Below are 231,993 nucleotides of genomic sequence, written 5' to 3'. Positions count from 1 at the left end.
AATACATGTTAAACAATGTAAGGTATATTCTTATTTATTTCATGGTTTCCATCAAGTCTGCTACTCCTCCATCACCACCTTTTGTCTTTTCTCTGAGAACCAACAAAGAAGTGAAATTAGCTCCTTAAATTATCTCACGAAGTTAGAGAGGCTAATGAATTTAAAATATTATTTTTATTTTATTTTATACACTTTCAATATTTAACAACATTAAACACTACACAGCTGGTAATAAGAAAAAAAAATACCTACCTACCTCCGAGCTCATCTTGCTCATCTTCCTAGATGTCATTCATTGAAGCTGCATATCTAAAAGTGTATGATAATAAAAATATCTGTCTAACAAGCAACACACTGAAAGTAAAAACATACAACAATAATCAATACTTTATAGTTATATAATTAAAATCGGAAAGTGGATCTTGATTCATAATGTTTATGAATCAAGATACGCAGGATTTGAACAAACCTGAAGACTCTTGTTTAATCCCCAAGGACCTTTTAAACACCAGTCCACCTGCAACCGTCTGTACGATGAAACAAATTACCTTTTATTTTTTTTCATTTCTATTTATTTTGGCCTTAATTCATTTATTATTTTAAATTGTATTAAGTTTATATGAAAGTAAAAGGGTAAATGGACTTGTACTTGTATAGCGCCTTTCTTGTCTTCCGACCACTCAAAGGGCTTTAACACTACATGTCATCCAGCCACTCACACCCATTTATACACTGATGGTAGGGGCTAACATGCAAAGTGCCACCTGTCCATCAGGACTAACTGACTAACCAATCACACCACACATACAACAAAGGCACAGGGTTAAGTGTCTTGTCTAAGGACAAATTGTCATAGATTGGAGGAGATGGAGATCAAACTGACGATCTTCCGATTGGAAGACAGGCCGCTCTACCCCTTCTCACTTGTGTGTTTTAGGAAACAAAAAATAACCTATTTCTGTGACATTGGGATCCAGCACCTGCCTACAATTCTAGGAATAATAGTCAGACTTTGTGGTCAATTGTATCAAATTAAAAAACAAGATAATTAACATAAACAAACTATATTTTTTGTAAGAATAAGCCTTTTTATCCAACTTTTATCCAACTTTGACCTAAAACCAACATGTCAGTTTTGCCTGATATATAAATGAAAGTATGGAAGTTGGACAGGTGATTGTTCCAAAGGATTAATGGAGTTAAAATATTGTTTTTGAAATATCTACAAAAGTATAAAAGAATAGTTAAAGTTTATTTTTGCATATTTTGTTACATTTTAACATAAGAAATGCATTTACCCCTTACTTTACACATTTTGCTTTACTTCACCACCATTATAGTTTTTGAACAATGTTTCTTAATCAATGTGATAGCCTGAAATTTAAAGTTACTTCCTTTTAAAAGGTGTTTGTGTAAAAGGTCAATTAGCCTATAAGGTCATGAAAAATCTGAATCTGAAAAGTAACCAATAATTATATATTTTTAAAATAAACAGTGTAGTAAAAATATATTTCCCTTTAGTGGAGTAGAAGTAGCATAAAATGGAAATACCCAAGTACCTTGAAAATGATACCTGTAATACTTTAGTATATATACAAAGCGGATCAGAATAATGTGTGTTTTGTGCATTTTTATTTGACACATCACACTGTAGAATAAAATATCATGTGAGTAAACTTTTATTTACATTTCACAAGTGAATTACTATTATCTTAATATTAGTGACTGACTATCATCAATTTGTCTCTGTGTTGTGATGCATCTTAAATCATGTGTTATTTGAACCAAAGGGGAGTATAAATAGCCCTAAGTCACACTATGGAGACAGCATGTCTCTAAAGAACAAGTGTAAACAGATACCAAGGCACAAACATATGTAAAAAGACTTGGAATGGAACAAATATCACAGAACAATCCATGTTAGGAAAACAGACACAAGCACTTAAAAATCTTGCAGATATCTTAAAAACGACACATAAGCATTTCTGTTTTATTTCTTCAAATAAGTTACTTAAGGAATGTTATTCAGTTTGTTGAGGGAACAAGCTAATCTATGGACAATCATGCAGGACAATGCACTTTAATACAACTGTGAATATTGATTCTGTGTAAACATTGTACAAAAAAACACTTTCCCTTTATCCATTTTCATACTCATGCTTGTTTGTTTTCTTCTAAAAATAAGCTCTGTGCAGTCAAAAGGTTCATAAAATGCCAACATTAGTTAACATAAGTTAATGTGAATTTTATAAAAAGTTGTTTTTTGTTTCTTTTTAATAAACTTCAAAGCAAATAAGGAAAGCAAAATGAAAACCTAAAAAAACAAGAGAGATCTGTTAAGATAAATACAGTGTAAAAGTAATTCTCAAACTGGTGCTGCAGGCCTTTTTAAGGATGAACAATATTTTTATTTTTATGTATTTAAGTATTTTCCATGTTGCATGATAAGAAAATGGCTTATTATAATGATAAGTTGTACTCTTTCAACAATGATCAATGATCATTCACTTGGATAATCTTATTTAGGTTACAAATTAATTTAAAAACCAGTTAGGGGTCCTTGGTCGAATATATATTTACAGGCACTCAGTAAGAATAGTATGAGAACCCCAAGACCAATAAGAAATTTATACATATAAAAAAATATGAACACAACTGTTAATGTGATGGTTGCAAATCAGTGAATGTTGAAGTTCTTTAAGGTTTCCCCTCTAGGAATCAAGTCTGTTATGGTTTTCATTATGAAAAGCAGCAATCATCACAATGGCTGTTGCAGTCTCTCATGCAGTTTGTGTGCATCAGGCATTGCCCTGCATAAACAGAAAAACAACAAAAAAAAAGCACCATTACACAAATATTATAAAAAAAGAAGCGCTTTTATTTAACTGTTTCAATGCACAGGGAATTACTTGTTTTAGTTTGACTTGCCAAGGTTTTGAGGTGTCATGTTCCTCTCTTTACCCTAGCCTTACACATTTTATTCATATAGCACAAATTTATAAAATCTAAAATTTGAAAAGGTTAGTGAAACGAGCAAACAAGCTGAAAAAGCATTGCTGCATTTAGTAATTTTAATTAATCATACAGATTTAGAGCTGCTAAAAGTCATAATTGTCTGATTTTCAGGATTCCAATTATCTGTGATTACATCAGGGCTGCAACATTGGAACACATTCATTTTTGATTAATCTGGCAGTTTTTTCTTGATATATTGATTATTTGTTATTGATTATCATGTTATTTGCTTGATTCCATCTTGAACAGTTCAAAACAAAAAGATATTCAGTTTAGTGTAAAAAACAAAAAAAGAAAACCTACAAATACCAACATTCAGAAAGCTAGAGTTTTTTTCTTTGCTTACAAATTCCAAAAAGAACAAATCAATATCAAATTGTTGCCAATTAACCTTCTATTGAATGAGTAAGTGGTAAGTTGACCAATCATCTAGGCTCCAGGCCACTTCAATTATCTAAAGCTGTTCCATAATATTTTTTATTTCATCATCCCTCTGTCCTACCTTTAGAAAAGGCCGCAGTCTTTTAGGTTGTTCTTAATAATGACGTCAGTGACGGCGTCAAAGACAAACTGCACGTTCTTGGTGTCGGTGGCACAGGTGAAGTGGGTGTAGATCTCCTTTGTGTCCTTTTTCTTGTTCAGGTCCTCAAACTTGGTCTGAATGTAACTTGCTGCTTCATCAAACTTGTTGGCTCCTGGGAAGCAACAGTTTGTAACAATGAGGAAGATATTTTTTATTAAGATGACACAATACTTTTTCTAGTGTTGTGAGTCGTTAATAAGCCAGCCAACCTGAAGATGTTTAACTATTAAAGCACGGTGTACCTGTGTATTCTGGATAGCAGATGGTAAGGGGGCTGCGAGTAATCTTCTCCTCAAAGAGATCCTTCTTGTTGAGGAAGAGGATGATGGAGGTCTCAGTGAACCACTTGTTGTTACAGATGGAGTCAAACAGCTTCATGCTCTCATGCATTCGGTTCTAAAGAGGAGAAGAGTCGGTCATGGCTGAAGTACAACAACACATCAGAGCTACCACCAGGGGACAATGTTGTTTAACATTCTAAATGTGGGGAAACTAGTGGAGACCATCTTTTTGCATGGTCTCTGCTGAGCAGTTGCCTTAAATTCATAAGCAGTTAAAAAAATGTGGGTCGAATGGTTCAAGTCAATTGGAAAAAATGTTGGTTTTTTTTAAACTTAAATACACTCCATTGGTTCAAGTTTATATAGATCGTTACAGTCCATTGAGATAATTTCACCACCTGGAGCTCACTATTGTTGAGCTATAATAAAAGGAGGGATGGGTGATTTTAAATGTCTTGTAATGCATTACAGTCTAAATGATCTCATATGGCAAATGAGCCAAATAGCAGATTTATGAAGCTAATAAAGTTATATCATCCATTCAGTTGAAGACACATATGCTAGAAGGTGAATTTTTCCTTACCATCTCCTCATCCTCAGCCAGCACCAGGTCATAAGCACTCAGTGCAACACAAAAAATGATGGCTGTAACTCCCTCAAAACAGTGGATCCACTTCTTTCTCTCTGAGCGTTGGCCTCCAACATCAAACATTCTGCAAAAGGGATGAAGCAAAGGAGATACATTGTGTGTGGAGGAAGGAGCTCACAGTGAAAGACAGTAAGGTGAAGCTGATAGGGAACAGGATATTGAAGGGGGACAGTTCAGGAAGGATGACTGTGAAGAGGGAAGGAGATAGAAAGTAAGAGTGACACTATCTCTGGATGTACAGAGTTTTGATGAGGCTTCTTTGAGAACAAAAGTGGTGAGGAGGTGGAGATATCTGATAAATGACTGCAGGGGCTACGAGAGGTAGGCAGGACTCTGTACTCAAAGCAAAGCCGTGGCAAATGGGGAAGCTGAGCACTGTGATCAAAGAGCAACTATTGTCCACCATATCCAGCATGGCTGCCATATTTTTATGATACCGAGGGCTATTTGTGGTGTTTAGGTTAGCGGACGCACTGAATAATCTAAATACAGCCATTGTGAAAAGCTTTCCTTTCCATACTTATTATGGCACACAGGACAGAACTATAAAAACCTGACTTTCTTCTCATTGATTGCCTCCATGTTTTATTCAGACCAAATATTGAGGCTGTGACGGAAGGTAAATATCACAGAGTTTATCAGGAAACAGGTCACACCAGGACTATGTGGCTGCTTTTTTATAATCCAGATCTGTTTAGCCGCTTTACAAAGTGTTCGGTATTTTACACTTTAAGAAAAAGAAACAAAACAACAGGGATTTTTGCACTTTTAAATGGCATAGTTTGTATATTCAACTATACACTATACCAGACTTGGATCTGCTTCAGTATAGGTCCTTTTATAAAATATTTAAGCTCTTCCTGTATCTCTAGCACATCCTCTATCAAGAGATATATCTATACATCCATTATTATCCCACACATGAGTGCTCAGGCTGGGTCAGAGCATATTTTATGCAAGAACTAAAGTACTGTAACATGGAGGACACATTTAAATGTTTGCACTGTATAAAGCTTTGGTTTCATTGAGCGAGAGCACAGTGGTAAGGATCTTATTTATTTACTCAGCCTTCAGTTCCATCGTGATAATTATAAAGCTTTTAATTGCTGTTGTAATTTGGCTTCTAAGTAGCTGATTTGTGCATTTCAAGTCAGAGGGTCAGATGCTATTAATGTTGAGACCAAAACAAATACTAGCAATCTGTTTAAAGCAGGTGCAGAGGAGTCTGGTATGGTGATGTCAGTGCTAAAAGGGACTTTGTTATTCAAAAATAACAAAAAAAGTATCTTGCTATAACTTTCATACACAAGCTAGGTTTTTACATTGCTGCTCTCCCAAAATAGCAACAAGGACAGTTATATTTTATTCAGTATAAGCCATGTTTCATGTGCTCTTGTGTGGCTAGTAAAACAAAATGACAGCTGGCAGTTTTTCAATGTATAACCAAATTTAACTGCAAACAAGCATTAGAGATGAATTAACACTGAGGTTACATAATGTCAAATACACCCTCCCACTTTAGGTGAGTCTTTAAGAGTTCCCTGGCCTGGACTATCACATTGGTTGCAAATGGCAAATTTTTGCTAAAAAGGGAGAAAAAGGGAGAGAGTATGAGATAGGAGATAGCTGTGTAATTTAAGGGTATTTCTAGATTGTTTGTTTCCAAAGTATCTCAGGACCATTTACATTGAAATCAGGTCGGTGCTTTATGGCCTTACTTGAAGTGCAGTTCCTTGAAAGTGAAGTGAGTCTCCACAATGCCAGTGGTCTTGACCCGAGTTCGCAGCACATCTTGCTGGGTAGGAATGTAATCTGCTTTAGCTATCCTCTCCAGATCATTCAGGTAACTAAGAGAGAGAAAGAAAGAGGGAGGGAAAGAGAGAGAGAGTGTGTAAGAGAGAGAGAGAGAGAGAAAGAGATGATGACATGGTTTGCAATTTGAGAGTGAACATGATTTTCAACCTGCAAGGGAGAGAGTAAGAAATCATAAGTCACAGTCTGCACTTAACTACTTTGAACTGTTGAACTCTACTGTAGCAATTTAGTGAATTTTCCGTGGAGTGAGTCATGTTCTGCTGCAGTCAATAATAGACTGTTTTTCTGACCTTTCATTGATATGGTGAACTTAAAGGCCAAGGGAGGTTCAGATTCAGGGGACCCTGTTTACATTGTACATTGATTCCATATTGTTATTATTAAAATATTATTAAGCCGTGGTTACCATGCCAGTTATTGCACAGTGGCTATGGTTATGTGACTTTAAAATTTCCCCGCTGCGGGACTAATAAAGGATTATTTATCTTTACACAATAACAAATTCCCAAGGTAGTGGTGAAATATGTTTGAGTATCATGAGTGTAAGCCAAATTGGTGAATTCCCTGTTGGTTGTTACTGTTTAATGGTTCCCATTACAGATATATATATTGGCTCTAGGGAATGTAAACATGCTGCTGTCTTGCATTCATCCCATTCACATTATCATTTCCCTGTAGTAGTATCTTCAGTTTAAACTCATGTGGCTTCTGTCACACACACAACGTACTGTAAGTAATCACCTACACATCCACATGGCTTTATCATTCATCAAATCATAAAACCGTATATCAAAATTGGAGTTCATTTTTACATTCAGCTGCACTTGTAGCTTATCTATACATGTATGCACTGCTGGTTATGATCGTCTGTCTCCTAACGCATTACAACATCTCTAAAGAAATGATTTGTCTGCTTGATCTAAACCATACATTTTGTGAGATTCATACGCTGATGGTAAATATTATCCACTGCACAGCTGTCCTAGCCTGCTGCTGGGTTACAATTTATTTATCTCAATATACAATTGTATTTCCTGCAATAGCTGTAGGTAGTATCTGGTAAAGCTCTGTATCTAATACAGTGTTTTATTGTCACTCCCATCTCTGCTTGGTGTATGCTTGTGGGGACTCAGATGAGTTCAGAGCGTGAATGCCAAATAGGCCTTTCAGCTCTGCACATATTCTACATTATAATACAAATAACTCCAAATTTAAGTAAGATAATGGGGCGTCAGTTACTTGAAAGAACTGAAAAGAACATTACACTACGTTTATGCAACACAGAGATACAAGTTACATTTCTCACAGAGGTCTCCATTAACAACTTGTTTCACCCTCCTGTCTGTTTTTGCCCTTTCTCTATGTTCTGACAGACTGTTGGTCAGTAGGGGAGTGTGTAAGCATCTTCGCCATGCTCAACACAACCTGCTCCACTTACACCAGCATTGCATCATCATCCAAGGCCAGCTGGGAGCTTTAGTGGCCCAGCCAACCCTAGCTTCACAGACAGAAAGAGATATATATATATATATCTGGCATTTCAGTTGTACCGCTCTCATTATTCATGCATAATGTCCACAAATAATAATTAATGAGCTGACAAAAGCTCAGACTTATAAAAACATAAATGATCAAAATAACTTTTTTCTGTTTTGTCATAGCAGTGATATATATATTTCTTTTTTTGTTATACTTACTAATATAGCACTGCAACTACATAAAATAAATAATCATCAACAAATATATAGTTTTCTTAGAGGCTATATAGGTCACTGCAAATCTTTCATCTCTGAAGACAAACTATTTTGTTTTCTGTTTATTAGGTTACAATATTGAAGTATCAAAGTCAGAGAGGTAGAAATAATCCCTAAATGGAAGTTACTGGACTATATTGCCAGTCTCTATAGTTCCCTAGAGAAGGTAAAGACTGTTATTTTCACTACAGTGCATATGAGAGAGGCTGAAAGGACTGCAACATTAGATCCATCACAGCCCTAAGAGAGCAACATCCCTAATGGCAGGAATATTAAACAGCTGATTATATGACAGGAACAAAACATTAATCAGCACAACGATGAACCAAATACAAACAAACACCCAAACCTTTATCACTGTCACCTTCTTGAGTGGTTTATACTCTAAAATATCAAAATAACATTAAGTGCAGTGTTTTAGTTGCAGAACTATTTTCTAATATAAATGACAAAGAGGTATGCAGGATGAGAGAAAGCACATTTGACGGATAGCTGTGAGGTTTCCCCACATTTACATTTATAGTGGTGAAACACGGTCGGTGTATTCAGGAGAAGATTGCATAATGATTGATGTACAAGTAGTGGAGGATATGCAGGGACAACGTTGTTTATGACAGCTTGAATGGTACAAAGGCGATATTAAAAATGATAGATTTAAGCAGACCAGCACATGTCTAGAAGGTATTACTACGTTGAAGTTATTTTAGTAAAAAACATTAACATGTATTTGATTCCTAAGTGGCATCACAGTATAAAATACACATACAAATTCACACTCACTATGCTGCAGAGTCGTTGAGTTGGTATTCTCGCGACCGTGCAAAGCAACTCTGTATGCCGCTGTCACCCCACAATCGCTTCATCACTTTGGACAGATCATCGGGAAAGATGCCCTGTTCTTCAGCAGCTGCAGACAGGGCGAAGAGCTGCTGGGCATCATCCTGCAGGGGACGAAAAGAGCACCAGACAGGACTGTTACAATGGGCGCTTCACTAACAAGACTAAATTAAAACTGAATCCACTGTATAGATTTGGGTGTGGATTGAAACGATAATAATGGATCATTAAAAGGATAGTTTGAAATTTCTAATTAAGTCTAACTTAATTAAACACTCACATGCCCATTGAAAGGGTTTGGATACTTTCGAAGATACCCATTTAATTTGTCTAACGCAGACTGCTGAAACCTCATATTAGCTTTGGCTCTACTTTAAATGCACTTTTGGAGTGAGAAATGTTGGTTGATTTTGTCCCTTATATCTTTTATTGAAATTTCTATAAGAAGGGATTTTTTTGCAGCCAGTATAAACAGGAGTAGCAACCACAGAGACCAATTACTCTTTCAATGGACTTATGGGCTAGTGAGTATTTTTTTAAGGCAAACTTGGAGAAACATGAGAACCTATCCATTAAGGACACATAAGTTTTGAAATATGTAAATAAAAAACAGTACACAAAGAATAAGTGAATAATATCTGTGATCTACATTAGAGCAAATCTGTTGGACTAGACTAAACCTGTTAAAGTGAAAAATGAAAAAGCAAATACAGCTCCTCAAAAATGATCAAGAGACACTTTCTCAACTAATCGTATTTGGATACATGCTAAATAAATAATGTGTGGTCATGGAGGGCCGTGTCTCTGAACCGCTGCCAAAAAAACCAACGGTTATGATAGTAGTAGCAATATAATGTTTTGATGATATCGCTGAAACCTTGAAGCTGATGCCAGCCTCCATGCTTGTTACTCTCAATTTTCCATTTTCCTGTTGGCATGAGTTAAACAATCTACTCCGACCTTTTTTTACAATGAGTGATATGATAAGATACAAAAAGCAATGTTCATAGGCTGATACGTGTTCACCGGGTGGAGCAGACTGTGGTGGTGTGTGTCTTCATGCATCTGTGTGTGCAGGGTGTGTCTGTCTGTCTGTATGTGTTCCTGTAAGAGTTTAATAAATGTGCTGATGAGGTTCTGTGAATATGTGTTAATTAGAGCTGCCCTTATTTTTTTTCATTATTGATAAATTAATTTCCTTTGATGAATGGATTGAGCATATGTTGTAAAAAAAATTATCACATTCAATGTTCAACCCAAAGTTAGGTTCAGGGCAAAAGTAAAAAATTGAGTTTTAGAGTTGCATAGCTATGATTGGACAATCGCTGTTCGGGGGACGGTCAATTGAGATCAGGGATATAACGTTAATCCAGACAAATAGGAGAAACAGACATGTAAAGAAGACATAACATGATAAATCACAATTTATTAAAGTACAAAACATTTTTTATCACACCTTTAGACAATTCTTTTCCACATTCATTTGTGTCATTGCTAAGGCTGCAGAGAACACCTAGCAAACTAGATGTGCTGTTAAAATGTGTGGTGCAAGCACTTTCAAATAAATCTAATCCCCAAAACAGCCCTCAGTGCCGCTGCCGCTGCTGACACTAAGTACACTTGCAGCTTCTTCTTTCTCTCTCTCTCTGTTTCAACTTTAATGAGAGAGCAGATCAAAGATGGAGGAGGAGAAGTCTGTAAGACGAGGACCACTTCCCCCGCTGGTTACAAAGATGGAGAAGCATTGTTCTGTGTTCTATTTTCCAAGACCAACAGCAATATTACAGCTGAGAAGAAGCTGTTATGAACAGGTGAATGTTGGAAATCACGTGATGCAATATTTGGCTTGGCACAGTTTACCAGTGTTGTTGGCTGAATGAGAATCGCAGAGAAGTCGCATGAGAACAAACCTGTTCCCAGAGGCATCACAGCCTTGTAATAATCTTTGTTCACTGGGTTACACTGGAATACGGATAAGTGAGGGAGTAAAATGTTTGTTTCAGAGATAATGGGCAACTGAGTTCTTATTCCGAGACAACGAGAAAAGTGAAAAGGACACAGTGTGTTTGTAGAAACAAAAGCAAACTCTTGTGAAATCACTTCTGGGCAAGCATAAGTCTTGAGGGCTGCACCAGATATACAACTACAAGATGCTGTTGATAAAACAGGCTTTGTTTAGTTGCAGCCTGAGGGAGATCCTGATCCGTCCATGGTTAGTTAAATCAACAGAATTCTGCATTCTCACACAATGCAGATTTTTTGTTTAGGCTGGTCAGCTTTCTGCTCTCACTTGTATGAAACCAGGGATTTTCTACAATTATCTCTGCATATTTGCAACAAATATGTGACTGGTATTATCCAAGATTTTTAAAGGATGAAAATAAGGAATATTAATATAAAATCCAGTGGAAATGCGGAAAAGTCATGTCACAACAAATACACATTGTTTTTGAGTATCTGTATGCTTGTGTGTCTTACCAATCTGCCAGGGCTGCTGTAGTCTATCTTGAGACTGGCCATGGCTTTAACAATGGCCATAATCGACTGGATGGTGTTACTATAAACCACTGCTCGGTACTGCTTGCACTCATCTTCTGAGTAGCCATCTTCATGGATGATCCTGACAAAAAAATAATATGCAACATTTAATAAAGTGTACATCAAAGGATATGTTCACAGTTTTTACAAGTCTGTCCTGTGTCTGATTTTAAACACACTAAAACACAGTAATGCTGAGGGAAACTGCAATGTAATAATCATCTGTGGGTTCATCACTATGAGCATCCCCATTCACATACATGTAGTCATTTGATCCATTGCTTAAATATAATCATTGATTATATCAGTTTTAAAATGGAAAACGGTTTGCTGACGAGTGGGTAGGCAAATTATTATTTTTATTATTATTATCATATCATTAAGTTGAACATAAAATCACAATGTTATAAATCAAGTAATACATCAACAGTCGTACCATTTGGGTGTGTATGGGACAAATTTAGATGCTGACAAGTGGCTTTTTTGTCTGCGTACAATTGCTACCTCGTCTGCCAAGAAGCGTATACTGCACACTCTGAATCTCAATTATCATGTCAGCATGCTGTGTAGGATGATGTGCAGCAGTGCGGTTCACACACAGGGAAACTGCCTCAACTCTGCAGTATTCAGCTGATGCAGTAACCTTAGATTACCTCTTGCAATGTTATTGTTCAGATCCTGAGTGTGAGGGAACTAAGTGCCTGTGCAACCCATCATGAGATGCAATCATCCAGACTTTATCAGGCTGCAGAAGGAAGTGCAGAGAGGGCATACTGAGATGACCCCACATTAATTCTAAAGTAAAACTGTCTACCGCTTTTAACAGTGTGTTGATGCAAATGATAATGAGCAGTAGTCATTTTAAAGCAGTTTTATGAAAACGGTTGTGTTTTCCCAACTTTCTCCCGTGTAATGTCATGTTGACACAGGATACATCAATGGGATATGTGACATAATAGGCCAGTGTTTTTGTCTTGCAGGCTGATTTATATGTATGCCTGTACATGTTAATAACCTGGCTTCAAAAAGCGACAGACTGTTCCTCCTCCAAGATCATAAAAAATGGATTCAATGCCTGGCTAGCCCAGAGGAATGTGAATAATTAAGCAATTTAGGATCCTGTGTGTGCGTGTGTGTTTTTTTGTGTGTGTATACATATATGTGTGTGTGTTCTGATAGTTGCAAAGACATTACAACATCCTCTGTATTCACAAACTCTTCACACTACTCTTGTGCTATGAGAAGTAAAAGACAGCCACAAACAGGTGAGGCAATGCTGTCGCCTTAGAAACCACAAAAGGAAAAAAATCATATTTATTGTACCTAACAATGACGTTGTGGTAACCGCAAATTTAATGAGCTATAACTTTGGATTTAATATGGTCAGTGCCTCCGTGTCTAAGCCACAAAATATGATTAGTCAGGTACTGACTACAGTACGCCCTTGTTTGCAAGTACTGGCTTGCTAAACACATCAAGATTTAACATTTCCTTACTTCAGACAAGGAAAACAACAACAGAAACACAAGTTGATTGAACAATTATTCTTCTCCCTTTAGCTTATTTTGTAACAAGTATTATTACTATCTTATCCAGAGACCATAAGGCTAGTCTGTGGAAATCACTGGGTTACCATCACGCTAGATGGGTTGCACAATGGAAACCCTCATTTTAAAAAGGTAGATAATCCATCTCTGGGTTTAATAGAAGGCCTAAATATAAAGTAAGATAAGAGTTGTTTTTGTAACTTACTTCATCTGCTTTACAATGGTGCTCTTCCCAGATTCCCCAGCACCTGTTGGAACATTAAAAGATTAAAGTTACAAAGGAACGTCAGGTACCAGTTGCTGTTGTCTTTCTGTGTGTCTTTCTAAGTGAAATAGGTTTGAAGTTTAGCTACAGCTGTGTCTGCTTTAAAAATATGACTGAGCCAGTGATGACCAGCCACTAAGTTCACATTTAGTCGTCTGGTTTGTCTGGTTTATTTAAGTTTCCATTTTTGAGGATATAATGTACAGATTTTCATAATAAAGTCCCCTATTCAATTCAACATTGGGTTTTCACTCTGATAGAAGAAAGGTCTAGGGAAGAGAGATGGTTGAAATGGTTTTCAAGATTTGTGATTCATGGTAGAAATACTTTTCACAACTTATGCTAAGTACATGATGAAAAAAAAGATAATTTAAAAGGTAGCTTAGCATGTTTTAATCTTTAAAGTACAAATTTCATATATTTTTCAAAGGATGCCAGAGATTTATAAATACATTTTTCTCTCTCAAGCTAGGCATTGGCATCCGTTAACTTCAGTTAGCTCTGAAAATAAACTTCAGGTCGGAAATTAATGACGCAAGATTGTAACCCATAGCTTTGTCAAAGTGTCTATGTTTTTTGATCTTTGCAACTAAAAAGGCACTTTGTGGGGTTTTTGACCACTGGAAACACTCTGGATTTATGTCTTTACAAGTTGGACCCCGACTTGGTGTTTGTGTTTTGACGCTATACCGCTGATGGCTGTAACGCTCAAATAATATTAGCAATGTGACAAAAAAGGCAAGGAAACTAGCAAATATGGGTGTATACAATACAATTTTAAGAAACACATTCAGCTTTGCACTTTTTTCATGTGAATGGAAATGTATTCAAAATGTTTGTTTGATCTCAAGGTAACACACACTGTGTTTTGGGTTACACTGAATGTAAACCATGGTCAAGCCCTACACCCCCGCCCGACCACTTCGCTCTGCTGCCTCGGGGCGATTGGTTGCCCCGTCGCTCAGAGGTCCCTGCGGCCGATCCACCCGGTCACAGCTTTTTTCTGTCCTGGCCCCACAGTGGTGGAATGAACTCCCCACCAACGTCAGGACAGCAGAGTCGCTGCCCATCTTTCGGCGCAGGCTGAAAACTCACCTCTTCAAGTTTGTTGCACTTATTATATTCGTATTAGTTTGCTGCACTTATTGTATTCGTAGTAATTTGCTTCTGCACTATACTTTTGCTCTGATTTATGCTTTTAGATGCTTGTTTAAGAAAGGAGATGACTTCTGGTGACTAGTAGTTCTCTTGAATACCTATGTTGAATACACTTATTGTAAGTCGCTTTGGATAAAAGCGTCTGCTAAATGACTGTAATGTAATGTAATGTAAACATAACTGTTTGTGTAAAAAAAAAGATACCCCACAGGGTACCTGTAAACAACAGAACCCTGAAATGATAATCCACTTTATAAAAATACAGGAAGTTGTGATGAAAATGGTGGGAAGTTTTGGAAAATATTTACAGATAATGGACTGAAATCACTAGTATGGATGAATGACACACATAAGACCTAAAAGGGCAAGACAAGTCCTAGCTCTGTGGACTGAAAGAATCAAAGATACATTAAAATGAAAAATGAACAGCAATAAACTTCCAAGTAAATATGTCTGTGCCAGATAGTAGAGAAGAATTTCTTAGCGAATAAACCAATACCTAACAATCGTTATCTTGTTGAAATGAATAAGCCCATGTTTTGACACGTCTCTTTTGCTTTTAGGACCATGCCACCATTTATTTTCCCTCGACGCCACCTGACCCAGCCCTGCCAACAAACATTAGCCCATCCCGGGGCTGACAGAGCAATAGGGACCAGCAGTGTTGTCAACATTCATCATATTCAGACAGGGGAAAGGGAGGGGTGTAAAAGCAATGTCTAGGGTTGCATTTGCTGTCTCATCAGCGGCCACTCATGATTTGCCGAGAGGTAGCTGGGAGTTCAATTTCAGGAGATTCGTCTCTATGACAAAAAGTACAAAACAACCCGACACGAACAAAACAAGATTTATCGAACACAAATAACAGAATAATATATGGCTTTGTTTGTTTTTCTGGTAAAGGTTTCTGCGTCATGTTCACCTTTTCTCTTTGATTCTTTTTGTTGTCACTAACAAATAACCTGATGTACAACTGTGAACTATGTAGCTCATTTTATCATAAACTTCAATACAATCAGACTTTTTTTTTCTACCGGAGGAGGTGCCCTCTGATCTCATGCAGAGAATGCAAATTTAAGACTTTAAGGCTTCACTTTTAGAACTGGAGGTTTCTGCCTGACTATGACTCTAGTGGTGCTTTGATCTCAAGCTAACATCAGTTTGCTAACATGCTCAGGAAAATTGGTGATTTTCAGCTATACAAATAAATTAAATTGAATTCAATCAGGGAACAGCTACCCAGCAGAGAGCATCAAACTATTTTTCTAAAAACATTTAGATCAGCTATTATGAATAAATCTGCAGAATATTCTAAGTGAATAGATGTACCTGCCGAACATGGTGCCCTTGACCTCAACAGTTTTGGATCAGCAATGAGGACTGATTGGTATTACAAAGACCACTCTGTGTGCTGCGCTGGCAGGAGGGACAAGCTCTCTCCTGAATTGGTTTTCAGTAAGCACCAGAACACACAGCATTGATAACATGATTTAAGGATCAACATGAAAAAGTCATCCAGTCCAACTTGGCAACGGTCGCAGTTACCCACTGGTGATGACACAAAGCTTTCATTCATGGACTGATGAGATATCCCAAACTTGGCAAACACACAAACATCCACACAGAATCTAACAGCAGATAAGATCGATCACCTTTCAACCAGTCCATGCAGTAAACAAAAGTAAAGGTGGACAAGAGTGACAAATGAGCAAGCAATTGACGGGGGAGGATGACGAAGCAGAGGAACTGTGAGGCTGTGAGCGGACTGTTGAGCATAAAAGCACTGGTAAGAGAAAAAGTGGTGGGATGAGGACTTACATGAGTGCCACGTAAATTAATGAATATTCATAACAGGTTATCTGTCAATTTTTACATAAATAGAGTTCAGCTGTAAGCTCAGCAACTATGAGCAAAACGAAAAGTGAGATTGCATGATTAATACTGAAGTTTTAGCTGAGATGCATTCAGTTAGCAGCAGCAGGCACTCACTTGTTTTGTTCTTGCCCTCTACGTCACTTAACTGCCAACGGATCTACTGCAAATAGGAGCAAGTCACAGGATGACTTCACTGTTTTATAGAGAACTCTTAATCTTCCCTCCCCAGTGCTGATTGCTCTTAAAAACGTTGCCACTAAATGAACCAGTTAATATATTTACTTACCAAGAACCTTTTTCTATTATGGCAATAAATAATAAATTAATGTATCACTTTTACAGGCTATTAAGTTACAATGTAGTAATAAACTAAAGTGCATCTCTTATGGTATGTGTCCACAGGATCGGTTATTTCCACTCTTCCCATTCATTTTCAATGAAGCTGCTGTGCAATGCATTCTGGTAGTGCTGCCATGCGTTTTGAGCGTTGGACTGTTGCGTTGGCCATTCCCTTTTACCATAAAGTTAAGGTCTAGGCTAGTTTTGCAAATGTTCTGTTTGGCAAGAAACTTGAATAGATACAGTTATTTGAAGGAGATGTTATGCTATAGATAAAAGAGACATTAAAGAGGAAATGATGACTTGTTTCAATATATGACACTAGCTCTAAGCAGCTCATAATACGTGATTAAAACTACTATGCTGTTACCGCCTGTGCTTCAAAATTATACTGTGATATATATTTTAGGCCATACAACTCAGCCCTACTGCCCTTGGAACATCTGACATGGAGGAGTGTGGGGTCCTGCTCTGGCTGCAGGCAAAAAACACTCAGCACAATCTGTGAAATTAAACCTTTGACTGCAGGCAGCATCATTCTGAATCTGAAGAAATAAACATGACTAAGAGTTATGCCAGACGCATCACGCTAACATGTTCACAGTGACAATGCTAACATGCTGTTATGCAGGTGTTTACCATCTTAGTTTAGCGTGTTAAAACGCTAAGGGGCTAGGTCACCGAAGTTATTACAATTCTCTCAGATGGACATAAATGTGTGGACCAAATGTAATGCCAGTTAATCCAATGGATATTGTTATTTTTAATAAAAAATCTAGAACATCAATCTTAGGGTGGCACTAGAGGAAGAGTCAGGGAATCACCAATATCTATAGGATACATTGTCTTCAAATTATGATTGTCTGTGAAAAGTTGTGTGCCAATCCATTTTATAAAAATGTAGATATTTTGCTGGATAAGACTACATTTTGACATGCTAGTGGTGTTACCACATTCATCATCTTTTGGGGACCACAGCTGTTGTTACAAAATGTCATGGCAATTTATGGAATAGTTGTTGAGACATTTCAGCCTGAGCCAAAGTGGTTGACCAACTGACCAACATTGGCATCCCTAAAGCCATGCTGATGGCATGGGTAAAAATCTAATCTCAACCATTTGAAGAAAAGTACTGCAGCTGAAGTGGAGAAACATCATAAATCCATTTCAAAGCAATATCACATCATCCTTGGGAGGCCTATTATCACAAACACTGTGTTTAACATATCTGTGTCAAACAGCCCACTGCCGTGACATTTCTTCTGTGGAGACATGTAACACATCGCAGCATATGCCTGCATCATGGGCCTGCATCATAGGCCTTCTATTGTCTAAGAGACTTCAATAGGAGAATGACTCATTGGCTTGGCTGTGACACAATTCCTCCTTCGCTCTCCGTTGGTGTCACGACTGTTCACATCCAACTAGCTTTTACAGCCATTTAAAAGGTTAACCTCCTCTGGGCGTTGATGACACTGAGCAGAATAACCAACAATGATGCTGTTGCTATTTAAAGCCCTGTCGCAATGTGTACTGAGGGAGCTGACTGACACAATCTGACGTGAGTGAATACATTTGTTAGTACAGTTTTCCTCCTGACCCATAATATAGTGTGTCTGGGCATATAGTATATTCAGTATATGTATAGAATTATGTGGTAGTAGAAAAAATATTCTTACTACTGTATGAGGGGTTGGTGTTCAATAGCATCTAATCCAAACAGAATCCAGTATTGAGTGTAATAACTTACTGACAACAGTGCAGAATAACTTTATATCCAAGAACCAAGATTAGCACTCAAGAAATTTGTAGGATTTTTTCATAATTTGCAACCAAAACCCAAATGTAACTGATCACTGGAAGCTTATCCCAAGTATGAAAACAGTGATTGGTAACAGTCATTATGTGTAGAGATGATCTTCACAACCAATAAACCAAAAAATGTGTGTGTGTATCTGAATTTACCTGCTACATCAACAAATCCATCTCTTGCTCTTCACAAAGTCCTCTGTCTAGCAAAGTTGGGCAGGATGTACAGCTCTTTGATCATCAATCAATATGTCAAATTGATCCAAAGTCTAAGTGTAATGTGAAAGCTGTCACTCGTAGTGATGAACCCACATAGCAATATCAAAAATAGAAATGGTCAAAAAACGTCTATGTTCATTTCAGCTCTGCAGAGTGTTTTACTGTCTTTTATTTCATTGTGTCACATTTAAAGACCACAATTTAAAAAGGTGCCTCTCAATGGCTCAGAAAACTGCAACTGCTGAGCTGGCGGCCCGCAACAGTGCCAACAGTGCCAACAGTGTGAACTACGGCAAGAGTGCAGTCATAGCTAACAGTGTTTACCTGAGGGGGAATGGGAGGTCAGGTGCTACGATTCTGTAGCGATGCCGTTGGTCAGGACAGGGTTATCAACTGTAACCACCGAATGAGCGCAGAGCAGAGTGGTGGCTACGAGCTAGCCAGTGGGGCACGCTCACAACAAAGCATGCCCGGCCCGTAGAAAGAACGGAGATTGTCCGATTACATCCCACACACACACAAAGATAAATGGGTAGAATGGGCTTTGGAGCTGGAAAGGCGCAAGTCAAGTCTCCTCACAGACCAAGTACGGAGCTCAGACTAGTCTTGGATTGTTGCCAAATCATATCCTGGGCACTGCCGAGATGCCCTTGAGCAACACACCAGACCCCACAAAAACTGCTCCCTGAGCATTGTATAGCTTCCAACTGCTCCTAATACCTGAATGGGTTAAAATTCTGAGGTTTATTTTCACCGTGTGCTCTGCTCTGTACATGTGTGACAATAAAAGTTGATTTACATTTACATAAATAAATTATTTAGGCAACACTTTTAGTACATCATTTACTTTGTTGATCAGTCTCAGCCTCCGTGTAAGTGGATACAAGTCATGGTTATCTATGTGTGTGAGAGAGAGCAAGACACTGATTTAGAAGTGGAACACTTGGTTCTAGTCCATTGCCTTCTGTCAGCAGGATATTAACTAAATATTCCTCTTTTTCACTCTTTCTGAAATCAAGCCTTTCTCTACCCTTCTTTTATTAGCCTGCGGGTACTGTGCGCCTCTAAAATTATTTCACGCAAATACTCAACAGAATCAGGCTGCCAGGGGGAACAAAGACCAAGATTGGTTTACTGTATCACTGCATGCTGGTTCTAGTGGGTGACTGTCTACAAACTAGCACCAGTAGCACAGGTGTTCCAGTCAGCCAGCTCCCTCCTCCCACCAACCACACAACCCCTTTCACATGCACGGTGGAAAGCGATGAAGGAATTTTACATGGCTGGATGGCAGTACAGTGTGTTAGCGCCTTGAGTGAAAAAGTAGGTCATCAGCCTCACAGGGAGCAGTGGAGCTTCACTGCTTTGCTCTGCAGAGTAGGGTGCTTGCTGTACAGCCAATGTTAACGGTATTTAATCCTGTTTTACGTCTGCTGACAAGCAGCGTCAACACATTATGTACCCTAGATGCTTAACATATACCACTCAATCCTACATTCAAATTTGCTAAAGAGCATCTTGAAGTTACTGCAGTGTTCTTAAAAAAAACAAAGTAGTACATCAAGCAGAACATTATTTGTCATAGCTTAACAGATTGTAAGCACTATGCCGTAATCATCATTACTTCCGAGCTATCAATTAAAGCAAAACAGATAGAAAGAAACAGGTTTAGATTTTAAAGACTCCTGTTTCATACAGTCTGTTGAAAAATAGCTTCAGGAAGAAACAACAGAGAGACAAGTGGAAGCTAATTCTGAGCTCTGACACTGAGAGCAATGCAACCATACACTACAGCCTGAGGAAGCGCACTGAGTTTATATGAGTATTATAGTAGAGACAAACTTCATTATGTCCTTTAATAAGAGAAGCAAGCATGCTTTTATTTTAATCCTTTTAGACCTCAGTGCATCCTTCAGCACCATCAACCATCCTGCGTTAATGCATATAAGCAGTGGGATGGTGTAACCGGCACTGCTCTTCACTGCTTCATACCTTTCCAATACAACCTTCTAGGTCATCATTGTCAACTCTTCCTCCTCCTCAAACTTTTTTTATGTTTTATACACAAGCTCATTGCAGGATTATCCATGGTACACATTTGAAGCTCCATTAACAGCCTGTTACAAACCATAAAGCGTTGACAGTAAAAATAGCGTTGGCACTGTCCTTGGTGCTGAAGTATTTCCCCCATTTATTCTAATTAAAGTTCAAACAAAAAAACCATTACTTACAAACTTTACATAGCCTTGAGTCCCTATTAATTACACTAATCAAGTGACTGCATATTGATCACTGATAACAAAACTTGACATGCAGAAACCAAAAACTAATATTAGAAAAGAAAGATGTTGGCCTTGGTGAAATCTTTTCATTTTATTTATGCATCAGAACCACTGTTCAATAGTTTTGAGATGAAAATTCCAGATATTTAACCTGGTATGAAAGCCAGATTGAACAGGTTACACAAAGATATTTGTTTGCCTACATAGTTCATAGACAAAGCAGATAGAAAACTGGAGTAGAGGCGTACTGACACAAGTTAGTTAAGAACTAGTGTCTCCATTACACCGACACATTTTTTTTCTTCTAACAAAAAAATGTAAATCTCAGTGTGTACTTTATCTTATTCACAATAATTTAAAGACAAAAAAATCATCTTAAAAATGTTAATGTAATCTGTTAAAAGGTGCTACATTAAAAGCCTTTACACGGCTCCTAACATACCGATGGTTGAACCGGCGACTCATAACTAACAGCGCTGACAGAGCTAAGGTGTTTACGAGTCGTTTTATTGTTTCTGCCACTTTTGGATAAATCCATTAAACAAACTACGAAAATGTACATGGACCTTACAGCCCCCCGTAAGCGGAACAGTATAAACACAGATGGCTAACGTAAACTGTAGGCCAATACCACACATGAAGTTTATTAGATTGCAGGGGTATTTTGAACGGTTTTTAGTTTCAGCACTTGGGTTGAATTTTATTTATTCTTACTGTGCTGTTATTAAGTAGTTTGGTTTGAAAAAAGAACAACAGTGAATTTAGATTTTATGGACCGGGGTTAGAAGTGTTCTGCACCTCTGTCTTTGGAGCATGTAGCTGCATCTCACACAATGCGTAATATAAAGAATATTGGCAATTATACCCTTTCTTTACACAGAGGCAAGTCTGCATGGGAAGATGCATACTTCAGCACACTGTGACATACAAGTTAACTTGATAATCTCTGGCTGCCATCCTAAATTCAAATCAAAACAATTCCATCTCTTTATGTAATTTGGCAGATAAATCTTAACCTGAGACTGTGTGGAAACAGAAGCCTCCCACATGCTTGTATTCTGGTCCTAGGAAATTTAAGCCTGCATGAAATTCAGACTTTATGTCGAAGAGTATGAAATTCATGACTTTCCTTCCCTGTCCTCTAATCGATCCACTCTGCCTGGAAAGCGATTCCTCACATATCCAACAATAACAGCTGTTTGCCCGGCGGTAACACTGCTTAGACTCTACCACCTCTCTATGTTTCTAGATACTGGCAAGTCAGCTTATATTCTATGCACTCACACACATGCCAGCAAACAGATGAGACATCAGGAGTGTCAGGCAGCTGCTGCAGTGTAAGAGGGAGATCCCTCAAAACATTCTGCAATCTGTTTGCACACCAGATTGTCAGGGAGAGTAGGGCTTTGTTTACCCAACTCGGGGGCACAAAGCAAAGAGTGCAGTTGCATCTATGTTTGTATGTGCTCAGACACATTTTGATAGATTTGGTTGGCCAAGGAACACAACATCCTGTAATGCAATATTGGTTGTGATTTGTATCTGTTAATAAACTAGGAAGCCATTTCAAAATGAACAATGCAATAGAGAGTCACTGCAAAGAAAATTACATCAGTGCAGTGTTTGTGTAGGGTGGGAAAAAACAACCTGACAGTTAATCTGTTTACTTAACACAACATTTTTCATGAAATTCCCTGGTGGTGATGAGCTGATTAATGTGCGTTACAGCAGCTGTTTCATTACTGCTGACCTAATGACTGATATTCTCTGAGAGAAAATTGGATATTGTGCCACTTCCAACTGGAAAACAGTTTTAAATGTTGATGTGTGAAGGTTGGACCACTCAGAGCTGTTATTGAAATGAGCAGAGGCCTTGCATATGCATACACTGGATAAGTTGCCATGGTTATAGCACCACAATGCCTCATCAAAAATAAATCACGCACATAAACACATTTATTTGTTTGGGTGAGCCGAAAGCTGTTTTTAAACCTCAGTTCGTTGTGTTTTGATGGAACTTGAAGGAAGTAGTAAAGAGCATTACTTTGTCAGTTGTATTTGAAACAGTCATTTAGGGTGACAGAGAAAACCACATTGGGATTTCCTCATCTGTGTGTGTCCCTTTTTATAATATTTATGATGACTCCTTATTCACTGTCACCCTCATAAAATACCTCTAATGATCACTTCATGCTGCAACAGTCTACTTAGACAAAGTTGACAGGCATGACTGTGAAATGCAATGTGATGTACTAGAGCTTTACTACTTTGACTTAAACGCTTAACCTATCTATTCATCTGGAGAGCAGGGCCTCTGTGTGTGGATACAATCTCTGCTGAATTGCATCTGGCGATAGTAGATCAATAAACTATTAACTGGTTTCTTGAGTATCTTGGAAAGGGAGAACTTAAGGTCACTGATTAGTCTCAAGTGGCACTTAACTCGCAGCAAAAAAAGAGACAATGACAAGCCACTGACATGCCCATGATTTAAATACATGATAACTAAGAACATAAACGTTTAATGAATCTTATCTAGAAATATACAATTAATTTATCTATATTCATACATCCCAAGTCATTTACACTGTGATGTTATCAATACTTTCACTACACATGTATTTCCTCCTGTTATCACCCAGCTCTATGGGGGAAATTAAAGCAACATTTGTTGGATTTAGTTGGATGTAATTGTGATTAAAAAATGAACTACAAAAGAAAAGGGCCTGAAATCGTACCTCTCCTGTTCAAAACCGAAAAAAACATTAAAAGCAGCATCCCTGCACCTTGTGTCTCACAATACAGAGGAAATTGCATTACATTAAAACAAAGTCTTCCATACAGTATATTCACTTTTAGAAAATGTAGATACAAATAGGGAGAAATAAGGATTTTAAGCTCAACTACTAAACTGAATCTATAGATTAAAAGACAGACGACAGAAAGAAACACAGAACAAATGAGTAAACAACCACTGTTGTTAAAATAGTATCAATTTCTAGAACCTACATTTCTGTCTCATGCCAAATGTAGATCATAATCTAGAGGTATAATGTTTTAAATGACATTCACATCTTTCCTTCCCCGCACTCCTGCACTGGACAATTATGAATTACTGACAAATTAATGGCACAGTAATTCAGGCTGGATCCAACCAAATTAGGTCCCCCACAAGAACAACCTAGAGCAATTAATAAATGAGGGCATTTATTACACAATTGTAATATTCCACTGTGATAAAACGGCTACTTACAGACAGACATCTTTCTAAATCCTGCTCTAATCAACAAAATGACAATACTGATGTTTGCAGATATGTGAGAGCACAATACCGAGATGCAGAATTTATATATTTTTTTATCAATATTAATATATTTTGATCAGATATGAACTCTGATCTGATGTTACTCTATCTCTCACCATTATCTGTCGAACAGAAATGTCATTAAAGCAAGCTTGAATACTGTGCATTTCTCACTTCCTCTGCACCGTTTTACATCCGTTACCCTCCCTTATAATTAAGCAAGATGCTTCGCTGATTATGGGGAATGGGATCAGACTGCCTCCGGGAAACAGTATCATGTCAAGTTCCTCGTTCTTCTGGCCTTAAGGTGCTAAATAAGTAATTCTGAGTATATCTAATGCCTCCACATTGCTCTCAACGGGGCAACAGATGAGCCGGCGGCTTGCAGCTAACAGTGCAAACAACAGGCAACAGTGATGACAGAGTTAACAGTGTTTACCTGAAGGGAACATGATGACTTAATTCTCTGCTCAGTTAAACGTTACTCCACTATATCCTTACTTTGTAAACAGTTGCTTGCTGTTATAATATAGCATTATCGCATAGCAAATTTTTAAGTTACAATCAAAGATTTCCAGACAAATCTTAATAACTTTTGTTTCATCACCTTGTTTGATTATAGCCAAAAACAACAACTTCAGATTTTGTCTTTGTCAGGAGACTAGTTTGGACCACTTTAGATAACTTTTCCGTGATTTTCGCCTTGATAAATTGAAAATAAATAGTTTTAACAACCTCAAATCTGTGGAGACCAAAACTTATGATTCAAAAGAAAACGAATTATGCACTCTGGTGGCAGGTTATATTCAGGTCACAATCAGGTGGTGCTTACAGATTCTTATCCTTATAAAGTTAAAATAGGAAATTGGATTACCAGCTAATCAGATGTATTAAAGTTGTATTATTGTTCTGTCAGAGGTTACACTCAGTTTGTAATCACTTGGAACACTGTTGGCTTTTCTTTTCAGAGTATAACAGAAAAGAATAACACACTACTATAACATCTACTTCAAAAACCTTTATTTTAAGCTGTTTTGACAAAAGCCAACCCTTTCTTGGCAAAACATCACCATCTGTTACCTCTGTGTCAACTTGTCGTTTATATAAATTATGTCTTTGAAATACCTCAACAAGCAGTAAGTATTGACTTGTTCCACATTCAAATATATTCACTGAAACCATTTTAGCGCCTGCTGTTTTTGCAAAATGAGGAACAAAAAATCTATTAAGGCAAGGGTATCATTCAGTAGGAATATAACCATGGCAACCAAGCAGAGAGGAATGAAGACTGGTTCATCTTTGTGGTTCCAAAACTCAATATGCTCAATACACTCATGATGAAACTCTTCCTGTCTGAGGACTTTTCTAAATATACAGGGTTAAAAAAACTTTTTTTTAAACCTATGTTTTAAAAGATGAATCTTCAAGGCAAATAAATTATGCCTCTACAGCATAAAACATGTCAGGGAAAAACATTATTTGTAGTGTCTTTAACCTAAAAAAAACATCAACACAGTGTGTCTCATATTAGTATTGTCATCCTGGAGATTAATGTGCAGACTACAGTGCAGACTAAGAAGCTACTTTTCCCTATTGAGACTTTTATCTTACCTTTTTTTGCTCATGCTCATATATATATATATATATATATATATATATATACTGTGTAACTGTGTCATTGTATTATTGGCCCACATTGGACCTATTAACCCAGGAAGGGGACTCTCTGTGATCCAGTCCAGATCTTTGTTTCAAGTTTTAACCACTAAAGGGTTTTGGAGAGTTTCCCGGCTTACACACTAGATATAAATGTTCAGGTCTGGTTTACTGTGTAGCATGGAAAAATGAAACCAAAAAACTGTGATAATGACCCATACTAAATTACTTGATATCCAAACTTAATTATTGTACTCCTGCTTATGAGTTGCAGTTCAATAAATGTGTTATGTTGTATTATGCAGTCAGTGCTATGAATATGTGTATGGAGGGAAGGAGTTGATAGCAATGCCGGGAATCAACTGGGAGCCAAGCTGATGAGCGGCATTGGATGTTGACATTTGGAGCTTGTACTGAATGTGAGTGGTTGCTGAGCAGAGACACAGCAAATAAGTCTACTGGGTAGATTTTCAAACCTTTCAGCAGCTGTTGATGCTTGTGATGTAAGCTAATTGCTCCTCTAAAAGTGTTAACAGGAGTGAGGACTGAGACCTTCAACAAGCAGCAGGTTTTCCATAGTCCTCACCACTGCCACAATATCTGTATTATCAATCTATAGAAAACTGTTCATGTGAACAAATAGTTAACTTTCAGACTTCTATTGTGAAAATAAAACATTCAGGGCAGTGTTTCTCTTACCATTGAATTGTTCGCCACCTCAAATTCAAATGTAGGGCAACTGACTTTCATGTGCATATACTCGATGTGTATGCAACAGCCTGACACCAACAGCATTACATTTGAGTCTACTTCTGCAGAATATAGGAATTGGAAATATAACAGTTCTGTCTTGATATCATCTGGCACATTTAGGAGCGTGTGCCAGACAGATGATGTAATACACTCGCCGAGTCACCTGTCTCGCTCTGGGCCAAACTGGCTGGTAGGAAAGCACTGAAAGCTAATAGGAAATGTGAGGGGACAGAGAGAGAGATAATTTTTGTTCTCCTTTTCAGGATGTTTTGATTGTACCACTGAACATATTTTGGTTACAATTGATACAGGGATGTTTGTGAATATGTCCATAAATTAGATCTGATCACACCGACATTTCATCTAGCCACTGCCCTTTAAAGTGTTCTGACATATTTTGCGACTGCAATTTCTTACTCACGCCTATTTTTAGAGCGAAGAAAATCATCTGCAGAGGGAAAAAGCTCCTGTTTCATCTTGGTGTTTACAGTCCAGGACCCACAGTTAGTAAAGTAAATATGCACTATTTACAGTGTCTTTGGATTTTTGACTGTTGGCCAGTGAGACAATTTGAAGACATCACCTTAGAATTTGTGATGTGCATTTTTTACTATGTCTATAGTCTGTCAGATTAACTGTTGAAGAAAATAATCATTAGTCACATATCTTTAGGCTTTATCTATTTGTGAGATAATTTGCAATTCAGTGCTGTTTATCGCAGTGTGAGGCCAGGAATATGTTCTATCGGTATCATAATTACGTGATGGTTTCCTTGTTTTCTGTTGGCACACACATAATGTCCCTGTCAGCTCAAGTTTTAATATTTACTTCCTGAATGTTTGATACTGTTGATTTCTTCATCGGAGTTAAAAAAATAAATCTGAGTCAAAATTTTGAGGCGAATATCCAGTGTTTACATTTAGTTTTGGCTTCGTTTTTTCCAGCTAATTGCATGGATTTATAAATATCTTGAGTAAAGCCTTTTTCCTTACTTATTCTCTGCCTCTACCATCTATCATTTCTAACGCTCATCCTTTATCTCGCTCTCAACCCTCCTTTATTCTTGGCAAAGCTATTAAGAGGTCAAGGTCATACCAAGATACATCCAGTTCCCCTGCGTCAACTGTCTTTGTAGTCAAGTGTAACTACTTTGAGAGGATTAATGTTGACATAGGTAACTTCTTGGTCCTAATAATACTTTAACGCTTTGCTACCTTGTGAGGGGTTGAGTGAAATAAGAAAAGACAAGGCAGGAAATAAATAAAAGAAGCCTCCTAAATTATAGATGGGGGGCTTATAATGGAAATGTGTTTGAAACATGAAAGATGGGGAAGGATCAGGTTTGGCATCTGTAACAAACAGGATTTATATTTTTTATTTTGCATACATGCTGGATTTGTGAGCTGTGATAAATATAAGTCAATTAAACATAGCTCTCATGTAAAACTTCAAATACTGCAAATAACTGCTGGATAACAACTGCAGGTATCACAACGTCAACAGATACATTTTCTCCTACTGAAGCAACAGAAAATGCAGACGTATTATAAATTACTTCAAAATCACATAAAGGCCTGAGGGCTTAATCTACTTTCTTCCATCGATGCAATCCAATCTTCTATACACCAATCCATACTATCAGGAAAACTAATAAATAAAAATAAAATAAAAATTTGTCAATCAAAAGAGACCTTCTTTATCATTATGTATAAAAATTGGGAGTACTATCATTGCCACAACTAAAAACCCTGCATTAGTATAGAGAAATAATATGATAGGGTTGTGTGTCTGTCATCTTGTTTTGGAGTTTGTCTGCCCTAAAAAAAAATATATTTCGAAAATGTAGCCTAAAAGCCCAGTGTGAGTAGTGCATGCATTGCACTTACAAGCTTTGTCATAAACTACCCACTAAGGAAATATTAAGAACTCATTGCGCACTATATCAAGCAAACTAACATACATTTACACTTATATCCTTATCTAGGCTCACGTCATCTCATTCACAGACCCAATGTTTATTTTTTAAACAAATGTTCATTTAGAAATAGGTTGTTATGACTGTTCAAATATGTGCTGTGCCTCTGCTTCTTAGTCCGCTGTGACCCCGAGCAAAGCCGCTTCATTCCGAAAATCATCTGATAATCAGAGTAGAGGTCATTATTTAATGCTACTACCAGAAATAATCTGTATCAGGGGATTTGTTGGAGGTTGTTCATTTTCTTCACACAGAGGACTCACCAATGACTCTTATAAGGTTATAAGTGCAAGGTGTATGAGAAAATGTAGAAATTGCATCCTAAGTAAGGCTGCAATGATGGTCCATGTTTTGCTAGTTCAGCACAAAAATACCTGTGCATTTATTGAGGAATTAGTGGTATTCAGCGGAGACATGACAAACGGTGCATAAGTATATTCTTTTGGTTTGTGGGTAGTTGTGAAGTTGTCATCTCTGCATCGACAGTCTCACCCTGAGCCCTCCTCTCTGTCAGGAGAAGTGAGTCATGTCTGAGAAGCACTATTATTAACGCTGCCTGGGGTGAGAATTAAAGATAAGCTGCAGTGGAGGCTCATTTAAGAGAGTAAGGACGGAAGTTGGAAAAAAATGAAAGTGTATCCTCACTCCAGATTTCTGGGTGAAAATGTGTGACAGGGAAACTGAAACTCAGCCTTAAGATAACTTTTAAAAGTGAAATTTGTCTCAGATTACATGATAACATGATAGTAAGTAGAAAATTTGATAGATATATCACATTGAACCATAGTCTCACAACCAATAAACTGCGGGAGTGAGAGAGGGAGACACTGCGATTGCTGTAACCAATGGTTGACCAAAAGTAGAGATGACAAAATTCCAGCCAAATAATGCCATCTAAAAATCACACAATGAAGATCTGAGGACATATCTCAGCGTACCAACATATAGGACCACCAAAGGAAAATGTAAAAGATATCTCAGCATCTCATAGCCTACTCATGAACAGCAACAAAAGGTGCATTTTTCATCTGTTCAGCAACCTCATCCTTGTAAACATTGTGTATTTAATCCAAAAGTTAGTTTTGAGTAATGACTGGAGTGCCCTTAAAATGGTTTGAGCATCGGAATGGTTCCTTAGCCTAGAGTCTGCCTCACAGTCTTAAATATGAATCAACAAATGCCAGTTTTTAACAAACCGACAGACTCGTCACGCCCACGCAAGGCAATTTTGCACTTTCCACAATGTTTTATGTAATAATTCTGCCTAGAACATACCGTTTTTTTTCAGTCTGAATGTTGTTTTGTTCAATGCCACTTCTGTACGCAAAGTCAAGATGAGAGGCAACGTTCATTGTTCCCAGTAAGCCTAACTTGATGGCGATGCACAACTCTCTCACAAGGTGTTTTACAAACCTTTGTGAAAGATGTTTCAAATCTTTAACTCCACTTGCTGCCCTGACAGTTTCATCTCATAAAATAAGATATGATAAGCAGTTAACCAATATTTCCTTTTTAACCCTATTTATCTTTTTTTTTTTTTTTTTATCTTTTCCTTCTTGAGAGATGATAAATCCAACAGGTTGATGTGGTCCCAAACCTTTTATTTCCAATTTTGCTCCAGGGGTAATGTGCTAAATCATACTTTTATTTAATCCATCCAAGTCATCACTACTGCTGTAGCGCAAACCTAAGTAAAATATCAGTCCCTCTTTAGCTAGCTAGAAAGACGTGTATACTCTTGATTCATTAAAATCAACCAATGGGATGCTTATAGGGGCCCTGGCCATCAGGCTCCACTAACGATCTGAAAATTCACATTGAAGGCACGCATACACATGCCTATGGTTTGTCTGTCCAGAGCTGAGTGAGTGAGTGAGTGAGTGAGTGAGTGAGTGAGTGAGTAGTAGGGCCAGTTCTGTTTCTAAAGAAGAGATTTCATTCAGAATATGATAAAAAAAAAAAAACATTTTTAGAAGTATACAAAGTTAAGTGCCAATATTTTGTCTGAAATAGAGAATAGCCTATCATTTCTTCCGTTCAACAGCGCTCTCTGATGGGATGGATTCATGCAAACACGCTGATGTATATACGTGTATACTAATGCCAAGTGCTGATGAGCCTCACTTCCTGAGATGTTGCATCATAGCTTTATTCATCATGAGTTTTTGTTCCTGCTGCCAGGTCTGATAAAGACATCTAGTCAGTTGGTTGCACAGAGAGCTTTCAAGTGTTGCTCAACATGGTGAAATCACTGAAAGTGGTGAGAGAAGAGTTTCCTCTGAACCTGTCAAGTTTTCTTTATAGCCCTGTTCTGAAATGTGGCTTAAAGTATCATCCCAGCCAGTTAGAGGACACGTGAAAGCTCTTTATGTCTACAGACAGCTCAACTAAATCTTCATAAACTTTGTTCTCCTCCACATAATTTGATCCTGACGTCCTTAGACCTGGCTTACACTTACCATGAGCTGTTACACCAAGGAAGGAATCTGGTTTTGCACTTTGGGACCTGAAAATCATTGCTAGCAAAGTAAGAACTTACTCATTCTGCAAGAAAAAAAAATAACAGGCTTTTTAGTTCCTTCAAGAAATAATGATGAAAAAAAAAAGGCTTGGCCGAATGCCATAAAGACATTAAAAGCACCTCGCGTGCTTCAGTGGCTACCATCAAGTGACTCATCTTCTCTTTGCCCGGTTTACGTCAAAACAGCAAATGCTTTTTACAGGAAAAAAGAAACGCTAGGGGGGGAAAGTTGAAATGTTGTCTGTTTATACATTAAAGTAAAAGTCAACAAGCTGCCACATCCTCCATGTTATTACTGCTTTCAGTAAATGGCCACCTGGAACGAGCCAGAGGGTGCTGTCAGATATTATCTGCCTTTAGTGATTGTGTTAGTCTCTGTCCTAAGGCACTGACCTAATATCATGATGACGCGTAAATATTGGTGTGGATTGGAAAAAATTATTATATGATGTTATGTGTGAGAATCTTCCAACAACAGATGTTTTCTAAATACTGGACACTGTGTCAAGAAATAACTTCTCCAATTTAAAGTAGGACTAGATCAATTGAGATGATTTATTCCAGTTTGTAAAAGGAATGGTTCAAACTTTTGGAAAATACTCTTATTTACTTTCTTGCCAAGACTAATTTAGGCAAGAACAAGAACAATCATGCTGTTAATTTTGCTCTGTTCACTCACAGAGAAGTCAGTCACCTAACAACTCTACCACGATGGCATTATACGCAATGTTTCAAAGATAAACATCTCATTTAAAACGTGCTTCATATTAGATTGGAGGCATTTTTATTGCCTCTGGCCCTCAAAATTGAGACCGCTGAGCCGCTGGCTCGCAGCTAACTGTACAAACAGCGCTAACAGTGCAAACAGCGCTAACAGTGCAAACAACGTCAAAAATGTCTGTCTGTCGGGACAGATCAGTGTCTGTCAGCTAGCCAGTGGGGCACGCTTACATGGACAATTATGCACTTAAAGCACATGTGGCCATCCAGACTATGCCAACAAAGCAAGGAGAAGCTCCACTCCACTATATCTTAACATATCAAATAGTTGTTTGCTGCTCTATTAATGCATATGAATCCTGTATATTGCACCTTTAAGAGTGTCTGCTTGTGTGTGAACAAGAGCAGATTGAGAGTGGCTGCCATGAGAAATCATGCAGGGTGAAAATACTCATCAGTTTACAGTGGAGTGAAAAGGGGCAAGATAATACAGGTTCAACCAACAGATGCCTTAGAAAATAAATATATAACTTTGCTTCTAAAGAGAGAACATATGGCGGGAAAAAAACGACTGTTGCACACAAGCTTTCTGTCCTGAGATATTAAACTTGATTTCCCATCAGCTTTAATGAAAATTGTATCTCACCAACAGTTTGGTAGAAGGCTGGTAATCAATGAGAGAGTATGATTACAGCCAAAACACATAAACAACAATAATGCAGCGCCTATCTGGACCCGGTCATCTATTAACAGCTTGTCAACTCCAACCACACCCACCTCAGCCCTCTCACTCCCCCAGCATGACCCCACACAGAAAAACACACACATCCTGCTTTGGTTTTGGATAGTATTCCAGGTCAGCTGTCAGTTAAGTTGTGTGCACATTTAAAATGATAATGAAGAGAAAGACAAATCAAGAACAAGATGATGTCAAACAAAGACAGCTGAATTGGAAAAGAGGGAAAGTGTGAATGTGATCGTGAGTGGGAGGGTGTGTGTTTTATCGTTTGTGTGTGTGTTTGTGTGTGTGTGTGTGTGTGTGTGTGTGTGTGTGTGTGTGTGTGTGTGTGTGTGTGTGTACATAAAAGAAGGGTGAATTGTAGGAGGATGGAGGTGGAGTGTGTTTTTCCAGCTCCAGAACCTATTTAATAAAAAAACTGCTTTTTTCCCCCACTGTTGTCAGGTGACAAACAGGGATTGTTCTTTGAAAGAACAGAGTGATATGTATTTAAGAGTGAAGTGCTGAAGTGTAACCCTGTTCATGTTTGGTCATAATCCTCAATGTTTGATATATTGAATTAAGCTTCCTGGGCTAAATGCCAGCTCAAAGCTCTGCAAAGCTGTGCAGCATGTTGACATGATGATATCTGACTTATCTCCAAATATATGGACACTTGTGTTGGCTAATTAATAACAAAATGACATGCTGAGTTTCAGTGGGATTACTGGAAGATATGAGCACTGGAATGGCCTCTTTTCGGGGCTGATTTGCACAGGCCCCTTAGCAATTATGAGGTGGTTGCATGGCCCTGTTGGACTTGATGCTTGGTCAAACCTTGCCAAGTACAGTTTCAGTTTTTACTTTTAGAATATTTCCACAAAAGCATAATATTAAGCTGCTTGGTTACTCATCAGATTGTATTTGAATATTTATTCATGTGGTCTTCAATGTGTTTTACTGGATTATTCTCTAAAACTGGGGAGACGTTTCTCATTGGCAGCACCAAGCATTCCTTTGAGTTACTTAATATTATCCACCAGCTGTGACCTACCTAACAGAAGCAGTTTCACTTCTCTGGCTGCCTTCTCTCCGTCCTCTCGGAGGTTTTTGTCGATCATCTTTGACCTCTCCGCGGCAGCCTTATCCTCGGCGCTCACCGTACAACCCATGGCTCCAAACGCAGGGGCGCACCGACCGAAAAAGGCTTCAATGCTGACGGCCTCAGCGTCCCAGCCGATGCCGAGAATGGTGCAGCTCCTGCGGATCCTGCGTCCAGTATACTGCCAGAGCTGGGGTTTTTTTTTAAACCCACGCGTAAAGTCACCGTACCTTCTCTCCTGTCCAAGTAGGAGATGGAAGATGAAGCAGATGCACCCAAAATAATTTGGTTTACTACTACAGGCTTTTTTTTTTTTTTTTTTTTTTTTTATTTAGCACCACCACTTGGCCGTGCCGCACCGCTCACAGTCCTTTCTGTTCTGCAACCATTCACAGGATGCCTGTGCTCTCTGATCAGCCAGCTGACTGCAACACTTGTCTGCTCGGCCTGGTGGGGCAGCAGGTTCCTCAGACGCGGGGATGGTGCAGTCCCTTTCTGCGCTCCTCGGGCTCTCCTCCTCAGATATATCCCTCTGACGATTGGAATTGGTCGACCAGTCGCATCGACGTCACTTACGCAACTCGTGTCGCGATAGTCCAATTAAAACAGGTGAGCTGTGAGCGTGAGGCGTGATTTTAGAGGGTGTGATGCGTGGACTGCAGTGGGCACTGTGCCAACTTTACTCCTCTGCATCTCACATGGAGGACGATAAAAAAAACACAAAAAACAACACAACGTTTAGATGTGTGTGAGTTGCGCTCAGTGACTGACTGCACTGCGCAGGAGCAGGTTTGTCTGTGAGGATGCGGGACGAACTGTTAATATGTTCAATATGTCTTTGTGTCACATGTTCAAATATTAAATCACCTACCACATACTCAAACTGATCGAAGAGTTGGTTGACAGCGCCGCCATATGGACATAACTGGACATTTTCTCTGGTGGCAGGCAGTTACTGGGCCATATGTTCTGGAAAGCCATGAAGTGAAAATGATAATGAATAATAAAGCATCTTTAAGACCAAAAAAAAGCAGCTCAAAGTGTTTCACAAACCAAAACAGAGAAAAACAGGGCATTCAAACAACAGTTAATATTGAAATATACTGAAAAAAGAAAGAGTTACATAATAAAGATAAACAAATTAAAAGTCAAGCAAAGTTAAGTTAATTTCTTGGTAAGACTTAAAGTAAGGTCCTATTCTTGGTCTGGACTTTCCATTTTAAAAATACAATGCTGATAATATCTTATATAGAGTGAATGTGTTAAATGACCAATGTTTTATTGCTCATGCACCTCTTGTGTGTCATTGCAATGCTGCTCACTCACTGTTGTGATGTTCTTCCTCAGAGACACTTCTGTTACATTTGTTACCATACAAGTGCTTAAATGTACCAGGAAATATAATTCATAGTGCCTGGGGTGTCAGAAATAATGCAACTCTAAAGGAAGTAGTGTTGATTTGTTATTGTCAAAACATTTAAATGTTGACATAACAAGGTCAGCAGCAATGAAGAATCACAATGACCTAAAGTAGTGTTTTTTATGTAAACACCACTTAGCCTAAACAGATTGGTACGAATAGGAACACTGACCAGGTAGAAAAACTCTACTTTTAAAACCTACACAAATGAGTTTGGGGATAGATAGTACAGTGGGTACGGAGACCCCTTTAAATTTTTCACCCTTTGTTTCATTGCAGCCATTTGCTAAAATCGAAAAAGTTCATTTTTTTTCGCACTCAGCAACCCATCTTGACAGAAAAAAACAGAAATGTAGAACTTTTTGCAAATTTATAAAAAAAACAAAAACTGAAATATCACATGGTCATAAGTATTCAGACCCTTTGCTCAGTATTGAGTAGAAGCACCCTTTTGAGCTAGTACAGCCATGAGTCTTCTTGGGAATGATGCAACAAGTTTCTCACACCTGGATTTGGGGATCCTCTGCCATTCTTCCTTGCAGATCCTCTCCAGTTCTGTCAGGTTGGATGGTGAACGTTGGTGGACAGCCATTTTCAGGTCTCTCCAGAGATGCTCAATTGGGTTTAGGTCAGGGCTCTGGCTGGGCCAGTCAAGAATGGTCACAGACTTGTTCCGAAGCCACTCCTTTGTTATTTTAGCTGTGTGCTTCGGGTCATTGTCTTGTTGGAAGGTGAACCTTCGGCCCAGTCTGAGGTCCTGAGCACTCTGGAGGAGGTTTTCTTCCAGGATATCTCTGTACTTGGCCGCATTCATCTTTCCTTCAATTGCAACCAGTCGTCCTGTCCCTGCAGCTGAAAAACACCCCCATAGCATGATGCTGCCACCACCATGTTTCACTGTTGGGATTGTATTGGGCAGGTGATGAGCAGTGCCTGGTTTTCTCCACACATACCGCTTAGAATTAACGCCAAAAGTTCAATCTTGGTCTCATCAGACCAGAGAATCTTATTTCTCATAGTTTGGGAGTCCTCCATGTGTTTTTTGGCAAACTCTATGCAGGCTTTCATATGTCTTGCACTGAGGAGAGGCTTCCGTCGGGCCACTCTGCCATAAAGCCCCGACTGGTGGAGGGCTGCAGTGATAGTTGACTTTGTGGAACTTTCTCCCATCTCCCTACTGCATCTCTGGAGCTCAGCCACAGTGATCTTTGGGTTCTTCTTTACCTCTCTCACCAAGGCTCTTCTCCCACGATTGCTCAGTTTGGCTGGATGGCCAGGTCTAGGAAGAGTTCTGGTCATCCCATACTTCTTCCATTTAAGGATTATGGAGGCCACTGTGCTCTTAGGAACCTTGAGTGCTGCAGAAATTCTTTTGTAACCTTGGCCAGATCTGTGCCTTGCCACAATTCTGTCTCTGAGCTCCTTGGGCAGTTCCTTCGACCTCATGATTCTCATTTGTTCTGACATGCACTGTGAGCTGTAAGGTCTTATATAGACAGGTGTGTGCCTTTCCTAATCAAGTCCAATCAGTTTAATTAAACACAGCTGGACTCCAATGAAGGAGTAGAACCATCTCAAGGAGGATCAGAAGAAATGGACAGCATGTGAGTTAAATATGAGTGTCACAGCAAAGGGTCTGAATACTTATGACCATGTGATATTTCAGTTTTTCTTTTTTAATAAATTTGCAAAAATTTCTACATTTCTGTTTTTTTCTGTCAAGATGGGTTGCTGAGTGTACATTAATGCGAAACAAAATGAACTTTTTCGATTTTAGCAAATGGCTGCAATGAAACAAAGAGTGAAAAATTTAAAGGGGTCTGAATACTTTCCGTACCCACTGTATATCCCTAAAAGGATAAATTGTGGAAATGTCTATTCAACTTATAAAAATCAGTTAAGTTGCATACAAGTAAATAGCAACACACACAAAAAACAAATGATTGAAGTGAGGCTGATTGGTTCATTTGCACTTGAACACAAAAAACAGAAAAATGTCCTGCTTAATTAAGAATTAGTTTCAGTTAAGGGGAAATGATGACAACAGAGACAATGTAAAAACATCTACAATTATTTTATTGGCAAACTAAAACTGTCCCTGCTATTTACACTTTACAAGCTATTGTAAATATGCATCACAAATATAAAAGGTTAACATTTATATACATTATTTATATAAAGCCACATCTTATTCACCACAATTCATATACCTTATTATATTATAGTTGTGTAATTTCCATAGATATATGTCTTGAACAACAGCTATGATAAAATATCACCCAAAATTGTTTAGGTACATGAAAAATGCATATTTGACATACTGTGTCTAAAACTGTGGTACCTGCTTAAAAGTTAAAGGCATTTTCAAAGCAGTATGTAGTCAGTTTTTTGTTTTGGCATGACACCTTAAAGTGAAGAAAAACTCTGTTCACTGAACATGACAAAACTAAACTGTCACATACACTACTACAACCACTGTAAATACATGTGGAAAAGCAAGGGACGGCGGTTGATATGTGCATAAGTATTTCCTAGGCTGTTATTCATAATTTATCCATAAAAATCTAAACAACTAAAGGAATAGTTACTATATAAATACATTTGGAGAAGTAATGATTTACGCAGGACTTTTCTGAAGCCTGAGACTTTTGATACAATACAAGACAACCTTTGGATAAGAGCAGCAAATATTTGTTATAACTTTTCTCTGAGTTTTTATTCAAGGTTTAAACCTTTTTACTGTTTTCAAACTTGTTGATTTGTGATTTGTAAATTATGAAATTTAATTTGTAAAAAATGAACTTATATGCATGTTGTAGTTCCATAGAGAGTCTCAGAATTCACCTGAAGAATTAAGTATCCATGAATGTGTCATCACTGACCACTGTAATGTTTGAATCATTATTTCATGTAGCATCTTTTAAGAACGGCTTCATAATACTTATATTAAATAAAGCACAGAATGGGACTTCAATACACTTCACTGTAAGATGCCAAATGTACAGTTTTACAATAACATCTATGTATGACAGTGTCAGAAGGTCAATCTCTAAGTTCACTATATGAACTGCAGGACAGACTGGACATAACAACATGCAAAACATTAACCTCAGGTCTAACTAGTCAACAAGGGTGAAAGCAGATCAAAATATTACAAACCAGTACGGCAAAAATGTTACGACAGAATCACAAAATCATAATACATTTTCAAAACAAATATAACATTGATCGAGTTTGGGTGGGTTCAACCAAATTATTTTAAAAAATCATATTTTCTAACTGACCCAAAGTGGTGTCTAGTAAAGAAAGTTTTCTTGTTTTATTTTAAGAAGTTCTAAGATATTTGCATTGCTTAGGTGTCCACTTACTTTTTGAGTGTAACTCAAGACCTGAGCAAGTACAACCAAAACTATCTGCATGGCTGGAAACCATATTTCACTAGAGGTAGGTGACTTCTGGATATTAAGTGTTAGTTAGTGAGCTTTAGAGGGTTTGGGAGGCTTTTAACTTTTAAAGTATCAATATTCTAATTGAACTGTTCGCAAGAATGTGAATATGTGTATTATAAAAAACTCTTAATTTCATTTAAGATTTAAATTCTATTTAGTGTGGAAAAAAAGAGAATTCTGAATTTATAAAAACTTAATGAGAAATATAAAGGGGGTATCAAAAATTCAAGAGATTTAAGAGCTAGATTCACACGTGAACTGGCAGTTTAAAACTTGAGCTGTACTGTATATATTTAAGGTCACAGTTTGGCATATCTGAGCAAAAAGTTCTGTAAGGGGAGGTATGAAATGCTAAGATCAATCTCTTTTTATTTTATAAAAAAATCTAAATATTTTCTCCATCATTTATATACTTTAAGCTTAAACAAAAACTGATATACGATAAATTTGGATCATTGCCTTTATCATATACAGTAGTTAAATATAGTCCATTTGAAATTAAAAACGGATATAGTAGCTAAATAAATATACAATCCTGTTTTTGCTGTGTGTTTGTGTGCTGTTCCAAATGCTATAAGGCACCAGGGTTTCTGAAGAGAGTTAGCTGATCTGGAACAAAAGCTTAATGTGATGCAACAACTCTACAGATCATTAAATCAAATGTCACCTGCACTCTAACGCCTTAAAGCACTTTTTTGTTTTATATTACATCATGATAAACAGTACAGAGAGCAGCTGGTCAGGATTAAATCATCTGACTATTATATTTTGTGTGTCTTGTGGAAAATAATTGAAATATGTGTACAAAATAACAAGTTACTTCTCATGTATATCTGGATGCATTCCCGTCTTCAGCCTAACAGACGATCATGCCTTCTTTTGTGTACAGTACCAGCTGCAGTTGTTTGTGTGTAAATAAAGAGGAAGCAACAGGAAAGGACCATTTCACCGTCATGGTAACCCCAACAGATGGTAATAAAAAAAAGACCCTGTTTAGTCCTGATTATTCACACAAAATTGCATTACCATTGCACTATGTTAAATGAATTATAGAATGTCGTTATGCAAGGATTTTGTTCACAAAATGCTAACTTAACTCTATCAATTACAGTGGGATTCCAACTGACATACTATACTGTATATTTTGTTACAAACCCCTGCAGGCTCTGTGCTGTGCAGCCCTGAAGTGATCCAACTGAGGTGCTCCCTTAACATTGACCAGTTATTTTCCCCCTTTCCAGAGCTCACAAACACCGAAGCAGCATCTAGTGGCCTCCAGCACCAAGGCCGCCTCCTGTAGTCCAGTCGATGATTATGAAGCTCAGACTCATTACCATGAAAGAGACACCCAAAGCTGCAAAACAGGCCGCCTAAGGGGGAGGGGGAAAAGAGCACATCGATGGCATTAACTATCAAGAACTCCATTCCATGACAAAAGCCTGTGTCACACAGGGTAATCACCAAATAAGCATAATGAATGACTGAAGGGGGAAAGATTTCAAGGCCTCACCAGTATCTTAGGAACAGAGTTCATGGGTTCATCTTCTTTGGGAACAATGCGGATGTAAAAGACAGCAGGGAAGATAAAAATGAGGCAGGGAGCCGACGTTGCACCTGTAAGGAGAATGAGGAAGGGCTGGTTTAAAACAAAGCTAATAGCACTGCAGTGACATGAAGACCAAACATTTGAAAGTCTAATTATTTTATTATATTTTTTGCAGATCTGTCTTTATCATTCGTTTTACCATCCTCATGCATCATGTACTGTTTTTAACATAATCATTGTGGAAATGGTAAATATCAGCCCAAATACATTTCTAAGGTTAAAACATTCTCGTCTCAATCATGGTGATATCAATCGAATGATCAATTTCAGGCTAACCTTACACTCAAGTATATTTCATCTGACAATTCTAAAGAGATTGTAAATAGGAGAGCAGCGTAATGTGTATAAGTTAATTTAAGGTGCTTATATAATTAATCTAGACACTGTTGAATTTGGAAAAAAATGACTCCAACACTGAGACCCTCATAGCAATGTTTCCAAGTTCTGTTTAAATAATCACATTTGTCAGGGTGCTTGATGGATCAGTTGTTTGTTTTTTTAATTATCATTTTCTTTTTATTTGCTGGGTAACAACTGTTACCGTCCTCTTAATCATTTCCTTTTTCTTTTTTTCATTCATTACTTTATGCAATTAGTTATTTAATTACCCAAATTATGTTGTGAAGATAACACACAGCACGACATGTCAATAAATAAGACCTGTAGGATATATTAAATGTTGTTTCCAATCATTTTTCTAATGTTTTTTAGTTATGATATAGGATTTGTTTGCTACTTGTCTGCAACTTTTAAGTCTGTCATTGTGACAATGTTTATATGTTTTTCTATGATCCCTTTTATACAATTTAATATTTTTGTACAGTGGTGTACTAACCAATGATGCCGAAGATGCCCAGAATGTTAGGAGCAAATATCACCAGCAAATTGATGATGGTGAGCAGAACGACAGCAATGGCAGTGTGACGCAACCAGTGAAAAGACTTTGTGGGGAATGCCATTTGCAGGATGGCTCTACGTACCTGTGGACGGAAACAGACAGAGAGTTCAAAGAGGATATAATACCACAATATCATATTCATTGAGAAACATAGGGAAAAAATCCACAACAAACTTACAGGGAACAACACAATAGGGACGGTCAGCGTCACAGCCGTGAGGACGGCAACTCTCACACACAGGATCAAAGTGTCATAAGGATCAATCCGGCTGTATGTGTGCAGCAGTTCAGGTTCCACTTTGCCTAAAGAAATATTAGAAAAAAATAAATCTTGAAAAATGTACTTTCTTGGTAAAGTCTCATGTGAACTTCACTGAGTAATAATCCAATCTAGCACTGGAGAGCCACAAGCTCTAGCTCATCACCACAAGATGGAGCTTGAGCTCTATTTTTCTCCATAACAGAACAACAATTACTAATCAACGCTGCATATTATTATGACTAAATAACATGCATGAACATGAATCAAAATCATAGAATACAACATTTGTAAAAAAAAAAAAAAAAAGAAAATCAAGGTGACTTCCTCATCTGAAAATTATTAAATATTTAATCTAATTGTTGCCATTGCATATTGCCATGAAATATATTGGAGTATTTTTAAAAGTGGCATTAGCGCAAGATTTTCTATATTGTATTTTATTATTCTATACAAAGCAGAATCCTCTAATCATAATTTCAGACCCTGTTGATTCCTCGATTTGGATAAAATTATTATATTTTTCTCTTTTTTCTTCTAAAGAAAGCAGCAAAACAAAGTCTTTTAAATATCACTGTGACTCCATGTCCATCCTATTCTTCTGTTCAACTTTCTACAAATTTGGCATAAATGTCCAATTGCTCGGATGAACTGATACAATTTTGGTGGTCAAATGTCACTGTGACCTCACAAAACACGTTTTGGTTTTAACTCAAGAAGTAATATGCTGATGTTCATGTGCTTTTAAGTGATGACATTTTAGACAGACATGGAAACTACAACATGAATGGTTGGCGAAGGCATTAAGCCGCAAGGCGATAATTCTAGTTTTAGCATCTCTCAGATTAACTGCTTCTATACGCCAAAGCAGCACTCCTTTATTTTACTGTTTATTGCTGCCCTGACTCAGTCTTTTTCATGGATATTATTTACCCAGTTATATTGTAAAGACAAACTTCAAAAAAAGTAGGACAACTGTTCTCACCATAAAAAGTCAGGTAGCCAAAGAGAGCTGCCAGAAAGTACATGCTGTACATGACAAGGATGGAGATGTTGGACACCTTCTGCATCTTCTTCTGCGTTGGACTGAAATCAGAAAGTTGAAGTTATTTGAATAACCCATTATGCAATGACATGTTGTAAAATATATTCAGGTTAGATGTGACTCACTTCCGGAGCTCGGTGTAGATGGGGAGGACCTCAGGGTGGCAAACAAAGGCGAAAGCCAAGATCGGGATGGTGTATGCTGTCTGTTAAGAACACATTAACATGTGACTTTCTATGATTAGAAGTGCAATCGAGACTCCCAAAATAAGTGTGGGAACTCTGCAGACATCAACCTTTATGGCCTTACTGTTCAAAAACAATTCAGATAAGCAGACTGTGATTTCAGCGCGGCTGCCTACCTGTGAGTTGATGGTGATTAATTGTGGGGCGCAGTGGGAGTCATCGTCCTCATGAACCAGACCATTGTTGTACTCATGGCCGTGGCTTGAGACATTCAGGCTGAGGTGGGCAGCAGTAGTGTTGGCTGAGTACTCCTCGAATGGGCAGGGGATCTGATACTTCTTATAGATAACCTGCAGGGGGATAAGGGAAAAGGTAGAATCGAAAAAAGACACAAGCATGAAGGGATGCAATAAAACAGGGCTCTCAACAATCACTGCAACATCAGATTAGTGGGACTCAGCCTCTAAGTACTTAGGTTTTACATTTGACCTTTGATGTGCATTAAGCAGGTTTTATATGCTCCTTATCAAAGGTAGCAACATACTACCAAAAATAGAGCTGAGGGTGGGAATAAAGTGAGTATCATTTGTGCCAAGATGACATGCCAGAGCAATTGAGTCTCCTTTTGGAGAGTCACTGTGATGATGCGCTACTATGTGAGCAGGACATACCGCAGAGAGAAAAAACACCATACAGCTGAGAGAAAATCCACTGGTATAGCCGAGATAACCTGAAAATAAACAGGAAAAGACAGTTAACGTTAGATCTCTTGATCTGTTTGGCCTTCATGTGTTGTTTGGGACTACTGTAAACTGTAATAATTACACAAGAACCTCTCAACGCTTAGAATCAGAAGGTTTCCTACTGTTTTATAAATTAGGCTTCTGCAGAACAATGCCCCCCAAATGCCCCCTTTAGAATGACCTCACAGCGCTATGGGACCAGGAAGACCATGTTTAATTCATATTAATGAATAGTTCAGAGGGAGGGATCAAATCAGAGAACATTATGGCTAATTGGGCACCTGCTGTTTCCTCTCCCAGAGGTCAGATTAAGACACACTAATTGCTTGACTTTGAGGAAACTGCTGCATCAAAATGTGCTTATCTAAGCTCAAAGTCAAAAGAAAACATAACTTTAATGAAAGAGTTCCAAAGATAGAAAATGTTTCATCATTTGGTAAATGAATAGTGAGTGTTTTTTGTAAGCGTATTGGAATTAAATGAAAAGTCCTTTGAAAAGATCTTGTGTAAAAACAGACAGATAGGCAAAGACGTGCAGGGATGTCATTGACTTGTAGTCTGTTATTATCAGAAGGCAGGAACTACGCCAGGAACAAAAACTAAGAGCTATGGGTGATAAAATAAAGGCACTCACGATCAACCAAAATGAGGAGCTTGGAAGTCTTTGTTTCTCATAATTTTATGAGTATTTTAATTTTTATCATTCCCAACTTTTCATGTTTTTTTTTCTTGGCAGATTTGGGCTTCCATTGCATCTTGACCCCAGTGGTAAAAATGCAGGTGACTTTCTAAAAATGTCTCTGGAAAAGTTCCTGTGGTGAAACAAACCACAAATGTTTCCCTTGCTTGTAGAAACCAACTGCATAAGTTCTACTCACCGAGCTGTTTCATTAAAGCCAGGGGTAGGATGATACTGGCAGAGACCATGATGACCAGATAGTTTCCATTCAAGTACCACAGACTGTTTGGAGAAAAATATAGTTTACTTTGGTGAGCTCAATATTTCAAACATTGGCAGAGAGAGACACAGCAGACTGACAGACGGAGACAAGAGTACAGCGAAAAACGTGTTACATAGTAAGATATGGTTACACATATTTAGTGCTGCTGGGAACATCCTTGGCGTCAAAGCCGTGGAAAAAAACGTGTCTGGTTACGTGGCTCTTGACTGAAGTACTGGAGTAGCCAGCATGTAACTGATGATTTATGAGACTGTTCACAGTTGCATAATGGGACGACATAGTAGAGCCTCATCAACACAGCACCAGAGACGTCACTAAACATTACCAGCTAATTCCATCACATCATTGCCACTTCTGTCTCTTTACTTCTTTCATACCAACCCCTCGAAAACCATCTCTATTACTCACCCCTTACCATAACAAACAAAAGAAAACATATTCAATCTTGTGAAGGGTTAATTGAAAGTTTGGAATATGGTTTCAAGAAAGTATGAAATGCAAGTTTCCTTAAAAAACAATCCTAGGCACACTGTAGGGATTGTACAAATTTAAAATGCCCTTTACTTGGCAATATGTATTTAAAATGACCGAGGCATTGTGACCGACATGGGTCTTCATCTGGGTCATTGTCTGCAGTAGCTTGCACCTAACTCAAACTGATATACTATATGTGGGCACCATACACTTCCTCCCATTAAACAACATCCTGTGAATGCCCTTCGTAAAACAAAACACCCTCATATAACCTAAAAAGCGGCCACAACATGTATATGTTTCTTCTTAACACGTTTAAGTCCTTGACGTGGGCAACCACCAGTTTACTTCAAGGAATAGAAAAGACAAATGCTTGTTGTGTGTCTCTCTCAAGAAAACAAATATAATCGTGGCAGTGATAGAAAATCCATTAGAAGCTGTAGACCTGGGATGAGCACCAGGAGGCTTATATAAATGATTGTAAACCGTTAGCTAGCTATGTGTGTGTGGAAGGTCAGACAGGTCATGTCCTCTTGGGACATTTGGAAAAGGTCATTTGAGACGATAAGCTTTCACAAGTGAGGTGAAATGTATCTGCTGCGATCTGAATCCAGAGCTGCTTAAGGTCTAATATAAAGTCAGACCAATCCAAGTGAAGTGAATAGTCATTAAGGACAAGTCCAGGGTACAGTACAAGGCTTCATAAGCCAATTGCAAGTCTTACATTTGAATATTTTGCATTGAGATGTGTTAATAAAGTGTTTGCAATGCATGATTAAATATGTAGTGGTTAAGAATGGCCTAAAGCACTGTTTTATTATTATTATTATTATTATTATTATTATTATTATTTTTAGCGTCAATTAAATTAGCTTGTGATATAAAGTTATAAAATAAATATTAGCAGAAATATTATGTGTTGAATGATAAGGAAAAAAATGGTCACTGAAAGAATTTCTCCTATTATATTCTGCTTTTATTCTGAAGCTGTAAAGTATCCTTATATACAGTACATATTTAAATCACAATTAAATCACAATTTTGTAGTTCCCAAATATTGGTATGGGGAGTTTGTATCTTCATCAAAAATCGAGTACAAATCGGACCAAAGTCTTTATGGTTTCAAGTCTCACAGTACAGCAGTAAGTCCTTATGCTCAACCATGGAACATAACATTTCTTTCTCCATACTTTGGTGTTTCATTTTTTACCTCTTTACTTAAGATTTCATTAAACTTGTTTTTTTGTTTTTTTTACAAAAAGTACCAAAACACTGGCAACAAGGAAGATCTTGGGTAGATAATAATAATAATAAATATGAAACAAAATTTAAATCATACCCCCTAAACTAAAAAGAAATCTGGTTTGAATTGACATCAAACACTTTTACAAAGCTTGTTTAGAAGACGTTTATCTATAGAGGGAACCATAAAGTGCATCTTTGGATGGATGGGAAAAACAACACTGAATGGAAATGCTTTTGACTCTTTCAGTCCATAAAGAATTCATAAACAGTTACTGATTGGTTCGGGATACACTCAAACAAACTGCTCCCAAATTTAAACCATTGACTGGACTGAAAACAAATAAAACAAAACCAAAATAAAATCATACAACTAAAACGATATTAAACACAAACAAAACACTTAAAATGATCTCTGCGCATTCCACTTAAGGCACATTTCAACACACGATACAGATGTAGCACCTTATCGCAGGTTTTTTCAACCGTTAAAACATTATTTACCTCCAATTATTTTAGTTTTTAAACATTGAAACAAATTAAATTTAGAAAAAAACAAAGTGACAAACTGGCAGCTGCAATAACTGAATCTCTCAAATTTGTTATTAACCGATACTTGAGGAAATAGACTTAAATCAGGTTATGGTCCATAAAAAGATATCACCTTGGAGCTCCTCACCATGTGACCGACTGTCACTGAAGAGTTTTAACCAACTCTCAATCTCAAGTTCTCATTCTTGGTCTCAAGCCTACAGCTCTGAGTGATTCCCGCTACTTCCAAATATTTGACCCTCTTGTGTGACCCCTAGCCCCACCTCCCGCTCCTCATTCCCCCTGTTCTGAACAGAAAGAGGCTCACTGAGTGGAAATGAATAGTGTGTCTTGGTGCCAGCCCTGAGCTGACTTGTCCTTATGCTCAACCATGGAATTTGGCACCCATGTTAAACCACCTGCTGCTGTCATTTGTGAGTGCTTGCATGAGTGAAAGAGTCCCAATACTTCATACGTCAATTCAGATTGTAGCTAAGCCATGAAATAAACAAACACAAACATAGATATTTATATGTATTGCTTTATCCCACTCTAAATTTACTCAATGATAAAAGGAAGCGTGCCCTTCAGAGGGCTTTGACATAGGAATTGTCTAAATGGCGTGGCATAAAAATGAAAAAAAACAACACACTCTCTGAGTATTTTGTATTGCATTAGATGCATTAGAGGATTTTCTAGATGTTTAGCTCAAATATGTAAAACTCTAGTTGTTTTTTTTTGACATGGTTAAGGAAGGACTGCTGCAGTCGCTGCAATCCCCTTTGAGCACAAGGTTTGTTTTTAGATTTGAACAGGCAGTTGGAATCCACTTCAGTCTGCTGTAGCCTTATTCAGAGCGTCTGTGTCATGTCTCTGACGTGAACACTGCTTGCCTCCACGAGCTAACAGCACTGAGGGTTTGTGTTGTGTGTAGACATAACTGACAGATAGTACCAATGGGCCCCCTCCAAGCTCAGCCAATTACAGGCTGCCATTTTCATCACACCCCCACGCTCACTGAATCAATGAATGGTGCAAACTGAATTTATTCGTTGCCCAGATAGTCTGCCAGGCCCCCTTGACCTTGCACACAGTGTCTAAGCCGGACAGCATGCAAGAGTTGAGTGCCTTTCACTAGCAGCACAGAGATGTTGACGTTGAAAAGCACTTAAATGATAATACTCACTCAGAGTTGGGATCCGCCTTCAGGAAAGCTTGGATGACCAGCGGTAACTCAGATTTAACAATGTACAGGTAGCTGGACATAGCTGTAACAGACGAGACAGAGAAAAGGTGAAAATGTGTGGCCTATCATGCCTGTTTGCAAATACGGCATATCGAGCAAACAGACATCCGCTAAGCCATGTCACATTATGTTTGCGTAAGTGACGGGGCAGTAGCTACTACTGAGGACACTGAGGTCATGTACTCGTGTTTAGCAACATGGGGGAAGCTACGATCTACAATTTAGAAGAGTTAACACATGTTGGTATTTTGTCGGCAGATTTGACATTGTACATTTAAATCCGACAACATTTAGGCTGACAAAAAAAGGCCAGCATTGTATTGCTTTAATACAGCATAAAGACTGTCACGTTGGAAAAAATAAATATACTTTTTTTCCTCTTAAGTTTATTGGCATTTTTTCCACTATATTTTTGGTATAGTATTATATATACTAGCAGCTATTTACCAACACTTCTCCTGATCTTTGCTCTTAATATATCCTCATTTTCCAGGACATACAGCCAAGAACAAAGTCCCATTAATAATAGTTTAAGGAATGTAGTTGTGTGTATGATTGAGTGGGGGTTATCAATACAACTCATGTTTTCTGCTACAGGGCGTAAACAGTCAACACATTTACGAACACATGAACCAGTAAGTCTCATTGGCTCCTCACCTCCAATATTCTGCAGGGTAATCGCTATACCAGCGGCCATTTTTCCAGGAGTGCCAAAGGCTCTGTATCCCAGCTGTTCATAAGCTCGAATTCCTGTAAACATTCATTTTCACTCAATTATGTTTGCTGAGACGCCCCTCTGAGCAACACAAAAATACAAAAAATTTAAAAAATAAAAATAAAAATAAAATAATAAAAATGTGTGATTGTTTGTTGAATATCATTTGTTATTTTCAGTTTTAATGTTTGTCTACACATAATAAATGTTGCCACATACTGGATTATAGAATAAATTGATTCATTAATCTTCCTTCTTATAAAAAGTCTAAGCCATTACAGAAGTTAAGATGACTGGAAACCAAATCCCTCTAATCATTCTGGCATGTAAACAACAATTCAAGTGTGACTAGCAATTCTAATGCTATAGTGCAAGTGTTAAAAGCAGACAGAACAAAATTCACTTCACACTTTTAATCCGCTCCCTTTTCTAAATTAACCAATTTAACTGTATCAGATGTTGTAGAACTGTTGGATTTTCAAGTCAACATATCATTTTGATGAAATAACGGTACACATTTATAGCTAAACTTTCTCTTTACAAAAGGCTTAGACAAGACACAAATCTTACCCACAATGCCAGAGGATTTCAGCAGCAGATGAATGGAGTAAGATGACAAGGCTGCTACTGCAGTCAGAAGAAACCTGTGACACAATAAAGAAGGGACATATACGTTTATATATGTCAACCGTATATTTCACCAAATTCTACATTCCTTCTGGGATCATAACACTGGCCTGACTCTTCTGTCCATTTCTATGTTCATTACAATCAAACAGTTGTGATGAATTGTGCATGTTCTTAGACGCTACCGCCAATGTGACATAACTTATTTACACAATTTATTGTTTGATCTGACATTGTGTATTAATGAGAGAACAAAAAACTTTTAATTTAGCCTGGGAGGTTGAACAGCAGTAGTGGGTGATTTTCCACTATGTCACTGTTCTGCCTTTGCATCACATTCTACAGCTGATGGTGTTCATTGCCTGAAAATGTCAATTGTACAGTATATTTGTGAGACTTTACCAAAAGTTGAGGCAAATGTTCAGTATGAAACAAGACGAGGCATTCTTGAAATACTTCTTTCAATAATAGAATATAAATGCTCTTGATAGATAGAACTCAACAGTCCTACACACGTATGAAAATTATATTTCCCACAACCCTTTTTGCTCTATGAGTTGCAGTGTTCCTCCTACAGAGTCAAGTCAGCGGGGTTGTCAGGTCAGAATTATGGGTCATAGGTTGATGCCAAATCATTCACCTTTCTCAGACCTTTTCCCAGCATTTCTGTACACTCTGCATTTCTTGTAGCCACGACTGTAGTGAGAATAACACTAGCCCTTGTCATTAGCAGCATTACAACAGCCGTGCAAACTGTCCAACCTCCCTTATCTCCAAAACAAGCATATATTTTGTCTGCTTTTTAGTATATGACATGCCTTGTGTCAATGAAGAAATATCCTTCTCTGGATCCTGACGCCTTCATGACTGCTCTTATTAGATGTCTAACTGGAAATAAGCTGACTAGAAGGGAGAATGTCTATTTGTATCTCTGCTGGTGGATCAAGGGTTCTCTCTACACTCTAGTCTATAATCTCCACCAGAGCCACATTTAGGAATATAAAGTTGGTAGCACAAAGAGCCACTGAGGCCACAAGAACCTCTAAGCAAACATGTACGAACAACGATGTATGAACATGTTTCAAATCAAAAACACAAAAGTGACTATAGTAAAATATTGCAGATTTTCTTAAAACATTTGCTCTGAAGCATGTGTCAAAATAACAATGTAGTCAACTAGGAGGCTTGTATCAATGCTTGATTTTTTTCATAATCACATGGTGTTATTTTACTTGTATAAAGAAATGAATCTCCAAGGGTGATTCACTTGAAATGATACATAACAATTGGGCTCATGTGCCTGGAAAGCTCTTTTGTTTGTTTTCTAGGAATTACACATTTTGAATTCCTCTGGTCTGGTCCTTTCACTTACATCTGATGACTGAATCAAACCTACAGTTTTTCATAACTCTCATTTCTTATAACAAGTGTAATGTGTCACTGTGCATTTTCCTTAGATACATTAACTTTGACATGCATGTGCTGTTTATTGTATGTTATGTTTGACATAAGTTGTCATGATATTAAAGACTGTTAATGTTCAGGTTGGTTGCCTCAGGTTGCTTTGAAAACTCTTGTAAATATAAATGTCTGTTGCACCATCTGCCATAGCAATGATACGATCCCCAAACGTGTGGTTAGAATAACTCTGACCTAATTCCTAACAGGAATTTCATAGGAAATGACCTGCAGCCTCCTTAATTAGACGCATTACTCTTTGACAGCTCCAGCATTGAACTGACTTCCTATTCCCACAGTTGAATCTATTACACTGAGGCCGTTCTATACCTAAGCTTTGCTACTTGCTCTCTGCAGCTACAAATACACAGACGACATGACCAAGACAACCAGGGTCACGGTCTGAGGTCAACATTGTGGAAGGAGCAGAAGGAAGTAAATGAGCAATCCAGATGCCTCACACAGGGTTTGGATGTTCGGTTATTCTGGGCTTTGGCCTTTCTGGGGTTTGTATATGGTAACGAGAGCAGGGGTGGGAGCTTGGAAAAAGGTATGAGTAGAGGTGGGCATATCATGGTACATGATATGTTCCAAGATGTCATGACTGATAGTAAATGACTCCTGTAACTAACCAACACCACTCTTGCCCTCAATCGCTCCACCAAAGCATCTTACTCCTCAAGTGTAATCCCTCAGGAAGCACTTTAGAGAATATCAAGACTCCGTAGTGCTTTTGGCAAAAAGTTTGATCATTTTTTACCACTTTTAAGTAAATTCAACTTATCGTGTTGTAGTCATGACAACCTAAACCGAGACTTAGTCATGAGTGAGTGCATTGAGGCTGAGACAAGACCAAGGCTTTGAGGGGGTGAGACCGCCTCAAGTACAAGACCAAACCAGTGTGAATTCAACACTGCATACAATCCTACAATAAATTGTGTAATATGCAAACCATAGACACTCCTCAAATGGATCTGAAAGATCCACATTCCAATAAAAACCATCACAGAAGACAAATGAGGATTCCTCTTCACTCAACTCTGTCATTGCCATATGTACTGTTTGTGTGTGTATGTGTAAGTGCACATAAGAAAAGTCTTGATAAAATAATCAAAAGTCATTGCACGGTTGAATTTCATAACCCAGAGCCCTCTTTGTGTGAGAACAACACCTTCAAAAAGTTGTCTTGAGACCAGACTCGAAGATCAAGACCGATCTCGAGTATGACAACACTGTTAAAGCATTTAACATACTCCATCCTTCAGAGGCGTAGTATAGCTATGTGCAGGTTCAGGTCCACAGAAACACATTGATATGTTACTAAACTGACAACAATTCATCATTAATAAACACGCTTTTTTACTCACAAGAAGAGGAGTATACCAGTGTTGGCCATGGCATAAGCCAGTCCCAGGATTCCACTGCCCATAATAGCATTACCCAGGTTGAAGACGGACATCCCAAAAGACGTCTTTCCTTCAAACTGAGGGGGAAAGAAACAAGAGCATACAATAAATGTACAATTATAAAAAGAAATATTCTCATTCTGTCGTCCTTTGTCTGTAAACTTGACTTACATCTTTGAAGCGTATGTGTTTTTCTCCAGCCGCATTGGGCAAAAATTCCTCATTTTCCAGTCCTCCATCATTATCATCAAATCTAAGGAGCAAAGTTTTGACTGTAAATGGATAGTCTCTATATCTATCTCCTGAAACTGTGCACATGTAAGATAAGATAAGATAATCCTTTATTAGTCCCGCAGTGGGAAAATTTGCAGGAAGAGAGGATAGTGCAAACAAGAGACATAATAAAAAACAAGATCAAAACAAGTATTATAAATAAGTAAATAAGTAATAACACAGTAAAGAATATTAAATGAGTAAAATAAGTTAAAAATCCACAATAACTAAAAAATATTATATATACAGACAGAATAATTATTGTATAATTATTGTATTGCACAGTGGATATCTGCTGTAGTCTTGCTTATGTTATTGTATTATCATATGCATGGAAACAAATATGCAGCTGAAAAAGCCTTCATACAAATATGCACAGACATACCTGACTGTTTGAGTGCCATTTCTGAATAAGGATCCACCCGATGAGGTGAGCAAAAAACAAGGTCAACATGCATTTAAACAAAGTCAAAATTATGTAGGAAGCAAGTCATACTGTATGTTGCTCACCACATCCATTATCCTGGTCATTATTAAATGAGAAACTCTTATCATAAGGACAAAGTTATGTACGTAAATCAAAATGTCCAAAATCATACAACAGTTTCAAATACTAATACATAAAGACAAACGGTATAAATAGTGCGAGACACATGCTGTGTTATAATGCCATTAACAGTTTTCAAGCAACAAAAGGCAGCCAATCATCTTTGTTGAAATAAAGAGAGAATACTCACTGATCCTCTTCCAGCAATGTCTTCATTGGCATCCCCAAGTCACCTTCGAGGTCGTGACTTTTCCCGTTGGATAAGATGTTCATCTCTGACTGAGTAGGTTCCATCGCCCAAGTAGGAACTGATTATTTTCGCTTGTATACAATAAAGATGATCCTTTTTAGTCGCTCAGTATCTTCAATATCTGGGACAGAGAGAGAGAAAACTACATGAATCACATAAAGTGCAGCAAGCCTTGAATATTTAAAGGCCGTAAAATCATATTTCAATCAGCTTTAACACTATGGTCCATTGTGTCCTACGTACACAAATTATACTGCCAAAGTTCAACATTTCCTTTCACATGAAATATTTTTATTTTTTTGTCTCTGCCCTTTCAAGTCTTTTGAATTGTGAGGGACTGATGTCACATATTTCCATAAGCCAATCAGATCCAGCCATATTTAGATCAGAGTAATCCAGTAATTGCGTTTATTTGCCTAATTATTTACAATTCATGTTCAAATACAAAGAGCAGTGTTCTAGTCTAATAGTTCAGGCAGCAGTTCTTGTGTGAATGTTACACTTCCACGATCAATGACGGACGTCATGAATCCTTATGTTCAATATTTGTCTATACAACATTGGGGTAAAAATGAGTCAGTTCTACTGTTTACACACTGACTTCCAACACTCTTTGTATTGCAAAAACAAACTTTTGCAATACCTACACCAACATGAAAGGTATGTAGCTGTAAATGATCAAAGACTGAGGTAGAATTTTGGAAAGTATGGCACATTTTTTGTGCTTTCCAGAACTTCAGTACTGAGCAAGGCAAACAAGTACGGACCACATGGTCAAAGGTCAAAGTCTGAGTAATTTTTTTAACTTTTTTTTACTTTTGTTTGCTCCTTTGTGTAGTTAATGTAACAAACCTGCTCAGTGCTACTGTTCACATCCCACACAATTACGTGGTGGTCTTTATGATGATTATAAGCACAATGTGATTAAACAAAATGCTAAATCACTCATAACAGTGAGTTACTGAGAAAGCAGTTCACAAAACAGTTATTACCGTAACACTATAATCATACATTTCAATCCGTATTTTCCTTAATGACCATGGGTTTTCTGTAACAATAGTTTGGGGAGAAAGAAGGTATATTTTTCAACCGATTAATCACTACACAACTATAAAGACTTCTGGGGGAGAATTCACATCACTCATCAAATCAAACTATTAATAATTCAAAACTATTAATAATATGTGATTGCCTTGCACCATGACCCAAGTGACATATTGAATCCTCTTCACCAGAACTCAAAGAGACTATAGCGTGTTGTTTGCTGCTTCCTCTGTGACAATTGCACAGCAGCTAAATTGTGTTCAAGACGTCCTCTCAGCCAGAAGATCCCTATTACTGCTATTCACAATGTACAGTTTAGGAGGGCCCAAACTAAGCTGGTTTTAAGCGTCACATCAACCAATTGCTTTAGTCTTCCCCACTTTGAATTATAAAAAATATGCCTGTTGTGGCCTCCAGGAGAATCCAATCACTGTTTATGTGCTTGGAGCCCCTAACATTTACAGTAAATACAGTAGGAGGCTCATTATGAAGTCTCATGATATTGCTGTTGTTCCACCCATATGATCACTGTTTTGTACTGTATACATTTTTCAGCTGACAACACACCCTTGAAAAATGTCTTCTTTTTTTATTATGTGTTGTCAGTGAGGTTAATGTTTTCAGGTTTCTTTTGAATACTTTCAGTATCCTGAATTTTAGTACCAGATTTTGTCAAGACAGAAGTCATTGAAGACAGATGGAAGACGGAAAAGCTTGATTGTGATAGACGTGTTTTTAGCACATGAAATCAAAGAAAAATCCAAATCTATATTCAAGACCCTGAAAACAGTCTCAAAACCTTATTCTTTCTTCAAAAAAAAATGTATTCATTTGCAAATTCCTTTGCAAATGGATATTTCTATTTGACTGATTAGTTGGCTACTCTCAGTCAGAACAGGTCAAATGCTTTTCTTATATTTTAAATTAAAAATCATGAAGTTAGAGAGCGCCTTCTGAGTATCATTCTGAGTAGTGCAAGACAACATAGCTGATAACAGTACAGCACAAAACACAGTTCTAAAATCACCATTACAAGCTCCAAATTAAGTAATTACAATTAATTGCAAGCATAAGCCAGGGAGTATTTTCCATAGGAAACTATTAGGGAAATCACACATCCATAAAATAAAGCATTAGCAGACATTCTCTGGGCTTTTATGAAGTGTGATAAAGACCTTAAAGACCACATCCATCTGATACAGTTAAGGTGAAAAAACAGGAAGTCCCAGTGAATCAGCAGCATTAATACAACAGGACTGGAAGTCTTCAGAAACTTCTTTAAACAGACATATTGCTGGTATTATTTTTGCTGTGAAATTGTATCTGGAAAAAGGCAGGCTGGACCGTTTAGCCATATGTGTGTCTATAAACTTCAACACGATCCAAGACAGCTTGTTAGAGACTCAACAGATGTGGTTTTTGAAGGGACTTTCGCAGCTGCCAGCTAGGAACTGAAAAAAGGAATAGGGTTTGCAGATCTTCATAGCTGTTTGGGTCATCTTGAGAAAATCCTATTTGTATAATTCAATCATACAAACATTTATGGTTATGCACCTATGCATGACTTGCTTTGCACCAGAAACAATAACAACACAGATACTTGGTACAATTGTGGTACAAAGGAAGGGACACCGATTCATTGTTTGTGATAGTGGCAAAAGCTGCAAATCGAATTGATTCTTCTAATCTACCTCTCTGTCGATGTCTTTGTTTCATGCTGACTTCAAATGATCAAGATCCATTGTAAAATGGTTGCCCTCCGTATCTTGCAGGTTAAATCTACCAAGCCTATTCAAGAACATCTACATCAACCCCTTCGTAACTTAATTATAACTATACATTTTTTGATTGAGTAATATGGTGTTTCTATATCAGTAAAACACATGAAATGAACTTCTCTGGGCAAAGAAAACTGCTAACTATTTACCGGTATGATCCGTGTCCATATGAGAAACTGCATTGAGCATTTCCCCTTTTACTGAGCACCAGAGTCAACTTACACTCTTACACTCTACTGTAGCCCATTGTGTTATGCAACAAATCTGCCCTAAAGGGGCATGGGAGGTCCCATTGTGAGTGACTGGACTTATGTGACATTTAAAATGTTTGAACAGGTGGGAGGGTGAAAAGCGATTAGCTGATAGATTTTTCCGTCTGTAAGGCATTAATGTCTGAGAATGGCTATTTATAAAACACTTTACTCTGAAAAACATCCCACAATTATTTCCTATCTCTTCTCGTGTGACTTGGACATAAAACAGGGCAGGCACAGGACAAGTGGGCAGACGGTGGGCGCAGGAACAGGCACGAGGTTCAGCCAACAGAGCCTGGCAGCTCCAGCTTGTCTCAGCCACGTTCCTGCCGGGGACCAAGGAACACATGCTCATGTCCTATGTGATGTCAGCCAGCACCTGAACTACACATTCTGCTAAGTGGCAAAGCACGCTAAAGGGATAGTTTTTATTATGGACAATTCCTCATGAACTGCAACCCTTTTAAATGCTTAGAAACTTTTGTTTAGGTCAAATAATAAAATCTGGAGCAGTGATTTGTTTTCTGTCACCAGTGGATATTCAGTCTGTGATAAGAAGGTATATGTTTTTGGGTAATAAACACTAACTATTTCTACGTTCTCACTCTGGGACTGTATCTTCACTCAAACAAACATGAACAAGGCAAGAATTGTCATTAAATTATCTATGTATGCGATTCATTATGAAATTTAAAATAATTCTTAGAGAAATACACCAATACACAGAATTTTCAATCACAACTCAATACATAAACTATATACAAATAAAACTTCAACAGCTTTGATACTGCATCATATAGTTGAATGAAATAGTTGATATATAGGTCCTATTTAAGCCTCTACCCTCCTCCTCATATACCAATAATAGACTCAACCTTTCTGGCGTACTCACTGTGGTTTTAAAGCAATGTGACGCTTGACAGAACACACACACACTAAAGATTAAACTACATCACAAGTTAGCTCTTGTCAGTTGGTAAGTTGGTTCTGACTTATAAACACAAGCGTTTATCAGAAACGAAAGTCTAATGTGACCTGCATCATATTTTGAATACCTGTCTGTTCAAACAAAGGTTGGTATGTCACAAGATGTTCTGATACCGACAGGAACAAAAAGAGGGAACACTATACTGCATTTCAGTTTTGTCTACAGTTTGCCTTTTTTTAAGTATGATTGAATTGAATGGAAATAAAATAAAACATACACATTGCGGACATGCTTTTTTTAAAGAAAACGAACAGTCAAGGTTGTGTGGTAAAATCCCCTAATGTGTTTGGTCTCTTATTTTGAAGATTAATGGCTGACTGCACTTTAAGTCCAGTATGCAGCAGCCAATAATAAATGGTTTATTGGAAAGAGAGGACGGAACAACACAAACAGGTAATATCTAATATGATGAAAGTTAACAGACGATTCATAATATAATCTCCCAGCCCACAATGCTTAAACAAAGGTTTAGCTGAAAATATTAAGCTCAGTCATTCAAATGATGATTTGCAGAGTGACAACAAACAGCCGACAATCCTCCTATGTTATGCTAATTCAGGTAGCATGCAAATTTCCCCGCTGCGGGACTAATAAAGGATTATCTTATCTTATCTTATCTTATCTTATGCACCCTGGTGGGCCCCTGCGGAGGTCCGGAACTCTTGATTTAATCAGCTTCATGACTTCAATTAAAGTAAAACATTGGTACAAATCCACTGAGACATTAGTTTAAGCTCAAGCTACCATTAGCACTACGAATGCATGTTATAAGGCTGACAACTGGCACATCCTGAGTCATGGTTGTAATACAGTACATGGACACAAACACACAGAACACCTTTAAAATTCAGTGCAATCTAATGCAGTGACCCTGCAATAAACCCTGCCGTTGTTGACCTTGTAATATTAATTGCCGACACTTCATCTGCAAACTAGTAATTAAACTGACTGCTTTATTGTAAAAGGTGTTCTAGGAGTACAGAAGAAGTAGCTCTGCAGTTGCTAATTGCCATTACATGCTGGTGTCGGCAGATTCTAAAATAAAGGAAATGGGTAATATTTTAAAGCTGATTGGAACAATGACCATAACAATAAAGTTGTATATGTATTATATACCAAACAACATGCATTTCAGTGTTTTTTTACAATGTGTTTAAGTGGGAAAACTGCAAATATACAAATATCATCTTGGTCCATTTATTTGAAATTAAACTAATTGGAAAGTCAAGCTGTTTGTTTTACTAAAAATATGCCCCTTGTCAGTTACTATGAGTAATCCGTTGATTTCCATTAACGACAAGTACGTGTTGACAAGCTGAAGAGCACTTTTCTAAGAAATAGCTTGGCAAACAACAGATGGCAGCAGGAGGTTCAGAGAAAGGCATATCTGGCCGCTCTCAGACTTGAGCACAGGTCCCTCTTTATGTGACACAATCTAAATGCATACATATCTCTTTTAATTTGCTACCAAAGTTAATAAATACACAACAACGTGTGTTGTAGATACAATCTAAAACAACTTCTAGCGTGACATGTTTTTGTCAGACTGTATCTCACAGTGGTTAGCACTGTCGCCTCAGAAGGGGCCCAGGTTCAATTCCCAGGCCAGACAACCTTCTGTGTGGAGTTTGCATGTTCTCCCTGTGTCAGCGTGGGTTCTCTCCGGGTTCTCCGGCTTCCTCCCACAGTCCAAAGACATGCAGGTTAGGTTAATTGATGACTCTGAAATTGCCCGTAGGTGTGAATGTGAGCGTGAATGGTTGTCTGTCTCTATGTGTCAGCCCTGTGATAGGCTGGCGACCTGTCCAGGGTGTACCCTGCCTTCGCCCATTGACAGCTGGGATCGGCTCCAGCACCCCCGCGACCCTTAACTGGATAAGCGGTTACGGAAGATGGATGGATGGATGTATCGCGGGTCTATTTGTTGTCAGTGAGCCTCTGGAGCACACTATTTACAAAAGAAACACATCACATGAGAGATGTTGATGGGGGCAAATTGTGACTTTGAGAACAGTTTGCATCTACTGTGTGGGCCGGCACTGTAAACCAAGCCGGTATCAGAATATACACTCATTTTTGTCATGTTAAGATCACGGATTTCAAAATAATTTCAATGCTATGTTGATTTATGGCATCTTTGTTTTGGCAATTTTCTACCCATTAAGTAATAGAACACCAGAAAGCACAAAAAACGCTCTTTGAACGGACTGAGAGCCAGTTCAGTTTGAACTTCCTCATTAGACGATGAACATAACATTATCTGTTGGGTCAACTTCCAAAAAAGATCAAAGGGCCTGCAGAAAACATATAACTCATTAAATAAATTAATGCAATTCATCAATTTCCATACACAACATTAACAAAGCACTTTCCAATGACTTAAATATAAATAGCAGCACATGATGTGGTCAAGTTCAGTCACACAGATTATGAGCCCAATGACAATAATAACCTCTGGAGTGTCTGACACTTAACACTTTGGCTGAGTCAGACGCAGATATTCACAGGTCCCTTCAGTGTGACGGAGGAGAACAGCTGGCTGCTTTCCCACATGGATAAAACATCGGCCTCCACATGCCGAGCACCTGCCAGTTCCTCCCTAAAACTCTCAGCCACTTCGATCATTGCGCATGCTGGGGTCACTGACCGCAGGCGAGCTTATCTGCTCTTTCTCCACTGTGATGAACCCAGCATCAAATCCCATATATGGTGTTGGTGTTTAGATAGGGGCCAAAGTCAAAAACATGTACCCTCAGCCACATCCACCTTGAGTACACACACTGAAGTTCTCTGGACACTCTATTTGAATCCCAGAATTTATGAATTGATTTCAGGCTTAATATGATTGGTATATCAAAACTTTTTTTCTAATTTAACTCTAAGTGCCTCACACTTGTAATGTTTCATGTTTTTATCAGTACAACCACAGTTTTCCATGATGACTATTCAACACCTGCATCTGAGCCACTGTGGGTTGAGTGTCTTATTTCACACAATCAGTACAGCAGTTGTTGCACAGAAATATACAAATTTTTACTCCCACTGTTTTCCAAGTAAGCCAAGGTCCAACACACTTGTGAGCAGTTCTAACATTGAGCATTGCAACAGCACACCTGATGACGATCATGAAATAGTAGATGGTATTCAACATGATAAAAAGACAAGAAACAGCATGGCATTCAGATCACTGTCCCTCATGCATTTATAAACATTGCTCAAAGAAAACCGTAGAACATTAAGATCTCTAAAATACAGCCTATCACATACTCATGAAGGAGAATGAAGGAGGGAAAATGAACATTTCCTCTCAGCCATTACTTTCAGGCACACAATATTAACACAATATTACATGTAACAGGCTCAGTAAGCAGCGAGTGTGCAGCTTTAACTTCCCACACAGGGCGCTCTTCCTCCACATGGGTATATTTAGCTGATAATAACAAAGGCAAAGCGCTTTAAAAGGCTGTTACTGGTTGTTGAAGCTACTGGTGTCTATATTAGGCAGTCCTGACATAGACTGTCCGGTGGACTTCTATATAAAACAAATTGGGCTATTAGTTTGGGTCGGATGTGGTTTTGGTGGTAGGAGGAAAAGGAAATTGTCTTTGCGATAACTCCATGCCATGTGGCTTGGTAACCCCCCAACACAGTAAGGTATAAACTGAGTTCATGGCAGGAAAGGTATTTTTTTTTTCTCCTCTCAAAGTAATTCAAGTTACCGAGCAACAGACGTCAACAGATATTGATATGTTTGATTCAGTGATTACAGCTGCTTGTGAGGAAAAACCCACACACGTAAATCAAACAAGGAAACATTTGCGCAACACTTTCACCAAACAAAGGTAATATCTGTTTTGAGTCACACATTGGCCACGTAGACTAATCCCATCCATCAAGCTGTTTATTTTTACCTGTTGCAAGGCGACCTTAACCTGCAAGCTGATCCGACGTGTATTAGAGAAAGATTAAAAAAATGTAACACGAGTGCTCAGACAATAGATGGACAATATATGTCACTGAGTCCTTGAGGCACATGGTCCTGACATCTGGACTTGGCGCTCACTGCAGGGGGACCCAATACATACCATTCTTTCTTCATTGATCACCTCTCAATAGGAAACAAAGCCATATGCTTAAAAGGGCCTATAGTGTGCCAAGTGATCTATAGGCTGCAATACTCATAGTTCCCTGTCTGTTTTCATTATAACCCCACATTTCACCCCAGTGTGATAGAGAAAAATCATACATCCAAGGTTGTAAAAAATACTATTTCACCCCAACCTTTCAATAAAACCGGTTGAATAAAAAAAAAGACATGATGTCAAACAGAGCTGTATCATCCCAAGCAAAACGTTGTTGTTGTTTTTTCTGTTTAAAAAAAAAAAAATCCAATTTGTTCAGTCTTACCAAAGGGTTCTTGTCACGAAGCTTCCAAGTTAATTCCTTTGATGAGTACAAGTAAATGTGATGGTCAAAATAAATGGTCTCCTTGCGTGTCTCCTCGTTGTCTTCTCTGTTTCTCGTGCTACTATCTACTTTTTGCGTGTTTTATTCGCTCATTCGGACTGTCGCTCTTGAGGTAAGCGGCAACAAAACTGCGCTTTTTAAGAAATGGGAGGCATTGTAAAACCCTCTGAGGCTCCACCGTGGGGGTCGCATCGGATCCGCCTCCTTCACCACCGCCCCCCCCCCACACACCCACACACACACACACACACACACACACACCCTCTATAGCTGAGCTGATGTTTTATATAGGTGAGTGAGGTACAAGGGAAAGCAGAGATTGTGCCAGTGGTTACTTTTGCATTTGCTATGAAATATTTCTGCTTATATGGGAGTGATAACACGCACAACGCCGCGGAATAATATAGTGCGTAAATCAAAGGACATCATGATGGAGATAATTATAGTCGATATCTTTGTCATATAATTAATTAGTAGTAGGAAGTATATAAACATTTGAATAGGACTTTGGGATACTAGTGGCATAAACTCCACTTTCTCCACATACACTTCAGGGCAATTTAATAAATCAGTACCCTACAGTGATGTTGTGGTATATTTCCATTTCTCAGACTTTTCTACTTCCCTCTCTCTGCCTGGTGCATCTGATCCAGCAACTCCCAGCAAGGAGCCGCCTGAGATTTGGCACCTGTTAAGAGCTTGGAATCTGGAGAGCTTCACTCATGAGAAACAAAAGCTGCCCGGACACTTAATACTGAGGTGAAGAGGTCACCTTTTGCATCTGGCAGAGTAATACCATGTAATAAATGAATTCACTAATTGATTTCAAATGCATAGTTGCACGGCAAGCTCAACCAAAGTCCATAAAAACAATGATGAGGATGGTTATGGGATAAGGCATATGTGAGGTCACCAAGTTGGGAATACCTAAAATTGAAATATCAGCAGTAAATAACTACTCACATAGACAGCGGAATATAATGGAACTGCAATTCCCAGTAACATGGAAAGTTGTTTTTAGCTAACCATAACATTTGCAACACAAGATCATGTAACAAATAGTAACACAAAACATAAAATAAAGTACTGTGACACTATATCAATATATTTAAACCCATGACAGACAACGATCATCACATAGACACATCTACAATGTATTTTACAAAGTTATCACTGTAAAGTGTCCAGCACAAGCAACCAAACAGTAACTAGATTCTTAATTAATTAGAGTGGATAATTGGCTATTCTAGCGACCTCTAGAGGCCGCTTTGGCTTGATAAGGTTTGAGGATACAAATGTTCAACAGTTTACATAATTTAATGCTTGTTTACATTTCTATCCACTGGGTCATCTCTGAATAGTAGTTCAGAAGGGGCTTAATGACTGATGATCTTTGTAGATCTTTATAGACAGTGACACTTTTCTTCTGACTTTTCAGACTCATTATCTAATGAACAGACATAGAAAAAACTGATGGCTTCATATTGGGGGCAAAATCAGTGAAAGAATACTATTATTAACTAACACGTTATTGAACCGTCATGGTGTAGTCGGTCCGCCTCCCTAAATGAGAGGGTGCATACCTGATGACCCCAATTCTGCTCAAAATGTTAAAAGGCAAAATATGTATTGTAAAATATATTTTGGTATGTTGAAATGCATTTATGTATGTCTCTTTGTATGTTGTAACTCTGTAACTCTGTCTCACTCTCATTCAACAACCACAAAACTTCCCTGGTGCTGTCTGATGGGATCCCAGGTTGTATGAGAATTACATTACTTTAATAATATACTGCATATTATAAATAACATAACATTGAATCAGTTGGTCATATCAAAATATTGGACAGGCTTGCTCACACACTACAGCACTCTACACGAACTCAGCACAAGAGAGTTTATTTGAAAGAATTACGTAAGCCCCTTCATAGAGAGAGGGATATGGCTCATCTTTCTCAAGCCGCAGAACAATGTTTGATATTTGTGAGAAGCAGGATGGGAATATAAGAGCAGAGTTTCTACCTCATACTGCAGGAGTTAGGCTGTATTGCTACACTGTATTTATGTAACAGAGGAGGATGTGAAGATTTCTCCCCGAGAGGTGAGAGTATCAAACCATGAGGCACCAAGAGGTCCAAGAAGTAACCCAAGGGATGTATTGTATTATGTTCCATTGTGAAACACACTTTGTTTGTATAAGAACCACCACCACAGAGACAGGCAAACTGACCACCTCTTTGTGTGAACGAACAAGATCCTTGCAACAAAATGCACAGGCCCAGGTGAATGGACCTTTCACAGATCAGTTTGACAATGGGAAGCGTATGCAGTATCTAATAAATAACAACCTTTCATTCTCCATTTACAGGATGGTTACAGTTTTCTCTTCATCTCTTTCCACGAACAAATAGATGCACAAACAAAGACCTTGAACTCAGAGGGTAATGATCTCTTTAAACAAAAGACACTGGGAGCAACAAAATAGATTTTATTTCTTAAACTTATCACGGAGTAGCCAAAACACAATACACTAGGATAAATTAAGATAAATTACAGGCTGCTATAAGTGTTTAAAACAAAAGAAGATGGGAAGCTGGGTTAAAAGTATCATTAAGTAAGAGTTCTGCAGGTTTCTGTATGCTGAGTGTAATTTTACTGTGGCTTCTTAACTCAAAAAATATTTACCTTTATACACAGATTGCTATTATTACACACAGTACTTATCTTGCACTGATCCTCAGTATAAAATAAACAGCGACAGACTCCAGTGGATTGCTTACATTATTGCACAAAAGTACCTCAAAGGAATAGACAGAGCACCAGCACTTTGACTAATATGGAGCTATCAGTGGTTATAATGAGGTTAAGCAGGAAGCAGGACATTGCAAATCCTGACATCATGTGTGCAGAAACGTTCACTCTATTTATCAATAATGACAGACAGTGTAACATAATAACTACGGAATCTGGCTTTCCAGCTCTATGTCACTGGGCAAATATTTTCTGTGTCACCTTCAAAGGAAGATTAAAGTGCAAGGTCAACAACTGAAGCACAGGAGCTGAAAAACATTTGGTGTCTGGCTGAGGGACACCTGAGCAGGGTGAGGACATGGCCTTTACCAGGTGTCCTCTTGTGGAAGGGCACGCTCACTACAACACCTTAAAACTGACAATAGTTGAACAGACAGGCATTTAGCAATTGTTTTGTATTAATTGTTAATTAGTTGACTTCACTGCTTTAGAATTGTTAAAAATCATGAAAATGACACTGCACATACAGACGGTCTGTCTCATAATGTAGCTTCTAAAACGCTGTCCACAGGGATTAACAAAACCTACACAAAAAATGTAAGTTCCTTATAGTTTATTTTACGATGAGCAAACATGCAGCAAACACCCTGCCTGAGGTGGTACTTTCAGGATTACAATAGAAAACCCCAGTTTGCGCTGGTAGTATTGATATTGACCTGGTGGACAATTATAATTCTGTCTGTGCACTACTTACATGAGTGTTAATATCATAGTAGAGGCCCACTTTTAGGATCATAATAGTAACAAGAGGACTCATCATACTGATAGTTGGACGTATCAGGAACTTTCTTATAAAACATAACATTACTAACAACTACAGCCTACTAAAGTCTAAAGTCACTTAAGGCAGACGCTTTTTGATTTCAATTTTGCAATTCAACTTCAGCAGTAATAGATCTTTATGTACATCACACTAGCTTCAACAGAACAGGTGTTAAGAGATGACAGATATTATTTAAGGAAAAACCAGACACCCCTGTCTCAAATCTGGGTTTCTTAAGGAAGATACTTCAAGGAATAGACGTAAAATCTCAAGTTCATGTAGAATAAAGAAGTAAAAACACATAAGGACAGAGACAGAGGGAAGGTACCTATATCTATCTACTTAAAGACGATAAATCCAATACAAGGTCAGAAAAAGGGTTTTAAATCAAAATCCACATTTAGGCCATTAGGTGTAAGGAAATTTAAGTGATACATCCAAAAAGCCTATCTATCAAAATTGCCCCCTCCTTTAGAACAAATAACTCTTCCCTAATCCCGTGTAACAGTTATCAGAAATTGCATGACCAGCCTTAATGAAATGTGCTGATACAGGGTATGTATTTTTTATGAATCTTTCCCTAATGGTACGCTTATTTTTGCCCACATATAGTATTTGCTACACTGGCATGAGATAATCTAAATAACATCTTTGTAATGCAAGAAATAACCCCAATAAAGGGGATTTTCCTGCCTGAATGGGGGTGTTTAAAATCGGTAAATTTAAAAGTACCCTTGCATTGCGCACTGGCCACTGAAATCAATCAATTAGGGATGCTCAAGGATTTACAGATGGAAGAGAGAGTGGAAATTTACACAAAACAGCTGAATATATGCAGATGTTGGCAGGTGAGTCTGGACCAGGATTGTTTCTGTCCTTCAATTTGAACCACTTTTTGAGACAAAATATAGTATACACAATAATACTTATGTTACATCTTCAGTATATAGAATATATTCAGTGTGTATAACACACACACACACACACACACACACACAACACACACACACACACACACACACACACACACACACACACACACACACACACACACACACACACACACACACACACACACAGAACAGCACAGAACACACAAAACAGCTAAGAATGTTCCGTGTTCCGATTCTATGTGACATCTCTTAATAGTGACCATCCATAGAACATGTTCATGCACTATAAGGCACTGAGAACCAGGAACCAGCCAGTCACATACTGATCTCACTGAGAGAAAGCAGTCTACTTGTTGTTTCTACTTGTGGACAATTTAATTGTGACTTTTTTGGAAGTGATGGAGAATCAAAAAACATCAAACTCCTTTCGTAGATTTACGAGGAGGAACGGCGATGATGTTGATGTAAGTAACCGCCTGAACAAATCTCTGACCTTCTTTATCTTCATACCTGAGAGTTTTTCATAGATGCATATAGAGCAGTTGATTGCTCTGGAAACTTCTCTGACCAGTATTCTCATCTTTTGAAGAACTGAGTCAAAATAGATCAACCATATTTTGTTTTACTTCATTTCCACAGCAAACTGGGAGTCAGTACAGACATGAGAACCCTGATGGTATCACCAGTGAGTCCAGCATCCTGGACATACAGTGGTCTTTGAGTGCTAAGAGGGCTGCAACTATCCGACAAGCAGAAAGGCTGTGCGCTGCAGAGAAGGCCCGAAATGATGCTGTTCGGAGGAGACTGGGACTCTCTGTTCAGAACGTCACCCTGCCTTCACATCGACCACCAGCTTTTCCCAGAGAAAGCACAAAATGCCCTCGGCGAGGAGGAAGACTCAGCCCTCTTTTAGATGCACCTCATTTGAACATGGAGTACATTGACAGAAACCAGTGGCGTCTTAGAAGTTTGGATGAGGAGGAGGACTACTTCTGGGACAAGGTGTTTGTTGGTCAGATGGCTACACTTACATGTAAGGCATGCAGAGACGGGAGCCCAACTGCTTCCCTCCGCTCTGTGTCCAGCCTCAGCTGTGAAGATACTTACACACCCAGTGAGCTGAGGGACATTTGTCCAATTGAGGATGCATTGAGACCAACTCTTCCTCCTACTAAACCAGTACAACTGTCCAGGAGAAGAATGTCTCGTCTGCCTGTGTTTTCTGCCAAACTCAGCGGAGCAGGTCAGTTCTTCTGAAGACACACTGTTGTGCCTAACATAATATTTTTTTCTGCTCAAACCTTTTGACACAACACCTGCATTCAAATTTTCCCTCGAGTAAAAGTAGAGTTGAAAATATGTGATGTCTATTTTGCCTTTAATCTCAACAGACAAGGAGCTAAAAACTAAAAAAAACAAAGTGGAGGCTTTTGCGAAAAAACTGGGGCTAATTAATCCGGTCCCTTCACCTCGAACCCCAGTAGTGTCCAAGATGACCCCTGCAGTTGTTCCTCAAATGACACCCGTTTTGCCAACTTTGGCCCCCACCCCGCCGACAGTTCCCCAATCCAAGAAAAGGAGAACTCGATTGTCCCTGCGCCCTGCAAAAGTCGTCAGTGGTGCAGGTAAAATAATATATAAAGTGAATAGTTGTAGAACAAGCTGTGAACTTGGACTTCTCATTCATTATTGTAAAGAATTACAGTAGCTACAGTAAGTACAATGCTTTGACAGAGTATTTTTTTGTTCACCAGGCCAAAAGGCAGCCAGTGACTGCAGCCTCCAGACTGCAAACAAGATTCAGCTGCAGCCGTTGACCAACCCTGTGGAGAGTATGTCAGTCTGCTTCAAGCTGCTCTCCTCAGACGACTGGTAAGACACTACTTGTTAAACCAGAGCAGCGATCTTACTTCAGGGCCTTATGTTGCAGCTAGTAAATTTAACAATAAACCCGTCAGTTTGACACCAATACACTCTGTAAATGTTGTGAGCTGTGGCTTTCATCAGTTGGTGCATCTTAGTAAAGCGTAAAATTGCATTTAATTATACTTTACATTTAAAGTTGGTGACATTTGCAGTAATAGTTTAAACAGAACATCAATTTGTGATGTACAGTGCGGCTACTCAGCTTCATTTTTGTCATGTAAACTTACAGGATGAAAGAAATTGATGGCTTAAAAACGATTCAAGCTCTGGCACAGCACCACTCAGAGACCCTGAAGACCAAACTGCATGAAGTTTGTCTGGTTCTCATTGAGGAGGTATTGTACACACATTCCTCTCTGTGTTTTTGTTTTCATCTTTGTGTCTCATGTACTCCTCCTTCGCCTACATGTGCTGATAAGTCTGGACTGTTGATGTTTACTCTTACTTTACAGGTGCATAACCTGCGCTCAACAGTGGCCTGTGAAGCCATGAACACCTTGGCTCAGTTATATGTTGACCTCCAGGAGGCCATGGACCCCGAGGTAGAAGGGACAGGCCGAGCCCTGCTGTTGAAACTGGCCCAGACGACAAACACCTTTGTTCAGCAGCAGGCCAATCTCGCACTGGACGCCATGGTGGAGAACTGCAGCCATGTTCGGGTCATGACGGCTCTGTTGAACACAGGGCTGAGGTAAGAGGAGAGAAGAGGCAGCGTGTATTTTATCAGCGTTAAAACAAAATGAAATTAGATTAAATGACATATACTGACTTGATTTGTTTGTTTAATATTTGTTCTTTGTCCCTCCTCAGCCACCGTTGTGTTGCAGTAAGAAGGAGTGTGGCACAATACCTGCACCAGCTGGCAGACAGGTTTGGAGCAGCCCATGTGTTGACAGAAGGAAGGAGTTTCACTAAACGCTTCCTGATTGCGGTCTCTAAAATGTGTGTGGATGCTGCACCAGAAGTGAGGTGGGTTAACAGGTTATAACCTACATGAAGTGTACTATTTTCATAATTGTATTTATCTGAATACTGTGAAAATTTTTAATTAAAATTCCTCCATCAGAAACCATGGAAAAATGATCCTCAAGGATCTGTCCATCCACAGGGACTTTCTGAGCCTGTGGGCAAAGATCGTTCCAGAAAAGGACAGACGATCTCTTGACAAGATCCTAAAGAAGGGCAAGCTTTAAACATAGAGATCTGCAATATTGAGTTATGGCTATTCCAATTGTTATGGTTGCTCATATTTCATGAACAAATGACAAAAAAACTCATCAAAATGCCTACGATTCTGCTTTAAATTGTTTTTGCTTATGTTCCTCCTATTAGTTCTTTTTACATTGGCTTCTTTTCTTTTATTGTTTGCTTTTGATTGTGTTTTATTAAATAAAGCTCAAAATCTAAAATCTCAATCATATGTGTAAAAAATATTTTTTGAAATACAAATTTTTTTATTTAAATTTTGGTACATTGGGATGATTACATATGAGCAGTGTGAATGTTGAAAATAAATGTCATAAAGTTGCTGATGAACCTACTATTATTATAGCTTCGTTGTAGTGCAGATATGATACAAAATGTAATACAATGGAATGATGGTAGCAAGTGGCAGAAACAGAAAGATAATGGCACTTTGTTCATTCAGAAGACAATCATGAAAGGTCAAAATCATAGCATAAAGGCTCAGACATTGCTGCAAAACAATGACTGTCAAACATAACAATTCAACAGAGAGAATCAGTGTAACATTTAAGGAAGACTAGGAGGAAAAATATATTCATATAACATATTAAGACCAGTTTTCAGAAGAGAAGGGCTCGTCCTCCAGTCCCAGAAAAAATGCAGTCCTATGGCAGTCATATACTTCCATCATAATGTTCTAAGCACTAACAATTTATTTTACTGAATTAAATTTAAAAAAAAGATTAACAGGTCTATGTGTCATTTAAAGGTCAAAGTATCAAAAGTAAAGGTTAATCTGTAACAATGGATTATATTTTATAATTATACGTTTCGTATGTCAAAGCTTAATTCAACTATAGCTATTCAATTCAGGAGTGGAACAGCCTCAATTCTTCTGCGCATCATAAGTAGTTTAATTTAAAGTTTTTTTCTTCCACTTACTGTGAAATAAGAAGTGAGGGAAGTATGATTTATAAATATAAAGATGGCTTTTGTCGATGCGGGCTGGCAACATCTACAAATCAGTCTATAAGTTTTGACAGTGAACATTTTATTTCCCTACTTTTGCTTTTTAATTAATAACAAACTGTGCTGCAAACTACAGACATTCTCCATCTTCTGGTCTATTAAGATGATGATGATGATGATCCCTCCTCATTAATGATACTTTCCTAATTTTTTAAATAACATGTCTGCGAAGGGTGATAAAATATGATTAAGAACACCATAAACCATTTTTCATTTATTTCCTGTACAAACAGACAATATTTTTGTAAAAACTGTACATTTCATTTTAATATGCTGAGACCAAAAAAATGGCATTAAGACAGAAGAAAAATGTAAACAAGGGAAGTAAATTACTTTGTCTATGTACAATTTATAAATTATATTATTCTCCATCTTATGCCTCCATTACAGATTTGTTCTATCGTCTTGTTAAAGCAATTAGACAAAAGGCATCATACATAGAGTGAAATCAGTAAAGGGGGAACGTCTCCTTTCCTCCCATGTCATTTCACTAGTCATTGCTGAAGCCGACATAGTGGAATCAAAATCATCTTCAGGCCATGACGATAAATCGCTTGAGCTTCACAATAACGACTTATTCCAATTCAGTGAAGCGCGCAAACATGGCTTTGCGGACTGCGTCTTTGTACGTGTCAGAAGCAGAGAGGGTGTAGTTGGTGCCTTTAGTGCCGAGTCCAGCTCCTTTTGTTCTCAACTGAGCCTGAGGAGAAAAAACACAAACTTTTCAACTCAAAATATACATATATACAGTTATTAATGCTGAGATATATATATATAATGGTTACTGACAACACCAGGTAATTGTTGTGAATACCTCAATTGGTGTAGTGATTCCCTGCTGGTTGCGACCGAGACCTTTCCCCTCCTTCCATCCCATGGCCTGCAGCATTTTGTTCCCAATATTGTCACTGTTAAGACCGTCTTTAGTCGGCTGTTCATAGTTTCTGCATGAAAAAAAAAAAATGGAAGACACATTTTAATGCTTTAAATATGAAAAAATAAATAAAAATAAATGAACAACTAGAGTTCTGTAGGGACTGACAAAAAGCATTTTCCTCAAATTGGGAATTTAACAAAAACAAGTTCCTTACATGACAGGTGTTGGTTGGCTGAACTTCTTCTTTTTTGGTGCTGGAGGTTCAGGGATGCCATATTTTTCTCTCCTCTCAGCTGCACGGTCTCTGTATTTCAGCTATTCACGAGCAGGATAAAAACATTTTATTGGTTAAAATGCAGTCTCACTAACAATAGGAACAATTTGACTCACTAGGCAGCTGGGTAATTCGGTATTAAGACGAACCTCAGTTTCTTTTCTCTCCAACTCTTCCAGCTCTGCTTCGGTCATTTTGGATCTTTGAAGAACCTCCAAGTTTTTCTTGGAAAGATAAGATGAATATCTCAATGAATTTATACACTTAAGGTTTTCTTGACTGACACATTGGACTGGGAAAACATGTTAGGCCTGAGGACAATATTTGACCTCTTACCTTGTGGAGGTCAGAGAGTTGCTGATGTCGAATCAGACTCTCTTTGTTGGGAAACTGTCTCCTACACAGCAAGCAGGCCAACTTGGTCCAGTCTGTCATCTTGTCCTGGCCTCCATCACCACCTTCAGGCTCTACTGAATATTCCTCAGGGTCACTGTCTCCACTGTAGGCTGCCACAAGCCCACACTAAACACACCATGGATAGACAAAGGCAGGTGTAAAGGTTGTTAATATGAATGGCACATTTAGTAGTTCAGTACATGTATTTACAATGCAATTAAAATAGCTTTGACAATAATTGCTTGAAAGTAAAGATAAGATAAGATAAGATAATCCTTTATTAGTCCCGCAGCAGGGAAATTTGCAAATTGAAAACACTCACCTTGGAAGTGTTGCCTGAGCTGGTTGTCGGCTCCTCCTCTGGGCCACTTGGCACCTCTGGCATGAGTCTCTCTAGACTGCCTGCCTGCTAAAAAAATAAAGAAAATATAAAAAAAATTATCAATAAATCCATTTTGGATATTAAAGTCTTAAGCTCCCACATGTAGTCTCATAACTTTGTCAGACAGTATCCCTCTGGATTACCTTCTTTTCAAACAGTATGAAGCCAGCATCAGCAGCTGCTGCCTCCTTCCTCTCTTCTTGACTAGTAGCCTGAAAGCTACTCCTGAAGTGATCTTTGTGCTTGTTGAGACTTTTGGCCCACCGTTCCATGTCTTTAGCAATCTGAAAGTATCAGACAGATTTCAACATGAGAGCTAAAACTGAAAACTATAAAGAAAAGGCTACACAAAAGCCACAAGCTTTAAAATACAATATGTGCTTATGTAGAAATCATGTCACAATACCTGCTGAGCAGTCTTGCTTTTGGGCTTTTCCTTTTTCTCCTTGCCCTCTTTAGATTCTTTGCTGCCTGCTGCCGTGTTATCATTTAGTACAGCATTTGCGTCGGTTGAGGCGGGTACATATGTCTGTTTCTCACTGTCCCAGTACAGATACTGCTGGGTCTGAGAGTTGTAGTAATACTGAAAAGCGATAACCAATGCACATAATCAAAACCAATGAACTCCTGTGACTCTCACCAACATGACAGGAAACCAAGTGACTCACACATGATGGCTGTGCACTACTTACATGAGTGTTTGGGTCATAGTAGAGGCCAGTTTGAGGATCATAATAGTAGCCAGAGGACTCATCAAACTGATATGTGGACGTATCAGGAACTGTTGAATATGAAACATAACATTATTAACAACTACTGTAGAAAACTGGAGAATTTTGATAAATGTCCATGCAATCAAAAAAAACTAAACATTTTAGTTTCCAACATAACAGAATAATTGATAAATCAATAAGTGGTCCCAGCCCTATTTCTCACTAAACTTTCACACTTAATCTCAGGTACTGCTACTTGGTCCACATATTTAGTCAATTATAAACTAGTTGTTGCTGTCTTTTAGACAATTCATAGATTGGAATCCGAACTTAACATCTAGGAACATCATATTAAACTACAGGGAGGACCAAATTCTTGTTTCTCTGTGTTCCAAGCTGTAACTAGGAAAACAATATAATCTCTTTATGTACATGACACTTCAACAGGACAGGTGTTAGGGGATCTAGTGTGCTCATACCAGTACTGGTGTCAGCTGTCTGTCCTAATGTACTGGCAGTGGTAACAGTGGCTGCAGCTAAAAGGCCAACAGGCACAGATGCAGCGCCAATGCCTGAAAGATGCCCCGTGTGCGCTTTTGCTCCGAACTGCTGGGCAAGTGACAATGCCTGCAATAAATGCAATGGTTATTTAGAGATTGTTACAGCACGCATTTTAATACAACAGAAGCACTGTAGCATAATTGCAGAACTAACAAAAATGTGTTTGTTACCTGAACAGCTGGCTGCGAAAATATGTGGGGTTGGTAGACTTGTGCACCCTGTGCGATCACTACTCCAGCTGCAGTTGGAAGAATCTTAATACCTGGGGCAGCTGAAATTGGAAACACAAAGATGAAAGAGTCAACGTTTACTTTGTTCAGAGTCGGTCTGTGCTTGTTGCATTTAAAAGCAATGTTTAATTACGAAGGGCTGAAAGCATTTCATACCTCCTAGGATCCCATTTCCCTGGGAGGTGCTGGCTCCTGCTCCTTGCTGGTAGTATGCCTGGTAGTCCTATTGAAAAAGGTAATTCATTGAATTACAAAGTTAATTTTGGAACTTTTGTGGTGCAAAAATACCTCACTTAAGTCCGTTTTTACCCAACGGATGATGTAAATATCTTTAGTAATAAAAACATGTAAAACTTTGTTTTAATATACAGGTACAGCCTTATTTCTTATCTCTGAGGTGCTGTATATTATAGTCAGTCAGCTTGAAGATTGTGAATCAAATGAAGTCATTTATTTCTCCAAGGACTTGTTTTGTAGTCATCTATAGCTGCCACTAGATGTTTCTACAAACCCGTGTTTTACTGAAAATGCTCTAAAATTACAATTGATCAGTTACAATGTTTGCTTCATTTGTTCTACTGACCTGTGGCATTGGCGTATAGCCTTCTTGCAGGTAGCTGTACTCCGACATGTCCTCGGAGCTCTGCTGTGGCTGAAAAGGTAAAGCATACGTTATGAGATCATAAATAACGGGAGGTCAAAAGAAAGATTGAGAAAGAAAAAAAACCTACCTGACTTGAAGACCACTGGGCTGCAGCAATGGCTGTGCTGGCCACAGAGAAGGCACTGACACGATTCCCGTCAGGTAGTAAAAGGTCCCTAATACAGGCAAAGGGCAAAAAAAAATGTAAACAAGTTCATTCCCCACTTTCATTTGAGTGTGGCTGTATCTCAGGAAATTTGTCAGGTAAATATTTTCATCCATCACAAAATCAATGCACATTAATACACTATTATACTCACTTTCTAGCACTCTTAGCATAATCCACCCCGATTGTTTTTCCATCCAGTTTTAGAGGCGGCTGCAGTCCCTGTAAGATGGTTAGCAGCTGAGAGGCCTCCTGTGAAAAGAAGGATATTCAATTTCAAGAGACATGCAGGCATCAATGAGATAGCAAGTTCATCAAGGGGAAAACTGAAAGACAACCGAGGAGTAACAGTAGAAAAACTAATGGAGGCCGCTGATGAGTAGTTGGACGTTTTATCAGTAAATGATGATGCTAAATAACAGTGAATTGAGACCATGTTTATTTACATATTAAAGAACATCTTACCAGAGGAGAGGACAGCTGGACAAAGGCAAAGCCTCTGTTCTGGCCTGTCTGCTTGTCCTTGATGAGGCGAATGTTGTTAGATGAAAGATTAGCGTATGGTGCCAGGGTTGACAAGATGGCTTCCACGGTGGCATGAGAAGCAATATTTCTCAAGATGATCGCTGTACAGGTCAAAAGTATATATATTTAAGAACATCATATTTGGATAGGTACATCCCCCCCAAACTAAGTAGGATGTTGCTTTTATAAAAGAGAAGTCCTTACTGTCGCCATAGAAATCTCCGCTTGGTTGAGTTTCCGAGACTCCAGTATTATTGCCGTTTTCACTTTCTGTTGAGAGAATAACAGAGAAGTAAGAGGTGCATTAACATCACGCTCAGAACTGTGTATTCAGAAGAATTCAAAATGGGGTATAAATTGATAAGTCTATAATCTGGACACTGTGCTATCAGCCTATTTCATGAACTTCGTAGCGCGTTTTATCCCCATTTTGCGTTATTGCCAGGTAGCAAGAAAAATAATGCATGCCGTTTCCAATCTATGCACCTTACGTACATCTGTCAGTGACAACACTTATGAATCCATATAATTGGGTTTACTGGGCGTCTACAACACCAAAAAGACAAACTTTTCTTTGCATCCAAGCACTGATGACTCAGGCTGCTCAGATGTCTGCAGTCAGTGGCCTCTGGTTGATTTAACTACTTACCAGCTTTGGTTGCTCCACACCTGAAGCACTTCAGCCTCCTCCGGAAATTGTACAGGCCACACTGCAAGTAACCGTTCACATCATTTTTATTATACACCTACTAAAGCCCTCAACAGGGCTGCCTCAGAAAACAGGCAAGCTATATTGGTGCAGCATACCATACTTACCTGAGACACAACCTAACATTTACCGCGTATTCAAATGTAGATGCACCTTAAAATAAGCTGACAGGACTCCAACAATTCTAACTTGTGGGTCTAAAATATATACTAATAGGCCTGTGTGTGTTTGACGTGTTCTGTCGTAGCATTTTTGGGATACTGTGACCATGAAACCAAGACAGATCATTAACTTACAGTGTTGCAGAGCCAGTCTTCATACTTGTTTCTGGGATGGCTGTAGTGCATGTCCACGATTTTGCCTTGGATGGTGAGACGTTTCTGAAAGAGGATGACAAAAGTTACACAAGCATTCCTGGAAAGCATCAATCTCATCAATAGAGCAAGCAGTGTTGGAAGGGAGAGGGGGGGGGAGAGGGGCCCCCAACAGACAGCCTTTGTGTTAAAGACAAGACAGGCACATGATGTATATGTGAGCATGATGTGTAGAGGGTTTTAGGTGTTTGGGACCCGAGTGCCCAGGCTGAGCTGGAGCAGAGTGTACAATGTGACCCTAACAGACATTTTGACAAAAAAGGAAGATAAAATAAAGTGACGCCTACCCCTTCTTTTGAAGGGGTAGGCTTCAAAAGAAAAGGCTGAGCTTAGATTAAATTCTTAAATATCATTGAAGATGCATGAGCTATCAGCAAGGTAAAGATAGTGTATTCGTTATCTTAAATGCAGATTACTTGAGATAACCTCACAATACGAGTCAAACCTGCAGCTTTTATGCTAGTACTATTAAAATTTACTACAAAAAAAAAATTAGTTACAACATAAAGTTGTAAATCATGTTATTAACTGTGTTATAATTTCTACCAATATACAATTCAAATCTTTTTGCTCTGTGGCATACAATCCATGAGTTTTTTTACGTTTCCACACTACTTATACAATGCACTATGGTTGCCTTTAGTTATTTTTCCAGATCCCCAAGATTAAAACTAGACTTGGCGATTGTGAAGCAACCTGATTGGTCTCCATCCATCGGGTAGCATCTTGCAAGTGATAAAAGTCCACGAAGGCGAAACCACGGCTTATACCTAGAGACAGCATTCAAATATAGACGGGAGGCGTGTTAGTTAAGAGTCCATGGGCATATTATTCAAAGTCTTCCACAAACTGCTTCACGACCCAGGCCCTGTTTGGTACACAATAGGCCACTCCTTAGGAGTTTTACCATAGCAAGAATTCCTGCTGAATAGCAATTTTTGAAACACACACTACAACAAAGTGTGTCTGCCAATTGAATTTCTGTTTAAACTGGTATTGCGGCTATTACTTACCTTAAAAAGATCCACAGTGAACTGAAACGATAGGTCTTAAATCAACATTTTAAATATTTTTCAAGTACCTTGATAATATTCTCTCCTAGCTGCTATGGGAAAATGGGTCTGAAAGGAAGCAGATTTGCCCTATGGTCAAAGACTGGGGGGGGAGGTAGAGTTCCGTCTCATATCTAGTCTCACCTGTTTTCTTTTTCATCAGCCTGACATCCACTGGCTGCGGCCCTTCCAGTTGGTCTATGGCAAAACAAATCTGAACAATGTGCAGATGATGTGTTAATATATTGATTCCATTCGCCTTGTATTAAGGCTTTTTATTTTACAGAATGAATGGTAAAAAGACATGACACCAAACCTAACACTAATGGGTGGCATATCTGCCGACGAAAACTAAGGACTTACATCGTCATCAGTGACATGGGGAGACAGACCCCAGAGCATGATGGTCTTGCTTTTCTTCTCGTCCCCAGGCTCCCTTCTATAATCTTGCTCTGGGTAGTCGCCATCGGAATGATAACCATCTTCTGATCTATCACTGTTACGTCGTTTTCTTTCTCTTTGCTTTAAAAAAATGAATAAATAAAATAGATCAGCACATCAGTTAAGTGCGGATGTCATCAAACAACAAAGTATGCTTACTCATATATTATACCACCATTGTAACTCACTGATGTTAGAATGAATATCTTACCTCTGGACTGTCTCTTGATCCTCGACGGTCTCCTTCAAAACGATCACTGCGTCTGTCTTCGCCCCAGCGGCGCATGTTTTGATCACGATCCGGGTCCCTCTCTCGTCTGTCACGCCATTCTGATTCATCACGTGGTTGGTCAGAACCATATCTACCGCTACGTTCCGTCCGACTAATCCTATTGAGAAAGACAGTGAAAAGGCAAAGCAGCACATCAGTACATCTACTCTGCAATTGCAAAAATATTCCTTATAATACGACTTAATTAGATCAGCAAACTCCAGACACACAATTCATTGATTGATAGTACACAAAAAACAAGCCTGGTACTGCACCTTTCCTATGTTCTAGAGGCACTGACTAAAGTAAGAAACTCAAAAGATTTACACTGAAATGCTTCAACATATACAGTGGCTTTTGCATTTCTAATTAACACTCACAGGGATTTTACCCATCAATTCATTCCTAAATGTATGTGACGTGGGCAGAGCGAAACTGTGCAAATGTGCAACAAAGTAGCCACAACATAAGTTAGTTGTGACCATCTCATTTTAGAAGTTGAATACATTACAAAGCCCTGACATGCAACTGTTTCTCAATTTAGAGAGCACAATGTTTGATTTGCCATTTAACGTGACTTTAGCTTTCGCTTTGCAAAAAAAAATCAAAAGAAACGCTGCCATTTTAGTAAGCCACGCCTACCATGGCGAACAGCTCCAACTACTTACTACTCACCTTTTATCTGCTCCCATGTCTCCCAACTGCGCACACAAACCCGAGTCACAACCCTAGAAAACACAAATGCAACATTACGGTGTTTTAGTTGTTGAACACCACAGCACGTTTCCACTACAGTCGAGTCAACGTTGTCTGGATCACAGTGCGCACAGCTTGTAAACCACGACATGGATCCGGTCTAATGTTAACAAGACATAACTTAAGCGTGAGAAGCCCTATATTATTTATGTTTCCAGTCTGGGTGTACAATAACCCACCTGTGTAGTTCGTTAAGTCTGTTTCAACCCCTGGTAGTTTTCAAAAAGGTGTCTGAATAACCCTGGGAAAGAAATTCATCTCACGTTGAAGGACTATTCCCAACACTTCAGCGGTACCTTCTTTGTCCCAGGATGCATTGCTGTATAGCCCGGTGCATTGTGGGTAGTGGAACTATTGTGCCCCACATTTGCCTCGCAGGCATCACTTGGTCCTCACCAAAAGGTTCTGATAATTTGTAATGTTAACTAAGTCCTGACATTACAGATGATAAAATTGGTGTCACAAATCGTATATTTATCTGTCTGCCAATGTTAAAGAAGGAGGCATCGAAGGGAGCATAAATCGATGTGTATGGTGTTTTCTTTTTTTGAAGTGCTGCCTGAAAGGCTGAACTAAGGGAAGCATTCAACTAATGCACATGTCGGACATTTTATTGGGTTATGTTGCTATTTGGCTTGTCATATTTGCACTAAAATCATAATCATTTAATACTTAAAAAAATAGTAATAATTTCATAGGTTGCCTTGTATAGCAAATGCACTAAGCTACAGAACTTATGTGACTGCTAAATCACTTCACTTTTGAATTTGTAGCTCTTCTCAGGGGATTTTAATTTGTTTCTAGGCTTCAACCTGGTCACTAAGCACTACTAAACCCCACTGCTACATTAGTGTCCATACTATAGTCATTAACAATATTCAATTTTCAGTTAAGCATATATGCCAGTGCTTTGGATTTGTGCATTGTGTCTCACAATCCTGTATATTAAAAAAAAATGTGAAAAACTGTAAAAATATCATACTGTTACCAGCTCTTACCTATACATAATACCTACTGAGCATTACATTTATCAAATGTGCCAACATACCGAGTCAATGAAGTTGAATCTGAGCAAGATAAGATACAACATACAACAAGGAAATTGTTCAGTATTTATTACAGTATTTAAATCCTGAAACATCACCAAACAGTTCACTGTACAAGCAGGTCCTCAATAAAGATGACACACAATTAATTGTTCAAATTGGCACACAAGGATGTTCCCCTTTCATAAATCTCTAAGGTATTGGTAATGACAATGCATAAAACACAGATGGTCCAAAGTTGAGTTGATACAGATCAATAAAAACCTCTTTATCTTTTTTATCTTTATCTATAATTGAGCTCCACAATTTTTTTTTTTTTCAGACCAACACTTTGGGAGCTAATTCTTTTAGTTTTAATCACATTGATGCTTCTTGAGTTACTAACACCAAAGACAAACCCATATCTTCTATACAAAAGTGTCATGAGATAGAACAACACAAAACTCATCCATGAAATATAAAAATGGTCCACATGGTCCCATGAAAAGGAGGGTGGAATCCATCACACTTATTCCAAAACTCAGGGAGGGGGATGGACAGGTAGCTCTGGGAAACTATTCATTCCCATAATGTCTTCTAGGTCAAGGTCTCTCCTTTCGTCACCTGTAATGAGACAAATAAACATGCAATGTTACATCATTTTGAAACATTCAAACAGAAAAGAAAAAAAAAGGCATTGGGTTGTATACATTACAATGCAGTGTACTTACCCTGGCCTCAATGTATTCAATCCTCCTCTCCAAAGCTGTGAGCTTCTCATTGAGGGTGGCCAGGCGGGATCGACACGACATATCTGAGGAGGATAAATAGTGTTGAGAATAAACAGTCAAGGCATTATGAAAACTACAGTATTGAACATCAATGTTACTAATAACACTTGCAGAGGGCTATGCTGCTGCTGCTGCTGCTGCTGCTGCTATGTGACTGACAGCAGAGCAGTGGCCTGACATTCAGGCTGTCTCCACACCTGAATCAGGGAGACTTTTCATTCAATGTTTGGACACAAACACGAGTAAACAAGCGAAACTAAATGTAAGGCACCAAACCGCAATCCTAAAAAAAACAACAACAAGCTCGCGGCTAACGATTAAGCTAACTGCTAACTGGGAGTGGCCACTGGAAGCATCAACATCAATGCTAAGCTAACTAGCTTTAGCTAACATGATCTAAGGCTCGCTTTCCACACAAGGATAACGCTATCTGCAAAATATTAACATTGGTAGTTAAAAGCTTACCGAATGAGTTGAGGAAGTCAGCGATTTTTTTAATGCTGCTCGTAATTACTTCGATATACTCTCGATTTGCCCAATCTTGGTGGATCTCTCTTTGCACCGGGTCTTCCTGGCCAGCCATGTTGGACGAGTTTCTGCTCAGCTGAGCGTTCAATCGAGGAGCGTCAACCAGGAAGCACAGCACGGACGGCCAGAGCGCTGCTGTTGTGGGTTAAATATATCCGTAATGATGAATGCAATGCATCTCGGACTTATTCAAAAAAATAAAATAATGTTTTATTACATTTATGCACTGTTAGGTAACGTCCCATGCATAACGATAGGACAGTATTCAGGTAGATGGGCTGACTTGCAGCAGCCACTAAATTGGACGTGAGAGTTATACTCTCGCCATCATCATGTTAAACCGACTAAACATGGTGTAATTGTCAAAAATCAGTATCATCATGTAATTAAATAACCATCTGTTGATGAATTGCAATGAATATTGGTAGTAGGGGATCATAGTTTATTGCTTTAAGACAGTATGCCATGACTACATGAAATATAACTAAACTGATTGTTCATTGTGAAAATAAACATTTCACTGGACAAATGAAATTGTTTTAAATATCAGTTGTTTTAAATATCAGTTATTTGCGTAATTGTCAAAACTATCCACATATTTTGTTCACACCAGTAAAAAGACTATCTAGTAGTGCACTGGCATACAGTATCAGTCAAAAGGTTGGACACACCTTCTCATTAAATGGTTTTTCTTTATTTTTATTTTTTTCTACATTGTAGATTAATATTGAAGACATCCAAACTATGAAGGAACACATGTGGAATGATGTGGTAAACAAACAAATGCTCAACAAACCAGAATATGTTTTATATTTTAGATTCTTCAAAGTAGTTGATTGAGAAGGTGTGTCCAAACTTTTGACTGGTACTGTATAAAGCAGTACTTTAAAGGACTACCTCAAAAATAAATAACTTATTTTCTGATAATACTGGAATTTTGTGTGTATGTATGCAGTGTACAGAAATGACAGTAGCACTTTATATGACATTACATTTTTTATTTTCCCTCTTTAAGTCTACCCAATGCATGAGTTATACAGTCAGGCAGTCAGTTATTTACATGCTCATCAGAAACTCCACACACAAACAGGTTTCAAAGAGTGTCTTCATTGGGTAAATAGGCTGAACAACCAAAGTGTACTGCACTGGAAACATCACAGTGTTGCAATGGACTTATGAAGGTAGAAAAACATGATGAAATGCCCCAAACAAACGTGTAAGCCTCTGACTTAACTTGTTGGCTCGACTGGTCTTAACTGATACCCCTTAAAGCCACCCACAGCGTGCTGTAGCACACTTTACTTGACCCTCTTAAGTAGCTCTTTAATATCTGCCTCAATATCAATGGTGAGGAAATTTCTGCTGTAGCGCTTGTAGGGCTCCCCATCAGGACTGACCAGGAACTTCTCAAAGTTCCAGGAGACGTCGTTCCGACGGACCGGACTCCACATGATGAGCTTTGGATCAGTCATGAGAGCCATGGCATCATCACAGGGGAATGGAAGCTTTTCCTTCAGATACACAAACAAGGGGTGGGCATCCTCTCCGTTTACATTTACTTTCTCAAGGAGCTGGAACTTGGGTTCAAAGGAATTCCCTGGACGGACATACTTCAGGGACTTTAGGATTTCATCATTCTTGCAGTTCTCCTGTTATAAAACAAAATAAACATACAATACATCATAGATAGACAGTATGCAATCAGGTTCATACAACACCTTGTTTCCAAGTAATACTACTTTAAACAGCTGCAGATACTGGTCATTTTGCAGATTCAGATTTTTACATACAAAACCTTTGATCAAGTTATAAAATATGAGACACAGTGCACAACTGCTCAATCTTAAAGAAGCTTATAAGCTCAACCTCTACCAACTATACAGTAGGCTACAATGCTCTTAGGCCTTTCATCAATGCACTTACACATACATTCTGCTGCTTATGAGTACTTTTCATTTTGGTATTTTAAGTACATTTTTCTGATAATACTTGATGTAAGTAACATTATGAATGTAGAGTATCACACACTATCAAGGCGGTAGGGGCATTCTATCAGCCATTTTTAGAGGGGCCAGAAACAGATGCAGCTGACAGATTTCCTCAAGGGCTATGTGTATTTTGGCTTTACACAATAAACTATATTTTTCCTAAATTAATAATAATAATAATAATGACTTATTTCTTCAGATAACATTAATTACATAACATAATATAATGTTGAAGAAATACGTTAACATTTTGCTAGTCCGTAGTCCTTGGTTGCAATGTTGAGGGTTAATGTGATATTGCATTTTTTTTTTTTTACTGTACTAAAAACCCTAAAGGACAAACTGTGTAACTGTTACAACGTCTTAATGCACACTGAAAAGACTCATGAAGGCTAATTTAACAAATACGTCATTCAGATGTTCAAATAAAAATGTGTTATTAGGCTACTAGAATGCATGACATTAATAAAGAGCAATCTTCATTTGTTTTTTGTCCCAGTGATCAAGAAGCACAGACATGTCTACATTCGAGCAAGACACATCAGATTATGTTCTAGTTTAAATATTTAAATAGTATCATGCCATGGGTAAACAGTATTGACAGACACTTTTGAATTCACACTTGGCCTTACCTGATGTCCAAACTGATTACAGGGCACACCCAGAATAACGAGGCCCTCGGTCGAGTAACGACTGTGGAGCTCGTTCATCTGGGTATAGTCCCTGGTGGTTGTTCCTCACAGAGACGCCACATTCTCAATGAGAACAACTTTACCCTTCAGTGCAGAACAACTGAAGCCTTTTCCACACAGCAGTTTAGCTGTCAGGTCGTAAAATGTCCTCACATTCCCAGCCATTTTCGTGAATTCCGGTTGAATCACACAAACAAGTAGATTATAGAAAGCTTATCTCTGTTTAGGCGGTTCAATGTGAACAAGTTCCCTTCAAGTCCAACCCTCATATGGGGCGGGACAGATGTCACACAACTCTCAAGGCTTGATTATTTCAAATTGTTGTAACCTTCTCTCCTTTTTTTTGGGTGCAATATCCATCACGTTCAATCACAAAATAAATGTTCTCAGATGTTATTAATTCAATTATTCTCTGACTCACATGGCCATTCAAGGAAGTGCCTTGCCATGATGCAGTTTTATTTTTAATTATTAGCCAAGTATGGTAAATGAGTTAAACCCCTACTACATATGTTTCTGATCACTTTGCAGAGCCTATATGCTTTGCACATCTACAGATTACTGACTTAAGCTTCTATGCAAAATGAAAAACATGACAAAAAGTGTCAACAATGGGCATTACATAATGTGGGTTACCGGATATAAAAGTTTGCACTTATCAAAGATCCATCACTATTGGATCGGCACACTAATTAAGTACAAGCTTCAATTTGGATTTTGAAAGTGTTTTTATTTTTATTTTATTTTTTACATGGACATGTTTTATATTAAGAGTTTTAGAAGTTTGTTTGTAACAGAGTCCCCCCCCCTTTTGGTCGGCATAGATGGTACTTTCCAGGAAGCACAGTGCAATGTGTACTGTTAGTAGAGCAATAGTCCTTTTAGTTAACACAAGGACAAATGCAAACAGAAACACCACCAAACACGTGCTTGTAAATGTTAGGCTGTTAATGCTACAGCCTATTGTAACAACTGCGTTAAGGGTTCAGAAGAAGTTAAGCAACCTGCTCGGCCGTCAGCTCCCACACCGACCATGCTGGACTGGCTCTGTCTGTGTGTGGTCAGTAGTCTGCTGATGGGTCTCCTGACCGTAGCTGGCTACGTTTTGTACTCGGGACTCCTCTCAGACATTACCGTACTGACTGGTTCTCCTCCCTTAAAGAAGATCACATTCGTCTACAAATTCAAAGAAGGTCCATACCAAAACTGCGTACAACTTTTCAAAGAGTCTCAAAGTATTGGACCAAAGCTCTCGTGTATCGGAGTGTTTTATGATGACCCTAAAAAGGTAAATATTCATTACACAACACTTACTAGAACAGATATTTATTTTGCCATTTTTTTTTTTACTTTTAGCTTAAAAATAAGACGGATTTTACTATGTAAACTAGGTTGTTTGGCCGACCGCTAGATGGCGATAACGCCATTCTCTTAAAACCAGTAAAGGGATCAGAGGTAAAACACAAAATAACAACTGATATTTAAAACAATTTCATTTGTCCAGTGAAATGTTTATTTTCACAATGAACAATCAGTTTAGTTATATTTCATGTAGTCATGGCATACTGTCTTAAAGCAATAAACTATGATCCCCTACTACCAATATTCATTGCAATTCATCAACAGATGGTTATTTAATTACATGATGATATTGATTTTTTTTCACAGTACTGAACTACATCCTAATTTCTTTTAGAGTCTGATTGAGCTGATTTCACAGTTTGAATGAGATCTGTTGAGTCTATCTGCTGGGCTTCTTTCAAAAACATCCTTGTGCTGATTAATCATTGGCAGCATTATCAAAAGAGTCTAGGTCAGATGTCTCAACTCATCTGACTGAGACACATGTGTTTGACTGTTATGTTTGTGATATGTTGTATGTTGGAGGACCACAGTTCAAATCTGCCACTAGGGAGTCTACCTGCAGCTGCAGAGTTATGGTGTATTTATTAATCATCAAACATATTCTATCAAACAACTTTGCAGGTGGATTGTATTTGATTCACCCTCTGACAGTCAGATTAATATAGCTTGTATTGTTAGCTTGGGGTTTTCACAAATTTTTAAATATTAACCATTTTGGAGTTTCATAAAGATCAGGGGTCAAAATGTGGAAGCTTACAACACTTAAGCAAATGTGACTGAAACTCTTCTAGTCTCTTTAACTGCCCCAATAATGCCGATGAAAAAAACAATTACTAAGTTGGGTTTGTCTGTGAGATGTTTTTCCTACATTCCTATCTCTTCCCTGTGTGAACTCCATCCTTTCCAAAATCTCAGTGTCTTTAAGCAGCAGGAAATATTGTCTGCTGGAACTGTTTTCCTGATACATAATCCTTCTCACTCTCTGGGGTCTCCAAAATCATGCAGTGCTAGTTCCCACTTTTTTAAGAGAATCCAGCTTGAGTTGTATTTTCAAAAGGCTCTGCCCAAACAGAACGCGAAGGAATGTGACAAGGTGTAGCTTGAAATGGTTAAGCAGTACAGTGTGATGCGCGGTGGAGGGTCTGGAGGTTCAGGTAAGTGTAGAAAATACTGTAGCAAAATGTAGAACACTGTGTGAAGCTGGCTGCCATACCCGTAACAAACTGCTGAACTTTTTATGACCTCTGCGAGAGAATGCATTAGAGAGCTCGGACATATTTGAGACTATCATTAATATATCTTTAATATATCTTGACTATTGAATAATCGGTTAATTAAGAAAACAAAACAATGATTAAATTGATAATAAAACAATAGTTTTAATAGATAATTACACAGAGCAGTGTTTCTGCTAATGAGCCTACTCTTATTGATGTAAATGGGATGAACAAAATAATAAAAATGTCAGTACAATAGAATAATAATAATAACTTTATTTATATAGCACCTTTTTAAGATCTCACCTTTTGAACAATTTGACCCTGTGATTTGTCCAGATTGTTGCATTATGTTTTTTATAAAGAATGTGTTTGTATATCTGACTGCAACCACAGTTCCCTTTAGTTGGATAATAAAGTTTGACTTGACTAGTTTTTTGAAAGGTTTAGCCTAATTAATAAACTGGCAACTGAGTGCATATTCATACAGTTAGCATCTTTAGCTGAGTGGAAGGGACAATTAGCGTCTTGCTTGGCCATTATTAGTGCTTCTTTGCTTCCCATGCTACATACTTGTATTTTTAGTAGAAATAAAGTATATGGAAGCGCTAATAGTCAGTACCAAACGTTGTCACATATTGTCAACTATGCTGTGATATCACCTCTGTCAGTATCACTCAACTCTAACATTTGCATGTATTGTCTGACTCTGAAAAATGCCGACATCTGCCTTTCAACAGTATTGACTTAAGTGGCACTTCTTAAACCTGCTGTTGCCTGATGCACAACAACCTGATGGAATGTAACCAGGGTTCAGTGGTGGACTCTGGTCTTCAGCTCTGCTTCAAAACACTTTTGTTATGCTCATCTTCTTTTTTCCCAAGCTGGCAATTAAGCCAGCATCGGGTCCTAGTTTCTCTGCATGGTCACAGCCAAGTCCTGATCTAAGTTAAAGTAATTGGCGTAATGATCCCAGCTCATTAGCGTCTGAGCCTCACGATGCCATTCAGTCCCGTCGTCAGGAGAACCAGAGAGTGCTCTCATGTCTGAGGACTGGTATTTCTGGTCTAAATAGTGAGACACTGTCCATTGATATTTTTTCAGTGAGAAAGATTTTCAAAAGTGCAGCTGACTGAGCATAAGTGTCAGCGCGGCTAGTCTCGTCCACTGTTCTCAGTTTTCTCACTTTTACCTCCTTTAATCACTTCCTCTGGAGAAACAAAATACCTCAACAAGGACTTGAGTTGGTCTTCAGATGGTTGCCATGGATACAGGGCTGGAGCAGGTCGGTCTGTTCCTTCAAACGGCTAACAGATATTCTGAGCCCCACTCACTAAACCCCTCCCCACCACCCGCCTCTTCACAGTTTCAAAGCCAGGGGGGGATTCTGACCCAGTGCTCCCACATCACCTCTACCCGGCAGCTCCCCTCTCTCCCCCTCTGAGTCCATCTTTGACAAGCGTCAGAGGGAGGTAACAGGGGTGGACCATGTAGTCTTCTGTCAAACTTGATATTCCAAGTAAACGATTATGGTCATGGTTTGCGGTCCTTGAGACAAGATTGTCTAAAAAAAATAAAGCTATGTGACAAGTGGAATGGTGGTGAAATGACACATGTGTCTGCCGATCCTCAGAGACCTGTGTTTTGGGTCACAATACGATGAAAGCTGTGGGCTTGGCTTCTGAAGCAGCGGCTGGTCAGGAAATATGTATCTGTCCGAACGTTACACTTTGCTGTGAATGATGAAATCGTGGAAAATCTCTTTGATACTTGCCCGTTCATGAAGTCAAATGTAAGCCTCTCTGAATGTTGAGTGTGGTACTTTGTATGCTGGGGAAGATAGTTTTCCTTTCTTACTTTGTTGCCTTACCAAAGTTAATTCAGACCATGCACAACTGAGACTCGGCCGTTGTTCCCTCAGTTGAATTTCGGAAACTTTTTGCTTCAGATGTGCTGTCAGTGTATTGAAGAAACCTCAAAAGACCGCACACTTATGTCTTGATGAGTGCAGTGAAGTAAAACAAAGATTGTGGACGGAGGCTTGTTTTCTTATGCCGCTGGTTCTTTGATGTGGGCCAGCCCTGTGATGATTAATAGATCCACTTGGCTCAGATTCCCCACTGTAAGCCCCCTAAACAAGCATCCAAAATATCCTCCTGTGTAAAGTTTCCCAAACGCCCTTTTAGTACTTACAATTTTATATCTGTATCAGCTAAGACATTAACTGGATTTTTGAAATCAATGTATTTTGTATTTAACATTTTAAGTGTTTTTTCGGCCTGCTTCACTATGAACCTGACTCTTCTTTTGACTTGAGTAACTATTGATTTGGAGTGGTGAGTAGATGTTTATTCATTCGATGGAGATCATATCTTTTTCGGTGAATATATCTCATATCGCCACTGAACATCCAAAGCACGAGTTGGTGCGAGGCTTACGGGACAACCCGTGTCGTGTCATCTTTAAAGTATCATGTGCATCCTGGAGTTGTATGTGTGTTTGTTGCTTCATACGTGACAACAATACCAACACATGGAAGGAAAAATCTATAAATTACACCACTGGCAAAAGGAAACACTGACGTAACATAATCTTAGAAATGGCCTCATGTCGGACTGAATGTAGTGTCAGACAATTTGACTAAAACTGAAGATTCTCTACCTTTTAATAGAGCTGGAAAATGACAGTAGATAGATGAAAAAATTCCCATCTGAAAAAGAAGACTAAGGTGATATTATTTTCCTAACACCTGGAAATAGGGCTGCAACTAACGATTATTTTCATTATCGATTAATCTGCAGTCCATTTTCTCAATTAATCCATAAATAGTTTGTTCTATAAAATGTTAGAAAGTAGCAAAAGATGCCCATCAGATGTCCTTGCTGACATCATCAAATGTCTTGTTTTGTCCTACCAACAGTCCATAACACAGATGTATTCAGTTTAGAATGATATATAACAGAGAAAAACATAAAATTATCACATTGGAAGTGCTGCAACCAGAGAGTGTTTGGGTATTTGTTGCTTAAAATGAACTCAAACCAATTAATCAATCATCATACAATTCGAATGAAATGTAGTCTCGCCAGTTTCCTCAATTTGTGCATTAAAAAGTGTTTTAGTAGAATGAACTGGCTAATTGGTTATTTGTTGCAGTTCAACCCGGAGTAAAGCCAATGATTGCACTGTATAATCAGATTAAGCACTGAATCTGTTTATCAGAATTCATCACAGGATTATTCAAATTCACAAAATCTGTCTAGTAGCCAATATTTCAGTTGCCTACTACACTATATTATTAACAACACTCAAAATAAGGCCATCTGTTTTTCATCTGTTCTACCAAACACATCTTTGGATCAGATGTATGCATAATTCTCACTTCTTGCAGTATTTCTATGTGCGTGTGTTTGAAACTGCATAATTAGCCTAGTGTGCAATACACAGTGAACACCACACTTCTACCCATGGCTGACCTTGCATGTGGAGGAATTGAGGAGAAAATAGGCATTGTCAGACACATTGGCTGTGCTATAGGTTTATGGACAAATTGGACCATTCCAGCTTATTTATTACATGAGCCTTCAGCGGTGCTCAGCTCAGCACAGTGGGGAGAGAGTCTTGGATGTCCCAGGAGTATTCATTTGTAAAGAGTGTCTCCCTTTTCTTCTTTTTTTTTAATGGGCACTAGGGTGCTCAGAATGGAGGAAGGAGCAATAATTGCTGCGTTGCCAAATGGTCCAATTAGAGCTCAGATTAATGAGAATCATTTCTCCTTAAATTTGGCACCTGGCTGACTTCAGAGAAGATACCTACATCCCATTGTTTTTTAATGTATGCTATGCACGGCTCACAAAATGACCTTACATTAAAACTCACTAGTCTTCAGAGACTTTGGAAATGTTGACGTTACTGCAGGTAAAATGACATTTCAGAGTTTTCTCAGGGAGATTTCCTGCCAAGAGGAGAGATGATGTTGTTATTTATGCAATCAGTTCATGCACAAAAACATAAGAAACCATTAAGAATTGTTCTGAAATAGCATTTTTGCTTGAAAGCATTCATCTGTCAGTGCTGCTGTTGTCATATTGAAGGCTCTGTGTAATTATTGCAGTACGAATCACAATAATGATGGAAAAAGGGAAAGGTCAAATGCTGCTAACACTACACCAGTCTTACCTTTCCTGTCTATCTATATTTTCTATCTGATCTGTCTAAATTTAGTTTATTTTGTGTATATCTTCTCTCTTATCAACCTTTACTTATGTTTTCATTTGATCCTTTATTCTAGGTGCCGGGACCACAGTGTCGCTGTGCTGTCGGCAGTATTCTGAGCGAGGGAGAAAATGAGGCAGATGAGGAACTTTTAAAGAGCTATGAGACATCTGGCTTTAATGTCTTCTCCTTTCCTGAAGCCACACACGTGGTCACTACCTCGTTCCCCCACAGGACCTTTTTCTCTGTCCTCCTGGGAATAAGACGAGTTTACCCTCGGCTAGAGCACTATATCAAGGTATTGTGTCTTTCGGACTCTCTTCTACCAATCACAATCACTTGAATTTTGTTTTCCATAGCCAAATGTGTTTATTCAAAGAAAAGGCAAATGCTCCATTCAGGGAAATATGATTGAATAAAACCAATGATAACAGTAAAATAAGAAATAAAGTATACTTTATATGAACACGCTATCAGTGTTTCTATTTTGACTAAGGAAGGATTATTTAACATTTTCTAAAAATGGGCTAGGTGCATAAATAACCATTATGAGCCACTGCCTGAATGCTTATTTTAGTAGTCGGAGAACAGGAAAGGAAACGTGTGATGTGAAATGTGTGTATGATGGGATGATTCATTGCCAACTCTTAGGTGGGCTGACGTCAAGCGGCAGCAAGTAAATGATCAATATCTAACCCCCGTGATCGTCACACGCATATTCTAGTCATACTGTGTGTTTTCAGGCAGCTGTGTTTTGTTAAAAGCTGAGCATGTCAATTTTTTTTTTTTTTTAAATCCTCTGAAGGGTTGGGAGGTGTTTGTTAGGAAGTGCAGCAGAAAGAGATGTATGTTTTGGAGAGGAGACAGAGGCATGGAGCGGACTTTAAGACAAAGGAGGAGAGAGAAGGTGAACAGTTTGAGCTCCTTTTAGCACTTTCTGATGAATGAGCTCGCTGAGTGCTGCTTGAGGGATGCTGGGAAAGTGAGTCATTGTGTTGAGGCGAGAGTTTTGTGGATGTGGTTTAATTATGCAGTGTACTGAAGCAGGTGGCAACACCACAGGTTGTCGCAATCACTCTGCTGCTGCTGGAGGAATGCGTCTGTGTGTCCCGACTGGCTGCCGCTACCATCTGCCAGTGACACTTAGCCTGTCTGAGAGGTCAGCTTACACCGCCATTAAAGTGGACGCCAGTCTCCTTTTATTTGCAAAATGATATTGCAAATATAATTTATTGTGTTGTATCAACACTTACTTGCTGTTGCCATTTGTAGTTGTTTAGCTCCATATCATTGGAAGCACTAATGTATTTTATAGTTAACGAGCCCTTTTTATAAAATCTTTAACATATAGAGATACTTATTGAATCAGATAAAAGACTAACAGCTACTACAATTTGATGGTCTTTAATGCACTTTCTCGGCTCTCTGAAAGTATATAGGATTTCTCATAATTTATTCAGCTAAAATAATGCATTCTAATACAACAGCCTCGAAAATATACATTCCATTCCATTTTCCGTAACCGCTTATCCAGTTAAGGGTCGCGGGGTGCTGGAGCCGATCCCAGCTGTCAATGGGCGAAGGCAGGGTACACCCTGGACAGGTCGCCAGTCTGTCACAGGGCAGACATATATAGACAGACAACCATTCACGCTCACATTCACACCTACGGGCAATTTCAGAGTCATCAATTAACCTAAGCTGCATGTCTTTGGACTGTGGGAGAACCCACGCTGACACGGGGAGAACATGCAAACTCCACACAGAAGGTTGTCTGGCCCGGGAATTGAACCCGGGCCCCTCTTGCTGTGAGGCGACAGTGCTAACCACTACACCACCGTGCAGCTGAAAATATACATCATACTTTAAAAAACCACAAAGGTTGTGTTTTGTTGAAAATGTTTTAGAGAGAGGTTAATTCAAGTTCATAGTAATTTTGAATGCTGTAGATTCTGATATTTAGAAACCCTGTAGGTGTAGTTGTGGTGGAAAAAATATGCAACAGCACCACGAACAGCCTTCAAACTCAACTCCATCAACTGCTCACTTAAACAGTTTCAGCAAAACTGAACTTCATAACCTTCATGAAGGAAACATTTGCTGCAGGCTGTTTTGTTAGACTTCCCTAGTTAGATGTAGAAATGTTACTCTTTAAACTGACCAATACAGTAAATGTGTTGATTGCAGCACCCACTATACATTCTGCCTATAATGTCTCCTGTGGGTTTGCTCTCTGTCATTAGTTATTGTCCCTCCAGCTATTTTTGATATGCAACTCTCATACTGACCTGTTCCGGAAGAAGGCAGGCTTTGAGATGAGTGTATGTATGTGTTTTTTATGTTGATTTTCGCTGTTACCCTGAGGTGTCTTCCGATGCTGTTGAACTTTGATACCAGTGAAATCGGGTTCATATTCTTCGCCGCTGGTTTTTCTGACTGAGAGAACGAACATGGCGAGGAATTTGTCTTGCTCAGGCAGGGGGATATTTTCTGGCATCCTTTTCTCCTGCTTCACTTCATTTAACCACTTTATGAAGAACTTTATATGTCCCTGGGTCTTCCTATCAGTTTTCTGATTGGCCTGCTGTTCAATGAAATTGGCTGTGTCTTCTTCATTCGCTCCAGACTCAATATCCTGTTAGCCAAACCAGCAAGAACCTTCTCACCAGCCATCTTGGAGCAGAATGAAAAAAATCCAGGAAGGGTTGCTATGAGGAAGTGAGTAGTGTTGCTAGGGTCAACTTCAATGGAAGGAGGGCATTGGCTGTTACTTTGCAAGCAGCCTCAGGATTGGTTAATGGAACAGGGCGATACGGATCCTGGATTTTCTCGTATCGGCCCAGCTCAGAATCCTGTATCGCCCTTTTAATTGTATGTAAAACAGTGTATGTATCAGCCTCACGGAACTATGTATCATGCTGGGCCAAAAGCTGTGTATGGGGCCATTTTTGCTCTAGTTTGATGATAACCTGGTCTTCTCTGAGAGGCAGCATTGCCTTATGAAAGCTGAGAATTGAATCCTTAAGTTACTGAACACACTCACATATAAACTTCAAAGAGTGACAACTTAATATATATTGTCATGCAAATCTAGGCTTTTCTCTGTCATTAAACTGACTAAACCAACTGTCCATTTTGAAATTGTTAGAAAGCTTAGTTAGAATGCTTGTTAGAGCATATAAAGGAGCTAGATTTGATACCTGTCATGTCATGCTCCTTTTATATATTTTACAACCTGTGAACACTGACACTTGCTGAAGGGAGGTGAAGTTGAAGCACAAACTGCTTTAAATGGATATCTTCTAGTGAATAAAGCATGCTGTTGACACTTTGGATATCCCAAGTGGTGAGACCTTTTCAAACAAGCTCATCAGCATTTAGCATGCCTGGCTTGTCATGGCAGAATGATTTCTGTCTGTCAGACACTTTGAGTCACGGGCCCACAGTTGGGCCTGATATTTGCCAAGTCAGACCATCGATTGGCCCCAGTGTTTCTCTTCTGTGCCTTGGCTCTTTAGTGGTGAGCTACATCACAGACGCCTTGGCATCTTGAGATTCGATTCAAGCACGGTAGCCAGGCCTTCAGACTGGATTGGGGACTGGAATAATATTGCTGACATTCACTGAGATCTAAAGGTTTGCGAAAGGCAGACGATGGAACATTTGTTCGCTTCGGGGCGCTGAAGTTTCTAGCCAGCGCAGAGGTTGTGGGCTGAATATAAAGCAAGTTTTTCTTTGTTCCTTAGAAATGGCCTTTTTTAGTAACTGACACACATGGTGTGACAGTGATCACAAAGTCTTCCTCAGCAGAATAGAGAATAAAGCCTCATTTTTGGGACATAAGGGGCTGCCTCTCACAAGTCCTATTAGTGTCGTCCACATGGGTGAGAGGGATGCGGAGCAGGGCACAGATGCTTGTCCGCAGGGCCTGTTAAACATGCAGACTTTTAGCAAAAGGTGGCGTATATTCAGAAAGGTCAGAAAAGGTTATGTGCTGGACAAAGTAAAGTGGGGGCCAGTGTCAAATGCTGGAAGACTTAGAGGTTTAAAGTGATTGTAATTCTGGGGGTGTCTTGAAAATACTCTTATCAAGAAGACAGAGGACAAAAAACAATTAACTGCTGAAGTAAAAACTGCCTGTTATGGGGCGAAACTGAAGTTAAATCCAAAGCCTCTTGGGAAGCCTTCCATGCAGAATTTTTTGAGTTGTATCTTGAGTATTCAGACGTTGTACATATTTATTTTGGTCGTTTCAGTTGTAACTCATGACTAGGCCTATTATTGCGATAAGCGATAATATTGCCGTTTTTCAACTAATAATATTTTTTTTTTTTTTTTTTTTTTTTTTTTTTTTTTTTTTCGGCTGTTAGCAGCTGGCGTCAGCGTCAAACGCATTCTCCAAGAACATAATGGCATAATAATGCACGTACACCCTTTCGAAGAACAATAAACATTTATTTTTAGAGAACACTGGAACTGGAAGTCTGGAAAACATTTAAAATATCCAGAATAAATTAACAAAACAACCAAAAACAATAAATAAAATCTATTTTAACAAAAATTTCTCTTGAATAAAAACCAAACACAACCAAAAACAATAAATAAAATTGAAACACTAAATAAAAAGGATGTAAACAAGATTGCACTTCAAAAAATAATAAATATTAGGCTCAGACATACAGGCAAAACTGTCAGTTAGGACCTTTGTGCAAACGAACAACAAAAAACATGACAGAAAGCAGATGCCTCAACAGGTCATAGGCAAATCTGTAGCAACTTTAGTCTTGCAGATTCCGAGCAAGAAATACCAACATGTTGACTTTGTGTGGCTTAAGGCAGGATCTCTCAGGTTAGTTGGTTCGCCCCGGCCGTTGGGTTTGAAGCCGAAGTGCTCCCACACGGCAGCCGTCGCATTCGGCTTAGACACCAACGCCATATTTTTATTCCTCTAAATTCGCTTGCACTCCTTGTTCGATTGCACTCCTTCTCCGTCCATGTCCTTCTCACGGGGCTCTCACTGCGCGTGTAACGCCAGGGCTCGCGCCTCCCACAGACCATGCAACAAGTGACTGAGGGGGTTTACTCCTTGTGCTCTGTGATTATGAGCCCGAGCCCGATTTCAACCCGACATTTGTTACTTAGGCCTACTCTGCTGAATATATCTATAAATATATATAATGTATAGAACGCCGGTCATTATCGGGAAAATAAGCCCCGACAGGGCGAACAGGACACCGACGCGCAGCGGAGGTGTCTTGCTTCGCCCTGAAGGGCATTCTATACATTATCCCGCTTATTACACGGCTACTTGCCAAAACGAAAAAATAACTACACATGGTGTGTCTTTTTACAATTTATTCGTTAGCAGCATTCGTACTGTTGATCAGCAGAGAAATAGTCCGCCAAAGACGTCGCTAAGCTACCAAAGACTCTGGGGTTGACAAGTTACCGGACTACTATCATGCAAGTGAACGGAGCGTTCCACGGTATTGAGAAGACCCGTGTAATAAAGGCCTATAATATTTATATTTATGGCATAGATTTCTTCTCAGATTAGGCCAATAAAGCAATGATATAAAAAAATATATATATATCCTATGGAAATTATCGCGGCCAGCAAAAAATTATCGCTCATTTTAATTTATCGCGCGATTAATTGATTTATTGCTTATCGCGACAGGCCTACTCATGACACTAATGAGGTGCGGGGATCAAGCCATGTGGTTAGGGTTATTTATTAGCAAACTATCAACTTGTATTAAGTCATAAATTTCAATCTACAATATCAATTCGTTTTATTGAAATGTGTTATTGAATATTGAATTGAACCTCTTTTACTTTAATTTCACGCTCCGTAGTAGAATTACACATGTCCAAAATCATTAAGATTCATCTTGCAAAAGTAAGCACTGTTACTAGTAGGGTATGAGCTATTAGAGTATCGTGCCTGTTTCTGTGTTTTTGCTGAAGGTGCCATCTTCAACAAATTAAAACACATTTGTTTTCTTTCTTTACCCCCTCAGTTTATCTAAAATTTGTTTGTCTCACACCTCTAAAAAAATTCCAATTATCCTGCCTAAGCCTTCAGTCTAATTCCCTCCTGTTTTCTTCAAATCACAAACAACAAGCATTGTTTGGTGTTAAAACTATGTGAAATTATTGAGGAGTTTTATATAAAATAAAACGCTTAAAATAAAAATAAAAAACGCCTTAGTTTCTAAGTCTAAGACCTCAGACATTCGGTCAGCAGGTTTATTTCTTCTGACAATAAGAACAAAGAGCTTAAATAAAATCAATAACTCTGGTATGTTGTTTTATTTTTAACCGATTAATTCTAAGAATGTACAAAACCATTGGGCCTCTCTCATCAAGTATGTAGCATCACGATCTGCGAGCCAACTCTTCCCACGGGACGCTCTGTGGAGTTTGCCCGTCAAATGTTCAAATATGGCTTTAATCCTCCTGCAGCTGGGAATCTACTGTTGGTGTTAAATGTCACATCTACATATGATTGATCTGATCCAAACTTTATCCTCTGTTGCACTGTCGCTCTGAATCAAGATCAGGCAGGGTGGGATTACAGTTTAAGAAGGGTAGTTATTTTTAGAAATGGGACAAATTGTTTTGTGCTAGCGGCCATTTTATCAATCACTTAGGATGTGAAGATCGGGCAAATGCTTAGAAGATGCTTGCTGTCTACTTTGATGTTATCAGTCTGTGATTGCGCTGTTCAATTTTCTCCCTTGTTTGTCCTGCAGATACAGTGAAAATATCTTAAAAAAATGACCAGTGTAGACCTGTTAATAAAAACTATTAAAAAAGAAAGCAACAGGACAAACTTTGACGTCACCCGATAATGTTTTAACCTGCTGCTGACGTATTTGTGAAGATTTACCAAAGTAAAGTCAAAAAGTATTTCACAAATTGTAGTTTTAGCTCTATCAGGACTGCATATTGCATTATTTAAAGCTCTTTCCAACACCTGCAGTTTGTTTATTTGTGATGTGGCTCTGTTATATATAGGAGAACAACGGACACACACACTCATTCTCTTATGTCGGCTAAAATATTCCAACAATTCGGTTCTGTCTTTTGTTGAGACCGACATGCAAATTAAATGAATTTGCTCCACTGTCCTCTTGAGGGATTTTCTGAAAAGCAATCCAAAGGCAATTTTGAACCATTCAAGTATGAGTCGGACAACAGGGTGGGGGCACCTAACCGAGGTGCAGAGGTTTGGGACCTCACTGAGCTGACTAAAGAAAATGGGACAGATAAAATAAAAAAAAAAAAAAGAGGCTTAAGACTTAACTGCTTTATTCAGCTCAGTGACTTTCAAACAGTCCTTGTTCATTTGTCAGGCCTGAATAAGTCTGTGTAAAGAGTGTTGTTGCTTGAGCGACACCTGGATTGTTCGTTCTGGCCGCGACTACTGTCATTCATTCATTATGCCCTCAGCCCCTTTGAACCGCTCTCTTTCCAATCAGGGCTTTGAAATGAAATGTAGACCATAAAGGGGATTTAGATATACTATGTTTCATTATCTCCTCCTCTATGTGAAACAATAGGACTCTTAGAAAATGTCCGAAAAGACGGTAGTAGTGTTGAAGAAACACTATTGTGCTGCTAAATAATCATGTGATGGGGCAAAACAGAAACTTGATGAAACACAAAATGAATATGAGGAGTTGATTGGATATGGTTAGAGAAGTGAAGGGAGAGTAAATTGCTAGGGAGAATATATACCGTTAATGGAGTGCTATCCTCCATAATCTTACAAATGACTGTCATTAGCTGCAGGAAGCAGTCAAATGTCACCCTGAATTACACGTTCTTTGTTGCCACTGAGTGCTAGCATTGTCTTAGCAGGACCGCTTGATTCCAACATTTAAGGAGCTAAAGAAAGCACCAACACAGTGTCAGCAAATGGCAATTTTGATCCAAAGGTCACTGTTGTGCTCCATCAATTTTACACATCAAAATTGACTTGTCTCAGGGAGTACTATTGCATAATCTGCATTAGTGAAGTTGCCTGGAATCTGATAAATTGCCTTAAGTGAGCATGTGTCGGTTTGAAAATAAAAACAATCCTTGGTTAGTGTTGTTATGACCACATGGCTCAAGCATGGCATAACAAATTGGGAGACACGCAGTGACAAGCTTTTGGTATATTTATTTAACAATAAAAAGGCCCTAACAAGGAAATTAAGTATCAGTGTAGATGGCAGCTTAACTATGTGTAATGTGCTATGGACTGGTGTAATGAGAATGTACAACAAAACCAAAATAAAGACGATGAGGTTTGGCAGCAGCTTCAGTCACCCAGCAGCGAGAGCCCGACAGGCTGGATGTCTTCCTCCTTTTATAGGCCAATCAGGCCAATCAGGTCAATCAGTTGCACCTGCTGCAGAAAAGGAAGAGCCAAATGGCCCAAGTAGTAGCGCCTCCCCCACCACACAGGGGAAGGACACCTTCCCTGACCGCCATGGTATACGTTACCAGGGGGACGTAACACCCTCCCCCTTAAAACAGAGGCCCAACATACGTATGTGGCCTCTGTAAACAAGGCTGCGGCAACAAAGAAATTAAACAATATTAATGTCAAAGGGAGGAAAGGCAAAATGCTAAATGGGATCGGTCAGGGAAAACGGGAACTGGTTTACTTGAACCCTTCTGGCGCCCGCGACAGCGCATCGGCTATTACGTTGTCCACGCCACGAATGTGTTTGATGCTCAAGTTATAGGGCTGTAAAAAGAGTGTCCACCTCATTAACCGCTGGCTTGGACTCTGCAGAGAGTGGAGGAAGGTTAGAGGGTTATGGTCTGAATACACAACCACCGGATGGACCCCACCGCCCACGTACACATCAAAATGCTGCAGAGCCCACACCAACGCCAGCGCCTCCTTCTCTATTGTAGAATAGTTCAGTTGATGACAGTTGAACTTCTTAGAAAAGAAGCTGACCGGTCTAACCACTCCCTGATCATCACTCTGCATCAGGACACCCCCAGCCCCAACCTGACTGGCGTCCACCTGCAACTGGAATGGCTGATCTAGGTGAGGCGCTGCCAGGACAGGAGCTGTACTCAACAGCATCTTCACTTGGCCAAAAGCCTGCCGACAGGCCAGAGACCATTCAAACTTGACCTTCTGCTGTAGTAGGCCGGTCAATGGGGCGACCACTGAAGAAAAATTAGGGCAAAAACTCCTATAGTAGCCAACCATACCCAAAAATCGTCTAAGCTCAGTCTTGGAGACAGGCGGTGGAAACTTGTCGATAGCACGGACTTTGGCCCTTACTGGCTTGACCTGTCCTTGTCCCACAACCTTCCCCAGGTACACAACAGTGGCCCTGGCAAATTCACATTTAGCCAGGTTAACTGTGAGGTTAGCGTCTTGGAGACGAACCAACAATGCATGGACTCGATCCCTGTGCTGTTCCCAAGTGTCACTGTATACTACGACATCATCTAAATAAACAGCTACGCCCTCTAGTCCTGCCACTACTTGGTTCATCAGACGCTGAAAAGTGGCAGGCGCATTTCGGAGCCCAAAACTCATGACCCTGTAGGAATACAGCCCCGATGATGTAATGAAGGCAGCGATCTCTTGGGCACGTGGCGTCAGCGGGACCTGCCAGTATCCTTTTAATAGATCAAATTTACTCACAAATCTGGCAGATCCTACCGCATCCACGCAATCCTCCATCCTCGGTAAGGGAAAAGAATCAGGTTTAGTCACTTCATTTACCTTTCTGTAGTCTGTGCAAAACCTGTCTGTCATGTCTGATTTTCCCACCAGTAGGCATGGAGAGGCCCAACTGGAATTTGAAGGCACAGCCAGCTCATTATCTAGCAGATACTGAACCTCAGCGTCCATGCGGCGGCGCTTCTCCAGGGGAACTCTGTAGAACCTTTGCCGAATTGGCTTTGCATCCCCAACATCGATGTCATGCTGCACTAAGTGGGTACAGGAAGGAGTATCAGAAAACAGGGAAGGGAAAGCAGCCAACAGTCCCGACAGATCCCTGCCTTGTTCTTCTGACAAGTGGCAGAATAGACCACTTAAATCTGCAAGCGTTTCTGAGTTTTTGAGCCGAGGACGCAGCACGCCGTCCCCAGGCCCTCTCACATCCCCCTCTTCCTCATCCCCTGTTTCCCCTACTGAAACAAATGCCGGGAGCATGTGTGCTACGGTAGTCAACATAGCAGGTTTAACCTCCTGAACCACATCCGCTCCTGGCACAGATATACGGGCATAGTAAGCTTTCAGCAAGTTCACATGACACAGTTGTGTTGACTTTTTACGGTCTGGAGTATCAACCAGATAGTTCTGTTCAGAGACCTGTCGGACCACGGTGTACGGTCCAGTGAACTTGGCCTGGAATGGCGAACCAAGGATAGGCAGCAATGCCAACACCTGGTCTCCAGGACAGAACACTCGAGGCTCTGTTCTGCGGTCATAGTACCGCTTCATCTTACTCTGGACGGCTGTCAGATGATCACCCGCCATCTTAACCGCCAGATGTAGTCTACGATGAAAACCGTTCACATAATCAATCAGGTTGACAGGCGGCTCTGCAACTTTTAGGCCATCCTGCAAAACTGAAAGGGGACCCCTCACTTTGTGTGCGAACACCAACTCACTGGGGCTAAACCCTGTGCTCTCCTGCACCACCTCCCTGGCTGACAACATAAGCCAAGGCAGCCCTTCCTCCCAATCCCCCTTAAGCTCAGTACAGTATGAACGCATAAGCGACTTCAGGGTTTGGTGGAACCTTTCCAGTGCTCCCTGACTCTGAGCATGGTAAGCACTAGCTTTGTTGTGCTTGACCTTCAGCTGGCCCAAAACCTCTGCAAACATTCGTGACGTAAAGTTGGATCCTTGGTCACTCTGTATGACCCGAGGAATTCCAAAGTAGGATATGAACTGTGATAAAGCCTTAACAATCGATCGTGTGGTGATAGAGCGGAGAGGGTACACAGCGGGGTAACGTGTGGTCTGACACATTACCGTCAACAGATAGATGCACCCCGACTTGGATGGAGGGAGCGGCCCCACACAGTCGATGATGAGATGCTGGAATGGCTCACTTACTGCTGGAATGGGGTAAAGAGGTGCAGGTTTGATAGTCTGGTTGGGCTTGCCTGTGATCTGGCAGGTATGACAAGTCTTAATGAACCTGGTAACCTCTTTCTTTAACCTGGGCCAGAAGAAGTAACGCAGCAATCTGTTACAAGTCTTCCTAACCCCCATGTGTCCAGCCACCCCACCGTGGGCTGTCTCCAAAATTACTTCTCTAAACTTGGCAGGCACAACTACCTGAAGTACGGGATCACCTACCGAACAGTCATCATGAGGAAGCCACTTACGGACCAGCATGTCATCCAGTAGAAGGTACCCACAGGCTAAACTCTCCATCTCGTCTGTTGGCTTCACCTCACTGAACAGTCCCTTCAGCTCAGGATCCTCCTGCTGGGCTTTAATCAGCTCACTCTTGGACAGGCCAAGAGGCAGATCAGGAAGTTGAGACACAACATTTTTAAATCTTCCAGACTCTTTAATCCCCCTTTCCGGCCCTGTCCCACTCATCGAACGAGTTACTACGCAAGCAGTAAAAACCTCTGGAAACTCCTTCTCACTACTGTCTGGCACAGTGGAGATAGTCGGCCCAGAAGTCACCACAGGAGGCGGAACACCTCCCCAAACCCACCCCTTAGCTAAATCGTTTCCTAGAACGACAGACACTCCTTCTACAGGCATCTTTGATTTCAGTGCTATTGCCACTTCTCCTTTTACCAGCTCATGGTCAAGTTCGATTCTGTGTAAGGGAGCCGGCCAAGTATGCATCCCCATGTCTTGGATCAAAACACTCCTCCCCAGACTTGACTCCTCAGAAAAATCCAACACCGAGTCTAGGATGAATGATGCTGAACCCCCGGTGTCACGCAAAATCTTTACAGGTACTTTCTGTGACCTACCCACCAATGAGACAAAACCTTCCCTGATGAACTCACTGTAATCAGGCGGAACCATATCTGCCCATAGCAAGCTAGAACCTTCCGAGACGCCTGGAACCTCGACAGCCACAGGAAGGCTTGGCACAACAGACGCCACCATGGCCGGTTTTTCAGGACACATGTTCTCTGCATCTAGGCCTAGTGCCCCCTGTCCTCCACCAACCGGAACTGCCAGGGCATGAGGTCTACTAGTACCCCCAGATAAACCCTTCCCACCATCTCTGTTACTTTTCAGCACAGGACAGTTCAATTTCCAATGTCCTTTCCCCAAGCAATAGTTGCATGTGGAGTTAAAATCACCCTTGCTGGGACGAACTTGTTCATATTGTCGGTTAGGAGCAGAGAATCCCAAGTTCCCACTAGGGAACTTTGCAGGGTATGGAGCTAAGAAACTAGAACCTCCCCTGCTATGACCACGTGACTCAGATGGAACTTTGGTAGTTAACACAAACTCATCTGCCCACCTGGCCGCTTCAAGGGCGGTTTTTGGTTTACGCTCATTGAGATGATTTACAATGCGCTCATGGGTGACATTCTTGAACTGTTCTAGTAACAACACTTCACACAAGTCATCGAGAGTAGTGACCCTTTCTGCCTCACGCCAACGTTTAAAGTGGCTTACCATCTCCCTCGTCACCTCCACATATGTCTGCGTCTCAGTTTTTCTCCAATTCCTGAAGCGCAATCGATAGGCTTCTGCACACAGCTCATAAGACAGAAGTATGGCATCCTTTACCTTAGTATACACTTTCCTCTCTACAGGGTCAAGTGCTAAGTAGGCCTCTTGAGCCTTCGGCGGAAGCACACTCTGAATCAGTGCAGTGCGGTCTGTAACTGTCCAACTTCTCTCCTCTGCCAGACTTTCAAATAATGAGAAAAATACATCAGGATCCCTCTCATTAAATTTCGGCATCAGACGGACCATATCACCCAAGCTGTCCCTAGACCTTGCATCAACAGCTACGTCAGCATCAGGTCTTGCCTGGCGCAACCTCTCTAGCTCAAGACGCACCTCCCTTTCTTTCTGGCATTCTCGGGCCTGAAACTCCATCTGCATGGCTAACAGTTCTTTTTGCTCTGCAAAGGATAGACCCGTACCCACTGAGACAAATCCAGCCCCTGCCCCTTTAATGGGTGAACCACCTGGGCTAGATGTTTCGTCATCTTCTAACACGCCCTGGTCAATTAACCCCATATGTACTGCAGCAAACACCTCCTTTTTCTTAGACCGACCCTGCATAACATCGGGGGTAAGGCTATAATGTGTGACGACCCGCCACAATTCTTCAACTTTCAATCCTTTAAGCAACTCGACTGATGGACTGGCCACAAACTCCTTAAAAAGATCCATCCTACTGTAAGCCAATCAACGGTCCACAAATGCTTAATCAGTAGTACCAATAACCTGTTATCAGCTATAATGCCCCGACTCAGAACGGTGAGTAGCGTGATATATCACCAAAAGCACAAGAGGGATAATTATCAGAGCTGCCCCGTATCTAACTGGAAGTAGAAGTCCCTATCTAGCTACCAACTAGTCTTCGGTGTGCCCTCATGCAATTTGGTTGCTAGCAACCCCAGCGCGTTCGACACACCCAAAAACAACAAACAAAACAAAACAAAACCAAAAAAAAAACAGCGATAAACGCTCTACTTCTACACGGGGGTTCACTTAGCCCATAACTAACCCACTGGCTTCAATGACATTTAAGGTGCAAACAATCCCATACTACTCACCGACCAGCTGAGGATCATAACCGGCAACCAGGTCACCAGAAAGGAGGGAAAACTGTCACTAATCCCTCTCACAAGCTCTCCGTTGCTGCAAGCTGCAAGCCAAACAAATCAATCAACAGGCCAACTCAATAACCCATATTCAAACAAACAAAAGATCAAAACGACCAATTAACCAAATATGCAACCAAGCAAGACAAACAAATAACCAACTACTCAAACACTGCGAGTCTCCCAACAATAACACTCTCAAACTAACTATACAGGCCTTGGAAAGATATGAAAAAAACCTTAGCAAAACCTATCCCGGACGAGCCCCCAATTTGTTATGACCACATGGCTCAAGCATGGCATAACAAATTGGGAGACACGCAGTGACAAGCTTTTGGTATATTTATTTAACAATAAAAAGGCCCTAACAAGGAAATTAAGTATCAGTGTAGATGGCAGCTTAACTATGTGTAATGTGCTATGGACTGGTGTAATGAGAATGTACAACAAAACCAAAATAAAGACGATGAGGTTTGGCAGCAGCTTCAGTCACCCAGCAGCGAGAGACCAACAGGCTGGATGTCTTCCTCCTTTTATAGGCCAATCAGGCCAATCAGGTCAATCAGTTGCACCTGCTGCAGAAAAGGAAGAGCCAAATGGCCCAAGTAGTAGCGCCTCCCCCACCACACAGGGGAAGGACACCTTCCCTGACCGCCATGGTATACGTTACCAGGGTTGGGCGACGGGGTCAATTCCATTTCCCAGTTTCTGTCTTCCTCTGCGTTCAGAAAAAACGCAATGCCCTGTGGGATGAGATAGAAGGCATGGTCTTGTGGTTCTGTTATCTTTAAGAGAGACAGTCTATGTTCCCCGCAGCCACTGAAAGCCTGGCGTCATTATCAACCATCAGGTGACTATTACCTTTGAAGTCATTTTAACGTACTGCAGTCCGTAGTTGGTAGTGTCCCTGCAGCATTTACAACCAAAATATGTCTTGGTTTCCAATTTTGAAAAGCCTGTGTGAATACTCAAGCTTTGATGGATGTTATTTTTCTGTTGCTACTTTCTTTCCTCTGCTGCAAGTATTATGCAAGAGACATTTCCTGCATGTCTTCATATTTATTTAACCATCGGACTGCAATTTGCACTCAAACATGCCTAAGAAAATGTGACCAGAATGATAACTGGACTGAGACAGAGACACTTCTATAAACTCTTGTATTTATATAAGCATTTATTTATAAAATTAAATAATTTACTGAATGACTAACCAGACATTTGCCTTGTTTGGTAATGTAAATCCCACACAGTTGTAAATATGTCTAACATTGTGTGTCCTTTGCAGTGTGAGTACCATGAATGCCTCTAGCCTTTTGAACATAGTTGAATTTTTGTACAGTAAATTTGCCTCAGGCGTCTTTTTCTTGTTTTTAAAGAGGTCAAGAATTTCTTCCTCTTCAGTAAAACTAACTTTCTCAACTTCCAGCGGCATTATAGTTTTGGGAAGAAAAAACAACTCTTCCACTTTCCAAATGCAAGAATCATAAGCTATAGTACAATCTGCATTGTAACAGTTAAAGAAAACATATGCCGTGGTTTCTGTAGGATTCATTTAGTCCATTTTGTGGAAATTTAGCTGAAAGAGGAAACAAACTACAGGACTTTAAAAAAATGCATAATACTTAAAGGTCCCCTGTGGACTTTTCTTATAAAAAAAACCAACAAAGTTTATTAACATTCAGTGTTCTCCAAAAAACATTGTGTGTCCCTTTTGGACTAACAGATGTTTAAATGTTTCTTTTTTCATAAAACATTTACAAAGCAGTGTTTTGAGTCCAGTATATTGTTCATCCCTGTTTACTTGCCAGCAGTCTTCAGCTGTGGAATGTGTATTACGTCCAATGTTTTGTCCTTGTATACATACTTGATTAGAAAAACGGGACAGCTCCATAACGCTACTCAAGGTCAAAAACTCTACAGGGAACCTTAAATGATGACACGTGTTTTGTCCCATTCATAAATGTGGCCCTAACAAATCAAATGTGTAACAACAATAATATACTGTAACTGACATTATCCTGCAACTCAGATGCCAGACTCTCTAGTTTTGTTGGCACATGCATGAATACACCCTGGACCAATGTATCTCAATACTCACATTAAGATGGGGACATGTGCTCATAGAGACTCCTATAAACTCTCTCAGATAACAATATCTCTGTTTGTCCTGATCAGGACAAAAAAGCCACAAAGGCAAATTCAATTTGTTATCTACTTTTATTTTAGGGCAAGTTTTTACATATTATTATCCTTTCAATATTATCAATAGTAATAACTGTGATTTACATTCCTTTTTTTAATGTAATTTCTACCTTGACCCACTTCTTTCACTGGTCCTTTGGTAGCAAATATCAAGCTGACCTGTGTCCGATCAATTTTAAAATCAATAGGCCTTTTTCACAGCATCCATACTGTCATGTCATATCAGCGTAAACACAGGTGGAATTCATAAAATGAGTTATGGTCCTGCTCTAATAAGTGTCATAGTAACACCAGTGAGCCAGCATACACAATACCAGGAACCTGGTCCACCCAGGGCAAACTGGGCCATAATAATGTTATTAATTACACCTGTGTTTACCCTGCAATGACATGTAAAAATGGCTGCTGTGAAAAGGGCCTATTGGTGCAGGGTTACTGTATTGTCTTCTGTGCCTTTTTAGCAATATATTTTGATCTTGGATTGATTTCCTTTTTTTGTTTGTATAAGTTGGGGGCGTGTTATGTGTCACTGGTGTAGTTTGTCTATTTATATTATGTTTTGTCATGCTGATGGTTAAATAGAAATCGCTTGAGTGGTGGGTGTAGAGTTGCTATTTTCCTTGCTCACAAGGAAATGGTAAATTGTACTTAATATACCTAAAAACAACCCTGTTTCCAAATGATCTGAATCCAGTACAATGGTCGGGAGCACTTATCTGCCACTTTGTCCCTTCAGCTGTCCTCTTTACTGCTGACAGCATGGTGTTCAGTTCCTTTTGCCTTCTCCTCGGGAGACAAGAGGCCTTTGTTGAGGCAAAGGTTGTTGTTTGTATCCGTCTCTGGACTCAGAATGATCATTTGTCAGCTGTTTTCCTCTGAAATAAAAAACAACCTCTGTTTTTCCCATTTATCTCCCCGTGGGCACCAGATCTTCACTTTTCTCCATCAATTTCTCACTGTCTTTATCTCATCTAGTCTGACTCTTTCTCTCTAAGATACAAGAGGTGTGATGCCCCCTGGAATGTGGTGTCACTCCAAACTTTGCTTCTTTTAGACAGTCAAGTGCTGGAAATTGTTTATAGTTCTGATTTATTCCTTAAGTATTCTCTGTAACATATTGTCGCCATATGCTACAGCAGATAACTCAGCCTTGGTCTGTACAGCTGAACCACCTGAGAATGAATTAGGATTATTATGTATTATACATATTGCGAAAATGATGAGTTTTGAGCACAATCTTGCAACATATTTGGAACATAAACCTAAAAGATATTTAAAAAAATGATCAAATAATACCACAAGAAACATTCCATTGTGATTACTTTAACACTTTCTTCATTACACTTTTGTTACTCGGTGATTGTACACAAGCAGCATTTCCTCCACCCACTTCTGCCCTGTGTGACTAATGCACACCTCGTCTAGCCTGATTTGCATGGCCGTTAAGGTGTTTTCACCATTATCTGTAAAAGGGCAAGCTCCTGTTGCAACCCCGGCATATTGTCTGTTTGACAAACTGCTGCTGGGAGGTGATTTTTATACGGGTACTTTGCAGTTTTTGCTTTTCTCTGTTGCATATCTTTGGATTTTATACTGTTGTTCGGACAAAACAAGAAAGTATAAGATGGCATTTTGGGCTGTGGGAGAAAGTGTTTAATTTAATTATTGTCTGACATTAATATAGAATAAACTATTAATTTGATTAATAATAAAACATAATTGACAGATAAATTAGTAATGAAGATAAATGTTGATTTCAGGAGCTGATTGAAACATAACAACATCTTTATTACACACAGGGTCTGTCATGATTTTCCCCATAGATGATGATTATGTATCTTCTGATGATTTAAGGTATGATTTTGGGAGAATTGTGCTCAGGAGAACAGCTCTCTCTTATTCGGTCTTATGAATAATATGGCATTCATTTGTGGGTCTAAACCAAGCCACCAGATGAAGGGAGAGTCATGAAAATTCATAAATGTGATTCTTCAAGGGACACCAAAGAAAAGCCTGTGTTATTTATTTTTCTGTTGGAATTATTGGTTCCTCTACCAAACCACCACTGGTGGCTTGTGCTAGCGTAGGCTTTATCTATGTCAGGCTTGACTTTGGTCATTGTGCCTCTACAGTGCCAGCACTCTTTTCCTTGTTGAAATCACTCCTCTGGTGCACAAATGCATTCACTATAATTGTCATGTTGTCCCAGAATGCATCTTTATGTGCTGGTAAAATATTATCTTCCCCGCCACTTTCAGCTCCTCACTGAAGATAAATGTACTCTTCTTTTGTCTCTCACTGATTTGCAGCTCATAAGGGACATTTCTTTTAAACACATTAAGAACATCTACACTTAGTATTTACTGTCCTTGAAAACAAGACTCACACTTTAACACTTAAAAATTCATTTATAAAGAAGAAAACTGGAAAAATAAAATACGATAATGTTAAAAAAACAATGTTAAAAAATTGTGTATATATTGTAAATATTTATTATTTTAGGTTATCATATGGGCTGACTGTACACTTGTGTTTTAAACTGGGATCTGGTAGAGTGTCATTTTCTTATCTGTCGATATCTAAAGCTATTCTTCTTCAATCTGCATTGAGCTGTTTAATTGCACTCTAATAATGTAATAATAGCCATTATAGCACCTGTTAACACCTTAACTGTTATTTGACTGTGTTTACAATCAAAATCACAGTAAGCAGACTCTAATCAACAAACCTATTCTATTTGTCAATATTTCCCATCACTGTGGCCTTTACACAATTTAGTCTGATTGCTTAACTTGATTTGATTATTTTGATTATAATTACAAACACAAATAGCACTGCAGATAAACAAAGACATATTGTTATTCAAGGGCACATGTGATATATTTGCACAGGGGGTCCCTTGCAGAATTATTACCCCGGGCTAGGAACCTGGAAAGAGAGGACACTAACACATCCTCCTCTTCATGTAGACCATCCTTCACCAGTTCCCTCAGGACCTGCTGCAGAGGGACCACAAATACACAGCTAGCATGAGAAAATGCGTGTGTGTGTGTGTGTGTGTGTGTGTGAGTGTGCATGCACATGTGTGCCTATTTGGGTGTAGTTTTTGGTAATCCCCTACACTATACATGTCATTCTTCACAAAGGAAGCACCACACTAACAAGGTTTATTTAACTGTGACATGGGATTTAGCTCAATAGCTAAGCTTTCTTTAACCCATTAACTGAGCTTCGATGGTGCATTTGAATAATCCCCCCATGAAGCAGCATTGGCACAGACTGATGTGTGCTTGAAAAGCTTGAAAAGGGAAGCATCTACTCCTGAAGATCTTTCTGTGGACTAATGAGGATGCGTTACAGCTGTTCTCCTCCATATTTGGTCTTAATTTTGAAATGCATTGATGGTGAAGGGCACAATTGCCTTATTTACCTGCGTGTAATTGTTGCTTTTCCAGTCATGGTTAGCTACAGTGGACTTAAGTGATACAATATGTCTGTCACTTGGTAACAAGCAATTGGCAACATGAAGCAGAAAAATTCAATTCGGCCTCTTTTTTTTTCTCCAAATTTTTAATAATTTAATCAAAGTAAGGTGGGATCATGTACTGTTGGCCCCTGCAATTTCCCATGTCTATTCCCTTAATGCTACAATGTAATAATGTTTTCATGCCTGAGAAACTAAATAATATTTTTCTGGCAAAATATATTCCATTTCTATGCCGTAGAGGATGTGAAGAAAGAAATGACCTTACTATGACCCTGTTACTCTGGACCGCCTTAAGTGCTCCCCTGGGCTCCGGAGGGCAGGGGAGGAAAATATGGAGAAAATCAAAGAAAAATCTAGAACTACACTTCTCCTCAACCCCTTATCCAATTACAAAAGTCTACCGTGCACAGTTTGCCTCAGCGATTCCACTGCAGGTCTAATTATTTGCCTGCCTTCTCTCCCAGGCCTTCTGTTTATAAGACACAGAGAAACTGACCTCAGCGTATAGTTCGGCTCACTGGGTTAGGTTGTTGTTTAAGTGATCGTAGGTGATATAAGATATATAGTAGCATAGACTCCATGTGTGGGTGCACAAAAAAAGGAAGATTCTCATGTCTCACAAAATAAATAAAAAACACTGTAGGGCTGCAACTAATGTATTTTTTAAATTTATTAATCTGCTAATTATTTTCATAATAAATCGATTGAATGTTTGGTGTATAAAATGGTTGAAAATAGTAAAAAATAATGGGGGTTTTTCACCATTACAATTTCCTAAAGCCTAACATGACAATGCGTAATCGCTTGCTTTCTCTGACCAACGGTTCTTAATCGAAAGGAAGTCGGTTTGCTATCACAGAAAAGTAACTAAATAATCATTTCAGCTCAAAACCTTGCGTATGTTTTGGAAAAATGCACTTTATGTTCAACTTCACATTGGGTGTTGTAATTGGGAAGTTGTGTCCTACTCTTATTTTTTGCATTAACATGTCATTTCATCTGCCTTTCTGTACAGCCGAGATATTATACTGGGCTCATGATTATAGGTATAAGATAGCTGCAGAGGTCAAGTTGTGGTTGTTGAATGTAAAATAACGATCTCTTGGTTATGTCCCAATTCATAGTTAAAGCTAAATGAAAGTATGTTCTTATAAAGCAATACCCTTTTAATAAACTTCCTGGAGAACTTCCTTGAAGCTTTTAAAACAAGTTATTCTGAGAGCACACTTTGAATACTAATCCATTCATAAGCATTTAGCATTTATTTATTCTTCGCTCACTTGTTGGTCTGAAAATGGCAAAACTTTAATGTGCTAATGCAGCTTCTAATTTTGTTTTTTTACAAGAAATTAATTTGAGGTGGGATTTATTTTAGTGGCTGTTCAGTTGTTGGGCAAATACGTTAAAGGAAAAAATACTTTGAAACCTTGAAATAATCTGTTACAAAATCAGATCCACAGATGATGATTCATTCAGCTTTGAGCAGAAGCCTGATTTTCCTTTTTTTTTTTTTTTTTTTTTTTTGAAGCAAAGAAGACATCAAGAAAACTTAAATTATAAGTGCATGAGTCATAAAATAAAAAAATGTTTTACTGTGGAAAGGAAAGCAGTTTAAAAAATCATGAAAATGTAGGCTGGAATGCATTAACAAAGTGACAGATATAAATTGTACAAAATCAACCAGTACCTTAATTTTAACAAAAGAAGAGTATCACAGAGCAATGATGGGGAAACCAAATGGCATATATTCAAGTTACAACAGCACAAACAGGGTTTTTTTGGGGGAGATTTCTCTTCATCCGATGTAAGGCTCCAAGGTCAGATGATGTCTTATGCTGCACAGATTGTAAAGCCATCTGAGGCAAATTTGTGATTTGTGATATTGGGCAATTCAAATAAATTGAACTGAATTGAAAAAGACATGGGTGGCTGAGCAGTAGACCCTGATGAGTTGTTTTGTCCTTCTACAAGTTTTGTTTACAGTTTGACGGAGCCAGAATCAGTTTTTTAGTGTTTTATACCATCTTGAAAGACTCATTAGGTCCCATCGTTGCTCTGCACCTTCACATAATTGCTAAGGTTCATGGGGACATTTTGCGGGATCTGTTGTTCATTTCCTTTTATAAACACAATTTTGTCACAATGGTTCCATTTCCCACAACATAAATAATAAAGTCCTAATCACATTAGACCCAGGGCCAGGAACTCAAAAACACTGCAAGGCAAATCCAAAATTCTCATTATGAATGTCATTAAAAATGTGGACATCTTATGTGGCCTCCTGCAACGTCAGATCAAAACATCAATAAATCCTAACAGGATGTTGTGAAGCAAGCCGATGTCTCTTTCTTCATCCTTTCCAAGCTTCCCCACTGCAAAGAGTCCAGAATTTGTATAAAAGAGCCCCTTTCTCTGTACGGTACTTTGTATTAATTTGTACTGAGGTACTTCTATTATTATCCTTTAAGGGTAAATGCAGTGCTTTTAAAGCCCACCTTTTGCATAATGCTTTTGTTCTTGGATCTTTTAAGTGTGTCATTAGACTGTTGAGTCTACTTTCATTTGGCACATCTTATTTTGCATTAGGCTTACCGTATTTCTTAGTTACTCTCCAATCCTTTGGTGTGCAACTTTAGGGACCAACTAGCCATATTAACTTTAATGTGCATCCATTTTACTCTGTAAATTAAAGCCAAAAACTTTCTGACAAATCTGAATTTGCCAGTTAAATATTAATGCTGAACCCCTCTATGTAGCTGTTGTACCGACAGTGTATCTGAGCTATGCTTCATTTTCACATTTGATCATTTATTGATGGTCTGAACTGCAAAATGTAACTTGTGTGTGTGTATGTCGGCATTCATGTGTGGGCATCAATATGCAATATGTAGCAGTGGCTGATGAAGCAAGCCAATGAGGATACACAGATGTTCCTGTAGGAAAAGTGCACCAATAATTGATGCGGCTGAAATCACTGAAACTGACAACGTTGTTCCTGCAGACGACAGCGAGAGGAACGTCAGTGCTGTCATAATTGGGCTAAGAGACAGATGGTGAGCGAAATGATAGGCTGGAGTTTGAAAAGAAGTCAGCTGTGATCCAAAGAATGGATCTTATGTGTGTCTGTTCAGTCTGCAAGCCTGATTATAAGATCCTTTGTGTGCGGCGCTCCTGTTGTTCCTCTAAACGGTAAACTACCTGTCACCACTTCCACTTTGCTTGAAACTGGAACGTCAGCAAGGGGCACAGGGACTCCGTACTCCGGAGGTCTGACAAGGAAAGGAACATAATCTGAGCGGTTTAAACTCTTGGAGAGATGACATGAATTTGCCATAGTGTAAGAAATGATTTATGTTCTACGTACTTAGGCTAATTCAAGCCTGTGATGAAACACAGGGTTTGGGGATGAAAGAATAGCGCAATGTGTGAATACAGAGGTCTTTATGATCATAATACCTAGCTTCTATGGTCAATTTAATTTACACATGCCACACCCTCTTTTAATTAGAGCAAGGGCCTCTCAAACCTTTTGGGGCCAGGGACCCGTTACAGGGGAGAACATTTTGCAAGATCCTCCTCTTAATTGTTACACCAATAAAACATACGCTACTACCCTTTGTACTATTAGATGCCATTAAAACAATTTATCTATCTAACTGTCTAAAACTTTTCAAACTAAATACTTCAGACTTGTTTCATAGCGATAATTAGAAACGCATTTTCAATTTGAATCATGTTAAGATAAGGTGAGGTAATCCTTTATATCTTGCTTATTGCAATGTTATTGAATGTTAATACCACTTTCAACCGAGGGTGATCCTATTCTAATTGCATTTGGATTCAACTTGACAGCATTTATACCTTACATTTCAAATAATCGATCTTAAAAGCTTTCAGAAAATGAACAGTAGCAAGACTAGCATAGTCCTAATAGATCCAGACATTTAAATGTACCAGTCTAACACTGACGTGGATGAGAGTAATGGACACAAAGTCTGTTGGTTTTATTGGTCAATATTGGCGCCCATCTGTCGAGTTAAAGCAGTAGCATTAGTTTTAATCAGACCAAGTGCTGTGGTCTCTGTATTGACTCACTCTGAATCCTTAGCCCTTTTCACCATGAGAAAATAATATTGCTTGTGCTTTAGTGCTCAAGTTGTTTTATATGTTGAATTGCATCAAAAGGCATCAGATATGTTACACTTAGTCAAATTGACAAGTTCTTATGGAAACTTAGTGAAAACAAAATTTTAGCAAATATAAACAAATTACCTAATTGATCCCATTGAGAGACTGCACTGTAGCTGCAATGTGTTTTCTAGTATTGTTCGACATTTAGCATATGCCAAAAGAGTGAGAGTACAGACATCGGATGTGCATGAGCGGAATAACAAAACATGGTGCATGAAAGGTTAATGAGTCGGAGAAGTGGAGTGGTGTCTGTCATGTGAGACTTCACCCTTCTAGAAGAGTGAGGCAAGTAACAGAAGAAGAGCAGCATTTAAACAGAGGCCGGGTAGTGTGTGGAGGCTGAACATTCATGAAGACAGATGTGTTGCATCACATGTGTGATCTGAAGACGGGAGAAAGAGATTCATTATAGTTTTGGGGGTTGAGCGGTGAGTTCCCACATATGAAATCAAGTCATTTTCGCTCATAGACTAAAGGATGCTTGTGGGGTTATTGGCAAGTCTGTGCTTGTATCCTTTTATCGAGATTCCTCTGTTCACTATATGTACATGTATGTGTGTACGCATAGTACACATTTTCCATTGTTAATAAGTGTCTATGGGACTCTTTTTTTTTTTTTTTTTTTTTTGACGACGACTTTGCACCTTCAGAGTGAGATTATGCCGTTACATTTTTACAAAACACTTGACTTACTAAACACCTTGCACAGCAGCTGGATTGTTGAGATCACACGAAAATCCATCTTGTCATGCTTCAAATAATGTGTTTGTGTCCAGACCAGCAGTGTCCTGTGAGGAGCCACTAGCAGCTAGGGGCCAATATTGTTCTAAGCCATAATGGCGGCTCCTAAAGAGGTTAGCGTAGATGCAGAACGAAAGCATCAGTTAGTCAGTCAGTTTTTTGAAAGTGTCTGCCCTTTTCCAAAACAGTTTCCAATGTGGCTTCTCAGATGGTTCTGGGTAACAAACCATCTGGCTGGTCAGATTACTAAACACCCAAACATTGAAGAAAACGCATATGTTAATGTTGTGTACTTCATTTGTTCTCAATCCTGACCTTAATTATCTCTCGCAGGAAAGGAGGCTGTGTGCTCACCCGTTCCTTGAGATCTACAGAGAGGATCTGATCCAGTTCATGGTCCCCTTGGCCCGGCAGGGAGATTTCTATGTGCCTGAAGTCCGACCGGCAGAAAGGAGGCTGTCGGAACAAGAGGAATTGCACAGTGACTCTGATATCTCAGGTAAGTTTAGGCCTATTTAATTCTGTACCGCATAATGACATTTTTTGTACTTAAACCTTTTTGGTTTCAATGCCCTGTTAAGATACACAGGACTAGAGGCTTTCCAGTCATACTGATGGAAAATGGGCGTCATTTAGTATTCCTACATAACCATTAATATAACTTGATGATTGCAAATCAAGCCTAGTCTTGATGTCTGTCTGTTTGTCACTTCCGTTTTTAAAGTAGAATCCCTCATTGGAACTAAGCAGGCCAAACAAATGCTAGTTACACTTAAAGATTTGCTGAATGTTTTCTCTATCTATATAAACATATTTAAGAAGATATCTGCAGTGCAACATTTATGGTTATTGAAACTAAATTTAAACACCCATTTAAACACCCGCCAACACCCGCTAAATTTAAACACCCGCCATACATGTCATTGCTTTTTTTTTTTTTTTTTTTTTTTTTTGTTAGGGTCACTTAAGCAACCTGTAAACAAATCATAGACATATCATCATCTTAAAAAGTTGATATAGTAAATCTGTATGCAAAAAGTTGACTATGTACATATACAGCAGATACTGAGCAACATCTGCACTGATTTTGAGTCATGTTTTTGACCATCTGACAAATTGAAGTCCATTATTCACTCTCTTTTTCGCTCTGTTTTTGCTCTCGGATGAAATATCCGCGTCTTTAGCAGCTTAACGCTTCACTTTGTTCACCAGCTAGTCATTACCTTTGTCTGCCTGCAGTGCTGAGCTGGTAGTGTACTATGGGTTGATGGGCACGAAAACTCTCGGTAGAGCTGAAGGGAACTCTAATCGTCTCACAATGAGTGACCCCTTTTACATTACACTTAGGGGTGAATTCACAAAAGGATTGCGTGGCTTTTTTGGACGCTAAACCTGCACAAATAACACAAAAAAGAAACCATGTTATCCTGAAATGCACCCCTAACTGTGCTGCCAAGCAAAAAGCGTCTTGGTACTCCTCTGCTATATGGCACATATTTGAAATAGGAAATATGCTTACATTCGGCGCAAAGTCTGTTTCTATGCAAAGAGCCACAATGCAAAAAACGGTTCCATTCGCAAAGATCCGTGCTATGAGCCACACGCAGTCACATTGAAAATATTAGCGTCTTCAGAGAATTGCTGTTAACTGAAACACATTTATTAGAGATGGCTGCTCGAGCTCATTTATTTTGGGATGCAGTGACAGGATGCAATGATAGTTGTGTCATGAAAAATAAATGAATAAAGCTCCCCTACATGTCATTTTTGAAAATACAAGAGAAAGAAAAAATAAATAAATAATGGTTTATATAAACTTATAAACACATCATTTCTTCCCTCACAAATCCTGGGCTTCTATTTTTTCCTCTCCTCTTTCTTAATTGCCTTGTGGTTCCTCTGGCAAGACTCTCCAGAAAAAGACTCTGGCTCAGGCTAACTTTTACCTCTCACAACCGACGCATTGACCTCAAGTGCTTGTATGCTTTGCTACATGGATAATTGTAACCAGATGCAAAAAAAGTTGCAAAATTGTCTGAGTGTGTTTGTGCTGTAATATCATTCGCCCAATATCTTTTGTTAATCAGAGACGGTGCACATATCGATTGTAAATTTCCCTCGGTCATTTGACCCATTATTGCTATGAACATATTGATTAGTGCTGCCTTAAGCATTATAGTAGCCACAAGACACGTTTTAGAGTAGTGAAATGGTTATTTATACCATAAAATTGTATACAAAAAGCTTTTGACATATTATTTTAGGAGGAGGGTTATCCTCGTTAGTTTATTACAGTCGGCTACTTTTTGATTGTCATGTTACGGCACCTGTGTTTTGGCTCAGCATTCGGCTGTGGGAGTTGCCGCTTGGGTGGGACCCAGGGGACTTGGACCTTGTTTCCTTGCTGTTTTGTTTATGAGCAGCCTTGCAGAAGCAAACCGTGATTGACACCTTCCTAGGTGTTAATGAAAAGCCAAGACACAACGGCTTCTGGTTGAAGTGTGCTGCCATACACAGTCACAGAGGGGGCTGTCCACAGCTATACGGACACCACATGGAAAACTTGCGTTCAGTGTTAAAGATGCACAAGCGCTTAAGCCCCATTCCACTTGACACTAATTTATCCTCATAAGAGGATGAGAGAGACATAAGAGCTTTTAAACGTGTGTTTTCAAGAGACAATCCTGGTTGATGCGAGATGAAGCGAGTCTAATCACGAGTCGACATGGAGTGTGAAATAAGCTTAATTGATGACAACAGCCTAATGGCAACAGATTGCTAGAGCCTTGCCGCAGAGGCCATGTTGTTTGACTCAATACAACTCAATACAAGCCGACCATAAAATAATCTATATATAGTCCAGCTGAAACTTAAAGGACAGAAATACACAGAAAAAAACAAATAAAACAAAGCAAAATACACAGGGGACCACAGGTTTTAATTTCATTTGAACATGTAGCCTAGATAGCATGGGAGAAAAAAGCATTTATTAGATAAGGTAAAAAAAAAAAAATCAAGTTAAGTGATTTATTTATAAAGAAAATTACCCAGTGAATATTTTAATAAATTGATCATTTTTATAACAAATTTATCAAGTAAAAAATGCAAAATATTCTCTGTTTCCAACCTCTCAACAGTGAGAATTTGTTACTTTCTTCTGTTTTTGAAGCCTTGCAAAGTTAATATCGTTGGATTTAGGGCTGTTGGCCTAAAAAAACAAGCATCCTGAAGACATCCCACATCTTTGGGATCTAATTTCTCTCATTTTATAAATTAAATAATTTATGGATTTTGAAAAGTTGCATCTGATAACTAATTTGCTACTAAAGGTTTTTGGTTTTTTGGGGGTTTTTTTTAATCCGTGAAGAGATACAGTTGAGTTCAACGTCTCTAAAATAAAGTACAGAGTCAGAGAGTACAAAAAAACTGTTGGAGATGCCTCATGCAGTCAAGGGTGGGTGAGCCTCCACTGTTTGGTGTTTGCACTGAGGAGCACAGTGCACAACGATTGATTTATTCAGGGGCATCCGTGTCAACATTAAATTTAGATTTTGGATAACTCGATTTTCCTAACTTCCAACAAATATTTAAATTAAGTGATGCTCTCCAAAAGTAAAAGCCATCCATTCTTAGTGGGAAAGATTGTTTTGTGATTATGCTGTGCATAAAATATGGGTTCAAAGATAACTTTTCCCTTAATTCTAATTTCTCTGTAATTGGTGCTGCTCCAAAAGTGCTCCAAAAAAATCTCCTTTAAATTGAAAGTAAATGATTTTGCACTGATAAAACACAAAAAAAACCACTCAGTTAACTCAACAGGTGTAGCAATAATTAGTTATTGATAATATATTTGTCTGATCCCTCAAACTTAGTGTCACATCTCCACAAGAAACCAAATCGCAAAGGTCTATATGGATCTCCATTCTTTGATACAAAACGGATTGAAGCTGAGAGTTGTTGACAATCCCACTGCTTTTCATGTGTCATAGGTGCAGTGCAGAGTGGGAATGACATTTGGGTCCATGACTGAATGGTAATGTGAAAGGCAGGCATGCTCCTGTCACACTGGGATCAACTCAACCACATCAGTGGAGCATTCAGGACACTGGAGGCGTCTTTGGTCCACTGACCCCCAACCGACCCATCTGCTCAAATACCGACCCCGGTTTAGTGACCGTATCAACCCCAAGCCTCCTCACTCTGTCAGAGAGAGAGTGTAGAAATCGCCCTGTCATTCTCTAACATTGTTCACATTAGGGAACCACACAAGTCACAAGTCTTTGAGTGGATGAAGTGCAACAATTTGTCTTTAGCTCAGTTTTACTTAAAAGTTTACTAAAAGTCTTTGTTAGTTGCCTCATGGGGCAACTCAATGTAAAAGTTCAAGTTTTGTCAAAGCATTCGTTGAGTGAAATCACAAGTCCAAGTCATGTCACAAATCTTCCTGATAATATTGCAAGTCTTTCAGGTGTCTGAATGTTGACCATTAAAATGACACAGTATTTAAATCATTTTCCTCCCAAGGACTAGTTTGACATTTTGACATTTTTGATTTTTATAGTTTAGATGACAATATCATTACTACTCTCTTATCTGTCAGTTAGGTACCAAGCTAATAGCTATGAGCTTATTTTTGCATAACGACTTGTGCAAGGAGAAACAGCTAGTCAAATATCTGCCTGCCTGTACCTCTACAGCTCACTAATTGACATGTTATACAGTATGTTGTTTATTTAATCTGCACACGAACAGAAATAAGGAAATTAGCACTTGTGGTTTTACGGAGAGAACCATGCTGTTAGTCTTTCTTTGCCTGGTGCAGTGACTAGTGTTGTTCTCACTGTGAGGTTGCCAGGCAACAGGCAAAGGCTGACCAATTGCTGATAACATGGTAATTAGTGCGCTTTGAAAGTGCTGGTAGGCAGATTTTAAACTTTTAGACTTCGTACCTACCAGAAAGTCAAACTATTCCTTAAAAGCACTCTTATTTAGTAGAGGATTTGAGCCTTAATATTCTAATTATCTCTCTGTAAAGAGAGTTTGAGTTTGCACATTCAATCTTAACCTGCTATAATTCTGCAGCATCTTTCTCCGTCTCATTCCAATAAAGGATCAACTGTCACTCAGATGCATGTAGAGACCGATGCCTGGAGGCACCACTAAACCCCTCCAATCGAAAGCAGCAACAGTTTGCGCCTTTTAAAAATGAAGATCTCATTCCTAATGTGTATCTTCCAATCCAAATGGGATTTTTCTTCCCAATTGACTGATTCAATTTTGCTACTTGCTTTAGGCGTTCAACCAGCAGGGGAAAACCAACACGAGACCAAACGCATTGCTCTATCAGGGCTCAGCATGAATATCTCTAATGTTTTATTTAATCCATCAATCACATGCAGATGGAGTAAGTGTAGATTTATCGACGGGAGCTTGCATATTGATTCAAAGATTTAATTTGAATTTTAAATGCATTATATAAAGATAAATAGGAGTTAATTCTATAGATTATATTGTGGTAAGCGCTGACTTGTATGGCTTGCGTTTTTTTCTCATTTATAGAACTTCCCTTCCGCAAGGTGGAAATCGTCATTGTCTCCTGTATGCAATGTTATTGTCTGGAATAAATAATATATCACTCAATAAACTTTGCAGTTTACATGCAATTAGATTAAATTCTCTCTTGTTCAAGTACCTGTGTGCTCCATCCTGGCATCAGTCTCACAGTCTGTCAACGTGAACGGATTTCCACAGCAACATCGCTCTCATCTTTTCTAATATCATATCTTGGGTATACGTGACACAACAACATGAGCCTTTAGGTCGTTTCTGTTTTCACTAAGCATTACAGCACACACAGCAGCAGGCTTAACACACATAAACGTTCAGTAATTCCTCATAAACTATCAGAGTTGCTCCTGATTAAAATGTCAGACTAATTAATGTTCTGTACTATTTGCATGTTGCTACCCCCTTTTTGTATTTGCCTGTTGTAAGTCTCTTGAACTCGTGAAATTCAACATGTAGTTCTATTTACTACCTTTGAAGTTAAATGGGGAACAAAACAAATGTTTTGCTTTGCTGTTTGGTATCTCAAGAGCTTTCTCGAGGCATTACTTACCATGTCAGCAGCTTTCGCTGTATTTTTTTTTTTTCTTCACCTCTTTCTATCTTATGGTTTGAAATCTCTGTATGACTTGGTTTAGGTTCCAGCCAGTGTTCATCTGAATGCCCATATTTAAATGATGAATGGATTTCAGAGGAAAGACATTTGTTGATTGATAGTTGGGGATTTTGAACAGTGATAACTTGTTACTTTATAATGCAGTCTTTGCTTAATGCTTTTTATACATTGTCCCTCAACTGAAATGCTCAGCAGATAGAAGATTTAGTTTGTCAACCTGTTGTCTGTTAACCGCACAGACTTCAGCTACCTGTACCATGTATTATATATCACCTGTGACATAACCATTACTCTCCTTCTGGCTTCTGTCACCTTTTCTCATATGAAAGGTTAGTTCTTGTGTGTTTCATCATCCGGTCTGCAGTTAATGACAGTCTCAGTGTAAGGGGATATTGATTTGAGAAGAGTGTTATGTGGAAACACTCGCAGCCCCACAAAGACAAAAAGGTCGAAAGGACGGCACACAGGTCTGAAATTAATTCTTTAACCTGCAAGGAACAAACTAAAAAAAACAGAAGAGTCAAGTGGTCGGGCTGCCTCTATGAACCCCTCCAATTAAAGAGCAGAAGACCTTTAGCGTAAAGGAGTTTCTAATTAAAAACATTTCAGTGCCTATTTTCAGTTCCAGCTTCACGATGCAGCACAAGGTGTTGCTGCTCATCCCATAGTTCATTAACAACCAGAAAAATATGTGACAAGCAAGATATACTACATCCTGGAAAAGAAGGATTAAATGTTTCCTAGATTCCACATTTTTGGGAGTTGAACTTTATACTGATTTTCTTGTTCTGCATTCACTGATTATCCTAAACTGAATTGAATGCAACAGTATTTGTCATTGCTACACATTTTGTTTTTACATTTATGAGAATATAACAATGGAGTACAGCATGAGAAAAAACTAGCAAACATATGAGAGACATGTAAGCAAAGATTAGCCTAATAATTCTCAATGATCTTTCTTGTATCCCCTAGTTTAATAGTTTTTTTTATTTTATTTACCATCAAAAACTATTAATTCTACTGATTTTGGTTATCTCCTGACTTTTCTTCTCATGCCACCATGAGGTTGACATTTTTGTGTTTTAGTGAAATGTTGCATCAATTGGATATTCATGGTTTCCAGAGGATGAATCCTAACGACTTTGGGGATCCCGTGACCTTTCCTTCAGCGCCACCTTGAGTCTGACCTTTGTGTTTTTTTAATTACTGTTAGATTAGATGATGTCAAATAAGATTTGGTACAGATATGTCTCCCTCAGGATGAATTGTAATAACTTTGGTGATCCCCTGACTTTTCATCCAGCGCCATCATAAGGTGAAAGCTTTAATTTATTTAGCACTTTACGTAGTATGTGCATAATGACGTTCCCATGCAGCCTCAGCTTTACTGTTCAAAGCTGATCAGCAAAAGTTTGTAAGCGTAAATGCTCAACTAAACATGAACTGGGTCTATGCATGTTAACATTGACTTTGTGAGCATGTTGGTCACAAGCGCAACTGTAGACTAGAGAACTATTTTAACATCTCTCTAAAGAATATTTGAAAAAATTGGATAAACTGACAATTAATTTGAAGATATATTCATACATTTATGAATACATTTTCCTCCAAGCATATTATATACTAATAATTGATGAGTGGGTTTTAAAATTTAGTATACATTGTGAAGAGATAATAGTTGTTCTAAGCTATAGTCACAGTGCAGCTCAAATCCTGTCATGCAGATTTTGGTTGAATCCCAGCACTGGATTTTTTGGGCAGCCTAGAGTTTCTCATGTGGGGTTTGTTTATAGAACTCCTCTCACCGTCTGTCCATCCCTTCCTTTTGTTTTATCACTGCTCTAGGTGCAGACTCAAACAGTGAATACAGCTCAGGGAGTGGGGTTCTCCTGTCGGACAGCAGAGAGACGTCCCTGGCGGGGTCCTGTGTCCAGGATCAAGGGGAAAGAAACTACAGACGGAGAAGCTCCAGGGGAACCTCATCTAAAGAGCTGGACTGGGAGCAGTCTGGTGGACGGCAGTCAGAGAGAGAAGAGCGGCTTCATGGAGACTCCAACAAGAAGAGCCCGGAGGTTCAGGAGTTGTGCGGTGCAGTTGGAGGAGAGGAGTAAAGGTTCAGTGAGAGACATTAGTTGAGAAAAAGAGATTAAAGGATTGAAATTGAGAAAAGATTGAGAAGCACAAATTATAAAAGTATGTCTCACTACGGGTTCATGTCCAAATGGGGCAATATTAAAGGACAAGGCAGGTTATATTTGATATTTCTGGTATTGTGACCAAATCCAATGAAAAGACCAAAACTAACAATGTGTTTCTCAATACTTTGAGACTTCACTACTCTGAGAGCCCGTTCTGCCCCATAGAAGAATATTTAAAAATGAATATAATGTGTCATTTTGATGACAAACAGACAAACAGAAGTAAATAGTGGATTAATCCGCCTTTGGTGCTTTAGTAAGCAGCAAGACGGTGCATACAGGACCAACTCCAAATAAGCTACAGTGCCCATGTTCATTGTAAAGAAGGAACATGTCACCCGGGGCAACAGTGTTTCTCTCTGATGTGTTTCTAATAGTTATTGAACAACACAGGAGGTTCATTGTGCAAGGGAATATGTTGAATCAGGCTTTGACTTCACAGGCACTTGTTCATTGCTAATTTAGGTCTTCCCATTGGATTTGTTGATAATAAAACAAAAATATATAATATAACCAGACTTAGTCTTTACTCTTTTAACCACTTTTTTAAAAGTGAAAGTATTTAAATCTGCTGGATTTAAGTATTAGAAAACAAACCACTTCAAATATGCAGAACTTATTCAGGGAACCTGATTTTCTTGAAACATTTGTGATGTTTGTCAAAATGATACAAGATGACTGAACTGAGTATTTGTTAGAAACAGCATTTTACTTGAAATGTCTTTAATTTGCTGTGCTGAAGCTAACCATTACTTGCATTTCTAACAAGACTTATGTTTGTTAGAGGATTGTTTGACAAATGTACAGGGAATTCTGCGTTAGTCTTTTACCTGTTTACAAAGGGCCTTAGTTTCCTTCATTAAGGCATTGAAATGACTATAAGCACACAGACTTGACAAAGTGATCTGTACTGTTTTTTTAAATATTGTGTTTGACTGAATATTTGTGTGCTTTGTTAGAAGTTTTCAGTGTATTTTCACAAGGCTGTGTGTTGACATTGTTCTGTTGTTGATGCACATATTTTGATATAAAACTGACTTCATTTCCAAAGAGGAAGGTGTGAATGAATGCATAATAACCTTCTTCGTGTAGTCCTCATGGAAGGGCATGATTATGGAGTGTGCAGCCTGCTGTCATGTTCAGTCAAGGAGAAAGATGACAAGGCGGGTGACCACTAATATCAATTCCACTATTACTGAAAGCAAAGCGCAGTGACTCTTACCTTTTATTTACATTCTGCCTCTTACTTCATAACATTTTCTTCACACTTCCATTCCCAGCTCCTTCATTTTCTGTCCAACCCTCATATTGTGTTATTTTACTTTCTCAGCCTTTCTCCCATCTGCTGTCTCTTTGCACAGGCTAATTACCAGCTGCAACAGCGACGCTGGTGTAGTTTTCACCTTGTGAGTGTGAGTGTGTGTGTGTCATCATGACAAAATGTGGTCCTGGAGACACCAACTGTAGTGGGAAACTACCACAGAGGCCTATGTGAGGTGTTTATATCTGTCTAACAGTCTTGTCTATTTGTGGACAGACCTTTTTTTATACAAGATGCAATCACTTACTTTACTGGTAAGTAGTTGAGATTAAAACAAAGGCTGAATTTCGGCCTTTCACTTTATGCCCCTGCCTCTATTTGGCAGCTCGGCTGGTGTGTGATCCCATCGCAGGATGGTTTCTAGTTTGTTTGTTTGTTTTTCTCTTTTTGTTATTTTCTCTCATTCCCCCTGAAATAAATATGGCAGCTGCAGCCTGAAAAATCACCTGATGTACCACACAGGCTATAATGTGTGTCCAGTCATATCCATATCCTTTATTTTTCAACAAAAGAGATCACACAGATCTTGGTACAGATAGCAGTGCTCACTTAGAGGGAGCAGGAAGCTCAAAGGGATGTGCATGTGTTATCAAGTGTGGAAAAACGCCTTATATGCCAGTTTCATTTAAATAACTGTTGCATATTGTGAGCTAAAATGTGTTCATTTAAGATTCTACAGATTTTCACTTGGACAGAAATGAGTATTAAGTGAAGACAAAGACTCATGTCTGTCCTTCACTTTACTGTTGTGTGTTTGGCAGGACCAACCACACCAGTAAGGCTCTCTTTTACTATAACTGTGCCATTACATTGTCAGATAAACTCTCATCCTTCAACGGTTTCACAATCAGACCGTTTAGGCCCAGACAAAACCTGCAGGGAAGGTACTGTTTTTATCTAAACTAAAGCTATTGTAAAGTGGTGCTATTCAGTCTTAAATAATGATTAACATTACGTATATAATCCAGCCAGGCTGAGTCTATGAGAAAACTGATATTGCGTTAATGGAGTTTTTTTCCGTCAATCCCTTGTTAAACTACTGTATGTTCTTATTCTGCAAGGAAATGTGCAAAGAGCCTGTTACAGCATCACTCATTCATTCATTTACTCAGATTAGAGTTGCCGCAGAGAATAAATTGGCAGAATGCTGAGCTGTTACCTGACTAATGTTCTACAAATAAGATGATCTATAGTGGGTGTTTACATTTTTAATCTAAATGCTGATAGTTCTAAAGATAGGGTTCAATTCCCAGAGGATAAAGTTAAACAAGATGAATGGGCTTAAGGAGTAGAGTGAGGCCCTGAGATGCTGTCTGTGTGTATAATTATAGCACCTCTCTGCGGGTGTACTGCTCTCTTTCTATGTATACAAATGGGGTAGTGACTTGATGAGGCCATGCTGAATCCAAACATAACTAGACTTAAATATCATTGGTGTGACAGTAATGATCTCAGTGAGTGAATGCTCGGGGCTGGCTATGCCTTTGGCGCTGGAAGGGATACTGTTTTATGGTATTAAAGGGTAATTTCCACTTTATTACAACTTGTCATAGTTTAGGATCACTTTTGCCGTTGACAATAATCAATCAATACTCTGTACTCACTAAAGTAATAGCTAAAATATTGGACTGCAGTGACATTGAAAGGTTTAACTTTGACCTACTGTACATGTTGTATTTGTGGACACATAGTTATCCTGCTGTAATGAGGAAGCCTAATATTTACAACACTAAAAGTGCAGCACCTTTTGTGTTTTACCTCCAAATAGAGTAGTTTCAGTGATCTGACCAAACGTTTTGGCTTGTTTACAAGGCTTGGCTTGTTTCTGATAGGCTGACTGCTGGAGTTTCTTCTTTGTTTTAGCCATTTTGCAGTGTTTCCAGCAATTACTTTAATAGGTACAGTGTTTTCATAACAATGTATGAAAATAAGGACCAAATTAGGATCATTTAAGCATGAACCTTTGGGGTGGGAAGGTGAAGCTAAGCAGAGACTATTTCCTTGGTAGAAAGCAGTATTTCTATAAAAAGTGTGTTTTGTTTATGTTTACATTCCTGTGAATATCAACAAAAACAGAAACACCACAAAGAGAAACTAAATTGATTATTTTAAACTGATTTGTTTAACACTGAATCATTAGAAACCCACAGAGAGAACAGCAGTCAGACTGATGTGCGCTGACCACTGGCTAGAAACGCTTTGTTCCTGTCCTCTATAATTTCACTCGACATTAATTGGCATGTTGCTATCTAAACTCTACCTTCCACCCACATGCCCTCAACTATTGTAATGTAAACTACAATTCTATTTCAGGAGGAAATTGGTCCCTTTGTGTTAGCTGAGGGAATTATGCAACAAGCAGGACCCGCTCGTCATTTTAATTGCCACTGTACACAGAAAAAGTTCTTCTTTTCCCAACTCCTAACTGCAAAGTATCTTTTGTTAGTGCGGAAAAGAAACATTTGAAAATGGTGAGATGTGTTTTATATGTGTATGTGAGAGGAGGGTGGTGGTGGTGCTCAAGTATGTGAAGGTGACAGAAACGGGTGAGTGATTATGCTGAATACATACCGACAGAATTATTACAGTATGCTGCTTCTTGAATATTTCCAGATTTAATTGTAACTGGTTGTGCAACAGGGTACTGAGTTGGACTCAACAACTGAAACTGGTGCAGCAGACTTCTTCTGCGCTCCTCACTAATTATGCAACAGGAATGTTGCTGATGTTATATTGTTTTGGATGGGAAAAAAGTTCACAGTTTGTTGCATAAAAGGGTGTCTTTGCAGAATGCTCTGCTACAGAGCAGCATTTAGCACAGTTAACCTTAATTACCGGTGAGACTTTAAAGTCTTCCACTGCTGGCCTTACATCTTTTAAATAGTTAATAGCTGAATCAATACAGTGAGCCTCGTTTCTTTTGGGAAGTGAAAAACATTTTTGTTCATGTGTGTAGTGTTCGTTTTAGTTTAGGGTTGTTTGCCACAACATATTATTATTACGAATGATGTATTTTCCTGTTCAGGATGAAGGTTGAATCTGTTCAGTTCATCAGCAGATTCAATGGGAACTATTTTGCTTTTGGGAGTTCTATATGTTTGTGTGGGACGTTGTAGCCTTTTCAGTGAAAAACAAACGTGCAAGGCCCCCCTTGAGTTTGTGAAGTGCTGTGCCACTCATCCTGAGTGCGATTCGGTTTTAATGAGATGGAGGTGAATGAAGAGCTGGCCAGCCTTCATAAAGGGAGGGGGAAAAAAGTTGCTCAATTTTATTTTCTCATCATTCTAAATTTAGCTGGAGAGCTGCAGCGCCTTTCTTTGTCTAATTGGAAATATTTTCAGTTTTTTTTAAGGGAGGGGGGGGATATATCATTATAAGTTAGATACCTTACAATCTTTGTAATAAGTCATTTAAAACAAAAAAAGACCACGTGAGAAGCTGGAAACAGGATTCGTGACTTAGATGATCTCCCTTTCTTCATTGTTTTTATTATTATCGAATCCCTTCATAAGCCTGCCAAACAGCACACATTCATATTGTGCATATTTTTTCTCTAATGTTGTTCCAATGTCGATGCTGTAACTCGCTGCCCTGCAAACAAACGAGCACTCATTATAGAGGTGGCGCTGCAGAGAGGAATTCCTCAACACCTATTGTTTTCAAGTTGATTTTAATTCACTTACCGAAGAGGAACGACTATAGATAGCAATTGTGGGGGGGGGGTTTAATCACAGATTCGTTGAGATCCACTGGAGTCTCAGTCCAGCTGGCAGTCACATGTAGAAGAATCCCATCATCGCGCATCATAACTGTCGGCGCGAGTGGACACACGAGCACATGGGCGGTGGGCTGTGTTGCTCCGATCTGTAAGGCTCGCTGTACACACGACTGACTGGCAGACACAAGTTGGAGAGCACCGAGTGGAGTTTGTCACTACTTGCCGATGTGAACAACCACTTCAGAACCAAGGACAGATCCAAGCAGCTGCCTGGCAAACATGCTGAAAGTGATCCACATCTGGACTCCGCACGTTGTCGGTTAATTGTCGCACTGCTTGTGGAAGAGAGACGTGCAGATATATCCGTCAAGAGACATCTAGTGCTACAACCAGGTAAGAGATGAGTACTTGATAACTTTGATTTTAACAATAATGGTAATGGGTTTTTCCACGCCTAGCCTAGTCTGTCATAGAAATAACTTGTCTCTGCATTTTGCTGTCAGAGGTGCATTTTGCATTTATTCTCTTTATGATTAGATTTTTTATCACGTTTGCCACAACCCCATCTCAACTGCCAGTAAATCCAGATCAGTTGATAACGTTTTTTTTTTCTTCAAAAATGCATCTTTATTGCACTCAAATCTCAATATCACCAGTAAATATCCAAAGCAACTTGCCCTTATAGTTTGTAGCCTAACATTTTATCATTAGACAATTGAACACCTGAGTATGTTCTGCGTATATGTTGGGATAAATATGCAAAGAGACTATGCAGCACATTCACAATTTTCTGCACAAAAAGATGTTCTCGAACTAATCTGATCTTTTGTTTGAAGACAGCTTCCTAAGCAGTGCTATTGCGTCCTACTGTGATAGTAACTGAGTTGTTTTCAGTTTGCAAGTGTCATGAAAGTATTTCTTGAAGACTGATTTCGGCATTAGACAAATCCACGATCGCATGCATCAAATAGTTGCCGGTGAATTAGACAGGATGTGATGTAGCAGCGGGATTTCTCTCAAATGCGAGAGAACAGTGACATATTGGATATAGGTTACTGTATTACCACCAGCAGCACAATCCCTGCATGAATATGATTATCATGTTATTATTAGATGCTGCCACCAACTGTCAATAAACTGAGGCAACCTGTTGTAGCCAGTCTCACACTCACATCTGCACTTCGTCTCAGTATGTGATTTAGACACATTCAGTTTCCTCATAAACATCCAGGTGAAATATTAGCACAATAAAATCCTCTGTAGGTTCTGAGAACTAAACAGGCGGACTGACTTCCCCTGTGCAATTTTGATGAAACGATGCACTTGATCTATGTTCAAAATTACAATCTCGCCGGCTGCTGGCCACCACAGAGGCATCCTAATTCCTTCAGCTGACAAGTCCAGGTGGAGGGATAAACTGTGTCCCCACTGGAGGTGATATAGTGATGGAAATCATTAGTGGGATTATGTCGTCTGCTGTTTTCCTCTTCATTTTTTTGTATTTCATCAGCAGTTCATTGAGGTATTTTGCTTTGAACAGCTAGTTCCACTCCTTCAGAGGATCATTCAAATTCACAATGTTAAATGGCACAGGTGATTTGTTCTGCGTCTTCTGACTGCATTGCTGGATAATGTGAAAATATTTCGTGTCATATTACACAAAAAGAAAATCATGGGGAAAAGGATGAAACTTTGTCCATAATCCACAGCCATAAATTAAAATCCTATCAGTGTTAGTCACGTAAACATTGGAAAGCAACATTTTAGACAAACCTCATGGAACAAGTGCTGTGTTTAAGCTGTTATTACTCAACAGGCTTAATGATTCACGTGTAGTGGATTGCACACTAAATTAAATGTCATGTCATGTACAATCGAATATTTACCAAAAGCCTCTGTGCCAAACAAACCTGAGGGCAAAGCCTAAATGCCAGAGGTGATGTTACTGAAAGGATCTTTAATAATATTATCGTACATCATAGTATTAAAAATAGATCAAATAGAGTGATTTCTGCATTATCATAGTGGATTTTGTTGACAATAACAAACAGGTGGTTTGTAAACATGTAGAAAATACAGCTGTATGTGGCAATCACCGTCATTGAAAGACATTCTGAGTCATATATTAGACATTAGTCATATTTGGATAAGATAATAAGGAACGGTGTTCTCAAACCATCTTGTATGCAAAATCCTCTCTGTCCCGTGCGGGAGCTGTAATGCATTAGCTGATAGTTCAAAGCTGAATGCTTGTTCTTTTTTAACTTGCCTTTCAGAGGGAATATTGTGCTCAGACTTCTGGGGAGCGAGTGATTCTCTCAGCTGCTGAGTGTGAGCGCGACAGCCGCTTCGACATCAAGATGGTTTTAATGATGTCACCGAGGCCTGATATGAGCTACTTTGCAACTAAGCAGAGCCTTATGTGAGCTGATATCACTGCTCCGGTTTAATAAGTGTTTCAAATATTGATAGGAAATCCGATAGCTGTATTTCATGTCCACTTCAGTCCAACATTTATTTGAACTTCTTAAAGGTTCTAAGAGGTTCTCATGGACCTCCAGCCTCACTTTGACCTAGTTTGCACAACCCTGCCTAATTGGCTGTTGCTCATTGCACCATTAATTCAAACTGTGACCTAGTCTTTGCGACCAGAAAGCTCCCATCTGCTCCGGCAGACAGCACAGAGGAGCAATTAGACTCTTAATGTTGAACTCTTCGAGTTACTCTCTCACCTTGGTTCTAATAATAGGGCATAATGTGGGGTAGCATTATCAAACACCTGCACCTACTGTCCAAGACACACAGCAGGTTTTAGACACATTTTACATTGTGATTTCACACATAACGACATGTAATCCTCTCCGCTGGATGGAACCTAGTGGATTCATTATTGCACCATAAGGTTTCCCACCCACTAGCTGATGTAATATTTATAAGGGAGGGTTCTACAAGTGACACATTTTTATGTAATGTTACAATGTCAGTGGCAACATTTTGTGGCACAATATAATAAGTCACTAATAAGCTAGCGGCTCTTTGTTATTTAAGAGGCGAGCGGCGTCACATATATAGTCCAAATTACAGCTCTGTTAACAACGTGACTCCTCTAAAATCTAAACTTGGATAACAAAAAGTACAAAACACACTAATAGACAATTTCTGGTGATTTCATGTGTCATTTTTGCAAATAATATAACTTGTACATTTTACGAGAATGATAGTCCCAAACTGGCTGTAAGTGAAGAGCCATTAAAAGTCTATTGTCTATAAAGACATTTCTAAATCAATCTATTTGCTGAACTTGTGTGTTTGATGAATGTGATGAATGAATGTGTTTAAAAGAAATAGGATTGGTTTTCTCTCTCTGAGAGCGCTGTGATTGAAGCTGCCAACCTCCCTAATCAGACATCATAACAGCTCCTGGTGAGACTTAAACTGGTAACCTCCACATGATAGGAATCTATATTAGCATACGTGTCTCGCTGCCCACTTCCCTGCAGTCCAACCCTTATTTTTTTACCCACCATGTTTCCATGGCAACCCCAGCCATTTAGGAGAACCGCCATCTATGTGATATCTCGGTTGTGAGCTTGGAAATTACGCTTCACTTGAGAAGTGCCTTAAATATTTATAAATGTTTGATGTGGTCACTCGGCAGACTTTGTCTTTCAGAAAAAACTGAAGTGATTATATTTCACATTGGAATCACAGAGCGCCTGGATGAATTCGAACAGTTTCACTTAAAAAAGTATCACATAAACCCAATATCAGCATCACGACAAAACAGTCTGAGTCCTGGGTTCATACTGTCCTATATTGTAACAGCATTTTCTGTCTGTAATATTTTATAGATTGCATTAGGCTGTGAAAGAAACAGCAATATCGATAAGAAAACTGTGAAGAATCACTTGCAAAGAAAATTTAGATATAAACTGGCTGCTTTTACACTGCTTAAGTCTTGGGGTGACTGTTTCATGAGTTCAAATAACCTTGTGGGCGAAAAACTGAAAGAGTAAAGGCGCTAATGAAAATCTGTGACAAAAAGGAAAAACAAATGCTATCAGTGGGCGTCAGCAATGGACATTTTGAGACATACAGTCATGTTATTATTCTGTTTTGTTCCTCTGTTTCATTTCAAATTAATTAAAATGTATTTATTTTCTGTCCATGGATGCTGTAAACCTTAGAATATAGGTAAATAGTTAGGTAGATATATAGATGTATGGATAGATGGATAAATATATTAGTCAAATGCACTTCATGCTTAATTAACTTGGTAATTAGTTTTTCCTTTCGTTCACTCAGGAAATATCAAACATGCAACACCCACTGAGAGAAGACTTGACAGCGATTGGCCTCCAGACTCTGTGAACCTCTGCTCCTCTCTACTTCGACCAGCTGAACCCGGCTACCTGATCCTGCCATGCTGGGTGTAGTGCTCTGCCGCAGGTCGTTGGCCATTTCTGCCCATTACTGGCCTCTGCCGATACTCATGCTGGAGCTGCTGATACCAGGAGTCCTGCCCAACATCTCCAGATTACCACCCCCGGCCAAACGAGAGATCATCATGGACGGGGACTTGGTGATTGGAGGCTTGTTCCCAGTACACCATAAAGGTGATGGGATGGAGGACTGTGGTCAGATCAACAAGGAGAGAGGGATCCAGAGACTGGAAGCCATGCTGCTGGCACTAGATGAGATTAACTCCAGCGACCGCATCCTTCCCGGTCTCCAGCTGGGGGCCCACATTCTGGACACTTGCTCGAAGGACACATATGCTCTGGAGCAGTCCCTTGATTTTGTCAGGGCCTCCCTCACCAAGGTGCACGATCCAGGCTTCATCTGCCCAGATGGTTCCAGACCCGTCCAAAATGAGGTTCCACTTGCCATCTCTGGGGTCATTGGAGGATCATACAGTGACGTGTCCATTCAGGTAAATTAGCAAATTCATTCATCTCACAAGAAATATCAACAACCTTTAGTCACCTTAGCCATAATTGCAATGCACAGATTTTGCGTAGAGAAGTACTCTTGGCATGAGACAGTTGCAGAATCCAATACTCACGTTGTTATCAAGCCAACCTGAGCTAATGTCAAGTTAAATAAATAGCATAACATTTTATCATGGTAACACATTTTAGGCTTTTTGTGTCATTTTAAGCCACATCGTTACTTTGAAATAGCCGCAGTTAGGTTTAGGCAACAAAACCTAAGTTTTTGGGGCAGCTGTGGTGTAGTGGAGAGAAAGGTAGTTCTCCAATCAGAGGGTCGGTGGTTCGATACCCGGCTTCGGCAGTCGATGTGTCCTTGGGAAAGACACTTAACCCCAAATTGCTCCCGAAGGCTTGCCATCGGTGTGGACTGGATGTTGCATGAATGTTAGTTAGAGTCTGATGGTGGCACCTTGCATGGTAGCCTGTCATCAGTGTGTGAATGGGTGAATGATATGTAATATACTACTGATTGTAAGTCGCTTTGGATAAAAGCGTCTGCTAAATGACTGTAATGTAATGTAATGTAATAAGTATTCAAATAAGTGTGTAAACCTAGTCAAATGTTAACAATGTAATGTAAGTATGTAAGTATGGAAAACACGTCATAAACATCAATACTGTAGCTTCAAAATAGCTCTTTGCTACACAAACAACGGTCTCCTGGTTGAAAGTCCTGTTTGTTTGACCCATCGACCTCCACTCCTACCCATCATAAGTAGTCTTAATCTTTACTGTGTACTACGCCACTGGCTCCAAACATTGCACATGTATGCCTTTACATTGAAGTCAGTACAGATTTCATGGCATAAAATGACAATCAAAAAGCAAGAACAGCATTTTTATTGCACAGTAAATTACTGACAAATTGTCTGTGTCATCATAACACATTTTGGTGAGAACACGCTGGGTTGGGATTTCTCTGTTTTGATTTGAGCTTAATAGTTAGGTTTCATATTGCTGTTTTAAATATCACCTCGGCAAACCAAAGACCTATTGGTTCATCTGGATATCTACTTCTACTCTTAAATTGCTTTTTTGTGGTTGTAACGTTTTTTGTTATCACGCATATATTTCAAAGACTTTGCAATTTGAAGTATTTTGCAAATATTTTGCAACTTGAAGAAATTTTACCTACTCATAATTCATCAATAGTTTCATTCTGATATTGTGGATGGATATACAAACTTGCATACTTGAATCACAATCTCACTTACTGACATCTCAAACTTCCACTAATATAGATAATTACTGAAATTGCCTTGCAGCTCTGATTTTACCACCCGGAGGTCTCAACTTTGGCGGAAATAAGAACCCACCTGGGATGATTATGTTTGAAGCATCAACATCGACACAGAGACGTCCATCACTTTGTCAGCGACTTCATTTACGCGGTGCAAAGGAAACTGACCTTTCACACACACACACACACACACACACACACACACACACACACACACACACACACACACACACACACACACACACACACACACACACACACACACACACACACACACATACACACACGTATTAAAGGTTGCCAAAGGCGTTGCATCTGAGCATAATTAATTTATTCTGATGCCCTCACACGCCATAATCACCACGATGCACTGACTGTTGGTGAGACAAAGTGTGTAGGTATAATTCAGTTGCACGACAAATTCATTATAAACAAACGCACACAGATACTTAATACTTAAATCACGTAGACTTGATTTGCTTTCACATAGGGGCAGTTCAAATTACTGTGATGGCGTACCATGATTTTCATGCTTGTACCTGTAGCAATTGGTTGACTGGTTGTTTCCTATTAAAGCTGATGGAAATTCACTGTATACATCTTAAGTGAAATGATGTCAGACTAATGCTGATTTACTAGATCTTGCAAAAACTCCATTGTTCCATTCATCCATCCATCCATTAACTTCTGCTTATTCGGAGTTCGGTCATGGGGGCAGGAGACTTAGCAGGGTATTTCAGTCATCCCTCTCCCCACCAACGTTTTCCACATCCAGATGAGATGTAAAATCCCCTTCTGGGTCTTCCCCGGGGCCTCTTACCAGTAGGACGTGCTCGGAAAAACGTCTTAAGGGAGGCGTTCAGAAGGCATCCTAATCAGTTGATTAAAGTTGATTAAACAGTGAGGATTACCAGCTACCACCCAAATGGCAAAATCCACCACAGATCTTTTCGACAATAACCCCTTTTAGAACAGGGAGGATATTAAGTTTGTTTTGTCAACATACATGATGGGAAACACTTCCACCCAATTGCATCCATTGAAAAGGTCAGAGCTGATTAAAACATGTGCTGCGTGCAACAACTACACAAACAGCATGACTAATGTTGGACGTTTTCACACATGACGTACATTAGGCATTACATGAATATTTTAGATCACACATGGAACTCCTGATGACTGAATCGATGCTTACAAATATGCAGCAGTGTTTATGCAGCATTATCAGTGTAAATGCTACTGTATGAAGATGGCATTGTAAGTATAGATGTTGAAAATGTTCAGTTAATCAATGCATATCAAATCACTCAGTTTTAGATGTTGTGTCATCAGGGTTGATTGTAAAGATATAATGATGCTGATGAATGGATTCCAGTGGTTTCCAATGGAGAGGTGGATATTGAGTATTTATTGACCAGCTAAGCCCAAGGAGGGGGATGGAGTTTGGGTGACGAAATGTATTTTAGTTCAGCGATAAAAGAGCATAAAAAAGCAGTTGATCCCAATTAATCTAAAAAGAAAAACAATATGACACATGTTCAAATACCACAGAAGCACAGGCTGAAGCCACAGCTCATTATTTCTATACACTTCTAACGATGCATTCAGGCAAAAAGTCCTTGTGTCGCACTAATACTGAAATACTAGTTAATTATCAGACAGTTTATAGTTTACTTTGGTACACAAGTGGCTGTGTTCTACAAATGTTTTGTTCCTTACTGCAAAAATTCACCCTTTTCCTCTAACTCACTTTGTTTTGCATGTGTCCTTTTTCCCTTAAACTTTCACATTTCTACTTTTGGAAAATCTTTTTTGCCAAAGAGCATTAGATGAGAAGATACACCATTTCATGTATGTCTGTTGAATTTGAAACTACATCCAGGACACAGTTAGCCTAAGTTAGCATGGAGAATGAAATAACGGAAACAGCTACCCCCCCCCAAAAAAAACACTTATCACTTATTCATACATGTTAAAGTTTGTTAAGTTAATGCTAAAGCCTAAGAGAAAAACAACTAATTGATGTTACAGGGTGTATTATGTACTGAACTAGCTAAGCTAACAATCTCCCAGCTGTAGCTATCACATAGACATTAACAGTCAGATATAAGAGTGTTATTCTTCCCAGCTTACTCGTGGAAGGAAAGCAAATACGCTTCCCCCCCCAAAATATCAAACTACCTCTTTGAACAACCTCTGAATCCTTTCAGGTATACTGTTTTTCTTTTTGATATGTAGAACTTTCATGAAACTTGACAAATATTTTATAATTCTCCTTTTGAAGTATGGAAATTGTATTTGTATTTGATATCTAATACCACACAGTGAGTTAAATATGGGAAGCACTGATTGTTTGAATAAGTTAAATCCTGCAGCCTCTTTGACTGTGGTTCCCTTGACGTCTGCTAAAACAACGTCATAATATGATCCAAACTTTTAGAAGTTTGCCAGGAGTCTGCAGTAATGAGAGCTTCATGTCAGCATGCTGAAGCACAGTCAGACAGACTGGACAGAGGATGTCCATCTTACCATGCTGGAGTAATTTAAAGCCTTTAAACACGGGGCTTCTTCACTTAGAAAGAAGTGGATAATATAGATTTTCTCCTCCTGTAGCATTAGTTACAAGGCTTAAATAAAAGAACAGCATGTTTTTAAGAGGCATGAAAAGGACTGTGTGTGTGTGTGTGTGTGTGTGTGTGTGTGTGTGTGTGTGTGTGTGTGTGTGTGTGTGTGTGTGTGTGTGTGTGTGTGTGTGTGTGTGTCTCTCACTGTGAATGCGTCTCCAGCGACCACACAGTCACAAAGAGAAGCTCACTGCTTTTGAGTGTTTTTGTATGAATTTGAATACATACCTCCACTGTCACTTCGCTCAACAGCCTCTTTGTTAGTGCCCTTCACTTTCTGGGACGCTTTAATGAATCGAGCCGTGAGAGCGCAGAGAAACCTGTGGTGGGATTTTTTTGGGAGGTCACTAATTTACACAGTCCCCATTTATCCTAAAGAAGCACTTTGTGGGGATGAGGAGAGCGTTTTAAAACTGGGCAGGACAAGTGCCAGGGATGGTACTTTGAGAGGAGCTGCTTTTCCCATCTGTGGGGGTGCATCTCCTTTGGCTGGCAAGGACGTGTCCACCTGCGTGTGGAGAGGAGGCTGACGCTGCCTGCCGCTGGGGCCAAGGACGAGATGTGGGAAAGATGGTGGGAGATGAGCCAGTTTCTCCTCAGCCTCAAAAGGATTCTGTCATAATTAGCCTAGAAGTATTTAGAGTCTTTCATCATCTTCTCACTCATTTTGGTGTATGTTGTTGTCCCTGTGGTCTTCTCACTGTTTCAATCTTTTTTAAAACAGTCTTTATTACCATCTGGGATGCTAGCTTTATAGAATGGACCATGATGAAAGATGACTCAGTCCTCACAGCCTACACATTTTACAGTTATGAATTTAACCCAGCCACATAGAGCCATAATGGGAAAAAAAGAACAATAAAATCATTCTGAACTATACCCACACTTCTGCAAAAATAACATTATCTTCAAATTCACAAGCTACTATACTTTCACCCTCACACAGTAAAAACAAGCTGAAATCTGCTCAGAGCCATAATTACAACTTTGTCTTAAACGTGGACTTTATGCAAATAACTTTAAGCTCAAAGCCACACTGAAACTGTTGCACATGTCCTTAAACTCGTATGCACACAAAGAGGACAAATCAAGTATATGAATGCTTATAATCACTAAAGAACTATGAAATCGTTGCAGGACAGTTCAACAGCCTATCTCTAAGTAATATGGCACTACTGTATGAGTCATTCTCCCGTCAGATGATAGATATTGAGATCCTAGTATCCACAAAATGTAATATCCTAAAACATACACTCCAAAATCGCCAAATCCTTTAAGACCATTAGACAAACTGTCAAATGACTGCTGATGCTGCTGGGAAGGCCTTCAACAATTTGAGAGTTCATATCTGTCCTGCAATATATATTGATGTTTGATATTTTTGTTTTTTCTGTGCTTTATTAAGTCTGTGTCTCCGTCTCAACTGGAGAGGGCTCTATCTTTATTGTGTTTTCGTCTTCAGATTGCGTCGGGTGAAAAAAAATCCTGCCTTGGTGTTAACTTCAAAAGGGTCTTGTTTATCATGTGATATTATAGCTGAATCCCCCTCCACCCCCCCCCCCCCCCATCCTCTCTTCTTCTTCACTGCTAGAGACTGTTGTTGTTGTTTTTTTACTGAAATTTTTTAGCACATTCGGTGTAGACGGCTCCCTAATTAGCACACGAGGATGTCATTCAAAGTGAAGAAAACATTGTAATGACTGGAAGGTTGGTTAGAGTCAAGACCCACACGGTCAATGATATTGCTAGCCTATCGATTTCTAGATCCACTTCCCTTCATCTTGTCTGTCTGAGAGCTTCTCACACGGTATCAGAGGAATAAATTAGCAGCCGCTGCTCTGAACCTGTGGCTGGTATTTAGAATGGTGTGTGACAGAAGCACTGCGCTCCAGTCTCGAAAAATTACTGAACTTATCAAGTTTATTTCACAGTTAGCTAGAGGCTAGAAGTGATATTTCAATGTTTCAAGCTAAGCAGATGATGAAGTGGAACATTTTTCTCAGACGCATCCTTGTGCTTGCGAGTGGTTCCAAAGGTCGCTCTTGTGCTGAGCATTGTTTTACTGGTGGGAGGAGATAATAGATGTAAGTTTAATGTGAAGAATTGTCTTCTCCTCTCACAGTGCATACAAGCAGATCAGCACACATTCCCAGCTATACACACAGACATGAATATATGCAGTATGAACTTATGTATGAAACACGTGCATTTTCTGATTTGAAGACCATATTATTTGCTTAGGCCTTTGTTGTATGTATGCTTTTATGTGTGTGCGTGTGTATATGTGTGGGTGTCTGCAAATGCAGCTCACATCGAGTTCACTTAAATAAAGACATGTGCTATCCCTCACCTTCAGCAAACAATACCTCACATGAGATTACACTTCTGAAATCAAGCCAAAAGTGACTTCTATTTCTATTGTATAAGCCTTCTAAATGCTTGTATTTTATATGGCAATTGAAATATATGAGAACTGAATGCATTTTTGTATGATTTCCCTTCTATGGGAATAATTTCTCATTTTCAGAAATTTAACTAGATTGTTCCTAAATTGGACCAAACGCAAGCTTGGCACGGATGATTTGGGCTGCTGTTTCTACAACATCTGTGTTTATCTTTGGAATTACATGGTTTTTGAAAGTACTACACTGAGAACAAGCATTGAGATTGTTAAATCAGTTAAACTCTGTTTTAACAACAGTGTACTTTAATGAATTTGCCTTAAGCAACCATCAATAATCACATGTTGTGGTTCAGTTTAGGTCAATGTACCTTGTTCGCATTGTCATTACACATGCACAGTTTAGGATGTACTTATGCAAACATCCCTATGATTCACAGAAGACATTCATTTTGTAATTAAGTCTTTGCTCTTAATTGTCAGCAGTCACATTTCACTCATACAATTCGAATACAGTATACCAAATTTGGTAGTGATGTGCATCATATCCATTATGCATAACTTGTATTTCTGAACCATTGGTAAGTGGCAGGGCTGGTGCACTGTACATCCTGAACTTTCACTTTGCATGCCATCTACTGTATCTACTGTAGGGCTCAGCTTGACAGGGGCCTCTGGGACATACAGATGGACTTTCCATGTTGAAAACAATCATGACAGACACATGAGTAAGAGATTGCCCATGTTCCATCTGTCTCATATCTTTCCTTAATGCCTGGAATCCCATAATACTGCTCCTCGTGATGCATCTTGTACTCATCATAATTTCAGATTCAGCTACAGCTTCTGGATTCATAACTTTTAAGATCTAAAGATGAGGGACTTTAAAATGGTATTTGCATGCAGTCTATTGATTATATTATAACAATATTGACTGAACAGATGTTGTCACAAATATACCATATTCACAAGCTTATGCTGGTGATGCTGGTGCATCACTATTGTCTCTCATTCCATATGTCCTTGAAATATCATAACACAATGCTGTCCACCTACTTCGACATGTTTAGATATTGCTGTAAAGATTCAAAGGGAAGTGCAACCATGTGGTGTGAGGTGACTGTAGACCTAAACACTGCACTCTGTAAACATTAAGTACACATTATATATTGTTCATGCATGGGCTGTTCTTCATGTAAAACATTTGTTGGAAGCTTGTGTCACAGAGGGGACTAAATCCGGTGCTAAAAGTGAGGGAGAAAGCTAAGGGAACGATAAATGGGATCCTCGTAAATGTTTTCTTGTTGGCACAAATACGCATCTTTTTGTTTAAAGATCCCCCCAAGTCATGTTTAAGAAATTGAAGAAAATGCTGCTTTGAAACATTCTTTGTGTCTGGTTTGTTGTGAAAATGTGAACATTCTTGAAACTACACTACTTCTCTCTCATCCTGAATGTGAATATTCTTACTGCTGGGCACAAGACTACTTCACTTAGTAAGTCTACTCTCTCTATGTACACCATTTGCAACCTGGACCATAATTGTTTTTTTAAACTTGTAGTTATGTGCCAAATATTGCTTGCACATTACAAATGTAATACAAAAACTGCCTTCTGTCAAACTTGGTACATAAATCACTCTGTATAGGATTTAGGCAGGGCAAATTTATTCATATAGAACCTTTCAACAATGCATAAGACAAGATATAATAAAAATGCAGAGCAATGTAAAAAGACACAAAAATGTGATTGAAAATAATAAAAAAAATTGAATATAAAATAGAATATAACTGATCAACAGTTACAGTGCAGTGTGAGATCTGAATAAATAGTCCTAAATGTAATTTAATTTAAAAAAAGGACAATAAAAAGCAATATAATAGTGCAGTATCCATTTATTTATGCTTTGGTCAAAACCTACCTAATTGAATATTGAATATTTATCTGTCACGGACTCGACATTAGTTCCCGTCTGCCAAACAAGCAGCTGACATTAATGGAAATGAGCAAAACTCTTCTTGACACATGATGAGATATGGTGCAGTTTCATTAGTTTTTGTTAGAAATATTATTCAATCACTGAACTGTGTTTATAATAGAGCATGTTTTATATTACTGCCCACTTCATTGCAAAGTTTAAGTGTGAAGGAACACGAAATGGCAGGAGAATTCATAACGTCTACTTTATAAGGAAACATCATAGAAACAATCATTGTTTCACTAATGAACCTACTTAATAATAAAACCAAAACAAGATCTTTACTGCGTAATGTCCTGCCATAATTATTGGGGTCATTAATCTAATTAATGCAATGATTTGCAAATTTATACAAATCTGTATGTATAGTTGTACAAACTTTATCTCACTGAGCCAATTGAAATTACCAATAGATATTATTCAGAGCAATAATATTTAAAAAAGTATTACTTTATGTAATAAATATGAAAATATATTCAAGAGGGTGCCTTAAAATCCAATCAGACCTTATTATACAGGAAAGCTGTGGTGTGTTTTTTTAGATACTGTGGTCTAAGATACAGCATGCCACAATTGGGAACCTTTTTGGATTTTTAAACCAGTGGACCGTGAAGAGCACCTAATTGGTACCTCCAAATTCTGCAGCTGTGATCCAAACAAGCTACGTTGGGCCATGTCTTAATGTGTTCAGGTTACAGTAAAGTCTACTAGCTATGTATTGACAATGATTTAGCTTAGTGAGAGTCTTGATTTAGTGTCAGTCAAAGTGGCTGCAAAGCTTGCACACTGTACCATAGAGTGGTTGGACTTAATTACGAAATAAAATGCAAGTTTGGAGCTTCTGGCGTTTCATGCAATGAGAGAAAATTAATAGTATGATACGCCTGAGACAATACTGTAGCGAGAGAGGGAAATACCACATGAAGACGAACAGGCTGTTACTGTCACACACTCCAGTAACGTTCTGAAAGGTGCGCTGTCAAGCTTCTCCAAGAATCTATTGATGAAGGCCAAAAGCCTGTCTGAAAATCCTGCAAGAGGAAACTACCATATTATCATGCAAGTGTGACTGACTGACTGACTTGCTGTGGCTGCTCGTACTCTGCTGCATACAAAATACTGTATAGATCCCATGCAACATAAATTAATCAGTAAATGCAGGGCTCTAGCACTGTTCCCCATACATGAACAAGGGAAATCCTGCCACTCAGTGGGTAATTTGATGAGGCCTCTGCCCTATATTCTGCTATAAACAGTGGATAGGACTACTGCCGGGTGCAGTGCGCTTGTCTAAATACATCATATTTACTTCATTCATCCCTTCAAGAACTTGTAGTGTGCCTGTCCTTCCTGCTGGCTCTTGTCTTTGGGGTGCATTAGCTTAACAAGGTTAAGCACAGGGCCGCTCGCAGATCAGGATTAATGTCAGTTATTGCTGGGGCAGTAATGTATGCTTACAGATATTTGAGTCTTGACCAAAGTTATGGACCAATCAACTGACAGAGTGACATTGTCAACCCAAGAGCCATTCCAGTGCATGACTAAGAACAGATTGTTGTGTAACATGTTCAGGGCTTGTAACAAATGCAGAAAATTGTGCTCCAAGTGCACATACAGCATAAAACGCTAATATCATAGAAGATATTTATTTCTCTGTTTAACTTGTTGTGGGTTGGATTCAGAAAACTGTGACCAAGAATGATACATTTAATGGGACTTAGTATGGCTGTGGAAGGTTTCAATTACATCCATGGGGATGCCATTGTTTGGGAAGCCTGCAGGCAAACAATGATCCCTGAGGGAGGAGGTAGTCATATTAAAGCTCATGGGTATTCACTAATCATCACTGCATCTCATGAGGAATCCTGCAAAAATGATGAGTTTTCACCAGCTCTCTATTATAGTTAGCTCTGTAATGCAGTGTGGGAAAATAATTGCCATGATTTTGTGTTACTCTGACACCATAATTTCTGCAGGCTTGTGTCCAACATGGATGCCTCGCTGAGTTTTCACTCAAAGATTATCATCCACCCCTGTTGAACTCAGCACCACCAACTATCATCTCCAGAATAAAATCAATATGGATGTCTGGGTTGCTGTAGGTGGGCATCATAACTTCTGGCAGAATCTGTCATGGGACTTTAATGACTTGACAGAATGGCTTTAACTCGGAAAAAACAGGAGAAACGCACTGATAAAATTCTTATCTCTGTGCCATTGTTGCTATTGTTATCAGACACTCTCTGGGAGAGGATTTGTGGCAACCGCTGCTAGTGATGTGGATCCCTGACAGAATAAACAGTTTGAGATGGAGGAACATTGAATTGTTGCCGTTTCCACCGCCGGTCTCCTCCACAGAGCTGAAGCACATCAGACAGCAGCTCTGCCCTTTCATGGCTCCACTTCACCTACAACTAGACGGATATCTACAAGCTGAGAAGCAAAGAGGTTTAACAAGACTTGAGGGATTTGTAATGAAGCATTGCAGCGTTTTGTAGAACAAGTACATTTTAAAGACGTTTATCACAATAACAGTACATTCTGAGATAATGAATTTCAACTTGAGGGAAAATATGACTTTAATGCACTCACAATTGTTGGCTATTGTCATGCCATTTAAACCACATGAATGTTGTAACATTCAACTATCAATTTTTATGCCTGCCAGCTGCAAAATAATCTGCAACTGTATTGCTCTGTTAAAGTGGTTTGAATCCATGTTATTAGAATAACTATAATAATAAGAACTTATGTTATGTAACCAAGATGTCTACCATGTAGCAACAACATCCTTAAATTGATTCTTGACCTTCATGCTTTATGCCATGCTTCTGCCATGGTTCGTGTCACAGCATACTATGACACCAATCCAATATTAAAGTGACCTAATTAAATATTTTTACTCTCTTTCACCAGGTGGCCAACCTCCTGCGATTGTTCCAGATCCCTCAGATCAGCTATGCCTCCACCAGTTCAAAGCTCAGCGACAAGACCCGCTATGATTACTTTGCCCGCACTGTACCCCCTGACTTCTACCAGGCCAAGGCCATGGCAGAGATCCTGCGTTACTTCAACTGGACCTACGTGTCGACAGTAGCATCTGAGGGCGACTATGGTGAGACTGGCATTGACGCCTTCCAGCAGGAGGCCCGCACTCGCCAAATCTGCATCGCCACCTCAGCCAAGGTAAGCCGCACCATGAACCGCCAGGGCTATGATAATGTGATCCGCGCTCTGCAGCAGAAGTCCAACGCCAAGGTGGTCATCCTGTTTACTCGCAGTGAAGACGCTCGTGAGCTGCTGGTGGCCGCTGCTCGCATGAACGCCACCTTCATCTGGGTGGCCAGCGATGGATGGGGAGCGCAGGAGAGTGTGGTGAGGGGCAGCGAGACGGCGGCAGACAGGGCTTTCACCATCGAGCTGGCCTCCTACCCAATTAGAGAGTTTGAGGACTACTTCACCAAGCTGAACCCGTACACCAACACAAGGAACCCGTGGTTCAAAGAGTTCTGGGAGCACCGCTTTAGCTGTAACCTCCAGGAACCAGGCTGCAGTGAACACAACCTCAGAGATGGAACTTTTGAGCAGGAGTCCAAGATCATGTTTGTGGTAAATGCAGTCTATGCGATGGCCTATGCTCTGCACAACATGAGGCAAGCTGTGTGCTCCAACACATCCAAGGTCTGTGATGCCATGAAGCCAGGTAATGGGAAAAGGTTCTACAAGGAGTTCATCTTGAAGACCAAGTTTGAAGGTAAACACAGAAATGAAAGAAAACTCAGACAAAAAGTAATTATTAAATTAAAATGAATGCTTGTATTTTATATATATATTAAACACACAATATACAATTCAAAACTAAGATTAATTCCAGAACAATCTTGTAACAAAATTAATTGTGTCCTCTTTTCATTTTCTATTATGCTTTTTTGCTGTATTTTTTCCTCCCAGCTCCATTCAGACCTGTAGACACACAGAATATGGTGCGCTTTGACTCTTTTGGCGACAGCATCAGCCGCTACAACATCTTTCATTACCACAAAGAAGAGGGAAAGTTTGTTTACAGAAAGGTTGGCTACTGGGACCAGAACCTGACCCTGAACACCAGCCTGGTACCGTGGCCTAGCCTCGTACCACCCACCTCCCAGTGCAGTGACCCCTGCAAGAAGAACGAGGTGAAGAGCATGCAGCCCGGAGATGTGTGCTGCTGGATCTGTATCCCCTGTCAGCCCTACCAGTACCTGCAGGATGCATTCACCTGTGCTGACTGTAGCTTTGGTCGGTGGCCCCTGGCTAACTTGACAGGCTGTTATGATCTGCCTGAAGAATATATCCGCTGGGAGGATGCATGGGCCATTGGGCCAGTCACCATCTCCTGCCTTGGCATACTGTGTACTCTGTCTGTAGTGGGCCTGTTCTTCAAGAACAATGAGACGCCTGTGGTTAAAGCAAGTGGACGTGAACTCTCTTACATCCTCTTGTTGGGAGTGCTGATGTGCTACCTCATGACCTTCATTTACATCGCCAAACCGTCCACTGCTGTTTGCACCCTACGTCGACTAGGCCTGGGCACCTCATTCGCAGTGTGCTACTCAGCTCTTCTGACCAAGACCAACCGTATCGCTCGCATCTTCAGCGGGGTGAAAGATGGAGCCCAGCGGCCACGCTTCATCAGCCCCGCCTCCCAGGTTGCGATCTGCGGCGCTCTTATCTCCTGCCAGCTGCTGGTGGCTGTTATATGGCTGCTGGTGGAGGTGCCAGGGGTTCGAAAGGAGGTGGGTCCTGAGAGGAGAGACGTGGTCACCCTCAAGTGCAGCAGCAGGGACTCCAGCATGCTCATGTCACTCACCTACAACTGCATCCTCATCATCCTCTGCACCGTCTACGCATTCAAGACGCGAAAGTGCCCTGAAAATTTCAACGAGGCCAAGTTCATCGGCTTCACCATGTACACCACCTGCATCATCTGGCTCGCTTTTCAGCCCATCTTCTATGTCACTGCCAGTGACTACAGGGTAACTATCTATGAATTTCTATTTTTTTATAATGTCAACTATGAGTATCATTATAATTTATATTTCTAGAAACTTCTCAAGGCCCCTGTTAATAATGTACACAAAGTCTAAAAATGTGTAAAAACTATCCCCAGTGTGTTTCCTAAAGAATAAGGTGTCACTTTCACATTCCATTTGATCACCGTCAACCAGATTCATGAAAGAGCGCGGTCTCATTTCATGTGGGCTGAAGGATCTTTCAAGACAAGAACAAAGACACTGGAGACAGAACAGGCTTGAATATACAGATTCATAGAATCACGGCATTTCTAAATGCTTAGTGACACATTTCAAGTGCAAATAAGGATTTGTGGAGATTTATTACAGTTTTTGTTATTATATGCTAAAATCACAACTGAGGCTATGGTGAACTCACCAAGTAGTGTTATGGCCTGTAGTAAAAATAATTTGTAAGCAGGGACATGGAGTGCCGGCTTATTTAGTGGCACTGCCTCCTGTAACAGTCTGAGGAAATATGACATATCTGTGGTCACAAGGGAAGAAAGTTATGCAGCCTTCAGCCTTTACACAAAGGCTAAAGGCTGCATTTACCCGGCATCTCATACATGACATTGAATAAATGGGCTGAATATGCATAACTATTACTGGACTTGTTTGAGATACTGCAGCAGGCAAATAATTTAATATACGTAATATATAAGTAGAAAATTTATAGCTGCAAGGTCAAATTAATGTATTTATCCATGTCGTGTAAAGTAAGACAAATAAGACAAAACATCGGGGCCAAAGCTGACAGACCATGTAAGTTATGAGCGCCGGTGCCTAAGGCAGACTCAAGGCTACTGCCACAGCTTTTGGTCAGGGTGTGCAACAAGGCCTTTGTTGTGCAAACAGATGGGGGGAGGTCTAGATCACAAAGGCTTTGTATCATCATGGGATACCTCAGGCTTTTCATGTCTGTAGTGATCAGCCTTCCCGGCACCCAAACCATGAACCAACAAACCTTTACCTCTCCTGGTCCCCAGTGGGATTTATGAAACCGGTCGAGCATTGTTGAATATACGGCTTTGCCTTGATGCCATGGTTCTGTGTGACACCAATAATAATGGCTGTTAGTTCAGTTGCCACATTTCAAATTAGTGTTGGATAGCACAGAGATATTCTAATGAGAGACTAGCCTTGTTGCCCAGTGAGTCATGATGAACTCAAGGTTTCACAGATGGATACAGATATTATCTTATGTTCAGATACGTGTCCTTTATCAACTCTCCTTCACCTGAACCGTTTCATTTTCTCATTATATCAAAAGTGAGCATGATCACTGTATAAATAGTCAATGTCTGATGTATATGCCAAATAGTCTGGTAAATTCTACATTAATTCGTACATTCTTTGTTTTTAAATAGATTTTCAAAAGAGAATTTGCAATAAATTAAAATACTGAATCATAAAAGACAAGGAAAGTGTGAAAACAATTGTTAATATGCAGTTGTACCTAAATTAAAATTCAAATATCTGTTGCAAAACTATAAAGATAAATATTTAAGAAGGATATAAAAAAATTATGAAATAAAGACAATGAAAGATTTAACAAGGCTCTGAGAATTAAATACAGTAAAAAGTATAATCTCATTCTCTTTGCTGTCAGTTTTAAAGTAAGAACACAGAAGGGTTTGCACGGTGCTGCAGTATGTCCTGCTGGTAATTCATAATTATTTGTATAAAGAACTGTTAAATGGAAATAGCTTTATGGCTGAAAAAGATAAGGAGCTGCAGGCAAAACACAAGTGTAGTAATATTACCCATAGTCTTGGCGGTGTTTTCACCAATTATTTTTGTAGTCTAGAGTTTGAATTGATGAGGACTTAGCATATTTCTGCAGTGTTGTTGTTGGGAGTTATGTTTACATAGGTTCACTTCATGCTGTGGTTCTGCAAATAGAAGTTCCTGGACTGCAGGGGTAACCAGTGGGGTGGGAAGAGATGCTGCTCTGGAAGATGACCCCAGCAGTCAGCTCACATTAGCAGCTGAAATATGACTAACAAGGCCCTGACTTTCCAGGACAGCCAGCTGCGCTTATTCCACATTCTTCTTTTTGACCTCACGTTCATGCACATACAGATACACAATTAGAATTTCTGACAATCATAATTGAAAACTTCACTCACACACACACACACACACACACACACACACACACACACACACACACACACACACACACACACACACACACACACACACACACACATAACTGAAACTAGTAATGTGGCTAATAGTACTAGAATAATAAATGTATGTAACGGGCACAAGAGATTTATGTTTTTGTAATAACTGCACAATACTGCAGCTTACGGCACATTTAGGACAAATCCTTTCAATTTAGCTATTTTTAATTGATTTAGGGCTCATAAGTTGCACAGTGTTTATTTGACAGGGAGGTCATGATTGGTTTGGGAGTGATTGGTTGAGTGATTTTTGGATAGCCACTAGAGGGACTTCTACTTACTGGATTAAAGATTTGGGAATCACAAGAAACTCGTCAAACTGTGAGATTGCATCAAAGGCTTTAGTGAAGTAACAGGTGTGTGTGTGTGTGTGTGTGTGTGTGTGTGTGTGTGTGTGTGTGTGTGTGTGTGTGTGTGTGTGTGTGTGTGTGTGTGTGTGTGTGTGTGTGTGTGAGAGAGAGAGTGTGACAGGCCCAGGTGGCCTTTGAACAAACTTCATTAGTCCTTTTGAAGACAAAAAGGTTGAAATCCAAGTGCAGGCTGATGTATTCATCATCACCCACTCTCCGTCTCCTCACAGGTGCAGACCACCACCATGTGCATCTCCGTCAGTCTGAGTGGTTCGGTGGTTCTCGGCTGCCTCTTTGCCCCGAAGGTTCACATCATCCTGTTTCAGCCCCAGAAAAACGTGGCCTCACTGAGAGGCACAGCCACCCGCTTCAGTGCCACAGTGTCTGCTACTGCCTCCGCTCCCAGCTCCAGCTACTCTAAAGGTACCAGTATCCACTTCATCTAGTACTCATCGCTCTATTTAGTACTGTGAAAGAAATCGTAAACACCAGCACAAAGGTATATGTGTTAATGAATGTTTTAGACTGAAAGTTTTATCACTAATTTGGCACTCTAATAGCCTGTCACAGTTAAGGTTTCCAAAATAGGATATAAGTAATTATAATGCATCTTGAAATACATTTTGCACACAATACTGAATGTTTTTTGTTTTGTTTTCTTGTGTCAGTGTGGCTAAGCAATTAAAATCCAGTGATTATGTTCCTTTTCATGTTGGATAAGTAAGTCTTATCTAAAGCTCATTAATAAACTAACAACTAATTCACAGTCCAAACTACACAAATTAGCACGGACACAAAAAGTTTACTTAGTGCACTGAGTGGAACTTTCTTAGAGCTGTGAGGGCTCAAATTGCTTTTTGTCCAAACTACAACTGTGCAATTAAAGGGCTAGTGCTAGTCTAACTTTTATTGCTTCACCTTGACTAAAGACCTCTTAATCATCAGATTTGTTTTTTAGTATTTAGACAATTTTACATAAGTAAAAGTAGAAAATACAACAAAGTAAAAATACTCAATTACAAGTTAAAATACTGCATTTCAAATCTTAAGTAAAAGTACAAATGTATGTGTTATGCAGACAAACTGCCTCTGCGATTGTTGTATTGATATATAATCTTTATATTATTGTTACTGATACATCCGAGTATCATTTTACTGTTTAACTGCATACTATACTGGTGAGTACATTAATCTGTAACAATGCGTCATATTATCAGCTGATCGTATGTTTTGTAAGTAGTCTTAAACAGCATAGCAGCTGTCAAATACAGTAAATGTGTAGTAATAAGAGGACTTTTTTTCTACCCTGACCAAGACAGACTTGTAGAGTCTGTTTCTGTCATTTCCATACTTTGGCTAACATTAAAAAAAAATCTTTCTGGCTAACATCAGTGTTTTTCTTTTTCCAAGGCTCAGCCTCTAACTACGTGCCAGCAGTTTGTAACGGCCGTGAGGTGGTGGACTCTACAACGTCCTCTTTGTGAAAAAAAAAGCTTCCTCTCTAAGCACAATTGACCATCCCTTCATCACTCATCCCTTCATCAAACAGGGCTGTGTACAACAGAGCCCCCACGCCATCTAACATGCTACGGAGAGATAACTCTGTCTGGATAGACTGACTGACAGTGGCAAGGGTAATTCTTAACTGTGAAAGCTAAATGATGTTCATACAGTGAGCAGTATGTATCAATTGTAAAGCCTTTTTGTATAGATTTATTATTCTGTGATCTCCTTGGTTTACAGATGTAGATGTGAGTAAATGCACCGTGCCTTGTCCTAAAGAGTCTTGTTGTCAAATGGGTGGTTGTGAAGCAATAGTGTTATACAAAACAAAAGGCTGTTCTCATCTTGTCCTTAAAGTGCTGTGAATATATCCAAATGTTGTAGACATTGACAAAAAAAAAAGCTATGAAATAAATGTAGCCCTTCTGTTCTACAAAAATACGTGACTAACCTTTTTGAATGTGATGAAAAGTAGGCAAATATATAATATAAAGGAGGTGTGTTAATGTCGACTGGTATAACAGTGTGTGCTTTCCTGTAATCTATGTAAATAAAATGTTTTTTTTTAACATGAAAGATTAAATACAGTTTTGTTTTGGTTCACTCATGCAAGTCTTATCCGTATTATCGTATTAAATGCAGCTATTCAGAGACAATAACAGCTTTTGCGCACAGGGTTAATTTTTTTTTTTCTCCATCAAAACCAAATTAACTTCCTTTAAATGTTTTTAGTTGAATCCATTAAAAGTATTGCTTCAAATGAGTAAAAAAAGATTTAAAAAAAAAAAAAAAAAAAAAAAAAAAAAAAAAAAAAAAAAAAAAAAAAAGCTCAAGATGTTACGTTTGAGTTATTGTCTTTTCCTCAACAGGTGTAGCATGACGTTTAAATCTGCTCCATTACCAGGACTTGTATTCGGTGCTCAGATCTCAAAGCTATAACTATTGCTGTAACCACTAGTTGAGTATGTGCAATTATACATGTGCAGTGCCTATAAGATGTATTCACCCAAGTTTTTTCATCTTTTATACTGATTGGAGTTCCTGATATTAAATTGTAATAACCATCTATAAACAACCTGCCGACTGTCTGCCTGGTCTGTTTTTAATGGTTAAATGTACCTTGAGTGGATAACATCGTAGGAATGTCGTACCCTCAGAACATTTATGTACAAACTATTGAATAATTAATATATTTACGAGTAATAGAACACAATTATGTACCAGTGAAAAGACCAGTGAGACCTCTACCAAAGCCAAAGAGGACACCTGCTGTAAGGTTGAAGAAGGTGCAAAACTAAACAGACTTCAAAATGTTAATTATCGCCTCTAATAAAACACTGACACCTGGGTTATGCTAATGATTCACCACTTCTAATTAAGGGATTCAAGCTTCCTTATATTCCAGTAATTGTATTTATTGATAGCAACAGTCAACGAATATAAGCAACCATTTTAAGTCCAACTGTGACTTTACTGCTCGTCACATTCCTTTGAATGCAGATGTTAATATACATTTATCTAAGGCATTTAGCAAGACTTAGATGATTCTGCAGGTCCTTTGCCAACAGAGATAAGAAAATATCCTGTAGAGTTAATTGTAATTTAATGTTTGGCTCTCACAGGCTGACAATATTCTACACGGAAGCAGTAACCATGACAATGTAAGCAAAAGAAGCCAAACTTAACCCAGGAATCTGTCTATTTTTTTATTTATTTTTTTAAGTGATGTTAACATTTTCCAGCAGACACTTTGACATAGAAACTTTCAGCAGAATTCTTGAAAAAGACACGTTAAAAACACATGTTTGGATCATAAGATGGTAAGAGTTGAGTCAATACAGCCTTTTGTCCTGTGCGGCCCATGTCAGACACAGCTGACGCTGCTGACTCCTTGACTTATCCTGTTAAAGCTTTTTCATAAAATAAAATAAACAAATTACTTTGTTGTTTTTAAGATTTAGATTTCTTCCTCAAAAAAAGAGGAAAAGCAATGATAACATGATACACAGGCCATTTTTTTTTTACACCTTTAATTTATAAAATAAAAGACACCTCACAGTCCACTATTCAGTTGTCTTGGCTTCCTCTGGATTTGTAGGTTTCCTTTTAAGAGGAATAATATAGATCCCATTCTTGGCCTCTTTTATTCTCCACCATCGACCCAACCTGCAGAAAAACAAACAAACTTGGAATCAGATGTAACGGATACAAACGGACATCATCCAGAGAGCAGTGCCTCAAACCTTTGTGGAAAAAGTGAATCATTGTCAATCAGACATCAAAATGAGAACAAATACTAACTAACATTTAAATTGTTTGTGTGGGATCATTTTAAAACTCTGATCTGATCACAGAAATGTATTTGAACTGTCAAGTTTGGATGAAGCCTCCAATCTGGCTAATGAGGCTGGTTATGGAAACAGCTGGAGTCATTTTAGCCTTCAGGTTAAAAATCAGACAGACAGTCACCTCTGATTGTAATCATAGTTCTTTATTCAAATCTGCAAATCAGATTCAAACCGCATCTACGGTACCTGGCAATTTTTTTAATTATCCACTTTGCATCATAAATATTAAATGTCTGTTTCTGGACAAAATCAAAAAAAAGATTTCCCAATGTAAGTAAGTGTTCTTGAGCTACTTTCAATCCGCTGCTGTCATCTCAAGCTGCCATCACTGTGATAGGATGATAGATGGATAAACTCTGCCATCTAGTGGACATTTCATTCACTGAACATGAACTGGCTTTAGTTACCTGTGCTCCTGTCCAACTCCTGCCACCAAGAACTGACCAGAGCTGGAAAACTTCAGACTGTTGACAAAACCACACTGAGAGAGAAAGCAGAGGAAGAGACACAATGAGGTATTTTCAGACTACCATTGTGGCTTACAGCAATGCATTGTAAATACTGTGTTAATTTCATTAAAACACATCTTAAGTAAACGTAACCATTTCCAAAAGGACGAATAAAGAGCTTACCACTGGTACACTGAATAGAGGCTCCAGCCCGCGGTAATTCTGACCACATTTCCACAGTTTCACCTGTGAGTTGTGTGAACCTGTACAGGAGAACAATTGTCACTTTACATCACTACTGACATAGCATATCTTTAGTGCAGCTAAGATAAACATACATGCATCAACTGTTCTATTTATGAGTGTGTAGGGCACCTAATCAGGACAAAGTTCATTCATTATATTGATTACATTTGCATTCATAAAAAGACAATTATGAAAAATACTGTAATTTAATGCATCCTGCACATAATAAAGTCAATGTACGTGTGAAATAAAAAAGCTGGTAAGGAGGACTCTCACAGCTAGAGGCACCTGAGGCAACTGTATCTGAGTTCTGAAGCGCCGCCACCGCAGCAACCCAATGAGGCTGCTCCAGACCTGCGTCACCATGGCAACCGTGAGCCCTTTTCACTGTGCTGAGAGGCTTCTTCTTGTTGACACTCCACAGAGCCACAGAGCTGAGGTCGTAGAGAAAATTAAGAGGGGAACACGGAGGAGAACCATGAATTAATCTGCAACAACGCTGTAAAACTCAGGACAACGCGACTGTACGACCTGCATCAGTCTTACCCATCATCAGCTCCTGTGATCATGTGCTCCTCGTTTATGAGCTGGATGCAATCAATTGAACCCCTGTAGGAAGACAAAATAGTAAAAAGTGACGAATGATGGTAGTCTCTTTCTGAGCGCTTACAGGAACTGTATGACGTATAGATGAAAATCAAGAGATCGGCTTAGTTGTTCTCTACCAAAAAACCCAAATCTGCCATAAATGAAGCTGAATCTAATTATCCTTAATCATATTGCATTATAATTGAATGGTTACTGGACATTAAAAAAAAAACTAATTGAAGGCAAAGGGGGAGTCACTAAATATCACATTCAATTTACTTTTTTCCTATTCACTACTCTATATAATAGACTCAATAGTTTATCTGTAAGTACTTCTAATTTTAGCTGCTTTGTGTCAGTTGAATTGTCATTAAAATTTTCTGTGTGCAGTTTATTGCTAATAAAGCTAGTCACTACACTCGCTGACTGAGGCTAGCGTGTTGCTAATACAACATTCTACGTAACTGTTGATTACTAATGTTGAGGATATGTATTCTGCTTTTTTTTTTTTAAACTGTTGGGGATGTATATGTTTGCAGAGTTAATTACTCTTTTGTACTCCCTATTCAGACATATTATTCACCTATACTTATGCAATACTGTAGCAACTCAGTTCTAAGTCTCATTTGTGGTATATTTTTCTGATTTGAAATCATTATCCTCTGAACCCTCCACTTTTATTGAACTTGCTCCTGATGTCCTTTATTTATTTCCCAAACTCTGCTTTTTTTAATGATGCTCATGCTTTAAGTTTTTATAATGTGCTGTCATATATGGTTGTTGACGTTCTCTTAATATTCTTTTTTGCTCTTTGTGCAAAGCAAATTCACCTAGGGTCAATACATTTAATTAATTCAATCATTTAAAACTTGGAACTACTGTGGATCTGATATAATATTGGATTTGGAGCTGTGTGCGCTGCTACTTTCCATGAATGGACTTCCTGGTTAAATAAAAACTGCAAAGTCACTGCTAACTCAGATAATGTCGTGGTTTGTTCAACCTTGGAAAAGTAATACTTTTTTACCTAACAATTATGAAATGTTTCTCTTAATTAATTTGTGTGCAGTGCTGTTTTTTTTTTTTTTTAAATGGTTCTGGCCAAAGACACATCTGATATCAAAGCAGCAAACAGGGAGACACAAAAACAGAGGAAAGATGGACGGACTCACTCGTGGCCGTGGAACACCAGCTGAGATTCCTCGGCTATCTTCCACACCCTCACTGAGCGGTCCCTTCCTCCTGCCGTCACACAGCGCTCTTGGCTCAGGCTGTCCAGTCCTGTGATGGCGTCCTGATGCCCAAAGCTAGAGCCAATCACAATCACAGTTAAATTTCAAGACAAATGCAAGTGTTTGGCAGTGAGATCCATTATTTTCTAATTAGTTACTCACAGAGTCTCAACATATGCGTTCTCGTCCACATTCCACACCTTTATTGAGCGATCATGAGAGGCACTGTACAGATCGTGAGTTCCCCTCCTGAATGAAAGACCCTGAGAAGGAAAACACATTTAATGGGTTTCACAGGAGGACCTCAAAGCAACACCATCTATAAAACTGGTAAGATAAAAAAAAAAAGATTGTATTTCATCTAACAGAGAGAAAGAGGGAGAACGTACCGACACAGGGCCTTTGTGTCCTGTGAATTTATAGAGATGTTTACACGTTTCCGCCTCCCAGATCATGATCAGTTTGTTCATGTCTCCAGTGGCCTGAAATGTGTTGAGGAAGAGGATTCTTAAAATATCAAGTCGCACTTTGGCAAACTTCTGGCAAAAGCAGGTTTTGCTGAGAGAGTTGTACTCACCAAGTATTTTCCATCTGATGAAATGGCCATACACAGGATATGGGCTGTGTGTCCTACATGCCGATCCTCAGTACCTTTCCTTCCACCAGGTACTGTGTGCACTTTCTTTCCACTCTCAATGTCCCCTGAATTAATAAGAAAAACACTGATGTGAGACTCCCATATTAGCCTCCTCAACAAGACAATTTCATATTTATCTTTATTCAGTTTTTCCTCCTCAACTTTCTTCTCTGAATTACCAAAACAAAGAGTTTTACTGTATACTAACATTTAATGATGGAGCAGTCTTTGGCAGCAGAATAGATGTACTTGTCATCAGGGCTTATGACAAGACAGGTAATTGGAAGTTTGTGTCCTCTTAACACCCTGATCTCTGAAGCATCCGGTGGCATGAGCTAAAAGACAGAACAAAAATAAAATAGGAGTTAGTGTATTCTTAAAAAAGAATTGCTGTGGAGAATAACGGAATGCAAATTTCCATACTTACATCTTTGGCAATGAGCCGCTGAAGCTTTCCTTTTTGTTCAAGCTGAGGGGGGAAAACAAAATTCACATCACACACAGTAAGATCAATAACTAGTTCATGGCAATTGATTTAACGTACAAAATCAGAAGAAAAAGAGACACAGCTACAACAAGCCAGTTGTACCGATTCTCAGAGTTTTTAGCTTATTTTTCAATTTTTTCAAACACGACAAGAATTGAAACAGAATAGAACATTAAAATAGAAAATACAAGACTACCTCTTAGCATTGTCCCACATTATCCCACACAAACAAACCATTTGTCCGACATTTGTCCGTTAGGGATCTAGTCGCCCTAGTAATGGGCAATTTCACTCTTGTCTACTATGTGTTTTAATACAGAAGACACTCTTACCACTTCTTCTTGAAGTCTTCCAGCAATCAGGTCAGTCTCAAAGGACTCCTCTTCTGCTTTATCTTCCTCTGATGAGATCAGATCACACAATAAATATACACAGGCATTGAAGTAATGCTATATGTCTTAATTATACTGTTTGGATAATACAAGTTTACCTTCTTCCTTTAGCTGTTCCAGGTAACGTTTGGCTAATCTAAGCTTCTTCTCCTGTGGTGTTTCGTCATAATCATGTTCTTCATTGGACTGTCTTTTCCTGTGCACTATAGGACTGAGTAACAACAACAAAAAGGCACAAATGTACAAATGCTGTGTTAGTTTTGCGCTTTCAAATCGGGACTTTAAAGTGATCGTAAATGCATAACCCAGAGTGAGCACATGTGAAATTAACCTCTCTGTCTCCGAGTCACTGGAAATCTCTTCGTTGTGTTTGGAGACGGGTTTCTTGGCTCGTAGCTTATTTTTACCAGCAGAGTCTCCATCACCCTGCAGCAGGAGGAAGAATACGGAGAGGTTGTGGTGATTTACACTGATGTTTCTGAGTTAGAACAGCAGGTTGGATCAGGTGAAGTCACATGTGTAAACCTGCTAGCGTTACTCGATGTAGCTTCCTTGCTAACAGTCCAGTTAACTTACCTTTCGTTTTAGCCCCGCTGTATTGTTTCCCTTTTTGGCAAATTTGGGGTTTTCTTTTTTCTTAATGAAGAATGTCGAAGACATTTTGAAACGCTAACTGTAAGTAGAGTTAACTCCTCAACTTTCTAAGCGAGCAAGTCAACATTGGACCCACATGGATTCACTGCAACCGAACTATGCAGCTGAAGTCGCGTTCGAAGCCGGGCGCTGATTGGCTGATCTTCACAGTTCCTTCCACAGGTCCCGCCTTCTTTTAAACTCTCAAATTCCATTGGTTTAAATCACGAATTTAGATGAGCAGGAAACTGTACAGGGGTAAAATACTTCCCTCGGGGAGTACGCGTTCGCACCTTTGTTCCGCACATAATTGTAAAAATATAGATTTCACAATGCAATAATATTGTAGGCGTGTGTAACACACACAGTAAAATATAAATACAGAAGCAGCATTTCACACATATTTAACCGGAAAACTTAAGCGCGGCTGTTGACAAAATAGCCGTAATTGTGTCGGGATCTATGTACTGTACTACTGCAGTAGTACTTCTACTTCCTCTACTACGCAGTATTTGCATTTACTGCGCTGTCTCTGTCCTCAGTGAGTACGGTTACAGTTCATCCGTGAAGTAGAGCTGGACGGCCAGGTGAGCCTCATCTCGACCGTCTGACATTATGTATAATAAGTATTTGATGTATTGGAGGAGAGATTGTATCACTCAGTGGCTCCAGCTGGAGGCAATCTGGAAGCTAGTAGGAGGGGTTGAGGAGGAAGGGGGAGGGTGATGCGAGGAGAACTAACTTTCCCTTTTTGTCTGGAAAATGAACAGAATGAAAAAGTTTGACTCAAAGTTTGACTCCATCTTGTGCAGAAAAGCTATGCCTGATGTGTCAACTGTTGAAATCTTTACCCTGCCCAGATTCTTTTCACCCCCATGCCACCCAAGAGAGACGCAGGGACGACTCCAACAGAACCACCGGTCAAGATGATAAAGATCGGCCCTGACTCACAGGAGTTTGGCTGTGATCCAGTGGAGGATAAGTACAGGTTGGCCGAGGAGTCCAGCTACTCTCCTTTTCCCAACAATGAGGTGAGATGTGCTACTTGGTATGTGATTGTGCATGAAAACAACTTGTGTTTACCTTACTACACTTACGAGTTGTTAATGAGATTTCTTCTCATTTGGCAGCATGAAACCATTGATTTTGATGAAGAAAATCTTGGAAGCCCAGAAATCAGAACAGACACCATCAGTCTCCTCATGAAAATTGAGCAACTGCAGGCACAACTCAAATATGAACGCAGATGTAGAATTCTGGCCGAGAGAGAACTGAGGGAGTTGAAAGGTGGGTGGAAAAAGATGACTTACTTATTAATGAATAGGCCAACAAGAAATAAATGCCAAGACCACACAGTCCAAATACTGTATGTTACTGGGCAGAACATATCACACATGTATGACTCTTTAGGTTTGATTCTGATGTTTTTTAGACGTAAAAGTCAAGAGAATAATACATTACAGGTAATGCTTTATCTGTCAAGCTTGCAATTTCTGAATAATTTGCAAGAAGGCTGCTGGATAAAAAACAATGTAATTTGGTACTAAATTAAATAGTAGTTAACTATTAATGCAATTGCCTACAACGTTTTTTAGTCAGTGCAAAGCAAATCATGCAAAGCATTCATCTGTCTCAAGGCGAGCATACCATATGAAAACACTTTGAGAATTGAATCTTCAGTAATTACCAAAAAGCAAACTGGATCATTTTTTAAAGATAACTTTTAGCATCGATTTATCATTTTTACATACCAGTGTTGAGGATCATGCCCACAATGTAGGCAGATAAAAAAAAAAAACCATGTAAGTCGTTTATTTAGATTTTTGTTAGATACTTTTAAGAGTTTGGCTGTTTGCATGTCAAAAGTTTCTTAGGTTAGGTTGGACTCGTGGCTTCTGCTGAAATCCTAGCTATGGCCCTGACCTTATGCTGTAAACCTGCCATCTAATACTGTTTATTACTCTATGAATAAACTTGCTCTGTTTCACCATTTATTAAGTGGTTTTAAACGTTTTACAGAGATGAACACTCTCATGATGCAGATGAGGCACACAGCACATGAACTGCGAGTCACTCTGGATCACGTTCTCCAAGGAGGCGAGTCATCAGCGGAGCCGCAGACCTCTCAAGATGAAAGTGTCTCTTTCCTAACTGAGCCTGGGGCAGAGATGAGAGAAGAGCTTAATATCCCAGAGGTCAGAGCTCTTATTCAATGACTTGTAATAACACAATTTGTAAACCTTTTTGGGAAGTTTTCTCAATTAATTTAAAATCTGTAATCGTAGGAGAGCTAATCATACAATATCTCATTATGATTTTTCTTTCAGGATGATGACAACTTCTTGTATCTCTCTGAGCATCTTCGAGTACCGAAAAATCTTTACATACGCATCGCAGAGATTTCAGACTACAAAAAGTACACGTCAGCTCTGCTGATGATACTTTTTGACAGAGAAACGTTGGCCACACACTCTCTGCAGGGCCGGAGGAACACCTTTACTGGAGAAGATTGCCACAAACCTCAACTACCACCTGAGATCTTGAGAAGTTTAATTGGTAAAATAGAGAACATTTAGTATTACTTTTTTTTATTATTATTTATTGATTTTATTATGGAAATTAAAACCTTTTATCATGCTTCTTCTTTCAGGTCATGTGGCAGTCAAGTTCGGCGTTGAAAGCAGCCAAATAAAAATTGCAATACGTACAAAGTTGAATAATGAGGACAAGCTATTAAAGAAGAGACTGGGTATAGGTAAAGCTGAAAACAAAGCTATGATTGATCAAAGCTTTTGCCAAGATGCTTCACTCCTGCCTGAAAATGGAGCAATGGAAAATGATTCTCAGTTATAATCTTTTAAATCTGCCTTCATCTGTTGGTCACCAATTTTTCATTATCTGATAGAAATGTGTGACAGGTTGTCTTTTTAATCTACCTGTAGTCCATTCAGTATTGAAATCTATCGCTTGAATGTAGCGTTTTTCAACACTTTTTAGAATTCTTCCTTTTTCACAGCTGTTGTCTGTCATGTGTTCAAAAACTGTAAAGTTTAATCAGGTGACCCAACCAATACATTGAACAACACTATAAAATGTTGCGTGTAGTCATCAGTGGTACCAAGTGTTCTTATTTAATTTGAAGTAGTAAGTGGCTGTATCTAAATCTTCTGTGAAGTCGGCCTTTGTCAAACATTTGTACTGTTTTACGTTTCAATCAGCTGACCTTTGTGTGTTTTAAAAGTAGGACATTTAAAAAAATGTTTCAAATAATAAGGGTGCTATTTTTACCCATTTCACAACAAATTGTACACCATGTGATACTGTGCTTCTAGAATATTTTTTTTGCAGTTACAATATATGCTGTAAGTAATATTTAATCTTCCCGTTTCCAAAAAAAAGGAACTTGTCTTTTAGTTGTGCTTAACTACACAGGGGACAATAAACTTTTGGAACCAATATTCTTCTGTTATCTTAATTTGGACCCTTCCTTACATCAGCTCAGTTAAGTACAGTATGCTCTCATTGGGAAATTTGTTTTCCCAGCAACCGACAGATGTCAGCGATGAGCCCCGTTTCATGCTCTCCTGCCAGCAACGACCAACTCTCCAAAGACTACACCTGTTGTGAAATAAGGGTTTCTGTTGCTTGAAAAAAAGAAGTAAGCAACATTTAAGAAGAAATATAACAGTCTTAAATTGGTGAATAGACTGAACAAATCTGTCCAATACTCTCAGAGGCTCTGGAGAGGAGAATAGAGGAACATCTGTAAACACAGAGGCAGTGAGTGACAGTCACTGCCACATACTGACTGATGAAAGGGTGTGTGTGTGTGTGTGGGAGATGTTTAATGTGGGCTGGTGGTGGTTTGATAAAGTCATGTTGTCTTGAAAGATGTGATTTGAACAATCACCAGTTGCTGGCTCCTCCCCCCCCCCTCCCTTAACCAGCTGTGCCGTCTGAGAGGACACAGCACATCACCTCTCTCTGTCAGTGTGATTCTCCCTGGGGTCCATTAGCAAGGCATGCTGTGTCTGTTTCTTTGGGGAAAGCTACCATTTTTATACAGTTTTTGAATAGCTTCTAATGTATCTCTGTAAGGTGGACCAGCTCTCTTGTACACTTGAAGACAACACCTGGACGCTGAGTTTGATGCTTTAAAGGATTAGGGAAGAGTCATCAACATGATTTGGAAGTACTCAACTTGACAGAACTCAGAGAAAACTTTGGAGAAGCTACAGCCAGTCTTCAAAATGTAAGTTTTTTTGTGTGTGTGTTTAATTAAGTAGTTATGGATTTGCAAGGAGTATAAATGTTGATAATAGGTGCATTTGACAAGATATTTGAGTAAACAAAATTTAAGTTCAATGTTAAAAGTTGATCTATTAGGTTAACAGTTAACAAGGTTCCTAAAGAGCCTTGAGACCTTTAAGACCCTCTGTTGATATAAATCAGTAGTATCTAAAAAATATTTAATGATTTCTGGTGGTTTTGAACATTAACTTATAGCATTACAAATGACAAAATGGACAAAGAAATCTTCACAAATGGGTGGAGATGGATGTTTTTGCAGCCAAGCCTGAAATAGTTTCTCATGTTGCGTCTGGACAGCATGACGCCTATTGCTAAGTGTCATTTTACTATAATTTCTTTGGTGATATATGATGGACTCCAATATTACATTCAATTTATTCCTCAATGAGGCAAATTATGTCAGAGAGTATTGCAATATTCATGTCAATAGCTTTAACTTGAATAACATCTGAAATACATTTAGTAATTATTTTTATAATAGCACACTCAGTCTCCTAAATATTTAAGATATTTAATGCATAACATATGTTTTTATTTTGATTAAAAAATATACGTTTTTATTACAATTAGTTATTAACATGATAAACAAAGGGTGGGATTGTGGGGTTTCTCTGCAGCATAAAATATTATGCTACACGGATTTATGAGGGATTAAAAGACCTGTATAAATCCTTTATCCTGATTATAATGTAGAAAAAGATAGAAACAGAGAAGAACTACAGCAGAGACTACACAGATGCATGTTTCTCTGTTGAATGAATGATTATCAAAAGGTTTTACAGAACTAAATAAACTGAAAATGACTAGTGGCTGTGTAAGTGATCATCCTCTTCAGGAGTAAAAAGTGGGTTTAAAGCATGTATGCAGTGCTGCAACTGGGACATGATTAAAAATGAGGACATCCTTACATAATATGCATGAGAATGTACATGTACTAGTGCTTCCTGGGGATAAATTTCACTGCAATTGGGCATGCCAATAGATCACCACAGAAGATTACAGCATCAGTGGATCACTGGCAGCGAGTGAGCCCATGTATTTAGGACACAGCATCCTCCACAGTTATACGTCTGAAACCTGATTATGACCATCAGCACAATATAGTAGATACATGTAAGGAGAGGTACATTAAAGATACTACAGTGGGAAAAAAAGCTTCTCTAGCAACACTTTGGAGATAAGGTTTGAAATTCTGTTTTTGTATTTGCTGCATTTTGTTTAATTAAAATGTACAGTAAACACATAATATATATTCAGTCAATGCTTTCTGTTTTTTTTTTATATACTACACAGTGACTGCGGGTCAAAGAGGTTTCGCCTTTGATGGTGCGGTGCAGGGTGACACTGAACACATACTAATCAATGCAGTCGCTTCCCCGCAGCTGGGATAAAACAAGCACACTCATTATCTCTCATTTCAAAAGGATGGGGACGGATGAAGGAGAGACAGGGTGTCCTCCATGAATTATTCCTATTGATCATGTCCTTCCCTCACTAGAGAGCATCCCTTCTTAAATATTCTCCCAAATGGTTATTGATCATATTTCCAATACCTTTAAGGTATGTATGTGTGTCTTCTCTAGAAGGTTGCAGTGAGGATCTCTGCATGTTTATATTTACCAATTGTATTCAGCGCTTACATTTTAAAGAATAAAATTGGGATTCAGTACTGCCTGCAATAAGGCTTTACTGTATTTAATTATGAATGTCAGTTTGGGTCCATTAGCTTTACAAGTACCGATGAAACAGACAGGCTTGTAGGGGGAGCTCCACCAGTCATACACCAACAGATCAGTTCACTTGGTTTGTTCTACTCAGCCTGAAAGAACAAACAATAAACTGTATACTGTCTTCTGTAGCTCGGGATGAGCCTTGTCAACCCTGATGACATCATAGTGATGTCATCAGGGTTTCTTAAAGCCTGCATTTGAACTGGAGTCACAAAGTTTGTAGGATATACACTTTTTTAAAGGAAGAGAAGGTCTATAAGTTGCATTATGGGAAATATAGGATCCACATTTTTGTAGCTGAAAGTCAAGATATCTTAACTGCTTTGATTTTGAACATTCCTTTATAATCTGTATCATGACGCCCTCACTTTATAGAAGTGCAATTCTACATTTTCTTGAGTGCTCTGCTGTTTGTTAGGAATACGTTTATGTACATGTTAACTATATAAACTCAAAAAGGATATATAAATCAGCCTGTTATACCGTAGGTTTAACGACTAAATGTAGTCCTTATTGAACATGATTTGCAATAAATGTTAATGTTTTAATGGACTTTATTTTCTCCAACACAGGAGTGAAAAGTATTTCATTTGACGTCTGAAGGATTCTTCGGCCTCATTACTTAACAATGGGGAAGTCTGGAATACAGATGTGTACTTTAATTTGAAATCTTAACTATGAATCATGGAGAAAAACAGTTCATTTCTGAACCCGCAGTACAATGACAGCACCAGCGTTTGGGCACCAATGCCCTCAGCTCCCAGCAGACAGCTGGGCACCCTTCCCAACCAGCAGACACGCTTCAAGGACCTGGCAGGGATATTTTTCATGGTGACCCTGAATGTTCTCGCACTTCTAGCCAACACTGCTGTTCTGGTTGTTGTCATAAAAGCCCCCCATCTCAGGAAATTCGCCTTTGTGTGCCACCTGTGTACAGTGGACCTGCTGTGTGCCATCTTGCTCATGCCTCTTGGGATTGTGTCCAGCTCTCCATACTTTGCTGGTGTGGTGTTCACCGTACTGGAGTGCCAGGTCTACGTGTTCCTCAACGTAATCCTCATGGCTGCCTCTATCTTTACCATCACGGCCATCAGTGTGGAGCGCTACTACTACATCGTCCACCCCATGCGCTATGAGGTCAAGATGACGCTAAAGTTGACTGCAGCCGTGATAGTGATGGTGTGGGTGGCCTCTGCGGTGCTGGGGTTGTCCACCGTGTTTGGGTGGCCGTCCTATGGCAGCCTGAGCTCCATCAGTGCGGCACACTGCTCGCTGCACTGGAGCCACAGCGACCACAGACGAGTCTTCTCTGTCTTCTTTAGTGTGACTTGTTTCTGCCTCCCTGCTGTGGTGATTTTTGCTGTCTACTGTAATGTCTACAAGGTGGCCCGTTTGGCCGCCCGCCAGCATGGACCCCTGCCCTTGTGGACAAGCAGTCAAGTGAAGCATCGCTCTGACTCAATCAACAGCCAGACTACCATCATCACAACCCGCAACACCCCACGTAGGATTATGCGTGACCGGCCTTTTGGTGGAGGTAAAGCTGCTCTCACTCTGGTGGTTATTGTTGGCCAGTTTCTGATCTGCTGGCTGCCTTACTTTGCCTTTCACCTATATCTGATGCTGGACGCAACACCCAAAATTCCTGAAGACCTGGAGGGAGCGGTCACCTGGCTGGCATACTCCTCCTTTGCTATTAACCCATTTTTTTATGGGCTTCTTAACCGGCAGATCAGGGAGGAACTTTGTAAGCTGAGGCGCTGCTACTCAGCTCGACCAGTGGAGCTGGCCGTCTCCAGCCATGAGGGCTCGGGCCACGAGAACTTCCTGCAGTTCCTCCATAGGACCAGCTGCACAGTTGACACACGTGCAAGCTTTGCCACATCCAGTCCTAGAAGCACTCTGGATCAAACTGGGCAGACTGGTTTCAGGTTACCAGGACAGATCCCAGAAGAGTTTGGTTAGATATACCTCACAGTTGTGCCACAGCATCAGTAGCCTGCAGGACTATCACAAATACAAAATAACAAGTGATCCAGTACTTATCGACTGTCTGCAATATGTCTGTTACCTGTATTTGCATACAGTGAAAGTAAGATACACCATCAAGTAGCGAATTGTTTATGAAACTTGACTTTTTTTTTTTTTTACTTTTATCTAAAGATTACACTCATGAAACAATACTGGAGTAAAAAGCTATGGACACCGTTTCTTGAATTATTTTTACTGTATATGTGGTTAAACTAGCACCGGTAAGTTACAAATCTCATAAGGAAAACTGTTATTTCTTGCTACTTAAACAAAGTTTTTTATCTGCAATCATTACATATATTTTATTAAAAATGAATGAACACAAATATCTGATTATAAGTGAATAGTAAGTCATGACATTATAATCACTATACAAATCTACAGGTGAATACTTTCTAAGAAATTAGGGATTTGTAAAGAAGAGTGAGCAGTCATTCATGTTTTGTAAATTCTTAAGAATACCTGTTTTTATATGAGTTATCAACATAGCAGCATTATTCTTTGTAAAAGTTATTCAGTCTTGTCATGTTGTATTTATGTTGCAGGAATTTGTGTGAACTTTATTTATTGTACTCAAAGAAGAGATACATCACATTTGGTTAAAAATACTATTGTTCTGTTGCTTTAAATGTGCAAATAAACACTGGTAACTTTCATAATTTCTGCAGATTTTAGCAAGTAAGCATTTAATCTTAGAGTACATCACTATCAGAATATGTGCAAAGCACATTGGTCTGTAGGTCTTCTAAACAGATTAAATATGGCCAAGACAGTTGAATGACCAGTCGTCTTATAAATGGGGTTATTTTAATCAATAACTTTTATTTTCTGACAGCAGAAAATGATTGACTACACTCATTTATAATCATTAATCTTATTTGGGCAGCCTGTAGTGGTGAAGAGGCAGCCGGGTGAATCAACTGTCCCGTAACCCTGAGATCAACAGCCAGCCTCCCCATTAAAAGTCATGTGTCCTGTCAATTTGTCAAAGTATCCTCAAGCTCACTTTCTGTAAGTTGCTTTGGAGAATTGTGCCACCTAAATGCTTTCAAATGTAAAAGAGAGATTCTTATCTCGCTCTTTGATCACAAAAAAGCACTTAAAGGAACCATCTGCATTAGCAACACAATACTTGCATGTTCTTACACCTTTTCTGTGTATGTTTGACATTTTGTTACCGTGCAGACTCTCTGGGTCCTGACCTCTGTGTCATCTGTGTGTTCATTTATGAAAAGCCTTTGAATAAGACTGAACCCAGTTAACACGTGATTTTAGAAGGAGAAAATGCCATTTCATAACAGCTAAGTGGTTGTCTCTAATACCCTCTTAATATGTGTACACTGGCAGATCAAAACTATTTATATTTCAAATCATTTATCTATGAGGATGACCTGTCAAACACTGTAAACGTTAAATAATGTTATGCTTGTTCTTGTTAAACTAGTTTAATCATTAAAATTCTTCAATCGATGAAGGCAGTTAGATAAGGAAATGTTGATGTAGCTGTGGTGAATATTTTGCAGCTCTACACAGATTGGACTAAACATACATCAGTAAACATGTTTGAATAACCCTGCTTTAATGTCAGTGAAGAGGGAATAACAAGGACAGGAGTGACAACTTTAAAAGACAGTAGAAAAGACATCCCACACGCACACACACACACACACACACACACACACACACACACACACACACACACACACACACACACACACACACACACACACACACAGTATTTTATAGACATCTGGCTATGATAAAAGCAAGATAACAGTGTCATTGTATGGTTCCTGGCTGTAAACACATTCACGTATGTGCTGCACAGTGTACTGTAACAATGTAACTTTCATAACAAGTACAGCCAAATATTGTCAATGAAGCTAACATAATAAAACAAAAAAACAGCAGTAATGTACAAACATCCATTGTGCAAATATGATATGACACCTGCATGGAGGTTTGTTATACACTAACAGATGCTGTGCACATATACAATTATCTCCCACAATCACACACACACGCACACACAAACACTTACATGTTACCATCGTCACCACAATCACAAGGAAGATATGTTTCTTTTGTTTTTCTATGCTGCTCTTCTCATATAGGTTGAATGTTTTAACTCTATTTTTAAGGTCCACTCTAGTCAACTCTTAAATGTTTCTGCGCACCCAAAACGTTGTTAAAACTTGAAGAGCTTAATTTTGAATTGTTGTAAAGTTTCAAAACTTTCAAAAAGAAAAGATACTCAATATTCCTGACGGATGTCTTGGGGTAATGTGTATTAAAGGATGCAAACAACATATATCACATTTAATTTAATGAATTGGTGCAGCCATGAAAACATAGTGAAAAAAAATACAATAATTCACTCTGTAAATATTATAGTTTCAATGAGATAGTGTGGAATAAGATTATTTGTCCACTATTAAAGCCACTTTAAGGGTAAATTTGACAAAGCTGGATGTTAAGGGTTAAGTTTTACAAATATACAAATAACACTTTGTAATCCATAAACCCAAAACAAGCCAAGATATTTTCAATTGCATAAATCAAGTTTTTGCCCCCTCTTTGCTCAGAAAGACAACAAAACACTGTACTTAAAAACTCAGACATCTTTGTTACTAATCCTTTGAACATGATGCACTGTATGTAATATAATGATGTAAAAAATTAAATACAGCTCAAAGAGCTGACTGGCTGTTTCATCACCCAGCTTCCAGAGAGCGCGATTCGGTCTGAAGAATATTTGAGCCTGAGCAGTCTTCATAAGTTGCTAATTAAAGTGAAGCACCTAACATCTCAGTGGCGGCTTTTATTAAATCAAAACAATCAAATCAACTGTACACCTCTTTTTCAAAGCATATTCATTGTAGATCAAACACGAGCCCACTCTCTCTAGAAAATGAGAATTCATGGCTGTGGCTCAGCCGAGTGTGGTTTGTTATTCGGCTGTCCTTAATGGTAAACCTGAAAAGACCTGATGTTCTTCTGTGTGCTGTAGTCTGTGCTCTTTGTTTGACAGTGATTAAGAGAAAACCACTCCTGAAGAATCAAAGGAAGGAGTTGTGATTAATGGTGCTGTCCAAAAGAGTGAACCACATTATCCTTCCCTTAATCAGTCACAGCACATCTTCCCTCAGAACTGCATGTACACATGTTACATGACAGCTGCCCACCATCTTCACAGAGCTACACACAGCACAACCTCGTGTTCAAAGCACTCAGGTCCAACAAAACTAATTAAGAGCCCATAGCCAGAAAGAGACACGTGTGCATATTACAAGCCCTCTAAAACACACTGGTACAAATAAATAGGTCGTGTTGGGAAATACTCTTCTTAGTTAGATAAGTAGCTCAACAACACTCTCATTTTTATCTGTTAATTAAGAAGCTTTATCCAGCCACTTTAATGTTAGCAGAATAATTCAGCATTCAGGGAATAAGCTTATTCAAGTTCTTGCTGAGAGTTGGATGAGAGGAATTGATTCCTGTCTCTCACATCTGTCTGTTAAAGGACCAGCGTGTAGGATTTATGGGGATTTATTGCCAGAAATGAAGTATAATATTCATAACTATGTTTCCATTAGTTTATAATCTCCTGAAACTATGAATCATTGTGATATTGTTACCTTCGAATGAGCTGTTTATATCTACATAGGTGGTGGATCAACAGTATCCTAGAATGGACAAACCAAACACTGGCTCTAGAGAGGGCCTTTTGTGTTTTTACATTACCTGAAGGCCACTTAGTTCTCCAATCAGCCCATGGGCGGGGTCGCTAGCTGTAGCTTCATATTCAATTGACAGGTGTGAAAGATGAATCTGTGCTCTCATCTAACTCTCAGCAAGAAACCGAATAAGCTTGTTTCTCAAAATATTGAGCTATTTTTTATCATTTAGTTATGAATAATTGATACTTTGTGGACGGTAATGTTTGTATTCATTAACTGACCCAATGAAGCTTTGTATCCTTAATTGTTCTTTACCTTTTGCCTTTACATATACATACAGTGGCAACATTTGTTGTTTTTACTTTATTCAATTGTGTTGGTTGTTTGGCATTTTAGGGTTTTTTGTGCAGATAATACAGTGTTCAAAATAAATAAGTTTATTTTGAGGTGTTAGATGGGAAGCACTGAATTGGTGATTGCATTGTTAACTACACATGACGAATTATTAGTCTGACCTATCGTACTGAAAGCAGCTGGACTGACAGGTGCTGAGCCGGAACACTGTCTGACCTCCCTCATGCCCAAAATAAGCTGCTTCTGTCTGAACAGAGGGTTTGAACTGTGTTTGGAGTGGTCATCATATATAATGTATTATGCAATCATATGAATATGATTAACATGTATCTGCACATGTTTAGGCTTGCAAAACTAAGTGATGCCTTTACCTGTCACATAATATACAAATAAGATACAAAATATGCTATATTAATTATAAAATGAACAAACATTGCCTTTATAATTTGTCTGAAATAAAGTGCCCTCTTAGAGATTTCGGTTTATTGTCACATTATGGTTTGTAACACTTCACAGTTCATGAAATGGTCAGAGGACACAAATGTTAAAGAAAAACCTGTCTTCTATATATCAGCTTCATAATATGAGAAACGTGGTCCTACATAAAGAAAATGTTTTCTTACAAAGTTCAATCATTTTTATTTTCATGTTTTTACCATTAAACTCTTTGATTGTTGCCTATTTTGACTATTTCTAGGCTTTTTTTAGGGGGGCTTTAACACAACATACAGAAAGTGTTTATGATCTTTATATAAGGAGCCAGAATTATGCAAGACAAAATACACAAACTTGTTTCATACATAAAGTGTAAATATATTTCTCAACAAATTTGATCATTATACTTGTTATCTTCCAATGGACAGTTCATCTGTAGATTTTTTTCTTTTTAATTGAGTCTGAGAAGCTGAAATGTTTTCAAAGTATTCTGAGTCAGTAATTTATCTGGATATAAATCTTAATCCCCGATAAATGAGGTAATCTTGAACTATGGGCAAGAAAATGTGTCTTTCTCTTCTCTCTTTTTCTTTCTTTCTTCTCCCTCTTTCTCTTCCTCCACACACATACACACACATACACTCACACTCTCCGCTGACCTCACCTTTGCAACCACGGTCACAAACAAACCCCATCTGGTGAGGTGTTCAGTCCATTAGCATACCACCGTCTCCGGCAAAGACACAGGAAACTCTCTGTCATCAATACACTGTGTTCTCTATCTGTCTTCATCCAGCAGGCAGAAATTGTCATTACCATGGAGACTGTGCTCAACGTAGCTAGTAGATCTAGGAGTGAAGTGGTTCACTTATGTGTTTACCACACATAAGTCTATGAACTGAACAGATGTACAGTTTGTCATGTACTTGGTAGTTTGTTATGTACACTAATTGTTCTTTTTTAATTGTGAAAATTGCTTAACTTAGTAGTATATAAGTCAAACACTTGGATCCATATCTCTTAAGATCAATGTAGCATTAAATCAATCAACTGAATTTTATCTTTGAAGGATACTTGATTTTTGCAGATGGATAGGAGATACTTTGTATATTTACATTATTTTGTCAGATTATCACATTGCCAGTTGCTGAGCTGGGACAAAATGTGGTGAAGATGATGATGCGAGCAGTGATGGCCTTGTGATGAAGGTCTGGTGGGCAGCTGAGCGATAAGGTCTGAGGATTCATAGCTGACCTATTAATAGCAGAGAGGATGACTGGTTAATGGGTCCAAAGGTTGTTAAAGGTGAAAGTTTTTTTTTTCTTTCTTAAAAGCATGTTGCGAAACATGCTTTAAACAAGACAGAGTGCAGAGACCTGAGAATGCTCTTCATACTCGCCTCAGAGGAGGATATTGTGATTACATGCAATATATAGCTGAGTGATGCTGTTGGTGAACTTGAACGGGCAAACCAATGCAGTAAAGGAACCTCACATTTAAACAATTAACTGTTTTATGTAGGGGACAGTATGAATATTATCAAAAAGATGGATTTTATTTATTAAACACATTTTTCCTTTTCAAATCAACTAGATGCTCAAAGGATCAAAAGTTTTGAGAAACAGTACCTACAAAGATTTTTGTGGTTAGAATGTTTTATAAACTGTATATCTCCAGAGAGCATATTATTTCTCACAAGCCTTCAATGGCTCATACCTGCACTTTATTCTGCATCTCAACCAAAAAGCAGTATCGTTAAAAGTGTAATGTCAGAACAAAAAAAAGAAAGTTAGATATGCAGTATATGTCTAGTGATAGAGACAAATATTACAATCATATTTCATAATAATATCATTTTGAAATGCTATGCATGATGTTTGTTTTTAACAGTGTAATATTGAGATAATCTGAGGATGGTGTTAACATTTTTTTCTCAGTCAAGGGGAAGGTCTAAAAATAAATTTGAATAAAGCTCCATTGGGACCATTTAAAAACGAAAAAATAAAAACATAAAGTTCAGTACCTCCTGATTCTTGAGGAAATGAATCTTACTTGCTTATAGTTGCTCTGAAGAAAATAATTTCTTCTACACCTTGACTTCTCTGAAGTTAAACGAGGCTTGGAAATGAATGTAATCAGTTAGTAAAAGACTAGAATTAGTATTGCACGTATACCTGTATCACTACATATTTCAATTGGAAGTCTCTAAACATTTACCCTTTCTCGCTCTCATTCAAGCAGATTTGTCTCATGTTGTCTGTGTATTTGTCTGTGTGATTGCATTCCCAGTAGGGTGTATCCGTGTATACAGAGCCATCTCCATGCTTACATGTATTTATATCCCTCCCACAGCACGGGAAAATGATCTTCACTTGAAAGACCATCTGCAAATACCATCCAGGGCACCGCAACGTTCCCAATATAACCACATGTCCCAGCCAGCTGAGGGGTCCGGTCAGCGGCCTCAGTCTGAGCTTTACGGTTAGCGACAGGCACTCTGCTCTCTGGATCGTGTTTTTTAACGTGTTTGGATGAACACCATGATGAAAGGGGAAGATTCAGAGGACGTAGAGATCGACTTGGAGGACTCTAGTGACCCTGATGAATTTGATAATGGTGAGGAACCTGAAACTCTCTGGAGGGCCCATCCTTCTGTGGAAGAAGAGGAAGACATTCATACGTCCACACTGGTGGAAATCAGTGATACCAAGCCTCTGATAAATGTCCGAGACCCCCGCGGTATCAATGACTGTCTCAAGGTATTGCATTCTTATGCAGGAGCTCTAATCTAATTCTTTTATGGATCCTTTGTGCATTTGTCACATGCAGTGAATTAGCTGATAAAAAGAAAATACACTAAATCATTGCCATGTAGAACCAAGAGACTGTTTGGCTGATTGCACTACCCTCCAGTGGATACAATTAATTATTGATGGTGAATCAAGTCCTACAGCAAGATGAATTGTTGGTCCACCTCTGTAGCATCAGCACCACTTTGTCTTTGTTTCTCCAGGTGACGTTTGAGGATGTGATTGCTGAGCCGGTGTCAGTGCGCAGTGGGGACAGAGTGTGGTTCTGGAGTAATGCCCTGTTTGAGGTGTCCAGGGTTTGGATCTACAGGATAGTGACAGTGCTTCTGGCCATTCCCATTTCAATTATTTCTGGTCTGCTCTTTGCCATCCTCAGCTGCTTCCACATCTGGTAGGTTTACCTATTGCCTGAGTTGTTTCTAAACATATAAGGGAACAAGTAATGCTCACCTACTCTATCTCTGAAATTTCTGCCTTCACACAATAACTTGATCGAAGTTTATTACTGTGCTATGGTGCTTATAACTAGATGTTAACACCAGCATGCTAACACGCTCTCAAAGACAACGCTAACATGCTGATGTTTTGCAGGTATAATGCTTACCATGTTCACCATCCTAGTTAAGCAAGTTAGTATACTAATACTTTCTTATCAGCACTGAACACAAGGTCCATGAGACTGGTGGAAATGTCATTAGTTTAACAGGTATTTGCAGGATCCAGTATTTGTTAAGCTTGAAACCCATACAAGGAAGTTAAGACAGGATGTCTCTCTGCTGCAATAAACTTGACCGTTCTTAAACTGTCTCTTATGAGTATGTGATTTCTAAAAAGGAATCTGAGAGAGGATACAGAAAGGAAAGACATTAGCATCAGGTGGACACATCAGTATGCAAGGAGGGTAAAAAGTTTAAAGATTAAGAATTTAAGAAGAACGATTTGGAAAAACTATGGTAAAGTAGTGATTCTTCATGACGGGACTAGGCGTGTTTTAACGTCTAATCAGTAATACTAACCAATTTGATACAAACGAAACAGTAATGAAACAATGCTTGGTTGAGTGAATAAGTAGTTTTGGTAAACACAAGAAAATAATAAATAAAGTGTAATGATGATTTAATGATTGGTTATGAAATTCTGAATCTATTATTTATGAAATATGTTGACAATAAAATGTATTAAAGGACATGATGGTAGTATGCTCTGCTGTGGAAAAAGAGGAATTGTGAATCGTCTGGAAAGAACGGAGAAGGTTTCATATCCTGATTCAACCTAAAAGTTACCAAATAACCAAGTTATAAGTATGAAATCCCATGGGGTTTTGGGGGAAGTAAAATACTTTATTCTTAGTAATTGTTGTGTTTCTTTCTATGACAGGATTGTTGGTCCTTGTAGCCACTGTTTCCTCATTGGGGCACGCTGGCTGCAGAGCCTATGGAGGATTGTGCTGGGCATCATTGTGCAACCCTTCCTCACGAGTGCTGGGAGATGCTGTGGAGGCTTCAGCGTTCACTTGGCCAAAGAATGAGACTCACACATCCAGACTGGGATTGTTCATTATGTGCACTGGTGTTCTAGTGGACTGAGCCGAAGTGGGCATCAATATTTTCATCAATAATATCTAATTCAAAACAAAATGTTTATAATTATATGTTTCCACAGCTAAGGTGCCTTTGGTCAAAGTCCAACAGCATCTGATATTCCTTTTAAATAATTATAAACAGCTTGTGACAGGTTCAAACAATGATTTGGACCTGTCACAGTGAGAGAATGTGATGTTATTCTTGATTTTATCCTCAGAGTGTGAAATCGGGTCGGTGAAACCAAAAAAAGAATATCGGAGATCAGAGTAAGAAAATGGAGTCTCTCAAATAACTTCTGTTAAAGTGATTGACTTAAGGAAAACAAGAACGATGAAAGTGCCCCTTTTTGTTATGCAGTTATTTTTCTCACATTGATACCTGATAGTTTTGTAAGACCTCTTGAATTTGAAGTAATTTCAGCATAGTTTGTTATACAAATTAATTGTGGTATCATCTTTATATCATAATACTTGGGGCTGGGTTTATATTTTGTTACATTTTTAAACTGCAGTTTAGAGTTAAAGCTAGTTCAAAACTACTAGGATCTAATTTTAATGATAGAAGTTACCTATTTAAAACCAAATAATTAGTTCAATAGAAAAGAAGAAGCAAGTATTGTGATTCTGGTTTTGGTTACTGATTTTGTGTCCATAACTGGATTGAATTATAATGATGATGGTCTTTTTTCCAATGAGATTGAAAATTGTCTTCCTATTCTTTTCACTCTTTTAACTCTATGTTGATGCAAGCCAAACTTTAAATAAATACTGTTTCAAGTACTATATGAAAGTTTCCTTGCACGTAAATAATAGTAACAGTATCAGTACATTTGGTGGTTGTGACAAATGTTAGACTCTAATGACACTGTATGTGAAAGTGAGTTCCCCCTTTTCCCCTTAAAGCTGCTGCATGTGGATGTTGACCAGAACCACAAAGTTCTGTTGACAACCTTACAGGCTATAACTTTTAAATATCGCTTTAAACACTCCTAATAAGCCAAGAAATGCACATTATCGGATCAAAATACTGATATCATCTATGTGGTGAGTATAAACAGTTGCCATATTGTTTCAAATGTACAGCAAAAGAAACCGAGCAGAGAAACAAGACTATTTGTTGGAGTAATTAAAAGTGACCACAAGGGGGAACTATTATTCAAGTTTGATCCCAACTAGATTAAAAGCTGTTTCAATGTGCCTAAAAGCCCAGGCTCACTGATTACCCCAAAACACCAACCACCTAGAAAAGAAAAGATGGAGACACAAACAAGGAGAAGTGGAAACTATTTACAAAGTGAATTGTATATATAACATCATAGAGGACAAACACTGCTGAAACATTGAAACCAGTCTGCTTCAATGTGCCTAAAAGCCCAGGCTCACTGATTACCCCAAAACACCAACCACCTAGAAAAGAAAAGATGGAGACACAAACAAGGAGAAGTGGAAACTATTTACAAAGTGAATTGTATATATAACATCATAGAGGACAAACACTGCTGAAACATTGAAACCAGTCTGCTTGTTGCAAAATGCATTCCTTACGGCTTTTGCTTTTGCTCATGATTTTTGTTTTGTTGTTACAGTGGAGATATCTGTACATTTTGATTTACCACCCATATAATATAATAATAAAATAAAATGCATGTACACAAAGTAATTCTGCCTATGGGGTAAACAACCATAACAGACAACCATAACAGACAAACTAAATTGGTGCCCATTTCCACAGAGAAAATATATTTTCGTAATCTGCCAGACTCTTACCTCTCATAAAATGCAGTGCGGAATGACAGATTTGTCTAAAGAATGTCCTTGTGCAACATTTATATACTTATTGTGAAAATGACTTGTCTTTTAAGGTCAATTGAAAATGCTCATTGTTATTTATAGAGGATACATCTTGAAATGCTAAAGCCTACAGCATAAGACAGCTGGTTTGCAGGTGCAGGGAATCCAAATGTAAGTGGTGTTTTTGAGAAATCCAAAGGCCCACATCAGTGAGGATCTGCACAGTAGTTTTATATTGTTTATGGGCCAATAAAAAAAAGAAAAGAAAAGAAACGTAGCTATGGCCACTGCAGTGCATTGCAGATGATTAAATGCCTGAAATGGGGGACTTGCATGATTGTCTGGCCATCCAGACTATAGGAAGCCTGGATGGCCTTCAGCTGGCTCTTCAGTGTCCCAGTGTCCCTGTGCTGGATGTGTGTGTGAGGCTCCTCTGGCTGTTGGTGTTCTTGATGACACAAGCGGAGGATTTGCTCTTGTGCCTGCACTGTCGATCACAGCTGCAGGAGGAGGCTGGCAGGTACTTTCTACAGCAGCAGGAGAAGCACTGCATCAGGTCATGAAACAGGTGACCAGCAAAAAACATGTAGATCCAGGGGTTACAGCAGCTGTTGAGACTTGCCAGCAACATGGCGATGATGAAAGCCATGTCTAAGGAGAGGGACAGAGAAGATTGTGCGATTCATATTTTTGGTGAATACAAATATTATTACAGTGTAAATCTAAGAGTGAAGTTTATTTGTAGTTAATCTGTCGTACACTATATTTTCTCACTAATACACCAAATCCAAGGCTTGAAATGGTCCCAGAAAAATACCCAATTTCCTCCTGTTTAGGCAACTTTTCTTTTTTTTTTGGACTATAACTGACTATAACGTTGCTCTTGGACTTTTCATGGGATATGTTGACAAGGAGAAACATGATATATTTCCAGCTTTATCCTTTAAATAAACCTTGTCTATGACCACATGGCCAGGGTGTACTCTGCCTCTTAACCAGTGCATTCTGGGATAGGCTCCAACACCCTGCTACCATGAAAAGGATAAGCAATTGGATGGATGGATCGATATTTGAAAAACCCCTAAAGTAGCACATTTTTCTCCATTCCAGTAAGATGTAATCACCTGGTTGTGGGCTGAGGTCCAAATTCAGTGTGTGTGTGTGTGTGTGTGTGTGTGTGTGTGTGTGTGTGTGTGTGTGTGTGTGTGTGTGTGTGTGTGTGTGTGTGTGTGTGCTTGCACTTTTAAAAGTTAAAAGTTTGGCTGTAGGAATGGTTCCAACAAATATCCAATCTTTTTGGCCATTCATTGTCCCACCTGAGGATGAATAACAATTACTTTTCATCTAGAACCATCATCAGGTCAATATTCAATTAGTCTAATATTTTTGGTTTATAATCGCAGTCTCGGCTGCATTTAATGTTTAGTGCCAATAAAGCCGTTGCCGCTGTAAGCTCTGGTTAAAAATGTATTAACATAACTACATTACACAACAATAACATGTAATGAGCCAAATACCTTAACTGGACAGTTTTGGACTCTGCATTTCATTTCTACTAGATATCAGACCTTGTTCAAGCCAGCTGCTCTTCTATTGCACATAATGTACAGAGAAAAATATGATCTGACATGCTGAAGCATTTCAGACATTACCAAAACATTTGGGATTATCCCTGAAATAATAGAAGGTTGATGGATCCCACACAAATAGGATTTGAAGCTGCCAGACACAAAAATGATAGATGGCTTCAATTAGAAGAGGCCTGTCCTGGAAAAATATACCAGATTTTTCTCATTCATTCATGTGATTAAGTTTCCTATCTTTAGAGGCATTGAGCAAATTGAAGGAGCATGCCATTTGAACAGTGGACATTGGAAGACTTAATTCTATTTTTCTCTAATCCTTAATAGGGTTAGAGATTAAGTGTTTGTTGTCCTCTTCTTTCCTCTAGTCAAACTGCTGACCTGTTCTGCTCATGGGCCTCTGACTCTAAATCCTTTGCTTTATTGTGAGAGGTGTGCTGAGCCAAGTGTCAACTGAATGGCTCGTCTAAATTATGAGAGGCGTTCAACAGAAAAGTTAAACACCCTGTCCAGAGTTGTGATATATATTTTTTGGAGGACTTTGGGGAGCACAGTTCTTTTATGGGTAAATACCACAAAACGACAGCATTTAAACTTTTTGCGCTGGTATAGTACACTTTGACATAAAGTGCATCCACCGCTTTCTTGTGCTGCCAGAAATGAGAGAAAAACATTAATCTTGGCTGCTTTTCTGTGGTATCATGATGTACAGCTCTTCTGAGATTGAAGTTGGAAAAATGGAAACGGGATGATTTCAAAAGATGGACTGTGGTTATATTGCCAGATATAAGAATACGTTCAAAGATAACTATGAGTATAAAACGTTAAACAAACATTCCATGAGTGCAAAAATGTAGCTTCTCCTTAGAGCTTCCCTCAGCAATAGGAAAACTCACCTACATGGAGAATTAAAATGAGTGGCACTACTCCAAAGAGAATGCAATAAAGTAAAGATAAGCAGAAAGTCAGCAACGTTTGAATTATCTTTACCCGATAGGGACAAAAACTTTTCTCTGAAAACTTTTCTTTGAAATTGCATCCATAACAACATTTACATTTTCAATCAGTTCACTACACATGAAACTGCTCCCCAAATCATATTGAGACATTTCATATCGATACCGTCTTTCCATCTCCCCTCTCTTCTTCTTCCTCCCATTTGTCTCTTCTTGTTTACTTCAATTATTTGTTCTTATCATTTACATTTACATCTAGTGTGCAATTGTTCGATACTAGGAAATACAGCAACATCATAATGACTGTCAGTAATAAAGAGTGAATTAAACATTAATACAGAAACCAACCTATTACAGTCTAATAACAACAACTTATCCCCATATTTGGTGATTTCTAAGTGAAGGATTTTTCCTTTATCCGTTCAACAGATGATTTTCCTTCTTCTACAACTGAATAAACCCCCAAAACAAACAAATAAAAAGTGGGTTATCTCAATGTTTTGATTCGCATTAGTAAAAAGCTGAAACGGGGCAATTTTAATTAGTTTATGAGAAGCTGACAATTGGGAAATACATGGTTTTCACAAGAAAGCTACAAGATTTCACTATTTAATGGTTCAATATTTCTATTTCAATATGAATGTGAAAGGAAAATACTTTTTTTCATGACATGTCAAGCATGGCTTTGAAATGCTTTGTAAAATACCTTGTTTCACAGTCACAAATAGCATAATATGAAATTCAGTCCATACAAACACTATTAGGGCCCCTATGACAACATACACTTCTGTAATGTACAGTGCATGCATTCTTGGCGTTAATGTGTTTATTTTCTTAATTTGTACAAAACTGTTTTGAAGAAGCATGCAGACGATTAGCTTGGCAAAGTCTGGCCTATTTAAGAAATATCTAAATCTCTGACGGCTCTGAATGAATACTTGTGCAATGTTGGTCAGATAACAGCACTTAAAAGGTTATGGAGAAAACCTGCTCCCCTGCTCTTGGCCCCTTTAATGACAAACCCACAAGATATGAGGGCTAAATCTGAACAAACTATGCAGTTAAATGGAAATTACATAAGCCACCACTGGGAACATGGAGAGAAACTCTTTGATGTCCTGTTACATTTACTCTCCCAGTGGCTCTGAGGACCGTCTCTGAACTGATAACCACTGTAAATGACACTCCCATTCATCTGTGCACACTCTAGGGAAGTCTAACAATTGCTCTGCCTTGGAAGTAAAGCAGATTACTTATGAGTAAACTGCAAAGAGAAACTACATGACCAGGACTGCGACGACAAGGTCTGCGATGCTCAGGTGCTTCATGAAGTAATACATCCGAGACTGGCTGTGCATTCGTATTAGTTGTTGCACTCACTGTATTCGTATCAGTTCGCTGCACTTATTGAATTCGTATTTGTTTACTGCACTTATCCTATTCGTAGTAGTTTGTAGCACTTATTATATTCGTATTAGTCTGTTGCAATTATTGTTCTCGTAGTAATTTGCCTCTGCACTATACTTTTGCTCTGGCTTATGCTTTAAGATGCTTGTTTAAGAAAGGAGATGCACTTATGACTTCTAGTGACTAGTAGTTCTCTTGAATACCTATGTTGAATACACTTCCTGTAAGTCGCTTTGGATAAAAGCGTCTGCTAAATGACTGTAATGTAATGTAATGTAATGTAAGTACTTGGCACACTGCTATAGGTGGGTAGGCTATATCTTCATTAAATCAATATATGCATCAGTTGAGTATTGTTAAAGAAAGAAAAAAAAAACACTGAGTATGCCTTTACCTTCTCTTGGTGCATCAGGATCCCATGCAGACCACATCTGGACAAAGAAGAAGGGAGTCCAGCACACAATGTAGGCAAGGACCACCACAAATGTCATCTTCACTGTGCGGATCTTTGCTTTTGAAATGAGCTTCACGCTGCTCACACGACAGAGGGGCTGCGCGCCTTTGGAGGGCCTTTGAGTGAGAGCCAGGAAGTGGTCCTTTCTGGTTTTTAAATTGAAATTCTGCCATATTTTAAAACAAATCAAACCGTAGCAGATGCTCAAAATTGCCACTGGGAAAATGTAAATGCTGAGACTCATCCATGTGATGTATGCTTTGGCACCCCACGGCTGTACGAAGTCCCCCCAACAGTCATACACACCGTTACCGACATCCATCAAGGAAAATATGAAGGCTTGAGGTGCGCTGAAGATCAGGCTGAGCATCCAAGAGGCGACCACGTAGAAGCGGTCCTTCCTCTTACGCACGGAACGGAGTGGCTGACAGATTGCCAAGCACCTGTCAATGGACATCAAGACGAGCATGTAGGTAGACGCAAACATACCCACGACCTGGAGGTATTTGACCAGCCTGCACAGCAAATCCGGCCCGTAAAAGCGAAATGTGATGTCCCAAATGAGTTGAGGTAAGACCTGAAAGACTGCGACGACAAGGTCTGCGATGCTCAGGTGCTTCATGAAGTAATACATCCGAGACTGGCTGTGCTTGGTGTTGGGGATGGCCCACAGGACGCACAGGTTGCCGGTCAGAGCGAGCAGCAGCACCAGGAACAGGACGGTCACTTCAACTTTGGCCACTTCTTCGTTTCGTTTTAAAGGATTCACTGTGGTGTTTTCTAAATGGCTGTCATTCGTCATGGAGTTGATCCAGGAGACATTCGGTTCCCAACTATTCTGCTCGCGTAAAAAGCCCTCCATCGCCACTTTAACGCAGCCAGCGATCACATCACATCACAAAAGAGAACAGGACCGCTGTCCACTGGTCATGTAGTTTCTCTTTGCAGTTTACTGCCAGCTCACTCTGTCAGGGTTGGGTTGGTGGGTAGTCCAAAAGTAGGCGCTTTCTCTGCGGAGGAACATATTGTAACACATGAATTGAAAACTCAAAGCCTTTTAAATATTACAACTTTGAAAATAGTATGACCTCATAGGCAAGTGGTTTGGTTCAAACGAAGCCTACCTTTCTAGAGATCCTTTGCACAGTTATTTTGGGATCTCGGAAGTCCGCAGTCCTCACCACAAGCTGCAAAGGATAGCCTACTAATGTCAGTAACCCCCTCCCCTTATCTTATTCATCTTGTGTATGAGCAGATCGCTACTCTTTCTCTCTCTCTCTCTCTCTCTCTCTCTCTCTCTCTCTCTCTCTCTCTCTCTCTCCCTCTCTCTCCCTCCCTCCCTCCCTGTACATTTAGTTTAGTTTTTGACTTTGAGGACTGCGTAGTGCTTTGTAAAATCAAATGTCCCATAACATAATTTGGGACATGCTATCTTGTATTGAACAGTGAGTCAATGTGTTTAGCATCTACATTATTTGGAGTGATTCAAAAGAAGGAAAATTCCACAATGAACCTACAGAGGAAGTCATCATGGAAATGGTGTTATCTGAAATAGTGTGCTTTGGTTGAATGTAAGTCTGGGATGCTGTGCTGTAAATGGGTTCTTTATATTGTTAAATTGTTATATAGTCTCTTCCTGACTGAACTTTCGCTAAGCTTCATTATTATCCAGTACAAGTCTGGGTCTCTGTGCACGAACAGCAGTGACCAACAGCCCTGATGTGACGCACATAAAAACAGTCCTACCACAAAGTCAAGTACTGCAGACTAAAACCAGATCAAAAAGAAATGGTTCAATTAAATAAAATAGTTTTTGTCTTTTAAGAAGGTTTTGTTCTGCTTTAATAATCCTTCTTTTTTCCCGTCATAGATCACAGTGGAATGACTAAAGGCTAAACGTCTTGATGTCCACAGTGAATAATTGAGTGCATAACCCGCTGATATCCTGGGTTGTTGCCATCAGCTATCCATCTGTGGGTTAGATAATATAACTACAGTAACACCTTGTAATTCATAGCACATTACCCTTAAAGGGATAGACTGTATCCTCAGTTCTCAAATGAAACAACTTGCTCAATTTAAATAGTTTTATTTTGCTTATGCAACACTCATCCCCAGGTGAAAGCATTTGAAAACCAGATGTTTTGATTGCCTACCCAAAAGTGATTACTGAGAAGTGTCTTGTTACAAGTCTTAGGAATTACTGTCTTCTTTAATTAAGTGGCACGATTTGATAAAGTTATTTCCATATGTTTGCTCATACAAAAAGCAAAATGAAGGATAATAGTTAACTGAGTTTGCAGGCACCTTTTCAGCAAATAGAAAAAGTAGAAAGATCATTTATATTAATATTGTGGTAATTTCCAGGGCATATGCCAGGTAGTTGACATGCAGTATTTTCCCGAATCAATTTAAGGGGGTGTGAACTGCTCAACCTTTCATGTGAAAGTTATAAAATAGACAATTTGGTCATTAAAAAACATGTCATTAAAAAAAAATACTGTAAAACTTATACTATCTATAACATTAACAGAAGCAAAACATCTAAAAGTTAAATTTAAGGAAATATTAGGTATTATTTACTGTTTTACACATGAAACACATTCATTTCTTCATCAAGACCATCTACGTGTGGTTTGATCAGATTTCATTGACAGTGACTTTGCAACGCATACAAGCAACTGTCATCACATTTTTCATTAAATGTTGCTTATATGCATTGATTTGTGCACTTCTAACAGAGCTCAGATAAAATTACAATCACTCTTTTGAAATAACCGAAAACTTGGGCAGATAATTGTGTGTTTATTAAGGACCCTACACTCAAGACCTTCAAACTGCAGACATCACTTATCCTCACAGAATGCATGAAGCGCCGACATACATGGAATATGGAATACTTACCATGAGCAGAAAAAGGCGCCCACCCTCCGTTTCCACCTCAGGAAAACACTGTTAGCTGAGTCAGAATTGTTGCCATTGTTTGCACTGTTAACGCCGTTGGCCCAATCTCGTATATAGCACCTTTAAACGTATACAGTAATAGGTGTCGGACATAATGTAATGCCTTTGGGAATAGTACTTTGCACCATGGCCCCTCTAATTTCTGCTTTTATGAACAACACAGACACGGTTGTACATAAAGTTGCGTACTGCATGGCCGTAAACCCCCTCAAGCATTGGCATCCTGTGCTGTTGTGTACTAAAGGGAAACAACTAATTTGCAAGATGAGCTAAAAGTGTGGTCATAAACAAGTTATGGCACGTTATGTAAACTCATTGCAAAGAAGGTCTTGGTTATGTTACCACAACATTATGTTACCACAACATAACCTTATGAGAAACATTTGGACTTTAATGAGATAATAACAAATACCCTTATTAAATAAAATTCAACGGGATCTTTCATTAAGAGAAGCTGAAAATAGGGAATACTTGGAAAACCTTCCAATAATACCATCTCCTCTTTAGCTCCTGGATCCTCTCAATTTATCTGGCATCTACAGGCGTAAAATGAATTTTCTGATAGAAAATGCTTTAAGATTATGAGCAGATTATTAATGTCAAAGACAACACCATTAAGAGATGGTCATTAGGTAAGATTTATGTTTTTTACCCGAGGCCAACCAATATCTATGTTGTTTATTCACAAACCTGACAGCACCTGACCCCAAGTATCCATCCTCTTACATTTTAGTGGCTGTAACACTGCAGCCAGCTATCAGCATATGGCACTTTTCATATAAATGGTAGTAAGTAACTATCAGACAATATCATGCTGACTTTGACTTTTTCAAAAATATTGACCAAATTAAAGTGGCTTGTAAACTCAGAACGTCTTAACATTCCCATAAAAAAGATTTCAAACAAACGCACTGGGGATTTTTGAAGAGATCCACTTTAGCAAACTTTCTTTCATTTATAACTCAGTGTTCACTTGCCAGGCTTCACTCTGTGTCTGTCCTATTTGCAACACAGGATACACACTTACACAGAGTATTTGAGAATAACCAGACCTGAACACAACAAATTGGCCCAAGCTCGACCTGAGATCAAATGCATTGTTTACTTCTGCACAAAAACAAAATATATAAAACATACACATGCTTTACCTTGTTTGTAAGAAATCTCCCAGAGCTGCATTAAAAAGAATTGTGTATATATAACCTAATCTCTGAATGTAAATCTATACATTATCAGTTATCTGGTTTCAATAGAATTTACAGCAAACCCCACATTCACTGTTTACTGTAGATCAAACAGTGTGTGTATCATATGTTTTTCTTATTTGGCCAAACACTCTTAGTTATCTTGCTGTCTCCATCAATAGCAGCACAGCTACATTACACTAGCACACCAGGGCACATACTCTATGACATAGAACTGGAAAATAAATGGTCAAAAATATCTTGTTTTACACAAATACCTTGATATGAAACAGATGAGTGTCACAATAAGGGCTCTTCAGCATGGAGACTGGCATGTAAATAGACAGAGACAGGACCCGACCACACATAAACTCTGTCTGACATCTCTTCAAACGCACTTGGCATCTATATACTTTATCTGTTCATCAGTATATTTGAAGATCGAGTTGGCGTGTTGTGACAGTCGTTTGACTCGGTGATGTAAGAGTAGAGGTATCCTGCTGTTGGAATGCCTGAGCACATGAGGGCCACTGCAATACAAGGATAACAGACCGGTGTGTTGGTACAGCTGCCCTGTGGTTTCTGTGCACTCACACACAGGTATAAACCAGCAGTCACTCTCATATTCCTAACCTAAAGCATGTGTGTGGTGGTGGAAGGGTCAGAAATCATGCAGAACTAAATCATGTTAGCGTGACTAACACAAGGTTTGTGTGAACGCTGCAAACCAAAAAAAGGCCAATCCTTTCTCAAATAAATTTGCCCGTTGTTTATGACATCTTCAAGGATTGTTAAACAGTATAACTTTTTTTCTTTCTGGTGTATGTTTACATTACAGAATATACCTGTAAATGATGTAAGAGAATACACTTTTCTTGTGATAGGAAGTTTGTAGTCCACATGAAAAGTAAGAAACAAAGTATAATTACGCACTCTCTAAAGTGATAACTATTAGGATTTTGGTCCTCGGGTGATTTTGATACACCTTTAATTACTATTGGTAAGTCTTTTGATAACATGGTATGCTGAGCTCTAATTGAAATGACCCCTTTATGCCCATTGGAGGCAGCTAACATGTCTCATATTGCATGTTATTCCTTTAAATGGTCAGTAACGATCACATTTACTATATAGAAAGACAATGACTGAGTAGTATATTTATTGCTACTGCTGAGTAGCAATAAAGTAGCAAAAATCCAGAACATGGCATGGTCATATGTTCAGTTCCTGTTGTCTGATGCTTCCATCTGAGTGTATAACTAGGACACAACAGCTAGACCCTCTGCATAAATCACATGGACCTTCTTATTGTTACAGCAGACAATAATAATAATAATGATAGCCTTTTAAGGATACATCATCCTTGATAGTTAATGTCACTAATGACGCTGTTCTAGAGTGTCCATGTAAGCCCTGCTAGTGAGGCATCATGCGCAGAGGGCCACCAAGGACAAGGAACTGACATCTAAATGTTAATGTGATTAATGACACATGTGCTTTTCCTGCTGTAAAATGTCAATATTTTAAAGCCTATTAACATTTTCATATTTTCAGTGTTGTTAGATTTAATAAACTAATCAAATCACTATTCCTGTGAAAGTGTCTCTTTCGTCTTGTACAGAATCGCTTTGATGTGCAGTCATTGTGCTGGTGATGTGTTTTGGTTGGCTGTTGCAGTAATCTTGGATACTTTTCTTTTTAAAGAAAGGACAGTACTGAAAAGTTTCTTATATTGATAACATTTCATTGTTGCAGAACTATACTAACGAAGATAACTATGACTAGATGGCTAAAGATAGTTACTTTTTCATTGTTTCATTGTTTTAAACAACTGCACCAGCATATGGACATAATTTAAAGTACCAGGGGAAAAAGCCAAGATCTCAGAGAATATATAAAACAGCAGTGTCTGCTACTAGCCTCTGGCATTATATCTATAGGATAGCATACTCTCAGCATCTGTGACATATGCAGCTGAGCTCAAGTAATGGAAAATCATTGACATGCATCCAAGGAAAGGGTTTGTATGCTTGGATACATCTGTGATGTGCCTTTTGCAAAGGTGTGACTTGTGGGTGAGCTCATTATTCTTTGGTATACTTGTGAATTATTTCATTACCAGGTCAAAGCAGGGTAAAGGAGCTTTTAAAGTATTAGACCTTGGCAATTTCCCTCAAATGTTTGTATGGTTAATAAAACATTTTAAGTTAATGTTTCCTGTGCAGTTTAACCTTAAGCAGAGATTAAACCCCAAAACACATCATTTGTTTACTCCAGGTCAATTTGACTTGACATGAAATTATACTCTCTTTGAGTAAATTAATTTCAAGGTAGTGCATTCTCAAACTTAGTTGGAGGGAGATTGACCGATTAGTTCTGTCCAGCTTGAATGTATGCAGCCCTCTCATTTATTTGAATGACGCCAGTCCAGAGGGCTCTAAAAAGTTGATAAGAAAGAGAAAATAGTTGCCACAGTGATAACTTTTGTAAGAGTTGTAGAACCCTGCCTTAATACTAAAAATTCCTTGCAGCGTTTTGGTATCTGATAAGCCCCAAATTTATGAGTCCTTCACCCCAACTGAATTCCTGGATTGTATGTCATGTCTCACCATAACCTGAAGCAACATGTCGCCCTATGTGGTTCTTACGCAGGGCTGGCTTGTTACTTGCTTAGGAAAGCAATATAGTAATACAGCAACTTTTCTTTGCATATGCTTGGAACGAAGCACTGTATGATTAAAATCAGGTTTAGTTACTCAATAAACAATGATGGCTCTGTTGACACATGGCCCTTGTGATAATTTGGAAAGTATCACATCACACAGTAGTTAGAGAGGATACAACAAGTGGTAGAATTGGCCACAGTCAGCCAAGGACTTCGAGGATACACAGAAAGAAAAGTGTGAATTAAAATGACACATGCAAACTGTCATGTCCTGGAATTTATAGTAATTCTTGAAATAACTGGTTATGGTTTCTCCTCACACTAATGCCACAGTTGATAAGATAGGGAAAAGTGCTCATACTTTAAAATAGTTGACAACACTGTATATGAATTGGATATTGATGGTTGCAAGTAAAACAATGTGATCAGCACAAGAGAAGGGGAATGGGAAACAATATCCAGTATGAAGTCATATAGAGTCCACTTTACACCCATTACAATATACCAGATGGGGCTGAGCCAGGATAAGATGTGTTGGAGGTGCGGAGAGGAACGCGGGTACTTTACCCTCCTGCATGAAATGCGGTAAGTACAGGGCATGGAGAATGGCCTTGGGCAGCCAATAGCAAGGACTGAAAGAGTGAGGTTGTAATGTTATAAATCTCCAAATAAATCTGAATCAGATTAAACCGAAATATATTGTTTTGTAATTAAAGTGTCCAATGAAATAATGGATTTTACTGCAAAATACAAGGAAATAATAGAGAAATGTTTTAATTGTTTGGGATAGAGTATGGAAGGAAAATGGAGAAGCTACAACCCCAATTAATTATGTTCTTTCCATAAATTAGGAGTATATTACCTTCAAATAATTAATTTGTATTGTTCGTAATATTTCTTTACGTGTTGTGCTCACACCATCTGGGGTACCATAAAACATTTTCTAGTCAACGTTATGTACTGATGCATTTATGTAATGAAATAAAAGAGCAAGATTGTGCTGTTGATCAGATTTTGTAGTAAACTTCTGTACAAAACCTCTGGTATCTGGCTTCATATTGAGTGCATTTCCTTATAAAATAATTCAAACGTGATTTATTCAGTTTAGCAGTGGCATACTCTACTAATGTCACATTGAGCGGTGCACATCACTAAGACATTTCTTGGCCGCTGACTTGTTTCAGTCACATCTGTATATTGTACCAATGAAAGAGGATATTGTGTTTACAGATCACACTGGGAGCATGTAAAATGGAAACAAGATGGAGACTACATTTGAATTCTTTAAGAAATGCCCAGGCAATGAGTGTTAGAGGAGGATTTTCCATTTGCTATGGGGATCTATCTGAGAGGTATTAACTGAGCTGACCAGGAATTTGTGTTAGAACGCTTGGTCTGCAAAATAATCTTTATCCATAAAAACAAAAAACAAATGTTATCATAATCTAACCAGTATTTGTAGACAAAGGTATTGTAGTTTGACGTAATGATTCATTTTATAATAACAACTCAGTATGATAAACCATTTTTACGTGATAGAACACTTTATATGTATTGTACATGATATGGAGTGTTATTGGTTTTGTACCATTTAGCACCTTATTCACAGTTAACTGGAAACCATACAGTAGCAGCGAAGAATTATATTCATTAACATTCACAGCGTTTTCCTAAATAACTTCTTGAATCAGAATTATTCTGGAACTATTCACCAATCAGTCTTTGCAATTTAATACATTTGTATACATGTAGCCCACACTACATATTACATTTATAGGCAAGAATAAATAAGTTAATGGTAACTAATAAATAGTTATGTTAAGAGTGACTATTTAATTTAAAGTGTTTAAATACAGTTCATAGTAAATATAGCAGGGTAAAACAGTAAACAGCTGATAGAGATATCTTTGTCACATATAAATAAAGTTAATTGCAGTTTGGGTGTTATACACATAACAACAAATATTGTTTAAACTGTCTCTAATGAAAGTGGCGTGCTTAGTTTACTTCCTAACCTTAAAGAGTGCCATGCTGTCTATCTTGACCTTCTTTATTTGTATTGGATGTTAATGAGCTGTCAGTCCAATCTAGTCCTAAAGAGTTCATTCACGAGCAGTAGAGCGACACAGACATCCTAGACACTGACTATCCTTTGGAGAATTAGGCCCGTTACCATGTAGCATTGTAAGGATACTTTTGGACAAAGAAATTTACTAAAAGAAACATGTGTATATTATCATTAAAGCATAGGACCAGGAGACATGTTTTTGGGAGCATAGAAGGTCCGGGCTTCAGCTATCACTACAGCCGGTTGTTGGAGGCAGGAGCCGGGATCTCCGAACATCAGTCCCCTTATCGTTTAATTCACCAGTTCATCACCCAGCTAGTCCAACTGGTCTAAGAGGCCGTGAGTAATAAACTGCTGCATGTGCAATATTTTATTTCTGCTTGCTTTGCACACAGAAATGATACACAACGTCAACTCAGGCTTGTTTTGTTTTAAAAGGCTGCAACCTTCAATTCTGAAAATTGAGGTCAATGCGGAAGTGCTTAACACTTGCATTACTTCAAATGGCCAACAGGTGGCAAATCCTCTGGTTGCAAAAAGAAGTTTACCTTTTCAATACAGCATGATGTTCATTTAGTAAATTATGGTCCAAATAAGATTAAAATAGATGATAAAATAGGGTATGCTTTAGGACCTGGCTACTTTGTAATCGACAGGTTGCTGCTATGGTGTTGTCTGCATTCTCGTCTTACAACTTTAACCCTTTCACAGTGTGTTTTCAGTTAATGATAATTAATTGTAACAGTTTTGGTCAACTAAAATTGTAAGTAGCATTTGGTTGTACTAGCTCCATCCTCTCGTGTAGGGATGCAACGATACCAGAGTCAGGTATCAGTCAGGTATCAGTCTGATACTGTGTTCATGTACTGGTACTCCGGAGCAAACATAACTAATATTACTTCGGCAACGTGACATTAACCTCTGGTCAGTTGAGCCTAATCAGCTGATACTCGAAAACGATCCACAAACCAAAATGTGGAGCAGTGAGTCAGTCCAGTTTATTATATAGTCTATGAGCTTAATTATTTTATAGGACAGTATTTTGTTGAGTTGTAGTGCGAGTGTGTGTGTGTGTGTGTGTGTGTGTGTGTGTGTGTGTGTGTGTGAGAGAGAGACAGTGTTAGTTTATAATCTTGGATTTTAGGGATTAATTAATGCAATAGAGTAATATCCAATGTGAATGTTTAAAGGGACACTACGATGGACCTTATAATTGCAATTAAATCTTCGAGAGATTGGTAAACATTCTACTAGAAAGGCTACACTGTTTTTACATGTCAGGATGATTCATTTTTTCAATAAGCATCTGCAGGTAGGTTGTCATAGTAGCCTACTCAATGGGTGAGAATTACAATTCTACAATTATTGAAAAGATCTATAATAAAAGACCATAAACAAATATTTACTGTCTGAAAACTTTCTGTTGTATATCGGCCATCATCCATTCCAGCGCACCCAAAAAACTTGTCAGCGCACTCAAATAGCACCTGAGCCGACACCGTCCTTTTATTTCCAGCAGCGTCGGATGTAACGCTTCAACCTTACTGCTCCAATTACACTGCCCCTGTGCCATACCACATAGCTCAAGACCCTGTCCCAGCATTTGTTCTATAGCCTTGATTAGCACTAAACATAAAGTAAATCTGAGGTAAATCGGAATGTCAACAGTTTTGCAGGTATTTGGTCACAAAGGCACATTTAAATGCCGACCCAAGTCATTAGAATTCATCCTCAGGGCCCCATGAATGTCTTTACCTAATGCAATGGCAATCATTTTAATAGTTGATGAGATAATTCAGTCGATACCAAAATGGTGGTCTGAGCAACCAACTGATCAGCAAATTGTGTTCACAGCAAATTGCAGTTTCTTGCATTAAGTTGATTTGAGAAGCTAGTTAATAAATCCTTAAGCATGAAGGAGCAACATGTAATCAACATCTGAGAATGTTATTTTCTGTATGTATTCTTAGACAAGTTCTGAAAGGATTGTAAACAATTTGTAGCGTGTGGTTGTTTAAGCACATTCTTTCATCCCTCAGTGCTTTATAACCATGAGACTCATACAGCTTGATGCCATTGTCCACTGTGGCTGCCCACTTCTTGTCCACAGGAAGAGAAGAGGCTTAGCAAATAAACAATCATGTATAACAAACATCAAATATGGGAAAAAGATCCCACATCTGTATCTCATATTAAACAGAGACAGATAATATCCATGAAATTGATAATGGAGAAGTTCTCAGCAGTGCAATGTAGTAGTAACAAGGCTTCTAGCTATTTATTTTAGAAAGTATCCATATCAGAATCTAATTTTGTGTGGCTTGTGGCTATTTACATAACAGACCTACTGGCCATTATACTTTAAGGACAGAAATTCAAGTTATATGTTTTAGAGTGCGGCGAGATAATACCTGTCTATGCTAACAGTGAATATGGTTGCATGCATGTTGAAATGGAGACTGAATCCTAGCCCTGACCCAATGTTGTCTTCTGAGATAACAGCGAGTCCCTGAAGAGATCAGAAAGGAAGTATCACATTAAATCCTTTAAAGAGACACATGACCTTTGCCTCAGAGTATCAGTGCTTGCATGTGATTCATCAGGGCTTTTCTACTGAAAACAGCCTGCTGTGACTGGAAATGATAATGGTAATTAGTTGGTAGAGACAAACAACGGAGCTAAAAGAGAGTGAATACTGGTTTTACATCTGCCAGGAACAAGGTTTAACATCTGCCAGGAACACAACTCTAAATGATTGAAAATCTTGCTCTGTAACTGATGGATGTGTAAACAAGCAACTTGCTAACAAGTTCACAGTATCAATTGTAAAGATGTCAATGTTGTGTTCGAAGCTTCCACTGCCGCCAAGAAATCAGTTGTTGCAGGTTTAGTATATAAAATATGTATTAGTGCAGTACTTATATATTTTGAAGTATCGACGTTGCTCCATAGAAATTGCTTGCTTACATACAGAGCACAAGTCAATGGTCAGTTCAACAGTAGCTTGATATCCAAATGGTATCCAAATCTATCCCTCTCACCTCCAGGGTAGAGATATCCTGCAATTTTTCATAAGCACATTAGTTCCACCAGTGATGAATCCTAAGACTCACTGAATGAGTTATTAATTACTGTGACCTGCCAGGAGTATTTTAGCACTTTGACGTCTGCCTCCGGTCATTAATTATTATTTCTCTCCCTCTTCCTCTTGGGTCAAAATTCCTGTCTTCTGAGAGATTTAGTTGATCAGACCCCTACAGCTCCCAACAGTTACCTCAGCACCTTACAGTTGTTGCTGGTAATAGCATAGCCATGGAGCAGATGGGAGGGGGATGAATCAACACACCATGTCCCTCTGATTGGAAACAGACACCTGGATGTTTGCACTTCTCGCACCGCGGGGTCTGGAGGAACAAGAGATTGCATGTCAGGGCTCATTTCATTTCCAACTTGTTTGCACAATATTCACACACACAAGCAAGCGCAATATTTTTAACTCAAAACTTCTAGTAGTAGTTCTATGCTCTGCAAAGATTTTTTATCACATGCTCTTCTTGGTTGCAGGTGGTTCAGAAGTAACACTCATGAGAGCAAATCTTCTTTTTTCTGTCTTAGCTATCTGAGCTTCCAGCTGTCCTCATAGTGATTATTATTTTATTGTGTTATTAGAAAAGGATTTTACCACCACTGACCCTGCATTTCCCTTTAAAATTCACCTTTGGCAAATATAAGCCAACTGCTGCCACCCCCCAAGCTGTTTGCACAAGTCTCAATGTTCAGAAGAGAGTGCATCTTCTCTATAATTCGTCTGAAGAGTACATTCTGCTTTCACAAAATGTACCCCTCTGCTCCAGCTAATTTGAAGTCAAAGCACCACTTAAACACTTGTCTGACGCCGGGATGAAACCAGAAAAAAGCACTCTTTTACCATTTGCCAAAAAAGCTCTACCTTTTATGGTAAATGAAAGTGGAAAAATGGAAACACAAACTGGAATCCTGGAGCAGTGGCTGCTGTGGTTAAAGCTACATCCATTTCTTCCTGCAATTTTTATTGGGAAAAATATTTGTATTTCCCACTGAAATGATATACAGCTCATGACAGAATCATTTGTTGTTAAAAATGTTGGGTAATATACCATTCTTCTTTTTGAGAACATGTTAGCTGTTAGCCTAGCTAGCGTGAAGACTTGAATCAGGTGGAAACAGCGGGCCGGTCTCTCAAAAAAATACAATATCAAGACATTTTAAAGCTCATTAATTCATGCATACCCCGTTTAATCAATACATAAACAGAAATGTAAATACAACAATTTGTGGATTTATGGAGCATGTGCTGGAACTATTTCCTCAGAAAAGCAGGACGTAGTGAAGTCTTTTAGTTTTGCCTTCAATGTGAGGTTGTTTGGCAACACAGACGTACTAAACAAATGAGATACAGCAAGTGGATTAGTGAGCTTTAGATGTGTGGGTAGGCGGAGGCAGGCTGTTTCATACTGTTTTTAGTCGTTATGCTAAACTAGCCTAACTGCCTTCAGGCTATAGCTCCATACAAGATGAGATTATTTTGATCTAACTCTTGGAAAGAAAAGTGAATAAGTATATTTCTCAAACTAACTTTTCCTTTCAACTTGTTAAAAGCTGGCTCATATCAAGGGGATATGAATGCTGCTGTACTGGACTTTTCCACATCTGCTTCCTTATATTTAGCCTAATATGTAAATAATGTTTTGGACATTTTACTGGCCCAAAAATACTTTTTAACAAGAAATGTTAATTTAATTAAAAAAAGCTCAATATTACCACGACAAAGGAACTAAGAAGAGTATTTTTAATACTTGCCAAACCTAAAGGTGATGAGATTAAGCTGAAATATCTGTTTCAATACGACACATCTGCATCCTAATAATACACATTTAACTTTAATGTCTGACGGTTTTCTCACTAAGTAAATCCTTTCTGAAAGTAACTCAGGATGGAGCTTTTGTTTGTTCGTTCTGCTAAACTGTGTCAGCTGGATCTTCTTTTGCATCTTGTCTCTGTCTGGCTGAAATGTCCTTCAAAGCTGCTTGTTTAATTAAATCATTACTTCTAAGAGTCCTTTTGACTTTTTCCAATCCATCAACCTTTCATTTTTTAATGTTGTATTATTAAGTTAAACAGACAACAGATGAGAGCAGCACTGGCAGCAGCTTTGTGTTAAAGCGGATCAAGTCATCTAGTTAGGGAGAACAGACATAGCAGGAAACATACAGTGTTCAGGCAAGACACTGTAGGGAATGTACCTGAAGAGCACAAAGACAAGGTAACAAAATAAATGTTAACAGCTGTTCCTTACCATGAACAGACATAATGCTATCTGACCACCCATACAGTATAAAATACAGCCTTGAAGGAATATAGGGAATAGAGAATATAGCAATTTCCTATGTAAATTGGACAATATCCTGAGTGTCAAATCAGAAACAGGTGAGACTTGGTGAAACAGAAAAAATCTGCACCTTGTGTTTTTCTGCTTCATTGCTCCTTTCAAAGTGAGATGGAAATATATTCTCTCTGCAAAGTTTGCATTCCAATTTCATTTAGCATCTTTTCCAAAGTTACCTAATCTTTCTAACTAGTCAATGTGAAGAATGAACAAGAAACAAGGGCCATTTGTACCTAAATATTGTGTAATTAAAACATGCTGGATCTGTTGTTTCTTGCCTTGCGTTGATGTCCTATATGTCATATCCTAATATACAGCCGACATAAACAGTGCAAAAAAGATCCACACTGCTAATGTTGGGGTTTGATGTTTGACTTTAAGGTAGATGAAGTGTAACAGTGTGACTAGAGGAAATGGAAAAGTTTGTTATGAGTCATATTACATGGTTGTGGTCATCAATTAGTTCAGCTCAGTTAAACTATACACTCTAAGGAAACCTAATGGTGTGGAAGATGGTATGTGGAGGGGTTAGAGAACAGGATTGGTACAGTGCATTCAAGAAAGTCAAGCATACTGGATAAAAAAACAATGACAAATTGCATTAAGTGACTGGAGAATTGTCTGTTTCATTGTTCCACATTGTTTACAATACCTTCAAATTGCACTCAAGAGTTGGATTTTATTGCTTATAGTTTGGAGAGAAGCTTAATCGTTTCAATTACTGTTAACTCGGGTGTGTGAATTGCTTTTTCCTGTCAGGTTGAACTTGTTAAAAAAGCACTGATCAAACAGACACATGGAGTTAATCACATTTATGACACTGAGATGACTTTGGGTTATTTGCACCAGCAAGTGAACCAACTGGATGGTAATAAGTAATTCCACCTGGAGCCATGTAATATGAATAGTTTCATTTTCTTACAAAACATTGGATGCAGTGCTGGTTATTTACTTTATATGACTTCTCAATTATAATAAAAATATGAAGAAAAAAAAAAGCATCATAATTTCTATTCCTGTAACTTATTATTGTACAGGAAAATTGTTTGTTTAGTTTAAGCTATCCTTGAGTCATGTTTCAGTCAGATGTTTCAAATAATGAAAAACATATACTAAAAAACATCTGGTATCACCTATGTATTTTCATAGTAAAACACAAGATAAACACTTATGTATTTTCTTTTCCAACATTAAGTTAATTATATACACCTCATAGCATTGCTATTAAAGAGTAATAAACCAATTTCCCCTCAGATGTTTTCTATTGAAAAACATATTATTGAATATTACGACCAAAAACTCATAGTAATGTGCACAAGTCTGTTTGCATCCTAAATAACCACAAAGGGTTTAATCGTACAATTTCCTGACTGATTTAAAACAGTCCAATACATCAAGCAAGCAGCTACTTACAAATGCAACAACAAACACACACCAATGTCTGTCTAACACACAAACACACCTGATTAAACCACAAACAGATTTATTGTAAATGGAGCAAATAAGTCTGCATTAGCAGGGTTTACAAATTGCATGGCTAAATATAGAGGGTGATTTCTCTTCATCACACGCTAAAGAGAAACTAATTCTCAGTACTCTAGGACAGCGATTTCCAACCTGAGGGTCACAAGATTAAACTGAGGAGTTGAATCACTCACAACACACGTACATATACGGTGTGATGGGGAGGCCCCAAGTAAACCGTGCTTTTCATTAAAGCAGATGTTATCTGTATTTTCTATTCTCAATGGATCACTTGACTACTTGTACGTGAACTGGATCGCTCATTGTGAAGAACCCGCGGATAATTTATCATCTCAATCTGCAGTCTCCCTCATTTCTTTTAGCAACCTTGAGGTCATTGTTTTGATTTCCTTGGCGTGCAACTAAACTCTCCTGCTTCAGCGAAAAAGCTCTAAAAATCATCCCAAAATTGACTTTAAGCTCGGTCCGCGCTTTCCGTGCTGTTATTACTGTTAACCCTTACCCTAACCCGTCAAAGCTGTTGCCATGTTGAGAGCAGTGGGGAGGCGATAGATATTCTCTCAAATCCATATAGAGAACCTTTAAAATACAGTATATTGGAAACTATAAGCATAGACAAATTCAAACCTTGTTTCCAGTGTATTTCTATTGATAATTGTGTTGTACTTGAGTTCTGCATTACATACAGTATCAGGAAGCCCTCTGAAGGACTGTTGACTGCTTTACAGGACAAGGACTATAACATATCAAGAGGTGCCTGAATAAACCAGCCAGTCCATATTCTCTATTAACTCAACAGTTAAATCTTGTGTTAACTGCGACTTTGGTGGCCTTACTTATTACCTCACAGCATCAATGACAAGGCTTTTTGAACTAGTAAACCACAACCGGAAAGATGGGTGTTAGTCCACGGGTGGTCCGTTCCCTCTTAGCAGCCATTCAGGCCTCGGGAAAGTTTATAATCTGATTATATTCCCACGTTAATCTCAATAAACACACCTAAATTAGTTAAATCTGGCTCTGAGTGCTGACCATTGAAGAAATAGAAACAGAATTACCTTTAGACAGGAAAGGGAAAACAAAACCATGCAGTGAAAACCATGTGTGTCTGTTTTATTTATTCACATTTATCTCTAATTGATATATTATTTTTGCTTTAATCCAAACCATGTATTTTATCTGTAAATTATCTGTAATAATCAACCAGCATCAGTTCTTTCAGCTCAGAATTTCTCTCAGGGCATTGACCTGCAAGTTATCCAATTGAAATGATCAAAACATGTGTTTCTGAGTTTGCGGTGGGGCTGAGGGTGGAGGGTCGTAGGTATTTCTCACAAGCATTAAAGATTCAAAAATGGCATACAAGCATGAACTTGTTTAAAGGGACAGAGTTATTAGCATAGGCACAAATACTCAAAAGAGCTTTATTTGTTCAGATACCCATTCCTGAGGAAGAACAAAACACGACCATGTTTTTGATGATGATGGTCATAACAAAAATATATTATGCATTACTCCAAAGGCAAAAAAGTGCAGAAAAAAACACTCTGGAGATGGTGCATGAACATCAAAATATGTATTTATTATAAAACAGGAGCCTGGAGGCTTTTAAATTGCCAAAGTGATTACATCCCCTACCCTGTGACTGAAAGGTTCAAGCTATTTTAGTCTTCATAAAAATGTATATTACACTAGCAGTGTAATAATTGAATGATTTGGTACACTTTAAAAATTCTTAACAATATGTACGGCCTTTTTCAATGTTTTTACTGTATGAATAATGTTAATATGTAGGCCTAATGTTAACTTTTGCACCTGTTGTGTACAAGTACTGTTAAAAATAGACTTTTCATAAACAAATTATTCTATACTAACGTATAAATGGATGGGATGTGTATAATCTGACAAGCATAACCCTTGTGAATGAAATCATGTCAGCTAGTATTGGCCATGTTCCATGCTGTCCGTAGATAAAGTTGTCATTCTCATTTCATGGTCAATAATTTCTCTCATGTTCATTGTTTGAGGATGACAATGCCCCCATCCACAGGGTACAAGTGGTAATTGCATATCTTTTTGTAAGAAAATTCAAAAGATATAGTATACTGCGTTGTGTAGAATACAGTGATAAGATCCTTTACTCAAGTAAAAGTCTTAACATACGCTATCACAAGTAAAGGTTAAGCATTCAAATGTTTCACTGAAGTAAAAGTGCATTAGTATTGAGCTTAATATACTTGTCAAAAGTGAAAGTTCTCATTATGCAGAACGGCCACTTTCACAGTGATATGGTTACACTTAACACATAGGAATATTATTATTGATGCACTAAGATGATGCCATTTTTTTATGTTGTAGTTATCATTAATTATTCCATTTTAACTTTTTCAAAATGCATTGCATTTTGTGTGTTGAACAAATTTTTGTATGCAAATCTCATCTGCAAAGTAACTAGTGAATAAATCTGTGAGATAAATTAAGTTTGGGTAAAAATTTCCCCCTGAAACAAAAAATATATAATACTACAAATGAAGTAAAAGTACATTAAAAGCGTACTTGAGTATGTTACTTAATGTAAATGTATGCTTTTGGCAGACTGTCAGCACATCCAATCAGATAATACACTTTCCACATGGCCAAACACCTGATTGCTTGATTGTCAACTCATCAATCAGCATGTAAGCACTATAAAAAGACCAAAGGTGACGACCTGTTTACAACATGGAATTCAACATGGCAGCGTGAGGCTTGTTCAAAAATGTTTAATAGCAATAGAAAAAAAAAACGTTATTCATGTGTTCTTTGTTTGCACAGATACTTTTGCTGTGTTTATGTACAATCTTCTGTTTAAAATATGTTCTTATCTGATTTTCAGTGCAAATTGCAACCATCGGAGATGCATGGATGTATTGATACTATTAACGCTGTGAAGAGATATAATCTACCTATAATTAGGTACCTCACTCGAACATTCATCTGGAAAAAATCTTACCCAGACTAAATCTGTAGAAAATAAATTTTTTAAAGTGTTAGGATTGAGCACAGTAGTGTGTAACTGGTTCAAACAGATCCAGATTGTATGAACCATGTGTGTGCCATACAGTGAAATATATATATTTTTAAAAATAAATGATTGTATAGTTTTGAGTGAAGTGTTTCATTTTGCAAATATCTGATGTGTTCTATGTGTTTGGTTGTGTGCATTGTGTGTAGTTTCTTGAAAAATTACCCCTATTTTCAAAAATATGCTTAAGCAAACGTAAAAGCTGTAAGTGATACCCAAAGGTCTTTGAATAGGAAGAACATAAAATCTGTACTGCCCAGTAGATGGCAATGCAAAACCACTCTATTCAGTGCACGTATGAATGAGTTGTGCTCTGCATGCACATTTTCACCACAGTTGTTCAGTGTAACAAGGTCTATTGATATGAATATAGTGCACTACCTTAACCATCACTGTCCACTGTTCATCTTCAGTCATCTCCATTCAACACTTTTTATTCAACGTCACAAGACAATAAAACAAGAAGTTTCTGTGAAGTTTCACTGATTTATTGATTTGTTAATGTCTGTGCAAGGATAAGAGTAACAAAAATCTACAGACTAGACATGATAATATATCCTGTTCCTATCATACAATGTTATTTATACAAGTATCCTGTAACTGTATGTATATATTCAATCCAATGTACCTTTTACAGTGATATATTGATTATCCTTTTAAGACAGACAAAAAACATCAACGGTAAACAAATTCATCTAAACACCCACACAGCCTGAACTGACCATGTGCAATCTAGACATTATGCAAGCTTCGATGATAATGATGTGCTATATCATGTTTCTAGTACAACTTCATCAAAATGAACACACAGAACCTACAAATGCAGCGCAGTTCTCTGTTGTGTTTCTAAGTGCATTATTCACTTGAATTGAAGGAGAACATTTCACTTTTATTGAGGTAACACATCTAATCTTTTTATATAGAGAGATTACTATTTTTATAAGAACATTTTGCTGATTTTATTTTTTATTTCTGTGTATTAGTTATAAGGGTGGCATGTCTATAAAGTCCACGATAGTTGTCAATGTTCTCTTTGTAACTGAGTAGCCTTGAAGCCTGGTCTACTTCTGTCGTCCACTGACCCGTTGTGAGATAAATGAAAATATAGTTTTGGCAGATTTTTTTCTCCTAAAAAGTACATTTAGGAAGAGCTTGCATGCAGAAATTATTATTAAATATCAGTCACAAAGAGATTGTATCGTTTATGGTCCACTGCTGAGAAAATGCAACAAAAAGGTGCAGAGTCTCAGGTTGTTGCTGACTGTGTAGCTGGACTGCTACCAGTAAACCTGACCCGTACCGAGGCTATTGGCCAGTGATGCTACCACTGCTCCTGCTGGTAAGACTGGTCCCTTGGTGGCCAAACGGCAGCAGCACCACTTGTATCTGATAAAAAAAGGAGCTTACCTAGACTGTTTCTTCAGAACAGCTTAGTCTTGCGGAAAAAATAACAATTGAGCATTTCAAGAGAGATGTTGGGAGATTATTTCAATATACTTTAAAGCCATAACTGTATGTGCAAGATTTTTGTATAATTAAGTATTTTGAACTTATTCTGCTAAAGCCGTTTGTAGTTAAATTTGCCAATCCCAGTGACAGTTGGTGTTGTCTAAGAGTTGCTTTTAGCCCTTCGTACTCAGTATCCTCGGGTTGGATTGGTGTGGAGTGCTGGGGTGTAGCCCTGCTGCCTGACGAAGTTTGTTTATATATACACTTCCATTCCAATTTTTTTTAAATAGTGGCTCAAATACGGATGTAATTTCCTTGGAGCCAGCATCAACTGACCATTAGAAGAACTACATCTTCATCCAATCCATGGCTGTGTCTAAAATCATCTTCGCTCACACATTCCCATGAAACAGAACAGTTTACTACATATTAAACATTAAATATGTCCAACACTTATGAATCAGTTTGCGTCATCACTAACAATTTTTCGCATCTATAAAAAGTGATGCATTGCATTGTGGAACTGTTGGCAGAAAAGACTTAACATGGCATGCACATTAATTTCTTTCATTCCATTATTAGATTTTTTTAAGGGCACTAAATACAGTCGATGTAAATTTCCCACGCAAATTCATACACTGAAATAAATTGGCGGTCAGTTAATATAGTGCTCGACATAGTAAATTGAGAGTTATTTCAGACACAGCCACCGTATCTGCCAGTTGCTGGAAACCTAAAACTTGCTGGTTGGTATATAAAGTGACACTATGTGACAGGCTCTTTAAGGAAATGAGTTTGTTTAGTTTTAATAGACTACATCAACCAGCAGACTGGATGTCTAGATAATTAGTGGTGTAATATAACCATAAGTGCTCCTTCATAATGGAACATAAAACCAGACACAAATCCAGGCTCACAGCATTTTTGTAACTTCATAACATGAGGTTTTCATTGTCAGATTTCAGTAAACAGAAGCATTTTCCAGTGCATCCCTTTTTTTATCCAGCATGGCTGTTTAGCACGGTAGCATTCTATTAAATCATTCTAGTAGAATTATATCCTATTTCTGTGAAATATTGTAATGCAGTTCATCGACTTGTTTACCAACAAGTTTATGTGTCGGAGGGAAGTTGTCAGAAACCAGAAGTAGCTATCCTACACTTTACAAGATTATACATACCAGGTGTCAAATGTTTGTTTTGCTGTCAAAGAGAGGTGCAGGGGCATGATGGTAATCACAATCGCTTGGTACCCACAGTATTCTTCAACCACTTGACTTGTGACCGACTGGAGCTACATGTTACCTTGTTTGTCTGAGGATGAGGAGGAGGTGGATGGTGATGGGGAGGGTGGTTTGGGAAAGCCCCTGTCAGTGGGTGTGATGCCTGGGCTGCCCAGACCAGAGGAACTAGAGCTGCTGGAGCGGTGTGGTCCTTGGCCCTGTCCAATCACAGGAGCAGGCCGGACAGGTCTGACAGGCGGGGGCCTTAGAGGTGCACTCGGTCTACGTGCTGATATAGCAGGTTTAAAAGTGGTCATGGTCTCGGAGGAGGAGCTGCTGCTGCTACGTCGCTGTACTGCATCTGGATCCCTGATCACCATGGTGTGGAGAGGACTGCAAGGCGGATCCTGGGCTCCACCAGGGTGTTTGAGGGGCTCCAATGTGTCCAAAACAACATCGGGTGCATGTTTGGCTACATTCTGCCGCTCCAGCTCACGCAACTCATGGAGAGCTGTATTCATTGTTTTCTCTATGTCCTGAGCAGAAGGAAAATAATATATTTACATTTTGAAATTAATTTCAATGAATCAGGCAACCAGTAACTAAAACGAAGTCCCACTGAGGATGCATTTTCAAAGTTCCAGTTTAATTTATGCACTCTCTTAGTTATCTAAATAGTGTCCTATTACCCTCCAGGCCCCAGAATCCAGACTGTAAAGAGCTCCAGATAAAGAGCAGTAATGTTTAGGAGCAGCAGCAAGTGATTAGCTTACTTGCTTTGCCCAATATTTTGCCTCTAAAGCTACATTCATTCTTTTAGTCTAACCCTCTGATTGGTGGAGGCTAAAAAAAACAGAAAACACTGCAACCTCCTCAGCACGTTTTCAGGAATAGAAATAATCTCATCTCCCTTTTATTTAAAATCAATATCCCTTTAAAAAGTTGATAGAATTCGTTACAAATCAAATATTAAATATTAGGCTAGAAAAGGCAGCAAATGATGGTGTTTTCTTTTCAATAGAGATCTACATACAATACTGATCCATCAAAGTATAAGGTCTCGATCAACCAAAAGAAGGGTAGTGCATAAATATTCCTATATATAAGTATCAAAGTATATATCAGTATAAACACTCACCTCAGCGAGTGCTTCAGCCTCAAGGGTTTTGTGATCTCCTAAACTTGCGTGCCGAGTGGTGCTGGGTGACGATCGTTGAGAGAGGCTGTCCACGAAGGCCCTTCTGTCGGGGTGGTTGATGCAGCCAGCACTGCCAAATGCGGCGAGACGTCGTTTCTCCGGACTGTCTGTTTGGCCCCGGCTAACTGCTATTTTGTGTGGGCTGCAGGGCCGAGGCATAACCCTAGGGGGCTGGTCTGGAGCTCTGTTGGGGCTGTGACTGTCAGCGCCGTTCCTGTGGCGCGGACCTGCAGCTCCATCTGATCGCACCCTCACCCTAAGAAAAAAAATAAAATAAATCACAATTTGATACTTTATTAGTTTGAATCTTCTGACTCAGAATGCTTGCAAAGGAATTTAAAATGCAAAGATGGATCTTTTTTTGGTTCATAAAAAAGCAAATACTACTTATGTCTACATTATGTTCTCACTCTCTGTATAATGTGTTCCCGCGGTGTTTTATCTCACCTTCCCAGTGCTGCTCCAAATTGGCGTTCCGGTGTGTGTTCACATGGAGACCGGCGGTCGTTTCTGGACGAGGCTCTTTCATCGTGGTGGGGTCCACTGCTGGACGCACTATCGGTCCTCTGAATGCTATCCGAGAATGCATCATCCCTGATACGGACAGACAGAAGAGATTGATCTGGATTAATGGCTTCTGCCCTCGGGAAATGTTGATATTGGCTTTTAATTTGACAAATTGAACTGGAAAGTCGAATCATTCAAACAGCAAATAAGAATCCTTAACAATTACATGCTTGCCACAAAACAACACAAAAATGTCACCAGCACAGTGGGCCTCATTTTTATTTTACAGACAGAATTAATCAGGTACCAGTCCCTTGAAGCCAGTGTTGGCAGCACATACATCACTCTTCTTAATTTTGCTTTAATGTTGTTACCAGCCCTGTGATGAAGGAGTGGTTATCAGGCAAGAGGCCAGAGCAGATATTTAAGGCTGTCCTTGACAAGTGACCTAAGTGCTTGTCCTTCCCACAGCTCCACAGGTTATTGCTGATTGGGGGCTATTTGTTTTGTTTTTTATTGCAACTAGTTGTGTCAAGAAAACAAGAAAAACACACAGGAAAACAGGAGGATTTAATTCACACTGATGCTTGATGAGGGCTTTTTGGAAACACAACACGGCTCCAGAGGATGGTAAGAATAGAAACATGCATTTTGGGAAAATAGAGCGACATAAATAATGACCAAGCCCAAAGTAGCTGTTGTCCTGCAACAGAACCAGGGTACCGACTTCTTCACTAGGTCACCTTTGTGATGCTGTTTTATACTAAAATCTGTTTGCTATAACAAAAGTCTCATTGTGGGCTTCACAGAACAAATGCTGCTCACTCACATGTCTTGTACCACAATGTACTGATGTGGAATCAGCCCATCCACACCGTTATGTCGGCCCTCCCACCAGTCATTGGAGGCTCGCAGGTAGAGTAACAGAGAGGCTCCCTTCTTGAAGGAAAGCTCTCTCGGACTTCGGCCCACATAGTCAAACTTTGCAATGGCCTCAATCTGCTCCAACTCTGCAACACAAAGTACAACACAAAGAAATGTGACAAAATCCAACGTGAGTCTTCTGAGTTTCTTCAGCTCTTACATGTACGGCTGCAATCTTTGCAGGGGACTCACCTTCATCGCTAGTGTTGGGTCCGGTGCCATTGTCTACCTCGTCAAGAGTTCCTGGCTCACTGTGGGGGCTTTCACTGAATGGAGAAAATATGGAGACAGACATTCCCTAAACCATATTTTATATTTATGCAAAGTAAGATGTTTATGTAAGAGAAGGCAAATAACAAATCTAACACACTATGGTTTGGTGTTTTGAAGTTTTTATACTCAATTTTCATTGAAATTTAAACTAAATACAGAAAACAAATTAAAAACTAAAATCATCTTTCAAATGAAACTTGACATTCAAAACTATATTTTGCATCCAAATAATAAATGCACGGTGGCATACATCTTTGTAAAACACAAACTGAATCCCTAAAGTTATGAATATGGTTATGGTTATAAAATGGTTATTTGTCTACTCAAACATAAAATTAACAAACTTATAATAGAATGCTGCTTGATAGTGTCCTACAAACAAGACACTCAATAGAATAAACTATAGAAAACAGGACTTCTGTGTATTAAAAACTGTCTGTTTTTTTTACCTGGCTAAGCAGTCGGTGAAGTATCAATTCAGTTTTACACTTTGACCAGAAGCACTTTCCACATAATCCATACACATTTCACCATTGAGGATTGTGCAAAATATATATAATCAATCATAATTTATTTAGCATTTAATTAAGGGGAAAAAGTAGAAAAACTTATTTGGTTAAGCTGTTATCGACTAAGAAAAATAGACATTTAGTGGCTGCATATAAATAGCAGCTTTTATCCAAAGTGTTCTACAATTTGCACCTCATTTACCCATGCAAACATACACTTCTCAGCAACAGCCGCCCCATAATTCATGTACTGACACATAATGGACACCTCGTCTTACACTTACCAGTACTCTTCCCCACCAGCCATGCACTTTTCATACACAGGTCCGTCCAACTCACGCTGAGATGGGAAGATGACCTCATGGTGGATGATAACGGTCTTAATGATCTCGTTAACATGTGCCTGGCAGGACACAGGGTCCTGCTCATCTGGTATTGGCATCAATGTGGGGCCAAAGCAAATAGCCAGGTTGTAGGGGTCCATCATGTTCTCGTCACTGTACTGAGAAAGACTGGGAAAGACAGAAGCAATTAGTATCAATTTATGAGTGCCAAACAAGTTGGATTTGTTGTGGCAGGACTTACTGATTTAGAAATGAAAACAGGTATCTCATGACGATGATCACGGGCCGCTGGAGAGTCACAACTATCTGCTGAAGGTGATGAGCCCTCTCTGCACCTGAGTCGAGCTCTGAAATGAAGGAAACAAAGAAAAAGTGGAAATTTACAGAAAGCTACACTAAATAAAAAGCTTACATGTATCTGATGTTTCCTGGAATGTGACTCACTGGTTGTGGATATGAGGTCGGGGAAACGCTCTTTAGGGAACAGCGGGTTCTCCAGCCCCCTGAAGTAGAGCTTAAGAACGCCTGCCACTGAGTTGATGTCATGATCAGCCTGATCATCCACCAGTGGATCCTCTCCTATAGACGTAGCATACATTTAACCCACTCATTAATCATTCGATACTATCAATGTTAGTATAACACAGCACTGATGCAGTTTTTTTATGCGCATTTCAAGTTGGGAGGTTAATATAAACATTGAGAGTGCAGCTATGTTTCCTCATTCATTATTACTCCAAGATGCTGATCCCATGTATTATGCATCTAAAATGGTTTACATGTCCATTATGGGGTTACATGTGACACATGGGCTCTTAATTTGCACTTTAGAGCCTGAGGAAGAGAATGTTGCTTTTGAGGTGGACAAAACGCAATTTAAAATCAATCAAGAGAAGATGGCCAAGTGCACTGGGACTAACCTCTTTCAAATGCATTTTTAATATCGTTGACTTCGACCTGGGAGCCTGGAACTCGAAATATACCTTGCTGCTGAAGACCTGTAGACAGGTAGACCAGTTAGTGTGAAATGTACGAATGTCCTTTCATTGAATTTCACTGCACATTTAAAGTTAAAGGAAATTAACCAATCCTCACAGTACGGTGCACAGCACATAAAGCCTGGAGGTTAAAGCAAATAAACAAACTGTCTTTAAAAAAGACAAAACCCAACAACAAATTCTAGTTTAGATTGCATTGTGAATGCGAGGATGTTCAGTATGTATGCAACAAAAATGGTGCAAAATGGTGTTAGTCTGGATTTGAAAGACTAAAGCTGTCTGCAGCAGAAAATGTTAAATTAAAGAAGGTGTCATGAAGGCAAGGTTTTGACACGCTAGAAGACTTCTAGGTAATTTCAATTTCAAACAATCGTTATGGTCAATATTATTGGAAAATTGTTTTTTTTTTTCTGGTCCTTTTTACTGTTGGATGAAATTAACTTACCACTTTAATATTCACAAAACACACTTGTCATTAATAAATGCTTGATTTTATGAAATTCCTTAGCATGACAGTATTCTGCTGCGAAGGGTTAATAACACTCAATTGAATTTGACAGGTTTTGTCAGCCAATTCAACAAATAAATCATATTATTTAGGCTCTTTTCAACCCAATAGTTCAAAGAACTATTGAGCCACAAAAAGTAAAACATGAACTAAACGTCAGGTGTTTTTCCTGTTTGTGTTTGTACCGCATCTGAAGAAGCATGAAGATGAAGAAAATAAGTCTATAACAACTAACAAAAAAATGATGGCAGCTTTTGAAGGAAAAAACAACACAGTCATTTGTTGTGTCCACCCTTTGTCCTACTATTGATACAAGTGGCATCCAGTGCTTTCTTATTGAGTGAATAAATGCACAGCAAACTCTGCCCCAATAGTTCCTGGGCTATTAAAAAATACTACCCTCAGGGTGTGGCCATTTTAGGGCACCAGGAACTATGATAGAGGTAGTAATTCAGTCCCATGTGTGAGGTTCCTGGAAAGGTTTTATGTGGTGAAAAAGGGCTTCTTGTAGGCTAAAGACTGAGATTTTTTTTCAGCAGGACATTCCTTTTGAAAACACGTTTGATTGTACTTCTTTGTTTAATACACATTTAAGACCTAGACTGTGTGATTCCCTGACACGATTGCTGATGTTAATCTTTTTCATGACAAAAATGTTAGCTTATATAAAAAAAGGGAGTGACAGAGTATGTGAAAGCACAGGATTTGTCATTTTGTGGAAAGAAACATGGACATTACATAGGAACCTACCATACAGGTTGATGTATCGAACGCAGCTCTCAACCACCACTGGTATGGGCTGCCCTGAGTCCTATTAGACAGATTCAAATGATTAATATTGGAAGCACATAAACCGACAATTAAAGAAAACAAATAGTCATGCCAGCAGGGTGTTATCATCAGAAGCAGCTCCTCAAATTAATTAAGTGAACAAAGTTGATTGTTAATCATTAGATGTTTTTTTTTCTTCAAATAACTGATGTTAAAGTGTATAGAAAAAAAATACACAGAACTAAATTGTGTTAGTGTTTGCACCATCATATGTAACTATCACTACAGTATTCACAGGAAGGCCAACAGGAGAGGGGCACAGAAATGTTGGTTAGCATACTGAACACAGTGTGATTATCCCGCCCTGCTATTAGACAGAGTACCTGACTCCTGGCACGGACATTCCGTCTTCCCCTGGGCAGAGAGCAGAAAGGCACGTAGACAGAGGAAGAGAGGCAACAAGAACCACAACAGGTTAGTGAGAGAGACAGACCGTACAGAGAGAGAGAGAGAGAGAAAAAGAGGAGGCCTGGCCTGAGAGAATAAGCCAAAGCATCAGTGCCTTGTGGGGTTGGAAACATGAGGACATGGCTCGGCAGGGGGAGTGTGTGGGAGGGACGGTGCTACCTGAGAGGATGGGGGTAAGAGCTGCATAAAGCAAGGCATATTTCTAAGGCTGCAACTAACCAGTTATTTTCATTATCCATTTATATAACCATTAATTTCTCCAATAATTGCTTGAATAATTTGTTTTGTAAGCTGTCAGAATATAGTGATAGATACCAATCACAACCTCCTTAAGCCAAAAGTGTCATTTTTCCAGATAACACTCTAAAAGCTAAACATATTCAGTTTATTATCACATAAGACAAATACAAGTAGATAATATTTAAAAAGCTAGAACCTGGAACGAGAGAACGATTGGAATTTGTGCTTGAAAAATCACATAAATTATTAAATGCTTTTTTTTTTGTCTGCCAATTGACTGATTGTTTTAGCTGTAGTGCTCCACTGCTGTTGATGCACACTCTGTCTTTCCTTCCCCCTGCTTGTTTGAGCATTAAAGTGGATGTGGCCATGTGTTTATTTGCATAGCCTGGCACAGCTGGTGCATGGCCAACTGACGTGAGGCCAAATTAATTTAGTGTCTGAAGGCTGGGGATCATACGAGAGAGGATGTTAAAAGCAGACCCGGCACCAGTGCAGTGCTTAAGAAAGCAAACCATCTCCAGTATTAGTCTGATTGGTTTTCACCTCAACCTTTTTCATAAATTACAAGAGTGTGGACACAAGGCAATGAGCAAGAGGAAAGTCAGTGCATGAGGGAGCCAACATTTGGGTAGAAGAGTGGTCAAAGGCAAAAGAACCCCCAAGGACCGCTAGCGAGACAGCTGAGCTCATGGAGAGACAAAGAGCACAGATGGGCTAATACCTGGATGAAGGCCTCCATATTGCCGTTAAACAGCTTACGGTTAAAAACGGAGCGAGGTCTAGACTTCCGCATTCTCTGGGGTTTAGGGGGAAGAGTGGGGGGCCTGGGGAGATGGGGGGGGGGGGGGGGGGTGTACGGTTGGTACAAGGTAAATATGACTGCTAATGCAGTAGGTATACAAATAAAAGAACAGACATTTTTTTCCAAAAACACATACTCTCATACAGTATCTGTACGGTCAATGTGAAGCTACAGATAACAATTGGCTAGCTTAGCTTGTTTGTTTCATCGGTACAAAAAGGTGAAAAAAATGAAAAAATGGTTTTGCTAGGTATTTCAGGCCAATCTTTATGCTAAGTTAAGCTAACAGTCTGTAGCTTCATATTTGGCTTAAAATCATGACAATGGTATAGATCTTCTAATGTAACTCTCAGATTTCCCCAAATGTCAAAAATATTCCTTTGAATTGAACTTTAGACGGAGCTGCTGTAGCAAACTTAATCAAAGTCAAGGATAATGACTACAGGAAATCATAACATATAAAATTCAATAAAGATTTGATTGCATTTAATAGATTGTACTATAGTTCAAAATAGGTAAAAGCCAAACACTCAGTTAATCATGAGCCTGGCTTGTCAATATGTCTTCATTTTCTGCTCACTGAACTGCTTATAATTAGAACAACAGCCGGACATTATACATCTCCCTGGCATTTCATTTACTAGTCTAACATATTTTATAGATTAAAACTGTGAAGAACAACTCAGAGAACAGCCTTCTCTGATTAGCATCAAACCCTCTGTTCAACAAACAAGAGAAAAGCTGAGACAACTCTCATATTCCCACACTGTGATCTCATTCCTGCCACATCCAGAGACACAGGAAGGATTTTACACGCCATTGCCTTCTTTATTCATCCTCTTGTCATTAGACATCTTACCTTGTTGTTCCATATTCAGCCCTCTCCCCTGTAAGAAAAACAGCAGAGAAAAAGACCAAATTAGTATACACTAGTTTTACAATCACAGAAGTTAGCTGTACGGTTGAGTGCTGGCCGACTATACAAGGCTGGCAGATGGAGACGGAAAGGGGTGTTATGAGAAAACGGGCATCTATTCAGGCAGACTCAATGGGGTGAGCGCCACGGCTGCATTTGACTCGACGCCAGGCCGCAGTCATTCAGCTGTTGCCCTAGAAACGGCACAAGAGCCCCAGAAGGGGATAACTTGTCTACTCGCTCTGCAAAGTGAAAATGTATCCAGGGGCAACAAGAGTGGGAGGTTTGTGGGAGCTGATTTGTACAGTGTGGTGATTTCATGATATCTGTACCACCTTCGCACACACACATCTCACTGTACGAAAAACTAATTAAGGCCTCACTTTGATCAGTCAATCAGAAATGTTTGTTCAAGAATCACGTCATGTGTAAAGCAGCTTCCAGCACAATCCTAATTTATGTCAAACACACACACAATTCCACACCTAAGCAGATATTTGAGTCTGAAGAAGAAACAGAATAACACAGAATAAATACATTTTTATTCACTCTTAATGAATAATGCATTATGTAATGCCTCATCTTATATAAGGAATATATGAACAAGGTATTGCAAGAAATACCCTTCAGGTCGGTACTTCTAGTTTTTTTACTGTCTTTTCTACCCTGTGAACCTTTTTTAGGTCCAAAAATGTCAAGCTGTCAACTGGATGACATCTTCAGTAATAACACATTTTTGTATTACATTTCAATCAATAATATTCCACCATATTTACTCTTGTATGTCAACAGAGATTGTACCATTGACAATATGTGCTGTGCTACATATCTTATATACATAGTCTTAAAAAATATGCCCTGACCCACCGACTAAGTTATAACCAAAAGCAGATGCTTGCAAGATTCTATAGTAGCAACTCATTGACATAAGACTAATGTGCACATATCCTTATTCAAACTTTTGGTTCAGGTTAATGTGCATTAAATATATAAACAAACTATGGCATGTTCAAGCAAAGTACATCCCATTATGAATTATGAGGGGCTTTTTTGAGCCAGTGACCATTTTAGGTTAAAAAAACTGTCAATTTATCAAGTAGATGACAAATTCATTCAACATAATTTGAATTAATTTTCCAAAAGCAAGGAGGGAGCTCCAGATAGATAGTGTAGAACTGAATATACAGCAGTTCAGATCTATGTGACTGATGGTACTTTACCCACTTCATACTAAACTTAATGTAAAGGACAGGCCCCAAACTGTTACCATCACTTCCCACTCCAGTAATGTACAGCACAATAAGTCTCACCTTCTCCTAGCGTCTGCTTCAGAAGGTCATGCTTGGCCTGCAGTTTGATAATGAGATTGCTGCCATTCAAGTACTCCTTGTATTTCTGCAGATGAAATACATAAAGAGACAATTAGCGACAAGGTTGTTTCTAGTTATAATGTATGTGTTCCATACTGCAGTGCCGTTGTGCCCTCATTTGTCTGAGAACTCACGGTGAAGTAGAAGCCCTCAGTCTCATGCTGATTGGCTCGTCTCTTCACAATGTTTGCTTTGCTCATGTAGGAGTCAGAGGAAGCCGATTTGACCGACTCTGTGGACTGGCTGTGCTGGAAGGCCTCGGAAACATCAAAGTCCTCCACTGTGAGCATGTCCTGAAGGGTCTGCATGGTGGCGTCAAGAGTCTTCCTCACCTGAAACACACAGAATACATACGTGATTGAAATGTGTGCCTTTTGAGTATCCACAATTCATCTGTTTTGTTCTAGCTTTTTTTTTTGTTATGTAAAATGATACGAAATGAGTATGAAATTACTTACACACAAAAAACTACAAAGAATGTTGTAACTATACCCAGTGAAAATACTTCCAATACAACTTCTCAGTGTCAAAAAACGAGCTGTATGGTGTAAACAAGCCAGCAGGCGATTTTCACAGCAGATTGACTGACACACCGTAAACAACAGAGTAATTAGCCACCGAGCATGAGTCATCTCGACATGAAAGATTAACTATGTCCCTTCCATGTGAGGCTGACAGGAAGGCAGTGTGCATTTCCATCCTCGTCAACAGACAGGCGCTGACACACGCACACACCCAGGCGACCTTTTAACATGTTTATGCGAGTCACAGTGGCCTCGATGGCTTCAGGCCAGCGGGCCAGGGAGCAAACCGGGGGTGACCCCCCCCAGTAGAGGCAGGAGACTGGATGAAAGATGATTAATGATTAAAGACGAACATAAATGCAGGGTGTGACGGAGGTAAGGGTGTTGGCTGCCAATCCCAGTTTTAAACATATAATAGCAAAGTCAAAAGGGTATTGGAATGGTTCAGCGGCTTCAAGTAAGACAAACAGCTCTTTGATGAGTGATAAGATGTCAGAGTGGTAATTCTTAACATGGGAGAAATGTTCTGCCAGATCTATTAGGACCCTCTAACTGAAGCAGCTTTTCAAATTCAGTGTATCAGTAGTTCTGTGTTTTGGCAAATGTGCCAAAGCCTGTTAACATTGTGTTATAGACTACATTAGAGCAGCAGATATCTTTAAGACATCTCCCTGTTCTGCTCCCTGGGGTCTCACTTGATTGATAGTTTCAACGATAAGACATTAATTTCCTGCCACAGTATATTGCAACAGCGTGGTGATATGCAATGGCCTCTGAATTTATAAACATCTATGACTTAAAACTATTATATCCACACCCAGTTAAGCTTAATCATACAGTTTTTCTTTTATGTTTTTCATCAACATTTGAGGATTAAACATTTTTAAACAAATTATTTGATTATTAGAATTCCTTTGTGCTTTGGTAGATGCAGCTGGGAAACAAAATTGTAACTTGTGGATGAAAAGAACAACTTTGTTTCCCAGCTAGTTGTGTTTTTCAGGAGAAGTGGGCCAATAAAGATTAATAACTTCGTCAAAGTAAATACACTTTACTGAAATAAAACAAAAGTGTCATTACACATAGCAAAAGCCCCATAGTATCAGTATGAGTATGGCTATTGTTTTGGTTACTATTTACTGACTAAATGAATCACAGGATTACGTGTGAAGATTTGGGTGGCTCACCACCGCAGCTATACGGTTTCCTGGAGGACACCCTACGTTTACTGTACATGAGTACATATGACTCAGTACATTTGTCCATATGTCCTATTCTGAGTCTGTAGAAAAGATCATTACTGTGTACAGCACACTTGCAGTGAGCTTGCTAGATTTTGAAATGAAATGCTGACACTGGCTGCCTTGTGTGCACTCTCACCTCTTCATTTTCTATCCTCAGCGTGGCCAGGCGAGACTGCAGTTGGTGGTAGCGCATCAGGAGCTCTGTCTGGACAGGCTGCTGTGCACTCACCTGACACACCTGGGATTAAGAAAGAAAGGGTGGTTTAACATCGAGAACATCAACCATGATGAGCTCAATTTTGTATCAAGAACAAAGTACAGGACCTGTACAAACAAACCTTTCTAACAGCTCTTTTTTCCAAAGTGACTCACCTCATCACCCATGTGTGGCTGACAGTCAAAGCGCGCTGGAGGACAAAAGAAATGGCTGTGTGCATCCATAAACTTCAGCTTGTCTCCTCTGATGTCCATGGCATCTACTGCTCCCTCCAGCAAGTCCAAACCCTCGTGGCGAGAAGTCTCCAGACTATACTCTGCAGACAGGTAGGTTCTCAAAGTGCGTGCCAGGCTTGCATGGAAACCTAAGTCGCAACACTGCAGCCAAGAAGTAAAACATTTAGTAACCACAAACCACAAACCATGCAAGAAGCACCGAGACTAAAAGGCGGTTCTTTCAACTTTTTTTTATTTTTGGCTCAGACAGTAGTTGCTTACATCTATCAAGTCTGACACATCATGGATGTAGTATTTGGCAACCAGTGCATTGGTAGCTGCCAGATTGAGAAGATAGTCGTTCCGGGCCTTTGTGCATTTCAGCTTGTTTTCAGAGTACTTGGCTTGTCTCTAGGGAGTGAGAGAAAGAGAGAGTCCCATCAATACCAGGATGTAGAATGGATTCCTAATGTACTCAAAGAATGCAATACTACATCAATCTGATTTTATCTTATATAATCTGTCAGTATATGTAATACTTTGCACAATGTAGAGATGGGCTCCTTGTAGCTTCAACTGCTTTTTCTAGTCTCATTTGTACAAATGGCAACTGGGGAAATTTAAGAGGTTCATAACAAATGCATTTGTAGTTAAGCGTGGATACTATGCCTGTAATGTACAACACATCCCATCATATATAAACAGACCTTCTCCTTCATTTTCTCCATCTTCTTGACGGAGCTCCGTCGCTGTGGACGTTCATCAAGACCATACCGCAGCAGGCTGGAACCGGTGTCATTGGCCTTACCAATGTGCTTCTCTTCCTGTTTCTCTGCCTCCTTCAGCTTGCTCTCAGCACTGAGACTCTCAGTATGGTACATGTGGTACGTCTTCATCACCTGTCAACAACAACAGTCAAACTGTAGTGAGTACCAAGGGCATCGTAGTCAAACTGAAAAGGGATGGGACTTTGAGGAGGAATATAAGCTGATGCAGAACTTCAAGCTGAAATGTTATGTTGATATCAGCCACATTGAACTGCTGGTAAAGAGGCAGATTTTTGAGTGATTAACAGAAACTCTTACTGGTTATATCATTTAAAAAAGTGCCTCATTTTGTCACTGATCAGCTCAATTCAAAGCACGCCATTTGTCCCTCAATGGCAACTTCTCAGCAAGCTGATTAGTAAGCATAAAAAACAACAAACATTGATTTTACACTAGATAATGCAAAATATTAAATGTAAATATTCAAAGCAAAGGTAAAAAGACACATGGGTTTATACATCCCTTTTATACACTGACCACCTCTTTTACTTCAGTCTTACAGATACTGGAATAAAACCAAATTTCCTTTCTACAAAGGGGTGTGAAACAGAAAAATATGTATAGATATATAAAATATTAATATGTAAAATGTTACCATGTATTCTCCCATCTCCCCTAAAGGAGATTGAATTATGCAGGCACATTAAGTAGTTGTTAACTTTTCTATTTTATTACCACATAACCATAATATGGTTAACTAATGTTTCCCAGGCCTAAGTGTATATTACCTATTATCTAATGTAAATCTAGAATATATATGTTTCTAATTACACTCGTAGACATTAGGGAGTGTCTCTAACTCATCCTGCTCACCGGAGCGTCACAATTTGATTTACATTTCCCTACTGAGCTGGAGGTGTTGTGCTGGGTGCGTCTTTCTAATCTGTCTACGTTAGTGTGCATGTTAGTGTGTTTCATGAATTATAGTAGGTTTAAAAAAGGTACTTGCACTGGAAAGCACTGTGATTTGTACTACATCCAAGGTTCATCACTGCTCCAAATACAATCTACACTCTCACTCGTCCGATTGCTTTTGAGGAATTTCTCATAAAGGGTAACGAACAGATTCATGTTTTATCCACATTGTTAAAGAGATAATAAATGTCTGACTAGATACCCTGAATAAAGAGTACAATTAAACAACATCTGGTGCTCCATCACTCACTCTCAAGTTCTGGTTTCCTAGCAACCCTGACTGAAGCGGACATGCGAAGGACAGCGAGATTGATCAGCAGGGGATGGAGGAGGTTTCAAAGTGACAGAGAGCAACCTTCCCTGCTACCCGTGAAACAAGAAACTACTTGATTTCCACAAAAGACCAGCAGCAGATCAATAGGGGAGTCAAGCAGGCTGAACAAGACGAATCCACCTAATAGCTAATTTTACATTTAACTCAAAACTCATAATAAAAACAAATTATTCAAGTTCTTTTAAGCTGAATAACTTTATCTAGCCAAAATCTCAACAGACTACTGCAATTTCTTATGCTTTGCTCAGAAGCTGCAGACAGACATTTAATAATGCATGAATCGGAGAGAGGAAAAATCAATATCAGCAAAGCAGTAAAGTGCTGTATAATGTTACATGTTATAATGTCAGTATTAGCAATTCGGAGCATGTTCACTTGTACCAAACATCCTTTAAAATGATTGGGACTACTCGTCAATAATAACTGAAATTGCACTGCAATTATGAAGTCTCCAATACTATTATGTACAGTATCTGTTTTATAAGCTGTTTATGAAAACAAAACATAAACCATGTTACAAAATCCATTTTCAAGTAATTTGCTTCATTCTGCAAAAGATCTTATCAGCACTGTTAACTTTGGTGCACTAACAGTTATAGTACAGGTCAAAATCCATTTAAAGTAGAAGACCTTACCTTGCCCAAAGTCTCTTAATTGATCATTTTCTGTTTATAGTCAATAACATTCTATCTGTAATGCAGATAATTGGCTGTGCAGCAAGAAGCGAAAGTTGGAGTTTTTCAAAATAAAATAATGAATTTAGCAGAAAGAGAGTCTACACACCTTAAAATAAGTTCATGTTCTTTTTGACATGTATAACATAAGATTCAATACAATTTACAACCAAAGCTAGTCTGAATACATCTGAAAATGAAAACTACCCAAAACCATTGAAGTACTAGATGTGACTCAGTAACAGTAACTCATGATCATGATATCACTGAGCAATACGACCCAGAAGGAGGCACTCTAGTGTGTTTGTTGCACTTTGTCCCACACGCAGCAAATTATATCACTACATCCGTTCATTTTATTCTTCCAAATGAGGTGGCATCAGCACTGAACACAACTGTTGTCCATCTCCACCATTTCTGTGTGTTTGATTCCATGTGTGTACACTGTTTCCACATGGGATGTCTATAAAATGTATATATATATATAACAATAGACAGAGAGACAACACACAAACAGCTGTGTGTGATTACATGTAAAATTAGCTGAAACTATTACAACATGTTTGCTGTGAGCACAGTGCACTTCTGCAGCACAGACTGCTGAGTCTGCTTGAAGCACTGCCAGGGGCAAGAACGCTCTACCCTTCAACTGATGTAGAGATTCACACTAGGAGGAAAATGCAAATGTTCTCCTATCAGGACCTCAGGAGATTGAAGAAATGACCTGTTAGAGGCTGCATTGCTGATAAGGCATATCTGCCGTGTGCAGTGTCAGGCCAGCTGTTTCACAGGTTACAGGTCTGAGAAAAGCTCTGGCTCAGGATTGACGTTACATTGGCTAACAGAGGGTAAAGGCAAAACAGCCAGTTTGCTGTAGGCATAAAAAAGGTAAGGCATGAAGGGGCAATGAAAACTGTTCAACTCACAGTGTAGAGCTCATTGGTGACTTTCACTAACTCCTCATGCATCTGCACCCCGATGTCTTTGCTCTGTAAAAGAGAAAAAACAGGCGATTTTAAGGACAAACAAAGGCAGGTATTCAAACATCTAAGACCAAAAACTAACTAAAACTAAACTAAAACTCTGTGTGCCGGTTATATTTTGTGTGTGAGGGATGTCAGCAGGCGTTGAAATGCTGTCATTACTCTGCACCAAAAAAGATCTAATACAATGCCCAAAGTGCACATGCAGACAAAAATAGAACAGTGCAGTAGCTGCAGAACATTTCCCAAGGAGTTGTGTCACAGTTTCAGCTCAGTTACAGGGGCTAAGAGCCTATGATGAATTGGACATGTCCCAAAACAGGGCTTATAGCCCAAGAGGAGGAATGAGGCCAGCAGAGAGGGACTCTAGAAATCCTGTTGAGGGGATATGGAGCGGCGCTGAGCACGATCAATCCCGTTTTTCCTCTCAGGGACCACTTGTCAAAAAAGCCACCTTGCGTTTTCCACATGTGACTAGAATTAAATCCAGCACAGTCAGTACAACTTTGACGAAGCAAATGGCAGAGTTTATTCATTCCCTTCCCCACAAGTGTAATTCGTCAGCAGTGAGACTGCACTGCAGCTGAACCAGGATGCTACAGCATAACAGGATTATTGTTTTGGAGAGCTTTGTCACAATTTGAGTAAACTTCTTGCAGTAGGATGCAGTTTTTTTCTGCAGATAGATATTGGTCCTCCTCTTTATGCTGACCGCAAGCCATCCCAGTCTCATAAAGGCTCCCATCGTGACAGTGCAGAGCCCCCTAGAGGGCATAAATTACTGTAGACTCCTGCTGCTGTCAAGCGATACTGATCTAGGATCCTCATGGCAGATTGTTCATCCCCGCCCCTGAATCCCAGGCACTCTGCTACTCTCACACGTACCATACATTACACACTGCACGTAAAAGAAAAAGAGTGTTAGAAAAAATGCATTATATAATGTTAACATTTTAACTAAAAGACTTAAATTGCATCTAATTCTATTTCTCTCTGCAGGTTACTGAATGAGTCATTGTTAATGTGAATATGGTGTGAAATGGAATGAGAATGAATGAGTGGGAGTATGGGCGACAAGAGCAATGAGTTGAATAGAGCACCAACAAAAGGTTAGTAATCTAAATAGGGGGTAAACTGAGCATGATATTGAGCATACACATGATGAATGGGGGAGGTTAAAAAGAGAAAGAAAATATCTTGCCAACCGTGTTAAACTTTTGTTGTAGACACATGATACTCTCAGAGTAGCAAGCCTCTACTGTAAGGCTAAAGTGCATGACGCAACTTTAAGGTGGGGAAAACCTCAGTGATGGGTAGGGGTAAAAGGATTTTTTCGATTCAATGATCAACAATCCAATATCTTGGATGCAAATTGAAACTTTGATACATATCGTTTTTAAGATACGCCTTTATTTTGAAATTCCCCATTGCATGTCTGTGTCCCAAATTTCCATCCAAGCGCACCTCCTTCCTACAGAGCCCAGTAATAAAATTGTCAAATCATATTTTAGTTTTTTTTGTGTGTAAATGGTAACGGTTGTGTGTTAAATGGACATATGATTGTCTCATAACGATCACAGGCCCCTCAATTAAATCGAAAACGCATTGTGGCAGACTTTAGGATATCAGTAAATATCGGATCAATATAATACTCTCTCGTGATGAAACTTGTTCTTTACACCCCTAGTGTTGAGTTGGGATAGTCAACTTAATGGCTATTATTTGAAACCAGGCTGTAAAGTAGCTGGGAGAACCTTGCATGCAAACAATGTACCGAAATTGAAGTCCTGATCAAAGATGTTTGTTCATGAAAAGAGACAATGACACAGCAAGGCGGGTCATCATACGAATTGTCTTAGATTAACCCTCAGAGGGAATATGCTGTAGAAGAACCATACGGGTTGAAATAAACTGTACTAACTGATACATTTCAACATATTTTTCATCATTTTTGTTGGTGTGGCCTCAAGTTCTCAGCTGTGGGCATTAGTCAAGCAATTTGAGCAGTTAAGTTCTGTGACTGTGCGTTAGAACGGTCAGGGTTACATGCCCTCATTCATTTCATTCAGATTCTGACCTTTTTGAAGAGTCTGATGACATCCTCGCCCACATGTGCCAGACGGACAATGACGTTGTTGTTGTAGATGTCGCTGAGAGTTGCGTGGTCTCTGCTCTCCCGCCTGGTCTGGTCCAAGACCAAATACCAGCAGTTGACGGTGGAGAGGAGATTCTGGTCCTTTCTGAAACAGAGAAGAAAAGACTTCACAAAGATGAAAACATTGGTCCATTTCAGTAACCATTTCTTTAAAGCTGCCTGATGTAGACTAATACAACTAACATATCCAGACCACATACTACGTTGCCCATAAGTGTCTCAAACACTAATATGCCAATTGCACAATTTACTCTGTGTAACATGAAACATGATGAAGACTGTCTAACAGACCACAGAGCTCTTTCATTTGATCCATTGGTACTGGTGCATTAGAGATCAAAGGGTCACTACACATGTAGTAAGGAATCACCAATAAGGGAGGCAGAGGCAGACACACACACACACACACGCACGCACACGCGCACATGCACACGCACACACACACACATTGCACTCGCCTCCTCGCTCGAGGGAGCATGCGAGTTCAATCATCCTCACACCGAAGAGTTTTTCGTCTTCTTTTGTCTTTAGAGAGCTTTTAACTGGTTTTCTGACCTTCAACAAATGTGACTGCATAAATGCTGCATCATACTTTTTGTATACTGCCTGCTTAACGGCTGTGTATAAAAACCTTTTCATCTTGGCCGACAGTTGAACTATGCTGGGATCCGATCCAAATCCAACTTAATATCTCCTTTAATGACTGGTGAGAGTAAAAGAGGGAAGTTGAGATGAATGATTTTAACACTATGCATGTGTTTTTTTGATAGGCAAGAAGACATTCAAGAGGAAGTTCACACACTGAATTTAAGAAACCTTTTTTGCTCAAAAAAGGCTTATTTTGCATATTTTTGTCAGACATCTTTTAGTTGATCCAAGTAATTGTGTATTCTCCATTTCTATTCCGAGAACCCAAAATGATATTCTGGTTCCTTAATTATTTTGTATCTGCATGTGCTGGTCAAATAATACATTATCAATGCATTTGTTTTTATGAATATGGTAACATGCAACTTTGTGTGGCCGAAAAATCATATACCATTGAGAATAGGAATCCTCTTAAAAACTAGATGCTACAGTATCAAATGCTGTCTAAAAAGCAATGGTTAATAAATGATTCAAAAAATGTGTTAGACTCTCTGCAAATAATTGTTGAAACACCAATCATAGGTTGAGTCAGAAACAAAGCAGTTATTTTCGACTCCTATTTAAAGAGTAGTCTTGACTTTTTTTTCTGTTACTGCTTCAACACTTCAATCATTCTATCCTTGGGGAGGTCTATTCATGCTTTCATTTTCTTTTTGAAGTGAAATTTGACTGTTTTCCTATTTTGGAGAAGTTCACTCTGATCTTCAGCTATGCAAGCTTCCACACTTTTACAAAAGGCCACATTGTAGCTCCCTCTATGTGTCCTAAACAACACTAGAAATACATTTGAAACTGGCCTTAATACCAGTAAAATAAGTTCATATTCTTTTTCAGAAGTTAAAACCACAGTCAGATACGAACTATCATTTTTACGTGTACGTGATCTGTTATTTGTTCCAGGTCTGAATGCAACATTTGTAATCTATATTTTCTGTAATTACTGCTAGATTATAATGTATAGTGTTGAATCTCCTGTTCAGTTTATGACTCTATTCTAACAGCATCAAAGGTGTTGACGGCGGGTGTTGAACTTGTGATGTTAAAGGTAATTCAAAGTGCTCGGCATTAGCAGGTCTGATCCTTTCGATCCTTTTACACTTTGATGGAAAAAAAAATATATATATTATTTTTTTCTTTTCTTTTTCATGAACAAGATATCCCTATAGGCCCTCCTTTCAAGTGGAGCAGGTGTTTGATCATGTACATTGGTTACCAGGAACCTGACTGTAAATCTTTGGCTGTTGGCTTCTTTTGAATAAGGATGAGACTGTAGTATTCAGTACACAAAGGAGAGGTTGAAGATCTACTCATGAAAGATGAATGAATGAGGTTTTCTACACGACAGCCTACAAAAAGTACAACAATACCAGTTTCAGGACAAGGTCTCTACATCATAAAGTAGCACCAGCCAGCTGAACTACAGTGAACTAACAACCTAAACACATCTACCAACTATTGTTAATGTTGGATATAAATTGTCTTTTCAAAACGGTTGTGTTCTCTCATAATCTTATTATTTGATGCAGACATTCTATTACAGGCAGTTTAAAAAAAAACTTAATTCTGCAACAGAATGAAGTTATAGTACAGGTCAAAATCCATTTAAAGTAGAAGACCTTACCTTGCCCAAAGTCTTTTAATTGATCATTTTCTGTTTTTACTCAATAACATTCTATCTGTAATGCAGATAATTGGCTGTGCAGCAAGAAGCGGAATTTGGAGTTTTTCAAAATAAAATAATGAATTTAGCAGAAAGAGAGTCTACACATCTTCAAATAAGTTTATGTTCTTTTTTACATGTATAAAATAAGATTCAATACAATTTACAACCAAAGCTAGTCTGAATACATCTGATTATAAGAGCAGTTTTAAAAAAAGTTTTTTCATTTTATTAGATCTGACATCAGGAATGAAAATGTGAACGGATCCTGGATAAGAAAGAAGGGCACTGAGGTTTTGCTGATAAAAATAAATAAAAGTAAATTTAAATGAGGGAGATTGCAGAGCCAGAAGACCGGGTGGGATTATTAATGAGAGAGACTTAGTCTGTACATTGTAGACTTTTAGTGTGAATCCAGCCTTTGACAGATATAATGATGACCATTAAATGTGACGGGGGAGAATCTGGGACAGCAGGGTGCAGAGAGAAGTCATGCATTGCGAGTATCTTCCAGGGGTCTCCCTCTGAGGGAATGCTCCATTTATCAATGTCCCAGTGACGGGAGCTCTCCGCCACGATTACTCTTTATGTCCAATTGGCCGGAAAGACTGAAAGAGTAACGGAAAGACCTGAATAAACCAACGTGTTTGTAACGCATGACTGACACAGCCAGGTCACATGAAAGTGTGTGCTAGCTGCTTATGTATCAATTAAACCATCTTTAATGTAGTGCATTACTTTAAGGAAAGTTCGATTTTCGATTCTACTACATTGGGTACTAGAGAAGAAATTCTTTAAATAAGAATAGATGTTTTTCTTAACCAACTATCCAACTATTTGCCTTTTCAGGAGGTTTCAACCACATTTAGCAGCCTTAATTGGTCCATTTCCAAAGCTAAACATTTTCATTGAATGTAATGTAATTTCATTTTGATCATTAATTTCCTCTTATTTATGAACACTAAATCAAATTAACCACATGGCCATGGGCAGCGTATATAGTTAGAAAATTATCTGAAAGTCACAGACAGCTGCAGGCTGGTCAGAGCATCTAAGCAGCAATTCCTCAACATGCTGTAGGGTGTGTTTGTTTCATGAGCAGAAACATTTAAAACAACAAGGAAAATAGACGGTATTGTTGCTTTCAGACTCCTAACAGAAACTCTAATTTGTTTACTGTGTCCAATTGAGAAAAAATATTAGTATTTGGGTAGCCGTCTAGCGTGAAGTGTAGTGTGAGAATGGAAATGAAATGACAGCCAAGAAGAAACGACGGGGGTGTGGGGGGGGGGTCTGACCTAGTTGGGAGGAACACAGCAGCCCAAGGCCACAAGCTTCCTTGGCCCTGGCTTCATTTCAGGTCAATTCTCCTGCTTTATCCCTTCTCTCCTCTTTGTCGTTTATCCCTCCTCTACCTCCCTCTTTCTCTTTTTCCATCTCTCTGTGCCGTGCCAGTGATCAGTATGAAATATGTAACAGTTGTTTATCGGTCAAACCCATCCGATACAGACGTTCCAGTGCTTAGGACTCACTTGAAGTGATGGTGCTCTCTTGAGGTACGGATCTTAGAAGAGTAGCGCTCGGCCAGTTTGTCCAGGCCTCTGGAGTACTCCAGCTGGAGCTCGGCCTTTCGACGGAAGAACTCCTGCAGGTCCTGCAGCAGCTGCAGCCGGGACTCAGACTGCTGCTCCAGACAACGGAACTGCTCCACCAGCTGGTTACGGATCTCTGGATATCAACAAAGGGAGAGAGACCACCTTCAGAATAAATAGAGCCTCTCTAGGGGAGTGGGCTTACATGCTGGGTCTCACTTCTGCCTGCCAATCAGTGCTGGAGGGCAGCATTTAACCCACAGTCCTTTAGCAGTGGATGAAGTAAATACAGAGATGTAAATGCACAGTCAAGCATAAGCACTAATAAAGAACAAACTCATCACAATTGAATAAAACTGGATGTCAAAGTGCATTTGTCCGCTGTGTGTATGTGCGAGTGCATGTAGTTGGAGGGTGTGTGTGTGGATGTCTAAATGCTGGGGTAGCACGTGCGTATGAGATGCATGTCTGATGATTGCAGCAGACAGCACGGAAAATATAAAATAGGTCAGCTTCTCAAAATGCATTGTGCTGAGTGAGCCTTTGGAGAAGTTTGTCTTGAAAAAACAAATTGCGGACATTCTTTCGATTATAAGATTGCTGTGGTTTTCTGCTTATGAGGTTTGGTAACTCACTGCTCCTATTCATAGTATGAGAATGAGAAAAAATGTTTTTGTCTAAATTTTGAAAATGTGGTTAATATGGCGTTTACAAATAGAATCATTTTATTGTATTTGTACTGTTCAAGATCAAGTAAGGAAGGCTTGATAAATTATCTTTAAACTCTGCTTGCGTGTTTAGAATATAGTTAATTCATCTAGGTTTTATCAAAATGAAAGGAATAAATATTCACAGACTCCCTTCTGAGTAGCTCGTACCGGTAGCTGGCTGTTCCTACTGACCTCTGGGACTTCAGGTGGTTAAAATGTACACTGAGGTAATAACATTTCTTTTACGGTCTCACATTAACACTGAAAAGGAATACAAATAAACATTTTATTTCATCCATATACTGATTATTGCAAGGCTGTCAACAACCCAGTGGCTAAGTGGCTGCTGAATGTTATATATATATATATAGCGGGTAAAATAAGTATTGAACACGTCACCATTTTTCTCAGTAAATATATTTCTAAAGGTGCTATTGACATGACATTTTCACCAGATGTTGGTAACAACCCAAGTAATCCATACATACAAAGAAAACCAAACAAATAAGTTCAGAAATTAAGTTATGTGTTTTAATTGGGTTGCATATGCATATATATACATATATATATACATATGCACACGCACACACACACACACACACAAATTGCAGTTTTCGATGCAAAACACAAGACCAAACTCTTCATATGTAACTTAAATAATTAAATCGGTTTGTTTCTAATTACAAAATGTATAATTTGGAGGACATCAATTTGTAGACCAATAACACCATAAGATCAAATCATCACAACACGCAGGGGGGAAACAAAGCGTCACTCACTTCAAGACAATAAGAATTAGTTGAGCAAAAGTGAGATGGCTGAAGATTCCATTATGACAGACTGTTTCAAGCATGCACATGATTGCTGCACTCTGAAAGAAACTCTGTAGAAATGTATCAATGGAAAAGATGGCCCAGTGGAAGAAAAGCCCCCTTGTTCACATTTAAATGCCTGCTGCTGTATGTACAATGAAAAGATTTCAAACATGTCTCCCCCATCTTCTGCAAGTGTGTGAGCGAAAATGTGAATGAAGAGCGAGAGCTAGAAAGACAGAGTAAATATGTAGTCCCTTGCTGTTTGGAGATGTGCCCCTCATGGTCCCCATAGTTGCCCAGTTGCCTGGTTACGCCTCTGGAGGCATCTCAATGAGAGCTGGCCAGTTCCCTGTTCTGACAGTCCCAGCAGTCAGTCTGTTTAGCATAATGGCCAAGGACAAGGGCAACTTTCTCTGCTCTGCAAAACTCAATAAACAGCCTGTGCTGATGAACAAAAAGGCAATCAAGTTTAAAATAGAACAAAATGTCACTGCAATGTACTCCTGCGCTGAAATAGACCACTGGACAACACTGTTTGTTGGTCTGTGTGACTTTAATCTTTCTTAATAATACCGTTGCAGTGCAAAATAGTGAGCAGACAATATAGTGAACAAATTTAAATTGAGATAACTGCATAATTTTACCAGCGAGACATCAAATAAACTCACGATATTTGCATTCGCTCTCCTGTGAGCATGTTATTTTTAGAACGTAAACTGTTACCAGGGACTGTGCAATACTGCGCTTCATTCGATGAATGATTCAAGCCTTTGCAGAGTAATGCATAATTACGAGGAAGCTGGCGAGGAGTTCAAGTGAATAATATGCAGAGAAGTAAGCCTCAAAATGTCAATGCAGCCTCTCCGATCTCTTTTCATTGATGACACAATGGTACAGATGTCCTTAAATGAAATACAGAGTCGTATGCTACACCAGGTTCTCTGCCTGGGAACAGCGCAGCCAAAATGAAAAAATGTTCCACCCCCAAAGGCTTGTGGAAATTTAACTAATAGGACTTCACCCATTTGTACTGTTTATTTTTTATCCTAACCCATATGGTTAACCTCCTGCTATGTTCCGGTGACTTAAACAAGCTTTTTGAGGAGCATACATTATTTAACAGAGACCTGAGGGTAACACTGAAGCAAATTAAAATAACTTCTCAAGATGCTTAACCTGGTAGTGATTGAGCATTGGGATTTTTTAAACATAATCGTGTTAAAGTAATTTGAATACACAAAACAAAACTCATACCACCCAAATACTGTACAGACAGTCCCCTCAACTGAAACATCTTTCACATCACCAGCATTGTTGAGTCATGTCTGAAGGTTGAAAGGAAAGTACCTGCCTGGGCTCAGCTGTTATGATGCCTTGAGCTCCTCTTTCAAGCCTGCACATTCAAAACGACAAACCGCATCCGCCCGCCAACTTCAAGCACAGCATGTCTTCATGTCTTTATTTTTTACATGGCTCTATCGACGATGTAATGAAATAGGGGGAAACTATTGGTCACTGTTCCGTGTCAGGGTTGCCAGTAAGGCCACTGCACTGCAACAGAGAGCACCAAATCAAATATCACATAGTGAGGAGTCCTTGTCACCACAGTAGCTGAAATTAGCCTAGCGCAGCTATTGCAACGGCCAGAAGCAGCCTCTGCGGCTGTGTCTGCAGTTAGCCATGCGTGGCTAGTCTTAGTGGCCTAACCCAGACTGACACGTTGACATAATTTGGTACAAATCAAGGCTGTGTTCTGTGAACGCTTGTCTTCTGGATGTGGTAATGGCTATGGTATGCCTTTACTGCCTATTTGCTAGAGTTCACATTTCTTTCCCCGTCTCTGGCTCTCCAGACAAATATCTCTAACAAGGAAAGGCATCGCTCTCTGTGCAACCAAAGGACAGGAAGAGCCAGAATGCAGTGAGCAGAATTCAAAGCGGCTCTGGGTATGTACCTGTCATCACAACAACAGTGATACCGAGACATGGAGACAAAGATATTGTTTCACTGTCTCAGCCCTGACATTTCAAGACACTATCAGTCAGGGCATTCTTTCATTATGATGAATACACACAGAGGGCTGTGTCTACATGCTCCTTGTGGAATGCTTCTCTACAGTGAATATGGTGGCAGTAGGAGTGAGATGCTACTTTATGACAATCAGACTGTCAACACGCCAGTACAACCAAATCTTACAAATCAGGCAATCTACAAAGACTATCAAAAAAGAATCACAGGCTTTTATATTTCAATTATTTTTTTAAATAATGTTTTAGGTACAGATATCTATGTAAAGTCAATGTTACATAACTTCCTCATTGCCACATATTTCCTAAGCAGCAGCAAATCTTACAAGGAACAGTTTACAGTTACAGTTTAAATTCTGTGCATGATACTTAAATGGCTAGGCTCCAAACAGATCAAATGGCATTAAAGATAATATGGCCTACAGCTAGAAGTACAGTATGATGAATGGTTTTCGGGATCAGCAGAAGGCTTAGAGATATCTGAGGCCGGTCAACTACAATCCTTAGAAGGAAAAATTGAACTCAAACACTATAAAAGCAAACCTGCATTTAGTGCAATTCTGGAGGCAAAAACATGTTTTGGTCAAAAACTATTTCAGCTTCTGGTAATGACTAAATTATTGATGATGAACATACAAATCACAGTGACTATTCTGTCATCCATGAATCAGGATTGATGGCCCAGACCTGTAAAGCTTTGGGCTCACAACACACACCAACAATCATTGTTTGAATTTCACTGTGGCCCCGCTGTTTACTGAATTGTGGCAATTTGAAAAATACCGCAAAGTGCATTAGGTTTGTGTTCCTGATTGAACTGATGTGCAGTCAGCAACTCAGCATTATTGGAGGCCAGTGTCAGTGTCAGAGTAAAGCCCCCACAGCTCCAAACTGATCTGAGCCCAGTTTGCAAATGAGCTTAAGATGTCAGCTTAAAAGCTTTTCCTGAAACTGAGACGGGAATGTGATGGCTCTCTCACAGCCACAATGCTGGTGTGGAGACCAGAGAGAGAGAGAGAGAGAGAGAGAGAGAGAAAGAGAGAGAGCGAGATGCAGAGAGTGAGAGTGAAGTACAGAAGGAGCCAAACAAATAAACAGACAAAGAGTAGACAGGGGGAACATAAACCACACCTCTGTCTACAAAATGTTAATCATACTCTTCATTCCAGACAAATGCTGACATTGTTTGGTCATTTCTGCTCAGTAAAGTCTTCAACAGCAGTAAAGTCTAAATCAAGTCTGATAAGATAAGATAAGATAAGATAAGATAAGATAAAATAATCCTTTATTAGTCCCGCAGCGGGGAAATTTGCAAAAGGAGAGTTGGACTTTGATAAAACTTTTGAATGAAGTCAATAAAGTCAATTACTTTATTGACTTCATCTATAACAATATGGCCTTCAGTGGCATCAACATTTCATCAATTTCTACATGAATTCCTGGATTTAAAATACATTTTTTTGCTAGACTGAGACACTGTCATTTAATGTCATTTTAAATAAAAAATGCCTATTTATTGTATTATTGTTTAATGTGTGTTTGGATGTAATTTAAAATAATAATAAGAACATCTTCATTTGAATTAAATTAAAGCAGGGCAGGCCATATATGCAGGAATGCACAAATTTAAATTATTTAAAGCTAAATTAGCCTACAACGTTCGGGGACGCTTTTTCATTTTCCTGTTGACTTAAATGAGATGATTGATAACGCTCCCACGTCTGGATGTCCAATATGAAGCTACAGCCAGCAGCCAGTTAGCTTAGCTTAGCATAAAAACTGGAAACAGCTAGCCTGGCTTTGTCCAAAGATAAGAAAATAAATTGTTACTGTAGCTTAATGATAATAATAATAATAATAATAATAATAATAATAATAATAATAATAATAAATAATAATAATAATAATAATAATAATAATTAGCGCACAGGTATGATTTATGACATTCCCTTGTTGGGTGTGCAGCATCAGAACAGTCTCACAGAAATACCAGCTGCACTTTGAAAAAGATCATTCATGTAAGCTACATGGCCACACATGTAGGGGAGTTTTTTTTTTTAAACATGTAAAAAAACGTAATTAGATGAACTGTATGAAATGTGCTACATAGATACATTTTCTCTGACTTTAACTATCAGCAATAAAGCAAATAGGCCTATAAGAAAGTTAAGCTATTCGTTCAATTACACTTCAACCTGAAATGCAGATGCATCACAGGAGCTACATGTACACATGCCACGCAGTCAATACAAACTATGCCAACTCTGCTACAGCGTTTGGACCGCAGCTGGAACGTGGACCACAATGAAAGATGGCACCTACCTATATAGTGAACTATTTGGCCCAAACCAAAGCGTTTACAAGAGTGGACGTTTCAAATGGTGCTTTCTATTCCTAAGTCAACTGGTGTTTGGGTATTTTAGGTTACTGCGGTGCTGTTGGATGATTTTGATCCAAAGTGTGAGCAGAGGGCTGTTATCGCACCCTGTGACTATACAGCCTACTGTATAATGGCCTGTTTTATCCTGAAACAATTGGCTACATGACAGATAAAAAGTACCCCAGTCAATAACACACAAGTGTGTATAGCACTTATCCTGTGTTAACATGGCAGCATGTTCTAGATGAAAGCCTGCCTGTCTCTGTGAATAAAACCTGATATATAACACTGAGCAAAACCACAACTGTGAGAGGGTGATGCACAGAAGTGTTAAAGTTCACACTGCCTCAAGTTGTCAATAAAATTATGAGACGATAACCCACCCATACACATCCAGCACTGTCTGTTCCACTACAGTGTCACTGTTCCTGACCCTCTTCTCTCTCTGGGTGGTTCATCTAGTCACATATTTAGCGGCAGACAGTAAAATCCTTTCATGGTTCATAATTCATACAGACAGCATACATTATTAATGGACTTTCTGAACTGTTTGCTGTGTGATCTTCTCAGGCATTCCATTTCCCTTCTGATACTATTAACATTGTCCTGGAATGTCAGGAAAAATACTCATTGCTAGTATTGTCTTTCAAAATGACATAAGCTGGGTAACCATAATATCATTTTATGTATATGTCAACCTTCATTTCTAGGAAGAAGTTGTACAAATGTACCCTGATGTCTCAAAGTATTCTGCATGAGTACCTGAGGTGCATGACCTCCACTCCCCAGGAGAGAGAGTACAAGGTGAATTGCTACATTCCCTTGTTGGGTGTGCAGCATCAAAACAAACAGTCTCACAGAAATACCAGCTGCACTTTGAAAACAAATCATCCATGTAAGCGACATGGCCACACATGTTGGGCTTGGCATGTTAATGAGCCGCACACATCTTCAGTGCAGAGAAACCAGTTCAGCCGAGTTGCATCTTAATGATTACATCTCTGGATTCTAGTAATACCAGCATACCAAATGACAGTTCATGACATGAATTTATGAGACATTTTCCAAAAGAGATAGGTAAAAAAAATAATAAAAAAAATGGCTGTCATCCATAACTATGCAATCTGTCCCGCCCCAAAGCACTGCACACTGAAAGCCATATAAAGCGTGTGCTAAAGTTACGCAATAGCGCCTTGACGCGCAGAATAACAATACGAGCAGGCCCGCACGTTACCAACCTTTCACTTGTGTCTCATACTCGGCAATAATCTCTTTGTCCTTCTTGACTTTCGCATGAGATGACATCTTGGGGAGAGCTGATCGTGCAAGTCCTCAGTCAGGGAATCTGCGTCTCGGTTTGCCACAATGCAGCGTTGCGTCCGTCTGCGGTCCTCTCCGGATAGTTTGAGCAACAATCAGATGCGAATCATCGCCAGCTAGACACAAAACTTCGCAAATCAACAGCACTTGAGGCTCTGCGATGTCGCTGCGATGCGTTCAAGGCGACGTCGAACCTAAAAGTGCATACTGATCTCCGTGCCTGACCACTCCTCTCCAGCAGCACTCTGCAGTAAATCGGGAAACAATTCACGTTTGATGCACATTTCTTAAAGCCTGCAGTCAGCTCCGAAAGGAAACAGCTATGGCAGCCTCGGCGGTCACAGCCCTGAGCTCCTTCTGCAGTCTGTCCAGTCTGCCCTTTTTTTTTCTCTCTCTCTCTCTCTCTATTTCTCTCTCTCCCTCTCTCTGCAAGTTCAATGCTGCTGCTGCTGCTGCTGCTGCAAAAAAAAGGCTGAATGGATGTGAAAGTCAATCTGAGACTCCTCCCCCAGCCCCCTCCCTTCTTAACCACTTTTCTCCTCATGGATGATTTAAGATTTGTCTGAGTTAGCTGATATGTAAACCTTTTCAAATTGCTGTTAGTCCACAGCCGAAGGATTAAATATAGTTTATTGTGATTACAAATTGAGAGCCCTGTTTCCAGGACATCAATTATAAGCCTACACGAAGCTGTCTGCA

At 38.9% G+C, this 231,993-nt stretch overlaps 13 protein-coding genes across 18 annotated transcripts; 5 read left to right on the top strand and 8 right to left on the bottom strand.

The window, feature by feature from the left end:
- Nucleotides 1-2,466: 2,466 nt before the first annotated feature.
- On the bottom strand, nt 2,467-33,837 carry LOC129106370 (guanine nucleotide-binding protein G(i) subunit alpha-2). Its single transcript, XM_054617758.1, has 9 exons — nt 33,668-33,837; nt 13,225-13,267; nt 11,413-11,554; nt 8,878-9,038; nt 6,247-6,375; nt 4,463-4,592; nt 3,841-3,994; nt 3,518-3,710; nt 2,467-2,810 (listed from the first exon to the last, which is right to left on the bottom strand). Exons 1-8 carry the CDS (start codon nt 33,783-33,785, stop codon nt 3,520-3,522), a joined length of 1,068 nt encoding a protein of 355 aa, XP_054473733.1. The 5' UTR covers nt 33,786-33,837; the 3' UTR covers nt 2,467-2,810; nt 3,518-3,519.
- Nucleotides 33,838-37,202: 3,365 nt separating this feature from the next.
- Nucleotides 37,203-61,715, bottom strand: slc38a3b (solute carrier family 38 member 3b). The gene is made up of 17 exons (XM_054617159.1): nt 61,523-61,715; nt 52,992-53,172; nt 52,640-52,660; nt 52,153-52,234; nt 51,943-52,058; nt 49,061-49,134; nt 48,433-48,525; nt 47,716-47,797; nt 44,199-44,281; nt 43,249-43,307; nt 42,754-42,927; nt 42,518-42,597; nt 42,333-42,433; nt 41,267-41,391; nt 41,026-41,170; nt 40,095-40,198; nt 37,203-39,954 (listed from the first exon to the last, which is right to left on the bottom strand). Exons 2-17 carry the CDS (start codon nt 53,093-53,095, stop codon nt 39,850-39,852), a joined length of 1,548 nt encoding a protein of 515 aa, XP_054473134.1. The 5' UTR covers nt 53,096-53,172; nt 61,523-61,715; the 3' UTR covers nt 37,203-39,849.
- Nucleotides 61,716-69,988: 8,273 nt separating this feature from the next.
- LOC129105580 (RNA-binding protein 5-B-like) lies at nt 69,989-78,894 on the bottom strand. Of its 3 annotated transcripts, none has more exons than XM_054616675.1 (25): nt 78,739-78,894; nt 78,479-78,531; nt 77,744-77,921; nt 77,455-77,613; nt 77,236-77,305; nt 76,736-76,809; nt 75,962-76,045; nt 75,606-75,666; nt 75,161-75,226; nt 74,897-75,057; nt 74,586-74,683; nt 74,354-74,441; nt 74,206-74,274; nt 73,779-73,845; nt 73,563-73,663; nt 73,311-73,458; nt 72,811-72,899; nt 72,525-72,701; nt 72,262-72,402; nt 72,059-72,145; nt 71,677-71,862; nt 71,490-71,564; nt 71,281-71,381; nt 71,004-71,133; nt 69,989-70,889 (listed from the first exon to the last, which is right to left on the bottom strand). In XM_054616675.1, the coding sequence occupies exons 2-25, from the start codon at nt 78,493-78,495 to the stop codon at nt 70,764-70,766; spliced, it is 2,553 nt and encodes an 850-aa protein (XP_054472650.1). In that variant the 5' UTR covers nt 78,496-78,531; nt 78,739-78,894; the 3' UTR covers nt 69,989-70,763. The 3 variants fall into 3 exon arrangements, with proteins under 3 accessions (XP_054472650.1, XP_054472649.1, XP_054472652.1); XM_054616674.1 differs by having other exon boundaries at nt 78,856-78,887; XM_054616677.1 differs by having other exon boundaries at nt 78,823-78,877.
- Nucleotides 78,895-79,925: 1,031 nt separating this feature from the next.
- brk1 (BRICK1 subunit of SCAR/WAVE actin nucleating complex) lies at nt 79,926-81,035 on the bottom strand. The gene is made up of 3 exons (XM_054617263.1): nt 80,841-81,035; nt 80,316-80,398; nt 79,926-80,208 (listed from the first exon to the last, which is right to left on the bottom strand). Exons 1-3 carry the CDS (start codon nt 80,956-80,958, stop codon nt 80,182-80,184), a joined length of 228 nt encoding a protein of 75 aa, XP_054473238.1. The 5' UTR covers nt 80,959-81,035; the 3' UTR covers nt 79,926-80,181.
- An 856-nt stretch (nt 81,036-81,891) lies between these two features.
- LOC129105319 (glutathione peroxidase 1-like) lies at nt 81,892-83,850 on the bottom strand. The gene is made up of 2 exons (XM_054616266.1): nt 83,524-83,850; nt 81,892-82,552 (listed from the first exon to the last, which is right to left on the bottom strand). The coding sequence occupies exons 1-2, from the start codon at nt 83,746-83,748 to the stop codon at nt 82,202-82,204; spliced, it is 576 nt and encodes a 191-aa protein (XP_054472241.1). The 5' UTR covers nt 83,749-83,850; the 3' UTR covers nt 81,892-82,201.
- A 560-nt stretch (nt 83,851-84,410) lies between these two features.
- LOC129105743 (testis-expressed protein 264 homolog) lies at nt 84,411-124,929 on the top strand. The gene is made up of 4 exons (XM_054616920.1): nt 84,411-84,871; nt 90,457-90,678; nt 115,141-115,306; nt 122,837-124,929. Exons 1-4 carry the CDS (start codon nt 84,617-84,619, stop codon nt 123,100-123,102), a joined length of 909 nt encoding a protein of 302 aa, XP_054472895.1. The 5' UTR covers nt 84,411-84,616; the 3' UTR covers nt 123,103-124,929.
- Nucleotides 124,930-132,651: 7,722 nt separating this feature from the next.
- grm2b (glutamate receptor, metabotropic 2b) lies at nt 132,652-150,542 on the top strand. Its single transcript, XM_054616706.1, has 5 exons — nt 132,652-133,161; nt 144,382-145,219; nt 145,417-146,480; nt 149,289-149,481; nt 150,469-150,542. The coding sequence occupies exons 1-5, from the start codon at nt 132,652-132,654 to the stop codon at nt 150,540-150,542; spliced, it is 2,679 nt and encodes an 892-aa protein (XP_054472681.1).
- A 1,718-nt stretch (nt 150,543-152,260) lies between these two features.
- On the bottom strand, nt 152,261-157,747 carry rrp9 (ribosomal RNA processing 9, U3 small nucleolar RNA binding protein). Of its 3 annotated transcripts, XM_054616708.1 has the most exons (16): nt 157,517-157,747; nt 157,272-157,366; nt 157,039-157,151; nt 156,881-156,948; nt 156,489-156,530; nt 156,270-156,396; nt 156,002-156,126; nt 155,814-155,906; nt 155,587-155,687; nt 155,365-155,499; nt 154,151-154,213; nt 153,881-154,038; nt 153,542-153,621; nt 153,317-153,390; nt 152,619-152,727; nt 152,261-152,471 (listed from the first exon to the last, which is right to left on the bottom strand). In XM_054616708.1, the coding sequence occupies exons 1-15, from the start codon at nt 157,598-157,600 to the stop codon at nt 152,625-152,627; spliced, it is 1,461 nt and encodes a 486-aa protein (XP_054472683.1). In that variant the 5' UTR covers nt 157,601-157,747; the 3' UTR covers nt 152,261-152,471; nt 152,619-152,624. The 3 variants fall into 3 exon arrangements, with proteins under 3 accessions (XP_054472683.1, XP_054472682.1, XP_054472684.1); XM_054616707.1 differs by having other exon boundaries at nt 152,261-152,727; XM_054616709.1 differs by having other exon boundaries at nt 152,261-152,727; nt 153,893-154,038.
- A 76-nt stretch (nt 157,748-157,823) lies between these two features.
- LOC129105591 (uncharacterized) lies at nt 157,824-161,017 on the top strand. Its single transcript, XM_054616710.1, has 6 exons — nt 157,824-158,160; nt 158,434-158,604; nt 158,704-158,860; nt 159,593-159,768; nt 159,901-160,129; nt 160,224-161,017. Exons 2-6 carry the CDS (start codon nt 158,449-158,451, stop codon nt 160,424-160,426), a joined length of 921 nt encoding a protein of 306 aa, XP_054472685.1. The 5' UTR covers nt 157,824-158,160; nt 158,434-158,448; the 3' UTR covers nt 160,427-161,017.
- A 3,281-nt stretch (nt 161,018-164,298) lies between these two features.
- Nucleotides 164,299-165,896, top strand: si:ch211-213o11.11 (probable G-protein coupled receptor). The gene has a single exon (XM_054617651.1). It carries the CDS (start codon nt 164,299-164,301, stop codon nt 165,577-165,579), a length of 1,281 nt encoding a protein of 426 aa, XP_054473626.1. The 3' UTR covers nt 165,580-165,896.
- Nucleotides 165,897-172,645: 6,749 nt separating this feature from the next.
- On the top strand, nt 172,646-174,452 carry cav4a (caveolin 4a). The gene is made up of 3 exons (XM_054617803.1): nt 172,646-172,873; nt 173,128-173,315; nt 174,302-174,452. Exons 1-3 carry the CDS (start codon nt 172,646-172,648, stop codon nt 174,450-174,452), a joined length of 567 nt encoding a protein of 188 aa, XP_054473778.1.
- A 2,233-nt stretch (nt 174,453-176,685) lies between these two features.
- Nucleotides 176,686-181,559, bottom strand: oxtrb (oxytocin receptor b). The gene is made up of 2 exons (XM_054616711.1): nt 180,638-181,559; nt 176,686-176,948 (listed from the first exon to the last, which is right to left on the bottom strand). Exons 1-2 carry the CDS (start codon nt 181,557-181,559, stop codon nt 176,686-176,688), a joined length of 1,185 nt encoding a protein of 394 aa, XP_054472686.1.
- Nucleotides 181,560-200,038: 18,479 nt separating this feature from the next.
- LOC129106476 (SLIT-ROBO Rho GTPase-activating protein 3-like) lies at nt 200,039-231,702 on the bottom strand. Of its 2 annotated transcripts, none has more exons than XM_054617888.1 (22): nt 231,213-231,702; nt 223,983-224,178; nt 220,065-220,227; nt 217,931-217,993; nt 214,962-215,153; nt 214,537-214,665; nt 214,195-214,416; nt 213,959-214,060; nt 212,189-212,386; nt 211,995-212,079; nt 210,628-210,655; nt 209,688-209,790; nt 208,235-208,295; nt 206,899-206,976; nt 206,423-206,557; nt 206,220-206,325; nt 205,919-206,146; nt 205,045-205,118; nt 204,758-204,938; nt 203,869-204,015; nt 203,362-203,677; nt 200,039-202,759 (listed from the first exon to the last, which is right to left on the bottom strand). In XM_054617888.1, the coding sequence occupies exons 1-22, from the start codon at nt 231,277-231,279 to the stop codon at nt 202,295-202,297; spliced, it is 3,339 nt and encodes a 1,112-aa protein (XP_054473863.1). In that variant the 5' UTR covers nt 231,280-231,702; the 3' UTR covers nt 200,039-202,294. The 2 variants fall into 2 exon arrangements, with proteins under 2 accessions (XP_054473863.1, XP_054473864.1); XM_054617889.1 differs by lacking the exon at nt 209,688-209,790 and adding an exon at nt 208,639-208,669.
- Nucleotides 231,703-231,993: the final 291 nt, after the last annotated feature.

This window comes from Anoplopoma fimbria, chromosome 17 (genome assembly GCF_027596085.1).
Source record: "Anoplopoma fimbria isolate UVic2021 breed Golden Eagle Sablefish chromosome 17, Afim_UVic_2022, whole genome shotgun sequence".
Lineage (NCBI taxonomy): Eukaryota > Metazoa > Chordata > Actinopteri > Perciformes > Anoplopomatidae > Anoplopoma > Anoplopoma fimbria.
This window is presented reverse-complemented; position numbering and strand designations above follow the sequence as displayed.

Coding starts and splice junctions, on each gene's coding strand:
- LOC129106370 (XM_054617758.1), bottom strand. CDS start 33,785: ATGGGTTGTACGGTGAGCGCCGAGGATAAGGCTGCCGCGGAGAGGTCA. Junction 11,555..13,224: donor ACCATTGTAAAGCAGATGAA/GTAAGTTACAAA, acceptor TTTTTTTGTCAG/GATCATCCATGAAGATGGCT. Junction 3,711..3,840: donor CTGCTATCCAGAATACACAG/GTACACCGTGCT, acceptor GTTGCTTCCCAG/GAGCCAACAAGTTTGATGAA.
- slc38a3b (XM_054617159.1), bottom strand. CDS start 53,095: ATGGAACCTACTCAGTCAGAGATGAACATCTTATCCAACGGGAAAAGT. Junction 47,798..48,432: donor TACCCTGCAGAATATTGGAG/GTGAGGAGCCAA, acceptor CGTCTGTTACAG/CTATGTCCAGCTACCTGTAC. Junction 43,308..44,198: donor GGCTTTAATGAAACAGCTCG/GTGAGTAGAACT, acceptor GTTTATTTTCAG/GTTATCTCGGCTATACCAGT.
- LOC129105580 (XM_054616674.1), bottom strand. CDS start 78,876: ATGCATCCTGGGACAAAGAAG. Junction 72,900..73,310: donor GACAGCTGACACCAGTACTG/GTATGAGCACAC, acceptor CATATTCAACAG/TTCCTGATACGTCCACATAT. Junction 71,565..71,676: donor AACTCTCTGACCTCCACAAG/GTAAGAGGTCAA, acceptor TATCTTTCCAAG/AAAAACTTGGAGGTTCTTCA.
- brk1 (XM_054617263.1), bottom strand. CDS start 80,958: ATGGCTGGCCAGGAAGACCCGGTGCAAAGAGAGATCCACCAAGATTGG. Junction 80,399..80,840: donor TGACTTCCTCAACTCATTCG/GTAAGCTTTTAA, acceptor TATCCTCCTCAG/ATATGTCGTGTCGATCCCGC. Junction 80,209..80,315: donor TTGAATACATTGAGGCCAGG/GTAAGTACACTG, acceptor GTCTCATTACAG/GTGACGAAAGGAGAGACCTT.
- LOC129105743 (XM_054616920.1), top strand. CDS start 84,617: ATGCTGGACTGGCTCTGTCTGTGTGTGGTCAGTAGTCTGCTGATGGGT. Junction 84,872..90,456: donor TTTATGATGACCCTAAAAAG/GTAAATATTCAT, acceptor CCTTTATTCTAG/GTGCCGGGACCACAGTGTCG. Junction 90,679..115,140: donor GGCTAGAGCACTATATCAAG/GTATTGTGTCTT, acceptor TATCTCTCGCAG/GAAAGGAGGCTGTGTGCTCA.
- grm2b (XM_054616706.1), top strand. CDS start 132,652: ATGCTGGGTGTAGTGCTCTGCCGCAGGTCGTTGGCCATTTCTGCCCAT. Junction 146,481..149,288: donor TCACTGCCAGTGACTACAGG/GTAACTATCTAT, acceptor GTCTCCTCACAG/GTGCAGACCACCACCATGTG. Junction 149,482..150,468: donor CAGCTCCAGCTACTCTAAAG/GTACCAGTATCC, acceptor TCTTTTTCCAAG/GCTCAGCCTCTAACTACGTG.
- rrp9 (XM_054616707.1), bottom strand. CDS start 157,600: ATGTCTTCGACATTCTTCATTAAGAAAAAAGAAAACCCCAAATTTGCC. Junction 153,622..153,880: donor TGCCTCAGGTGCCTCTAGCT/GTGAGAGTCCTC, acceptor TCTCCTGTACAG/GTTCACACAACTCACAGGTG. Junction 152,728..153,316: donor GGAGTTGGACAGGAGCACAG/GTAACTAAAGCC, acceptor GTTTTTCTGCAG/GTTGGGTCGATGGTGGAGAA.
- LOC129105591 (XM_054616710.1), top strand. CDS start 158,449: ATGCCACCCAAGAGAGACGCAGGGACGACTCCAACAGAACCACCGGTC. Junction 158,861..159,592: donor AGAACTGAGGGAGTTGAAAG/GTGGGTGGAAAA, acceptor AACGTTTTACAG/AGATGAACACTCTCATGATG. Junction 159,769..159,900: donor AAGAGCTTAATATCCCAGAG/GTCAGAGCTCTT, acceptor TTTTTCTTTCAG/GATGATGACAACTTCTTGTA.
- si:ch211-213o11.11 (XM_054617651.1), top strand. CDS start 164,299: ATGGAGAAAAACAGTTCATTTCTGAACCCGCAGTACAATGACAGCACC.
- cav4a (XM_054617803.1), top strand. CDS start 172,646: ATGAACACCATGATGAAAGGGGAAGATTCAGAGGACGTAGAGATCGAC. Junction 172,874..173,127: donor GTATCAATGACTGTCTCAAG/GTATTGCATTCT, acceptor TTGTTTCTCCAG/GTGACGTTTGAGGATGTGAT. Junction 173,316..174,301: donor CTCAGCTGCTTCCACATCTG/GTAGGTTTACCT, acceptor TTTCTATGACAG/GATTGTTGGTCCTTGTAGCC.
- oxtrb (XM_054616711.1), bottom strand. CDS start 181,559: ATGGAGGGCTTTTTACGCGAGCAGAATAGTTGGGAACCGAATGTCTCC. Junction 176,949..180,637: donor TCCTGATGCACCAAGAGAAG/GTAAAGGCATAC, acceptor CCCTCTCCTTAG/ACATGGCTTTCATCATCGCC.
- LOC129106476 (XM_054617888.1), bottom strand. CDS start 231,279: ATGTCATCTCATGCGAAAGTCAAGAAGGACAAAGAGATTATTGCCGAG. Junction 214,666..214,961: donor TGGAGAAAATGAAGGAGAAG/GTCTGTTTATAT, acceptor CTCACTCCCTAG/AGACAAGCCAAGTACTCTGA. Junction 202,760..203,361: donor AGGCTGAAGCACTCGCTGAG/GTGAGTGTTTAT, acceptor CCTTCTGCTCAG/GACATAGAGAAAACAATGAA.